General features: G+C 42.5%; 3 protein-coding genes across 4 annotated transcripts; 1 reads left to right on the forward strand and 2 right to left on the reverse strand.

Annotated features, from left to right (window-relative positions):
* Nucleotides 1-106478: 106478 nt before the first annotated feature.
* LOC139699833 (probable tubulin polyglutamylase TTLL9) lies at nucleotides 106479-123473 on the forward strand. Its single transcript, XM_071598267.1, has 10 exons — nucleotides 106479-106562; nucleotides 106693-106754; nucleotides 107311-107389; nucleotides 109792-109898; nucleotides 117810-117969; nucleotides 120171-120289; nucleotides 120501-120719; nucleotides 121944-122057; nucleotides 122150-122325; nucleotides 123385-123473. The coding sequence occupies exons 1-10, from the start codon at nucleotides 106479-106481 to the stop codon at nucleotides 123471-123473; spliced, it is 1209 nt and encodes a 402-aa protein (XP_071454368.1).
* Nucleotides 123474-123580: 107 nt separating this feature from the next.
* Nucleotides 123581-230625, reverse strand: LOC139699834 (ataxin-2 homolog). Its single transcript, XM_071598268.1, has 6 exons — nucleotides 230350-230625; nucleotides 176935-177105; nucleotides 132056-132340; nucleotides 126529-126737; nucleotides 124925-125520; nucleotides 123581-124108 (listed from the first exon to the last, which is right to left on the reverse strand). Exons 1-6 carry the CDS (start codon nucleotides 230470-230472, stop codon nucleotides 124008-124010), a joined length of 1485 nt encoding a protein of 494 aa, XP_071454369.1. The 5' UTR covers nucleotides 230473-230625; the 3' UTR covers nucleotides 123581-124007.
* A 17201-nt stretch (nucleotides 230626-247826) lies between these two features.
* Nucleotides 247827-271253, reverse strand: LOC139699822 (uncharacterized). 2 transcript variants are annotated; one of them, XM_071598252.1, is made up of 5 exons: nucleotides 271140-271253; nucleotides 269881-270654; nucleotides 264957-266723; nucleotides 251391-251477; nucleotides 247827-250779 (listed from the first exon to the last, which is right to left on the reverse strand). In XM_071598252.1, the coding sequence occupies exons 2-5, from the start codon at nucleotides 270565-270567 to the stop codon at nucleotides 249073-249075; spliced, it is 4248 nt and encodes a 1415-aa protein (XP_071454353.1). In that variant the 5' UTR covers nucleotides 270568-270654; nucleotides 271140-271253; the 3' UTR covers nucleotides 247827-249072. The 2 variants fall into 2 exon arrangements, with proteins under 2 accessions (XP_071454353.1, XP_071454354.1); XM_071598253.1 differs by lacking the exon at nucleotides 251391-251477.
* Nucleotides 271254-271339: the final 86 nt, after the last annotated feature.

The raw sequence follows: 271339 nt of genomic DNA on the forward strand, positions 1-271339 counted from the left end.
GTCATTTCAGTAGGATTGCCGACGTGCGAGCGGCACATAAACTCCCATCCGTCGCGGAATTTATTCGCTCGCAAGACGCGTCTTTCAAATCCCGCCTCGCACCGTCTGGAAATCCGCTGCTACAAACCATCTGGGACTATGATCCCGGAGAGAAACACACTTATACACTGCCTAAAGATATTACTCGCCTATGAGTCTTTTCTATGTCTCTTAATTCTAAATTTTCTTCATAGTATTAAGCCGCTTCACGGCCGGACGGATCTCTTCCTCCGTCCTCTAAGTTATTTCAGTATCATTTTATCCGCTTCACGGCCTTGCTGTCACCCGCTTCCTCAAGCCCAAGTGTAATTTCCCGCTGTGGGAAATGGGCGACCCTCGCCTCCGCTTCCCCGTTTTGTACCGCTCTATGCTCAGAGTGTGCCGGTGGGCAGTTAGTGCTGTTAGTGACGTACTATTTTTTTCTCTTTTGTAAAAAGCCGTTCCCTGTCGGCTTTCCTTTCTTGTTAGATTAACAATTCATATTTTATTCCCAGTTTTGAGTTTCACTTTCTCGCAAACCGCACTTCCACCTCAGCCATGTTTCTTTCTTCAATGCCATGCGTTTATTATTTACAAAGACCGGTAAAGGTGGGACTTCACTCACCGGGACGGTTTATACTTGCCCGCTTGGGCAATCAATGCACTTTTGTGTGGGCCGAGTTCATGGAAAACGCGGCGAGTCGCATACTTGAGACCTCAATGCAATGTACGAGATAATCACGCCGGACAGCACTGGAGTGCAGAGCAAGAGACCTTTACGCCCCCACGTTTGAGTTAGTGAGAGCGAGTAATGATCGCATTACTGTCTCCTAAGTTAACGTCGGGGCGGCCAACTTGTCCCCATGCCGGCCGGAATCCTTAATTTCTTGTTTGTAGAGGAAAGAGCAATCGGTCATCTTATCAGGCAGAAGATGTATTGATACCAACAAGATATGTCCCAAAATTAGCATGATATATTCCTTCCCGGATGGACGGGGCGGCGGTTTCTCTGGTTGGGTTCGAGGGAGGGGAGTCTCCGGAAAGGTTTGAGGCAGGCGGTAGTTGGCTCCCAGCCTTTGTGGAGTGCGATCGTTCGTTTACCTAACCTCTATAACTTAAACTCGTTACGCTCCGTCACGAATCGGTTTTTGGAACGGCGCTGCGGAATCAAATTTTGCGTGAACCTGGGCAAAGCCGGGAAAGGGACTCATGACATGCTCGAGGCAGCTTATGGTGATAACGCCATGAGGAGATCGGCAGGGTGTTTATGGGTGGTTATAAGATTTTGACGACGCCAAACGGACGCCCTTCGACCTCAAAAAGCGACGAAAATCTTGCGAAAGTGAAGGCTTTGTTGGACAGGAATCGCAGATCAAGTGTTTGCATGGTTTCTGACCATCCATTGGAATCCCTAAAAGTAATGTGCGACCAAAAACATGGGCATGAGGAAGGTGTGACCGAAGTTGGCACCGCGAGTGCTCTCGGACGAACAAAAGGAAACTCGCACGCGAATCTGCCAAGAACTTCTCGACCAGGCATCAGCCACCCTACATTGCTCCAACGGACTTCTTTCTCTTCCCCCGCCTCAAATCCGTGCTGACAGGACGTCACCACGGCTCGGCGGGGGCAATACAACAGGCCGTGACGAGGGAGCCTAGCAGCATTCCGGGCGCCACCTTCCGTAAGTCGTGCGAGGCGTGGAATTCCTGCTGGCAGTGGTGCGTGGGCGTTCAAGAGTGCTAGCTACTTCGAAGACTTTTCAATGAATGTATCAATTCTGTCAATAAACATTTTATAATCGGCAGAGTCCTACTATTTTTGGAAAAGGCATTGTGCATCCATAGAATAATACCTCGCGAGTCGCCGCAAGGGAGTGTGGCGGGGGGAGTTAGGATACCACCCTTGAAGCAGAATGCAACCACATGCGAAAAAACAACGAAAGCATGCCAGTTCATGCGTCATACCTATTGCGAAATATTGCTTCCTTCGATCGGTGTCTCCTTATTGCATTTCGCGAGTGAACTCCGCAATCGTCCCTTCTTCGCCGCTCGATTGAGAATCGTCTCCGTTGAGAAGCATTCTATGCTTCCTTGCTTTCTTCTTAAGGATCAGGCACTCCGTTAACCAGTTCCATTTTTAGACATCGTCTTGCCTTCGGGAAAAATCTTCGTAACGGATATCGAAAGTAAGAGAAAGGATGTGAAAAAGATTCCGAGAAGAAATGTCGTCGAAAGAACGCAAGAACGAAATTCAAACCTCGAAATCAACATCCAGGAACTCTTATTTCGCCTAAAGTATCAATAGAACTAGCGTGCAGGTGAGAGGGGATATTGCTCGCCGAAGTCGAATCGTGTTAAGTGTATCATCGAACTCAGTAATCGGTCAACTATTCAATCCCGGATGCGATCGTCAAATAATTAACTCTGGAATAGATTTAGGGAGTATTCCCTGACCCCTCCCCCCTCAGAGGGGGAAGCGGCCCTTTCCGGAACAAACGCCCTCGGTCGCAGTTCCCGGTTCAATTCCCAGGAATGCGCCGAGGTCAGCACTGCGGATGGCCTGGTCGTATTCTTCCTACAAATTCGCCACACCGAGGGCGGTTTTCATGGAGCGAGTCGTCGGCTCCTTCCGCAGCACCCGTTCTTTCGAACGTCTAGTATCCTGGCTGTAAACTAATTAATTGAACCTCGGTTGGAATACATGTGAGTGTAATTGCTCGCTCTTGTGGAAGAAAGGAAAACACAGCAAACAATTGAAATCCGGTAATCCTGAAGGTACATCTACCATCTGCCGTAACGGACGCTGTAGGCTCAATACGATTTGGATGTAATGCATAAATTGCACTCACACTACTAATAGTACTCTAATTACCAGGAAGTAAATTGAAGTATCATTTGAGCATTGTAGTTAGGCAAAGTGTAATAGTCTATGTAATTTAGTGTTAGTGAAATGTAAATAGAGCATTGTGACCACTTGTCGGGAAACGTAAACATTCTATTTCTTGCGTTTCCATGCTGAATTCATCTCGTGTTCTTTAGACTAAATTATGCGGATTTATGTATCGACGAATATACGTATAACCGATTCATTTGATACGAGTTCTTAAACAAAAGAAAATTATTTACACTACTGGTGCTCCGACCTAATATCACTCAAATGTAGATTACTGGAATTTATTGCTAAATGCCAATTTAAGAAAAGGGGAGAGAAAGGGGGGCAATTAGGGAATAAGTCAAGAGAAAGAATGAAGTTGGAGAGGCCTAAGTAATAGGGACAAAGAAGGGCTTCGAAGGGTGTTTGCTGAGCAGCGCTGGTTTATTTGGAGAGGAAGAAAGCCGAGCGAACAGATGGAGTGAGGCAGAAGGGTGAATGGAGCGGAGGGCCGAGAAAGTCACGGTTCACAAATAATAAGAACGAGGAATATTAAGAGCCATTACAACTGGCAGTAAAGGGGATTGCTTCTCTCTCTGTGGCAACACGTACCAAACTAATTCACTTCAATAAGTTGATATGCGTCCACAGTGAAATATATCTATGCAACCAATAGCTTTTCACTCATATTTATTTTCGCGACTACTCATTGGCACGCAAAGTGCTCAAGTCAAATCCCATCTCTTTCAAAAGGGGGCAGGGGCGCTGATGGTTGTCAAACTGAGGGTTGGGTACCGAATCCAAATTTCGCGTGCGTTGCAAGTCAATGCATTTCATTCAACATCATTCAATACTTGGGGCACAGCACGCTGCACATTTGTAGCTCTGAATACTCGTTTCCTATCTTGCCAAAGGTGTTGGCGTAAATCGCGTTGCGTTGAGTCATTACATTAAGTACACACTATGACAGGGTGTTTTTTCTTCGGTTGATTTATATTTTTGTTTGATTGTTGCATCAACTGAATGAAATTACGACACTTACGAAATATGTTGCAGAAGTGTTGAATCGATTTGAAAAAGACGCAAAGTGTTTTAGAAGGAGTTGTAGTTGTTTGTTTTTTGAGACCCCTCGACGGAGAATATCTTACCTGGTCTTAAATGACTGGTCCTAATACAATACAAAGAGAGACAGCAGCATGCTATCCAGATAACATGCAAACTCGAATCGGTCCGGAAAGTGTGCCTCCCACCCGACTAATTGGGTCGGATTTGCAGAAACAAGCCATGGTGGAACTTGTAAAGTAGAATAAACACTTTTTTTCACTCCGAATGGATGTTCCCTCATTCTTCAATGGCTGCAATTTCGAGTAAGTTTGCTTAATGTAGGCCATGAGTGCGCATCACCTGAATTGTTGCTTTTAATATTATCTTGTCTCCAAGAAGTTTGCTACTGCAACCAGATCTCTGGGAAGCCTCGACTCCCAAGAGCAGGTCCATTCGACAGTCGTTGATCGGCGGTGCGATCCAGGACTGATGATCGGCGACAGGTGTCACCGATAAGTGCCTTGATCAGTGCCCTGGCTGGAAAGGCGCAAAGGATGTTCGACGCAAATAGTACGCGAGGAGTTCACTTTAATATCGACACATTCGCCTGTCTCGTATGGCGTGCTTGATGAACGATCGATCACTGCGGCCACGAACAGATATTCAGTCAAAGTCACACACACGTGTGTTTCCTCTTTAGACTCAGTTTTAGAATAAAAAAAAAAGGAAAAAATCACTTAAAGCGATATCGAATGCATACTTTTATGGAAAACAATTGCAATTACTTGTATTCATAGCTGTACAATAATGAGTGGGTGTTGGCACCCAGGATTCATGGAAATGGCCGTGAACCTGCTTTCCACTCTTGCTGGAACCTTTCGACTCCCAGCAAAAGTGTGTACGCATAATATTTGGGAAAAATTCTATGAATATTATTTCTTAAAAAAGCCAAACTTTCACAGTAGCATAGAACCAAAACGAGTGAACGGAGATCTGCCCAACAAAACTCAACCCGACGCATAACAATAAGATACCCCGTGTTTCAATTCCACGCACTTCCTACCTCCCTTCCTCCCGTCCGACATCCCCATCCTGTGACTTCCCTTTCCTCGTTCGCCCAACATTCTCCCCTTCTCTATAACTGTCCCCGCCATCCCGCATCCAATTAATAGGCTCTCCGCATCCATCTTTCCCGCCTCCTGATGATTTCTCCCTCCCCTCACCTCCCAACCCATTTGTGCCACTTCACTTCCTCGTTTGTTTTCCTTTCCCTCCACTTCACCCTCCGTCGCACCCACGTGTCCCATCGTAGTACGTATAGCCTCCACCATCTCCGCTTTTTACCTTGATCCAACGAATGCGCCGTACTGCCTTCGCTCCACATCAAGGCTTGCACTCTTTTTTTTAACATCCGTACTCGACGTCCTTGTCATCAACTCCCTCCTCCCGGTGAAAGCTTCTTTGCCCAACGCAGACTTTTAATAACCATTTTACTTTCACCATATTGCTCCAAAGGCACTCCCAACAAACTGGTACGTTTTCTTTAGTTTCTGTACTCCTATATCGACATATAGCTTAACTTTCGTCTTTCCGAATAGCCTCATAATACGAGGGTCATCCGGAAAGTAGTACCCGTTCGTGCCGCATGAAGTGCTGACGACGCGAGTAGCCGCTGGACGAGGTCAGATAGCTTCAGTGGCTTGTCTGCCTTCTCTGAGCCAAGTTGCGTGACGCTAGCATTGCCTGTGTTGTTTCTGTGATTGTTTACAATGTTTAAAAAAATTGAGAACGCCGCCAGTTGTGAAGTGAGGGCAGTGATTAAATTCCTCAATGCAAGAAACGTTCGCCCATGTGATATTCATCGCCAATTAAAGGAGGTGTATGGAGACAATGTAATGGACGAGTCGTCTGTTCGGCGGTGGTGTCGCAACTTCAACATGGGGAGGGGGAACACACACGACGATGAGCGTTCGGAGAGACCGTCTGTCATTACAGACCAACTGGTGAGCTCAGTTGACGAATTCGTGAGGAACGATCGGCGCGTCACAATTGATGACATCTGTGAGCATTTTCCCAATGTTTCTCGAACAATTGTTCATGAAATTGTTAAACACCATCTGCATTATGCAAAAATTTGTGCAAGATGGGTCCCTCGCGTATCTCAATGAGCTGGCGGCGAAGGACTATGCAGCAGGAATACAGAAACTTGTCACACGTTATGACAAATGCCTTAATTTGCTTGGAGATTATGTTGAGAAGTAGTTTAAAGTATCCTCTTTCAAATAAAATTTTTTATGTTTGTTAATATTTACTTTTGTGTCGTTATTTCACGAACGGGTACTACTTTCCGGATGACCCTCGTATTTGTTGTTTAGATTCTCATCCCATGCCTATCAGAATGATTTTCTAATGCACTAAATAAAGCTTGGTTATTCAAATTTTTTATTTCGTGAATTTCCCAAAGGAATTTCATACTTATTACTTATTTCCTGTGCTATCCATGCATTATTTGTGTGTGTATACATACATATATATATATATATATATATATATATATATATATATACATATATATAAATGTGTGTGTGTGTTGCGGTAGTCCAGGGGGTAGAGCGTTGGACTACTGACCGGAGGGGCCTGGGTTCAATTCCCGGGCAAGGCACCCTGGGCACCTGCAGCTCCACCCAAGCTATGTGATTTTTGGGGTACCAGATCTTCCTGGGAAAACATAACCGGCACAGGGAAAGGAACTGGCCCCCCTACCCTGATGTATGAATTCCACACGCCGTCGGGCTTAGTACTGGGTGAACTCTACCATCACCTACCAAACCGACCTTCGGGTTGATTTTTCTGTGTTTATGTTTTACATATATATATATATATATATATATATATATATATATATATATATATATATCTATGAACAGGTATATATGTGTGTGTGTGAGTGTGTTTGTGTAACCATAAACACAGTAATCAACCCGAAGGTCGGTTTGGTAGAGTTCACCCTTTACTAAACCCGACGGCGTGTGAAATTCACACATCAGGGGGGCCAGTTTCTTTCCCTGCGCCGGTTATGGTAATCCCAGGAAGATCTAATAGCCGAATATATATATATATATATATATATATATATATATATATGTGTGTGTGTGTGTGTGTATTATATATATATATATGTATATATATATATATGTATATACATATATATATATATATATATATATATATATATATATATATGTATATATTCAGGAAAGGTGTATATAAAACTTAGAAAGGTAAAATAAAGATCCGCTCACGGTATCGGTTTACGTCTGTGGCCCGACCACCTTTCTCAACGAAAGGAAGAAAACATGCATTCCGGAGCCGGATGTATTATGACTCGGGGATTTAAGTTTGAGCAGTGCGTCTGAAGGGCAAGGAGGCATTGGAGGAAACGCTGAATAGATAATAATGGACGGAGGCATGTTTGGGCAGTGGCGGAGGGGGGCTGACGCGGAAGGAGGTTCGAAATGAGGCGCGATGATTACTGATATACGGGGTGTGGTGCACTGCCCAACGTAGGAGGGAGGGGGGACACGGAGTCTGCAGTTTATTTGATGGATGGGACAGAGGGAGTGTCGTGGGATGGGAGAGCATTGGTCAGTTGAGAGGGGAGGCAACAAGGGAGGAGTAGAGCGTGGGAGGGTGATTACGTAAATGGTATCCATTCATTTGCGAATAAAATGAGGTGGATGAAGTTCGGACATGGAATAATCCTCCGGTCGGATTGCGCGAATGGCGGCATTCGATACGGGATGCGCCCTCCAGCCTTGGGGGGGGGGGGTTCATCCAATCTTATCGCCTCTCCTCCCCTGCCTCGCTTCCCGGCCCGTATCTTTTTCCGCCCATCTCCCTCTCTCGACGCCCGCGCTCTCCTCGCGTGCGTCGCTCCACTTGAGGAGGGCAACCGACCGACTTTCCACTTCCCCTCACCGTCGCGGGTGCATCGCTGCTCAACCGGAATGGACACTGCTCCCCCTCAACCTCATTCGGCCGCAGCGGATGGAAATTATCCATCACCTAGGTTAGCTAAGTTGGCTGCGCCGATAAGAAATTGCTAGCTTTCCGTGTCACTTGTGCCCCCGTTATGTTTGCCTCTCTGTACGTCACTTTAACGTGAGCAGCATTTGATGTATTTACGCTGTGGACTAATAATCATCACTTGTAAAAATAAACTCATTAGATCTGGTTATGTTAAAACAAGACCGTGAAAGCAGGGGAGGTTCGTCTTCATTTGGACCAACGAATTATGATTTGTTATTGCTAGCCATATAGATGTACAATGAGTTAAATCTTTTTGCTCTAGAAAACTATATCGAAGTAGCATTGCTTTTATTTTTTTTCTTTTTTTTTCGAGTGAAGTAGGTAGATCCTTGCTGAATAACTCATGAAAGATCTTAGGTCCGTGTAATTTGGACCCAAGACTTGCAATGTAAACAGTTCCCAGCACTTTGGGCCGAAGCACTCGGTTAATTCCACGGAGCAACTCGTGGGTAACTCTCTTTTGAACTCATTCGCCGTAAATGGTGTACGCAGCACCGAATCATACATCGTTTGATAAAGGTGTCAGCTTCATCCTCCGTGCTCATCTCTCCCTCTCCTCTTGTTTCGCGGAGAGAGTAGAGGGGTGGGAGCACGGTCGGGAGAGGTGCTCGTGGTTGCGCCCTGGCGATTCTCTTCGCGTCCCCCTCTCACTCTGCAGCGAACGCCCGGGGGACGGACGCAAACGACGCGAGCCCTCAGTGCCGAACCCCAAGGCGACGGGGCAGGAAAACATTTTAGATGTAAGCAGATGCAGGTGAGTGGGGCCAAGCAGTTTTCGGTTTCGACCAATTTAGAAAGGCATTCTGAAAGCCAGAAACGGCCGTGAAACATCGGCTTTTTAAAATCTCTCTTCGATATTTTCCATTTCCAAATGATTCAGATTGTAATTGTAAAAATACGTCATACGGTGATGGCATTTGCTTGTGGAGTACGTGCTCGGAGTGAGCGCGCAAAGGTGGCGCGTGCAAAACAAAACGGCATTCACGCGAACATTCATGTGGGAGCGCACGTTCGGAGGTAAGTAAACCGCTTCTTGTGGCGTTGTGCTCTTAGTTTATTTGACTTGGGATCCGGAAAATGCGGACTAAACATTCGGACGGGACGAGCTTTCGCGATTCCTAGTTGTTCGAGCCCGTGTTAAGGAAACTCCCTCGGAACATTTGGTTTAAGGGTCGAATTCTCGGAAATGCGCTCAGGTCTGCAAAGCAGGGGGCGTGGGGGCCGCGACTTGTTTTAATGATCTCTTGATCGCGATTCATTCGGATTTTTCTGTCTTACCCTCCCCATCTCTCCATCTACTTCCCTATTTCATCCTTCTTGATGTGAAAAATAGCGACACGCGCCCAAGTATTGTGCCGAACATCGTGTCTAAGATTTGGTGATCGAACTTTTGACAGAAAGTGAGTCGTTTCTACGTCAAGCGCGGCAAATGATCCCATCGGGAAGCTTCAACTGCTGCCACTAATGGTCGGTTCAGTTTCACTTTAAAAGGTTTTCTTGCGTTCTCGTAAAAAGTCCTATTTCACATTTCGCTGAGCACACACGGGAGTATGTTTGTTCAAATTTCGTGATTAAGGCAAATGGCCCGGTGGCACCCTTAGAATGCATAAATAGAAAAACACACATGAAACAAGAAGCATTTAAAGGTCCCATGCTGCTTCCGGCAATTGCCGTCGCGTAAGTTGACTTGCTGGACAATAGTTCAACCCCCAGTCCAGGAAGCGTCAGGTCAGGTCAGAGCGATCTTCGTTGCATTTGGGATTTGAAAGGTTTTATTTCCGCTATGACAGTATACATCGAAAGAAGAAATAAACTTCGTTGCATTTTGGCCGGGATATGTATACGTTTGGGAAATGCTGGCTGGCCTGGAGCGCTCTGAATGGTTGTTCTTTACTGGTAAGGTGGAATTACCCTTTTGCAGGTCGAAGTCAGGGTGTAGTCGTCCTCACGGTTGAAATTATTTGGATATTTCATTATTTCTACCGCTTCTCTTAAGAGTCTCGGGCAATACCGTTTCTCTCTTACCAGCACTTTAGTTTGGTCGAACTGAATCGTGTGCCCTGGTTCCGACCGCGCATGTTCGGTGATTGCCGAGAGTCGGAACTGTTTCTCATCCGTCCCTCGCCCGTCGGTGCTCCTCAATTCTGCATTCAATGGACCTTCTTCCTCTTTGGCCGATATAGGATGACAATCCGAGCGCTCCGGGCCAGCCAGCGTCTCCTATATTTGTATGTACATGTATAGCGGCCAAAATGCAGCGAAGATCGCTTCGACCTGAAGATTTCTGCAGGACTGGGGGCAGAACAGCTGTCCAACAAGACAGCCTACGCGATGTTAATTCCCAAAAGCAGCATGGAAACTTCATCTGAAAGGCGTCTTGAAAGCCTTAAGATTATTGGCACTTGAAGATTCTCGAAATTCCCGACCGTAGCTGTATCAGCATATTATGGCCCAGGGTCAAACCATACAAAGCAACGCACCGTCCAAAATCAAGCACTGTTCTGCATCATACCCCTTCCAAAATCATGCACCGTGATGGTACCACATACTTTTACAATCCAGCTTCTCACGCCGTCCACATTACGAACAGAAATATGTTTAATTAATGAAATAATGTAATAATCACCGACAAACAAAGTTTATCACTTAGTCTTGGGTCCAGAGACTGCTTTACACCTGTTCTTATATGTATATGTAAGGCGAGCTAATCAGCATGACGGACATGGACACCACCGTCCGTGTCCACCGTGGTCTCACGTTCACGAAGACGGCTGCAAGCAGTGCTGCGGAGCCTCTGTGCTGCGGAAATCCTCTCCGCGTGCAAGTGCACTGACTGAAAGAAACATTAATTCAATGGCTAAAAAAATGGACGATTTGAAGTACAGTAATATGAATGAAATTTCCATGGTAGAGGTTTATAGGTGTCAAAACAAAATATCTTCTCCTTCGGCCAATATCCAAGAATTTGTCACTATTGGAAATATTCAATGCTCAGTACTTTTCGAATATTCGGTTTCCTGTTTGCTACCGTGGCAACGGGAGTGGGACGGAGGCTCTTGTCTATGGCGTATGGTAGCCATCGGCTCCTATTTCGCACGGTGCGAGGGGGAAGATGCTCTCGGCGCCCTTGGGCTCCAGCATCTCCCGGCGCCACCACGCGTTGCTACATCAATAATGAACGCCAACCGACCCAATCGGAAACCGCGCTGTGGAAAATAAAAGAAGATCCTCGATCGCACCCCACTCTCCCGATGTTTGTAAATCCACCACCACCCAAGTTTTCGGCGTGGACACCCGTTGAAGTGCCCAGAACCGATTGGAATGCTCCCCCCCCCCTCATCTCCCCCCTCGTTTCCTTTTCTCACGTATCGATAAACTACGCACATTTTGTCGATATGCCCGTAATACCCGCAGCGAACAGTACCACTTGGACGTTTTCCAATAATTGATGCTGGAATATTTGGAACGAAGCGAATGTCTCTCGATATGGTCTCATGCTTCTCATTACCGCGGAGCCGAAGCCCCCCTCCCCCCCAAACACATCCGCAAACCCGGAACCAACAACAAGGATGCAGGCGGCGGCCGTGGACCCCGGATGGGCGTCTGTTGTGGGTGGGTGTTCGTGCGCCAGGACATCCCTCTCCGGGACGAATGCAGGAGGCCTGGTGTGGACATTAATGAAACGAGACAAGTGATTTTGCTTGGGCAAGGTCGTCATGGAGACCGCAATTAATGGAGTGGGCAACACAATGGGGGCGGGTGGAGGGGAAGGGGCGGTGGGAAGGTCCGGGGGAGCGACTCCTCCGACACTGGGTCAAGCGCGCCCTCGCTTCCGGTGCTCGTTGCTCCGTTGCTGTTTAACCCGAATACGCTTTGCGAAAAAAGTGAGCGAGGGATTGCGTGTGTTCATGCATAGTTTTACTGTATTCATGCATAATTTAAACGAGTAATGAGAAAGGTATGGTTTCTGTGCCGAAAGGGGTCAAGCGAACGTGATCAACAACAAGTGTGTCGGCCGAATATGATCGATGTAGAGATAATGGCTCGGAATGGGGGGAATGTGTCGAGGTGGCCCGTGGAAGACGTTAGGGGCCCCGCTCACGCTCATTGTCGCTTGTTTGCACTCGCAGTTAATGGGTCCTGCACGGGGGGGGGGGGGGCATTTCGCACTTTTAATGACGGTTGGCGGCGCGAGGCAACATTAGTGATAGTAGCTGTGAGGCGTCTTTTTGGCTCGGGGCTCATATGTCCGTCGCTGGAAAAAGGATAACTTGTGGTAATTAATGTCGCGCAGTTGTGAAAATCCCTTCCCAAGGAGTTCCTATGTTTGACACGCGAGAAGTGCTTTTTCCCCCTCCTTTCAAATTTCCTGCTTGCGCACGAGATGGCGTTTCATTTATACCCGTGGGATTGGAATGTATGTTTCGGATTTTGTTATGCTGGCCTTATAAAGAACTCTAAGCAAACATGCGGGGCGTCATCACATTCAGTCCCTCCAATGGCAAACCAATCTCTGATGAAAATCGGAGGCTCTCGGGAGCATCTCCAAACCTTTCTTTTTTTTAATAATCGGAAATCGATTTTCATGGAAAATAATAATTATGACATAATATTTCACATAGAAAGAGGAGAGAAGAGAAAAAAGCGTGATATGGTAAAATATCATAATTAATTAAGAATTGGCAATTTTTAATTAAATAAGATGCATTACGACCGGTTTCAATGTAAATATATCCATTCAATATAACTATTTCAACGTAACTGTGGTTGAATTGAAACAGGTCGTAATGCATCTTATTTTCTGCATCTGGACAATTGTTAATTTTTAATTAATAATATTTCACCTCTTGTGATTCATTTGTTAATAATTGAAGATATATTTTGAGCAAAAATGGGTTCCTTACGTCCATGGCCGTGCGCAGAATAACTGGTAATGGACTGCAATTGGAAGAGGAAAAAGATGTCTCCATATTGGACATAGTTCCTCGCAAGTTCACAATCATACCTTGGTCTGCGCGATTATGTCGACTGCATCTGGCAAACATAAATTTTCATCAATTATTATAACCATTCGTTTCACAATTATTGCAGATTATTAAATGTCATCATTTACCACGCACAGCAAGGTAGTGCAGTCCCTTCGGAGACACCCTCATGAAGCCTCATTATTTCTACCGACATTGAAATCAACCCGTGTCAATCACCGCCTCCGTGTGAGACGGTAAGTCTGCCCGCGGTCGAGGCGAGCACTGCGGCATGCAGTCCCTCCTCCCCCAAGGGCCATGCCATCATCCAGAATGCCACGTCGCTCCGATTTCAAATCGCCCCTTGCGGAGTGGCGTAAGATTTGGACCCGGCGTCCTGCGTGCTCCCACGGCTCCCTCCCCTCCCTTCGTCTCTTCCCGTACTCAGCGAGCCCGGCCGACCGTCGAGGGGATTGACTGAGCAGGCGGACTCGAAGCCCGGATCACACGACCACTGGCAGAGCGCCTTGCCCATTCTAGGCTACCGCGCAGCCGCTAGCGACGCTCGAGCACTTCAATAAAATTCAATCACTTGCCGACGGTGACGTATGATCGTTAATAATTAAAATGTTAACATGCATCATTATTTTCATTTCTAATTTTAATACCGATTGAGGGTGGTTTTGGGATCGGAATAGTGTGCTGGCTGCTAGCGTACTGGCTTCTCACCCTTAAGATCCGGGTTCGAATTCCGGAGGCGGCAGATATCTTTCAGTGGTATCCCGATCCCTACTTGAAGTGCTTTGTGGAGACCACTTTGAGTGAATACGCCGTCCGTCGGATGGGACGTAAAACTGCGGGTCCCATGGCGCCTTCTGTTGTTAGAGTAGCCGAATGCAGGCGCCGGGTTTCGCTCCACCCTCTTCCTCCTTTCCCTGAACATCCTTGATGGCGCAAATGACCTCAGCTATCGGTCACTTCCCTCCCCTTAAACTACCACGACTACTTTAGATGCAGTTGGCAGTGTTTCCATACCCATAGGCTTTGGAAGGGCTTAGGTGTTCGAACGGCCGCCAGGGCGGCGCTAGAAGTGGCCGCGTTATTATGACTGGGCACACATTTATGGGACAGGGAATGACCGCGAGTAGAAGCCACTCGAGTACTTCGGGAGACGTGGTGTAAACACCGCATTACACGTAGGCACGCGTGCAAAGGACCGTGGAGTAGCAGACATGCAACAATTAAGCCATAGTGTAACGGAAGGACCACCAAGGGGAGTGGTGGTCCAGTGAGGGGATCGCTGGACTATTGACCGCAGGGCCCGGGTCGAACGCGTCGCGCGCCCTCGCCGCCGGCCATTCTCAGCTATGCATTAATGTTCAGGGAACTGAATCTTCCTGGAAACCACAGGTCGCAAAAGGAAAGTAAGGAACCAAACCCTATACCCTGGTGAGAAAATTCCATGTGCCGTTAGGCATAGTACGTACTATACACGTGAGAATGCCATTATTACGTGTATAGCACGTACTTTTACTTTCTATTAAAATTTACATGTGCCGATAGACAGTGTCAGGTGGCACACAATTCCCAAGTAATCACAAAAGATAATAGATAAAATCAGTCGGTAAAACACAAGTACACTAAAAGGAAACTTCCAAACACAAATCTCTTTCACAACACAAGAAAATCCCAGTCTCATTAACATCAATCAATCAGCAAGAAAAAAAGAGAAAAAATAAAAAATAAGCTGTCACATATAATTTCACACCACACATCAATCAAATTATTACATAAATTGCTTACATCTTTTCTTAAAAGTATACACTCTGTTAGGAAAGGGCTCGAATAGTTTTGCAGGTAGGGTGTTCCAATCAACAATTGCATTATTTAGAAAAGAAAATTTTTTTATTCGCTCTTTGTACCCGGTATTTTACCTTGAATTTGTGGTCATTTCTCCCGATAAAATTTGGGTTCCCCGCCTCTTTCCTAGGATCTGCCCAAGCTTTCTCTCCCTTCTGAATTCGGAGCATTCCACAAAGTCTGCTTATTTTCCTTCTAGTTTGTAGAGGTTCCCAGCCCCGCGTTTTTAACATGTCAGAGACACTCTCCATCCTCCTATGCTTCCCCAGTGCATATCGGGCAGCCTTTCTTTGCACCTTTTCCAGTTTTTTGATATGTCCAGGAAATAAATAAGGGTGTTCCTTGGAGTAAACATTTGATAGTGACGAGGGAGCGAAAATGATGTTGGGCTTAGGGAGTGATTAATGGCCGCGAAGAAAAACAGCTAGAGGTCTTCAGAAAACAGATTTAAGCAATATCGGGCACTTGGGTTTAAACAACGCAGTAAGCCACGTGCGCAGATCCACGCACGTGGCCAACTGCCAGGAGAAAGGGAGAGCTGTCAGTTAGACTATACAAGTTCCTTCCCAAAATTAGAAGGATTGCGTCGATATTAAAAAAATTATTTCCAGAATTGATACATTCAATCATAAGTCTTTTAAGCAGCACCCTTGTGCGTCCACGCACCGCTCTGCCACTGGGTTTCCCACGCCTCGTACGCCTTCTGAATAGCAGCGCCCGCAATGTTGCTAATCTCTTTGGCAGATCCGCGTGCGAGTTTCCTTTTGTTCGTCCGAGAAAACTCGCGGCGCCAACTTTGCATTCATCTTTCTCATGTCCATGCTTTCGGTCACACTTCACTTTTAGGGATGCCAAGTTCATCGGAAACCATGCGAAACCACTAGTCCCTCTCCCGGTTTAGCTCAGTTTCATGCAAAATTTGATGGCGTCGCACTTTTCCAATGACGGTTAATCACGTAGCGTAACGAGGTCACGTCATAGAGGTTTTGCAAACGAACGATCCGCACTCCGCAAAGACAGGTAGCCAAGTGCCACCGAAGTCCAGCCTTTTCCGAGACTCCCCTCCCTAGAGCCCAGCCGGAGAAACCGCCGCCGCCCGTCCGTTCATCCGGGAATACCTAAGTCCCACTACTTTTGGAACAGACCTTGTATTTTGGGAAACGTTACAGACATGAGGACAGCTTGGTTATTCCGCGCAGATTTCCGGGAGTGGATGAGGGCTCGGATGAAAATGTAGTCATAATGAAGTGTAACGTCAGATTCGAAAGGATAAAAGAGGAAAGATGGTTGAGGAAGTGAATGTAGACGCATTAACGTTGAACACAATGAAGGAGGGCCAACGGGCTGCGGAGAAAATTATGAGTGAGGGCAGGGAGACGAGTGCTACGGAAGAAAATTGGGAACATATCAAGAAATGGATTTCAACAGCCGGAACGACCATGTAAGAACAGTTGATAGGAAAAGGACGAGGTAATCCAAACCATGGATTACCGTCGACATTATGAGGAAGATATGTGAGAGAACGGAGGATGTGAACACAGAATTAAGGTACAAATAATCCCAAAGGGATGAAAATATGCCTTAGCAGAAAACTATAAGGGCGAAAGAGGCGTGGTGGAGGACCCAGGGCGATGACATGGAGAGCTTACTAAGGAAGAGTGGAATGGGCGCACAAGGATTTACTGAAAGCTAGAACTGTTATCAGTAGGGGGAAATCCGTGCACATTATTAGAGACATGATAGGAAAATTACTAATAGAATCAGGAAAAATCCAAGAGAGTTAGAAAGAATACACGGAACTAATCTGAAATACTTCAATATAACGGAGAACTTTGGCCCGCAAGTCTACTTAGGCAGAGAGAGAGAATATGACGTAGATGAGGATAGCTTTGGTCCAGGCGCACCTGATGGCGAGATATAATAAAAGAAATTTAGCGTGAATGGCTACCCCATTTCGTATGCAACAATAAATTATATAAAAAAGTCGGAGAAGTAAAAATGTATCAGTTCAGCTTTAGCGATCAGTTTTGTTCAAAATAAATGTAGCTACATTCACTAATAGGTACGAGTATTGTACTCATTTGTACCCGGAAGGACACAAATTCGGTGATTTTTTTGTCTTTAAATCAAAAAATCTTTCCTCAATATTTGTAGTGGCTAATTTGGCAACAATCTTGATTCCACTGTTTTCATTTACGATTTATTAGCTGGTCTTATTACATGATGGAATACACTACCCATTCTTCTTGTTTCGAATATCCTAACATTGCATCAGGAGCCTGTGTTTTTGACTCGTCTTCCGATGGCCTATATTAATTGAAAGTCGTAGGTTGCCTTGAGTTACCTCATCCGTGCGCATACTGCCAAGTGGACTTGTGGAACAACATTATATATTGCGGAATATTTCATGATTACTGGAGGATTTTTAAGGCATGTATCTTTTTAGCATTCGCCAAATAAAAGGGATAAAGAGCAGCCAATTTTCAGTGCAGATGCTGAAAGTAATGGGGTCAAACTCTTCCATCTAATAGTTTTCTTTGGAATGAACACTTTTTGGGCTAACCAGAGAGGGTTTTCCATTCGCGGAGGCGAACCCCGATTTCATCAGTTATGACGTTTGGTGCGCCTATTTTTTTGGCACGGAGTGTCGGTTCTCTCCCATTAATCCCTGCATTAATTTCCACCTCTCAAGTCGCAGATCTGATTATTCGGAAACTTGAATTCATTCAAAGGAAGTTTTAAGAATTCGCCAAGTATGCATGTTGATATGCAGCCTATGGTAATCCGTCACTCAGCTTTTAGCCCGCGTACATAATTGACTTGCACCATGCATGGTGCCTCGAATGCGCTCTGAATGCCTCGTCTAATGGTCAGTGGTGCACGCATCGCCGATGTGCGAATGAGGCCGTTTTCTCGTCGATGGTGAATGATAAGAATCATTCATCCCTTCAGTTGGGAATTGCTTAGCTGCACTTCTCGGGTCAACAAAGTAGCGCAAATAGGTGATGAATAGCATGCAGGTATTGTTTTCTCCTGAATCAGAAATGCCCTTTTAAACATTCCGATATTCTCGGAAGAATCCAAGCGGAAATCCAACAAGCCCGACGTTTCATAAACTCGTGACGCATACAGCCTCGCTCTACTCATTACCCAACTTACTTCCCATAATTACCCCGACCTTCTCCCCAGTCAAGGACTTCGCGTCTCCTCATATAATAAACATACACCGAGACCATATTATCAAATCCATGGCCTCGTTTTTTCAGGTGGTTCCTCTCTCTCTCTCTCTCTTTCCGGATTGTCCTCCATGGATTTGGTTTCGGAATAAACGCTGAGAATCGAAATCGATCGAAATGCTGACCTCGTCGATTTCTGACCATGATTTCCGTTCCATTTGTGGTTTCGACCTTGCGAGAGGGCGTTGGTCTTGGCCCAACGGTGGGAGAACTTTTTATAGAAACCGCTAGACATTTGAGAACCACACGGAGGCGATGTAATTGCAAACCTCGATAGCATGAGTTTTCGTGGAAATATCTCTCCTCGGAGGGAACAAATAAACGAACGCATAGCGATTTCAGCTCTCGACGATATTACGGCGATTCGGGAGTAAAGCAATCAACTCTCGCACTTTCCCAGGAGAGGCAGCGCATTCAGATCATAATTTAGATCTCATGTAGTGTGAAGTTAAAGTTAAAAAAATAACGAGGATTGGGAGGAGGGTAACAAAATGGGATGTGGAACAGCTAAGGGCGGCGAAAAGGGAGACAGTTGAAACAACTCCGGGAGGTCATAATGGGACGGGTAACAGTAGCAGAAATATGGCAATATCTCTAACAAAAAATAAGAGAAGCAGTGAAAGAAACAATGGGAAGGTACATGGGCCAATCGTTGGGAAATCATGGATTATAGAGAAAATGTTAAGGAAGATGGACGAGGGAAGAAATGGGTGAACGTGAACGCGGAATTGGGCGGAGGGAAGTACAAAGAAAGGAGCATTTAGCAGAGGCGGGAAAGTAGTGGGGCAAAGAAAGCAGGGTGGCCTGAGCAGAGCGGGGATGTGGAGAGACGGAGCACATGATGCAATGGGGGCGATTCCGTTCACACACACCACATCCCCACGGCTCCGGCGCTTTCTCACACTCTCTGTCGGCCATCCTCCAAGACCATTTTATGCACTTTTCCAATAATTCCTGGAGAAAAGGGCACAATTTGGCCGATCACACTCGTTTGTCCACTTGGCAACAGTTGAATATGAAGGACCAGAGTGTTGTAAAGGTCGCCATGAAATTCCTTTGCTTTCATACCTCTCTCTCCGAAGTATTTAATTACTGCTCGAATCTCAATCTTTTCCATCTTCACAAATCACGAGACGGGAACAGCAACAGCAGAGAGGCGTCCGCACCACTCTTCTCTTCCCAGAGCACTGACGCGTCACGTGTTTACTCATTTCAAGGATTGCCTATTAGTACGCGGGAAACTCGATGTCCTAGTGCTGATATCTGGTGGTGATAACGAGAACCTTTCAAACTATCGTCGTATTAGATAAACATAAGGTAAAATGTTAATCCAAGGACAAGGATTACAAGATTAAAAGAATCTATATAGGAACTAAAGTATTATAAACACGGCAGGACAGTAAGTTCGGCTAAAGAATAGGAATATGATGTCGATCAGGATAGTTTAGGGTAGGAATACTTCACTGGGATATTGGAGATACACATGAAACAAAATGAAATCAAAGAACAATGTGGAAGCCAAAACTCCCTCCCAAGCTACTCATAAATGTAAAAATAATCGGGATAGGAAGAGATTTCATGGGATCAATCGTAGCACTTATGACGGGAAAAATAGGCCAGAAGATATGTATTAAATCAGTACTAAAACCATTCTAAAAAATGGAAAAGCAGAAGTTTGTGTGAGAAGTATAAGTTTGATTTCACATGCATGGAAAAGGCATTGCTTAGGATCAGGAGATAAAATAATGGAGGAGAGAGCAAATGAGAGCTTGAGTGAGGATCAGTTTGGATTTGTAAAGACACGCTTGGTGATCAATATTGCGGTCGCCTGTGGAATGGACACACAAGGAGGGTCTCGGATGCTTTTAGAAGGCGTTCGACAAGAGTGAACTGAGTCATTTGAATGAACATTTCGCAGGAGAGGTAAGGAAGAGCAGACTGGAGGGATGGGCAACTGTGCGGAATCTGTGCATCAGAGTGCACGGGTGCCGATAGCGAATGGTGACTGCTGGGCAGGGCAGTAAACCAGGAATCCCTATTCTCACCTGTTATTCCTCAATGTGCAAGCGGAGTGAAGAAGAGGGATGCATGGCGAGGACTGGGGCCAGGAGTGAAAGAAAGCAGGCTCTTCAGCTCAGTTGGATTTAGCGATGATCCAGCCGCACTCGGCCGAAGGACTGCAGTAATTGCGCGGTGAAATGCGTCATGGGAAAGCGAGAATCAATCGTAAGACAACGAGTGTAATGAGATTCACAAAAACATAAGATACATGTTCAAGTTGGACGGCATAAGCCAAACCAGGTTGACTTATTTGGAAAGTATTTTAGAAGCGTGTGGCAAGGACATCAAACGAAGAATTGCTTTGGTCGAAGAAGCGTTGGAAAGAGGAGGGAGATGACGACAACTTCGTAGATATCATACTTTCATTGAGATCCTATTTTTCCGTGATTTTTTCGAAAATAATGAAATAACAGTGAAAATAAAGACAAGAATGGAATTCATTTCTTTAGCATTTTAGAGTCAATAACATAATAATAGACTGCTGGGGGTTACGAAATTTTTTCCGGCATTTAAAAGCGGAATCGAAAATTTAAAGCGTCACCATGAATCCGCGTGAAGGATAATAGACCAAAAAAATAATATTTTTCCATTACCCATTAGACTTCCGAGGCAGAATGCAGGCCTCAAGCCATAACAAGTAGGTGGCCAACAAATTAATACCCTGCATTTTCGATGGGATAAAACCATAAATCTCTCGATCCAGGTAACTGATCTAAACCCGTGAATTGCATTGATGTACTTTATACTGTGGACATGGTATCTGATGAGAGTAGATGGCCTTGGAGAATCGTCAGCACATCCTCATGGTAAGCAAAATTTTACAGCCGTGTGTCCGGGGGCGAAATGCTGAAACGAATACCATTCTCTGAATATCGAAAATTATAAAGTCATAATTTTTCCTTTTTCACTTGAAGCTTTTGACTTTTTGGATGCTCCACAGAAACTGTGGGAAATGCCACCGCAGTAACTTGTAACGGAGTCGTCAGCTATTTCAAATGCAAGAATTTCAGAGTGTAAAAATCATTCGCCTTGTCCAGGATTCGAACCCGGATCCCTCAATGTCCGATCGAGTGCTTCATCCAGTTAAGCTACCGAGGCGTCCTCTTAAACTCTGAAATTTAGTAATTTCAGAGTTTCAGAGTGTGGCGCGTCGCGCACGACTACGAATGCCTATGGCATTGTACCCACGGTATTTCGTCACAATATCTTGTTCCTTTAAATATCCCCAAAATTTTAGAGTTTAAGAGGACGCCTCGGTAGCTTAACTGGCTAAAGCACTCGACCGGGCCTTGAGGGATCCGGGTTCGAATCTCGGTCAAGGCGAATGATTTTTACACAGTGAAATTGTTGCATTTTTCCATGTTGATTATTCCGGAGAATTCAATGAAGAGCTCCGCCGTTTGCTCACAGGATAAAAGAGATAAAGTCAAGTTTCACCTGCAGAGAGATGACCTCTGTAAGAAAGTCCTCGCCTTCATGTAACGACAAGTGCGAATCTCCGTGCACCCGAGGTGTTCGCTCGCGAACCCACCCACCGCGCACCAACGCGTCTCGCGTGCAATGTTTCCGCCACCAACGCTCATTATTTGAAAGTGCTCTCTTTGCGCCAATCCAATCCATCCACTGCATGGCCTGTCTTCGCGTGGTGGGGGTCTATCGCGTAAATATGGTGGTGGTGTATTTTTATTCCCTCCTTACTCGTATACCAAAGAACGTTCCAGTGGGTGAAATTTACGCTTGGTTCGGATTAAGAATATGGATTTGCTCGTTTAACGAAAGTTTTTAAAGAACGCCTTTTCCTATGCATGTAAACACCTTTCATTTCCCTTATCTCTCACAAATCCCACCTGGTACTTGCACCCCCTGCCACACACCTTTCTGGTGGCTCCCGAGGTACGTAGAACTTTATTCGTCCATCTTCTCTCACAAAGCAGCTATGTCAATCTTTTTTTTTGCAGCGACAGTTATTGGAAGTCTGGATCCACTATTTTCAGAAATAGATCGCCTCCCTACTTCGAACATTTTCAACCATCCAGATGTACAATTGAGCGTTATGCTGCGTTTGACAATGGATAAAAACGATGTCTGCTTTTTAAAAGTGAAAGGATGCTTGGTGGTTTATGTTGTGGCCTTTGATGTTTCGAAATAACGAATAAAAATCCTTAGATTGGTTTGACGTAGCTCTCCACTCACACCTTGTAAGGAAGTGGTGTAAGGCAGGGTGTCCCCTAGCCACCGGTTCTGTTCAAGGTATATAGTATATGGAGGAAATGAATAAAGCGGTATGGGAATAACTAGAGGTAGGACAGAAAGTCGGAGGGGAATACGTAAAATCAGTTAGGTTTCCTGATAACCAAGCTTAAGTTTATCAGTCAGCCAAAGGGTTGGTAGCATTGCTGAGTGTTTTTAAAATTCAGTGCGACAGATATGGGATGATAATCAACATTAATAAAACAAAAATTACGAGATTTTCCTGAAAGGTAAAGGCTAAATTAAACAAAATTTGTTGTCTCAGGCGTAACTTTATGGAATTTGCATAACATATTGAAATGTAATGAAATAATTGACTTTGTAATTCCACACACTTTATTTTAAAAAAACACGACCCAGGTTTCGACGTTGAACGTCATCATCAGGTGGTCCTCCTCGTCTTCTTTTTGCCAACACGTTCCCTCTTGACGCTTGGCTTGCAGCTGCCCGATGATTTAATCATTCAGCTGCCGTGTTTGCGGCTTCTTAGCCCGTCGATGAAGGAAGGTCCAATCAACTCCTTTTCCTTTTCAATGGTGGTTGGTCGTCGTCCCGTCCCGTTGCTGCTCTTGGGCGTTTGTGCCTTTCCCAGGAGACAGGTTTTAAGTCGCCGATCGACCGCAAGTGCTCTTCTTTTTTGCCCTCATGAAGCTCCTCGTAAAAGGCCGTCGCGCGAGTCTTGATGACATCTCCGATGGGCGCAGTTTCAGTTAAGGCGTGGAGAATTTCTGCAGCGTAGTTCCAGCCAAGCCCAAGTACACTGTTGAGTGCCCCTCTTTCCGTCACCTCCAAGTGGTGGAAGGCCGTCTGAGTCATTCTGCCACTCCGTGCCGGTGAAGCGTACATCAAGATTGGGCGAATTGCCGCCACGTACAGATACGTCTTTGTCTTGATAGAGAGGGACGGTGAACGCAACAGCGGCGAGAGTTGCAGTCGTCTTCCTCTTGCCTTCCTGGTGGCAGCGAGGGCGTGACTTTTGAATGTCAGTCTTTTATCCAGTATGACGCCTAGATAGGTCACCTCTTCCTTCCATGGCGCCTCCTCGGTGCCCACGAGGATTTTTCCTGGTTCTCGCAGTCCTCCAGGTGAAAAAAGAATCGTCTGCTTCTTTGCGTTGTTGACGCTGATTCGCCACAGGGCGTACCACTCCAGCAGTTTGTCTACTGCTCGCTGCCGGTAGGTTGCCGCCATATGTGCTCTCCGCGAAGTGGTCACTATTGCTGCGTCATCCGCATACAGGGCAACCATGGTATGTCGTCCATGGTCTACTGGGAGGTCCGCCGTATATAGATTAAAAAGTATTGGTCCGAGCACCGATCCTTGCGGCACGCCTGCGTGGACCTGTTTCGGCTGTGACAGCGCGCGTCCCCAGGCGACACGGAAAGTCCTTCCTGTCAGGTATGATGTTAGCAAGCGGCGCTGCCAATTTGGAAACCGCTGTATTGAAGGTTTTCGCCTGAGACCAGCGTGCCATACCCGATCTAAGGCTTTCCTGATGTCAAAGAACGCCGCCGTTGAGCAGCATCGCCGATTGAATCCGGCCGTCACCTGTTCCACGAGACGGACGAGCTGGTGTGTGGTGGAGTGTTCCTCTCGAAAACCGTACTGTGATGCCGGCAAGATTGAGTAGGCCGCGATGTGCCTCAGGAGATGTGGCAGCAGTACCCTCTCAAGCAGCTTTCCCAGGGTCGCTAGCAGGGCGATCGGGCGGTAGCTCTCCACGTTCCGAGCGGACTTCGGCGGCTTCGGCAATAGAATGACTTTTGCCGATTTCCAGATGGCCGGAAAATGTCCCATGGAGAAGCAGGCCGTAAAGAGCGTAATAAGGTGAGTTGCGAGCGAGACAGGCATCTGTCGAAGGGCCTCGTTCGGGATGTTGTCCTCTACTGGTGCTTTCTTGCAGCGTAGTTGTCCAAGGGCTGCTCTCAGGTCGTTTTCGGTAACCTTCGTTACCGTCATGGTGCCCTCCTCCGTTGTTTCATCCTCTTCAGGAATGTCACTAGGATCATCTGGTACCAGTGGATCCGGAGTCGACGTGAAAGTGGCCTCCAGCATAGTTGCTGCTAATTCAGCCTTTTCCTCTTCCGTGATAAGAGGGCCACCAGGTGAGTCGATCGGTGGGTCGATCCGAATGTTGTGGCGAAGAGAAGCTGCCATTCTCCAGATGCTCCCATCTTCGGTTCGGAGGGAAGCAACCTTCCTTTCCCACGTCGTCTGCCTGTGGTCCTGGATGAGCTGCCTCACTTCGGCTCGTTTTCTTTTAAACCGTGCCCCATCCGAGGGACATTTGGTTCTTTGAAATCGTCGTCGAAGCCGATTTCTTTCGCGGATGCGGCGAAGGATGGAATGCGGCAGCGTCAGATGTCCAGAAGGGCGGATCACTTTTATTGGCACGGTGTTCTGTAATGCTTGGTCCACGCCAGCTGTTATGACAGAAGCACATTCGTCCAGCATAGCTTGTGACCTCAGTGATGGCGGCTATTCCGGTAAAATGCCGGACTGGATCTGCCTGTACCCTGTCCAGTCTGTTTTATCCAGGCATCGCACCGGCCATGGGGTAGTAACGTGGGGCAGCATCCCAGATAGGCGCAGACTGGGCAGTGGTCGCGGTCCAACGTCGGTGTCGCCACGAGAGAAAGCGAACTCGTGAGCCTACGGTGCAGCGCAATATCTAAGATGTCTTCGCTCCTGCCGTGGTGCTGATGCGTTGGCCCATGTGGACCCGCGACGCGTACTCCGTTGTTCTGAACCGATGTGAGCAGCGCTTCACCCCGAGGGTTCGGTGTAATTGAATGCCATGCAGCATTCTTTGCATTTAGATCCCCGAGAAAAAGCGACGGCCGTGACCCGGAGAAGATGACTTCGAAGTCCCGTGTGGCTAGATGTCGTTTTGGGGGGAGATAGAGTGACCCCACTGTGAGAGATCCCAGCGAAGTATTTACTTCAATTGCTGTCGCCTCTAGATACAGTCGAGCTGGTAGGTCAACTTTTTTTGCAACCAGGTCAAGCGAAACGAGGACCGCCGTGCCCCCTCCTCTTGTTTGCCGGTCATCTCGGTAAACTGCATAGCCTGGAACGCCGTATGAAGTTCCAGGACGGAGATGAGTCTCTTGCAGACAGACGATTGAGATTCTTGCCTTCCGTAGAAAGGCAAACAATTCGGTGGTCTTTTGCTTCAAAGCGCCGCCGACATTCCATGTGGCTAGGATGATAGATTTATTTGAATCTCGCCTATGGTCCATTTTGGTTTGGGAAAATAGCGGTAAGGGCGACGGTTAAAGCTTGCAGCTGTTGTTCCAATAGCGCAGCCAAGGACGTCAATGCTTCCAGGATGGAAGAGAGGGATGTCGCCAAAGTTGGAGTCGGCATCTGCGAGTCTGCAGCCCACCTCTTCTGGAGAAGAGGAATTTTTATTTCTTCCGCTGTCACCCTGGCGACCGGAGCCGGTGACACCTTGACTTTCCTCCACTGACGTCGACAGTGGAGGAAAGTCAAGGTGCTTGCACATGGTCGGACGCTGGGTTGCGTTGGTTGGGTGTCCCGGTTTCCACGCGTTGAAGGTACCAAGCGTCTTCTGTTGAGGAGAAGGCAGTTCTGTTTCAGCGGCGGTGTTCTTCGCCCCCTGGGTTGGTGCGCCTTTCCTCCGGTGGCTAGCCATCTTCATCTCCTTCTGTTTGGCGTAGACAGGGCAGATCCTGAAAAATGCAGGATGGTTATCTCCGCAGTTACAGCAACTAGTCTTCTTCCTTTCCTTATCCGGACATTGGATGCCTTCATGTGCACCAGCACACTTGTAGCATCGCGGGGCTGCCGTGCAGTTGGAAGATGCGTGTCCGAATCGGGTGCACCGGTAACACATTTGTGACTCCTTGTGCTGATATTTTGCCACCCTGACACGGGAATTGCCGATGTATCTTATGGCAAGCGTTTCTTTTGTTTGCCATTCAGGGTTTTCCTTGACAACGACAAGGAAGAAGGTTCCCTGCCGCACCAGATGCACCCGTTCCACCGGGATCCCCATGGCGTCCATATCCTCTTTCAGTAGCTCAACTGGGTAGGTGCACGGAAGTCCACGAACCGCGTAGAAATTGTCTCGTTGCGATTTCGGGTCCCAGGTCGAGAATTGTGCAGGGGCAGGGGCAGACGGCCCGTTGTGATGCATGGAAACTTCCATATTTAGAGCGCCGACAGTATGAACAAGGTTTGAAGAAGTATTTTCCGGCTGCTGGTCGAGAGGAGTCCTTATAGTGTCCGCTGGCAGCGGCACGATGTCCATATTGGGCGCCACCGGCGCCTTGCTTCGCTGCCCCTCGATTATTTAATGATGTCAGCAACCAGGGTTAGAAGTATCGAGTAGTATATCCCAAGGGAGGCGTACGTCGAAATTTAAGTAGGTATATCCAGGTCAGGTCGGTCTGATGGTGCACGGTCAAGTCATTCAGGTCGGTCTCCAGGTCAGGTCAGCAGGTCTTCTGTTTAGGTCATGTGGTCCTCATAGAAGCACGCTGGCTATATATACCTTCTGATCATAGGAGGGGGGGTTGGTCAGAGAGGGAGGTTGGAGGGGTAAAAAAGGTTACAATGTAGCTGGGAAGAAAAGAGAATTAAATTTTTGATTTAGCAGAGTGGTAGCTCAAAGAGTGGGGAGTGGTAAACATAGTAATCAACCCAAAGGTCGGTTTAGTAGGTGATGGTAGAGTTCACCCAGTACTAAGCCCTATACGGCGTGTGAAATTCACACATCAGGGTAGGGGGGACAGTTCCTTTCCCTGTGCCGGTTATGGTTTCCCAGGAAGATCTGGTACCCGGAAATCTACTTTAGCTTGGGTGGAGCTGCAGGTGCCCAGAGTGCCTTGCCCGGTAATGGAACCCGGGACTCTCCGGTCAGTAGTCCAACACTCTACCCACTGGACTACCACGACCCACTGGGGAGTGGAAGGGATACAAAATTTCGTAGATCAACAATTAAAGATCATCTTTCCAACGGACACATTTCAAAATTTCTAACTGCTCCAAAGCACCGAGCCGTTGACCTTTTTCTTTAAAATGAATAATTTTTGTCACAAAGTCACTGTTGTGGTCACTTTCGATGAGGTGATTTGCAAAGAGGGATGCTATGTTCTTATTTTTTTACCTATGTTTGGTGTTCTTTAATCCTTTCTTTAAATTTCCGTCCTGTTTGCTCAATATACTTTGTGCTACAATCCGAGCACTTTAACTCATACACTCCACTCCTCTCGTTTTTGGGGACTTTGTCTTTGGTGTGAGAGAGCAGGTTCTTGAGGCATGAACCACTGTAAAAGGCACATTTAATTTTTTCTTTAGGAAAACTTTTAATTACTTTTTGAGAAATAGTCCCAAGATATAGTATTCTCCGCCATTTGGCAGTGGGATCTTTTAAATGTTCGGGGTTGTAAATGTGGCTTAAGGCTATTTTTGTAAGTTTATTCCGGTAAAGTTTATTTAATAGATCTTCTGAATAACCATTGTTTACTGCTAAGGTTTTAATTACATTAAGTTCCTTATTTACATTGAATTTTGACATAGGGATAGCGGTTAAACGGTGGATCATTTCATGAAATGCCGAAAGCGTTTGTGTGAAGCAATTCCTTGAAGAGGAATTAATTAATTGGTCTGTATACATTTCTTTCCTAAAAATGGAATACTGTAACCCGTCTTTGTCTTTAGAAATGGATAGATCGAGTAAATTAAGGGTACCTTTTTCCTCTTTTTCACACATGAATTGTACATTAGAATTGATAGAATTTAGATGTGCTAGAAACTGATCTAGTTGCCTATCAGAACCTGTCCACACACAGAAGACATCGTCTACATATCTTAGCCAACAAAATACATTATTGATGAGAGGGTGAGCTGAGGAGAACAAAACATTTTCAAAATTGTCCATATAAATATCGGCCAGGGGTGGGGACAAGGGCGAACCCATAGCTAAACCATTGGGTGTTGGAAATATGTACCATTAAAAATGAAATAATTTTGGGAAACACACGTCTTAAGTAATGCACGAAGTTCACTTATAACTGGCACTGGGAAGGATTTCCGGATGAGGATGTCTTCGGCAAGGTTCACCGCTTCCATGGGTGGCACGTTGGTAAAAAGGTTGCGTACATAGAAGGAACCAAGCATGCACTTTTTCGGGATGACCTTTGCGTTAGTTTTTTGACAAGGTCCAAGGAATTCACTACACCATATTCCGTGGAAAATTTGGAAACCTCCCTAAAGAGTACATTAAGCCTTTTCGCTGGTATGTGGTTGGGAGCTGACATATTTGATACTACAGGCCTGATCGGAATCCCATTTTTGTTAACTTTAGGTAGCCCGAAAAACCGTGGTGCTGAGGGATTCATTTGCACTAGTTTCAACATTTCACAACTTTTGAATAACGTATCACAAGATTTAATCACTTTCTTAATTTCTTGTTGAAACTTGGGGATTGGGTCTGAACGAAGTACGTACAATTTATAGTGGATGCACTCACTGCAATGTGTAACGGGACGGTCGAGCATTTTAGGCCATCGCAGGAATTTCATATTGGCACTCCATACCTTTCCCCACGCCTTCCTGCTTTTGTGGACCGAAGTCATCTGCGCTTCCTCCCGGGAGACGCGTCCTCCCTTTGCCCGTCCTTTTATTGGTATGGCTCACCGCACTCCTCTCGATCCCTCGCACATCTCATCATCGAAATTTAACGTTTCAGGTTGTAAGTTTCGGCATCTCCGTCATGCTATTAGACGGTCACGAAGTTTGTGTAAAGGGCATTCCCAGTGACGAATTAATCCGATTTAACCGACAAAAAGTGGAAATTTTGTTCGAAAAGTTCAAGCGCAGAGTGCGCTATATTATCGCGCCACCCGTTAATACTGCCGTGAGTTATCGGATTACGAGAGAAGGTTAAGTGAGAGAAAGGATATGGAAGGGGAGATTGTGGCTCAAGGGCATATTTTAGTCAACGCTTGGATTGACCTGGTCAGAGTCCGATAGGCTTTAAAAAACAGTGTGAACATTCAACTGAGCAGCTATTTGGTGTCGCTAAATCTATTTCTTGGATTACTTTGACGTATTTGGGGATAATATCAATTTGTCATGATGCCAGATCCCCCCTCGTGGTCGGCGATCCCTCTATTCCCATTTTGAAATGGTCGTGGGATGAGCTGTCGTTGTTGTGAATCAGACGTGAGATATACTCAAAGTCCCCTTCGGTAGCAAGGGCAGTCCCTTTGAGAGAGGTATGGTGCACGAGGCATGCATACTTCCCCCATGTGTCACTAGAATAATTGAATCAATGCGATATTTCAAGTTTGACATTTCGATTCGTGAAGTGAACGGTGTCCGGGAATATCGAGTCAATAGTTTAAGGTTCTGGAAATTAATCGCCCCGGTGTAGAGACATTTGATGCGAAGGGAGACTTATTCCTCGAGGACCTCGATAGAGAGGAGAGTTTGAAATACAAGAAGATGGGTTGGATGTGGCGTCGTTCGCCGCCTTGGGGAATGCCGATAGAAGCGTCGGGGACGTGGATGCGGGATGGCAATAATAATACCTTCGAGGGTAATGGGGCTCAGCACCTAAGACTCCAAAGCAGAAGGCCTTCGCCAGCTCAGCGAAACATCTGCCTCAATACCGATTGATGTAGATCCTCAACCCTAATTTCACAGTCTCGTCAGGAAAAAATTGCTCCCGATACTTTTTATATAAACATTTATACGGACCTGAACAAGGCCTCTTCTCCTCTGCATTTTGCATTTCTATCTTGCCATACTCTTATTGCATATTCTGCGCAAATTTTACGGGGCCCACCATCCAGGGACATTTTGTCAAGCCCTCACCCTCCTCCTCCTTCGCAGATTTTTATTATTTTTAACCACCCCCGTTGTTAATTCCTAGGCCTCCTTCCACCGCGCAGGGCAGCTGCTACTTCATTCCGTCTCCATCCCCCCGATTCAAACCTGCCCTTACCGCCAACCACGTCCTACGGAGCCACCATCCCCTTCCCTCCTACTCTCTCCCTCGCGAAGACCTACGCCTCATCTTCCTTCTTCGCAGTTTCTTCTCGACCTTTCAATCCTTGTATCCGGAGAAAATGCTTTCCTCTTCAGTAAAAATGTCTATCTTAGGACCAAATGCACTCTCATGGGAACCCGTATGCCAGCCCCAGCTCATGCCAATCTCATTATGGATAACCTAGTGAAAGAATTTCCTTTCCGTCCAAACCGCCCTGCTACTCACAGTGCATATTCCCTCAAATCCTATAATTCCAAATCCAAACTCAACTTTCTACCTTAATTGGTTGCCTCTTTTTTTGTCTCTGCAATTACTTTCCTCCACATCGATATTCGCCTTGAAATCATACATTCTCTTCGTGTGTAGATGAAACCGGCATATCACCAGCAATATCTGCTCCACAATAGCTGCCCCCCATTTCATTCATAACTCTCCCCCCATGAATTGCGGTCGGAGTGCGTCGATTCTGCCGCAGCAGTATTAACGGGTGGCGCGATAATATAGCGCACTCTGCGCTTGAACTTTTCGAACAAAATTTCCACTTTTTGTCGGTTAAATCGGATTAATTCGTCACTGGGAATGCCCTTTACACAAACTTCGTGACCGTCTAATAGCATGACGGAGATGCCGAAACTTACAACCTGAAACGTTAAATTTCGATGATGAGATGTGCGAGGGATCGAGAGGAGTGCGGTGAGCCATACCAATAAAAGGACGGGCAAAGGGAGGACGCGTCTCCCGGGAGGAAGCGCAGATGACTTCGGTCCACAAAAGCAGGAAGGCGTGGGGAAAGGTATGGAGTGCCAATATGAAATTCCTGCGATGGCCTAAAATGCTCGACCGTCCCGTTACACATTGCAGTGAGTGCATCCACTATAAATTGTACTCGTATGTAATTAGGTATGGGGGGAGAGAGAAAGAGTCGACGAAGAAAGTCGAGCTATTCCGCCGAAAGAGAGAGCCTTGCTGAAATGTATAATGGCAAAGAGACCCGCATTTTGCATTTCCTGCCTTCTCCTCGACAGTGCTGACGCCCAAAGGAGGAAGTGACATTTACCGCAGCCGGAAGTACTCCCACGGAGGAGGGAGGGTGTCGGCGGGTGAAATGTCGAAGAGCCGTGTGCGAGACGCTTCTTCCCGCGACTGAGAAACTAACACACGCGAGACGCAGCCTTGGCTCCGCCCAAGTCCCTCTGCAGGGACGAATTCCCGAATCGCTACTTCCCGAATTGCAACCTCCAGGAGTGAACTTCCAGAAGGGAGCTCTCGATCTGTCTGCGGGGCCGAAGTGAATGCGCGTGGGGCGTACACCATAGTCATATCGTCATAGCACGAGAGGAGAGCGAGCAGAGGCAGTGGATGAACTTCATTCATCGAAGAGTATGGGCGTAATGTTTTCCCCAATTGGAAGAAATTGCGGAAGGTGTTTGTTTACTGTATTTGCAAGTAGGACGATTTAATTAGATCTGAGGTCATATCTGAGGCTTATGAAACGCGTGGTTTGTACAGTGTAGATTTGGCTTACTTCTCCTCTGCTCATGAAGGAGATATGGTGAAATGAACCCGCAAAAAGTTATATTAAAGCTAAACCAGTACTTATTGCAAAACTGCCCTCGATAGGTTTTTGATAGAACTAAATAAAACATCGAATTGCCGAATATGTATGTTGGAGTGCGAATAATTTGCGAGACCTCGACGATGAAACGTGTGAATTTATTTAGTATGTTCAACCTAGAATTGAATTGTCCTTCTTCTAGTAATTCCCACCCCAACTCCAAAAGCATTTCAGTGACGCTTTTCGTTTTATCGTAAGAGTTTTTAACGAAACGGGCTGCCCGGCGTTGAACCTTCTCAATTTCCCGAATGAGGCCTTTTTCACTCGGATCCCACACGCTACAAGCGTATTGTACATTAGGCCTACAAGAGCGTGGTAACAACGTTCCTTGACCTTCGAGTCACTTTTGCCGACAACGCGTCTAATGACTCCCAATTTTATATATGCTTGACCGCAGACTTGACGTATGTGAGTGCCCCAAGTTAAGTTTTTAGTGAATGTAATGACAAGGCATTTAAGCGTATCAGCTGCTTCTAGGTCAACTCCAGCTTATTTGTAAGGAAATCCCATTGATCTTTTAAAGAAGTATACCACCAAGCATTTATTATTGTTTAATAACAATCCTCATTTTGAACACTATTTTGAAATGCAATCTAGATCCTGTGCTAGAATAAAACGATCCTCATCCCCAGATATCTCCTGATAAATCATCATGTCATCCGCGAACATCCTAATCTTACTATTCACTTCACTGTTCATATCGTTAACAAACATCAAGAATAGCAACGGCCCGATTACACTTCCCTTGAAGTACCCCCCAGGTGACTCGTACGCTGCCGGAACTAGCGCCGTCATGGACTACCCCCTAAGGCCATTCTTGCTTAGACGTTTGAAATCAGATGTTGAGAAAAAGCTACCTCCAAAAAAGGAAGTTATAGTATATGTTGGCCTCAGTGAAATGCAAAGAGAATGGTGAGTTTTATTTTGCTATTGCCCCTTTTTATTTTATTGCTCCTGTTCCCGCTCTGAGAGGAAGTCTTCCACCCAATTTATGGCGCCCTTGTTTATACCCGCGACCTTTAATTTATGAATGAGTTTACCATGTGGGACCTTATCAAATGCCTTTTGAAAATCTAAGAAGATCGCATCCACTTGCCTAACTCTCTCACTCGATAATAGTAAGTCATGTGTTCTAATTGGGTTTCGCAGGAGTGGGTTTTCCTGAATCCGTGTTGATTGTCACTTAAAAAGCTAATGTTGTCAAGGTATCTCATTATTGAACTGACAATTATGTGCTCTAAGATTTTGCAACAGATAGAAGTGAGAGATATAGGTCTGTAATTACAGGGGTCCTCCCTGTCACCACCTTTAAAAATAGGCGTTATTTGCGCGGTTTTCCAAATCTTAGGGATTTTGCACTCTGTGAGGGTATTGTTAAATACATGATTGTATAACCGCGAGATATAGGGGCGATGTTAGGAGCTAAATGTTTTATCAACCTAGCTGGTATATTTTTGGGACCCGGGATTAGTTTGGTTTAATATAATTTTAGCAATTTGACAATTCCTTGTTCGTCCGCTGTTATTTTTTCCATGGGTTGAGTATGCCTTGTTTCTTGGAGATACGCGGTGGCAACATCGTTCGCGAAAACGATTATATAAACGAGTATATTTAGATTATGAAAACGAATATATTTAGAGTGTTAGCTTTTCTTTCACTGTCAGTGTGAATGATATTGCTACAATCTTTTAAGCAAGCCAAGTAAAAGGGGGTACCTTTTACTTCCCTAACATTTAACCAGAAAGCTTTAGGGCCAGTATCTAAATACTCGCATCGTACTTTACATTTAATGTGTTGTAAGACACTATGCAATTGTTTTCTGGTTTCAATTTTAGATGATCTCTACTTTTCCCATAAATGTTTATTCTCCGAGGATGATATGTTCACGCCAGTTTTCTTTAACCTCTCGAGGAGCGCTGGAAGAAATGGCACGGGATGACCTCAGGGTGGTGGGGAAGAAGGTAAAAGGGCGATCGCTTGAAGGGAAAGTCGTGAGGGAGCGTTTGCGGCCTCCGAAACACCCACCCCCACCCGATTCGTAGTACTCGTACACGCACGCACACACGCGCATTGTCGCTCGGCGGATAGGCCTCCCACGCAGGAGTCCTTCAATCGCTCTCATGCAATGTTTCCCAGATTTGCTCTTCTCAGTCGATCGATGAACGGATTTGGCATTCAGTGCTTCGTGAAATCTTTTCCATTTAGTGAAACTTGCATCGTAAAGAAGGCACGCGAAGATACGAATTGAGAGCTGAAGACTACGAAGGAGAATGGCGAATTAAAATTTGTGTCGCCCGTTATGCCACCTTCATTATTTCGAAACGAATGTGGAAGGAGAGCCGCAGAGTTCCAAACTTTTAAGTTTAAACAGAAAAGTATCAAGAGAATGAAAACTGTTTATTGGGATACTGCACGGTTCAAAATATGGTAGAATTAATAAAGAGGAGTGGGACAGGAAATAAATTATTCGACCCTCTCGCCTTCTTTCCCTCTTCCCGCGTCATTTCATGGTGGAATTGCAAATGAACGCCTTGATTTGATTTGAAAAATTTAGATTAACACTGCAGAATTTTCCTGAAAACTTAGTTGGAAGTATTCTTACTATTATTGTGTTTGTTATCATCACTGGTGGAGATGAGTGTATCCAATTCGCGCTTCTCTCAATTGATACAACCATTGTACATGATTAAGATTCTGTGCCAAACATATTTTGTACTCAAAAAAATGTTCTATTGTAAGTGAGAAATAAATTTGTCTCTTAAAAAATAAAAACCAATTGGTATTATTATTTAAGATCGAATAGATATAAAATTGAGTGTTGAGCACCATATCCTAAAAGAGAAGCCATACCGTGAAGGGCTTGCTCCACTCCCGTCTTCAAATATCCAACTGAATATTGATATATTTGGCGAAGAGTGCACATCGGGGTTGGGTGGAGGGGGAGAGTGCCGGGCAGTGTGCCGCGAAGGAACAGGTGAACGCTTCGAAGGCTCTCGCAACGCAAGAAAGGGAGAGAACGCTTGCTCACGCATCTCAAGAAATCAAACCAGTGGCAAGGAAGAGCAGCCGATTCGAATGAGGTGCTTCAATTTCGATGGGAATATAATTACGAAAGTGAAAATAAGAACGACAGAGACACCGCCGTCTTCTTTTAACAGTTAAATTGAAAAGGACCGTCTTTTGTCGATACTTCCCAATTGCATGGCTATTTTATTATGTATCCCAGCAAACCTAATGTTTAACGGCCGGATAGGGGTTTACGTATTATTTGAATATTGCATCACATAAACATATATATTAACCGTTCATGATATTTGGACGGGGTATGATGCAGAGAATTGTCTGATTTTGGACGGAGTTTGATGTTGAATGGTGCTTACCATAGCGTGGACCTGGGCCATGGGTGATGCTACAGGTATGTTTGGGAAATTCGAGAGCCTTTGAGTGCCAATATTTTTAAATGCATTTTGTTTCATTTACAACCTTCTTGGGCATGATAAGGGTGAATCACAAGACCGTTGCCACCGGGCCATCGCCCTAATTGTGACAAAATTATATATATATATATATATATATATATATATATATATATATATATATATATATATATATATATATATATATATATATATATATATATATATATATATATATATATATCTGTATATATGGCAGGAAAAGTGGATGAAGGGGGTATTGACTAACAGCGGGATGTTGAAGACCGTAATTGAGGGGAGAATGTTAGGCAAAAAAGGAAAAGGTAGGAACATGATAGGAGTGTTGGACGGGTTGAAGGGAGGGACAGAGTACTCAGAGCTGAAGAGGGACCTGATGTAGAGTAGGATGTTGTGTTTTGCGAGGGGTCACAAATTATTTAATTAGGAATTATGTCCATCCAAAAACCTACCTTAACCGGTAGATTACCTAACAATAATAATAACATATATATAGGACTGTCCAAGTTATATATATATATATAAATATATATATATATAATAACTTGGACTGTAACAAACAATATGAGAACACATTAATGTGTTCTTATATTGTTTGTTGCTGTCCAAGTTTTTTATTCAAGACTTCCGTGTTACTTTGACGAAGTCATATATATATATATATATATATATATATATATATATATATATATATATATATATATATATATATATATATGTATATATATATACACATAAGGGTCGCGGTAGTCCAGTGGGTAGAGCGTTGGACTGCTGACTGGAGGGTCCCGGGTTCGATTCCCGGGCACTCTGGGCACCAGCAGCTTCACCCAAACTAAAATGATTTTTCGGGTACCAGGTCTTTCTGGGAAACCATAACCGGCACAGGGAAAGGAACTGGCCCCCCTACCCTGATGTGTGAATTTTCACACGCCGTATATGGCTTAGTACTGGGTGATCTTTACCATCCCTACTAAACCGACCTTCGGGTTGATTACTGTGTTTATGGTTTATATATATATATATATATATATATATATATATATATATACATATATAGTATTATTATTAGGTAATCTACCGGTTTTTGGATAGACATTATTACTACTTAAATAATTTGTGACCCCTAGCAAAACACAACATCCTACTTTACATCAGGCCCCTCTTCATCTCTGAGTACTTTCTTCCTCTCTTAATCCCGTCCAACATCTCTATCCTGTTCCTTCCCTTTCCTCGTTTGCCTAACATTCTCCCCTCAATCACAGTCTTCAACATCCCACTGCTGGTCAATACCCCTTTCATCCCCTTTTCCTGCCTCCACAGGATTTCTACCAACAAACCCCTCTCTTCGCCCACCATATCAAGTACTTCCTCATTTGTTTTCTTCTCGGTTCATTTCACCTTCTCCATTCTTCTCCACACCCACATTTCAAAAGCCTCCAATCTACGTCTATCCTCCTGCTTCAATGACCACGTTTCCGCGCCGTACATAGCTACGCTCCACGTCAAAGTTTTTACTAGTCTTTTCTTAACATCCTTACTCAACGTCTCCGTCATCAACTCCCTCCTCCTTGTGAAAGCCTCTTTGCCTAGCGCAATTCTTCTCCTTACGTCCTTACTACTTTGACCGATTTGGTCCAAAACACTACCGAGGTACGTAAACTGTTCTACCTGCTCTAGTTTTAGACCTCCTATTATAATGTTATGCTTAGCCTTTTTCTTTCTAGAAATACGCATAACCTTTGTTTTATTAATATTTATTCTCATCCCATACCTGTCGCATTGAATTTCCAATTCACTAAGTAATGGTTGCAACCCCTTGGCTGACTGACAAACTAAAGCTTGGTCATCAGCAAACCTAACTTATTTTACGAATTCCCCGCCCACTTTTATTCCTACCTCCAGTTCTTCCCATGCCTCTTTAATCATTTCCTCTGCATACAGGTTGAACAGCACCGGTGATAATGGGCAACCCTGCCTTACACCTCTTCCTAACACTGCCCATCCGGACTCAACGTTCCCCACTCGCACCTGAGCAGTCTGAGACATATACATGTTGCGGATTAGCCTCCTTTCCCTCCAATCTGCTATATTCCTATTTTCTGTAATATACTCATTAGTTTTTCCCAATTCACTCTATGAAACGCTTTTTCGAAATCCACGAAACAGGCAAATACCTCCTGGTTGTGTTCTATATTCCTCTCGATTAATAATATCATTACTGCAATGGCATCAGATCCCTCCTAATAGATACTACGAATCAATCCATATCACCTCTTCCACCCCATATCGCCTCTAAGCCTTTTAAAAGTTCCGCGGGAATGTTATCCACCCCCACGGCCTTATTTAGTTTCAACTCCCTTAATGCCCTTTCTATCTTTTCATCCAGTATGCCTGGACCTAGGCTATCTTCCTCTACGTCATATTTTTTTCCAATCTCTGACTTTGTTAGTCTAAGTTCTCTACCAAACAGTTCCTTTATATACTCCTTCCATCTGTCTTGGATCTTTCCTCCGTCAACTATTACCTTACCCACCTTATCTGTAATTGTTAGCATAGATCTTCCTTTCTTTCTTCCCGATAACGATTCAACTTTGCTGTACAGCACACTGATTTCACCCTTCCTCGGCAGACTTTCCATATCCTCACCCTGCGTCTTCCACCATGCTTCTTTTGCTTTATTTGTTTCCCGCCTGCATTTATTGTTTATTCTTTGTACTTCATTTTGCCTAATTCTGTATTTACATTCTTCCATATTTGCCGCTCATCCATCTTTGTAATCATCTCATCCGTGATCCATGGTTTCCAAGTCCTTTTAGCGTTATCGTTTCCAATAGTGCGTTTGGCGGCTTTCCATAACCCTTTCTTGATACTTTCCCATTTATCTTCGATAGTACTTAGCTCTTTACCATCCTCCATCATTTCCTCTACCGCCTGTTTGTATTCCTTCCTTTTCAAACCATTTAATGCGCCTACATTCCATATTCTAACTCGGCGCCCCTGCCTTATTTTTTTAAACGGACGCTACATTTCATAACAACTAAATTGTGGTCAGAGTCACATCCGCTCCCGGGAAGCTGTGCGAATTTATCACACTGTTCCTAAACCTGTGTCTACCCAGAATATAATCTAGGTGATACCTTTCTGAGTCACCTGGCATTTTCCATGTATACCTGCGTCTTTTGTGATGTCTAAACCAAGTGCTGGTGATGACTAGCCCCTGTCTCCTGCAGAACTCAACTGCTGTCTACCCGCGGTCATTCCTCGTGCCTAAACCGTAGTCCCCGACCTCGTCACCATCTCTTTCTTCGCCTACCGTCACATTCCAATCCCCCATCACTATCAAATGTTTCCCTGCAGGAACCCACGCGATTATGTCCTCTAACTGATTGTATATCCTGTCCACCTCTTCGTCCTTGTGGCTGCTTGGTGGCATGTATACCTGAATAATAACCAAGTTCGTCGGTTGTGCTTTTATCTCTACTAGTAGTATTCTATCCGTTACCTGATCTATGTTGACTACGCTTCTTCCTACCTCTTCATTTAATACAATGGCAACCCCTCGTTGGCTCTCGTCCCCGCCGCTGTGTATTATTCTATACTTATCACTCCGGTAATCCCGGCTATCCTTCGATCTCACCTGTCATAGACCTAAAATATTGATATTTCCCCTTCCATCTCTCGCTTAATAATCTCTAGTTTCCCTGTCCTCATCATTGTCCTAGCATTCCACGTTCCTATTCTAACTAATGTGGTGATGATGTTGTATGAATTCTAACCCACGGTCCTTTCCTCTTGTGTGTGTTGTCTATTTCTCCTTTGGTGGGTGAAACAGCCCCCTGACGCCATCTCTTGGCTAAAGAATCGTGGCGCTTGGCGACATATTAGACCCACGGATCTCAAGGGGAAATTGCGTTTCCTCGATAGCTGCCTCGATAGCAGGACGTGCCTGTGTTCACCGAGTGTCTACAATTCGCCGGCGTCCGAGGCTTCGGCCGCCGGGGTTTGGAGAGCGGCAGTGCCGGACTCTCTCGAAAATCGAGGTTCCGATCGTGTTTTGTTTCGAGCGGCGGTTGACCGCCTAGTTCATCAAGAAGCGTGCGGTTTGACTCTCGACTTCTTCCGCCGGGAAGGCCGTACTTTTGTTTTGTTTACTGGATCAAGACTGACCTTGACTCCTGGTGTAGAGCTTAGGCTCCTTTTTATTTGCTACCGCCGGGTGCGTGTAGCGGGGACGGAGTGCACACGAGTGTTTTTTTTCCTTCTTTCCTTCTTGGAGTGCTTTCAGTGCGCTCTTCTTCTTTTCTTGGCGCTGGCGTGCTCCATTTGATTTCTTTCAAAATGGTCGTACGTCGCGTAAACACGCTCGCCTTGCAAGTTGATGGGAAGGCGAAACCCCCTACTCCGTTGGAGGTCCACCTCTTTACACTAGAGTCGCTGGGCCTCACACCCGAAGAGATTGTGGCGATCCAATTTGGATATAACCGCCATTTGGTATTCCTGAAGTTGGCAACTGAAGCTACTATGAAGAGGATTCTAGATAATATCCCACGAAAACTACGGTTTCCATCCAAAAATGATCCGAGGACGACGATTACTATTGACGAGACCTCCGGTAGCCCTTGTAATGTCAGGGTTCTATGTCTCCCCGTGGAGACCCCATTGGAAGATATAACAGGCGAGCTTCAACGTTTTGGAAAAATCCATCGCTCGTGGGAGAACAGGTGGGAGGGCGACAAATTGGCACGCGTGTTGACAGGTACGAGAGTGGTGCGGATGACGGTCGAAAGAAATATCCCCTCGTACCTCCACATCGGCGGCAACCGGGCCATCATCATCTACGAGGGTCAGCGCCGCACCTGCGCCCGTTGCAACCAAGAAGGCCACGAGCGCAAGACCTGCCCTCGGAACCAGGGAGGGAAGAGCTATGCGGAGGCAATGTTTTTGGCCTCCAATCCGAACACCGCCGAAGAGATAGATGAGCCCGAGATGGCTGTGGAGGAGAGGGTGCGGTCCCTGATACTTATCGAGGGTGCGCCCCCAGCTGTTCCCGCCGGGCCCCCGCATCCCCCTCCACTGAGTGGGAAATTTCAGAGGGAGCGAAAGTCGTCAACGGAAGAAAGGGATCCGAAGAAGAAGAGGACGGACGGCATTGCACTGCTGATTTCGAGCATTGATTGCGGTCCCTACCAGCTCGGATACACATTCACGACCACCAGCCCCTATCTCCGTGACCCCGTCAAAAGAGGACAGATCATCCTGCGTCCTTCCTTTCTCTGGCCACGCCAACGATGCGTTCTTCCCGCAATCCTTACTTCACGGGCTTCCAACTCCCCGAGAATCACGGGTGACAGCGGGGGAGGATGTATCCGATTACGACTGCCCCCCTTCCTCAACGGCGGGCCCCTCGATTACGGTGTCACGGAAAATCAAGAAAGTATCACCGGCCGCGGAAGTTGACGCATGTACGAGCAAAACCTTGTCGACGTCAACAATCCCAGACATTCCATCCTCATTCTCCTTTGAGGACAGCCAAGGTGTCGACAATCTTCCCCGGGCTCCTCTAGGGGCGGACCAATTCGACCGATCTCCTCTAATTTCTCCCGATGGGGCCCCTTCGGCAGAAGACCACCAGTCCGCCACCCCGCCCCCCCCTGAGGCCACCTCCTGGGCTGGGACGGCCCACAGCTCTGCTCGCTCGAACCGGGCCCCCCGTGGAATGCCGCCGAGTAACCCGCTCTTCGTAGAGACCACGGCTGGGTCTTCCTCTTCGGACGAGGTCGGAGGGGAGGTATGCGGTGACAACTCGAGACCTCGATCGTCGACCCGTCGGACGAAGCGTCCCGGGAAGCGGCGAAGCACTCGTCGCCCGGGTTCGAGCCGCGACCGAAGCGACGTAAGCCATGACCAGGACTCTGGTAAGTGATGTCCGGTGCCCATAGCTGTCGTCTCATTCCACCAATGAATATTATTTCGCTTAATATTGCTGGCGTTTATAGCGCTTTAAAAATTGCAGTCCTCCAACGTTTTCTCCGCGACCTTAGGGCTGATGTAATCCTCCTTCAAGAGGTAAAGGAGGACATAGTCTGGGATGCGAACAACTTTCAGGCTATCGGCATTTTCGCCGAAAGTCATTCTGGAACCACCACCCTAGTCCGAAATGGCATTCCGTTCTCTCATGTTCGCCGCCACCCCTCGGGCCCAATAACGTCCGTTATCGTGAATGGTATCCATAACACAAACCTTTACGCTCCCTCCGGTGAGCGCGCGAGGGCAGAGCGCGAAACATATTTCAATGAACTTCTCCTCCCATATCTGTATTCCTTCTCGGGGAAGGCCATATTGGGCGGAGATTTTAACACTATCTACCGCCGAGAGGATAGTGCCTCGAACAGGGATAACGTGACATACTATCCAAGCCGGGCGCTCTCACTGATGCTCGACTCCATTGGAGCGATTGACGCAGTGCGTTCTTATTGCGCCGGTCCCGCCCCCTTCACACGATCAGGGCCTAACTCTCGGACGCGGATTGACTACCTCTTCGTCTCGACATCCCTAAAGAATGATGTCCAGACAGTGGACACCCTCCCGGTGTCCTTCTCTGATCACTGCGCAGTGATCATGAGAGTTACGTGCCCGGACACAACCCCAGGCGCGCACGTCCACCGCTGCGGCTCCGTGTGGCGCATGGACCTCCGCGTGTTGGAGGACACGACTCGTCGTGATTCTATCCGCACCCGGGTGTGTGCACTGATCGCGGCACTCCGTCCCAGTGCAAACCTCGCTCTATGGTGGGACGAGGTTTTCAAACCCCGCATTGTCACCCACATCAAAAGGCAAACTTTCGAGTGGCGTAGGGAAAAGAACTACACCATCTCCTTCTACCGCCGAGCGCTGGAAGAGCTCCTGCGTAAGGATGTGGCGCCGGAGGGTTTCCACGCCCAAGTGTCGTCCCTAAAAAAAATTATCCTGGGCCACGAGCTCCAAAAAATACGCTCCCCTACAGTGGCAGAAAGAACTGGATACGGATAAAGGGGGCCCCCTAACGCTATCTGAGCTTCGGCGCTGGATGAAATCCAACTCTGGCTCCGATATAGACAGAATCCCTGTCAGAGAATCTGCCGCCGGTGACACCGACCTCCTTATGGAAGCGGGCCGGCACTTTCAAAACACCTTTAACAGGTATCCTCCATGGAAGGAGGGAGACGCACCCCCTCTCCCCCCTCTCCCTACGCTTCCCACAGATCAAAAAGACGATTTTTGTCGAGACATAAGTTCAGACGAACTGGACTGCGTCTCCTCCATGTTCCCGAAGGGCAAAGCACCCGGCTTGGACGGCCTACCCTTTGAATTTTATCTAGCGTACTGGGATGTTTTAAAACCTATTTTAACCCACCTTTTTAACTGCATTTTAGCTAGCGGCTCTCTGACTACAAGTCAGAGGACCGCCGTGATAACGCTTATACCAAAGAAGACGCGGCCAAAGTCGTTCAACGACTTCAGGCCAATCGCCCTTTTAAACGCAGACTATAAAATATTGGCGCACGTCCTACGATGTAGAATGACGGCTGCTGCCGACATCGTCCTCTCTCCATCCCAGTACGCCGTGTCGAAAACGCGAAACATTTTCGATGCAGCACTTTTAATTCGCGACGTCATTTTTTCCGCCCCCTTGTATGGCGATCGTTTTTTATCACTGGTTGCTATCGATCTTGAGAAAGCATTTGACCTGGTCCGGATCGAATGGATTCTCACCGTGCTCAAGAAGATGGCCTTCCCCGAGTACTTCATTCGTGCCGTATCAACGATGTATAACGGAACATACTCTATAATTAGGATAAACAATGCCACCTCGCCGCCCATCCCCGTCAGAAACTCCGTTCGGCAGGGCTGCCCACTGTCAATGCTGCTGTTCGCCCTTGCCTTAGACCCCATAATCAAGACGACTACAGAGCAGTGGAATCGGGGTACGTCGTCACGGCGCCGTCTGCCTGGGCGTCGCATACGCTGACGACATAACGCTCTTCGTAGACGACCCGTCCCACATGGCCCTAGCCCACGACATATTAACGTCATATGATCAGGGTGGTATCTTCCTCAATAACCGGAAATCAGGGTTTTTGCTGCTGAAGGGCGACCGGCCCTCGACCTCCATCGGTTGGTCAGAAGCGCCCTCGCTCAAAATCTTGGGGTTCTGGTGGGAGAGGGAGTTGGCTCCCACGATTGAGCGAAACTGGGGAATTATTGACCAACATGTAAAATGGAGTGTTGGAAAGCTTTCACTCCCTTCCCTCCCGATCGTGACCCGCGTCCGCCTCCTCAACCAGATTGTCTTCCCAAGGATATGGTATGTGGCCCATCTATGGCCCTTACCCACTAAATACAACGCATACTTTATTAGAGTGTCCAACCAAATGATCTGGAATGGCTACGTAAAGAAAGTGTCCCGAAACCAGCTCTATGGCCCGTTTGAGCAGGGTGGTCTCAATTTAACCGATACAGCTCTAAAGGCGAAGGTGGTCTACGCGAAGCTCAGCCTGCGCATCCTCGGCGGTGACGACGCATGGCGCAAGGCACTCCTCAAGGACGCGTGGCAGGAACTCGCGCGCGACGTATGCCACCGGAGGGCATTTGATGAAACGAAAAAAGTCGCTTCTCTCCTGCGAGATGGAGAAGCAATTCGGGTGAAGACCCTGTATGTCAGAGCGCTTACCGAGCAGCAACAAAATACATCAAAAAGAACGATTTCTTGGAAAAACTGGGCGACCAGCAGGGCGAACGATGAGGCACGTAGTGGAATGTTTAACCTAATCGCGAACACAGTTATGACGAGGGAAGTGAGGCACCACCTTCGGCTAGCCGATTCGCCCCTTTGTCCGTCATGCGGTCGAATAGACAACGCCGCGCATTTCATCCTTGGATGCAACGATAAAATCAGAGAATGGGAAGCTCTAAAAAAGATCTATAAAACCTGGGACGTGTTCGGTGGTGGTGCCATTACCGACATGAATCTGATCACCTTGAACTTTCGGCTCTTTCCGAGCTTTAAATCCTTCATAATGACCACCCTAATCGTGGAAGTCACACAGATGAGAACCGCGAATAAACATTCCGCTAAAGGCATGCAAGCATTGGTGGAACGGATGTGGCTGCCCCCGGTACCGGACACACTTCGTCCGTGGTTAAAAAGTTGTTTTTCTGAATAACTGTGCTTCAAAGCTGTCAATAATTCCAACCAAATCTAATGTTCCGTTGCTAATCCAAATATTTCCTTCCATATTTTGTGAACCCTGCCTTGATTATTTCCTTCCACGGTATTGTTCATGGTCACAATTGTTTCATGCAATGTATATGAATTTATGTCTATGCAAGTGTGTAACCATAGTAAGAAAAAAAATATTCTGTAACCATAATCTGTAAGCTGACAATGTGTACAATGTAAACACTAGCAGTGTAACATACTAGACCGAATAAAACTAAATTGAACCATAGCTCAAGTGGTTAAGAGCATCCGCCCGGCAAGTGGAAAGATCCGGTGTTCGAGTCCCGGTCAAGGAAATATTTTTACTCTTGTGATCCGTTCGATTCCGCCTTCCCCACCTCTATTGTGTTCGTCCTTTATGTGTGTTCCTATCCCTTTTCCTTATATCTGTTTATATATATATATATATATACTATATATATATATATATATATATATATAACCTTTATTAATCTCAGCATACTGTGCATGCACAAATTACAATACATAAATCTCCGGCCCCGGTGGTGGCGGGGTAACGAACGTCCTCATCTGCCAACCCAGAGGTCGAGGGATAGATTCCCGCATAGGGGGGTTTTCCTCCACCTAAGATTTGGGTGTTTTAGGTGCGTCTGTTTGTACATACTACCTTGAACAAAAAGTTCCCGGAATAACCACCGTGTGGCGCTCCCATCGTTCCGATTTGAGTTCTGTTTTTTTTGTTAAATTGGTACATCTGTTGTTGATATTCCCTTTAAATCTTAGTGTCATAACTTGACATTTGCAAAAGTTACGTAGCCAAGAGTACATCTATCTCTGTGTGTGTTGGCGATTTTTTACAATTTCAGAAATGGATTTAAATTTGCAACAACGAACTTGTATTAAATTTTGCGTAAAAAACGGATTTAGTGGCGCACGGACGTTGGAAATGTTGGAAAAGTGTTTCGGCAACGATTCTCTAAAAAAAACGGTCGTTTACCAGTGGCACGAGCGGTTCAGAAGTGGTCGTGAGTCAATCGAAGATGATGAACGCAGTGGCAGACCATCGACATCGAAAGTCGGTGAAAAAATTGATAAAGTAAAAGAAATGTTGGTCAATAACCGCAAATTAACCATCAGAGAAATAGCGGAGGACTTGAACATTGCCTATGGATCCGCCCAAGACATTGTGGTTAATGATTTGGGTTTCCGTCGTGTAGCAGCAAAGTTGGTGCCAAAAGACCTCAATTTCATGCAAAAAAGAGATCGTGTTGACGTCGCAAAAGACATGATTTGCGAGGCTGAATCCGATCCCACATTCATCAAAAGGATCATTACTGGAGACGAGACGTGGGTTTATGAGTACGACACGCAATCCAGACATCAGGCAAGTGAATGGCGTTCACCAAATGAGCCGAGACCAAAAAAACCACGTCGTTTTCAGTCAAAAAAGAAGGCAATGCTGACGGTTTTCATGGATTACAACGGTGTAGTGCATCATGAATTTTTGCCAGAAGGCCAGACAGTAAACAAAGAGTATTATTTGGGCGTTATGAGACGTTTGCGTGAAGCAATTCGCCGAAAGAGACCAGAAATGTGGGCAGAAAACTCGTGGATTTTGCACCATGATAACGCACCGTCGCACAGTGCTATCATTATTCGTAATTTTTTGACGAAAAATGCAACAAATACCATCCAACAGCCACCGAATTCACCTGATTTGGACCTGTGACTTCTTTCTGTTCAATCGAGTTAAAAAACCATTACGGGGAACGCGTTTTAGCAGCCGAGAGGAAGTAATGGAAAAATCGCAGGAAGCACTGATGGACATACCGAAAACCGAATATAAAAAATGTTTCGAGGATTGGATCAAGCGCTGGCATAAGTGTGTTGCAGTCGATGGGGATTACTTTGAAGGGGACAATATAGATTTAGACGAATAAACTTGTATTTTTAATTTTCTGAATAAATTCCGGGAAATTTTTGATCAAAGTAGTATATATATATATATATATATATATATATATATATATATATATATATATATATATATATATATATATATATATATATATACATATATATATGTGTGTGTGTGTTTATATATATAAATATATATATATATATATATATATTTATATATATATATTCATATTTATACATATATATACACACACACATATACGTGAATGTACATTGCGAGCATTCATCTTGCAATCATTCTGATAGTCACTGCCCCACTGATACCATCCCAGGTGTGCTGCCCGCCCGCTCTAGTCTGTGGACCGTCACTTCCGTTAACGCGAGGGCATTGTGGCGGAGATGGTCGGACGCGCACGTGTATTCTGATGGGCGATTGGCGCTTGGAATGGGTGACTGGCAATTGGCCCCCTGAGCACCTTAAGCCTTTCACCGTGCCATACATATTGAGAAAGCCATACCGCGATTCGAAAGGTTTTTACGATGTTACGGCAAAAGGGTTTTCGCCGTTTATGGGGCTAAAGAACTCTTCCCTCCCGTGCGATGCATCCAGGGAGGGGGGCGACATCTCCGGGAAGAGTCTTTCGGGACACGTGAAAGCACATCTCATCTCTGATAAATGGTTTCCTGCGAAATGAAATCACGTTGACCACGGCGAAAGGTTGAGTTTCTGCATGAAACGGTGACTGATCGCTGACCATAAGGCTTTAGAGCGACAATTAAAAATTCGGACGGAGCGTCGCTGCCAATCATGGGCAACCGGGAGTCACCGCTCGTGACCCTTTGAACTCAGTGATCGTTTTCTCAAACAGAGGGGGGGTGAAAATATTCCGATGAAAAAAGATTCCTTCTCTTCAAGAAACCCATTCAAGTACCCAGCAGTGAGCAACAATGGTGAAAAATAATTTAATGGAGCAATAAATCTGAAATCGATTTATTTCAAGACTATGTGACTCGGCGAAAAAAAGCAATAAAATTCCTTCTTGATTTCACCATTTCAGACTAAGTGATGGAGCACGCATTCATCTGCAAGCGGATTAATCGAAGCGGTCGCATTACTTACTCGCGAAAGTAACTTGAAACCATATGTTATATCTGGAATTATCATGTGTTACAATTATCTTCATTCAATTATAACCTTTCAGCAATATGCCGTAATTCTATGACGAATTGAATAATTAGCCTCTGGCTGACCGACTCTTGCACCCGTCAGCTCGTGGCTCGGTAGGCCATCATTAAAAAGTAGTCACTCGAATCTTCAAGCCGTCCAGCATTAATTTGCCTCCAGTGTTTTTCTCAATAAATGTAAGAATACAAAAAGATCAACGCGATGCCGCCTACTACTCCAGTTATTCCGGTAACAAGGAAAAATTATGTAACGGGAGACTGTCGTAAGAAGTTAAATTATTTTTCAGGAAATTCTGAAGGAGTTCCAACATTCGCGTGGGATGATATTTGGTTTTTTGTACCTCGGGTACTGGTATTTTTGGAAGTGGTTCGAACTCCGACTATTGAGAGTAAGACGAGCAATAATTGAAATGATCAATCCAATTACCACTCGTCGGTTAGGACGTCCTCGTACTAACTCATTCTTTATGAAGCATTTCGTTTTCTCGAGGACGTGACTTTTCCTTTCATTTTTACTCTTTTGTTGGAAACATTGTGCGCTGTCCGTTTATGGGATTCACTCCGCGGGGACTCCTTCCTTCCGCGGTCGGTCTGCGTTGAAGCAGCCAGAACCCACCGACGATGCTTCCACGCTAACGAGGAATCTCAACCCTCGGGGAGGCGAGCCCCCCCTCCCGAAGCTGAAACGCGCCCCCGGGCGGGTCACGCCTCTTCCGCGCCAAATCCCTCCGTGGGCTCCCTCGATTTCCCGCCCATTCCCAATTCCATATCACCGATCTGGAATCCTCTGCCCCCCTCGCCACTCGAGGTCACTCGCCCCTGTGACGTTTCATGTACCCAATGATGGATGACCTCGCTGTACGGGACGACAGCTAAGAGTTCTACATCCACATCTACTAAATACCCCGCAAGCCGCCGGAAGTGCGTGTGGCGGAGGGTGCTAGGACACCACCCGTAATTTAGAAAGGAAAAAAACCGCATGCAAGAACCACAAATTCATACATCCACAAAAAACATGGCATACATTCATGCAAGAACACTTCCACCCCACACACATGCAAACACTCAAACTACATCTTACATACACATGCACCTGAAAGTATACCTAACATCTTTACAATGTTTAATTTTGTTGTATTGTAAATTCAATGTTTTTAATATTTCTAAAGGGACTTCGGTTTCTTACTTTTATGATTTCTGATTGTTCGGGGAAAGAATGAGTATTTGTACCTATCTGTCCTGGAATCTATCTCCCTTATTTTATCTTTGTGGTCTGATCTACCTAAGTAGTGTGGGGCCATTATAATTCCTTCAGTATCATAGTTAAACTCGTTTGTTCTGAACCTTTCTAAAAGTCTAAGCCTCGCTTGTTCTCTCCGCACTTCAAATGGTTCCCAGCCTAATTCCCCTAAGAGACGTGTCACACTTGTGTTCTTATCATAACAATTTTTAACGAATATAGCGGATTTTCTCTGGACTTTATCTAATTCTTTTTGCCAAATTTTCTCCCAAGGATCTACATCTACATAATACCCCGCAAGCCGCCGCAAGGGCGTGTGGCGGGGGGTGTTAGGTCACCAACCGTAAAAAGGAAAAATACCACATGCAAAAAAACAACACGGAAAATTACACCCACAGCAGCGCACACACTCATGCAAAAATCCCTTCATCCAATACTCATGCAAACACATATACCGCAAAACAACTAAAAAAACTGCACCCCATGATGCAGCACGAAAGCCATCCTACAACACGGAAGCCAGGACACAACAAGCAAGAAATTGAAACATCACTACCACATGAAAATGCACCACGAAACACTCTACCCCCAAAGAGTCTGTAAAAGGCAGGGAATGCGACCGAACGTTGCAGGTAGCAGGAATTTCCCCCCGCGGAGAGGGACGAGGGATTGAAAGGGAAACTTAAAAACAGATGAACAGAACACGAATGAGGTCATTCGGAAAGAATGGGTTATTATAACAAAACACATAGTGGAAGAGCATGCGTTTAAGTAGAACTAATTATTTTTTAGACGCTGAGGGTGGCAAGTGGAATTTTTGCTACCTATAACCCTGCAGTTGCTTTCCCGTATTGTCCGTGGGAAGAAGGAGTCCTTGAGTCGGCTAGTTCTGGCATCTATTTCCCGAATTTTATATGCATGATCCAAGCGACCAATGTATGTGCGACTATGAATAATATGAGAGACCTCGGTGCTGAAACCAGCGGATCTGAATTCATTTAATAATTTCAATCTTGCATTGAATCGTCTCTCAGCCAATGATTCCCACCCTAAATCCATGAGCATTTCGGTGACGCTTTGCGTTTTATCGTAGGAATTTTTTACAAAACGGGCTGCCCGGCGTTGAACCTTCTCAATTTCCCGAATGAGACCTTTTTCACTCGGATCCCACACGCTACAAGCGTATTGTAAATTAGGCCTACAAGAGCGTGGTAACAACGTTCCTTGACCTTCGAGTCACTTTTGCCGACAACGCGTCTAATGAATCCCAATTTTTTATATGCTTGACCGCAGACTTTACGTATGTGAGTGCCCCAAGTTAAGTCTTTTGTGAATGTGACACCTAGGTATTTTACCGTATCAACTACTGCTAGGTCACCTCCAGCTAATTTGTAAGCAAATCCCGTGGATATTTTAAAGAAATTTACCACTGAACATTTATTATAATTTAGAGTCAATCCCCAGTTAGAACACCATTTAGTAATGCAATCTAAATCCTGCGCTAGAATAAAACGATCCTCATCCCCAGATATCTCCCGATAGATCACCAAGTCATCTGCAAACATCCTAATTTTACTTTTCACTTCGCGGTTCAAATCGTTAACAAAAATCAAGAAAAGCAACGGCCCGATCACACTTCCCTGAGGTACCCCCGACGTGACTCGAACGCTGTCCGAACTAGCGCCATCAAGGACTACCCTCTGTTCCCGCTCTGAAAGAAAATCTTTAACCCTACTTATGGCGCCCTTGTTTATACCCGCGACTTTCAATTTATGAATGAGTTTACCATGTGGGACCTTATCAAATGCCTTTTGAAAATCTAAGAAGATGGCATCCACTTGCCTACCTCTCTCACCAGATACAAGTAAATCATGTGTAAATAATCCTAATTGGGTTTCGCAGGAGCGGGTTTTCCTGAATCCGTGTTGATTGTCACTTAAAAAGTTAATATTGTCAAGGTGTCCCATTATTGAACTGACAATTATGTGCTCTAAGATTTTGCAACAGATAGAAGTGAGAGATATAGGTCTGTAATTACTGGGATCCTCCCTGTCACCACTTTTAAAAATAGGCGTTATTTGCGCGGTTTTCCAAATCTTAGGTACTTTGCACTGTGTGAGGGATTTGTTAAATATAAATTCAAGGTACGGGGCAATGTTTGGAGCTAAATGTTTTATCACCCTAGCTGGTATATTTTCGGGACCCGGGGATTTGTTGGGTTTAATCTCATTAAGCAATTTTAGAATTCCTTGTTGGTCCACTGTTATATTTTCCATGGGTGGAGTATATATTGTTTCTTGGAGATATGCGGTGGCCACATCATTCGAGAAAACGCTTTGGAAGAATGAATTTAGGATGTTAGCTTTACCCTCGCTGTCTGTATGAATTACATTGCTACAATCCCTTAAGCAAGCCACGGTTTGTTTACTCCCATTTACTTCCCTAACATATGACCAGAAAGTTTTGGGGTCAGTGTCCAAGTGCTCGCAAAGTACTTTGCGTTTAAAGTCCAGTAAGGCGCTACGTAATTGTGTTTTGGTTTCAATTTTAGAGGATCTATATGTGTCCCATAATTGTTTATTCTCAGGGGATGATGTGTTCACGCCTGCCCTCTTTACCCTAGAGTGTAGCATTCTCTGCTTTCGAAGGGCTTTTCTAACGTCTTTATTGTACCACCTGGGGTTGCTATTTGCTTTAACGTATTTTATAGGTATGAAATCTACAATTCCTTTTTGCATGATAATGAGAAATTCTATCCAAGTTTCTTCCACGTTGACATGACTTAAGCGGGTTTTGAACTCGGGTAGTGAAGAGTTTAATTGATTGGCAAAAGATTCAAAGTCTGCTTTATGGTAATTATAAATTTTTCTTTTTGGTTTAACAATCTTTTTTATTTCCATGGCCAAGTGGACATTAATTGCTTTATGGTCACTCAAGCCCTCATCAGTTGATACACTAATAATACGTTCAGGCGTGTTTGTAAGAAATAGATCCAATATGTTCTTTCCACGGGTGGGCATGCGTACTGCTTGATGGAGGGAGTTTTTTTGAACGAATTTTATCATGGAATTGCAAGATTCGCGATCGCGGGTCCCAGATTTAACGCTATTGTTGTCCCAATTTATACCAGGGAGGTTAAAGTCGCCACCAATTATGTTTATGCTGTAATTATATTTACGTGTAAAATTGTAAATTTGATCGTTGAGGGTGTGAAGTTTTTTCAAATCTGAGTCTGGAGGTCTGTAGAAGGAGCATAAATTTATGTTGGGTTGATTGGTCCGTATTAAGGTGCACCAAACACTTTCTATGTTATTATTTTCAAATGAAACTTGCCTGCTTTCAAAATGACTTTTAACTGCCACGAAAACCCCTCCCCCCAAACCCCTCATCCCAAGGATCCCAAATACTTGCGGCATATTTCAAATGAGATGTAACTAGAGCAAAATAACACCTCTCTTTAACTTTCTCATTATATTTCCCCACCACCCGTTATATGAAGCCAAGTTTCTTTAAAGCTAATCCGCATATTATCCTGATATGTGCTCCCCATGAAAGGCGTGGTGTTAGAACTACCCCCAAATATTTAACCTGATTGACCTTAGTTAGCACTGAACCCTCTATTTCGTAGTTTATGTCCTATTCGCCACTTCCATTGTACCAAAATTTCAAAAGTGCGCATTTGTCTATATTAAGCATTAATTCCCATTTATTGCACCATTCCGAGATTGTGTCTTAGTCTCTAGAGAGTAGGTCGCGATCTCGTTGGCACCTTATTTCCCTGTATACCACCGTGTCGTCAGCAAATAACCTCAGATTGCTACCAACGTGCGTGATTAAGTCATTTATGTATATTTAGAACAGAAGAAGCCCTATTACACTTCCCTGGGGGACGCCCGAAGTTACATCTCTATCGGTTGAGCACAACCCATCTATGACTACTATTTGTTTGCGATTTGACAAGAAGTCTCTGATCCAAATAATTATTTTCTCATTAATTCCATAGAATTCAAGTTTATGTAACAGTTCCTTGTGTGGGACTTTGTCAAAGGCTTTTTTTGAAATCCAGGCTTGTGTTGTTTTCTCCCGATCTAAATATATCGTGGATGAAGAGACCAAGTTGTGTTTCGCAAGACCTGCTTTTCCTAAATCCGTGCTGGTTGTGGATTAGTATTTTCCTACTATCAAGAAATCTCATAATGCTAGTGAAAATAATGTGTTCCAATATTTTACAAGAGATCGATGTTAAGGAAATGGGTCGGTAATTGGTTGGGTTTTCCCCATCGCCGCCTTTATAGATGGGAGTTATATGGGCTAGCTTCCAGTCGCGAGGCACTGAGCCTTCTTCTATTGGATTTAGAAAAACAGTATGTAAAACGGGGCAATGTCTTCAGCTAATTCCTTTAATATTCTAGCAGGTATTTCTTCCGGACCAGATGCCTTGTGTGCTTTGATACTACGGAGCAGATGTACTATTCCCTGCTTCGTCAGTGTAAGATCGCTCATGTGTTCCCCGGGTGGGTGTGGAGGATCGTTTGGTGCGTTTGTATTTTTATTGTATACGCTCTGGAAAAATGGTTTAAAATATTTGCATTTTTCACGCTATCTGTAATGATTTCTCCATTTTCCGTCTTCAAAGAATGATCATTTGGACGTTTACCCTGTATTTCCCTAACATTGGGCCAGAAAGACTTTGGATTTTCCTCAAGATTTTCGCTTAGCATTTAAGATTTAAAAGAAGAGTGTAGAGCTGTGCGCATAATACTTTTTGCCTTACTACGACATTCTTTTAGTTGCTGTTTGGATGTATACACATGAACTATATCGTCAATTTTTAAACTCTTTTTTAAATTTGACCGTTGTCTTCTTTGCCTTCTTAATGCCGATCTGACTTTACCGTTGTATCATCTAGGTTCCTTACTGTCGCATTCAAGTATGAATGGGATGTACGTCTTCATTCCTTCACGTAAAATATTTAAGAAATAATTCCAAGTGTTCTCTATATAGGTTAGCAGTGTTTTTTTCGTATTTTCTGGTAATTTTATTTTTTAAATATTCTCCTAGTCCGTTAAAATTTGCCTTGTTGTATAGATACATTTTACGCTTTTCTTTTTTTATTTTGACGAACTTAGTTTTTAACTCTACAAGAATAGCCTTATGGTCACTGATTCCGTCCATTATTTCAATGTCAGTATTGATTTCGGGCATAGAAGTCGCGAAGATATCTAGTATGCTTTGGCCCCGTGTTGGTGATTTAACAATTTGCTCTAAGGAGTGTTTTGTGAATATATGCAGAAGTTCAATCATTCAATGCATCACGAAGTATGCCTTTAACTTAGTGATCACGTCCAGTTTCCTCGAGGTCACGCCTGTCGCGGTGAAATTCACATCTGGAGACCTGAATTTAAAATCAGTTTTCGAAGGAATCACGGCTCAGCCCCGAGCCCAAAGCTCTGCTTCGTCTTCGACATTTGAGGGAGAAGAAGACGCTCTGCTTTTCCACAGAGTACTTTTATCACGACCTAGATTTACTTGCTGATGACTGGAGGAAGTAGCGTAGCCACAAAATAAAAAAGCATATACGGTACTGGTTATCCCTATCCTAGAATACTCCTCCATAGTATGGTATCCATATGAGAGGTGGGACATATTAAAAAGATAGAAAAAGTTCAAAGAAAGGCAGCAAGATATGTACTCGGAAGGTACAAAAGAACAGATAGTGTCACAGAAATGTTACATATAGTATACTGAAATGGGAGATTTTTAAAAATAGAAGAAAAAGGAGTAGGTTAGGCGCGATGTATAGAATGTTAAAAAGGACGAAGCGTGGGAAGATTTATGGCAAGGGATAGAAAAGCCTAACTTTAAGAGAAAAAACGACCATAGTTTCAAAATAAAAATAAAGACGCAAAAACAAATAAGAAAAATACTCTTTTTTAAATAGAACTATAATTGATGGAACCAGCTGCCTGGAGGTTTGTTTGAGCCCTTTCCATCCAATTTCAGAGGTTTTAAATATAAATGTAAAACAGCCACTGGGTGATAAACTTCATTGTAGTTATTTAGATATTGTTTTGTATGTGATGGGGACGGCATTTTGTATGTGATCTGGAAGTTTGTTTGCATGTGATGTATAGAAGTAATTGTAAGCAAGAATATTTTGTCTCTTATCTGTTTTTATAATGCGTGTATGTATGTAATTTTCGTTTTAAGAGTTATCTTTGACCAAATTTGACCGTTGCCAATCGCCTAATTGCAACGTTATTCTAAAATAAAATGAAAAATAAACTTACAGCGTAACCTCTTCAGGTGGAGACCTGAAGATATGCTGTGATGAACCCTAGGTAATAACAAGAAATTCTCTGTACAGGAAAGCAGAGATCCCGCATGAAGAATATCCACCATGCTACTACTCTGCCTCAAACTGTGTTATTTGTTTCAGGGAGAGGCCCCCTTCATCGCTTTCATATTCGCTCTTTTTTCCGAGCCATTCTAAATCTGCTTCGTATTTTTTTTATCAATTCGAAAAGCAAGTGACCCGGCAACTATTGCAGCGAGAAAGTCGGTCGGAGAGTCTGACCAGCTCATCGCGCTGCCCTCTCCCCGCCCCCTCTTGCCCGGGGAACCGAAAATGCTGTGCCCTCCGTCGGAGCGCCTTTTCACCCTCCTTATTCCCGGCACTTTCGCTTCTTCCCTTTCCCCCTCCCTCCCTCCTTCGGCCAGCCCTTTACCCCACAACTGGGCCGTTGTTGGGATGACTTCTCTTTCCACACCGCTCGCCGGAAGAGACGACCCTCTCGAGTGCGCTCGCGAGGGTCTGCACAGCGGGGCCCTCGGGGCGCCTCCCTCCCACTCCCGGGAGGAGACCCGGGCAAATTGCGAGCATCCCGTCCTCAGGCCGACAGATCTCCTCATTCAGAACTTGGCAAACTTCGTATAGAAGGCCTCCGCCAGCTGCCCTCGTCCGTGCTGAAGAACGAGCGGACCACCGACAGCCTGGCAGGCTCCATCTACTAAGGGACGCAGTTGACCCTTCTTTCAGGCGTCCTTGATGTTCTGCATGATATTCCAAGGTCTAGTCTCAACCTCCCTCCCCCGGCGCTGGCTGGGACTCGGTGTGATGCGCCACCTAGTCCCGCCTCTCTCCGCTTTTGGCGTCGAGGATTACACCCGCCGTCGGTGCCGCGGGTGAGCAGGTGCATGGCGGTCCGATCCCCCCCCCATGGCTCTGATATCGTCCCCCTGCTTTTCAGCGCCTCATCCGATCAGTTATGAAATGAAATATCAACCACTTCCAACTCCCTTTCTCTCAATCCCTCTCACCAAATGAGATTAAGTTCAATCGAATGTTTGTTTACGGACCACACTGAATGATCTCTGTTTTCCACAGTAAAAAATATTTCCCTTGCCCACATTTGCACTAATAAACTTTTCCCTCGGCCTTTCTTGAGTGGATTATTAGGTGTTGCTGAAGGACCCGGTGATTATTTGAAGTTGCTCGCCTATTAGTTGACGCCTGCGATGCTTCTTTTTTCGCTGTGGGCCATCTCGTGCTCCATGCCGAGGTTGACGGTCGAGAGGGAGAAGCCGGAATCCGAGGGATATGCCAATATTTTGTGGAGAACGAAGTACTCCTTCATTACGAAGCACTTCCGCTGCATGGCGTCTGAGACCTTCTTTAATTTTAAGAGCAAATGTATATTTAAAGAGTTCATCCACGAATGCAACAATTTTTTTCATTCTCTTATTTGAACGAGTATCGTAAGAAATGGGGAACGCCGCAGCGATATAATTTTGCTTCGGAGTTTCCTGTGGAGTTTAACGGGGCGGAAACAGTGCAAAGCACTCGTCCGAAGATATATGTGTCTCTTACGGTGGAATTTCAGAGGGACTCGAAATCGGACGTCGGCGAAAGTTTATTTAATCTTCAGTTCACAATGCGTGGTCGCAAACCACTAATTTCTCTCGCGGATTCAACGTCACAGCCAATGAATGGATGTGCACCAAATAGAGTGCGCCTCGCTCTGAGATGATCGGTCCATTTATGTCGAAGCGGCAACAACGCACATCGCTGTTCCTGGCGCTTCGAGGTGTTCCTCGCGTTCGTTTCTCGACTCGCACTCAGACATTTTGTTTTTATTTTTACCTTCCTTACGGATGGCTCCTTACCTGCCTAAGACCCGACCAACGCTCATTCCTCTGCTCTAGGACGCACAAAGTTGTCATGATATCAACATTTACCATCAGAATTGGAGATGAAATCTTTTCATTTCCAAATAAATCCCTCCTGATTGCTAATGGTAAAGTCTCGCAACTACTGCGAATTGCTTCCGGTTGAACCCCAAAGGTCACCTTGCCCACCATTCCTGTCGGCAGCGCACGCTCCTCAGGTAGCATCCACCACGTGACATGAGAACGGCCAACGCATTAGCTGCTCACTCGTCCGAAAAATGTTAGATTAACGACAGAGAGGAGTCGGAAACGTCACACACGTAACATTATTAGGATGATGAAACTCCCACGGCGTATCCTATCTCTGAAATTGTCTAAAAATTAATGCAATATCTTGAAAGTGAACAAAAACAGTCGTGGATCTTAATGGTGTCGTGGCTTATGTACCGGCTTCCCACCCATAGGACCCGGACTCGAATCCCGGCGGCCACTGATACTTTTCAGGGGTATCCCCTTGATCCCCACTTGATGTGCTTTTGGAGAACACTGCCTGTCGAGTGGGAAGTTAAGCTGCGGACCTCTTGGCGCCTTTCGTTATTAGAGCAGGCTAATGCCGACGCCGGGTTTCTCTCCACCCTTCATCCTTTCCTGTCCATCCCTAATTGCGCAAATGACCTCAGCTGTCGGTCGTCTCCCCTACTAATAACTACCATCACTACGAAAGCAGTCGTACCTCTGAGACACGTGGATAACTTTCCAAGGATTGTGGATTTCCGCGGATGCGTAGTCAGGCGTTTACGGAGTGAGATGAAGGTGGAAACCCCTCTGTAATCGTCATCAACATGCCCTACAACACCATAGGGCTGCTCGACCCTTTTTGCACACGAGCCACTTGTTTCTCTAAGGTGACCTCGCGATCTTCCCTTGTACGAGGTAATTAAAAATTAAAATCGAATTTTAAAGATTACTAAAAGTAAAAAGAAAAACGGCGAAAAATTAAAATGCATTAATATAAATCAAGCCGTAAATGTGAAAATGAATACTCAGTTGGAAAAAACGGAAGGGTATAAATATGAAAGAGAGTTTTAATATTGCGCCGACTTTTTTTCATAAAACGGGATTATAAGAGTAAAGGGTAAATCTAATATCTGATCAAGTTGTTCATCAGGTGGACAATTATCTGCTTTCAATTTTCCGGCAGCTTTACCGAATTTTAAAGTCAAATGCCATCTATTTTTGATTTGAAATTTCTGTAATTTGAATTTTATTTAGTTAAACATTTTCAATGAGAAACAATATTTTCCCTATAATTTAAAAAATATTTTCTGGATTCCGCGTTCGTAATTTTCAGCTTCCACAGTAATATTGTTTGGATTTTACGTATCTAGTATTTCCGGATTTCCATAACAAGTGACACTTGAGCGCCTGATATATTTTAAGTTTTATTTCGACGTTGAAACAACCTTATTGGACTTATCATGCCTTGTAAATTTCTATCTTTTCCTTAAGAACACTCAGTTTCCCTTGACACCTCGGATAGAATTAAACACTTTAAAATCGACGTCCATAAAATTTCAAAGAAACTGCTGGGGATGCCGCAACAGTAACTTTTAACGGAGTCATCCCATAATATGCGTTTCAATGCAACAATTTCAGAGTGTAAAAATCATTCGCGTTCCGAGTCCATAACATGTTTTGCATTTTGTCTCGCGGAACTAAAAACCTGAACAATACTGTTATATGCTAAAAAAATCCCAATATTTGTGTTAATTTCGACGGAAGGAAGCACAGACAACATTGACCCTTCCGGCCAAAGAATCCATGCCTCAGTCTTCAGGGAAACCATTAAAAAATCGTTTGCACCATGTCCCTCTCAAAATTAACAAAAGCTGCAAATGTGTTTTCTTCCCTCGTCCTTCCGCACACTTGTAAGTATTACTCGCAGTACCTGAAGAAGCACGTGTTCAGATTCATCGCCTTCGAATACCGTCCGATTGAATGCCATTCATTGTGCAGTGGTCCAAACACGTCGGTCCATTCATCAAATTTTAAGGCACGATACGTATTTGTTGTTATATCTTCATTGGAGCTGATGAGAAATAACTGCGCATAGACCTTTAAATCTTTTCGAGACTTTCATTCTCGAAAGCTGTAAGTTTTAAGTGAGTCAGTAATGTTTTTTAAATTGAAGAACGAGCTCCAATGGCTTTAAAAAATGCTTCCTTCCTCACATTTCCGTCACACACTGACTTGTCGGAAAGAAGTGCTATTCTTCAAATCTTAGATTTCCTTCCTGCATACTCCAGTATGTTTTCGACATTCTGTGTCACATTTTGCATGCTTTGATTGCAAATATCTCAGCACTGTTCCTTTCTTCGGGATCGCCAAGGAAGAGTAGTATATTTAACAGCAGTATTCACTTTTTGTCGTAATAAGAAGTAATCAGGTTGCCATTCATCTTCGCTGATACGTGTTATTTTTTCATTGCTCATCATTAGATCGGGTGCCTAACTAATTTCTAAAATTAAATGATTTCATACATAATTATATTACATTCAAAACTATCGATTTTTATAAATGAAACATGAAACATTTAAATTAGTCATATTTAACTAGATACTTATGGTTTAACTATTAAAATTATATTTTTTCCACCACCGCGGTTCTACAGCAATAAAAATCTATTGCAATTTTAATACTAATATTCCACACCCATTTTTGGAATATCTCGCAAGGTAGAAGAAAAATAGGGACTTTGGCACAGTTTCAAGGCCGTTGCCTATAGGGACTCTAACACAGTTTAAAAGTCGTTGCCAATGGGGACTCTGGGGCAATCTCAAAGGCGTTCGCAGGACCGCATACCCAGGCGAAGATTATGCAATTCTTGCATCAGCAAGTTATCAAGGCGACGGACAAGTCCAAACTTGATTTCGCCCCTACTACTCCCCTTCCATCGATATATAAGCTCTAAGTAAGAGCCAATCACTAGAAATATCTCGAATTGAATGATGAAGTCCACATGCCCGTAATACTGGTGGCCTTAGTCCGTTGATCGACTAAAAATAAAGATAACCGACCAATCGCAGGAAAACCTATCAGTCCGGCATTGCAACCGGCTTCTGGAAAATCCAAGATAACGTGTTTTAGGAACGGCTTGGAAATAAAGATAACCGGCCAATCGTAGGAAGACCTAGCAGTCCGGTATAGGAACCGGCTTCTAGAAAATCCAATATGACGTGTTTCAGGAACGGCTTGAAAATAAAGATAAACGGCCAATCGTAAGAAAACCTAGCAGTCCGGCATAGGAACCGGATTCTAGAAAATCCAAAATGGCGTGTTTCAGGAACGGCTTTCTAGCGATGCAATATCCGATATGCAGTTACCTAAACACGTGAGGTTACAACGTGACTCCTCTTACTTCTGTATATAAATGACCTCGCCCGAATGGAAGCACATTCTCCGTACACATGAGCGTGAAAATTGACTTTTTATGTGCTCACTTGGGTGAAGCATATCTGCGCGTGGAGCAAATAGAAGATGAGGAAGCGTAATTAATATACATCCCGAGAGAAAGAATCGCAAATACCGATTTCATCATATCAGTTTCTTTCCTAACTACGTACTACTGTGTGTTCCGACACCAGAACCGTGCGTTTGATGTCGTTGGCCAAAAAGTGGAATTTTCCGGCTTTCAAGATGGAAGTAGGAGGGACGTGAGATTCAACATCACCCAGGTATCTGACACCTCCGATCCTAAGAGGCGTCTTAAGGCTGAGGAGTAGCTTCCCGTAATTTGGCTGGAAGTGTGCGAAGCACACCACCCGCAATCGAAAGTAAATGAAGGATATGTTCCAGAGCGTCGAGGAAGAACTGAGTTTGACGGTGGATCGCACTTTGTTAGCAAAGAAGAGTGCGTGGAAGTTAACGGAGTGAAGCAAGTTTGCTGCATGGACCATAAAGAATAGAAAGTGCGATAATTTACCACGGACCATATCAGAGTCACCCGCCTGAGAGTGATCAAATTTGTACTTAAATTTGAAGATGAAATGTTTGTACATTAAAGTAAATAAAAGTGTATTATGAGCATTGTGTTTTTTATTTCTCATTATAGAGGATATAATGTTAGAAATAAAACACAGATACGGCTTTTACAATTTATTAAAGAATCAATACATTTTTACTGGTTTTGATTACAATAATAATAATTGTTTACATTTTTTTATTTACAAATCTAATTTTGGATACACCATTCAGCCAACTTGAAACAGTTTTTTCTTGCACATTGTGTGGTATTCCGGTGTGCAGTTAACAAGCATCCCTCATCCTTAGTTAATTTCTTGAGCGAGGGACAGCCGTACAGTTCGAGATTAGCAAAATATTCCCTCGGGAAGAAGATCGGTTAAGAAATATGCCTTTTGTACACCCTTAATAATCATATGCCATAATTATACGGCAACTTAATGTCATAATATGCCAGCACGCATTGTATTTTTTGCAAATTCCTGAAATCATTCAAATCGCACTCCCAACACTCATCAATGTAGGTTACGTGATAGTGATTTCTGGGGAACCTTTTCCTCACCGGTTTGTGTCGTGTTTATGCCTCTTGAGATTCTAATCACTAGCGAATCACCTTCGACCTATCCCCGCAGCTTTATGTAATTTTTCAACCGATAAAAACCCAGGAGGGTGCTCTGGGCTGTTATATATGTCCTCAATCACGTCGTGTCCCAATCTGAACCGTAAGTTTTCGGTTTTCTTACACGCTCGCTTTTTCTCAAAATTTTTCTTGGAGACGGTAACAGTGGTTTTCTTTCCTACGATAACTTTAGTTTTTTTCTCGTTGATGTGACCCTTTTCATCGTCCCTAGCCTTTCGTGTATGCGTCGTCATGTCGAGTCTGATTCTTTATTCAATCTTTTCACTTATGCCAGTTTTTCTAAATACGGGGATTTCCTCTCTCACGTCAGAAATTCGTCACCTCGTTGGTGTTCCTGCAAAGGGCCTAACTATTGGAACGTTTACGGGGGAGTTTATATCTGAGACGGCGTCGAGGTATTTATCGAGTATTTTTTTATACAAATGCCACTTACCAGTATCCTAATACTTTTCTTAGCCAACACACTTTTCATTTCCTTGTCCAATGTACTCAACCTAGCCTTTACACGACTTCAATCAAAAACTTCCGGACTCAAAACTAGCATCTTACGCAGGCTCATTATCCCAGCAGGCTACCGATGACACCACTTAAAATTGTGCCCAGCAATCATGGTAAAAAACCATATTTTTGTTCAAGCAGCGTACGTTTCTCAAAGCCAACTTTCTCAACGTGTTACGATGCTAAGATAGTTTTTGTTTTAACCTGTTATCTATCTCATGATTTCCGTTATGTGTATTCAGACAGATTTCGCAAATGGCTTAGGTAAACTCGTCGTCCGAAGTTTTCACAAAAGGAGTACGGAGTTTTGGTTTTGCCGATTTGAAGACGTGGAGAAAATGTTTATTGTTCTTCAATCTTTTCATCGTGTACGGACATGTAAACTTCAGTCTTTAGCGAATATTTTCGTTCTAAAACGAAACCTCTCGTCTGTGTCCTTGCCAATATCCAGAGCCAAATAATCGAAAGGCTGTTGCGTCACTTGTTTATACAACCTCTCCAATTCCCCCGATTTTTCCGGATACACCTGCCTAGCCAAAGACCAAATTGCGAACTATCTCTTGGATTCTTAAAGGCGACGATATACTCGGAATTAAACAGATTTTTCTCGCTTGCGGGTTTTGCAAAAAAATTTTCTGCGTAAACAGGAAAACCGAAATGTTAAGGTGATAGCTTTTTCAAGTGAATAATTTGCATAAATCTTTGCTATAGGCCCCCTCACTCATAAAATCGTCAATCGCGTACAGCGTTCGTACGCTGCCGAATTCTTCAAACGGGGGAATTTTGTTCGTAAACTGGATAGTTGTGCTCGTACGTATTTTAGGCTCACTTGCGCGACCACAACACCAAACTATCTCCTCAATTCTCCGATCTATCATGCATGGACGATTTTCCAAAAACTGCAACGAAGCTCGTCCTTCCACACTCCGATGGTCCTGCGCAGTTTCAGGCAAAATGATGTTTCCACACCAAAGTAATGATTGCTACTAATCAGTTTTGTGATATTATCGAAAGATTCATAGAATTGATTCGGACTGATGGTGTGTGGTTGATCGAGTGTCAATTGTTAGCGTGATTTAAAATATAGTAATTCATCTGCTCAAAGCTCTGTGTATAGCTTACCGATATTAACTATTAAATATATAGATATATATAATAACTATTATATTATATAGATATAAGTAACGTCATTGTTTTCAAAAGCCTCGTCGTGAGTTCTTTTTGGGGGATGCCATATTGACCCCACGCAAGGGTATTTATTGGGTCTTCACAAATGAAACGTTTATCATCGAATACGTCTAGTGTCTTCTTATTTATTTGCATGGTGTAAAGCTCATGATTTTCACTCCTAATAACATTCATCTTTCGAAATTCTATCGAGTATTCCTGGAGGAAGTGTACGTTGTCCTCAAATTTTAGACATTTTTCTATTACCGCTCTTGTTATACCCTTTGCTTTCTTTATCTCCTTTTCATATTTTACTTTAAACGAATAGAGCTAGTTTCGTAATTCGACAAAATATGTCATAAATTTTCCGTCACATTCGTCTTTGAATTTAACTATCACTTTTATGTTTCTTTCGGAGTAGCAGGGGTAATTATTTGGGTAATTTGAACTATCGAACATATCAAGTTTATCTACCATATCCTCGTATATATCGTTGCTTTTAAGGCTGTAAATCAGGCTATCGGTGTCCGTGTAGGCAAGTGATATTCTTTCTTCGTATTTGGGTAGCACTATTTATAGTGAAAATCGTATTTTAACGTCTAACTTAGATCAAGGACGCAGAATCCGTTATACATCGGTTTGTTCATCTTTATGATGGCCTTACGCATGTGAACTGCTAATAAAGACTAGTGAAAAACTGTTGTATCCAAAAATGTTGAATTGCTTATTAGTTTCTGTAGTCTTTTTTCGTTTTTAACTAATAAGATATTCTTACCTCTCCATAGTCTTACCAAATACCACGTAAATCATTAATTTATAGAATTCTTTCTTAAATCATTAACTTCCATTTTTCTTTTTTCAGTGTTAAAGTATACATATCTCTTTAACCAAAGTGATTGAATAAATTCGATTACTACAAACGTTCATAAATATGATGCATAGTTCTAACGTCTCCTTTATATTTACATAATGTATTACGTATTTCGTCTTATTTTCAAGTGTTGTTTGCAGTTTTTTATGTTTACCGTAGTGAGTGTCTTGTTTTCCGTGCAAAAAGGAAGATCTGAATGGGTATCGTGTAGCGTATTTAGGTACTCGAGATCCACTTCGAGTGTATAAAACCAATTTACTTTGATCGGAAATGTTCTTTACACCTAAGTTTTCAGTTTTTTCTGGTGACAACCATTTGAAATTCGAGTGAGGGAGTGGTCGTGACAAGGCCAACCCGTATAGATTTTTCGCGTTCAAATACGTTAGGTATAACGTTGTTAGTTTGGGTCATGAGCCTCCATGAACTTATTATTTGACTCACAGCATCTTTTGTAGCTTTGTGGAATGCCACCGCGGATTTCGTCCTTGATCATGAGTATCATGTCTGTTAACAGTTCTAATTCAACACCGGTATGCTTCAGCATCACGTCGAAAGTCAACCCTGGAGCGGTAAAGTACCATGCAAGATCGAGTTTGTACGCGCTGTAGCTTACTTCACGAAAATTTTCAAACACGTCAGCCAAGAGCGTTAGGTCAATTATAAAATAAACGTCACTGTAGTCACCCAATGTGTTACAATTAAATGTATCCCATACCGTATTCGTATGTTTGTAATCATCTTCGGAAATTTCCTCGTCTGTCAGACGATAGAAAAACATTTCCTTTGCCGGCAGTGCGTGCTCATTAAGTCGATCAATTGAATCGGTATACTCGTACGGATGGACCTCCTTTCGGGTCAATAAATGAGATATCTCCAAATGTATTTTTCGGGTATTTAAAGCTGCTTTAATTTGCAACCAGTGATGTCAGTGACGCTGACATGAAGCGGCATGTATCGACGGATTTAATGCTAAATGTATCATCGATAGATTTCCCGAAAGAAATACTTTTCCTCAGTGTTTGCGATTACGAAAATGTTTCTCCCATCGCATTCAACGGGAACTAGAAAATGACCATCATATGAGGAGAGATTGTGAATGAATGCAGGTAGGAAATGATGCATTTTGTACTGTAGGTTACAGAAAGAGTGCGCGAGGCCCCTAAACTTCCCTGACAGTAGATCGTGATCTCGAACTCTATCTTCACCTCAATTTTTATCGCTTATGTAACAATCGGTAGCATTTTGAAAACTCCACTCTTCATCTTGAGTCAAGATCATTGGGATTGTAGTATTATAAAGTTTGAACATTTTCTCGACCTCAAGTTTCATACGCTGCATAAAAACACGAGCTGCGTCAGAACCTCGATAAAGTATAGGCTCTTCGCAACCGTTCGGTGAAACCAAAACAGCAGAAACTGAATGGCTCATGTTTTTGCATCGTCTGTGTATGATGTGCTAGAAGAAAGATCGCATGTGCTAATATTCTGAAGTAGGCATTAAAAATTTCGCACCTCCCTCACTTTTAGTTCCCAAAACTGAAGAGGTCCATAAAGGGATGATGCTATGCTATAATTGATGCGATAAAGACTATCGAACGAGAGGCTGATCAAGATCAGAAATACACACGCTCAACTATGTTCCATCGACCAACAAATTTATGCATTCTTCACTACAGAGGTAGCAACTAGAAAATAAGGAGGCATCTTTGGAAGATTTTAGTGCTGCCCACCAAAAATTGTTATTCTTTTGGAAAAGATTTTATTAGGAGCAGGAAGAATCAATTGAAACAGTGATAAAAAAATTGGATCAAATGTCACTGTGATACCAGAAACTATTATGCAAACAGAAATTGAAATAATAGAAAATAATGTGCATCATTATTGTAATGTGAAAATACATAAGAGATTTCCAAGCAGGTGCCTGTAAAATAGAAATAGACTGAAACCTTGATGGTCAAGGTTAAGAGCCACCCATCAAAGAGTGACAAGACAGTAATGCAACATTAGACACAAATATCGCAGTGAATCAGAGCCAGGAGTAATTCGAGAAATTGAATGCACTTACCTTGATTCATTTGAAGAAACGTTGCATTTTGCGAAAATGTCAGTCTAATCTAGAAGACATTTAAAAAGGGGATAATTTTTGGGTAAGCAAGGAGGCAGGAATAGGACCGATTGGATGGAAGAGGAAGAGAGAGGCTTAATGCATTACGGAAGAATGGTCCGCTGCGCTGCATAGTGGAGTGTCACGACGTGCCCTTTGGAACAGCATTAAGAAATGTATTGATTGTTGGCCTTGAACCCAAACAAAATCTACCTTAAAACAATTCAATCAATAAGCAATAATAATGAGATTATTCCAATATCCTTCCTTTGTTTTGTCTCGCAGAGGAATTAAGGAAACATTCAACAGACCTTGGTCACTCCGTTACCACCAATCTTTAGCATGCAGTCCTTACTGCTGGCTATTAAGATGTCCTGGACAAAGTAATTGCACACACACACAGTTCCCTCTCCCGAGGGAATAAGTGATAACTTGTCCCTCTGCACCCAGACACAGCTTACCTTCTGGAAATATGCAAGTGACCTCCTCCTGCTGACCCCGCCAATTCATCCATCACGTCTATATGGCTTCCACCATATTCTTCAGGCACATATACAGATGATTTCGTCCAAGTAACACGGAAATATTGAATAACAAACTTTGACAGCAACAAGCAATAAAAAAACATAAAAATCATCGCATGTTATTTCTTGATCATTTCGACGGAATTCAATTCCATCTTCATCAGAAGAAATAGAAGTAATGACCCCTGGAATAGGAGAGATAAGGGATGCTAGAGAAAGAGAAGGGGTCCAGGGGGAGGGGAGAATGGGGGGTGGAGGAGGGGCGAGAGGAATGGTTGGGGGAGAGGAGAGGCTAGAGGGGAGCGAAGATAGGGAAGGAGGGAGAGGGAGGTGGTGGAATTGACACAAAATCAGAAAAGAAAACAATCTCCTTACTACAACTGTTGCAACATCCAAGACCCAAGTTTCAACCTACTAAGTCATGATCAAGACCCTGCAAGTCGAAACAAAGGTCATGCACACAAAAATCATGTGGAAGAACAAAGTATTCACCTTTCCGATATACTTCACTTCCACAAAGTGACAATTTGGACCAAATTGGGACAATTTGGTTGCAAATACGGCGACCGCAGATAGAGATGGATTAAAGGAGGGAGCGCTTGGTATGGAAGGGGTGGCAACTGTTGTAATGAAGATATTGCTGCTTATAAGTAGGTTTATTGTGGACAGAGGTCAGGAATTTGTTATTGCTGAGGAAAATATTGCCATCGAGGAAGGTGATCGGAGAGGATGAAATGGTCAAGGTGAAAGACAGAGATGAGGAATCATTGACTAAGGAGATGAAGGAATTGAGGGAATCTATGCTATGTTGCTGGAGTAGAAAGATGTCATCAATGGATCAGAGCCACAGGAGGGGTTGCAGAGGATAATTGGAAAGGAAATTCTCTTCCAGGACGCCTAGGTGGAGGTTTGCATATGAAGGGCTGAATCTACTTCTTATGGCACAGCCCTTTATTTGGAGGTAATATTTATTGTTGAAAAAAAAGGAGTTGCGGGTGAGAATCAAATTAGAAAGATCAATGAGAAATATGGTGCTGAGGATGTGAGGGGTAGGGCATTTGGAGAGGAAATGACATGGGGAAGAAAGGCCTTCTTGGTGAGGAATGGATGTCTATAAGGAGGCAACATTGATTACAGCCATAGTAATATGGGTGTCAGGAGGAGGAGAAATTGAGAGGAGCAATCTGAGGAAATTGTAGGTATCTATTATAAAGGAGGGTAGGGATTGAACTAAAGGTTGGAGGTAGTGGTCCACGAAGGCAGAAATTCTATCATGCAGAGGGCTACGACAGGAGACTTTAGGACAGCCTGGCTTGTTGGGTTTGTGGATTCTGGGTACAATGTAGATGAGGGGTGTAGGGTTGAGAAGGGGAAAGGAAGGAGATGTCCCTGGGGGATAGATTCTCCTTAGGGCTGTTGCCACGAAGGAAAGCAATTATTTCTTTTTGTAATGTAGGGTTACGGTCAGCAGAAATATGTTGATAGGAAGAAGTGTCAGAGAGTAATCCATCACATTCTTGTAGGTAGTCTGCAATGTTTAAGACAACCACTGTCAAACCTTTGTCAGCAAAGGTGATGACTAGGTCGGGGTTGCATATGAGGTTTTTTAACTCAGCTATTTCAGCCACAGAGAGATTAGGCATCGGGTTTAGATATTTAAGGAAAGGACTAGATGTTCTGGACAGGATAAGATTGATAAAGATTTCGACTTGGTGATTTGGAGGGAGGGCTTGAGGTTCAAGGTGTGAAGGTGGCCGGAAGTGAGGGCATTATGTATGTGTGCAGGGGATTGAAGAGCGGTGGGTTGCATCGCCCAGAAATGATGCCATCTAAGATTTCTGGCAAAATTTATGATGTCTACGAGGTTGGTCACGTGATTAACCTTGGGGTTGGGGGAGAATGAGAGGCCTTTTCCCAGAAGTGAGGTTTGGTGCTCATTCAGGGTGGTGCTAGAGAGGTTCAGCACGCAATTGGCAGTATCTATTGTTTGGTCGACTGGCAAGGAAGGGATGGATTGAGAAGGGTTTGGTTGGTGGAAATGGCTAGTTGGAATTCTGGTAGTAGGTGGGGGAGGTGGAAACTAGTCGCTAAATCCGTTTTGTGTAGGTAAAGGGGTGGGGGAGGAGGGGCTAGGTTTGACAAGTTGGGAGAGGTAAGGCAAGGTCTTGGCAGAAGTAAGAAGTGCACAGATTGGACAATTTATTTAAGACTTTTCTGTGTCCGAACTCAAGGGAGCGGAGAGTCAATTTCAGGATTCGGTTTACATTCAGGAGATGTGGGGAAGTGAGAGAAATAATGTTGATGAGGGAATGTTTGGAATTATGATACATTGCATGAGGCTATTGTATTGATCCCGGACGAACATGCAAAAAAGAAAGGACTAGTGAAACTTGAGCGCATAGACTGGGATGTAGGGCGGAAGGTAGGCCTGATACAGAGATCTTAATACATAAAAAGAAGGGTGAAAAAATAAATAGGAAGGGTGTTTGCATTGAGATTAAGAGGAAAAAGAAAAATAAGAGAAACAGTGGTGAAGGGAAGGATAGGACACTGAAAAAGGTAGTTCCAGCTTGTTGACAGGAGATGTCAGGGTGATTGCTCATAGCAATAGTATAGATGATTTTGTCGAAGTCACACAGAAGTGTTAAATAAAAAACTTGGACCACCCCAAATGATAACAGAACACTAACCAAACAATCACATGTTATTTCTTAATAAATTTGATAGAATTTAGCTCTGTCTCCTTCGGAAGAAACAGAAGTACTGACTGCTGAAATATGAAAGGAGAGGGATACAAGAGGAATGGTTGGGGAGGAGAAAGGGAGAGGAGAGGCTAGTAGACGGGAGCGGAGATAGGGAAAGAGTGAGAGGGAGGAGGTGGAATTGAGACACAATTGGAAAAGAAAATACTTTGCTCACCACACCTATTGCAACATCCAAGACCAAGGTGTCAACTTACCAAGTCGCAATTAAGATGCTCTAATTCAAAACAAAGGCCTTGGACATCATATCTCATGCAGAAGAACAAAGTATTTTAGTCACTGATATGAATTGCTTCCACTAAGTGACAATTCAAACCATTCTCACAAGTAAACCAAATTGAGGTCCGGATGATGATAGGACATTCAAAGCCAAATGAATGCAGTTTCAAGAGTTTTTAATTCTATAGGGTTATCGGATAGGGCAAAGGGACGCTAGGACAGAAACATTGCAGCACTGGTTGAAGGGGGTGTTATGATGGAATGCATGTTAAGAGATGGGGAGACCTGCGGACGGGGAAGAAGGATTGCACGAGGCCCGGTGGTTGTTAATCCAAATGTTCAGGGGCATGGAACAATGGCCTATGTAAAAGGCCGGGCAAAGTTTACAGGTCAGATGATAAACAACATTCTTGAATGTGCACAGGAGGAGTCAGGTAAGGGTGGCAGAGGGAATTATGGTGGGACGGAATGGGGAAGAGGAGTGAAAAAACCGAGAGTTTTTACAACTTCCTCAATGACATGGACTGGGTATCCTCTCCTATTCCAGCTTGTAGGATATTAAGTAGATGTAGAAGCCGGTGGCAGAGCGGGAGCTTTTCTTGTAGTGGCAATCGAGGCTCTCTATGATTCCTTGATCCATTGATTGGCTCTCCTGTTTTGTGGGAAGAAGACCAGTTGGATGTTGTTAAGCTGGAGCTTGCAATGTTGACCATAAAAGTTATCAAGACAGACCAGCACTTTGCGCCCCTGCTGGCTGAGTTGTCCCTTCTAAGCATACAATGTCTCCTCAAAAAGCTCTGCTGTTGTCCAGGCCTTTGAGTTTGCCTCGTCCATGTTGAAGATGTGGTCTGTGAAGCCCTGCCTGAGTAAAGGCCGGGGAACCTGTTGTTGCCACTCAAGAAGGGATTGCAAATCCACCATTCCAGCTTAGCCTTGCATTGTCTTGAACACGATGCCATGTTGCTTCTTGAAATTGTCCAACCAATCGTCGCTCGCCATGAAGTCTAGGATATGCATCAACTTGGCCATTTTCATTGCCTTCTACTTGGTCAGATTGCCGCTGGCAGGCAGATTCTGTACTCTTTCTTGCTTTAGCCACATGAGTATTCCCTCATTAAGCTTTGGGTTGTTAACCTGCATTAACTTCAGGCAATTGGATGGAGCTCCAGCTTTGATTACAGTCTCTATTGCATTCTTCTTACTGAGAATGCCCTTCACGGTGATTCTCTTAACTTCAACTCTCCAGTTCTTGCTAATCTCCCTGGCCATCTTAGACTGATTCAGCTCCTTCTTCACAGTGTCGATGATTTTCTTTTTCTCCTTCAGAGTAAAGTTGGTTTGGTGTTCCTGAGTTGACATTATGGGCTAAATTTAAAAAAAAGTGATGTCACCGTTGGGTATGTACCTGCGTGTTGGTATTGGCTTGTGCTTTTGTTTGAGCTGATTTTGTAGGCTTGTCACTGGGCATGTTGTCATTGGCTTGTTGTGGCTGGCATCGGAGAGAAGCATCAAGTGTTTGACCTTGACACAGTCTGACTTACGTGCGTAAATATTCAGTTATGTTCTGCACAGCTGGAGTGCAGTTCATTGCTTCACCTTTGAGTGCAATAATCAAGCACTGCAAAGAAATACAGACTTCTTCATGACTCGCGTGTCACAACAGTCTGACAATAGTGTAGGAGGTAGCAAAGTAAATTTGAAAGTCTCACCGATGTGAATAATAATGTATGAAATTTAGCACTAGTAGCAACAGACAAATACACAGAAAAACACAAAACAGAAAAGAAACTCACTAAGTTTCAAATATTTGGTGGTCGCAGCCATCTTCCTCATGGAAGAGCGGGATAGAATTGAGGGAAATACCGGAGCAAGAACGATGGATGGAATGGGAAGGTGGGGAGTGAATTGAGAAGGGAAGGGTATGGAGAGGTAGGGTTTGGAGGGGAATCATTAGAAGGTAGGGGACAATATGGAAGGTGATGGGGTTGGAGAGGAGATGAAAATATGTTTAGATCAGGGTAATTAATAGTAGGGGGTGGAATAGTAAATTTATTTTGCATTGAATTTTTTCGGGATCAAGCAAAAGTGGCATGATAGCAAGAGAGGCATAGTAGTGAGGTGGCACAGTAACAAGATTTGACTGTAACTGAGACTATATAGGGTGGTGAGGCCTTTTGCCCTCGCAGCTGTTACAATGAAACGAAAAGAATAAAAGATACACAAATGGTTCCAGGGGAATTAGATAGGGTGATCATATCAAGCAATAAAGACGTACAGAACCAGAAGACAAAGTATAAATGCAAAGAACAACTCGCTTATCCCATGACGGACTTAATACGAGGGTCATCCGGAAAGTAGTACCCGTTCGTGCCGCATGAAGTGCTGACGACGCGAGTAGCCGCTGGACGAGGTCAGATAGCTTCAGTGGCTTGTCTGCCTTCTCTGAGCCAAGTTGCGTGACGCTAGCATTGCCTGTGTTGTTTCTGTGATTGTTTACAATGTTTAAAAAAATTGAGAACGCCGCCAGTTGTGAAGTGAGGGCAGTGATTAAATTCCTCAATGCAAGAAACGTTCGCCCATGTGATATTCATCGCCAATTAAAGGAGGTGTATGGAGACAATGTAATGGACGAGTCGTCTGTTCGGCGGTGGTGTCGCAACTTCAACATGGGGAGGGGGAACACACACGACGATGAGCGTTCGGAGAGACCGTCTGTCATTACAGACCAACTGGTGAGCTCAGTTGACGAATTCGTGAGGAACGATCGGCGCGTCACAATTGATGACATCTGTGAGCATTTTCCCAATGTTTCTCGAACAATTGTTCATGAAATTGTTAAACACCATCTGCATTATGCAAAAATTTGTGCAAGATGGGTCCCTCGCGTATCTCAATGAGCTGGCGGCGAAGGACTATGCAGCAGGAATACAGAAACTTGTCACACGTTATGACAAATGCCTTAATTTGCTTGGAGATTATGTTGAGAAGTAGTTTAAAGTATCCTCTTTCAAATAAAATTTTTTATGTTTGTTAATATTTACTTTTGTGTCTTTATTTCACGAACGGGTACTACTTTCCGGATGACCCTCGTAGATTTATCTACCTAATAGAGTGCCTTTTCTTGCAGTCAAACTGAACAATTAGGAAAACTCATTATCTAAGAGGCCAAGGGGAACCATAATCATTCGAAAAATTCAAAGGTGCAGCCGAAAAAAATCAAAAGCAAGAGAGCAGAGCGGGATGTATGGCGTACGAATATCCCTAACTGAGGCCTGCAGACAAGTATCATGTACTGAGAACTGTGCCAAGGGGTTTAAAGCAAAGGTGGCTAATTACGTTCACAACATATATATGCGCACTGACCGTATTCGTTGAATCTTCATTGCCCAACCCATGACAGCCTACTCCCTGCATTAATGCCACTGTTGGCAAATGTATATCGTTTTCTGGAGCAACAGAGTATTTGTCAGCACCATCCAACTCTCGAGTTGTAAGGATCATGTCATTTCTGACATCCTCTGCATTACATCTACATTATACCCCGCAAGCCGCCATAAGAGTGTGTGGGGGGTGTTAGGTCACCAACCATAAAAAGGAACAATACCACATGCAAAACAACAATGTGGAAAATTACACCCACAGCAGCAAACACACTCATGGAAAAATCCCTTCATCCAACACTCATGCAAACACATATTCCGCAACCCAACAAAAAACTACACCCCAGGATGAAGCACGACAGCCATCCCAGAACACGCAAGCCAGGACTCAGCAAGTAAGAATGTGAAACACCACTACCACATGAACATGCACCACAAAACACTACCCCCCAAGGACGCTATAAAAGGCAGGGAATGGGAGTAGTAGTTTTGAGGGGAGGCGACCGACAGCTAAGGTCATTTGCGCCATAGGGGATGGATAGGAAAGGATGAAGGGTGGAGAGAAACCCGGCGTCGGCATTAGCCTACTCTTTACGAAAGGCGCCAAGGGGTCCACAGTTTAACGTCCCATCCGACGGACGGCGTACTCACTCAAAGTGCCCTCCACAAAGCACCTCAAGTAGGGATCGAGATACCTCTGAAAAATTTCAACAATACCTCTGAAAAAATTTCAACACCGCCAGGGAATGGGATCCAACATTGCAGGTAGCAGGAATTTCCCCCGCAGAGAGGGATGAGAGATTGAAAGTGAGACTTAAAAACAGATGAACAGAACACGAATGAGGTCATTTGGAAAGAATGGGTTATTATAGCAAAACACACAAGGTTAGTGGAAGAGCATGCATTTAAATAGAACTAATTATTTTTTAGACGCTGAGGGTGGCAAGTGGAATTTTCACTATCTATAACCCTACAGTTGCTATCCCGCATATATCCCGGATATCGTGGAATGATGTAGGCCATGTACATATGACCATATCTCGAGTATGTATCTCATGCATGCACGAGACTGTAACACCACATGTAAAAAAATTCCTATCCTTGATCAGGAAAATATGCTTACGTGCTAACCTAAGTAAGTGAATGCTTTCCAGGTACATTAAGATATTTTTCCCAATCTGTTTGTTTCACAGACCTCAAAAGGAAATTAAGCCCTGGAGTCCTTATCTGGCCAACAGATAAGAACTCCAGGGTAAATTTCCAAGGAAAATCTTTTTTTTTAAGAAATGAAATGATATTATTCTGATATAAATTCATTTCAAACCTTCTTTTCTGACAGAAGTGCATCAAATTTTCACAAAATTAAGAAGCAGGTTTATAAAAATTTGAAAGGAAAATTACCTCACACTTAACCACCTCTTTTTGTTAAACCGAACAGATAGGGCTTATCAAGCTGGATTAAGGCATTGAATGACAGTATTGCCACTACACTAAAATACTGTGTTGGTCCCTTCAAAGCAAAGCAGTTTTGCCATAAAATGACATCATAATCCAAGGATTTAGAGTGGAGAATTTTCTCAATCTGATCGACTGGCCAACTTACCTGCCATTTCATTAGATCCGAATGTAATAATCCAAAATATGGTTTTGCATAGCATTACGATGCATTTGGCGAACATTTCCTGGCGGATTTAAAAATTGTATGCATCCTTTCATCGAATGTGCTTCCATCTAAGATACTCAGGAGAGCCAAATAATTGAGCAATTACAACAACATTTGTATATAGTATTATAAACTATGCCTTGAGATTAGAAATAAAGTTGGAAAACATAGGTTCATCAATTTTTCAGGAAAAAAAATAAAATTGCCAATCCAAAGTTGCTTTCTAATTTCAATGGCTAGAGTAATTGGATGATAGTACGGAGTCTAACAAGATAATCAGTTTAAAGACCATGCCCTGTAGTTTAAATTTAAATGGAAATATCAATAAATACTTGGATGAAGTGAGTTGCAGTAGTCCAGAGATAGAGCATTGGACTAGTGACCGGAGGGCCCGAGTTTCCTTGCAGGCTTCCCTGAGCACCCTCAGCTCCACCCCAGCTATGTGATTATTTGGGTACCAGATCTTTCCAGGAAACGACAACCGGCACAGGGAAAAGAACTGACCACCCTACCCTGACGTGCAAATTTCACACATCAGGCTTTGCACTGGGCGAACTACACCATCACCTACCAAATTGACCTTCGGGTTGATTACTGTGTTTATTATTTTTAGTGGGACGAATTAAAGGTATTTAAATTAAAGGTAAAGGAATTTAGTTAACGTATTCAGCCCTTACCTTCCTTTGCTTCGGCATTGCGAGGTCCACCTCTTGTACCCATTACAGGTTTCCCTGCTCACTGAGCTTTAGTGTGACATTTTTAAACAGATTAGAAATAACCAAGGCTCCCTTCCTGTTTAAATGCACTCCATCGCGACCCAAGTATCTGTCACCGACCCAACAATTCAGGTCCACAAATGTCAGACTTTGTTGCATGCAAACCCACTCTATTCCTTTGTTTATGGCGTCAATTCTCTTCCAAAGTATGTCCCTTCTATGAAGAATTCCACTAATGACAATTTGAGCACTTTGGAACTTTTTTTGGCCGAGGTCGCTAAAACCCAAATAAAACCGATTAGATGGTCTTCTGACTTAGCACTTTTTACGTCATTTGTCCCTACCCGAATTATGACAATACTTTCATCACCTTCACTAGCCATATTAGCTATTTTATTGTCCAATTGTTCCACTCTTATTCCCGGAAAACACTGACTGGCTTCACTGATACTTTCGCCACAATCTCTGACGAAACTTATTATGGAATCACCAAATATTTTCACTTTGGGTGACCCTGGATCACCAAGAGACGTCCCCTCCCTTGACACTAAGACCTCCCTCTTCGGTCTCACATTTATCCTATCCTTCCTTCCATCTCCTCGCTTCTTTGGCTGCTCTCTCCGTAGGATACTTTCCCGTATTCCTCCAGCCCGATCGGTATCCGTGTCAAGAGCTTGTTTCACTTCTGGTCGGCCTTAAATCTTCCGGTTTCCTCTTATCACACCTTCGGACAAAGTGGAGATCATCTTCGACTTGCTGTTTCACCCGCCGCCTCATCTCTGTTAATGATGCTTTCAGTTCCTCATTTTCAGCGGAAAGACTGAAAATTGTCTTACGAGTGATGTTTAAATCCGCTTGCAGCTTTTCAATTACCTCCTCTTTTTCTTCTTTTGACTTTCACACTTACTGCACTGCCAATTATTACTCACGCAATCCTCCAGTTTTCTCTTAGAGCAGTTAAAGTGGTACCAAGAGCAACGCTCACTATACTGGACTCCATTTCTCAATTTTCTACGGCAAATAATACACTTTAAATCCACCGCCATGCCCTTTCCCATTTCGCCCACGGGAGTGCCTTCTAGCGGTCGCCAATGCGCTGCTTGAACACACGTCCGTCTCCTTTGAGGGTCCGTGAGTGATTGATGCAATGATCCGTGACAACATGCATGATGCAATGTTGATTCTGGGAGGAGTCCTGCTGCGCTGGTGGTGGAGCAAGTATCAAAGGATTGATTGTGGGAGGCGGTGTGTTAAGGAGTGGGGTGGATGAGGAATGCGGGGGATGATGAGAAGAAACGGTGATTGGCAGGCATGGATGGCGATGGTAGTGATAGATAGATAGAGGTCTTTATTTGGGCGAAATTGAGACCAAATGGTCCCTTCTACCATCTAACCCATCGTCGTATACATATTATATTAGGCATTAAACTTAACTTACATTCATACGTACGCATAAATACATATAGACAGACATCAATTCATTCAGCCTAGATTTGCACATCGAAAAGAAAAAGTGTATATATATATATATATATATATATATATATATATATATATATATATATATATATATATATATATATATATATATATATATATATATATATATATATATATATATACCCGGAACCCGGGACCTTCCGGTCAGCAGTCCAACGCTCTACCCACTGGACTACCGCGACCCATATATATATATATATATATATACATACATACATACGAGGGTCATCCGGAAAGTAGTACCCGTTCGTGCCGCATGAAGTGCTGACGACGCGAGTAGCCGCTGGACGAGGTCAGATAGCTTCAGTGGCTTGTCTGCCTTCTCTGAGCCAAGTTGCGTGACGCTAGCATTGCCTGTGTTGTTTCTGTGATTGTTTACAATGTTTAAAAAAATTGAGAACGCCGCCAGTTGTGAAGTGAGGGCAGTGATTAAATTCCTCAATGCAAGAAACGTTCGCCCATGTGATATTCATCGCCAATTAAAGGAGGTGTATGGAGACAATGTAATGGACGAGTCGTCTGTTCGGCGGTGGTGTCGCAACTTCAACATGGGGAGGGGGAACACACACGACGATGAGCGTTCGGGGAGACCGTCTGTCAATACAGACCAACTGGTGAGCTCAGTTGACGAATTCGTGAGGAACGATCGGCGCGTCACAATTGATGACATCTGTGAGCATTTTCCCAATGTTTCTCGAACAATTGTTCATGAAATTGTTAAACACCATCTGCATTATGCAAAAATTTGTGCAAGATGGGTCCCTCGCGTATCTCAATGAGCTGGCGGCGAAGGACTATGCAGCAGGAATACAGAAACTTGTCACACGTTATGACAAATGCCTTAATTTGCTTGGAGATTATGTTGAGAAGTAGTTTAAAGTATCCTCTTTCAAATAAAATTTTTTATGTTTGTTAATATTTACTTTTGTGTCTTTATTTCACGAACGGGTACTACTTTCCGGATGACCCTCGTATATTCCTCTCGATTAATAATCTCATTACTGCAATGGCATCACGGATAACTCTCCCCTTCCTAAACTAAAACTGATCATCCCCTAAGTAATCATTTGCCCTACCCTCTATCCTTTTGTTTATGATCCTTAGAACAACTTTAGCTGCGTGGGAAATCAACCTTATTGTCCTGTAGTCCTCACATGATGTAGCCTTTACCTTTTTCGGAATAGGAACTAAAATCGATCTCACAAAGTCTTCCAGCTAGATTCTTTCCTCGTAGATACTACGAATTAGTCCATATAGCATTTTCCTCCCACATTTCCCCTAAACATTTCAGTAGTTCCACAGGAATGCTATCCACCCCCACGGCCTTATTTAGTTTCATCTCCCTTGATGCCCTTTCTATCTCATTGTCTAGTATGCCTGGACCTAAGCTATCTTCCTCTACGTCATGTTCCTTTTCAATGTCTAACTTTGTTCGTCTAAGCTCTTTGGTATACAATGTCTTCCATCTCTCTTGGATATTTCCTGGGTCAACTTTTATCTTACCCGCCTTATCTCTAACTGTTAGCATAGATCTCCCTTTTTTACTTCCTTATAAAGATTTAACTTTGCTGTACAGCGCACCGATTCACCCTTCCTCTGTAGACTTTCCATATCCTCGCACTTCGTCTACCCACATGCTTCTTTTGCTTTATTTGTTGCCCGCCTCAATTTATTGTTCAATTCTTTGTACTTCATTTTGACTAATTCTGTATTAACATTCTTCCATTTTCTCCTCTCATTCATCTTTGTAATCATGTCATCCATTATCCAATGTTTCCCAGTCCTTTTTGCATTAACAGTTCCAATAGTGTCTTTTGCGGCTTTCGATTAACCTTTCTTGATGCTTTCCCATTTTTATTCGATATTACTCTGCTTTTTACCATCATCCATGATTTCCTCTACAGCCTGTTGGTACTCCTTCTCTTTCAATCCATTGAATGCTTCTACATTCCATTTTCCAACTCGCCGCCCCTGCCTTATCTTTTTGAAACGTACGCTACGTTTCATAACAACTAAATTGTGGTCAGAGTCCGCATCCGCTACCAGGAAGCTGTGGGAAATAATCACACTATTCCTAAACCTGTGTCTAACCAGAATATAATCTAGCTGATACCTTACTGAGTCACCTGGCATTTTCCATGTATACCTGGGTCTTTTTTGGCGTTTAAATCAAGTGTTGGTTATACCTAACCCCTACCTCCTACAGAACTCAACTGCTTTCTCCCCGCGGTCATTCCTCGTGCCTAAACCGTAGTCCCCGACCTTGTCACCATTTCTTCCTTCGCCTACCGTCGGATTCTAATCCCCCATCACTATCAAATGTTTCCCTGCGGGAACACACATGATTATGTCCTCTAACTGATCGTATATCTTATCGACCTCTTCCTCCGTATGGTTGCTTGGTGGCATGTATACCTTAATAATAACCAAGTTCATCGGTTCTGCTTTTATCTCTGCTAGTAGTATTCTATCCATTACCTGCTCTATGTTGAGTGTGCTTCTCCCTACCTCTTCATTTAATACTATGGCAACCCCTCGTTGGCTCTCGTCCCCGCCGCTGTATATTATTTTATACTTATCACTCCAGTAATCCCCGCTATCCTTCCATCTCACCTCGCATAGACCTAAAATATTGATATTTCCCCTTTCCATCTCTCGCTTAACATTCTCAAATTTCCCTGTCCTCATCATTGTCCTAACATTCCACATTCTTATTCTAACTAATGTGGTCTTCTTCTTCTGGGTCTTGTGTCCTGCTGCTGCCGGTTTTCCCTTGCAAGGGTTTCGTGGGACGGCGACCGTGGAAGCCTTGCCTCCCCCGCTGCTGGGCACGACATACGGCCGATTGGGCCGAGCTCCGTAGTTGCCAGGACTTAAAATCTCTGTATAGTCTATCATGTTAATCTTGGGAATGATAACTGAGGTGGTTTTCCGTTGCATTCCTCAAAAGTGTTTTCTAACGTGACACCAATACGTACTGGCTACCCCACTGGGGTCAGACACCATATTAGCCGCCTCACGGAGGATCAGAGGCTGCGTTGACTACCTTTTGTCTGGCCCCTACCCTTTGACCTATCTGGCATAGGTGACCTTACCAGGAGCAACTATTATTACTCCCGCCAGCACAGCTCTAGGGGTCATTGGAATGCACAAGCCCTTCCACCAGGTGAAGGTTGTGGACCGGGGAGGGGATACAAAGCACCTCAAGTAGGGATAGGGATACTACTGAAAAATATTGATTATCTCCGGAATTTGAGCCTGGGCCCTCTCGTTGGGAAACCTGTACGTTAGCCACTAAACCATCCTGATCCCCACGTTTATGCAGGTATGATATACATAAATACATATGTATATTAATGTGTGTGCATATGTTTATATGCATGCATGTTTATATAAGGCAAGTGAGTGTTTATATAATAAGGCACATTCGAAAAGTAAGGGCCTTTATCTTAATTTCAAATATTGGAGGATCAGAACTAACATGTATACATACACCACCATCTATAAAAAGTTTCCAAATCCACTGATGTCATTGTTTTGATTTTCTAGTAATTTGTCTGTTGTTGAGTGCAGCTAACAATGTCTATAAAAATTGCTGCTTCCGTCACTTGCAAAATGCATCCTGCGATGCCATCCTTCTTCCCAAAAGGATCATCAGCTTTCCTAGTCCATTGAGAGTTGTGCCTAGTTTATGGAGTCCCAGTAATGAGTGAAGGAAAGGCTAGGCATTTGTGTTGAGACTTCAAAAATGTCCGTATAAATTTGCATGATGGAGAATGTAGTGGTAGGCCCAGCATCCAGACTGATTAAATCATTCTAAAAGTGCACCAGGAGTTCTATCTAAAAGTCCTACCATCCTAAAAGTGCACCATCCAATCCATGATCAAAGTGCTCTGGCTGGTTAATTTCCTCTTGTTAGATGCACCACTTGATTTCTACAGAAAAGCTCAGATATCGCAAATTGTGTTCAAGGCAGATACTAAAAATTGTTATGGATGAGCCAGAGCCACATAACAGGCTATGTATTTTACCTGATGATGTCACACAGCAATAAAATACATGCCATGGAAGTAAACTGTGCATGTGAAATTATGAAGTTGTTTTCTTTCAGCATTTCAGACACCTATTTTTATCCTATAAATACTTAACTTTTGAAGGTAGTGCAAGAGTGCACAAGTCCGTAGTATTTATGAGGAGGGAATCTGGCCGGAAGACTTTGTGAGATCAGTTTTAGTTCCTATTCTGAAAAAGGAAATGCTACATCATGTGAGGACTACAGGACAATGAATTAGACATCCCACGCAGCTAAAGTTGTTCTTAGGATCATAAACAAAAGGATAGAGAGTAGGGCAAATGATTACTTAGGGGATGATCAGTTTGGGTTTAGGAAGGGGAGAGGGACGCGTGATGCCATTGCAGTAATGAGATTATTAATCGAGAGGAATATAGAACATAACCAGGAGGTATTTGCCTGTTTCGTAGATATCGAAAAAGCGTTTGATAGAGTGAATTGGGAAAAACTAATGAGTATATTGCAGAAAATAGGAATAGACTGGAGGGAAAGGAGCCTAATCCGCAACCTGTACATGTCTCAGACTGCTCAGGTGCGGGTGGGAAACGGGGAGTCAGAATGGGCCGTGTTAGGAAGGGGTGTAAGGCAGGGTTGCCCATTATCACCATTGCTGTTCAACCTGTATGCAGAGGAAATGATTGCAGAGGCATGGGAAGGACTCGAGGTAGGAATGAAAGTGGGCGGGGAATTCGTAAAATCAGTTAGGTTTGCTGATGACCAAGCTTTAGTTTGTCAGTCAGCCAAGGGGTTGCAAGCATTGCTGAGTGAATTGGAAATTCAGTGCGACAGGTATGGGATGAGAATCAATATTAATAAAACAAAGGTTATGCGATTTTCTAGAAAGAAAAAGGCCAAGCTTAACATTAAAATAGGAGGGCAAGAACTAGAGCAGGTAGAACAGTTTACGTATCTCGGAAGTGTTTTGGACCAACACGGTCAAAGTAGTAGGGGCGTAAGGAGAAGAATCGCACTAGGTAAAGAGGATTTCACAAGGAGGAGGGAGTTGATGACGGGGACATTGAATAAGGATATTAAGAAAAGACTTGTAATAACTCTGATATGGAGTGTAGCTATGTACGGCGCGGAAAAGTGGTCATTGAAGCAGGAGGATAGACGTAGACTGGAGGCTTTTTAAATGTGGGCATGGAGAAGAATGGATAAGGTGAAATGGACAGAGAAGAAAACAAATGAGGAAGTACTTGGTATGGTGGGCGAAGAGAGGGGTTTGTTGGGAGCAATCCTATGGAGGCAGGAAAAGTGGATGAAGGGGGTGTTGACCGGCAGTGGGATGTTGAAGACTGTGATAGAGGGTAGAATGTTGGGCAAAAGAGGGAAGGGAAGGAACAGGATAGGGATGTTGGACGGGATGAAGGGAGGAAGAAAGTACTCAGAGATGAAGAGGGACCTGATATAGAGTAGGATGATGGATTTTGTGTTTTGTTAGGAGTAATAAAATATTTGTTTGGTAGTTGTGTCCATCCAAAAACCTACCTTAACCAGTAGATTACCTTAAAAAAAAAATATATATATATATACTATATATATATATATATATATATATATATATATATATATATATATATATATATATATAAATATGTGTGTGTATGTGTGGGTCGCGGTAGCCCAGTGGGTTGAGCGTTGGACTGCTGACCGGAAGGTCCCGGGTTCGATTCCCGGGCAAGGCACTCTGGGTACCAGGTCTTCCTGGGAAACCATAACCGGCGCAGGGAAAGGAACTGGCCCCCCTACCCTGATGTGTGTGAATTTCACACGCCGTATAGGGCTTAGCACGGGGTAACTCTACCATCACCTACTAGACCGACCTTCGGGTTGATTACTGTGATATATATATATTACATATATTATATATATAATTATATATATAATTATATATATATATACATACACACACATAGATACACATACACCACATACATACATATATGCATACACATACCTAAACATATACATACATACATACACATAAACGTACATACATGCATGCATGCATAGTGAGGGTGCATTCGTGAAAAGAAAAGGGACAGAATTCACAAGAGAGGCGGCGGGTTATATTTTTCGATACGCATTCGACCATTGAGGTTTTTTTTGCGGAGTTGAATCATAATTCAGCACTAGTGAACTATTACTGGAGTATCTGGAAGATAAAACTGAGGAGACAAATGAGGAAATGTATAGGCATAAGCAAAGAACGGAGTACCCTGCGTCAGTGGAAAACCTCTTGAGTGAGAACAGGGAGAGGCGTTCAGGTGCATTAATTAGGTAAGGGATACGAAAACCAAGGACTACGGACGAAGCAATTAGAGAGAGAAGGGGAGGGATGAATTCAAAAATGGAATCAGGTATAAGGGCGTGTAAAAAGATAAAAAATAAACGGAGGTCGAAAACTAATAGGGCCAAAGATTTTTGCAGACTCAGTGATGGGAGTATACTATGGAGAGGTCAGACGCAAGGGGCAGAATGGGTGCAGTGTGGAGCGGTGTACAGTCATGAAGAAGACATGGACAATCCTTGGACAATATCTTGGATGCGACAGGAAAATTTCCAATTGTCTCAGGAAAGATGAATGAAAGAATGCGCAGGAAATCAACATGGTGAAGACCTGAAGTCAGAAAGACGTAGGAAGAGTATATGGCATAGATGGGGTTAGCTTAGATCCAGTAATGCTACATTGAGAGATTGAAAGGCTAGCGAAGGAAATATAATCGTGGATATGGGAAGAATTCTTACGAAACTATTCAAGGGCTAAGGTAATTTTTCATGGTTAGGTTGTAAAAGAGCCATGAGAAAGACTTCTCTGCATCTACGAAGGTAAGATGAAAAGTAATGCACACATGCTTGCAGAGGGCGAACAAAAACAAATGGCAATATCAGGCAAAAAGTAACTTAAAGTAAAATTCTTGAGTTTCAAAATCATATATTCATTTTTCAACATAGTCACCGTTAAGGCTAACACATTTCTCCCAACGTGTAACAGGTTTTTTCATTCCGCCACTGAAAAACTCTTCCGACTTATCTCGAATTCAGGACTTGACAGATGCCTCCACCTCATCCTCAGAGGTGCAGTGGTTACCCTTGAGGTGTCTTTTTGAGTTGAGGGAAACAAGAGCATTCGCAAGGCGCAAGATCGGGGGAATAAGGAGGGTGTGGGATCGGTTCAAATTTCAGGTTTCGCAGAGCCTCTCCAGTTGCGCGCGAGGTGTGTGGACTAGCGTTGTTGCGAGATTATTGGCGCCAGGCTGCCTTTTACACGACAAACTCGACGTCGGAGGTGTTTTAGAGTTTGGTTATACAAAAGAGGAATTTACCGTTGCCCCTCGTTCCAGAAAATCGGTCACATAAACTCGGTAAGCATCCCAAAACACAGTCAAAAGAGGTTTCATCCACAATTATGGCTTTTCCAGGCTCGCAACCACGAAAGTTTACCGCCGATCGATGTACAGTACACCTATCAACAGCATCGTCACCATAAACAGCATTTAAACAATGATGAATCCCAGTAAGAGTCAATTTTTTAGTAGTTAAAAATTCGATTACAGCATGCTGTTTGACTCGCGTTGACATAGCACTAGAACACGGCTCCATACTTCCGCTTCTCGAAATACACTGGATGAGCGCAACGACTTAAAACCTGCGCATGAGGGTTGAGGGGGAATGTTACTTCCACGTGCCACCTGGCGCGCTTCTGAAGCTCATTTCGTTCGCGCTCTACAAGCATGTGTGCATTACTTTTGCAACACCATTAACACCCCCGCCCCCCGCAAGCCGCCGAAAGGGCGTGTGGCGGGGGGTGTCAGGTCACTACCCGTAAAAGAGAATAACACCACATGGAAAATCAACATATTTATTCTAACTTACACCCATAGCGGCGCATTAATTCATACAAAAATTATGAAATGTGTTGTAAGTTGATGACAATCTACAATAAGCAGAATTTAGATTCGCTTTACCCCTTGTGGTGTAGGTATGGATGTGAGATCTTCATTGGTAAGTATCTAGATTAACTTTCACATGAATATGAGCCTTAAGAATATATATATAAACTAAATGCAGCAATGATTCCGTACCTAACATAAAAAGGCTTGCAGGAATCACGTGTTGGTAAATTAGAAAGAGAGCGAATAGCCCTCTGTTGTAGTAGCAAAATTTTGTTTGCCGCAACACCCTTATCACCATAATATATCACCTAGCTTTGATAGTAATAGTGAATGATTAAAACAGTCGAAAGCCTTACCTAGATCACATAGAGTCATATAGACTGAGTCGTTCTCTTCTAACGCATTAATGACATAATTAACTATGGACTTAACAGCCATCGTTGTAGATTTCCCAAATCGAAAGACTTACTGTGATTTGGGAAACAAATATTTGAACCAAAAAAATCACATATTTGATTTTTCATTATAGCTTCAAAAATTTTACCAAAAACGGGGACTAATGAAATGGGGCGGTAGTTAATTAAATCATCTTTATCACCTAATATTCAGGGAGAAAAAAACGATGATGCACATAGAAAAGAGTATTCCTTCTCTGTATTTGAAAGGTTCATTACGCATGCGTTTCGCACATGTATAAAGGTTCGGTTTATGAGGTAACAAGAACACTGAGCGGAAATCAACATTTCTGCTTACAAACTGTGTGGGATTCTTCTCCACAGAGCTCTTTAGTTATGTGGCCTTTTTGGATTGGACACTACCAAAACGTTGAACCTTTACGAGTTTCCCAAATTTTCTTTTCTAACCTAATTAAGCGAGTCAGTGTCAAATTTCTGTTATTAAAACACTTTTGGGGACTTCAATATTCCCTATTCAACCCCTTATTTCGACAAGTTAGCCCTTTCTTGAAAGTTAAATTTTCTCTTAATTCCTTTAGTAAGGATTTTTCAGCTCTTCGGGGCTATGAAATAGAAAATATATTAATTAGATGATTTGAGAGAATTCTTCATGTGAAGTGAGTCCTCAACGTCACATATTTTAAACAGGCATCATGAAAATCTCTCTATAAATGAACATGTACATTTCTCTTAAAATAAAAGTGGTAATTAATAAGACTAAGCCTTTTAACATGTATGTGTATTCATCTAATTATCTCGCAAAACATAAAGAGCTTAGATATTGAGTGATGCATCCACTAATGTTGTCTCTGTTTACCACTAACTCGTAACCATAGTGATAAAAGAACATTGATCACAATGCTAACACGCCGTCATACAATTAATCCTCTTTATTTGAAGAAATAAGAGTTTCACAGCGAGCGTGTCATAACTTTTTTCACATTTGCCCTAATTGTAAAGTTTATATCACGAATACATAGGAGAAGTATTTTCTAACCCCGAAATATAGTACGTAGAAGTCTTGAATGAATTCACTCAAGCCTGATTCTTTCCCGCATGCTCTAGTAGGTATAAATCGTTGAAAATGTCAAAAATAAAAATTGGGGCAAGAAGAATATCTTTGCCAGGAAAACGGAAGATTCGATTTCGGTGTAGCCTGCCAGAATCTTCGGCGGTGATGGAAGTCCTTAGACAACGTCCGGGATGGGTCCAGGTTAGATAATTTATTTGTACCCCTCTGAGGGTATGATTCTAGTTAGTTTTTTTAATGGAAAATTCCATATTTAAATGAAGCGTATCTGGTGATATCGAATCTACGATTTTTGTGTTGTCGGAGAAAATAATATTGTCCCTACAAAAATGAAAAACATTCAAGTTTTGAATACAAAAAATCTCTGATTTACAATAAATTTAGTATTTCCAAGAAGGAATTTTTAGGTTAATTGGTAAATGAAACTTAAACTTTGACTCTTTTACAATTAATATAAAGCTTTTTGATCCTGGGTCTCATTGTGTAAACCCCTGATGAGAACCCAAGGATACTGGTCCCACCCCCAGTCAGCCTGCTTTTGATTGTAAGTTCCAGTTAATTACGATGAACTATATAATTTTAGATGAGATAAAACAATCGTGGTTAATAAATAAACCTATAGGCTCCTACATTCTCTTTCCTGAGAATCCAAGGCACATGACTATGTTGCCTACACTTATTTTTGAGGTGTGTGGTGTTGTCTGTGCCTTTCTTCTAGCTCTATGTCTTCAAACATATGGTCACATAATTGTTATCTGTAATTAATGCAGTCAGTCTTAACAGGTGCAATGCGGGAGAGATTTTTCAGTGACTTTACATAATTCAATAAACATATTTACATGGGTACTTTGTGTTCATCAGCTGCCATTTTATCTATTGAATTGTGTCAAGGTTAATTTATCTTTTCCACCTCCTTCTGGCATTGGCTCCATCTGGTATCTTCAAAAATCGATTACCACCAGCAGCATCCCAATTACCCTGATACTTAAGAAATACCTAGCCACCCTCAGTGCCTGACATGCACACTTGTCTTCCCCGAATGGCATTTTATGGTTCATTGATCAATAGAATAAAATCATGCATCTTTTATTTTACCATTCTAAAATAACAATATGATATAGTGATTAAACAAACTGAAGAGCCCCAGGAGAGTTCATTTGGACCCTTTGTCTTCCCTTAAGTGCTTTCCTTAATTATGCATGAAGTATATTATACAGTATAGGCAGCCTTGTTGAAGTAACAAAATGTGCATCTTAATATCATGGTCTTTTTTAGCTTCCCGGAACTTAAAGGTCTAGTTAAAAGTTTTTAGCTACACAGAGGAAGAACTTATGGAATTGCCATTATTTTTATTCCTTCTTACTCCGCATTGTTTAGTATGCCTTTTTTGTAAAAAAGACATTTTTATACTGTATGGTACCTTATGCCATGGTGATATACTTACACCATATGGTATGATAATATTTCTAATACAAACTCAACTAACTTAGAATTTTATCCAACTTAAGCAAGAAACTGATTAGATCAATGAAATCTAGAGGCAAGATCTGTGAAATTATGTGGAGACATTTCAGATGTAATGAAAAATAGATGAGCCGGATAAGGAGGTAATCTCAGAACGTCCTTTCAAGAGTAATTCTGCAATGAGCTCCAGAAGAAATGTTCACTTAAAATACAGGTTGAATATCAAAGATGAGATTCTAGTAGCTCCTGTGACTAACGCAATAGACATTGAATTAATCTAACTTTCCACGATCAGCAGATTAAATACTTATATTCAGACAGGTTTTAACTAAGCAAATAGCATCACAATTCAGCTGAGGGCAGTAAGCATTAATAGGATAATTTAGTTTTAAATCCATGAGAATTTTGATAATAAAACCTAAGCATAGAAAAATCCTTTGCCAACATCTAGTAAACCCATACTGGTAAAAATAATAGAGTTGTTAAACACCTTTTAAATCTCTTCAATAATGGCATTAAATTACAGTCAGGATTATCAAGACTCCTTGCTGACAATTATGCAGTGGCTCTTCAGTTTGGCTGCTTTCGGTGAAAAATATTTCCTTTGCATTGCATTAGAGTGATGTCTTAGCTCCCATCCAAGAGACATATGCATCCACAAAATACTCAATCTACACAGTCAAGCTTGAAAGACAACTTAGAATAATTGAAAGTCACATTAGGATAATGAGTGACACCATATCAGAGGTTTTATCCTACAAAATAACATTCAGACTCATAATCCATACTTCTGGAATAGGTCTTCTACATGCTATGTATATATATACAGGTCATGTATATGGAGATCAACTTTTGTGTCATTATTTTACTCTGCTTCCCATACCACTGGAATAGTGCATGCTGGGTCACTTAGTCCACTCAAGTAAAATGGTATATATTAAGTGATTAACCATGAACATAAGTGAAGAAATGTAGACCTGCACAGAAAATGCATTGTCATTCTTTCTCATTAGTCATCATAATTCTTCCTTACACTCTGTTTATCTAGCCTTGCCAAAAGCAATTATTCTGCTCTTGAAATTACAAATATTGAAAATTACCCAAGTGCTGTACTTCAAAGAGCCATCCGTCTTCAGAGATCATTGGAATTGCCGTAGTTGATCGCAACTCAAAATGTCAGCACAATCAGTTTAACTCTTGATTTGGAGTGTCTTCTGGCAAGTTGTGTTGTGGCAATGAATTTTGACTGAATGCTTTAAATTTCTAATAAGCAATTTACTAAGTGTTAACTCATTTTGATTTCAGCCATTAACCCTCTTAGTGCGGTGGGGATTCCAGGGGTACTAGTGAGAAGTGCGAAGGGTAATTTAAGAAAATGTATCACCTTAGGAAAAAAAAATTATGAAGTTATTTGTTTAGATATCCATATGCAGTTTTATTTTAAAATAAAATATTGTAGTTAATAATGATGTTATACATTTACATCATCTGAAAGTTATACATTTACATCATCTGAAAAATAAATGTAATTATTACAGTATTATAAATTTGAAGAATATTTTTTTAGCAATAATATTTCGATTTTTAGACACAATACTAATATTTTTTTTAAAACATTTTTCAATAAAACTACGATATTTAAATATAATAAAGAATCAAAAAGACATATAGAAAATATTATAAATAAATAAAGAAAAGCCAGTGAATTGCAAATTTTTTTGTCAGCCTCTACAAAGTTTGATTTTGTTGGAAAGGCTGATCTCACTGAGTCAAATTGGGACTTTTCCCCTTTCCTTGAGACTGCGGCAATGTGCTTACAATCTAAAGGCAGAAAAAAACCATGTTCTAACTCACAGAGAACTGCTGACAATGTAATCCAATACGCAGGGCGCAATTGATTAGATCAGATGGACGGCGAGAGAAACCAAAATGATTACAAAGCAGTGCTCTCATTTCCATCATATCAACAAAGTCTGAATAAGCAACTATATATCAACACCACCACACCATAACACATTCAAAAGATTACCAATGAAAACAGATTAGTAGCCTTTCAGTGGCTTTTCATAGTGGAAAGACCACCCAGAAAAAAAACGAGCAAACAATTAGGTTGAGCTTCCCGACATGTACAAAACTGAATGAAAAATTATAGTAAGAATTATACTTTTTGAAAAGCATTTAAAATTGCTAATAAAAAATTAAAAAATTAGTTATGTAATTCTATGGAATTCAACCTATCGATAGCACAAAAACCATAAATAATTAAAGAAAAAAACCATAAGTTACAACGATTTAAACAATAGCCTATGCAAGAGCCGATATATTGGCCCGCCGCACGAAGAGGGTTAATGTTTTCCCTACTCTTTTACATTTACCTCTGTTTCATGATGAGAATGAATATGGATGGTTGAATGATAATGGAAATAATGGAGATGAATATTTATGTTATCACAAAATATCTTCTCCGCCAATTCCCTCTTCAGGTTGATGCTGAGGATGATTCATGGGACCTCTTTTGGTGTGACGTCAGCCATCTAAAACTTTGCCTCAGTTATCCACCCACAAATGCCCAAAATGAAGTGAGTGCATCTGCTTTTATCGCATTCCCCCTCCTCCTCGTTGCATTTTTCATTCATGTACTATTTATGTATTTATTATCAGTGTAACCAGTTGCTGATTTAGTGATAAAATCAATATGAATGCAAATATAAATATTTTCTACTTAAGCAATACCTTCTTTTAGGTAGATTTTAATGCGAAGGGCACTTATGCAGTGTTAATAAGTTTACAGCCATTCTAGCTATAAACTTTTTAGGGCATAATAGAGGGTTTTCATCAAAACCTGCCGCCATGGCCTATGAAATAATGAATGTAGTAAAACAGAATTGAAGAATCAGAAGCTGCACAAATATGAACAACCTCCCTTAATACCCTTTGATACCTTATGAAATCCAGACCCCTAAACTGCTGGTCATCAATCATCAAAAGTCCTTGAGAAAATGAGGGTTGTTGACAGTGCTCTAGAAGCAGTGGCCTGAGATTTCTCAGTGGAAGTAAGTTGTAATGAATTTTTTAAGTTGCTTTTTATTCCAAAGGTTGGAGACATTGTCAAACCAAGAATTTAGAGTTCACTTCTGAGGGGAGAGTAATCTTTAATACAGGTAACTGAAGTGTTTGACATAAATCTGTTGCTATTGATCAGAAATTGCAATCGCCATTATCTTCATAGGTAAGTTTTTAGATGACCAATTAATGGTTGGTTTAAGACCCTTTGAGCTAGTGCATGTTCCTTGGACTTCCTCCAGCCTAACCTCTTTTTACCTTAAATCATTTTCACTTTGTCAGACTTTATACCAGTCTTCAACCTCATCATCAGAGTCCTCCTCTTTACAAATGCTTCCTTCACCAACAAAACTCTAATGCCCAGGCTCCCACATGCGTTTCCCTCTCAAATACTACCCAGATATGATAACTGTTCACCTGCTCTAATTAATCCCTCCTACTTCAATGTTTAACATAGCCTCCCTACTTTTTAAGAATGTCATATTTTCATTTTCTTATGGCCAGTCTTCATACACACCTTCATTGATCCTGTAATTTTCCCCAAGGACTGCAATCCCTTTGCTGACTGGCTGAATAATTCTTTACCATCCATGAACCAAAATAGCCTAATTACTCCACCATCCAGTTTCATTCCTGACCAACTTGTCATCATTAACATTTCCTTAACATTTAAGGTTGGTGGTAATCAACATCCCTGTCCTATTTTCCTGCTTTCCACTTCCCATTCTTGTTCTATCCCCACAACTTAGAATCAGTGAAAGTAAAAGCAAATTTCTTGGATGAACCTAATATATCTTCCAGCCAAACACCTTCCTCATGCATCTTATTAATCTATGAGAAGGGACTGTATACATCACTTCAGTCTGAGACATGCACATATTATGGATGTCTCCTTTCCCTTCAATTTAGTCATATTTTCTACAATGCATTCATTAATTCTACCCTATCAACAAAACAGGCAAATACATCCTGATGATATTCAATATTCCCCAATGGTAGTGACCTTGTCACGCATACCTCTCCCCCTCCCGCCCCTTACTGATCATCCGTTATCTTTTTTGGATTGGGAACTAACACTGATGGGCATAACTGCATAAGGGCTCTTCCCTCTGTCTTTCCCTAGATCCTGCAGTACTACTTAAGGGATTTCATCTATTCTCACAGCCATATTGGTTTTAATTTCCTTTAATTCCATTTCGTTCTTGTGATCAGCTGTCTTCGTTGGCGATATATTGATCTTTCTATGTTTAAACGGGCTGGTGTCATTTATTTATCATATCATTCCTCTTTGCATTCATTTTATTTCCTCTGATTCTTTTCTGGTTTGATAATAATTTCCCATTGTATCCCCAAACCACACAGGTCACAGTAAAGCCAACTGGGTAAAAGAAAGTCTTTCATTTCACCATAGGTTAAAAATTAATGTGAGTTATTTCTCATAATAAGTGAGTAATAATAAGGAGTAATTTTGTTCCTCTTCTGCATGAAAAATTATTCTTCATGGGCTTAACCATGTTTCAGGATGTTGAGCACTGGAGGTTCTAAAAACTTTAGCATTTTTAACCTGTGAAAGATACTGAACACCCTGAGGCCCTGATATCAATAATTGGAATGGTTACCCTAGGCTCCAATAATTTAAGTCTATCTGTGGAGAGGAAATCCAGGGGTGTTAAAAAAGGATGGTACACAATTTTTAACAATTACAATACTCTCCCACTCAGATTTCCAGGGCATAGTGACCCTCATGAGTCAAATCACACAAACACAAATAGGGTTTCATATTTCTGGTTTAACCTCAAGATGGTGGCCTAGTTCAATCATTCCAATCATTAGCCATTGCAAATTATTTTTTTAATTGCTAACAAATCATTCAAACAGGACTGATTTTTACATTCCATTCCATTCAGTCTCCCAAGTATAAAAATCTGGAGCCTCGGCAGCGTATTCCACATTTCCGAAACCATTATGAACTTTCCAGGAAAAATCTTCTAGTAAGAAATCTCAAAAGATTTCGGTAAGTGTTTCTATTTCTTATGATAAACTTATCTTGTCATCTATTTCATTTCGGGATAAAAGTAAAGAATATGTTCTGAGCAATGTTCTATGGTTGTTAGATTATAAATGCAGCAAGTCATTTTCAGTTAGTGTCATTCAGAATATAATAATGATTAATATCTCATTGATACAAATTATCAATTGAAATTAACACCATAATGTGCTGGAAATTTTTCATTAGAATTGAATAGTACTGTTTGTTGGGAATACAATTTGTGCACTCTTGCACTACCTTCAAAAGTTAAGTATTTATAGGATAAAAATAGGTGTCTGAAATGCTGAAAGAAAACAACTTCATAATTTCACATGCACAGTTTACTTCCATGGCATGTATTTTATTGCTGTGTGACATCATCAGGTAAAATACATAGCCTGTTATGTGGCTCTGGCTCATCCATAACAATTTTTAGTATCTGCCTTGAACACAATTTGCGATATCTGAGCTTTTCTGTAGAAATCAAGTGGTGCATCTAACAAGAGGAAATTAACCAGCCAGAGCACTTTGATCATGGATTGGATGGTGCACTTTTAGGATGGTAGGACTTTTAGATAGAACTCCTGGTGCACTTTTAGAATGATTTAATCAGTCTGGATGCTGGGCCTACCACTACATTCTCCATCATGCAAATTTATACGGACATTTTTGAAGTCTCAACACAAATGCCTAGCCTTTCCTTCACTCATTACTGGGACTCCATAAACTAGGCACAACTCTCAATGGACTAGGAAAGCTGATGATCCTTTTGGGAAGAAGGATGGCATCGCAGGATGCATTTTGCAAGTGACGGAAGCAGCAATTTTTATAGACATTGTTAGCTGCACTCAACAACAGACAAATTACTAGAAAATCAAAACAATGACATCAGTGGATTTGGAAACTTTTTATAGATGGTGGTGTATGTATACATGTTAGTTCTGATCCTCCAATATTTGAAATTAAGATAAAGGCCCTTACTTTTCGAATGTGCCTTATTATATAAACACTCACTTGCCTTATATAAACATGCATGCATATAAACATATGCACACACATTAATATACATATGTATTTATGTATATCATACCTGCATAAACGTGGGGATCAGGATGGTTTAGTGGCTAACGTACAGGTTTCCCAACGAGAGGGCCCAGGCTCAAATTCCGGAGATAATCAATATTTTTCAGTAGTATCCCTATCCCTACTTGAGGTGCTTTGTATCCCCTCCCCGGTCCACAACCTTCACCTGGTGGAAGGGCTTGTGCATTCCAATGACCCCTAGAGCTGTGCTGGCGGGAGTAATAATAGTTGCTCCTGGTAAGGTCACCTATGCCAGATAGGTCAAAGGGTAGGGGCCAGACAAAAGGTAGTCAACGCAGCCTCTGATCCTCCGTGAGGCGGCTAATATGGTGTCTGACCCCAGTGGGGTAGCCAGTACGTATTGGTGTCACGTTAGAAAACACTTTTGAGGAATGCAACGGAAAACCACCTCAGTTATCATTCCCAAGATTAACATGATAGACTATACAGAGATTTTAAGTCCTGGCAACTACGGAGCTCGGCCCAATCGGCCGTATGTCGTGCCCAGCAGCGGGGGAGGCAAGGCTTCCACGGTCGCCGTCCCACGAAACCCTTGCAAGGGAAAACCGGCAGCAGCAGGACACAAGACCCAGAAGAAGAAGACCACATTAGTTAGAATAAGAATGTGGAATGTTAGGACAATGATGAGGACAGGGAAATTTGAGAATGTTAAGCGAGAGATGGAAAGGGGAAATATCAATATTTTAGGTCTATGCGAGGTGAGATGGAAGGATAGCGGGGATTACTGGAGTGATAAGTATAAAATAATATACAGCGGCGGGGACGAGAGCCAACGAGGGGTTGCCATAGTATTAAATGAAGAGGTAGGGAGAAGCACACTCAACATAGAGCAGGTAATGGATAGAATACTACTAGCAGAGATAAAAGCAGAACCGATGAACTTGGTTATTATTAAGGTATACATGCCACCAAGCAACCATACGGAGGAAGAGGTCGATAAGATATACGATCAGTTAGAGGACATAATCATGTGTGTTCCCGCAGGGAAACATTTGATAGTGATGGGGGATTAGAATCCGACGGTAGGCGAAGGAAGAAATGGTGACAAGGTCGGGGACTACGGTTTAGGCACGAGGAATGACCGCGGGGAGAAAGCAGTTGAGTTCTGTAGGAGGTAGGGGTTAGGTATAACCAACACTTGATTTAAACGCCAAAAAAGACCCAGGTATACATGGAAAATGCCAGGTGACTCAGTAAGGTATCAGCTAGATTATATTCTGGTTAGACACAGGTTTAGGAATAGTGTGATTATTTCCCACAGCTTCCTGGTAGCGGATGCGGACTCTGACCACAATTTAGTTGTTATGAAACGTAGCGTACGTTTCAAAAAGATAAGGCAGGGGCGGCGAGTTGGAAAATGGAATGTAGAAGCATTCAATGGATTGAAAGAGAAGGAGTACCAACAGGCTGTAGAGGAAATCATGGATGATGGTAAAAAGCAGAGTAATATCGAATAAAAATGGGAAAGCATCAAGAAAGGTTAATCGAAAGCCGCAAAAGACACTATTGGAACTGTTAATGCAAAAAGGACTGGGAAACATTGGATAATGGATGACATGATTACAAAGATGAATGAGAGGAGAAAATGGAAGAATGTTAATACAGAATTAGTCAAAATGAAGTACAAAGAATTGAACAATAAATTGAGGCGGGCAACAAATAAAGCAAAAGAAGCATGTGGGTAGACGAAGTGCGAGGATATGGAAAGTCTACAGAGGAAGGGTGAATCGGTGCGCTGTACAGCAAAGTTAAATCTTTATAAGGAAGTAAAAAAGGGAGATCTATGCTAACAGTTAGAGATAAGGCGGGTAAGATAAAAGTTGACCCAGGAAATATCCAAGAGAGATGGAAGACATTGTATACCAAAGAGCTTAGACGAACAAAGTTAGACATTGAAAAGGAACATGACGTAGAGGAAGATAGCTTAGGTCCAGGCATACTAGACAATGAGATAGAAAGGGCATCAAGGGAGATGAAACTAAATAAGGCCGTGGGGGTGGATAGCATTCCTGTGGAACTACTGAAATGTTTAGGGGAAATGTGGGAGGAAAATGCTATATTATTATTATATTATTATATTATTAATATTATATTATTAATATTATAATATTATTATTAATAATAATAATAATAATAATATAATATAATATAATATAATATAATAATAATATTAATAATATTATTATAATAATAATATATTATATATGGACTAATTCGTAGTATCTACGAGGAAAGAATCTAGCTGGAAGACTTTGTGAGATCGATTTTAGTTCCTATTCCGAAAAAGGTAAAGGCTACATCATGTGAGGACTACAGGACAATAAGGTTGATTTCCCACGCAGCTAAAGTTGTTCTAAGGATCATAAACAAAAGGATAGAGGGTAGGGCAAATGATTACTTAGGGGATGATCAGTTTTAGTTTAGGAAGGGGAGAGTTATCCATGATGCCATTGCAGTAATGAGATTATTAATCAAGAGGAACACAGCCAGGAGGTATTTCGCTGTTTCGTAGATTTTGAAAAAGGTTTTGATAGAGTGAACTGGGAAAAACTAATGAGTATATTGCAGAAAATAGGAATAGATTGGAGGGAAAGGAGGCTGATCCGCAACCTGTACATGCCTCAGACTGCTCAGGTGCGGGTGCGGAACAGGGAGTCCAGATGGGCAGTGTTTGGAAGAGGTGTAAGGCAGGGTTGCCCATTATCACCGTTGTGGTTTAGCCTATATGCAGAGGAAATGATTGCAGAGGCATGGGAAGAGCTGGAGGTAGGAATGAAAGTGGGCGGGGAATTCGTAAAATCAGTTAGGTTTGCTGATTACCAAGCTTTAGTTTGTCAGTCAGCGAAGGGTTTGCAAGCATTGCTGAGTGAATTGGAAATTCAGTGCAACTGGTATGGGGTGAGAATCAATATTAATAAAACAAAGGTTATGCGATTTTCTAGAAAGAAAAAGGCTAAGCTAAACATTAAAATAGGAGGGCAAAAACTAGAGCTGGTAGAACAGTTTACGTATCTCGGAAGTGTTTTGGACCAACACAGTCAAAGTAGTGGGGAGGTAAGGAGAAGAGTTGCACTAGGCAAAGAGGCTTACGGAAGGAGGAGGGAGCTCATGACAGGGACGTTGAGTAAGTATATTAGGAAAAGACTAGTAAAAACTTTGACCTGGAGCGTAGCTATGTATGGCGCGGAAACGTGGTCATTGAAGCAGGAGGATAGACTTGAGGCTCTTGAAATGTGGGTGGGGAGAAGAATGGAGAAGGTGAAATGGACAGAGAAGAAAACAAATGAGGAAGTACTTGGTGTGGTGGGCGAAGAGTGGGGTTTGTTGGGAGAAATCCTATGGAGGCAGGAAAAGTGAATGAAGAGGGTGTTGACCGGCAGTGGGATGTTGAAGACTGTGATTGAGGGGAGAATGTTGGGCAAAAGAGGAAAGGGAAGGAACAGGATAGGGATGTTGGACGGGATGAAGGGATGAAGAAAGTACTCAGAGATGAAGAGGGACCTGATGTAGGGGGGAATGTTGTGTTTTTCTGGGGATCACAATTTGTTGAATTAGTAATTTTGTCCATCCAAACCTTAGCCGGTAGATTACCTAATAATAATGATATATACATATATACATACATATAAATAGATATATATATGTATATGTATATATATATATTTATATATTTATATATATATATATATATATATATATATATATATATATATATATATATATATATATATATATATATATATATATATATATATATATATATATATATATATATATATATATATATATATATATATATATATATATATTGTGTGTTACTGTGTATTGTACTATATATATATATATATATATATATATATATATATATATATATATATATATATATATATATATACATACATATATATACGTATAAACATATACATATATATATATATATATATGTATATCATAATAATTTTAATTTTTATTTGCCTGAGGATCGGGGACATTCATTTTCCAAGATATATGGCACGTCAATGATCATAATATAAAATAATATGCATACAAAACATAGTTAGATGCTCAGAAAGTCATTAATGTAGTAGAATAAATGTAGCATGAAAAATTCCCTCGCTTTAAATTTAAAAGTGGACATTTTTTAATACCCTTGATAACCTGAGGAAGGTTATAATACAGTACAAGTCCTATGTTCTGGTAGGAAAAACTGGACTCTCAATTTCTTATGAAGTTCACATGTAGAGGACTACAGGTCCTAGTATAATGGATGTGAATGCTATTCTTAGGGTCGTTTAGTATAAACAATAGCACATAGAATATATACACAGGGAAGGGAGAGAATAAAAAGTTTTTTGATGAGGGGTCGACATGGAGCTCTAAGGGGTGCATTGCACGTTAGTCTTAGTATCCTCATTTGGATTTTAAATACAACATGAGCACAGGGCAATTGGCCCCAAAAAAGAATACTAAAAATAACATGGGCATAAAACTCGCCATAATAGATTGACATAAGTACTTCATTATTGACAGTTAGCCTGATGGAACGTACCAAATAGCACACTGAACAGAGTTTTCTGTGGAAGCTAGAAATACGGCTATCCCAGTTTAGTCTACTATCCAGGGTAACACCCAGGAAGGAGGCATTATCACTCCTCGGAATAATCACATTGTCAAAAAACCCTGAAATATCTGTTAGAGGCTTATTTTTGTTCACAACGTATATTAAATTTGTTTTATCCTTATTAATTTGAAGAAAATGACGATCACACCACTCTTGCAAAAGGTGGGCAATATTGTTAGCACTTGATACCAGGCCGTTGATTGAAGAGGCTGACAGTAAGACATTTGTGTCATCAGCATATAGTATGGGAAGCATATTAGGTACAGAATTAAACATCCTTGGGAGGCCATTTATATATATGAGAAAAAGCAATGGGCCTAGAACAGATCCCTGGAGAACCCCGCAGGATATTGTTTTTGCTGGCGATACATGAGATATTCCATCTTTCATAACACACTCTGTTGTCTGTTGTTCAGAAAAGATTTAATCCAATTTTATGGAGTACCTCTTATGCCAGATTCCTGAAGTTTCAGTAATAACATATGGTGATTGACACAATCAAAGGCCTTGGAGAAATCAAATAATTAAACAAGAGATTCAAGTTTATTGTCTAGTTCAGACAATATTTTGTTTATACAATGGTAGTAAGCAGTGGTAGTGGACATGGAATTTCTAAATCCATGCTGGGAGGTTGATAAGAGTTTGTGCGATTCAAGGTATGATATTAATTGAGAATAAAAAACCAATTCAAAAATGTTATCGATTATATTAAGTATAGGTATTGGTCGATAAGAGCTCATGTGCTGTTTACTTCCTTTACCTTTGTAAAGGGGGATGACTTTGGTGCTTTTAAGGGATGATAGAAACTGACCAAGTCTAAGACATTCATTGACTAAGAATAATAAAGGGGGTTTAATGACATCAAAGGATTTTATAATGATGATAAAAAGAATGTTATCCGGACCAGTGGTGTACTTATTTCCCAATTTGTTTTAGATATTAGTCAATTCAATGTCAGAGCATGGGCGGAGAAATAGGGAATTACATTGGCTTGATGTTTGTCTATCTAAGCTTTGTTGAGTCACGTTGGATGAAAGATGTGATGTGAAAAAGTCATTAAAAACCATGGCAATATCAGAACTATCCTCAAGTATGATACCTTGAGAGTCCAGTAATCTGAGATTGGGGGTTAATGATTTAGGAAATTTTGACTCCTTGATAATTTTCCATATTTCTTTTGATCTGTTTCCAGCATTATATATTCTACGATCATTATAAGTTCTTTTTGCATTTTGAAGAAGACATTTGTAATTCTTTCTCATTGCCTTGTATTCCAGAGGTTCAATAGGGACCGTTCTGTTTTTGTAATAGAGAGCCATATTTTTCATGACCCTGGATGCATATTGGATTTCATCAGTGACCCATGACTTTCTGCCCTTAGACAGACGAATTTTTAAATTTAACGGGTAATACAGGAAAACAAAAATCAAAATAGGATAAATAGGTTGAGTAAAAACAATTAAAACCATCTTCAAAGGATCTCATGGAGTCAACATTGGTCCAAGCATGAGACACAAGCAAATTGCAGAAAGCATTTACATCCTCATCAGAGAACTTTCTCCTGTATTTTGTTATAATCTTGTCGGAGGCATTGATGCAGAATGTAGAGAGTAATGGATAGTGGTCAGAGATATGGGATATTATAACCTTGGTTTTCACGAATCGATAATCAATATTTGTAAAAATATTATGAATGGCAGATGCAGAAGTAGAGCTGACCCTGGTGGGTTTGTCAGTAGTTACATTTAAGTTATACAGGGAAAGAACATCTAATAGTTCTGATTTTTCCTTGGTGCCATGAAGGAGGTCACAATTAAAGTCACCAGTGACAATCAACAGGGGTTTTATCAGCCGAGTTATAAACATTGGTCAGAATGCTGGAAAATTTATCAATAAGCACATTGAAATTACCACAGGGAGAGCGATATATAGTGAAGATAAAAAAACTGATATCACAGAAGTGGACAATAGTCACACTGGATTCGAACACCTGTTCAACATTGAGACAATTATATGGAAAGGTTACAGAGCTAAAGGTTAAGTTCACAGAAACAAGAATTAGGACTCCACCATTTTTGAGTGTGGAGCGACAGAAAGCATCGGCCACAACATAGCCAGATAACTGGAAAGAAGCGAGTTCATTAGCTGTGAACCAATGCTCATTAATGCAAATTACATCAGGCTGGTGATGAGGGATAAGCACTTCCATGTCAAGTTGCTTGTTCCGCAGACACTGAAGGTCTATTTGGGAAAATAAAGTTTCCCTAATTAACATATTTAGGCCAAAAACCAGGCGTGAGTAGTGTAGCACCCAGATCATCACTCATGGTAATGCGAAATGAGGCATACTCCACTCGTGTAACCACAAGTTGCTCAATATCGGGAGTAACATTTGTGGAATCAGGCATCGTGCCGCATTTGCCCGGGCATTTGCACCATTTGTAGTCCTCATATAATGTAGCCTCTTTCTTGATTCTTCCCATTTTTCTTCGATAGTACTTAGCTCTTTACCATCCTCCATGATTTCCTCTACTGCCTGTTTGTATTTCTTCCTTTTCAAGCCATTTAATGCTTCTACATTTCATTTTCTAACCCGCCACCCCTGCCTTATCTTTTTGAAATGGACGCTATATTTCATGACAACTAAATTGTGGTCAGAATCCACATCCGCTCCCGGGAAGCTGTGTGAATTTATCACACTGTTCCTAAACCTGTGTTTAACCAGGATATAATCAAGCTGATACCTTTCTGAGTCACCTGGCATTTTTCATGTATAACTGCATCTTTTATGGTGTCTAAACCAAGTGTTGGTGATGACTAACCCCTGTCTCCTGCAGAACTCAACTGCTTTCTCCCCGCGGTCATCCTCGTGCCTAAACCGTAGTCCCCGACCTAGTCACCATCTCTTCCTTCGCTTACCGTCGCATTCCAGTCCCCCATCACTATCAAATGTTTCCCTGCAGGAACACACGCGATTATGTCCTCTAACTGATTGTATATCCTGTCCACCTCTTCGTCCTTGTGGCTGCTTGGTGGCATGTATACCTGAATAATAACCAAGTTCGTCGGTTGTGCTTTTATCTCTACTAGTAGTATTCTATCCGTTACCTGATCTATGTTGACTACGCTTCTTCCTACCTCTTCATTTAATACTATGGCGACCCCTCGTTTGCTCTCGTCCCCACCGCTGTATATTATTCTATACTTATCACTCCAGTAATCCCCGCTATCTTTCCATCTCACCTCGCATAGACCTAAAATATCTATATTTCCCCTTTCCATCTCTCGCTTAACATTCTCCAATTTCCCCGTCCTCATCATTGTCCTAACATTCCACGTTCCTATTCTAACTAATTTGGTCTTCTTCTCCTGCGTCTTCTGTCCTGCTGCTGCTGGTTTTCCCTTGCAAGGGTTTCGTGGGATGACGACCGTGGAAGCCTTGCCTCCCCCGCTGCCGGGCACGACACACGGCCGATTGGGCCGAGCCCCGTGGTTGCCAGGACTCAAAATATCTCTATTGTCCATCATATAGTATTTTTCTAGGGAATGATAATTGAGGTGGTTTCCCGTTGCCTTCCTCAATAGTGTTTTTAACGTGACACCATCACTTACTGGCCGCCCCACTGGGGTCAGACGCCATTGCAGCCGCCTCACTGAGGAACAGACGCTGCGTGGACTACCTTTTGTCTGGCTCCTAACCTTTGACCTATCTGGCATGGGTTGCCCTACCAGGATCAATTATTATTACTCCCGCCAGCACAGCCCTAGGGGTCATCGGAATGCACAAGCCCTTCCACCATATCAAGGTTGTAGTCTGGGGAGGGAGTTGAGTATTATCAAAGAAAAATGGGAATTTGTTGTTTCAGGCTTAATTTAATGGGATTTGCATAACATATTGAAATAAAATGAAATAATGTATGCTGTACGTATTTCCGCACACTTTATTTTAAAAACAAGACCCAGGTTTCGAAGTTGAACGTCATCATCATGTCACCTGATGATGATGTCTTCTGTTTTAAATTAAGTGTATGGAATTACATTGAAATTTATTTCATTTCATTTTAAAAATTGTAGTGTATCAAAAGAGGGATGTTAAAAGCAGCAAAAGAAACTATAAGAATCATTAATATTGAAAGCACCAGGTAACCATTGATCACCAATTAAATGGTTAAACAATTGAATGAGACAAGAAAATGGAAGAATGTAACCACAAAGCTAGAAAGAAGGTAATACAAGGAGTTAAATAATTACTTGAGACCGGCAATGAATAAAGCAAAATGAGAGAATGAAGCATAATGGAAAAGAATGTGTGAGGATATGGAAAGTATTCAGAAGAAGGGTGAAATTGGGGTACTATACAGCAAGGTTAAATCACCATCCGGAAGTTAGAAGGGAAGATCTGTGCTCACAGATAGAGATAAGTTGGTCAAGATAATAGTTGGATCAAAAAAGATACAAGAGAGATGGAAGGAATATACTACCTTGATCAAAAAGTTCCCGGAATAACCACCGTGTGGCGCTCCCATCGTTCCGATTTGAGTTCTGTTTTTTTTGTTAAATTGGTACATCTGTTGTTGATATTCCCTTTAAATCTTAGTGTCATAACTTGACATTTGCAAAAGTTAAGGTCGGTTTTCGGTATGTCCATCAGTGCTTCCTGCGATTTTTCCATTACTTCCTCTCGGCTGCTAAAACGCGTTCCCCGTAATGGTTTTTTAACTCGATTGAACAGAAAGAAGTCACAGGTCCAAATCAGGTGAATTCGGTGGCTGTTGGATGGTATTTGTTGCATTTTTCGTCAAAAAATTACGAATAATGATAGCACTGTGCGACGGTGCGTTATCATGGTGCAAAATCCACGAGTTTTCTGCCCACATTTCTGGTCTCTTTCGGCGAATTGCTTCACGCAAACGTCTCATAACGCCCAAATAATACTCTTTGTTTACTGTCTGGCCTTCTGGCAAAAATTCATGATGCACTACACCGTTGTAATCCATGAAAACCGTCAGCATTGCCTTCTTTTTTGACTGAAAACGACGTGGTTTTTTTGGTCTCGGCTCATTTGGTGAACGCCATTCACTTGCCTGATGTCTGGATTGCGTGTCGTACTCATAAACCCACGTCTCGTCTCCAGTAATGATCCTTTTGATGAATGTGGGATCGGATTCAGCCTCGCAAATCATGTCTTTTGCGACGTCAACACGATCTCTTTTTTGCATGAAATTGAGGTCTTTTGGCACCAACTTTGCTGCTACACGACGGAAACCCAAATCATTAACCACAATGTCTTGGGCGGATCCATAGGCAATGTTCAAGTCCTCCGCTATTTCTCTGATGGTTAATTTGCGGTTATTGACCAACATTTCTTTTACTTTATCAATTTTTTCACCGACTTTCGATGTCGATGGTCTGCCACTGCGTTCATCATCTTCGATTGACTCACGACCACTTCTGAACCGCTCGTGCCACTGGTAAACGACCGTTTTTTTTAGAGAATCGTTGCCGAAACACTTTTCCAACATTTCCAACGTCCGTGCGCCACTAAATCCGTTTTTTACGCAAAATTTAATACAAGTTCGTTGTTGCAAATTTAAATCCATTTCTGAAATTGTAAAAAATCGCCAACACACACAGAGATAGATGTACTCTTGGCTACGTAACTTTTGCAAATGTCAAGTTATGACACTAAGATTTAAAGGGAATATCAACAACAGATGTACCAATTTAACAAAAAAAACAGAACTCAAATCGGAACGATGGGAGCGCCACACGGTGGTTATTCCGGGAACTTTTTGTTCAAGGTAGTATAGATGAGCATTATGGTAAAGAACTTAAAGCAAACCAGATTAGACATAGAACGAGAACATGACGTAAATGAAGATAGCTTAGGTCCAGGCATATTTGACGATGAGATAGAAAGGGCTTTAAGGGGAACGAAATCAAATATGGCCATGGGGGTAGACAACATTCCTGCGGTACTACTAAAAGGTTTGGGAAAATGTCGAAAAAAGTTTCTATAGGGACTGATTCGTAGTAACTATGAGGAAGTAATCTGGCTAGAAGATTTGGTGCGATCAGTGTTGGTTCCCATTCCGAAAAAGGAAAAGGCTATATCATGTGAGGACAACAGGACAATAAGTTTGATATTGCACGCAGGCAGTAATGAGATCACAAATGCATAGGAATATAGAATACAATCAGGATGTATGTTCCTGTTTCATAGATTTTGAAAAGGCATTTGATAGAGTTTGATACGAAAAACTAATAGGAGGCTTATCCGCAACCTATACATGTCTTAAACTGCTCAGGTGCGAGTTGGGAACAGAGAGTCTGGATGGGCAGAGTTAGGAAGAGGTGTAAGTCAGGGTTGTCCATTGTTACCAGTGCTGTTCAACGCATATGTGGAAGAAATGATTAAAGAGGCACGGGAAGAACTGGAAGTAGGAATGAAAGTGGACGAGGAATTTATAAAATCAGTTAGGTTTGCTGATGACCAAGCTTTAGTTTGTCAGTCAGCCCAGGGGTTGCAAGTATTTCTGAGTGAGTTGGAAATTCAGTGCGACAGGTATGGGATAAGAATCAATATTAATAAAACAAAGGCTATGCATTTTTCTAGGAAGAAGAAGACCAAGCTAAATATTAAAATAGGATAGCAAAAAATAGATAAGGTGGAACAGTGTGCTTACCTTGGAAGTGTTTTGGACGAATATGGTCAAAGTAGTAGGGACGTAACGAAAAGAATTGTGCTAAAAAAAGAAGCTTTCACATGGAGGAGGGAGTTGATGACAGGGATTTTGTGTAAGGATATTAAGAAAAGATTGGTAAAAACTTTTATATGGAGCGTAGTTACATATGGTGCGGAAACGTGGTCACCCAAGCAGGATGATAAAAGTAGATAGGAGGCTTTTGAAATGTGGGTGTTGAGAAGGATGGAGATGGTGAAATGGACCAAAAGGAAAAAAAATGAGGAAGTGAAAGGTGTGGTGGATGAGGAGAGGGGTTTGTTGGGAATCATCCTAAGGAGGCAGGAAAAATGGATTGCAAAGAATACTGATTGGCAATAGGATGTTGAGGAGTGTGATTGAGGGAAGAATGTTAGCCAAATGAGGAAAGGGCAGGAACAGGATAGGGATTTTGAATGGGATGAAGGGAGGAAGGAAGTACTCAGAGATGAAGAGGGACTTGATTTAGAGTTGGTTGCTAGAATGTGTTTTGTTAGGAGTCAACAAATATTTATTTTGTAATTGTGTCCATCCAAAATCTTCCTTGACCAGTAGATTACTTCATAATAATATGTACAATAATTTGAGAGTTCTCACCTCTCTATTGGTGGCTTAATTGGGTAGGAATTCTATGATGGTTAGGGAGAAACACTGGTCAAAGGAAAGGTTGTAGGAATTAACATGTGAAGTGATAGGAGGAGAAGAGAGTGAGGCAGACTGTATTAAGAGTAGCATGATTGTTCATGTGGATGGACATAGGGTAATGCATTCGCCCATGCTGACAGAGGTGATGACTGGAGGGGGTCCTGAGTTGAGAGTGGGATTTGTAGACGCCAAGAAAGGGTTGCATCAATGTCTGAGGGACAGATAGGGGAGGGAGAGAGGAACCGGAGGGTTGGTGCTGGGGATGGCTGTGTAGCAGAATAGTGGTTGGTGTTTGTTTGCAGCTGAGGGAGATGAAAGGGGTGGGAATTTGGCATGCACCACTGGGAGCTGTTGAGATGAGGAGGTTTGAGCATCATGTGGGAAGAGCAGGTGTGCAAAGAAGGGTGCTGCCTAGTGGGGAGTTGCATTTATACAAACTATTCATTCACTCACGAAATTGCGGTTTTTTTAAACACTATAATTTCCATTTGTCTCATTGCATCCATTCTGGCTCCCTTTTTTACCAAATGATTACCTCTGGGATTAAGTTACTATGGTGGTTGCATTAAAGTGATTAATTTTTAAATGGGGAGGTATTTTTTTGTTTTTAAAACTTATTTTAGGATTTAGACATTCTCAGATTGTTTCCCAGCTTGTCTGGTATAAATGGCATTTTAGTCAACACATTGTATTTTTTAAACTCCATTTCTGTTACCTGGTTTAATTATAAAGGGTTTATCTCAATTTTGATTTATCATTACTCTTCATTGTGGAAAGGTTCCACAAAGTTAAGCCTAAATCTATATGTTAAATTATTTCTGTTGCAGAAAACAGCTTTGGTTTTATTTTTGGGTAGCATATTGTTGATTTTTAAAAAGCCAACATGCATCTGTGATTTTAATTTTATTGCCTTGATTCAGGAAGCAACTGCTTCGAGGGAGTAGTCATCTCCAAGATGCAGAACTTTGTGGTTCCATGCCTCTGAGTTTTGAGTTGCCGGTATGTTTGGTTTTAGTTCCCTAATGCCTAATATTTATATTCCTTATGTTAGTAAGTTGGCTGAGACAGCACTGATTTGAAATTGCAGACAGAGAATAAATCAAAAAAGTAAAGTTTCCTATACAGTAGATTTTAAAGTGAAAAAAATATGTAATGGGTTTTGAACATGGTAAACATGTTAACTTTTGCACATTTTTAGACTGTGCAAGATTCAAAAAAATTCTTCTGCATGCTTGTATTATTAATGGCTCATGGATTTTTACACTAATGGGCACATTCTTTTCATTTTTCCTACTCATTTTTCGTGTTCCCCTTGCGATTTAAATCAACTGCTCTTACTCCATGGCACCTTTTAGCTTTGAAATTCCAAATTTTTAGTGTACAGTACTATGTTGAACATCACTCCCATTTGTAGGCTTGTTCAAGAGCTTTATGTTTTATCAAAGAGTTGGTGGCTAGGAGTGAGAGAATTATTAAAATTGTAAAAGTCACCTAACTAGAAATTACGGATGGAGGAAGTTTTGGGACTGAGTGGATGACAGTGGAAAAAGGTTTACAGTACGTGCAGTGTTTTGTGCAGATGTTGTGTACTGATGGTGTGTTGTTGTTCTAAGTAGGTTGCTTAATGAGTCCTTAGGCAAAAATATAAAAATAAATTATTTTAGATTAATGTATTTTATCTTTCAATGTAATCTCCTTTTAGGTGGATACACTTTGCCCAGCATTTCTTTAAATTTTCTAAACCATAGGATTAGTAGGATTTCAGTATATCCTCACAGTAAGATTCTGTGTAGGCGATGACCTCATTTAATGTGAATCACTTTCTGCCAAGACATTTTTTAAGAGTGGAAAGAAGAAAGATTCACTGGGGGCTAAATCTAGTGTAAAAAGTGGTTGTTCCAATGATTCAAACTTTAAATCCATAAGAATTTTTATCTTTGCCAAATGATTATTATTCTCTTGATTTCTTCACTCAAATGGTGGAATAACAATACACAATGCTCTTCATTTATCGTTTGCCCTTTTGCAAGTAATCAATGACGTTGTTCCAATGTGAATCCTAAAAATCTATGACAGTCACCTCATCAGCCGGTTCCACTGTCTTCACCTTTTTTGGAGCTAATTCACCTTCAGTAACCTACAGTTTTGACTGTTTCTTTGGCACTGGAGGGCAATAATCTATTCATGTTTCATCCTCAGTTATGTATCCATGAAGAAATTAATCAGGATTGCAATAGGAAAGTTACAAACAAGCAGTGTGTGTGTGTGTGTGTGTGTGTGCGTGTGTGTGCGTGTGTGCGTGTGTGTGTGCGTGTGTGTGCGTGTGTGTGCGTGTGTGTGCGTGTGTGTGCGTGTGTGTGCGTGCGTGTGTGTGCGTGTGTGTGCGTGTGCGCGCGTGCGTGCGTGCGTGCGTGCGTGTGTGTGCGCGTGCGCGTGTGTGTGCGCGTGTGCGCGTGTGCGCGTGTGCGCGTGTGTGTAAAAAGATATATATATTGTCATGTCCCCTCGAGGACAGCGCAACAAGGGACGTCTCAGAAAAGGATCTTGACTAACGCTGAGGAATCTCCGGACGACGAAGGTGGTTCAATTGGCGAGACAGCACGGCGAAATGAAAAGAACGGGGTCCTCCGCTAGAGATTGTATTTGTACTAAAGCAACTCTGGCAAGAGTGACTCGTCAATTGGCAGACCCCGGGTCTATCGAGGAGTTTCCCGCTTCCACGGTGGTCGGCTTCCCTCCGACGTGTACGCAGACTTCTAACGAAAAGACATTGAACCAGGAGATGCAGAGGTTTTATTAGATCACGGCATCTGGTCGCGCCCCAAAATATTCTAGAACATTCCACAGTGCTATGACCATGACCTGTGGTCGCGTGATTGCCCCTTCTCCCTTGAGACGGCGCAATTCCCCAGTTGCTACAGCCACATCCGTAGAAGCGGATTCACTGGTTGCATTAAGATAAATATTTAATGTACCTATGATCATTCTGATGAAATGCACATGAGATGACATTATTAAACTTACTGTTTCGGCATCTTCTGCAGTTATTTGAAGGAGCTAGGATTACAGCAGATTCAGTGACTGTAGATGGAGAGACCACACCACTGATTTACTCCCTCTCTCCACATAAAACTACATATAAATGAGATTACTTAGACCATACCAGCAGTCATCCAACTCAAACAAAATTCATTCCTTCATATGCATTCTCCTAAAATTTTCCTATCCCTGACTTAGGGTTACATTTCCTGCATGGGCAATTGCAAAATTTTGAACTCAAACATAAGATGCTATAGATTATAATGATTTAGCATGAATATAGAAGTATTATTAAACTGGTATTGCATTATTTAATTCATGGAACTTGAACTGGGAGTTATTGGTGTCCATTTTATTTTCAGAGTGAATATATGATGTTTGTCGAAGAATTCAGAAAAAATCCTGGGATTACTTGGATTGTGAAACCAGCTGTTGGTAGTCAAGGTCGTGGTATATTTTTATTTCAAAAGTAAGAATTGGGATCTTATTAATATCATTTTCTTGTGCTCTGAAAAATCACTTTGATGAATACATATCCTATCAAAAGTTACATTGCAATTGCACAATGTTTGTCATCAATATCATAATTTATTTTTCACTTCATCAGCCCCTTCTCAAACAAGCTGTACACCACTATAATGTTCAAAAGTCCCCTTCATTTCCCCTCCAGTTGATTCACCTCTTCCATTAGGTCTGATCCTCATGGTTAGTTTATCTATACTGCAATACAAATTATAATATCCAAGGTGGATGACATGACTAAAAATGTGTTTAGCATCTTGAACTTGCATATACCAGGTCCCTTTCCCCTTTTTATTCTTTAATTAATTCAATATTTTTATTTGTATATTTTGTAATGCATGTTCCAAGAACTCTGCTGCTTATAAATGAATTGATTAAGTTAAAAGATCAAACAGAGCATTACAGTTGTATGGAGTGTGGCAACATAACTTCCTTTTTTATCAAGCAAAACCCATATTATGCAGAAACCATATGATTTTATTGGGTACTTTACAGAATAATGAAGGTTTTGGATGGACTTAGATTGGACACCCCTACATTTCTTAGCCTTGTCCTTGTCTTAGCAAGACATAATGTGGCAATCAACACTACAATAAAAAATTCTTCAATTCTGCATACATTCTATCTCCCTTTATTCCATCCAACAATCTTAACCTTTCTTATCCCTACCTTACTTTCCCAACATACTCTCCTCTCTTGCAGTCTTTAGCATCTGATCACCAATCAAAACGCTCTGCACCCACATTTCCTGCCTCATTCAGATTCATCCGAACAATCCTCTCTTCACCATGTCTAGCTCTTCTTCATATGTTCCTTTTTCCATCCTACTCCATTCCCACATCTCTCAAAACCTCCAAATCTATGGAGTAAGATATGGTGCTTTCCTGGCGTATTTGCTTCATGAAGTTTTCTCGGGTCTTCCATCAGGTCAGGGGTTCCATGTTGGCCAGCGTTTTCACGCCCAACTCGTCCATCGTCCTCAGAGTAGATGATGATCATCTATCCTGAGGACGATGCATGAGTTGGGCATCGAAACATCGGCCAACATGGAACCCCTGACCTGGTAGAAGACCCGAGAAAACTTCATCAAGCAAATCTATGTCTATCGTCTTACTTCAATGATCATGTTTCCCCACCGTTCAAAACCATGCTCCATATCATAGTTTTCTAGAGTAATTTCTTAATCTCCTTATTAAACTCCCTGTCATCAATGCCCTCTTATTGTGGAAGATTCTTTGTTAATGCAATTCTTCTTCACACTATTATCATTATTAAAACTTACATGTGCAGATGGGCAACGTGAGGTGGCAGAAAAGTCCCAAATGTTACAATTAAACTTGCCTTGGAAAATTACATGACATCTCAAATCCAATCAATATCACAAAAGATAATAAATATCATCAGTCAGATAAAAAAACCATACACTTAAAGGAAACTTCCGAACACCAATCTATAGCACAAAAATAATCCCCATCTCATTTGCATCAGCTTCCCAATCAACAAGAAAAAAATCAAAACTCAGCTGTTACAATTTTACAAAACAAATTAATCAAATTATTATATTAATTGTTTATATCTTTTCTTAAAAGTATTTACCCCGTTAGAAAGGGCTTGAATTGTTTTGCAGGTAAACTCTGGGTCAGGATTTCTTTAAGAATATTTTTCAGGGCAAAGTTATTTAATCCCTCCTCCATTATCTCCTTAGATTTCTTCCAGATTTCTTCTACATTCTGCCTGTATGTCCCTATCAGCGTGACCCTCTTGGCCAAGAAGACACCCTCAAGACATAAACTGCTCCACCTGCTCTAGTTTTGCCCACCTTTTTTGACATGTAACTTATTTTTACTCTAGATCGAAATCCTGATGGCATGTGATTTATTTCCATTGGCTCTCTTCATACCTACCATACTGACTTTCTAATGCACTCAGCAATGACTGTTTAAACTAAAGCTTGGTCATCAGCAAACTTGACTGATAATATGAATGCCCCCCCAACTTTCATTCCTATCACCAGTTCTTCTCATGCCTGTTTAATTATTTTCTGCACATATCCTTTGAACATCACCGTTGATAATGGACAACACTGCCTTGCTTCTCTTCCTACTACTGTCCATCCGGACTCCTTGTTCCCCACTCGCATCTGAGAATTCTGAGACGTGTTCAGGTTGTGGAAAAGTTTCCTATCCATCCAATCTATTTCTATGTTCTGCAATTCATTCCTTTATTCTCCCTAATTCACTCCATCAAATGCCTTCTTGAAATCTATGAAACAGGCTAATATATTCTAATTGTATTCTGTGTTCCCCTCAGTTATTGACCTCTTTACTCCTGTGACATCATGTCTGCCTCTCCCCTTCGTGATCACCAATCACACGAAGATGTGGTCTGTGGGATGTTCTTCCTTTTATATGTTCAGGATAATTCCCAGATCATCCTCACTGACATTGTTTACTAAGGAAAATAACACTCTCTTTACTTCCTTGGCATTTATGATGTATAAAAATCAAGAATTGTTAGCATTAATTATAGGATTAGCTTTTTTTTGGGAGTAGCTTTAGAATTATAGGAGTAGCTTTAGCTTGCATTCAGATGATTTCAAAAAAAAATTTCCAGGGATAGTTGGAATACCCGGAAGATTTTTGTGGGAATGCATGGAATTGAACCCCTAACTTATTTAGTGAATGAATCCTTGAAATGTGGAATATTTCCTGACCAATTGAAAGTTAGCAAAATCGAACCAGTATTCAATAATAAAGGCGAAAAAATGAAAATAAACAACTATAGATCAATATCTTTCTTATTTCAATTTGCTAAACTATTTGCGCTTATTTTTCATTGTTGATTAGTAGGGTTTCTTGATAAATGCAAAGTTATCTCTGACCCACAGTGGGGTTATCAAAAAGGCAAATCTATGGAGTCAGCACTCATGTGTGCTTTAAATTCCATAACCCATTCCTTAGATAACCAGAATTTAGTCCTATCTTTGTTTCTAGATTTCACTAGTACCTTTGATCTCATTGACCATCCCCTCCTATTGAGTAAGGCTGATAGAGTGGATGTCAGAGGCAAAGTCTTGCAATGGCTAAAATCTTTTTATTTGAGAGATGATAAATAGTGCAAATAACATCAAAATCGGTACAATGTATGTCAGATTCCTATCCTATTAGCAAGGGAGTAATACCTAAAAATGATCAGCATTAATTCTATAATATTTTCTGATGATTCAAACTTTATAATTTCTGGCAAAAGTAGTCAAAGGCTTCAGGTTAAAACACAAAAGGTCATAGACAGTGTCTGAAACTGGTGTTGTGACAACAGACTTAAATTAAGTTCAAAAAGACCTTGCATTTAATCGAGCAATATTGCAAGGGGATATTAATTTAAATCTTGACAATGAAAGAACTATTTGTGCAACCAACTATAAGTTCTTAGGTATTGGTAGGCTATAGATAGGTCCATGCTCAACAAACTGGGGGGTGGAATATTCATGTTAATAATCTGTGTTCTAAACTGCACACTGTGATGTATAATATTCAGTTCCTGCATAACACAGTGTCTCTAGAGGTAGTTAAACTCTTGTATTATTCTAATTTTGCCTCTAGTGCATCATATGGAATAGTGTTCCAGGGATCATCTTTGTGCATATTGCACAAAGATTTATTAATTCAAGCAAAAGCTATTAAATGTACACTTGGTGCTGCTTATAGGACACCATGCAGGCCCTTATTAAAAAAAATCAAATGTTCTTAACATTTCCTCTATTTATGTATTTACCATGTGAGTCTTCATCACAAATAACATCCATTCCTTTCATGCAAATAGTAGTATTCACTCTTATTCAACTAGAAATCATCACAACATCCACACAAGTTACCATAAATCAGCAATCTCAATCAAAATCAATGACAATGGGTGTAAGAATTCATAACAAATTACCACGCTCTTGAAAATTAGTAATAAATTATGCAATTTCAAATTCAACTCAGGAGACTCCTTCTAATAAAGTGCTCCAATACACTGAATGTATTTTTAAATGACAAGCAGTTATAATACATTATTTTTAATTACACACTTAAATGTGTAAGCTCTTTTTTAAGCATGTCTATAGTGTCAGAATGCACCTTTATTTTGTCCTTTTCTTAGTATGTGATGACCCCTGTATCTACATGATACATATGGTCAGTGGGCAACAATATACGTATCATTATTTTCAGTAGTATGACACAGATGGAGCAGACAATTAATCTCTAACTCATCATTGCTTTCCAAACATTTCGTTTTACCCATAAATATTCAATTTTCCCTCTCATCTACTGGGCTTATTTGAGTATCTTTTCAACACCTTCTGAAGTGGTCTTCATTTATCCCTTGTACCATATTTTTTCTGCTTCTGATATATATATTATCCCCAAAAAATATTCTTTTAGTGGACTAAAATACTTCCATCCATAATCCTTCCTCATTCTGGTCATCATAAACTCTAAGACTTATTCGCCCATATGCTTGAATGTCCATGAAATTTTTCATGAGCTTAAATGTGCACTTTTTTAAATGCAAATAACTTCAAACTAAAGGGTGTGGCATATTTTCATGCATATAGTTATAAAAATTGAATTTAATTCAAGTTCCTTGTGGATTTTCTGTCCATATGTGTATATTTGTTTGTATATAAATGGTATTTGTTCATCTAAATTATCTTTGCTGCCTACTTTGGTGCATTTAATTGCATTTATTGTGGCTGAGCATTTGCTCAGTCCTAATTACCCACGACTTTCAAAGTTTGCTGATGTAAGAAATGGTAAAAAAGGGAGTGAAGTGGCTCATGGGCAAGGGATTAGTCAGGGGTATTCCACATTGCAGCTCACCAAAAGAGCAGGAAGGTTGGGAATGAAAGCCAGAGTGATTGGATAGAAAACAGTTATTTATTTTAAATGGAACTTTTTAGTATTTCATATTGCCACAAATAACCTAGATTTTGGCCTATGCACTTGAATAATGGACTACTTCTACGGAAAATGGCCATGTGGTATAATATTTCAAATAACTTAGACTCAATTGTTTACAAATATTAAGGGAAATGTGGACCATCACTCTCCTTGTGGCACATCTGGTAATGATTTTGGTTGGCCAATGGTGGGTGTCTATGCACTGACTTAAGTTCCTAGCATGCCATGCAATCTGGTTCAAGGTAAAGCAAGCAGAGCCACACACACTTGGCCCAAGTTGCCTGATAAGAGGGGAGGGGGCAAGCGGAGCTGGGAGTGGCTCCGTCAACCAGGGATCAAAAGAGGAAGATGAGTCAGCAGTGAGGATGCAGTCTTTGTGACATGAGATGCATCTCCACCTCTTGCAACAAAAACTAAAAGACCATGCCAAGCACATGCAGAAGGAAAAGACTCGACCAGCTGCTGGTCAATGTCCCTCAGAAAATGTCAGTCATGTCCTCCGATATTTGCCCCACCTTATGAAGCAAGCCATACAGGTGGGAATGGAGTAGAGCACCCTGACTTTGATGTCAGAGCATGGGTTATAGACACTTGAACCAACAACAAGATGGAGAAATATATACTGAAGGATATATCTCTGGGAGAAAAATGTCCCTCCCTAAAGATTGGTGCTGTAGATGAAGCACTGATACTTTTTACTGCAACTGCATGGTCCATCGACAATGCAGTCTAAATGCAGGTCTCCTCCCAAAAATATCATTGAAACTTAATTTAGGATGATGAGAGAGTGAATTGGCTTAGTATGCTTTAGATCAAATGAACACAGGCCGGGCAACAGACATAAAAATTCATTGTGTGGTGGAGTATGCAACATCTGAGCATCTGTTGATGCCCAGATTTATAGCACATGGCAAACATGTTCCAACAGCACACACTGAATAAGCATATGTTTTTGGCAATCAAGCAGTATGGCATGAGCTGAGTATGGACACTGATGGCAGCCAAGGAGAAGCCACCATCAATAGGGGCAAGGTTCATGAGGAGGAAAGAGTTGACCTTGTTCCTCCTCCAGCTATCCCATCCCTTCCCAGAAGTTGAGGTGATATTCAAGAGACAATCTTTGAGACTTCAAAACCATTTAATGGAAATGCTCCAGCTCAGGGTCTCTTTTAATAGGATTATAACCACTACCTACATGTATGCTATTGGATAGACTTCTTTCGGTCATAGAAAGTGTTGTTAAGGATGAGCGAGCTCTGAAAAGAAGAATCACTTGACTCTAGGAATAGGCACCATGAATAACATATGGAGGAAGTTGCTTCTAACTACAAATGCCTGCATGCCATTTATCATTATTAGGGAACCCATACCATCTAGGCTGGCTGATGGATGCATGTTTTTCCTTCTCCCATAAAGGCTACCTTTCAATCCCAAGAATTCCTAACCCATAATATGCCACAATACTGTGTGAAAATTCATGATGATATGCGGTAGTCCAGTGGGTGGAGTGTTGGACTACTGACCAGAGGGTCCCGGGTTCGATTCCTGGGCAAGGCACTCTGGGCACCTGCAGCTCCACCCAAGCTAAAGTGATTTTTAGGGTACCAGATCTTCCTGGGAAACCATAACCGGCACAGGGAAAGGAACTGTCCCCCCTACCCTGATGTGTGAATTTTCACACGCCGTATAGGGCTTAGTACTGGGTTATCTCTACCATCACCTACTAAACTGACCTTCGGGTTGATTACTGTGTTTATGGTTTTTTTTTATGGATATCAAATGATGGTCAACCATGTGCAAACCATATGCAAAAACAGTAAGGATATAGGGATGGCGTTCATTTTGGGCAAATGCTACACAGTCCATCTAAAAAGAGGAAAATTTATGGGAGGCATGGAGGATGTGCTGCTCATTGATGGGAGCATCATTTGGCACCTTGATGACGAAGAAACTACAGAATCTCAGCCTTCCCATGTATCAAATGCAGCGGTTAGAAACAGCGATGGAAAGACGCACCGCCCAATATAGACTCTCTGATGCATCTGGAGTCTGAACTGTCTGGCAAGAACAAGGTTCGGACATGATAGAGGGTCTCAAGCCTCTCTACACATTTGGCTGCATTTTGTGGAATGCCAACTATTTGAAAATGCTTGACATAGGTACAAGGGATATGATGACCATCTGCCATACATCCAAATTCTTCTGCCACCCACCTGTATCTTCTGCAAAATCCAGGAAGTAGAGGGTTGGTGAGTTTGGAATGTTTCCACAACCGGCAGTTTCCCTTGGTATGGCAGGCCAAGGGTTAAGCAGCACAGGTCTAACTCGTGAAAGAGTGCTGGCACGGTAGCATTTCTATTCCACAAACAAAGAGAGCGGCAGGCACAAATTTTTTCTCTGCTCCTCCCATACCTACATCTTAGTCCAAAACATTCCCCTTGGACACCGAAAGTAAACTTCCAGCAAGTGATTTTCTGGACTAAGTAATTTAGTGGAAAACCTAAGGTTGAACAGCAGCTGGCCCCTGTTTTCTGAATATATGAATCCCACCAACCATTAGACTTTGAAAAGGCTAACTCTATTATATGTAATCAAATAAATAAATTGTTGCATTAGCCCGAGATAGCACAAGCACAGGATTTTTATTCAGTTTGAGCCATAATATTTGGCACTTCATATTTCAAACCCTTGTCTCATCCCATGGGTATTTTACTTAAAACTGACAACATATGTAGAGAGAGAATTTTTGTTCTATGGTGCAACATGATTTGCATCTTCCTGAAGTTTAAGTGACACAATCAGTTATCATTGATATTTTAACCGGTGGATCTAGATTTTTTTGGCTTCATTTCATTCATTATTCTCCTAGATTTTCAAAACTAAGTATGCTAATTGATAAAACTTTTTATTAGGCTTAAAGATTTGAATAGCATAAAAAATATGAGAGATGACAGCCTGGGAGACTTGGCCTCCAGCACTGGAACGTCATATGTTGTTCAGCGATACATTGAAACTCCTTACCTCTTGGCTGGTCGCAAATTTGACCTGAGAATATATGCACTTGTTACATCGGTAATCGTCATATTTATTAACTCTATAATTCCTGCATAGACATGTTCTGATTTGCTTAATATGAGAGCCATTACTTATACTGTAAATACTAAATTTGTCTCATTTTATTCATATAATTTGTTTTTTCCATGTGTATGGGTGAATTTAAGCTTGCATCAATTGCCTATTTACTATTTCCTAATTGAGAAAAAATTTCTCTAGAGTTTAAATGATGCCAGAAGTTTATGTAAAACCATATACTATAGGTTTCAACTATTGCATTATGTTTTTCGTTTCATATCAATTACCCACAATTTTCTTTACCATATAGTCTAGGTTTTTTAAGCCTACTAAATCAATTGACTGTGAGGAGTGGCAGAGTATTTTAACCCTCCATGTAGGTGAACTTAAATACCCCATATTTAGATATTTTACAGCAAAATTTTTTATCATGTTCCTAGAATCATAATACTCCATTATTTATGTATGATTTCCTTAGCTTTAGATACCTGTATTAATAAATGAAACTAGTATAATTAGAAAATTTTTTTAAATTTTTATTCAGCCAGGTAGGTCACCATAGATACCCCTCACAGGTACTCATTATTTGGGCAGTAGCAGGCAGTCATAAACAGTATATCAAATTAGCAACATTCCTTCATCAAGGAATTAGAACAGACTCATAAATACTTTACAAAAACTCTATACATTTGCTTCTTTGATTAAAAACTTGTCTAATCACAAAGAAAGGGCACTCACAAATATATTTTATGTTTAGATGGGAGGGCCGTCATCTTCATCATCAAATACATGTATGTATACTTAGATGTATACAGAAGTGTGTGTGTATTGTGTGATGAATAATAATAATAATAATACATATATTTGTCCGGAGATTTGTTGCATATTCATACATACACAAATATAGGACACGTCAGATATAAATTTCACAATTTTAGAAGAGATACAATATATATATATATATATATATATATATATATATATATATATATATATATATATATATATATATATATATATATATATATATACACATATATATATATATATATATATATATACATATATATATATATATATATATATATATATATATATATATATATATATATATATACATACCAATACACTAGTATAATTACAGATTAATTGTTTAAGCCAGAATTGATGCATAGCGACAATTCAAGGGGCACTCATTTACAGAATAGAACATATTATTTTTTAAAAGGTTAAACAGCTTTTTCTTGAAAACAGGTACTTTTGTTTCATATTTGATTTCATGGGGAAGTTTATTGAATAACCTTAAGCCCATTGCTTTGGGCCCATGGGCAGTATTGTGTGTCCTGACAAATGGTTGGTGCAGGTCCTTGTGTAGTGACTATGGTAATTGTGGTTGGACTTGTACTGGGAAATATTACCCTTTGCATGCAAGATGACATTAAATATATATATGCAAGGTACTGGTAATAAACCAAGTCTTTTGAAGAGAGGTTTATATGGTGCATCGCAAGGAGCATTGCTCATAATACGTATAATCCTCTTTTGGATTTTGAAGATTATGCCCACATGGGGAGAGGAACCCCAAATGGTGCGGATGATGCCATGCCACATGAGGAATGGCTTTAAATGTATTACTATTGCCAAACCCTATGGGTCATTTAGATTCATTTAGGATTTGTCCACTTGGACCCCCCCTCATTATCACAAGCCAAAATTTCACTTCTTGGTTGAGCTTGAACTTCAGCAGAAATACCTAAAAATTCCTGGCTATTGAAAGTAAACCTATAATTTGCCTTTTATAAAATTCAGACGGGTTAGGGTGACCTCCTCAGCGCTGCACAGAACCTCCAGTCAGTAGGTAGCTGATTGGTCTCTCCAACAGGCTTACCATACCCCTCCTGTTTAAGTTTCCTTCTGCAATTAATGACATCAAGAGATGATAGTTTTGAAAATCCTTTATTGGATATCCTGCTTGTTAATATCAGGATTTTCCTTCCTTTTAGCAGTTTGTATGATAACTGTAGGGAAAATTTATTGACTAAAACACTCCACAAACTTCATTCTTCATTACACCAATTGCGCTTTCTGGTGGCAAAGAGGAATGAAAAGTGGCAACATTACTTTCATCTGCAAAAGCATATCTTTTATATGTGTGCTGAAATCTTAGGCATTTATTAATGAAGGTTCTAACCTCATTATAGTTTACCCCATTAAAGATATGGCTTGCTCGTGAAGGGTTTGCACGCCTCTCTGGTGTTGATTATGACCTGTCCGATCTGAAAGATACCAAAGCTCATTTAACAAATGTTTCCATCCAAAAGCCAAAAGTGAGCAGCTCTAATAAGTCTCTCATTCAACCATCTTCTACAAATCTATTGGAAGTGAAAAAGGATGATGCCAAAGTAAGGAAACAGAGAACTTCCATGCTTTTGAATTCCTGTTTAAAATTATTTTATTGATTGCCTAATTCCACTTGCATTTTAGAACTCCAGGAAGAAAATCAGCCAGCAAGATTCAAAATTCTCTCTCAGAGAAGTGCCTTCCAATTCAAATGGTATGAAGTGGAGTTTACATAAGCTGAGACAATTCCTGACAGCAAGGCATGGTGAATTAATAGTGGAAATATTAATGCAAAGAATTGCACGCCTTGTTGCTGTAAGCCTGCGAGCAGTGCAAACAGTTATCATTCAAGATCCCCATTGTTTTGAGCTCTATGGCTATGATGTGCTAATCGATGAAAACCTTTGCCCGTAGGTATAAATATGTTTTCAAAAATAGTTCATATTTTGTGCATTGCCTCCATTGGATTGAGGTAAAATCCTTATGTGCTGCCTTAGAGGTCATAGATTTGAATTCCACCCAAAGAATCAGCATTTCTTTATAAACAGAAAGGACCAACATACATTTATCGTTATGCATTTAGTTTTGCTTACACAATTACATTTTATAATTTACAACATATATAATACTACTTTAACCTCATTAAAGTGAAACTCCTGGAGGGTACTCATTCATTTATTTCCTTCTCCTTATGGCAACCAGTTTTTGTTTTAAGTTAGTGTGTAGTTATGCTAGTTAGTTGATATGTTGGCAGTATTATCTGGTCCACCTGGCATAATCTTTCTCCACTTCCATTTTGCATTCTTTTGCATCAACACTCTGTGGATTGATTTGTGGCAGCTATCCATTCTATCTCTTAATCCCTGCCAATATTTTTATTCTTTCTTAGCTCCTTGCCCTGATTTTTTCCATCACCTATTTCTCATAATTCATCCTGGTCCTCCTCTGTCACTCTTTCATTCTGTGATTCCTTTATCTGTGGTCTTGGTCAAATCGTCATGGGTCAGGAAGTAACTAAATATTTTTCCCTTCCCTCATATCTTTTCCGAGGGCTTTTCTCTGCACCCTCTCTTGGGTTAGGTGATAGGAGAGACTATTGTCTCAATCTCACCACAAAACAAAGATGACTCTATCTCTCAGAAGTACTTAGGTGGTTAATAAATTAATATACCTTAGTGTCATTTAACTTTCAATGTTTCGAGATTACACAGCATACAAACACATCACAATAACCTCTTCTCATGTGCAACTGGAATTTTGGAGTTAGTGGCCATCCAATGAGATACAATTAGTCAAAAATGCTAAATATTAGTAAATTTCCTTAATTCCCTCCTCTCAAATATATTTGAAATAGAATGCTCATTAATTTGGATGGATTCTTACAAATTAGTAATTGCCACATTGTCTTTAGAGAACAAGATAATTATTATTTTGGTGTAATGCTTTAACATATCTAGGGAGCTCTGAAAATGTGGTTTTGTCCACTTTTTATCAGATAGATGCTTTTATTTTGCAGTTAAAGATATCCATATATGTATGCATCAGGATTTGTATTGTTACAGTATAGATTGCTATAGGGTAGCAACAATTATTGGCATGTAATTATTCAAGACTTTGACACGCATAACTGACAGATGGCTGCTGGAAGTAAATGCATCACCTGCTTTAACCCCAACTGACCGAGATGACTTTTGTTTGAAGTATGATCTTATATCAGATGTTTTAAACATTCTGGATTATGAAGGAAAGTAAGTGGTACAAGGGTTAGTGTTTGCTGCATTTTTAAGTGTTAATATGAATGGATGTGCATTTATGGCTTATGCATATGTATAATTTCAAGACTAACTGGGCATGAGCAACGTGTGGGTGGTTTTGACCTTTTATGGCATGATGGTCCAGTTTACTCTCTACCACCTGGATCGGAATGTGGTTCATTCAGTTATACGATACCTATGATTCCCACAGAAATAAGTGGAGACAAGAAGCATCTGACTCTAAGGCTGAATGCATTTTTGGGTAACTATACTTTATGTAAATTTTTGGTAAAAATTCTTTGTGTTTGAACTAGCTTTTTTTTGGGGATGTGCTCAATTTTACCAACCATCAAACCTTTTAAAGAATTAGGGGGTTCTAATTTTGTTATCAACTCAGGAGTGTGGTAAATATTGTAATTAATAACAAAAGTTAAGTGAAATGCTTCCCTTACTGGTCATTTACCCAGTCATCTCCAAGCATAAACTTGGATGTAAAATCAAAATATTTATTTTCCCCAAAATTACATGTTTTCAACCACACTTTCAATGTTTGCCCATAAGTTTCAAAATAGTGTCACGAACATGACATGCAGTTATTAAAATCACTGTCAAGAACACTGCCAAGTTATAATTTTGTGAAATATTATTAAGTATCTTTTTTTACAATAATGGAATTCAACAAAATTTAGCCAGATGCCACAGTCAACATTTGAAGGGGAACAAGTCTCTATTTAGGGGGTTTCTAGGGAAAATAACATCTCTGCAAAATGTAGCGTTTCAAAATACTTTGCTTTTGAGCTTTTGATCAATACTTATGCAATCTTCCAAAGGTGCATGCAAAATCTCAAATTCCATTAATATTGACACAACATGTGCTAAACTTTGTAGAGGCATTGATTAGGGCTAATACAGTGGAACCTCACTTAACAAGCATGGTTTTCCATAATGAGTGACAATTAGAGTGGAAGCCCCGGCCGGCTTGTGTGCTAGCGGCATCAGCATGTGTTTAGTGCTTGTTCCACTAGCATCTTAGAGTTACCCTCCAATTTTAACTTTTACCTCAGCCTTCCACTTTCTTGATAACCTTATAACGTCTGTTTGTTTGGTTTACATATTAGCAAGTGATGATCAATTAACATGATACACAAAACTTGTCCATAGTGAATGAGGAAATGGAATGTAGTCTTTTGGCTTGGAGAATACCTTTTCCACATCATCCAGATTACTACTCAATTGACTTGTGTGCATAACATAGGGTCTATTTATTAATTATTAAAGAATGAACCTCTTTATGATGCATGCATTTTGATTTTATTCATAGGGTGCCTCAACGACCGTTCATCACAATTGCACCAATTACTGGATTGCATTAATTCGTGGATAAAACACAGTCAAATGGCAAAATCATAGTGATATTATCTAGTCAAGAAGTTTTCGTGAATATCGAGTGACCATTTAATAAAATTTGAAGGCATGATGGGAACAGAGTTTTGCAGAGAGAACATGAACATTTGCACTTGGTTTAAAGAAATTTTATTAAAAGCTAACAACTATGTACAAAAAGACCTTCCCAAATATTAAAAACACAGTTAATGATCATAAACTTGATGACTTGGTTGCCCCTAGACAATACTGAAGAACTTATCTTTGACAATGTACACTTTTCTTAATGTTCATATTCACTAAAATGATACATCTATCTTTTGCTTCAACAAATAAACCATTAAAAAATAGACAATTAGCATCTTTTTTGGGCTTCAAAGCTACTAAGTTAGCCATTTGTAATCTCCCAGATTACTAATGATTCTGACCACAGCTAAGCTTGCTGAGGGATCAAGGTTTTTACACTCAGAAAAATTTTAGAAAGCTTCATTTGTGCAAGACATTATTTGCTACAACATCTTGTGTATTAAGTGAAGTGAGAATATTTTTCCAAGTTTGCTCTCAGCAAGAACAATCACAGGCACAGCGTTTCTTCACTCTCTTCTCACGTCTGTGGAGATCTTCAGAAAATGGATCAGATGGAACTGATCGTGGCTGAACATCTGCAAGTAGAAGGTAAACTGTAAATAAATAATCTTCAAAATTTTGAATCTTTTGTTTTTTTCTTGTGTTGTTATCATTAACATTTGTCATTGCATAAATAGCGAGAGGAAATCACATCTCACAAAAAATATCCACAAATGGGTTGATTCGTGGAAAAGTTACATGTTGCTATGGATAGAGTGTAATGTAGAGATGACTGGAAAAATAATGAAGTTAGGCTGATCATTGTAGGCATGACAAGCCTTTCTTAAAAAAAATTAATTCCTGATGCATTTGTCTGGAGTTCCAATATGTACCCTAGGTAGGTATGTGGTGAGCCAGTAAGCATATAGTATTAGAAAATTAACGCAATTTCAATGTGAAGTGTGCACATTCTACTTATCAAAAGGTAAAATGTTGTTTCAAATATGCAGATAGTAATTTGGACTGACCTCAAATAACATTGATTTAAGGCAGACATATTACAAGGGAAGGCTACCATATTTGTTATGAAAAGCTACTATGAATGTATCATAAATGCATTGAGCAGTCAAGGATGGAGTGTCCATGGAGTTTTTATGGCTCTGAACTAACCAATAAAGAAGACATCTTGCATTGTATCTACAGACTCAAGGGAATAGTCTAAGCAAGTCAGGCACTGCATTGAGGGCCAGGCTGTAGTGAAAAAACTAAGAACAGAGAGTTGACCAGAAAACAGTCGAGGGTTGTATTTTCCTACTGCACGATTAATTACCATGACCCAGATAGCAAAAGGCACACTGAATACTTAGAGAACCAGTATCATATGGAGCGATTTCAATGAATTGATAACTCACAGTGTGGGCGGTGTTCTTCAGGAATGGGAATGCTTGGACCCCTGAAGTTCTCTTGCATTGGAAGGTGAACAGGGAGTCTCTGCGGGATGTGGTGGTCCCGGAAGGCCCTGCCAGCTGGAACAGCAGTTTCCCGGTTGTCATCCTCGTCGGAGCTTCCTTCTGTCAAGGCAAGCAAGTGGTGCACGGAGATGATGGGACCCTGGTGACCAGGGAGGGGCCCCATGTGTGGCATGTGGTGGATGGGGGGGGCCTGTTGGTGAGGGGGGAGCTGGTGTGCAGAGGGTACGGGTGGTGGTGGGGGCCTCATGCTCTCCATTGCTTGCTCCACCGTCTGGTGGTGGCCCTGGGGAATTGGCTGGAGGGGGGAGAGGATGTGGATGGCCTGTGGGGCAAAGGCTCCCTGCATGTGCTGCTCCTCCTGTGGCTGGTGGGGGAGGGGGTGGCGCTGCTCGAGCTGGTGCTGCTGGGGGCCCACAAAGTGGAATGGGAGGTGGATGGGACCCGGGAGGGGCATGACCATTGGTGCAGGCTGTGGCTGTTGAACTGGCTGCTGCTGAGGTGCCATCAGCGGCATGAATTCAAATGGAATTTCTTGCCTGCAGAGGTAAGCAAGGAATTGTCATGGAATCAATGGTGCCCTATCTTCAATGCCTTGAGCCACATTAAATGCCAACAAAAGCATCACTTTCATGAAGTCCACTCTTACTTCACACATAAGTTGTGCATAGGTGCCTTCTCCAAATAACCCTCCCTACTAACAAATAGCTGAGTCTTACCTCCCTCCGATAGTAACTTTTATCACAGCACTAGGTAGTCAGCCTTGAAATTAATAGCTGGAATCTGAGTATGTTCAAAGTAAAAATGGATTTAGTGGTAGGAGAACATATTCTACTGCCTTGGGCTTCACTTTATGGAAGTTTTTATTATCCATATTAAAAGACTTTGTACTTTTCAACAGACTTTTATTATAAGGCACAACGTGTTTCACTGACTTGCCACATCATCAGGTACAAATTTTAATAATTTCATGCACAAATAACCCTTCAATGCACCTGATCACCTCCACCCCTCCCACCCTCACTCTGTCCTGAGCGTATATATTATTGCACTGTTTTTCAAGAAAATTTGTACCTGATGATGCCGCAAGTCAATGAAACCCATTGTACCTTGTGATAAAAGTCTGCGGAAAAGTGCAAAGTCTTTTAATATGGATTATGGGAGAATATTTATGTAAAAATTACCCACTATTTTCATGTATTTTTACAAATAAATAAGTATATTGAGTGTGAGTGTTTTTAATGCTTAATGTTTTGCTTTAGCAGCAGTAAAGGATAAAAACTAATTATTCTGAGCTGATTCTAGTTGATGATAACAGAAGGATTACATGGACAGTCTATGCCATCCAATAGGTGTCCTGTCATCACAAAATTTTGCCGAGGGAGGATGGAGAAAACTTTTTAAAATAATATAAGCTTATATTATGATAGCAAGATACAAACAAGCAAAAGTAAGGGTGGATTAGAAATGAAATAATGTTTTGCTGCTCAGTTCCCGAAGCCAAATTAATATCTTTTTTGTTTTTCATTTTAAAGGTGCACACTCACCTCCTCTGTTGCTGTTGCATCTGGTCGTGCCCACTCTCACAGAATATTGCCATTCTCTCACCAGTAACTCTTTCATGTCGAGGGTCAGTGGTGAGGTTGAGGCCAAAAGGTAACTGAAGTGTGCGTGGGTGATGTTCAACAACCTCCTCTGCTTTCCGCTTTTCCACCATGCAGTTCATTCGAGACCTCATGTTTCGCTCCATTAACATCTGAAAACAATTATAAAATATGCATTTGGTTCATGGAACCCATCAACATCTGCTGTCAGGCAGAGTATATCAGTGTATTACTGAAGGTGAAGCACTTCAATAATTGGATGGTAGAGTTTAAGAAGTGAGAGAGCTTTAAAATACAAAGCTCTCTGCACAATTCTGGATATGCATTTCTCTTTTTACGATTAGGCAGTGCCAGGATGATGTCAGGCCATTTAAAGGACACCCCATGGCAGAAATTATTAGGTGAGTCATCCGAATCATTTGATGAGAATTTGGTAAAAACACTTTGAAAGAAGGAATGTTATAAGTTGCCTGATCTGTGTTGCCAGTCACTGTTCCTCCTTGTTCATTTTTAAGGGAATGGGTGAAATTATTTCTTGGCAATCATCCAAGATATCTTGTAATTGTGAATAATCTCATTCTGCTCATAGCTTGAGATAACATTCCATGTATGTGGGGCGTGCATTGAAGAATACATCTGTTCATTCATGTATTCAGATGCATGACGCATGTCAGGTTACACATGTGTAACACCTCCAATGCAAACCTGCATTTCTTCTGGGCAGAGTGAGAACACCTGACAGTGTCAAAAAAGGACAACAGTGATCATGATTTCATGTTTGTGAGCAACAAACATCAGTGGTAAAGAAAACTACTATCAGCTCAGTGGATGCATCTGATGATAAAATTACTGTTGAGCCAAAGAAAATTTGCCTAAATGTCAGTTTTCTCACAAAAAGGGCACTGCTGAGGAATTCAGGGAATATATCAAAAAGAATGCATCAATTGCAACAGAAGTGGAAGAATCAATCTCAGAAATTATCCTTTCATGTAAGTGCTGATTCCAACCACCATCGTGCACTAACTTCATATCAAGCAGTATAGCCCAAGATAGTGAATATATTTGTTTTACTAAATCCCAAACGATTTCCTGATAACCCCATTGTGTGTGTGTGTGTAGGCAAATGCAGTCATGAATGATAGTACTAGTGTTAGTGCTCAAAACTAGGTGCAAACAGCTTCAGAGTTAAGTTGAATGAAAGTTAATGGAGGTACCAAATTGGATAATATGTACATAGGGGGAGGAACTGCAATCCACACCATTTATGGGGTCAGCATCGAGTCCAAGAACTGAGTCGACTAAGTTAACTAATGCAAGACTAAATATAAAGCAAATAAAGTGAGATTATTACAATGACACCCAAGTATCTCTTACTTAATCTCAAGAAAGAAGATCCTAAGGCCAATAAAAATAATTAAGAAGAAACTCCTATACCGGTATTTCGGTCACACAGGTGACCATCAACGGGGAGAAAATCAAATAGGGCAATTTGATTTTCTCCCCGTTGATGGTCACCTGTGTGACCGAAATACCGGTATAGGAGTTTCTTCTTAATTATTTTTATTGGCCTTAGGATCTTCTTTCTTGAGATTATTACTTTAACAGCCAATAGCTCCACATCTTCCATTTTTTATCTCTTACTTGTTTAAATGCTAGATGCAACTCTCAATCCTTGGTTTATACATAGTTTAATATATTTTACATAAATATTGGGTCTTAGGAACTAAGGACTTTCACTTGAACCAGAATCATATGTTAATGCTAATGTTTTGGGTCTCTGTGAAAATTGATTATCAGAGGATAGAATTCATGTATTTCACCTGGATGGCCTAAATCTTTTCTCCTTTTACTGTAGGTAAAATATGAAGATTGGTGGCTTTGCCATCTTTACTTAACTTAGTCTAAATATCGAAGAATTACATAACAGCAATTGTATTCACAGGCTATTTGAGCGTGCTGCTGCAACATTGAATTTCCGGGTCCTTGCACTCATCTTTGTTCATCAACTCCCTTGCAATGACACAAACCATTTTGTTATGTTCTTCCTCAACCATATAGTATGTCTATCAAAAATATTGACGGTAATACATTTATAGGTGATATGAGTATTGCCCTCCCTGGACTAAAACCTTGACGTGGTGGAAGGGCTTGCTTGTGCCTAGATGACCCCTGGAGCTGTGCTGGCTGGAGTAATAATAATTGCTCCTGGTAGGGTCACCCATGCCAGATAGGTCAAAGGTTAGGACCCAGAAGAAAGGTAGTCCAGGGTTTGCCTTTATCACTGTTGCTGTTCAACCCGTATGCAGAGGAAATGATTAAAGAAGAAAGGGAAAAACTGGCGGTAGGAATGAAAGTGGGCCGGGAATTCGTAAAATCAGTTAGGTTTGCTGATGACCAAGCTTTAATTTGTCAGTCAGCCAAGGGGTTGCAAGCATTGCTCAGTGAATTGGAAATTCAGTGCGACATGTACGGGATGAGAATCAATATTAATAAAACAAAGGTTATGTGATTGTCTAGAAAGAAAAAGGCCAAGCTTAACATTAAAATAGGAGGGCAAAAACTAGAGCAGGTAGAACAGTTGACGTATCTCGGTAGTATTTTGTACCAACACGGTCAAAGTAGTTGGGGCGTAAGGAGAAGAATTGCACTAGGCAAAGAGGCTTTCACAAGGAGGAGGGAGTTGATGACAGGGACGTTGAGTAAGGATGTTAATAAAAGACTCGTAAAAACTTTGATATGGAGCGTGGTTATGTACGGCGCAGAAACGTGGTCATTGAAGCAGGAGGATAGACTTGAGGCTCTTGAAATGTGGGTTTGGAGAAGAATGGAGAAGGTGAAATGGACAGAGAAGAAAACAAATGAGGAAGTACTTGGTATGGTGGGCGAGGACAGGGGTTTGTTGAGAGAAATCCTATGGAGGCAGGAAAAATGGATGAAGGGGGTATTGACCGGCAGCGGGATGTTGAAGACTGTGATAGAGGGGAGAATGTTGGGTGAACGAGGAAAGGGAAGGAACAGGATAGGGATGCTGGATGGGATGAAGGGAGGAAGAAAGCACTCAGAGCTGAAGAGGGACCTGATGTAGGGTAGGATGTTGTGTTTTGCTATGGGTCACAAATTATTTAATTAGTAATTTTGTCCATCCAAAAACCTACCCTAACCAGTAGATTACCTAATAGTAATAATAATGTCCATTGATTGACCTGATGAAAGACTATTTTGCAAAGCGTGATTTTATTAGCATGCAGTCGGCTTTCAGATTGAGTGATTGTTATTAATGAAAATCTGACTAGACTTACAGAACTCCAGCACACATAATGATCATCTAATATCTGACATTGACTCTTCGTACTTTTTGTGAGACTTCATTTGTGCAGGTTTTTCATACCGCCTAGCACTTAAATTAAGCATCAAAATCCCACTTCCTCCAATGAAGATACGGCCAAGTTACAGATCAAAATGTTAATTTATGCTGAAAATGTTTAAAACTACCTGTCTCAAAAATCATGGGACACTGTGTTTCTGGTGATGGATGCCAGGCTGAAATGTGTTTATGAAAATTTGCATGGTGTGTTTCACTGCTTGTTTCCATGTAAAAGGAGGATGGTAAAATTATAAGGGTAAATTTACTAGTAAACTGTAATCCCAGTGACTAATGGTGATGTCAGCTTCATTTATCATTTATATTATCAAAGTGAATTTGTTGATCGAAGCTTATATAATGCATGCATTAAAGTATATGAGAAACTTGCTTACAAAATGAGAGAAGGGCCTCTATTGAAGCTAGCTCTATGAGCCTGACAAATATTACTAAAGAAGCATAGAATATCTTTGGGCACTACACTGTGTTCTTAACTGAGAGAACAAGTCCTTATATTCATTTCAATGGAGAAATTGTGTCAGATCTACGTAAAATAGCTAATTTCTTCAATCATCAATTCTGTTATCACATATTTACACCTACCTCAGGGGTATTTAGGGTCCAAGACTTCCAAGCAAGTCTTCTCCTTACTTACTTTTCTTTATCCAACTAGTTATGCTGAGGTCTACAGAATTGTTCATTCTTAAAATAATTCTTTTCCCACGGGACCTAATGGCACTCCTTCGAAAGATATCAATGTTTCTTCTCATGCTATGTTCTTCCGCTTAGTGATGTAATTGACCAATCTTTCTGCTTTCTGGGTGTTTTCCCTCAGGCTTAAAGCAGGCCTGGGTTATCCCAATCTCATCTCCTGACTCAGTGAATCATAGACTTATACCTGTGGTTTCACGTTTTATAAGATTTTGGAAAAGCTAGTACATATATTCCAATGAGTTATCTTCGGTCCTTTAATGTATTAAATGACTGCCATCATGGGAGGACAATGACTAATGCTATTTTCCAGTATATTGACAATATAATTCAAGTCTTAAACAACATGGGTATTTATTTTGATCTTATAAGGGCTTTTGTTAGTAAACATTCTGAATAGGACAATCATGCGACTACAGCATATAATGAGATGCTGAAGTGATGTGGTTCCAATAACATTATTTTAAGCAATGATAGAACTCCCTGTATCCATTTCCATACCAAGGGTGCTTATCCTTCAGCTGATTTAAGTATGAGTACACTGCAAATGGATCACAAGTTAACTTGTGCTTGGCATGCCATCTGTTATGGACACAGCAGAGATATTCAATTGTTCCCGGCTCAACTTTGTGGAAGTTCAGTGGGAAAATACATTGTAATCTTCATTTAATAGTAGAGATAACTTGTTTCCTCCATACTTTCTTTAGATGCCACCTGCTTTCATATATTGTATCTAATTTGTGTATTTAGGTGTTTACATCAGTGGACATTTTACTAAAATTCATGGTTTTTTTGCTTTTTTACCAGTTTTAATTGCAATTTGGTAATTCAAAACGCTGCTATCTTTGTCTTCTGATTCCTTATGCTTTTAGAAATAGTTTCTTCCGGGAAACAGAAGGAAATGGACGAAGAGAAATTTTAGGGAGAACAGTCTTTCACCAAGTTCCTGAATATATAACGCTAAATGAGCATTAAAATCTCCTTCTAACTGGTCTTCAATGGAGCTTTAGCATCCAGACTGGTACACGTCTACTAACAACATTTTATCAACCGAGGCCGCGGGTTCGATTCCCGCCTAGATGGATTTTCCCCACCAAGGGGAATTGGGAATTAGTAATTGTCTTTCATGCCATACGTAGGGGTTAGGTGGCAAAGGGATTATGATGTCTCAAACATGCCCAAATGAAGTCGAGAAAGATAATCGGACAATATCAAGAAAACTGAATTGCAGAGCACTTACTTGGAAATTATGTGAAAGCATCAAACGAGATACAATAAAACACTCATTGAGTGCAAAACAGCTTATTTTTCTGTTTGCCATCAAAAACCGGTCCGCAGGTTCTGCAAGAGTGCACTGATCAAATGAGGGCCCGATGTTACGATAGGTATCGTACGTACCCCCGCCAACTCGTCGAAGTCCAGCTGAAGGGGCAGTCTGATCTGGATTGTGTTCTCCTCGGAGCTGCCCCCTCCGTCCTCCTCGCCCTCCTCCTCCTCGTTCTCCTCCTCGCCCTCCGCCTTGCCGCCCCCGGCCTCCGCCTTACCGCCGCCGGCCTCCTCCTCAGGCCGACCGGCCGCATCCTTTGGCGCCGCGCTCTGCTCCACTTTGCTGGCCTCCAACTTCTGCTCGGCTGTCAGGAGGGGGTCCACGAGGCGGTCGAATGATGGGAGATGCTCGTGGCCCTGTGGAGAGGCAGTGCGAGGTAGAAAGGGAGCAGGGCCGACAGAGAACAGAACGATGGGTTACAGATGCCCGGGTGCGACCCCGAATCCACCACTATTCGCTCAAAAATCGCCAGGGGTGGAAATCAGAGACGGTCCCCCCACCCTCGTGTTAGGACCGATTGGTATCATTGAATTGGTCATATCCTTGTGTATTGATTTATTGTATTTGGTATATTTCGTGCAAGTGGTTTTTACTGAATGTACACTACCAATTTACCAGCGTCATCTAAATTGGGTTTACATCATGCCGACTCAGCTTGGCAGATGCTAAGATTTGAAGCCTTGGATGGATGTTTGTCTCATTGTTTATACGTGGCTTACAATTAGAAATGGCCATGGAAACGCCCGACCATTTTAGCCATCAAATAAGAGCCGAAATACTTTTAAAACTTTTCTGAGTCATTTATTAAAGATCTATACAATGAAATTATATTTAACGTACTTTGCGAGATGGGGGTGGGGGTGTTTTTTTAGAGAGTGATATCTGAAAATCGGATGACAGACAACCCGACCACCAAACGCGCGCACCAAACTCAATTCTCCGCAGCGAGATTCCCCTTAAAGAATCAATCACGTTCGAGACATTAGGCGAAGGAGGGGGGAGTTGGCCGGTACCTCTTGTGCGGGTGGCAGCCCTGCTCATTAATTCCCAGATGACGGACTGAATGCTGTACCGGGCATTCTTCGGGATCTCTTTGGCTCTCCATGAGCGCGAGGGTGGGTGCCGTCCTAGCCACGTGTGAACGGAGAAAGTTGAAGCTTTTCAGGTGCAAAGTGAGTCCCAAGTTCAGGAAAATGCGCGTCGTGTAGTAAGCTATGAAAAACGCGGTATATTTTAACTAAAATCGCCATGCGCACTACTAAATAAGTAAAATAATTCGAATAATGGTGGCAATGTTAACTGTAGGTGCATGCACTGCAATATACAAGTACAAAATATATGTTTATCTGTGTATACGAAACGAGATGCTCATAATGAGATAATCAAAATAAGGGAAGATAAAACAATTAAAACAATCTCAGAGTATTCATAATTGACAAAATAATATTTCCTGCAGGTAGTTTGCAGTTATTCTGATCCCTGTCTTTCGCAGGAAAATTACATCTTGTATCCGTCGGCTCTACAGTCGATCTCTTCAATTCCATTTTCAAGATATCTAATACCGTAACATGACTGGGCTAATAATTCACCATTGGCAATCGCGAAAGAGACTCCATTTCACCCTATGTTCGTATGCAGGAGAGTACCCGGAAAATTTCGCTTGACAAACTATTCTCGCTGCTCCACGTAATCTAAGCACGCGTCATTTTTTCTCACCAGTCTCGACATAATTACTCGAGTATTTTTGGCCGTATATTCCGATGTCTTAAAGGAGTGATATCTCTCATTTAGACAAGCATCGAATATGCGGTCAACACCCCCGTCACTGAAAACAGATTCTATAAATGGAATAAAATATATATACAGGGTTCGTCCGGGAAATAAGTGTACTGAGCTCAGGAAAAAAAATTTATTACACTTTTACATATCTTAAGCTAATATTCGTCAAAATAGGACCCTTGTGAGTCGATGCACTTGTTCCAGCGGCGTTCCCATTCCTGGAACGCTCCCGCGAAGGCATCATCGGGAACCTCTCGAAGACACGTCGTCACGGCCTCATTGACGGCGTCCAAAGTCCCGTATCGCGTTCCTTTCAAACTCCTCTTTATCTTCGGGAACAGAAAGAAGTTCAACAACGTTCTCTAAAAAATGTGGATCATTTTTGCAGTGATCCGCAAGTTGTTTCGCAATTTCCAAACGATTGAGTCTTTGATCATCACTGAGCACTTTCGGCACCAACTTTGCACAAATTTTTCGCATCTGTAATTGCTCCCTAATAATCTCGTGCACTATTGTTTTTGGCACATTACACTGCTCTGCTATCATCGGAATACTAAGACGACGATCAGAGTTCAGTACATCGCGAACTTTTCGCACATTTTCGTCGGTGAGTGTCGTTGATGGGCGTCCAGGCCGTGGTTCGTCGTCGACCTCTTCTCTGCCCTCCACGAACATCTTGGGCCACCGAAAGATCATGTTTCTGGACATGGCTGACTCCCCGTAAGCCTGGTTAATCATACCGACAGTTGCGGTAGACGATTTCCCAAGCTTTACCGCAAATTTGATGGAATAACGCTGCTCCAAAAACTTCGGCATCGCGTTCCGTGACGTGGGTCGAGCGTGGAGGTTCGCGTTAACAGAGCTCCTCACTACACCACAGCTCAGAGCCGACTGCCTTTTTCAGCGTCGCTTGCCAACATACCCCCCTCCAATCGCAGCCCGTCAGAGCGGTGCTGGGCGCGCCTGGAGCAGCGGGAAAAAATTAGTACACTTATTTTCCGGACGAACCCTGTATATATATATATATATATATATATATATATATATATATATATATATATATATATATATATATATATATAATGGGCTGACACAACATAACACAAATAGAAAAGAATAGACACATATAAAAGAACACTTACACGGTAAATTGTTCGAGCTTACGGCCCTCTTAGGGGCCTTCTTCAAGAAGAAGAAGGCCCCTAAGAGGGCCGAAAGCTCGAACAATTTACCGTGTAAGTGTTCTTTTATGTGTCTATTCTTTTCTATTTGTGTTATGTTGTGTCAGCCCATTATTGTGCCGCTCGTATGAGTTTTTCCGGACAATCGTTATATATATATATATATATATATATATATATATATATATATATATATATATATATATATATATATATATATATATATATATATATATATAATGGGCTGACACAATATAACACAAATAGAATAGAAGAGCAATATTTAAATATTTAAAAAGACACTAACACGGTAAATTGTTCGGGGATTTCGGCCCTCACAGAGGCCTTCTTGAAGTGAGACTAAAAATATGCTGTTGCTGCGGAGAGGGGAAAGAGGTATGGGCGGGGAGGGGAGGTGTGGAGGAAATGCTGGGAGGGAAATTAAAAATGGCGGTTAAGGGTGGGAATTTAGAAAGAACGGAAAGCTATTATGCAGGCGGATTCACGAGTTCTATCCCTTCACACGCCAATTCCCACAACCTTTCATTCGACCAGTGTTTTGCTCTCAGCATCCTAGAATCCCTACCCGATTCATCCACCAATATAGAGGTGAGAACTCGTGAATCCGCCTACATATTAGCTTTCCGTCCTTTCAAAATTCCCACCCTTAACCGCCATTTTTAATTTCCCTCCCAGCATTTCCTCCACACCTCCTCACCCTGCCCATACCTCTACCCCTCTCCGCAGAAACAGCATATTTTCAGTCTCTCTTGAAGAAGGCCTCTGAGAGGGCCGAAAGCTCGAACAATTTACCGTGTGAGTGTCCTTTTAAATGTTGCTCCGCCTGTTTGTATTCCTTCCTTTTCAAACCATTTAATGGTTCTACATTCCATTTTCTGACTCGCCGCCCCTGCCTTATCTTTTTGAAACGGACGCTACATTTTATAACCACTAAATTGTGGTCAGAGTCCGCATCCGCTTCCAGGAAGCTGTGTGAATTTATCACACTGTTCCTAAACCTGTGTCTAACCAGGATATAATCTAGCTGATACCTTTCCGAGTCACCTGGCATTTTCCATGTATACCTGCGTCTTTTGTGGTGTCTAAACCAAGTGTTGGTGATGACTAACTCCTGTCTCCTGCAGAACTCAGCTGCTTTCTCCCCGCGGTCATTCCTCGTGCCTAAACCATTGTCCCCGACCTCGTCACCATCTCTTCCTTCGCCTACCGTCGCATTCCAATCCCTCATCACTATCAAATGTTTTCCTGCCGGAACACACGCGATTATGTCCTCTAACTGATCGTATATCCTGTCGACCTTTTCTTCCATATGGTTGCTCGGTGGCATGTATACCTGAATAATAACCATGTTCGTCGGTTCTGTTTCACTGTCCTAACATTCCACGTTCCTATTCTAACTAATTTGGTCTTCTTCTCCTGCGTCTTCTGTCCTACTGCTGCTGGTTTTCCCTTGCAAGGGTTTCGTGGGATGACGACCGCGGAAGCCTAGCCTCCCCCGCTGCCGGGCACGACACGCGGCCGATTGGGCCGAGCCCAGCAGTTGCCAGGACTCATATTCTCTGTAGTGTCCATCATTTGAATCTTTGGAATGATAATTGAGGTGGTTTCTGATTGCCTTCCTCAATAGTGTTTTTAACGTGACACCATCACTTACTGGCCGCCCCTCTGGGGTCAGACGCCATTGCAGCCGCCTCACTGAGGAACAGACGCTGCGTGGACTACCTTTCGTCTGGTTCCTCACCTTCGACCTATCTGGCATGGGTGACCCTAACCCGAGCTATAATTATTACTCCCGCCAGCACAGCTCTAGGGGTCATCGGAACGCACAAGCCCTTCCACCACGTTAAGGTTGTAGTCCGGGGAGGGATATATATATATATATATATATGTGTGTGTGTGTGTGTATATATATATATGTATATATATATATATGTATATATATATATGTATATATATATATGTGTGTATATATATATATATATATATATATATATATATTATATATATATATATATCGCCGTTTTTAATTACCGTTTTTAAAATATAAGGGGTCAGTCATTAGAGTCACACAGCAATGACAAAATTCGATAGATAACATGCCCAATCGATGGAATCGAGAATTATTTTCCCTCACAATATTTACAACCGCAGCGCGAGGCGCTCCCAAATTAGCAAAAATCTTTCCTTTCTTCCGCGATAATTTGATGGCAGATCACCTTCTCCCATTCGCCCCATTGGTCGACCTGCAGGCCTTTGCTCGAATGAAAATCCCTGACGGCAAGCCCTGAAATACAATCACAGGTTCGCATCGTTTGGAATTATCTGCGTGCGCGAACAGGTGAGCATTCGTTCCCGAGGGCATGCGAGCGACGCAGCGCGCTCAGAGGCTTTCATTTTTTCCACGACGATTTATTTATTGCGATTTATTAATTTTTTCCACGTCGATTAAGTGGATCGCAGTGACGACGCACGGCTGGGCGGATTTCAAATTTGTGACGAGGAGTCACGTGGGTCACCCGCTAATTTGCTTGCCCTTCAGAACATTCGCGTGTCTCCTCTCCCACGGCGGGAGCCGCGATTGATCACGGGTGAGCGAATGCACGAAACACGTCACGAACATTGCGTTAGCACTTCCTTGGACACATAGCGACGCGCGATGCGCAACGTGGTGGACGATAGTGTGCGTGTGTTGTTGTTGCAGTCGCCTGTGCGTGGCGGGCGGCGGGAGGAAGGCACCGCGGATGCGCCGGATCATCAAATGCCATTGGGATTCTTGAAAGCCGGCGAGAGCGCATTGGCGCTCTTTTGACACGTCACGTTCATTTTATTTTCTCTTCTACAACTACGCAAAATCCCGTAAGCCGCAGGGGCGTGGGGGATCGGGATGGTGTGGAGTTTATCTACTGACTTCCCAACTCAATGGCCCAGGTTCGATCCCGGCGGTGGCCGTAGTTATCAGTGGTATCCCGATCTAACTTGAGATGCATTGCGGAGAGCATTTTAGGCGTGTACGCCGTCCGTCGGATGGGACGTCGGACGGGACGTCGGACCCCTTGAAACATTTCGTTATTAGAGTAGGCTGATGCCGACGCCGAGCTTCTCACCAATTGCTTGCATTTCCTAAACATCCTGCCCCTAGCAGATTATACGCCTATCTCTCCTGGCGCAAATGGCCTCTGCTGTCGGTTGCCCCTCTTATAACTAGTTCTACTTTAAATAGTTTTCAAGTATATCTGCCCGGGCACTATGGGTTCGATTTTATGATCGCGTATCGTGCGGAGGAATATCGAGTGCTTGAATCTCTTTTTTACGGTACCCATCTCTCTTAATTTATTCCGGTGGTCGATCCTACGGGCATAGTAACATGGTGCCATAACAAGTGTGCCCTTTGTGTCGCCAGAAGCCTCAGATGTCCTTTCCAAAATTACAAGTCTCGCCTGCTCTCTTCGTGAAACAAGGGCTCTCTTGACTCAATTCCTACTACACACCCCTCACCCTTACTCTCCCCCCGTAGTAATTCCAACATATTTAATTAAACTAATTTAAATCAGCCAATTTAAATTTTAAAACACACCGCGGATAGACTCGTAACATTTTAAAATTCCTTAGTCAGCGTTTTCCCCCAATGGCTACAAAAAACTTGCCGCACATTCCAAATGTGACATAGCTAAAGCGGAGAAACACCTCTCTCTGATCTTTTCTTTCCATTTCCTTACAACCCGTCATAGCTTCTTCAAGGCTGATCCGTATATTCTTCTGATGCGTGTGTACCCCGTGAAATGGTTGATGTCAGCGCATGACTCGAGTAATTGACCTAATCTGATATCCTCAATTCGTAAAGGTAGTCCACGCAGCGTCCGTTCCTCAGTGAGGCGGCTGCAATGGCGTCTGACCCCAGGGGGGCGGCCAGTAAGTGATGGTGTCACGTTAAAAACACTATTGAGGAATGCAACGGGAAACCACCTCAATTATCATACCCAAGATTAACATGATGGACCATGCAGAGATTTTGAGTCCTGGCAACTACGGGGCTCGGCCCAATCGGACGCGTGTCGTGCGGACGAGGCAAGGCTTCCGCGGTCGTCATCCCACGAAATCCTTGCAAGGGAAAACCGGCAGCAGCAGGACAAAATACGCAGGAGAAAAAGACCAAATTAGTTTGAATAGAAACGTAGAATCTTAGGATAATGATGAGGACAGGGAAGCTGGAGAATTTTAAGCGAGAGATGGAAAGGGGAAAAATAGATATTTTAGGTATAGGCGAGGTGAGATGGAAGGATAGCGGGGATTACTGGAGTGATAGTTATAGAATAATAAACCGCGGCGGGGACGAGAGCACGCGAGGGGTTTCCATAGTATTAAATGAAGAGGTAGGAAGAAGCGTAGTCAACATAGAACAGGTAACGGATAGATTATTACTAGTTGAGATAAAAGCAGAACCGACGAACTTGGTTATTATTCAGGTATACATGCCGCCGAGCAGCCATAAGGAAGAAGAGGTCGATAGGATATACGATCAGTTAGAGGACATAATCAGGTGTGTTCCAGCTGGGAAATATTTGATAGTGATGGGGGATTAGAATGCGACGGTAGGCGAAGGAAGATATGGTGATGAGGTCGGGGACTACGGTTTAGGCACGAGGAATGACCGCGGGGAGAAAGCAGCTGAGTTCTGCAGGAGACAGGGGGTAGTCATCACCAACACTTGGTTTAGACACCACAAAAGACGCAGGTATACATGGAAAACTCCAAGTGACTCAGAAAGCTCAGAAGGGCTCAGAAAGCGGATGCGGACTCTGACCACAATTTAGTTGTTATGAAATGTAGCATCCGTTTCAAAAAGATAAGGCAGGGGCGGCAGGTTAGAAAATGGAATGAAGAAGCATTAAATGGATTGAAAGAGAAGGAGTACCAACAGGCTGTAGAGGAAATCTTGGAGGACGGTAAAGAGCTAAGTACTAAAGAAGAAAAATGGGAATGTATCAAGAAAGGGTTGTCTAAAGCTGCAAAAGATACTATTGGAACCGTTAACGCTAAAAGGACTAAGAAACCATTGATCATGGATGGGATGATTACAAAGATGATTGAGCGGCGAAAATGGAAGAATGTAAATACGGAATTAGGCAAAATGAAGTACAAAGAATTAAACAATAAATTGAGGAGGGCAACAGATAAAGCAAAAGAAGCATGGTGGAAGACGTACTGCCAGGATATGGAAAGTCTGCAGAGGAAGGGTGAAATAGGTGCGCTGTACAGAAGCGGACTATCTTTATCGGGAAGTAAGAAAGGGAGATCAACGATAGCAGTTAGAGATAAGGCGGGTAAGGTAATCGTTGACGCAGGAAAGATCCAAGAGAGATGGAAGGAATATATAGAAGAACTGTATAGTAAAGAACTCAGACCGACAAAGTTAGACATAGAAAAGGAACATGGCGTAGAGGAAGATCGCTTAGGTCCAGGCATACTAGACAATGAGATAGAAAGGCCATTAAGGGAGATTTAACTAAATAAGGCCGTGGGGGTGGATAACATTCCCGCGGACCTATTGAAATGTTTAGAAAAATGTGGGAGGAAGAGGCTATATGGGCTGATTCGTAGTATTTATGAGGAAGGAATCTTGCCGGAAGACTTAGTGAGATCAGTTTTAGTTCCTATTCCGAAAAAGGTAAAGGCTACATCATGTGAGGACTGTAGAACAATAAGTTTGATATCCCACGCAGCTTAAGTTGTTCTTACGATCATAAACAAAAGGATAGAGAGTAGGGAAAATGATTAATTAGGGATGATCAGTTTGCGTTTAAGAAGGGGAGAGGTACGCTTGATGCCATTGCAGTAATGAGATTATTAATCGAGAGGAATATAGAACACAACCAGGAGGTATTTACCTCTTTCGTAGATTTCGAAAAAGCGTTTGACAGGGTGAATTGTGAAAAACTAATGAGTATATTGCAGAAAATAGGAATAGATTGGAGTGAAAGGAGGCTAATCCACAACCTGTACATGTCTCAGACTGCTCAGGTGCGAGTGGGGAACGGGGAGTCCGGTTGGGCAGTGTTAGGAAGAGTTGTAAGGCAGGGTGCCCATTATCACCGTTGCTGTTCAACCTGTATGCAGAGAAAATGATTAAAGAGGCACGGGAAGAACTGGAGTTATGAGTAAAAGTGGGCGGGGAATTCGTAAAATCAGTTAGGTTTGCTGATGACCAAGCTTTAGTTTGTCAGTCAGCCAAGGGGCTGCAAGCATTGCTGAGTGAATTGGAAATTCAGTGCGACAGGTATGGGATGAGAATCAATATTAATAAAACAAAGGTTATGCGATTTTCTAGAAAGAAAAAGACTGAGGTAAACATTAAAATAGAAGGGCAAAAACTAGAGCTGGTAGAACAGTTTACGTATCTTGGAAGTGTTTTGGACCAACACGGTCAAAGTAGTAGGGACGTAGGGAGAAGAATTGCGCCAGGCAAAGAGGCTTTCACAAGGAGGAGGGAGTTGGTGAGAGGGTCGTTGAGTAAGGATATTAAGAAAAGACTCATAAAAACTTTGATATGGAGCGTAGCTATGTACAGTGCGGAAACGTGGTCATTGAAGCAGGAGGATAGACGTAGACTGGAGGCTTTTGATATGTGGGTGTGGAGGAGAATGGAGAAGGTGAAATGAACCGAGAAGAAAACAAATGAGGAAGTACTTGATATGGTGGGCGAAGAGAGGGGTTTGTTGGTAGAAATCCTGTGGAGGCAGGAAAAGGGGATGAAAGGGGTATTGACCAGCAGTGGGATGTTTAAGATTGTAATTGAAGGGAGAATGTTAGGCAAACGAGGAAAGGGAAGGAACAGGATAAGGATGGAGGGATGAAGGGAGGAAGAAAGCACTCAGAGCTGAAGAGGGATCTGATGTACGGTAGGATGTTGTGTTTTGCTAGCGGTCACAAATTATTTAATTAGTAATTATGTCCATCCAAAAACCTACCTTAACCGGTAGATTACCTGATTGTATGTATATATATATATATATATATATATATATATTGCAATATTGAATTTGCAAAACCATAGCCACTCTCAACAAATACCTCGACAATCTACATCTTGCACTCCTCAAACCCAGTTACCCAGAAAAACTCTTACAAAATAAATCCACCGCTCCACGCGACCACATAAAAACAAGCCCACATCTGACGCAGGACTCGACCTTTCCAGCACCTATTTCCCCGGATCAGAAAGACTGAAAACCTCCCTTAAAGAACTGTTTCCTATTTTAGATGACAATGACGCGACCTCATCCTTACTACCCCAATGCCCATCTACCGCATACAAAAACCCGCCAATCTCAAAAACTTTCTGAGATCCACCAACCCTTTGGCGCTACCCCCCGTGACAAATTTCCCACCATTTCCCCCACTTGCAACCGCCCCCGATGTAAAACCTGTCCTCTTATTATGCCTACTCCCCTCTCCCTACATCCCCTCATTGCCCCCTCACCTCGTTTTCACGCTAATTGCCTCTCAAAAACATTATTTTTCTTTTGTCGTGTAAACATTGCACTTCATTTTACATAGGCGAATGTATTTATTACCCCCTTATCCATTCGAATGAACAATCACCGTTACTCCTGCAATTCTGCCTCACTCTCCTCTCTTCCTATCCCTTCACACGCAAATTTCCACAACCTTTCATTCGACCAGTGTTTTGCTCTCAGCATCCTAGAATCCCTACCCGATTTAGCCACCAATATAGAGGTGAGAACTCGAGAATCCGCGTATATTTTGGTACCTCTGATCTTTCAAAATTCCCACCCTTAACCGCCATCTTTCATTTCCCTCCCAGCATTCCCTGCACCTCACCTCCCCGCCCATGTCCCTAACCGCTCTCCAGCAAATTTTCAGTCTTAGTTGAAGAAGGCCTCGGAGAAGGCCGAAAGCTTAAACAATTTACAATGTGAGTGTTCTTTTAAGTGTTACTATTTTATTTGTGTTTTATTGTGCCATCCAAATATATATATATATATATATATATATATATATATATATATATATATATATATATATATATATATATATATAATATTGATATGATTTATTTGGGAATTTTCAAGGAAGTAATTTCAGCGAAATATTAAAATTCTGTTGCTTACTACTGACCCGAAAAGGTAATCTAGAGGAGCAAAGTCTGGTGTGTAAGCAACTTCCCAGCTAAATGCTTACAGCATGTCGCAAACCAGTTTTGCGGTATGTGGTGGGGCATTGTCTTGAAGAAAAATGACCTTTCGTTGCCTCTTTTGGTATGAAAGCAGCGAACTGTTTAAATCGAACTATCAATGTTGTTGGTAGCGTTCAGTATTAACCGTTTCACCAGGTTATAACAGCTCATTAGCAGCTCACCAGACCCATCTGATCCCACCAAACATAGAGCATCGTCTTTCCGCAAAAGCGATTCGGTCTTACGGTCCAAGTGGATAGTGCATCTGGGTCTATCCAAGATTTTTTGTTCTTGGTATTCATAAAATTCTCTCCCACTTTTCATCCTTTAAAACGATACGATGCAAAAACGACTTCCTTTTGAATCGTAAGAGCAAAATTTCACATGTGTTCTTGCACCTCTCCATCTGCCAGTCATTTCACTCATGTGGTACCCATCCGCCGGTCGTCTGAATCTTTCCCATCTCTCTCGCAGGCGATTGGGAACACATTGTTGACTGACACTCAATTACTCTGCGAGTTGTTTTTCTGTTTGTGAATCATCTTTGTCCAGCAATGTTTGCAATTCCACATCTTCATACCTTTTCATCAGTTTTCCATATTCCTTGTCGGCAACATCGAAGTCACCACTTTTGGGACTCCTAAAACATCTTTCATACTTTTCTTGTCATGGAGCATGTTCACCTTAAGCTTCTCGAAATAATATATATACATATATATATATATATATATATATATATATATATATATATATATATATATATATATATATATATCTTCTTTTATTCCGAAAGTGTAGTGCTGCACAATTCCAATATTTTATGCATAGATATGGCCCCGTTGGTGACAGTACGTGGGTGTGGAGTTTGGTGAGTGACAGCTGGCTGAATCTCTAGCGAAGTGAGCGATAAGTGCTGACCGAAAAATGTACACACCGAATGTCTAGTATCTAGTTTTCAGTGTATTTTAAAATAAACTTTGGCCGATAGTGCAATAGAATTATCTTTAAAACGTTTTAGGTGTTCGAGATAAGTGGTCGGGATCACCTACCGTAGTTCTTTCGATGTTTATGTTTGTTTTGTTGCCTGAGCGAAGCTCACAAAGGGAAGAAAGAGTCCCTGAACCTGATGCCCCTCATCTTATCCCAGTGCACCAATCCGCTAGCATGTTAAGGGACCTTAATGATTTCTTCGGTGTTAAATTTCGAGATTAGGGAGTTATCCTGTGCCTGGAAGGAACTTGTCTCGTCTTCTTCCTCCCTTAATGGGGGGACTTTCTTTCTACCTTTCTATTGACCGCGTTACGCTCGATTTCTTGTCGTCGTCACAAACCAATTCTTCGTGCCTTTTTTTTCTCTCCAGAAGAATTTGGTAAGAAGACAAGGGCATGGGAAGGGAGGTGAAGGGATCTGGTGAGGGAAGATATGTTTTCCATACTTTCATCTTTCAAATCCTAATCTCATTTAGATGCGCTTGTCATTAGACATTAACATTGCTAGCAAGTCAGGGAGTGCACATCAAATGCCAGAATGGTGTATTCGAAATTGTGATAATTCTGAAATTAGCCTCTCTCTGAAAGGCCTCTGATAATTCGAAAATTAGCCTTGGATCGATATGAATTGCCAAACCATCCATAGAGCACAACTCTTTTCTGCTTCCACACGGCAACCTGCAAGAAGCCGCCGGTACGAAGTGACCAGACATGCGCCATTAAATAATTGAGTTTTGATCGGTTGTTACTCATAAATATATATGCAAAATAATAAAGATATGCAGGTAATGATAACTACGGATACATGCATAACAGTATCTACGTGTGAAATACCTCTCTACGCATACGAAGCGAAATGTTACTGACAAGAGCAACATAATATAGGTCAGAGAAAATATTAATAGCATATTAGCCTAATGAGACTTTTTTAAACATATTTTTCTCTCTAGTTCGGTCGTTTGCAGTTATTCTGATTCTTTATCATTCGTAGAAAAAATGGCATCTTAAATCTATCCGTTCCACACTTAATCTCTCTGATTTTATTGGCATGATGTCTCCTACCGTAGTTCGATGGGGCTAATAAAACATTTTCAGCATCACTGCTCAAGAGACTTCCTTCTAATTTATGCAAGAGATTTAATCTGTAAATTAACCTTCACTCCGAGAGTGATTCCCAGCCTAGCACCTCTAATATTTTGGATACGCTACCAAGTTTATCATAGCAACGCTTTACAAATCTATCTCCTCTACGCTGCACGCGATCCGATTCGGCAATTAATCCAACTTGATGAGGATCCCATACGTATACTTGAAGCATATTCTAAATGAGGCCTAGCCAACGACAGATCAGATCATTTCAGAGCATTTCTCTTCGACCTTTTAATCGCATTCACCCTGTACTCTTCTAATAAATCCTAATTTTTTGTTAGCTTGTCCTCGTATTCCCCGTATAGGTTTAATCCAGGAGAAGTCGTGAGTGAGGGCAACGCCTAGTTATTTAATCGAGTCTACGCATTCCATTTCGGTATTTTCGATGCAGTAGACTCTCCGGAGGGAATCGCTCTTTTTCCAAAAGTTCTTCAATACAGACTTTGTTTAATTAGTTAAAAGTTAAATTGATTAAAAGTTTAATTAATTAAAAGTGTAATAATTAGTATCAATTCTAATTGCTAAACTTTGATTATGAACGCTTTCGTTCTAAACCTTGGAAAATAGGGAAGCATGATTAGGAACTTTGTCGAAGCATTGGATGAGCCCAAGGAATGATTGGTCTGAAAACATTGCTCTATCTAAGACAGTTCGGGTGCCATGTTTATGGCTCCTACTAAAAACGGGAATGAACTGAATATATTGAAAGCGGTGGGTGAGATGCCTGCATCTAACCGCCCAGAAAATCTAAAACAAAAACTTTCACTTGAAAACGAGAGGGTAAAATCACTTGAAAATATCCCATGATGCAACATCACGATAGTCTCTGTTTTTTTGGGAAAAAAGGCATTTCCCGAACGAGGAAAAGTTTGGACGGAAAGTGACGCAGATTACTGCTTCATTTGGAGACTTTTTCCCCACTCGCCCGTTGATCCACGGCCTCGATTCCATAAATTTCGACCCATTCGTTCCTATTTCACAAAATGGTGATGGATCACGTCAAAATTCTCTCCTCCTCTCACATTTCCCTTCCTCCCGCGACAGTGAGTCTCGCCCAAATTATGCCGAGGATGGACTTCACTCGATTCACTCCGGTCGACAGAGAAGCGAGTCGAAACGAGGCCCACCGCGGAAGTGCGCGGGAGCCGAGCGCCCGTTCCCTTCAAGACGCAATTGCTCTCTCCCGGATGGGAAAAAGACGCTCTTCAACGAGGAGTGGATTCGTTTCTCTCATTTATTTCCTCGAGGGTGGTGCGGCGGTCGATTGCCAAGGGAGGAATGAGAGGAGACGGGACAATCGGAAAGGTGGCCTCCATCCCAACCCCTCCCCCTCGGCTAGAGACCTTTCGCCTCCGCGGCAACGGGAGATCATCACGCGTGACCAAGGATGTCGAGAAGGGAGCTTTCTCTTTTCACTCCCCCCCCCCCGCCCCCATCTTCGACCTCATCGACCCGTTCGCTCCGCAGGTCCGGGAAGGCCAGGCAGGGGTGAGTCGGGGAGAGAGTGCTGCTGATCAAGAGGCGGCTGGCACTTAGCGATTTTTGCAGTTCAGCCTGCATCGGGATGGCCAGAGGGGATCATTGCCGCGAGAACAAAGTCACTCCGTCGGTCGAACGCGAAAGAAGTGATCTCCCTCGATCGAGTAGCAACAAATGAAGCCTCCGCCACGAGGCAAACTTTTATTCTTGAATTTTAGCAGTGCACGTGGCGGTGCAGGCGCTGTTTCCATAGCAGTGCCAGTGTCGTCGCTTTTCCTTTGTAATTGAGGTAACGGTACACATGACAACGTCGTCGTAAGCTTTCGCTTCCATTTACGACTTCGTCCAAGTAAGCATTAATGCAATGATGAGCTTATTTCAACTAATACATCCGTGTATAATAAATACATTCTTTGTTAAATGAAATCATGAGAGAGAATAAGACAGGCCCGATGGAAGAGAAAATGTGGCACAGAGAAAAGATAAAAGAATATCCGAGGCAAAGTAAAAGGAATGGTAATTGGCAAGAGGCCGATGGATGGCCTCTTCTCGAAGGGACGCAAGGTTGTTCACAGAACTTAACATCTTCATGCTCTGTCAGTTAAAAAAAACAGTTAAACTAACACGCATTTAATTTTATGTTTGGCGTATATACCCCAATTACGTATTAGATACGTAGTGTTTGCGGTATAATAAATTATTCTGTTTTATCGCTACCGTCAACCTAATTGTATTTCTCAGTCATCGATGAAACTGCTGGCGTTCTTGAATTCATTCTATCCGCCTTTACAAATTTTATCTAATTGGATTTTATGAGAATACTAATCAGGAAAACTCTTTTGCCGTGAAATTGGCGATACGACGACGCTGGATAATCTTCGCTTCCATGCCTCACACCCGCCGCTGTCGCCCGGACTGTTGGACAGTGCGCAACACGCCTCCCATCACCACCTTGTGAAGCCGTCCTCGATGGCATCATTTCTCGGGCCTCCGCCGATGGCTCTTCGCGCGAGGGACCTCCTTCCTCTTCGAGGGCAAGCTCCCTCCCACGTCGATTATCCGCCGATCTGAGATGAAGGAAGATGATGAAGTCATTCTCGTCCTTACCGCCATTTAGATCTCTTAATGATAATCAGCTTTTGCGTGCGTCCATTTTGCGAGGAACTCAACCGGTGACCTCGTGACTGAGTCACGCCAACGGTTCTCATCTGGGGAAGACATTGAAAGCTCTCATGTTGTGCTTCCGCCCTACGCTTTCCCTTACTCTCTCAATTATTTTCTGTTCGTCTGCTTCGCCATGCCCGTTGTTTTAAACACCCCGTTGTACGATTCTTCTCCTTGAGAAATATACGACTTCGGTGTGTGTTGGAGTTTCGGGAGGATTTTGACTGAAGTTCTCAACGGCTGCATTAATAACTGCGGACTCTCGCGTCTCTCTCGTTTACTTCGGAAATCCCTGCGCTCATACTCATATTTTATTTATAATTTATGTTCTCAAAATGCTATCATATGCAACAAGCAAACTAACATTTTAAATGATGTGGGGAGAATAAATGTGTTATACCACTATTAATATGAAAATTTGTTTACCGAAAATGTCATCTATCACCGACAATATCTCGTTTAGAAGGCCTAGAAAACAGAATACTTTTCAGGTTGAGATCAACCTGAGTTGATAAGAATTCAACATTTTCTTATTTGTTGGATACATTGTCTCCGGTTTTTCGCGCTGTAGCAGAGCTGATGCGAACTAGTACTAATGCTCAACTTTAGCCGCACGGCTTTCAAAATATATTCGGTTTTATACAATGCCCCCTACGACCCTAAACCCTAATTAGTATTCTGAATGCTTGCAAATTTTAAAAACAATTAGACACCTGAAATGAGCAAAGGTACCATTGTTCAGCCAGCCGCGTGATCTGCCTGATCTCCATTTGACGCCTCCTCAGGTCCCACTCCAGGGGGGAGGCGTGTTGTCACCCCGGGCGACCGTCCCCCCCCCCCCGCGCACCCATTCCCCATGGACTGCGCCGAGTGCCTTCCCGCCGCCGAAAAGACTCCTTTCCTGACGGCCCCCCGCCCTCTCTCCCACGCACGCTCTAGACATGTCCCGCGCTCTTGACCTGACTTGGCACCCATCCCTTAAATTAATTTCTTCCTCTTCTATCATTCCGATTCATTTCCCACTTGCAGATTAGTCGCGAAATAATCGGAGATGCATAATACCGCCGGCAGACACAAATAAGACCTGGCGTGATATTACAAGATTTTTATATAAAAAGTGTCGGCAACAATTTTTTCCTGCCGTGTGCGTGAAGTGCTGAACTCAAATCGTCGGTTGAGTGTGCGCATGATCGCAGATCGTATATTGACACTGACAAAAGATGACAGGAAACACACTTACATCAATTAAACTTGGGCGACGCGAAAGACCTGCGCTAAACTCGTCTCGAGGGTCTTGCGACGTAGGAACAATAGCAGATTCGAGTTTATGCTTGGGAAGACCTTCTGCAACGACATCGCGACTATTCCCCAACGCCATTGCAGTCCTGATATGGCACCAGCAGACTATTGCCCAAACCCAAAAGTGAAATTCTCCATCAAAAGACACCACCATGGCACCCAAAGTGCCGTCAAAGAAGCTTGCCCTTAAGGATATTCCAGGGAGCCTTCGAGTCACGGAAAAGCCGCAAGGGCTAAAGTGCGTCGTCGCTCAAGAACCTTACTTTGAAGAATTAATGAGGCATAAATAAATATATGTTTTCCGACACTTATTATACAAACGATGTGTTATATTTCACGGATGTCCAGTAGTATGCGCGCTTGGAAACACAAAGAATTCGCGAGGGGAACTGGTAATCTCGCCAGCCAACCCACCCCAGTGACCGAGATTTGACCCCCGAGGCGGTATGATAAGGTCAGAGAATGGCGAGGCGCTGTGGGCAAAGACGGGGCAGGGAATCCTCATCATGGAAGGGAATTTGAAAAGCTACGACGCCCGTTAGATGGCAATCAATGCTCTTTCGCCTCCATTTGGCGACAGATTGGTGTCCAAGCTTCGTTTCTCCAGCCTACTTCCTCAGAAACTGGACATTGTTCGCATAAGACGAAACCTCCATCTGATCTACACGCAACCAGCAAAAAGGGCGGATTCCTGTCAGGGTTTCTCACCAAAGGGGCTACTTTCGCTATATTCCCTCAAAAGTATCAAAACGCCATGTTGTTTCATCTTTTCATTTTTCCCGCGAACGACCTCGCTTTGGGGGGGATGTATTTTATGCCAAGAGCAGTCTAGTGTGTAATCACCCCCTGCCGCACATCCTAGCGGTGGCTTGCAAGCTATCTACGACTTCGGAGAGTATCATAAATGCCATGTGCTCACCCATGGCATTTATGATACTCTCCGAAGCCCGGCGACTTTTCCCAACAGGAAATGGTTAATAGCCCCATTGTGAAAGAAGAAAGATGCTTCGTGTACCGTAATTAATGGTATATTCATTCTGTATTGTCTAACCTCAGAACTTATTCATATTTTCACAGCTATTAAGCCATCACTTTTGAAGCCCAGCTTTGCTCACCCATATCGCTTGTTTTCTTGTGTCTCTTCGCCTTCTCATCATGGTCGAAGCTAGTTTCACGACTCAGCGTGAAGGAAGGCAAATCAAAACATTTTCGTTAATCAAGTTAAAAGTGTCCTCAAATAGGAATGCCTATTAAAAAACTCGTCAATTTAAGGAGATATAGAAGGGTGATATTCGAACTTGAAAAAGGCCCTGCTTCTAATCAACTTCGAATGATGATCAAAGAGGAAAGCGACCCAATAATCAATGACAAAGAAACTGAAAGGATTTGAGAAGATGTTGAATATTTCGCCTTGACCATTGAAATTTCCAAACAGGGTGTACACCAAGAGCTTGCCCGTTTCCTTCCTTACGCATGTTGCCATGGCAAATATGACTAAGTATTCCTTGAATAGTTCAATCCGCGCATTCCGTGTCAGTCGACACGTCGTAAAGGCACCCGGAACGGACGAGATGAAAAACCCTCTCGCAAATCATAACATCAACCCCTGTGTACACCCAGGGGCCGACTCGTAACTAAACAGTTTTTATCAAATGATCGGGTTAGTTAGTATTCAGGCATTCGAACCTGGGCCCTTGGGGCTTACCGCACCGAGGGCCCGGGTTCGAATTCCGGAGGTGGTAGGCTCTCTAGGTGGTATTCCGATCCCTACTCGGGGTTTCATTCCTATGTTCCCCACCTGGGGTACTGCGGTGCATGTTGAGAGCACCCCACACGTGCAGTACGCCGTCCGTTGGATGGGACGTTAAACTGTGGACCCCTCGGTGCCATTGGCCACGAGTAGGCTGATGCCGGCGCCGGGTTTCTCTCCTCACCCTTCCTCCATTCCTTCTAAATCTTATCCCCACCGGATTACCTCCACCTATCCCTAAAATGACCTCGGATGTGGGTCACCTTCTCCAAAAGCAACCAACCACAGCTGCTCACATTTCGAGGGCCCCACACCACATCCCAAACTATCATCAACATAATGGCGGCGGTGGCAGCTATTAAACATGCTCGGCGTAAGAGAATGAATCTTAGCTATTAAATATACCAATGGTCTCCGCGTGGTTGATGGGAATCCTTCCATTTGGGTTCAACGGACGTCTGCAACTGCCGCTTTAGTCATCAATTCGACACTTTATAATGTGAAGTAGTAAATACCATCAATCGACACGTGCGCACATCAGTTGCTCGCCTCTTTTCTAACACAAATGTGTACGGAACAGTGGACTTTGAGCCACGAGGTGCGCTCCTCGTGTTCGGGAGTGTCGCAAGACGTCGCGATTCACGTCCAAAGTAACGGACGCCGCATCCACTGAACAAGCCTCCCTAACTGGCGCCAATCTGGCGCCCCGATTAGTGATCCTCGAAAATTCACTTTGCACGTTGACAAAGCCCATATTTTTTTTAGCCTGAGAACTGCCCAGATTTTCTTTCGATTCCACTTCCCTTTAGCTCTTCCAAGCGCGCACCTCGACGACCAGTTATCCACCAATCGTGTGCCGCATTCTCACATTTAACATTTGGACATGGTCGCACGAGTATTCCATTCGAATACATACGCTCTATAGTTTATCAAATTCTTCTGGGATCGGAATCTGGGCTGGGATCGGTGGCCTCCAGAAAAAAACACGACCCAACGAAAGGAGTCGTAATTTCAGAACACTGCGATGCTCTGCGGGAAGGGAATCGCCGGCACATCCCGGTGCAATACAAATGACCTTCTGTCGACGAGAGGCGGCGGCGGGCTGTCTTTTGTGCTTTCGTATTGCGAAAGGTTTTAGAAACTCATCGCTCGGACGCACCGTTGTGAAATGAGTCGAGGATGTTCCCAGTGAAGGAAAGTGGAAGGAGAAGGAAGGAAGGCCCGGCTCCGTGTCCCACGGATCGGTGCCCACCCTCTCCTGCGCTCTTCGGTGGTGTCACATCGCAAAAGGCATTGTGAGACCACCGAATTGTCATTTCACGGAAGTGTCATTTTTCCCGACCAAGCGCTAACACTTTCGCAAATTAAAATTCATTCACTGATGGATAGTTGTGACCCCGATGTTGACTACTTCCTCCCTACATCAGTCGTCTTAATTCCGCGAGTGGGGCCAGAGATATCAATTCGTGTTCCACCCTTGAACGCGAGTGGGACCCGGTTTTTTATGTACCACAGTCTAATCCAAATTTATTACATTTGTCGTAGAAAATTGGGTTGGGGTAAACAATTAATGAAAAAACACGGTTTCTTTAATGACTATTACTAGGGAAAATAAGAATCCATATAGAGACTCTAATTGAAGAATATACGCATGAGAGGGGCGGAGAGCCAACATAGCCATACGAATGAATAGAAAACTGGAGAAAAGGGGTAGTGACTGTGGAACTGTCCAATGACAGAATATCAATAGCATAAAGAGAGCAGACCCACTCAATCTTTCGGCAATCCAAGTTTATAAGTGGACAAGCGGGGAGGAAGAAGCTGATGACGTACATTGAAAGCAAATCAGACAAAATGGGAATACAACACTTTGGAGTCAAGGGGAGACTGGGGTGCAAAGGCAGAGATGAGAGTGAGTTACGACGCAGGAGGAAGGAATGGACGATCTAGTGAAAAATAGTGAAGAGTTTTGCATGAGAAATGGGTAAGTTATAACTAAGAGCTGGTTCAAATGGAAAATTATCCCAAAATCCAAGGTAACCAACGCAACGTGGTCCATGTGATGCTGTAGACTACAGTAAAAGGGCGAATGTTAAGGGGAGACGATTTAGAAGGATTAAAAGAATAGGTATGTGGCACGGAATTAAGGAAGGTAGAAATTATGGCCAAAGCAATTAATGTTCTTTGTGATACGTTGTACGGGGCTAAGTGCTATTTTGTGTCATGCTAGTTAGGTCTTACAAGAACAATTGTAGATTGTTAAACCCTAAGCCGGTAAAATGTAGAAGAGTACCCTTAAATATTACACGCTTGAATTACACTCTTTCTCGTGAGAGTTAACTAATAATAAGGTATAAGGTAAATAACTGTAAGGTAAGGTAAATAATAAGGTAAAATAACTGTAAGAATTTTCTTGTGCGATGCATTGTTTTCGTATTTAACGTCTAATTCGTTTTCAAGACTATTACCCAGACTAATTTGCAGCTCATTAAGTTTCAACGCATTAGAACCTCATTCCATGTTGCTAGCATGAACCAAGTAGTCTAGTAGGAGTGATAACGACCGATGGCTTTCGGCAATACCTTAAAGTCAACAAATGATGAATTCTGATTTACCGAATTACAATGAATTAGTGAAGTGACGGAGTTTGCACTTTGAAATGGAATTAATCTATCGTAACACCTCCTAACGGCCCTTGCATTTTCTGCTCTCTAACACGTTTTTGGTCGTACGGTCGCCGCTAAAGTTTCGCCACAAGGTTGTTTTCACATGAAAGCCCAAGAAGCGCAAGTTCGCGGCAAATGTGCGCACCCGTAAGAAACGCGATGTAGGCAATGGAGCATAGGCTCCTCATCACCCGAGGATTGCCTATTGCGGAGCCTTTGATGGAGGAGATTGATTTGGGGATGTCTTCTGTATTTCAAATAGATATGTACACAACTATTGAGAAATAAATACGTTTCCCTGGAAGAAAATAAGTGGGCCCTTGAACGCGGAAGGGCGAAGTCGGGCGTGCATCCGAAAACAGTCTCGGCCTTCTCGGGCGCGGGTGCGTCGGTGCTACGAATCGACAGTGGGCTCGGGAAGATTTTCCCTCTGGTGTTTTGCTGGGGGAAGGGCCGGGCCTTGTTCCCCCGACACTTCCGACGTCGCAGCGGGAGAGGACGCCTCCGAACGGCGTTTCTCCGGGGATTCACGAGCTTTCGCTCGGTGCTCCAAGCACTTGCTCCATGATTCACGGTTTTCATCAGTCCTCGAATTTTTTCAAACGCCACACTGTACGTCACTAAACCATCACAATATTTCTACCAAACTATTCGGTCATTTTTAATTCATTTTATGTTTGAAATAATTCCTTCTCGCGGAAACCGCAACCGTATTCGCCCTATTTCCCCTTGAAGCCGATTAATCGGTAGGTTCGGGCATGTTCTCTCGCACGGAGATGAGTAAATGGAGATAAATCCGTCGCTTTAGCGAGCCCTGCAGTTTGCCTTCCCAAATGGGGAAGCTATAACCGCAGTATGTGACCCGGCGGGCGACGGTTCAGGGAAGGGCTCGGCGCTAGGTCAAGCGAAATCAAACATTTGGGACAGCGTTGGCGGGCCGGGTCCTTTCGCCGCAGTTCCCGGGGGCATCTACCGGCCGAGACGTCAAAGGGTAGAGCTCCAAGTGTCCGGAGTCACCCGGATTTGGACCCGAGCCCTCGGGGCAGCAGGCGAACCCTTGGCCACCACGACGGGTGCGGCAATGGAGAGTTTAAGAGGGGCAGATGGTCGACGGGCCTCATTTACATCTACATCATACCCCGCAAGCCATCGAAAGGACGTGTGGCAGGAGGTGGTGGGTCGCCAGCCATTCTACATATATTCCCTCTATTTCCTCGTGCACCTGGCACCCCGCGATGCAATAAAGACTGCGTGGAAAGGGGGCGACCTAACGCCAATCATGCAACATGCCTGCATACTATATTACGAGTACTACATGGTTAGCAGCTGTGCCTACACAAAGAGGACAATAAAATACATTAAAAGAGGGCAGGCATGTATGCAATTCGGACACTTATTACTGGTTTAAATGCAGGCAAGCTGTGATGATTCCTTCAGGCGACGCTCTATATATTTCAAGCAAGAGTCAACCAGCTTAGAGGTAGGTGTCGATGGACCCTGGCACCACTAAGGAATTCTATAGCTCTGTACCCTTTCTGCCGCCCGTCATTACACCTCCCCTCCCCTCCCTCCTCCCGCCCCCCAGACCCTCTCAAAGACGTTCTCTCCGCTCTCGCGGCCGCAGCTCCGTCGAGACATTGCGCACGCTTCACCAGTGACATCTAGCTTTACATACGCTCTGCATGCGCAAAAAACTAAAACTTAAAAAATGTTCAAGTTAAAAAAAAGCTATGCATGATTATTTTAAACAGCGACAAGACCGTTGTGCTCCGAGATCAAATGGAAAGTCTAAATCGGAAAGACATTGGAGAAAACCTCCAGCGTACTTAAAAAACTAAATTGCATGATGTTGAAGGAGGAGGGTCTTGCAGTTCTCGTCTCTCAAGTCATCATCTTCCGTGTGAAGCAAGATTGTTAACGCTCTCCGCATATCAATGAATTAATTTACTTATCAATAAATGTTGCCACAGTTTTCGTTTTATCATAATTGGCAACTTAAAATATATGTAGCCTCTGCAATATTTGAAATTTAGATATTCAGGCCTCATCTTAAGAAGTAATCTGCTTCACCTATATTATTTCATTTCCAACTTGAATTTTCTGAGCAGTTTACAGCAGAAAAACTCTATCATATCAACTCGGGGCTGTACGTACTTAAAAAACTAAATTGCATGATGTTGAAGGAGGAGGGTCTTGCAGTTCTCGTCTCTCAAGTCATCATCTTCCGTGTGAAGCAAGATTGTTAACGCTCTCCGCATATCAATGAATTAATTTACTTATCAATAAATGTTGCCACAGTTTTCGTTTTATCATAATTGGCAACTTAAAATATATGTAGCCTCTGCAATATTTGAAATTTAGATATTCAGGCCTCATCTTAAGAAGTAATCTGCTTCACCTATATTATTTCATTTCCAACTTGAATTTTCTGAGCAGTTTACAGCAGAAAAACTCTATCATATCAACTCGGGGCTGTGCATCGAGTTTGGATGAGGAAGTGGAACCCGAGATAATTTCGTAGACGGGTATTCTATGAAGTTCTCTCGCGTTTTTTGGTGCTCACGTTTTGCGAAGAGCAGCTCGGCCATCGCATTTTGGCGCGGCGACTACGAGTCTTCTTATGCCATGTTCATTCATGACCATGGAGAGACATTTTTTAAGTCCCGGGAACACCTGTATCAGCTGCGGGAAAATACCAAATCCATCACATTTAAACCCTCACAGTTAAAAGCCAACATTTATTACACCTCTTTGGGAAAAAATATTTAAGGTCCCCGTTTCTGAACACACCCGAGTGAATGAGCGAGAACTTGTGTCCATCCGTTTGATTTGTTTTTGTGTGATAGTAGACGGGCCCCTGGCATAGGAGGAATGAACCCTGAACGATTGAGTACTTGTGATTTGCACAGGTCCCCGTTTCCGAACTCACTTGAGTGAACATGTGCATAGATCCGTCTTATAATTTTGTATTCATCTGTGCGATTGATGGGTCGCTGGCATAGGAGGAATCCTTGTAAACCCTGAAGAAGTGAGAGCAATTCACAAAGGAGTGATTGCAAACGTGACTTTTTCTTTTGTGATTTCAATTTGTTTTACATTCCTGTGTGAGTAAAACGGGTCCCTGGCGTAGGAGATATCCTTGCAAACCCTGAGTGTGTGTGTGAATCTGAGGGTGACTGTTGTTCCTTAGCACATCTAGTGATGGAGTGGTTGTAAGTCGGTATCCTCACTCATTTGTTTTGCATTTTTTGTGTGCGGTTGGGGTACACGTGGGTCACTGTTTCCCAAACAAACCCGAGTGACCTACGTAGTGTGTGTTCCCTATCTTTCCCCTCACTTATAACTTTGTTTTATTCCTCCCCCACCCCTTTAAACAAACCTATTGCCAATCAAGTTTACGGTCTCGGCTGTTTCGTTTTTCATTGCTTCACGGCCTTAAGTTCGTACGTTCATTTTGAATTTACAAAAATATTATACATTACCCAACTTCATACGATTTGAATTTTATTTTTTTAATTTTTATTATATATATATATATATATATATATATATATATATATAATAAAAATTAAAAAAATAAAATTTTATACACATTAATATATATATATATATATATATATATATATATATATACTACTAATGGTGATCATAAAAGTATAAAGGCTTTCGCAGAAGTGAAATGTATTTCCCGTGAGGTGTAACGAATGAATGGGATGTGGAAAAGCGTCTCTTTGGCCTCTCTTTTTCTTGGAGAAGATGTTTGGAAAGCATGTTCATCGCGCAGACAACCCCCAGGTAAATAAATGCTTCCTCGTGTATTCGGAGTTCTATGTCAGCGGCGAAGTAAGGCACCGCCGGCGACGCCTTCAGCGCATGAGCAAGTGAAAGTACTGGTGACTGGGGAAACATACGGGTGGCAGCGAACTCTCTCTTGTGCACTCATTCAAAGTGAAACGAATCAAAAGCGTTTCCTGCGTTTTCCAAAATATATTCTCAGCGCCATACTGTGAAATTGGTCACGATTCATGGAGCTGTCGAGTCGCTCCAGCGGCCATTTGTCCACAGAATATTTTAAATCGTCTGCAATGGAAAATGCTGAGTATTCTTCGGATCTAGACTCAACCAATCAGGTATCTAAGCACATTATCGTAAACTGGGCAACAAGCCGCTCAAAATATATCAAAGTTGCGAATGATATCTTACTTGAAACGACTTTAAATACAAGGTGTAAACTATTTCAAAAAAGAACACTAAAATCGCCGCCTTAAATATAAGCAGTTGGCCACACATAAAGAGCTATTAGTAAATCATTAGCCACATGCATAACTAAAGCACTGGAAAAGCCATCAGTTTTTAAACTTGTAATATACTAACATTTGTTTGCCCTTGAAAAATAAATCACGTAAACCGAATGGAAAAACAACAGGCTTTAGTGATTAATGTGTAATTGACAATGATTTTGCTTCCATTATGACGGTATATATCTCATTTCACGTTAGAACGATTAGTAATGGCAGTTCGTAATTAGCCACCGAGAGCAAACCTCAATAAAATGAAATGGCCAGCTACATTCAAATGAATGCGGTTCTTTGGTAATGTACGCGGAAATGAAATACCGCGGCCACGCTTTCTAACTATTAGCGGCTGTGTGCGCGGCGATAAAAAATAGTTCTCCGTGTAAAAAAATATTTTCCGCAAGAAGGATCCAACGCGCGCAGTGTTCTTGAGCTCGATGGAGCGATCCATCGAGGAGGAGATCGACCCCTCCTCCCCCCCCCATGGGCAGCCGGAGGGGCGGGGGGAAGGGCTCGGGGGCGAGAGTAGAAGGAACTCATTATAGGGCCTAGATCCCCTCCCAATATCCATCCCCCTTGGTGGCGACCGCCTTCAAATGCGTCCTCGGGAACGAAGTGTGACCAGCAGCAGCCACTGGACTCGGTGTGCTCCCTAACGAGGGGCACCTCTCCAAACGCACGCCTCTCCTTCAGATATTAGAGTCGCCATCTCTTATTTCCGAAGTTGGGCACTCTCTTAAAATCGCCCGCCAGCTCCCCCGTCGAGAGGACGCGGAATTGCAAGGTGTAACGCTTTCTGGAAAGAAATGAACCACGACCTTGATGTGGTGGCAGGGCTCGCGCGTTCTGATAAACCACGAGATCGATGGGAGCAGTCATTGCTTTTGATGGGGTCACCCTGCCAGGTAGGCTGAAGGGCAGAAGCCAGACGAAAGGTAGTCCACGCAGCGTCTGTTCCTCAGTGAGGTGGGTGACAAGGCGTCTGACCCCAGTGAGGTGGCCATTGGATGATGGTGTCACGTTAATAACACTATTGGGGAAGGCAACGGGAAACCACCACCTCAATTGGCCCCATCTTGCAACATTACTTATTTCTGGCCTTTAACACCTTGGGATCTCCGATTTTCTTTCTTTCCCACTTTAGTTTACTTACGGGGTTTATTTTCCTCCATCGTTTCTCTTAAAAGTCCTCAGTTGGTACCCTTCCTGCTTGTCATTTTATTATATGCTTCATTTTTTCAGCATAATTACCTTCGTTCATTCATCATGAAACCAAGACGCTCGACTTGGACACCCTGCTCATCTTCCGTGGCATTCATTACACATTATTTAGTTGCTTCCTCCATTTAAACGATTTCAGTTTCCAGGTAGTTTGTGATTCCTAGAATATTTGTAGGGATTTATTCCTCTAGGTTCTTGTCCCTTGGAGTTTAGTAAAAATCATTTGGCATACATTGAACTTTCCGCCTAATTGATATTCTTGCACTGCGGACGACTATTTACCAAGGAATTTTCGGAGTCCTCTATAAGGCCTTACATTTAGCAAGATAAATCCGTGTATAGATCCTGCCCTGAATGGGACATCTCATTCAATTTCACTATCAGAATATGTCCATGCATGTAACCATCTGTGTTGTTATAGGTTCAAATAATTTACATATTAACTATTACAGGTTCATCAGAAGCTGCGAACGAGGTTTTACGAGAATATTTTCATGAAAGTTATTACGCTTTATACTGGTTATTTGCCTATGTGTTCATTACAGTTTCCCGAGCGTCATTATTGGGTATATTTCCCTATTTATTTTCCGTTGGCATCATAGATTGCGCCTTTTCCTTCTTCAGGGGGCTTCCTCGCTCTGCGGGTCACTTCAAACACTGTGAGCGACGAATCTTCCTTTCGGTCTCATCTCACAAATGTTTGGTCCTGCCGCTTTGAAATAGTATGTTATAATCTTTTTGAGTGTTCCGTACACGATGATACCAGTACTAAGGATATGTTTTTCACGACCGCTGTGCTCTAACGTGGATTCTAGTCTATGGTGCTTGATCCTGCCCGTCTGATTTCCTTTAATTGTAGTCGCGTCAGCCTTACATTGAAGGAGTTGTTGCATGGGTACTTTCAGTGCCATTATTATGTGTGCGGAGAGACAATGCATCATCCCAAGTAACACTCCTGTGTTTCCTGGGTCGATTCCACCGTCCCGATTACATCCCGAACGCTGAGGTGTCGTCGCGTTTTCCCTGTTTTACCAGGTAAAGCTGTGAGCTTTGGCCCTCAACCCGGACACCCACTCTTTCATCTCATTCCAACAACTTGACCTATCCTACATCATACCTAATCCCACCTCCCAGCGCCATAGGAACCTCTCTACTTTGATGTGGTGCTGCGGAGATGAGTGCCCACTGGTCATGAGTGGGCACCTGGTCTTGAAAATAAAGACATACATAAAAACCCAATTGAATAACTTTTTCAGTACCTTTGATGGGCATATACAAAGTGTGTGCAAAAAATATCAGGAATAATTTTTTACTGGCGTGACTCTGCGTCGCAGCACGTAGGCTCATTCAAGCTAAATGATGTTCATAGGGGACCCCTGTCGAGTGAAGCGCAGAATGCAGTGAAAGATTGAACAGCGCTGCGCCATCAAATTTTGTGTTGGACTATGAAAATCGGGAACGGAGACTTGGGGCGAGATTCGCCCAGTGTTCAAGGATGAAATCACCTCACAACGTGGAGTTTGAACAGAGGCGCAAGCTCTTCAAAAATGTCCGATAGAGTGTGGAGGACGAGCCCCGCGCTGGACGGCCGTCGACGTCAACAACCGACGACAACGTGCAACGTGTGCGTGACGTGCTGAGTTGCGGTCAAGGGTGTGAATGATTTGCAGATCGCATTGAAATTGATTATATGACAGTGCACCCCTTTATCATCACTGAAAATTCGATGATTCGAAAGATCTTCGTTAACTTCATGTCCCGAAGACCTTTTTTGACGGACGACCAAGAGCAGAGTCCAGCGTGAGCTTACGAAGACGTTCTGCAACTGCATCGCCACAATTCCCCGACCCCCTTACAGTCCCGACTTGGCACCATCCGACTGACTCCTAATTCTCCCTCGCTCAAAGGACGCCGCCATGGGACCCAAAGTGCCGTTAAAGAAGCTAGAACGCGTATCCTTAAGTACTTTCGGGAATCCGCCAACCAGGAAGCCTTCGAATCGTGGAAAAGCCAGGGGTGTGCGTCGACGCTCTGAAAGGATGTAATTTAAAGTATTAATGATGCTTATAGCAATGAACGAAGGAAATCTATTTTTCTGAAACTTGTCATACCAACCAGGTTTATTCGATGCATTCTTTTTCTCTCACTGGTCCTTCTATAGATGGGGGGAATACATAGGTTAGCGCTAATTATTTCGCGAAAGCATAATTACGGCAAAGTTTGGTACCCGTTATGAAGAGCGAGAATATATGGTTTGACACAGTGGCACGTTTGCCTATGTTTTTAGGACATACTCATCCCATCCGTTCGTCCTCGTGCCAGTAAGAAAGGAAAGTGGCCTTTTATAGCGTCTCGCGGCGTGGGAGTGAAGATTTCGTGCGGGAGATAGCGGAGCGCGGGGCGGAGAAAGCCGTTCGCTCCTCCGCGCGGCCATTCCCAAGACGACGCCGTCCGTCATGAAACAAAACCCGACCTATTTAGCGATCTTCAGGTTAACGGTGTTACTGCACAAAGCGTGGGCGTCCGTGCGCTGCCTCGCGAAATGTCGAGCCTTTCGAGCGGAATACGGGAATTTCCGTTAAACCATTCTAAAGCAGGAAATAATTTTTGATGTTGGATGTCCTCGCACCGACAGTAATTTAAAATATTTCCGATGATTGAACATACGGTTTAATCCTGAGTAGTGATTTGGCACCATTTCGGGTCAAGACGTCGGCGCGAGCGATGGCTCCTCGAATGTAAGTCCAGCTGTTTTGGACGAAGAGGCCAGCGCACAAGGCCGACGTAATAATAATAATATGTGAAAATATAGGCAAGGATGCCGAAGCCTTTGCTTACGGGAAAGATGGAAACTGTTAGTGAGGCAGGGGTGCGTAATAGGCAGCGGTTTAATGTTTGCTCCCCTTCTAGACCAGCACATCGAGGCGTTGTGTCAATGAAGGCCATTAGACCAATACGAACGACTGATTCTCGGATTGGAAATCAATACGTGTGACCTTCGGTTAGGGATGATATATCAGGGGCGGATACAGAGAGACAGGCATGGCCGCACGCCCGTCCGTGAAGAAAAGAAATATATGCATGCGTCGAAGAGAAAAATATCCCTTCCACATTTCCAAGGACAAATTTACGAGTAAATTAATTGAAGGATAAATAATTATGTAAATACATCAGTATTTAAATGGCGCCCTAATCATCTTTCTCTTCTCATCAATTCCCAGCGTTCTTTCAGAATATTATAGCATTTAATTCATATTTGATTGAAGAGTATTATCCACGGGAATCTAACGGAAATCACTCCGCCAATATGTGCGGACAGTGAGCGTTGCATTCTACGGGGTCGCGTCACTCGAGCAAATGATATCCCGAGGCACGACCCGCCTTCTTCGCAAGCAGATGGCGCGCAGATCCTCAAGACCCAAGCAAACCCATTTCAGCATCGAATACCCAGCGGTCGTTTAAACACGGGTGTGAGTCGGCAAAGCGACCCCACTTCCACGCATAGATTCGGCAGATCCCATTCTCCGGTGGACCAGGAGCTGCATATCCCCGAATCCGACATGTGAAGTGTCCTTGGGGCGCCGAACCGACCACGGGCGCACGGAGAGGGGTCGAACTGCTCGTTTCGTGACCCAATGAACCTCCTTTGATCCTTGCGAACCAGCTCACCCATGTCAGAACTCCCGCCTCGCGGGAGTTCTGACATGGGTGAGCTCGGGGTGGGTGGACGGGGAGGAAACGCTACTGCTGCGGTTGGTCACCGGTGGAGACGGCTCCGCAAAAGCAACCAATTAATTGGTACGAACTATATCTGTTACGGCTCGAGGTCACTGAACGCTAGGGGACCTTTCCCAGTGCCATATTGGCACTACATATCTCTATCTGTGCAGAATATCCGTTTAAAAGTGAGTTCCTCCCGCCAAAAATGAACGAAAGCAGATTTCATCGAGAGATGACGACACTAGACCTTCTTAGACACGATATACAATTCTATTTGAAGGAAATATTTCATTCTACTCAAAAAACAAACAATAATTATTACTGCCTTACGGGATTATTTGGAAGTGGCTTCGTGTTACTTCTTTGACAATGCATTTAAATAGGCTATCCTCACCTCCTGAGATCACTCTCGGTCCTGCAAATGACAGCGCCTGCAGCTGCAGCCTGCAGAAATAATACCGACCACAGAGCAAAATTATTGCACCCAACCAAGCGGAGTTTAGTCCCATCCCTTCAGGCGGCTCCAGGCGACGCCGACGGCTCCGGAGAGCGCTCTTCCCTGGTCCACGATGCACGCATGCCCTGACACTGCTTTTGGGCCATGTTTTAACAATCACTCAATGATTGGGACTTCGCTCCATTTGCGTTAACCTAATGCCCTGGATGCAGAGGCGATCTGAAAAGGGCATTGAGGGGACGTCGCAGCGTAGTCGCGGGTGGAGCGTTTGTCTGTCCCCGCCTAACGTCCAAGCATTGATCGCGTGGTTTACTCGTTGGGAAGGCGAATGGTGGCGATGAGTGGATTTAAAATGAAAATTAATGTCCTGAATGAATGCATTTCACTTGCCATCTAGGGGGCGGATGACGAGTCTATTTTCGCCGTCACTTATCAAGCCAACGTTAGGGTCCAAGAGTGCGGTGTGTAGTTGAAGAGCCATCGCGCTCGGTGGATGGGTTAGGTGGCAAGAACGTTTGAGATCATTAAGGATGGAGCAAGGGTTCTCATTAAGTCCATTTCTATACGCTGCTGGTATCCTAATAGTCGTAAATACTCTCTGCCACGGAGAGTAATGGTCTTTACTATTAATCGGTTTCGGAAGCTGGTAGATCCACTGCTATCCCGGGACGAAAGCTAAACTGTTTACGGTATTTGACAACAAACGTCTGGTGAATTCACTCATCTATTCTAAGAGCGATAAATTGCTTACCAACTACGCAACTACTTGTCCTTAACTGGCCAAGTGCCATCACAAGTTATCCAATAATGGTAAGAGTGACTGCAGCTAGCCACCGATCTGGATTCTGGGGAACTTCAGACGGAACGAATTAAAGGCTGCACATGAGCAGATGGTAATGCTCGAGTGCTAAGGATCACTTTCTCATTTCTTACCATGGCATGTAGAATGCACTTTCTCAGGTAATATTTTAGCAATACTCTGCAGCGAAACTGTAATTTTAAATTCACTCATCGAAGACTAACACCAAAGGACTTGAAATGTAAAAATTACAAAGGGCAACAACAGTCAATCGCCTTGATCGGAAGCCGGGCTCATATCCCAGTCATGACGAATGATTTTTACGCTTTGAAGTTGTTATCTTTGAATGCACATTAGCGGATGACTCCATTTAAGTTACTATCGCCGCATCTCCCTCCTTGGATTGCGCATCTATTATTTATTAGGTAATCAATCAGTTACGGCAGGTTTTGGATGGGCACAACTACCTAATAAATATTTTGTAACTCCTAACAAACCACAATCCAGAAACCTTCTATATATCAGGCCCTCTTCATCCATGAGTACTTCCTTCATCCCTTCATCCCGCCCAACATTCCTATCCTGTTCCTTCCCTTTCCTCGTTTGCCTAACATTCTACCCTCTATTATAGTCTTCAATATCCCAATGCCGATCAATACGAACTTCATCCATTTTGCCTGCCTCCATAGGATTTCACCCAACAAACCCCTCTCTTCGCCCACCGTACACAGTACTTCCTCATTTGTTTTCTTTTCGGTCCATTTCACCTTCTCCATTCTTCCCCACACCCACATTTCTAAAGCCAGCAACGGTGACAATAGACAACCCTGCCTTACACCTCATCCTAAAATTGCCCATCCGGAATCTTCGTTCCCCATTCCCACCTGAGCAGTCAGAGACAGGTACAAGTTTCCGATTAGCCTCCTCTCCCTCCAATCTATTCCTAAGTTCCGCAATATAGTACTCATTAGCTTTCCCCAATTCACTCTATCAAACACCTTTTCGAAAGCTATGAAACGGGCAAATACGTCCTGATTGTATTCTATATTCTTCTCGATAAGTGATCTCATTACTGCAATGGCATCACGCATACCTCTCCCCTTCCTGAACCCAAACTGATCATCCCCTAAGTAATCATTTGCCTTTTTCTCCATCCTTGTGTTGACGATCCAGAGAACTCCTGTTGCTTAGCTGCATGGGAAATCAAACAAATTGTTCTGCAGACCTCACATGATGTAGGTCCTAACATGATGCCTTTACCTTTTTCGGAATAGGAACTAACACGGATATCACAAGGTGTTCCTGCCAGATTCCTTCCCGATATATGCTACTTATATAGTCTCTTCTTTCCACGTGGTCCTAAACCTTTTAGTAGTTTCGCAGTGATGTTGTCCACCCCCTAGGCCTTATTTAATTTCATCTCTGTGTGTTTTTAAACGCTGGCTTGAACCTCGTGGACTCTGGCGCAGTGCGAATGACTAATAATACTTTTGAGATTGTATGCACAGTATTACGTCATAATATTTTGCTCCTTTTAAGCATACAAAATGGCGATGCGTTAGGGCCTGCCTGTCAAGCTGCCTGAACTCGACCGAGGGATTCGGGTTCCGACTCATGATATCATTCTCCTGATTGATGATAAACATATTAAACACCAATAAACGTGTGTGCCAGGTGACCTCTTCATCCTTTCGATGGGAAATTGCGAGAATCGAGGGACAGATACAAACTACAGTGTTGGCCGCTCCGAGTGATTTGTTCCTGGACGGCAGCAGGCACAACCTATCAGCGGTGCCATGCGCGCTGAAGCGGAAAATATTCTCCTCCCTCGATAGAAATGATTGCTCCTCCGAGTGACAACAGAAAGCTTTGACTTTATTCGGCCTGAAAAGAGTTCCTCGACCTTTTCAATGCTTTCAAATTAAGCACGCCCTGTTCAAGTGAGCAGGTCGTCCTTCATGTCCTCGCGCGAGCCAACCCGTGAGAGGATTCGCTGGAGAGGGGGCTCTTCCTCCCCCGTCCGCCCCCCGACATTCCGAGGGCAATCCGGAGAGAGAGAGAGAGGCGTCCAAGCCCTCCCGTCCCCATTCGACGCCTCCCGCCACACTAAAATCGGCCACGGCAATTTCCAACCGCATTTAATTTTCGTTTTCTCCGAGAAATCACGGAGAGCGGATTGCCCTCCGCACTAGGGCATGCCTGCGGGTGCCTGCGTGTAAGGCACCCAATGGAAAGGCAGATGGAGTTTGGACTCACTACGCAGTTGTGCGGAGCTAAGAAGAGGTAGCTTGTACACTGCGTGGTTTTTGAGTTTACTTATACTTCATTCGGTAGTTTGGTTGAATATTTCCATTTTTTTAGAATTGGCTTTGATTTATTAGTTCTGATAGTATTTCTTATCAATTATTTTACACTCTTTATCTTGTAGTATATAGAATTTCTCTCTTTTGTAGTTTTTCGAACATTAATCCTTTTCATTAATCGATTTAAGACAGGTTTGTAGTTGTGTTTAGTTTTTTTATATTTACGATAAATTCAATACCTCAGAGTTTCATATTATTTTAAGTTTATCTTTTTATCAATAGACTTTTTATCGCACAAATAGTATTTGTCGGCACGCTTTAATTTGTGCTGGCTCCATTACCGTTTGGTGTTTTTTATGTAGTGAGTAAGGGTGACACCTTTTGTCAAGGTTTGGCAAACGACCTACGATTTCCCCACTGCATGAATGCAGGCAAAGGAATCCGTTTAGCAAAAGGCATTCCCAAATCCCTACAATCACCAAACACAATATTGCACTGGCAGGATATCTCTCGTAGTGTTTAGATGCCAAAATGGACTCTTAACGAGCCCACCGACGAGGCATGGGCTTTAAAAACATGATGTTCTTTGTCATGAAATTCAGTAACAAACCAAGAAATGTGAACTCATCTCCACAAACCTCCGAAATCTGTTTTGAATAATTTGATAGAAGAAAAGTCACTGCACAAGAATTAAAACTACACTCGGGCGGAAGACATCAAATTTCTCTCGCTATGATTAAAGCTCTGCCTTTCCTCACCTCGCGTTAAACCTTACGTGTTCATCGATCCGTTGCTTCACCTGAGAAATTAATAAGCCTACTCTGCCGTAGTAAAAAAAAACCAAGGTTACTGTCGCTTAAAATACATAATACTTTCTCGCCATGGCGATTATACATCTGACGGTCGGCGCGCATCCAGCACTCGGGATCACATGGTTTCCCTATCGGCCCCTAGATTTAGGATTCACACCTGATATCCCAAATGAAATGGGGGGGGCGATGCAAAGGCTGCTGCTTGCTGCTAAGATGAGGGTGGGCATCCTTCCGAGACGCCCTCCTCCTTGCATATGAGCGTCGGGTGGGTTTGGGCGCCGGGGTGCGTCTGTTCTCCTTCGCCGAGGGCGGGAGGTACGTAGACGGTGTCGAAACCGATTACCGGCCGCGGGGTGTGGCGACACGCCCCCGGGGATCCAATTCTTCCATCCTCCCCCGCTATTATTCATTCACCCGTATCTGTTCGTCTTCTCCTGTGCATCCGACACCATTTCGATGCACTTGCATTGATTGAGGAAGCATTGTACTAATGTGGCAGAGGATATGACTGCGGGGATCGCGGAACTAGAGCAAATATTTACATTTTTACACTTTCGTTTCGTTTGTGAAATTTCACAGAAAATGGCCTTGAGGATAGAGGGACGGAAAAGTAAAGAAATCGGATACTGGATGCATTGTAGGGGGGAAGAAAAATTGTGGAATTGAAGAGGGGCTAATTGTAGCGTTGGAAGTCAGGCTGTGCTTCATAAGGAGAGGCTAGGGAATATATCTTCGTACCGTTGTGTGGACTGTGTCTATTCAAAACCTCTTCACCAGCAGAAAAAATATCAAAATACACCATATATATTATATATATGCATATATATATATATATATATATATTTATATATATATATATATATATATATATATATATATATATATATATATACAGGTATATATATACATATATACGAGGGTCATCCGGAAAGTAGTACCCGTTCGTGCCGCATGAAGTGCTGACGACGCGAGTAGCCGCTGGACGAGGTCAGATAGCTTCAGTGGCTTGTCTGCCTTCTCTGAGCCAAGTTGCGTGACGCTAGCATTGCCTGTGTTGTTTCTGTGATTGTTTACAATGTTTAAAAAAATTGAGAACGCCGCCAGTTGTGAAGTGAGGGCAGTGATTAAATTCCTCAATGCAAGAAACGTTCGCCCATGTGATATTCATCGCCAATTAAAGGAGGTGTATGGAGACAATGTAATGGACGAGTCGTCTGTTCGGCGGTGGTGTCGCAACTTCAACATGGGGAGGGGGAACACACACGACGATGAGCGTTCGGGGAGACCGTCTGTCATTACAGACCAACTGGTGAGCTCAGTTGACGAATTCGTGAGGAACGATCGGCGCGTCACAATTGATGACATCTGTGAGCATTTTCCCAATGTTTCTCGAACAATTGTTCATGAAATTGTTAAACACCATCTGCATTATGCAAAAATTTGTGCAAGATGGGTCCCTCGCGTATCTCAATGAGCTGGCGGCGAAGGACTATGCAGTAGGAATACAGAAACTTGTCACACGTTATGACAAATGCCTTAATTTGCTTGGAGATTATGTTGAGAAGTAGTTTAAAGTATCCTCTTTCAAATAAAATTTCTTATGTTTCTTAATATTTACTTTTGTGTCTTTATTTCACGAACGGGTACTACTTTCCGGATGACCCTCGTATATACAGATATATTAAACACTTTTTGAAAGTCTCACGGACGTGAATAATAATGTATAACACTTAGCAATAGTGGGCCCAGACAAAAACACAGAAACACACTAAAAAGAGACTCACTAAGTTTCGAATTTTCGGTGGCCGCAGCCACCTTAATCAAGAAAGAGTTCTATCCCTCTCTTCCTTGATGAAGGTGGCTACGACCACCGAAAATTCGAAAAATAGTAAGTTTCTTTTATGTGTTTCTGTGTTTTTGTCTTTGTCCACTAGTCCTAAGTGTTATACACTACAAATATATATATATATATATATATATATATATATATATATATATATATATATACATATATATATACATACATATATATACATATATATAGATATATATATTTTCTATATATATATATATATATATACATGGGAAAACCAGCAGCAGCAGGACAGAAGACGCAGGAGAAGAAGACCAAATTAGTTAGAATAGGATCGTGGAATGTAGGGACAATAAAGAGGACAGGGAAATTGGAGAATGTTAAGCAGGAGATAGGAAGGGGAAATATAGATACTTTAGGTCTATGCGAGGTGAGATGGAAAGATACCGGGGATTACTGGAGTGATAAGTATAGAATAATACTAAATGAAGCCATAGCACTAAATGAAGAGGTAGGAAGAAGGGTAGTCAACATAGATCAGGTAACGGATAGAATAATACTAGTGGAGATAAAAGCACAACCGACGAACTTGGTTATTATTCAGGTATACTATACATGCCACCGAGCAACCACAAGGAAGAAGAGGTGGGCAGGATACACGATCAGTTAGAGGAAATAATCGCGTGTGTTCCTGCAGGGAAACATTTGATAGTGATGGGGGATTGGAATGCGACGGTAGGCGAAGGAAGAGATGGTGACGAGGTCGGGGACTACGGTTTAGGCACGAGGAATGACCGCGGGGAGAAAGCAGTTGAGTTCTGCAGGAGACAGTGGTTAGTCATCACCAGCACTTGGTTTAGACACCACAACAGACGCAGGTAAGCATGGAAAATGCCAGGTGACTCAGAAAGGTATCAGCTAGATTATATCCTGGTTAGACACAGGTTTAGGAACAGTGTGATAAATTCGCACAGCTTCCCGGGAGCGGATGCGGACTCTGACCACAATTTATTGGTTATGATATGTAGCGTCCGTTTCAAAAAGATAAGGCAAGGGCGGCGAGTTAGAAAATGGAATGTAGAAGCATTGAATGGTTTGAAAAGGAAGGAATAAAAACAGGCAGTTGAGGAAATCATGGAGGATGGTAAAGAGCTAAGTACTATCGAAGAAAAATGGGAAAGTATCAAGAAAGGGTTGTCTAAAACCGCAAAAGACACTATTGGAACTGTTGATGCGAAAATGACTATGCAAAATTGGATCACGGATGAGATAATTACAAAGATGGATGAGTGGAGAAAATGAAAGAATGTAATTACGGAATTAGGCAAAATGAAGTACAAAGAATTAAACAATAAATTGAGGCGGGCATCAAATAAAGCAAAAGAAGCATGGTGGAAGACGGAGTGCGAGCATATGGACAGTCTGCAGAGGAAGGGTGAAATAGGTGCGCTGTACAGAAGCGGACTATCTTTATCGGGAAGTAAGAAAGGGAGATCAACGATAGCAGTTAGAGATAAGGCGGGTAAGGTAATCGTTGACGCAGGAAAGATCCAAGAGAGATGGAAGGAATATATAGAAGAACTGTATGGTAAAGAGCTTAGACCAAGAAAGTTAGGCATATAAATGGAACATGACGTAGAGGAAGATAGCTTAGGTCCAGGCATACTAGACAATGAGGTAGAAAAGGCATTAAGGGAGATGAAACTAAATAAGGCCGTGGGGGTAGATAACATTCCCATTTAACCGGTAGATTACCTAAATATATATATATACACGAGGGTCATCCGGAAAGTAGTACCCGTTCGTGAAATAAAGACACAAAAGTAAATATTAACAAACATAAAAAAATTTATTTGAAAGAGGATACTTTAAACTACTTCTCAACATAATCTCCAAGCAAATTAAGGCATTTGTCATAACGTGTGACAAGTTTCTGTATTCCTGCTGCATAGTCCTTCGCCGCCAGCTCATTGAGATACGCGAGGGACCCATCTTGCACAAATTTTTGCATAATGCAGATGGTGTTTAACAATTTCATGAACAATTGTTCGAGAAACATTGGGAAAATGCTCACAGATGTCATCAATTGTGACGCGCCGATCGTTCCTCACGAATTCGTCAACTGAGCTCACCAGTTGGTCTGTAATGACAGACGGTCTCCCCGAACGCTCATCGTCGTGTGTGTTCCCCCTCCCCATGTTGAAGTTGCGACACCACCGCCGAACAGACGACTCGTCCATTACATTGTCTCCATACACCTCCTTTAATTGGCGATGAATATCACATGGGCGAACGTTTCTTGCATTGAGGAATTTAATCACTGCCCTCACTTCACAACTGGCGGCGTTCTCAATTTTTTTAAACATTGTAAACAATCACAGAAACAACACAGGCAATGCTAGCGTCACGCAACTTGGCTCAGAGAAGGCAGACAAGCCACTGAAGCTATCTGACCTCGTCCAGCGGCTACTCGCGTCGTCAGCACTTCATGCGGCACGAACGGGTACTACTTTCCGGATGACCCTCGTATGTATATATATTGCAATATTGAATTTGCAACACCACAGCCACTCTCAACAAATACCTCGACAATCTACATCTTGCACTCCTCAAACCCAGTTACCCAGAAAAACTCTTACAAAAATAAATCCACCGCTCCACGCGACCACATAAAAACAAGCCCACATCTGACGCAGGACTCGACCTTTCCAGCACCTATTTCCCCGGATCAGAAAGACTGAAAACCTCCCTTAAAGAACTGTTTCCTATTTTAGATGACAATGACGCGACCTCATCCTTACTACCCCAATGCCCAACTACCGTATACAGACGACCCGCCAATCTCAAAAACATTCTGAGATCCACCAACCTTTTGGCGCCCCCCCGTGACAAATTTCCCAATATTTCCCCAACTTGCAACAGCCCCCGATGTTAAACCTGTCCTCTTATTATGCCTACTCCCCTCTCCCTACATCCCCTCATTGCCCCCTCACCTCGTTCTCACGCTAATTGTCTCTCAAAAATTATAATTTATCTTTTATCATGCAAACATTGCACTTCCTTTTACATAGGCGAATGCATTACCCCCTTATCCATCCGAATGAAAAATCACCGGTACTCTTGCAATTCTGCCTCACTCTCTTCTCTTCCTATCCCTTCACACGCCAATTCCCACAACCTTTCATTCGACCAGTGTTTTGCTCTCAGCATCCTAGAATCCCTACCCGATTCATCCACCAATATAGAGGTGAGAACTCGTGAATCCGCCTACATATTACCTTTCCGTTCTTTCAAAATTCCCACCCTTAACCGCCATTTTTAATTTCCCTCCCAGCATTTCCTCCACACCTCCCCTCCCCACCCATACCTCTTTCCCCTCTCAGCAGCAACAGCATATTTTCAGTCTCTCTTGAAGAAGGCCTCTGAGAGGGCCGAAAGCTCGAACAATTTACCGTGTGAGTGTCCTTTTAAATGTTGCTATTCTATCCTATTTGTGTTATATTGTGTCAGCCCATTATTGTGCCGCTCGTGTGAGTTTTTCCGTACAATCGTGGTATATATAATAATATATATATAATTATATATATAATATATATATAATTATATATATAATATATATTTATATATATGTGGGTCGCGGTAGTCCAGTGAGTGGAGCGTTGGACTGCTGACCGGAGGGTCCCGGGTTCGATTCCCGGGCAAGGCAGTCAGGGCACTTGCAGCTCCACCAAAGCTAAAGTGATTTCTCGGGTATCAGGTCTTCCTGGGAAACCATAACCGGCACAGGGAAAGGAACAGTCTCCCCTACCCTGATGTGTGAATTTTCACACGCCGTATAGGGCTTAGAACTGGGTGATCTCTACCATAACCTACTAAACCGACCTTCGGGTTGATTACTGTGTTTATGGTTATATATATATATATATATATATATATATATATATATATATATATATATATATATAGATATATATATATATATATATATATAAACACAGATGTAGATTTTTAGAATATAGAGACACAAAGAAAGGAAACTCACAATTTGTTATTTTACGTTTCGACAGCACGGCTGTCGTCTTCAGAATCAGATTCTGAAGACGACAGCCGTGCTGTCGAAACGTAAAATAACAAATTGTGAGTGTCCTTTCTTTGTGTCTCTATATTCTAAAAATCTACATCTGTGTTTTTATATATTTGTGTGTCGCCGATGAGCGTTCCATTTCGAAGATATTTTATATATATATATATATATATATATATATATATATATATACAAATATATATATATATATATGTATATAGATATAATTGATATATATTATATATATATATATATATATATATATATCAATTGAAATACCTATTTTAAGAAATAATGTTGTACGAAGCAGTTGTTTATCGCATTCAACTGCAACGACGAGAGGACTAGATGCAATATAAGCATAAAATTCGAAGAAGGAAACGCATTTATTTGGAGGATGACGCCATAACTCGGTGCGCGAGGACAGCAGCCGCATCGGCATCTGGCTGGCCCACTTTCCCCGGCGCGCCTGGCAACCAATCCGACGGCAACCCCCCCCCCTCGCCCGCGATGTGTCGCCCCCCCCCTTACTCCCCCGTGCTCTCGACGATGCCATTCGTGCCTCCACGGCAATGATTCGATCGATTCTGCTGCCTCTGCTTGGAGCTTTGGGGAAAAACAACCTTCCCGGGCGAAAATGAACGGCATTAGATGGATCCCATCCCTTAAATCTGCGCCTCACTTTCCACCGGAAACCTGCGCAGCAATGTCACCGTCTATTCCCTTCCTAACTGCCATGGGTATCTGTGGATTCACAATGAAAGCCTCGGGTAAATTGGCAAGGAAGTTATTACCGTATGTAAATAAACATTCCAAGGGTTTCTTCCATAAATATTAGCCTCGGTACGCTTCTGTCGATCTATCGAGGCAGCTTGGCCGGAGCACACGCACACCCGCCTCTCATGTGTGAAATGCACCCGCTGGCTATCTTCAGCACTGGATGGCCTCGACACCATTCTCCATGTGCCTCGAGCTCCTTCAAGATGTGCAGGGTATGCATTTGCAGATGACCCGACTAATGGCGCGCCACTCGGGAGATAGTGCATCCGACGCGCACCGGGATCACGGCGCCACTGCGGGAAGGTCGGCCCGAGGTTTAAGACTTCACACCACGGCAGTCCTGTTTACATTCAACGCTGTCCCAACCTTTTCATTTGGCTTCGTCCATTTCAGTTGGCTTGAAATAGATTTGTTGTGTCGCTCCCTTCTCAAATAATTGAAAAAGAAGAATGTTTTTAAAGGCAGCTCAATCGATGGACAATATCTTTGGAAAATATACCATCTTATGCGTAGGATATCGATTCGCAACGCAAAGCCTTTCGTTCTATGAAAGATTTTCATTCAAAACAAAGTGCGTTGTTTTGTTGAGATTGACTTTCAAAATACTGCATTCGTATTGTGCTAATTTTGTCGGAAAATATAGCGCGGTAATTTAGGTAATATGATTCACACCACCAATACCTTACACCTTATCCAACTAGCATTTCGTAAACCCGTATTTATTACTGCCAGATTAGGTACTCTTTCACCCCACTGACCTCAACGAACTTCTCTTCTCTAGAAATAGTTGGGCGTATATTTTATTGCTTCCAATCGCTTTGCGATATATTAATGTTTTCAACGAAGAGTTGGACAGCACAGAGCCGGTATGCGGAGTATCAAAGGGGTGTCCATTATCGACCGTGTTTTTCCACGTGTGTGTGTGGAGGGCAGGGGTCTGGAAAGTAATGGAGACAGGGATGAAAGTCGAAGGGGGCACCTCACGAAATTCTTGCAAGTAACTTTATGAGATTTCTCATCAGCAGTGAGATACAATCCATACCCAACACGAATTTCAGAAGAGCGATCTTGGGAAACCCAATTGGGTATTTTTATTCACGATATCCCTTAATCGGGTAAATACATGTGGACGCAGTGTATTTGGAATTTAAGATTTAGTCACACACAAAAAATTATTACACAAGCCTAATCGAAATGGTAGCAATGAGAAAATGATGAATTGTGCAAAAGACTTTTCGTCATATAACAAGCAAATCGTATTCATCATCGATGGTTAGTGCTGAACGGAGGTAGATGTAATTTCGGGCGTCCCTCAGGGAAGTGTAATAGAGCCACTTCTATTCGTAATGTACATTAATGACTCAAGCCTGTATTTTAGTGTTTTATATTTTCATTAGTGGCAACATCGAATAAATGCCTGTCCTAGCTGGGAGTGCTTGTTTCCGTGCGTAGGGTGAGTCCACCAAATGTGCTGAGTATAAGTTTATTGCGCTTGTAGTCTGGAGTTCCTCGAGCATGTTTGCGGTTGCCATGGGAATGCTGCATGATCCGCGTGTCTCTGGGTGGAAGGCGTGCTTGCGTCTCTACAAAATGTGGTGTCTTCACTTGAAGCGTATCGCTTGGCCGGTGCAGCACTCTTTCCTGAATTTGGGGAAATCAAACTTCCTCCGACTGATCTCAGTTCACAAATCCAAATAATTTGGAGCTCCCCCACACTCTCTTTCACAAATGAAACTGATATTTACATCTAGTTATTTTAATAACTTAAAAAAACTATGCAATTGTCTCTCCGTCCTGGCCCCCACACAGAACCCATAAATCCCAGATATATCGGTGCCAGTGCACCACGCTGGTCGTGAATGGATGCCTGCACGAGGGCACAATTGTACTGAGCCTGAAACGGAGTCATGAGAAAAGACGAGTAAAAGCTCCGATATGGAGGGGTGTTGAAGAGAGCGGAAACGTGGTCATTGAAGCAGGATGATGGGAGGCGTGGATTGAAGGTGTATTAGATATGGGTGCGCAGAAGGGCGGTAAATAAATGAAGAAAGAGTGTGGTGGAGGAGAAGAAGGTGCTCGCCGCTGAGAGGACTCCGGAGGAGGCCGGGAAGAGGAGGAGAAAGGGCGGGCGAATGGGCGAATCGAGGGGAGAATAAGAGAGGCAAAGGAGGAAAGAGCGGGCGGAATGAATGGAGATTCGATGTGCGCAGACAGCTGAAGGTGTTGATTGAGGAGTGGGGTGTCGGGTTGCGCCTTCTCAAGAAAGACTAAGAAATGTAGGTGTACTGAAGTCTGTCCATCCAAAAGTTATTTCAACGGGAGACAACCAAATAATAGCAATATTACCGTTAACATTAACACTTTTAATATCTGCTTTTTTAATTTATATGAACCTTAAATTTCATGAACGATCCATGCTTCATAATTCTCTCATATTCAAACATTTATAATTGAGAGATGAATATGACGAGTGAACTATGACAAAAGGATAATTTTTAAAACAAGGGTTCTCGTTGAAGGATACGGAGAGGGACTCTGGTCATATCAACAGGTTCAGTAACACGATTGGCGTTGCCGATAACTTTCGTGCATATTCCGTAGCCTGTATCGTTCTCACAGAAGATCAATAGCGAGTTGTTTAATGACCTGCTGGCCGAACGACATCATTCGTAACTTTATTTGTCGTAATAAGATTACGATCGGTGATTCCTTGTGGCCACGACTAAAATGACGCCAAGGAAAGATAACATTCTCATTTAGTGTGTACATTGCTGCTAAAAGCCGAAAACCTCCTTTATCAACTCATATTTCAAAGTACTAAATTCTATTCGCCGATACGAATTGCGCTTAATGGGTTTGAGCCTGAAAGCTTCATCTCGCCGCAAAACTTGGCAGGATTATATTTTGATTCGTTCCCATTCCGTTGACCTTGGCTCACGATTACACCTCTCGGCGTCTCCGCCGGAGAGCAAAGGACACGAGGCGTGACCCCTACCTGTGAGTGGCCGGGCTGCATCGGGACGATGACGTGGTGCGAGCAGGAGTTCCTGGCGGTGATCCAGGCAGCAGCGAGGAGGAAGGTGCCCAGGATGGCGCTGGCGGCCACCAGGGTCACGCCGGCGATGCGCGCCACCTGCACGGCCGTGGAGCGCGGCTTCTGGTACGCCTGTGCCGAGGGAAAGCCATAAACAATTTAGATCTAGTATGATCAGAAAAAATGAGAGTACTACAATACTATGACCTAAGTTAATACATATATACGAATTCATTCAGATCGAAATAGGATCTCTTCTCTGAATGAATATTTGTTCGCCATTATATATATATATATATATATATATATATATATATATATATATATATATATATATATATATATATATATATTTTTTTTTTTTTTTTTTTTTTTTTAAGGTAATCTACCGGTTAAGGTAGGTTTTTCGATGGACACAACTACCAAACAAATATTTTGTGACTACTAACAAAACACAACCCTAAATTCTACTCTACACCAGGTCCCTCTTCATCTCTGAGTACTTTCTTCCTCCCTTCATCCCGTCCAACATCCCTATCCTGTTCCTTCCCTTTCCTCTTTTGCCCAACATTCTACCCTCTATCACAGTCTTCAACATCCCACTGCCGGTCAACACCCCCTTCATCCACTTTTCCTGCCTCTATAAGATTTCTCCCAACAAACCACTCTCTTTGCCCACCATACCAAGTACTTCTTCGTTTGTTTTCTTCTCTGTCCATTTCACCTTCTCCATTCTTCTCCACACCCACATTTCAAAAGCCTCCAGTCTACGTCTATCCTCCTGCTTCAATGACCACGTTTCCGCGCCGTACATAGCTACGCTCCAAATCAAAGTTTTTACGAGTCTTTTCTTAACATCCTTACTCAAAGTCCCCGTCATCAACTCCCTCCTCCTCGTGAAAGCCTCTTTGCCTAGCGCAATTCTTCTCCTTACGTCCCTACTACTTTGACCGTGTTGGTCCAAAACACTACCGAGATACGTAAACTGTTCTACCTGCTCTAGTTTTTGCCCTCCTATTTTAATGTTAAGCTTGGCCTTTTTCTTTCTAGAAAATCGCATGACCTTTGTTTTATTAATGTTGATTCTCATCCCATACCTGTCGCACTGAATTTCCAATTCACTCAGCAATGCTTGCAGCCCCTTGGCTGACTGACAAACTAAAGGTTGGTCATCAGCAAACCTAACTGATTTTACGAATTCCCCGCCCACTTTCATTCCTACCTCTAGTTCTTCCCATGCCTCTTTGATCATTTCCTCTGCATACAGGTTGAACAGCAACGGTGATAATGGGCAACCCTGCCTTACACCCCTTCCTAACACTGCCCATCCTGACTCCCCGTTTCCCACCCGCACCTGAGCAGTCTGAGACATGTACAGGTTGCGGATTAGCCTCCTTTCCCTCCAATCTATTCCTATTTTCTGCAATATACTCATTAGTTTTTCCCAATTCACTCTATCAAACGCTTTTTCGAAATCTACGAAACAGGCAAATACCTCCTGGTTGTGTTCTATATTCCTCTCGATTAATAATCTCATTACTGCAATGGCATCACGCGTACCTCTCCCCTTCCTAAACCCAAACTGATCATCCCCTAAGTAATCATTTGCCCTACTCTCTATCCGTTTGTTTATGATCCTGAGAACAACTTTAGCTGCGTGGGATATCAAACTAATTGTCCTATAGTCCTCACATGACGTGGCCTTTACCTTTTTCGGAATCGGAACTAAAACTGCTCTCACAAAGTCTTCCGGCCAGATTCCCTCCTCATAAATGCTACGGATAAGCCCATATAGCCTCTTCCTCCCACATTTTCCTAAACATTTTAAAAGTTCCACGGGAATGTTATCTACCCCCACGGCCTTATTTAGTTTCATCTCCCATATATATATATATATATATATATATATATATATATATATACACACGAGGGTCATCCGGAAAGTAGTACCCGTTCGTGCCGCATGAAGTGCTGACGACGCGAGTAGCCGCTGGACGAGGGCAGATAGCTTCAGTGGCTTGTCTGCCTTCTCTGAGCCAAGTTGCGTGACGCTAGCATTGCCTGTGTTGTTTCTGTGATTGTTTACAATGTTTAAAAAAATTGAGAACGCCGCCAGTTGTGAAGTGAGGGCAGTGATTAAATTCCTCAATGCAAGAAACGTTCGCCCATGTGATATTCATCGCCAATTAAAGGAGGTGTATGGAGACAATGTAATGGACGAGTCGTCTGTTCGGCGGTGGTGTCGCAACTTCAACATGGGGAGGGGGAACACACACGACGATGAGCGTTCGGGGAGACCGTCTGTCATTACAGACCAACTGGTGAGCTCAGTTGACGAATTCGTGAGGAACGATCGGCGCGTCACAATTGATGACATCTGTGAGCATTTTCCCAATGTTTCTCGAACAATTGTTCATGAAATTGTTAAACACCATCTGCATTATGCAAAAATTTGTGCAAGATGGGTCCCTCGCGTATCTCAATGAGCTGGCGGCGAAGGACTATGCAGCAGGAATACAGAAACTTGTCACACGTTATGACAAATGCCTTAATTTGCTTGGAGATTATGTTGAGAAGTAGTTTAAAGTATCCTCTTTCAAATAAATTTTTTTATGTTTGTTAATATTTACTTTTGTGTCTTTATTTCACGAACGGGTACTACTTTCCGGATGACCCTCGTGTGTATATATATATATATACATCTACATATATTACATACATATATATACATATATGTATATATATATATATAACCATAACCCCTTCCCGGACTGTTAATGTTATAACTCCCCGGACTAGAACCTTGACGTGGTGGAAGGGCTTGTGCGTTCCGATGGCCCCTGGAGCTGTGCTGGCGGGAGTAATAATTATTGCTCCTGATAGGGTCACTCATGCCAGATAGGTCGAAGGTTAGGAGCCAGACGAAAGGTAGTCCACGCAGCGTTTGTTGCTCAGTGAGGCGGCTGCAATGGCGTCTGACCCCAGTGGGGCGGCCAGCAAGTGATGGTGTCACGTTAAAAACACTACGGAGGAAGGCAACGGGAAACCACCTCAATTATCATTCCCAAGAAAAAATATGATGGAAAATACAGACATTTTAAGTCCTGGCTTCCGCGGTCGTTATCCTACGAAACCCTTGCAAGGGAAAACCAGCAGAGGCAGGACAGAAGACGCAGAAGAAGAAGACCAAATTAGTTAGAATAGGAACGTGGAATGATAGGACAATGATGAGGACAGGGAAATTGTAGAATGTTAAGCGAGAGATGGAAGGGAGAAAAATAGATACTTTAGGTTTATGGGGGGTGAGATGGAAGGATAGCGGGGATTACCGGAGTGATAAGTATAGAATAATATACAGCGGCGGGGACGAGAGCCAACGAGGGGTTGCCATAGTATTAAATGTAGAGGTTGGAAGAAGCGTAGTCAACATAGAGCAGGTAACGAATAGATTATTACTATTAGAGATAAAAGCAGAACCGACGAACTTGGTTATTATTTAGGTATACATGCCACCGAGCAACCACAAGGACGAAGAGGTCGATAGGATATACGATCAGTTGGAAGACATAATCGCGTGTGTTCCCGCAGGGAAACATTTGATAGTGATGGGGGATTGGAATGCGACGGTAGTCGAAGGAAGAGATGGTGACAAGGTCGGGGACTACGGTTTAGGCACGAGGATGACCGCGGGGAGAAAGCAGTTGAGTTCTGCAGGAGACAGGGGTTAGTCATCACCAACACTTGGTTTAGACACCACAAAAGACGCAGGTATACATGGAAAATGCCAGGTGACTCGGAAAGGTATCAGCTAGATTATATCCTGGTTAGACACAGGTTTAGGAACAGTGTGATAAATTCACACAGCTTCCCGGGAGCGGATGCGGACTCTGACCAAGAAATTTCTGACCTGAAATGTAGCGTCCTTTTAAAAAAGATAAGGCAGGGGCGGCGAGTTAGAAAATGGAATGTAAAAGCATTGAATGGTTTGAAAACGGAGGAATAAAAACAGGCGGTAGAGGAAATCATGGATGATGGTAAAGAGCTAGGTACTATCGAAAAAAAATTGACAAGTTTCAAGAAAGGGTTATCTAAAGCCGCAAAACACACTATTGGAACCGTTAATGCGGAAAGGACCGGGAAACATTGGATATCAGATGAGATGATTACAAAGATGGATGAGCGGCGAAAATTGAAGAATGTAAATACAGAAATAGGCAAAAAGAAGTACAAAGAATTGAACAATAAATTTAGGCGGGCAACAAATAGAGCAAAAGAAGCATGGCGGAAGACGCAGTGCGATGATATGTAAAGTCTGCAGAGGAAGGGTGAAATCGGTGCGCTGTTCAGCAAAGTTAAATCTTTATCGGGAAGTAAGAAAGGGAGATCTATGCTAACAGTTAGAGATAAGGCGGGTAAGGTAATAGTTGACACAGGAAAGATCCAAGAGAGATGGAAGGAATACATAGAAGAACTATATAGTAAAGAACTTACACGAACAAAGTTAGACATAGAATAGGAACATGACGTAGAGGAAGATAGCTTGGGTCCAGGCGTACTAGACGATGAGATAGAAAGGGCATTAAGGGAGATGAAACCAAATAAGGCCGTGGGGCTGGATAACATTCCCGCGGGACTACTGAAATGTTTAGGAAAATGTGGGAGGAAGAGGCTTCATGGGCTCATTCGTAGTATTTATGAGGAAGGAATCTGGCCGGAAGACTTTGTTAGATCAATTCTAGTTCCTATTCCGAAAAAGGTAAAGGCTACATCATGTGAAGACTACAGACAATAAGTTTGATATCCCACGCAGCTAAAGTTGTTCTTACGATCATAAACAAAAGGATAGATAGTAGGGTAAATGATTACTTAGGGGATGATCAGTTTGCGTTTAAGAAGGGGAGAGTTACGCGAGATGCCATTGCAGTAATGAGATTATTAATCGAGAGGAATATAGAAAACAACCAGGAGGTATTTGCCTGTTTCGTGGATTTCGAAAAAGCGTTTGACAGGGTGAATTGGGAAAAACTAATGAGTATATTGCAGAAAATAGGAATAGATTGGAGTGAAAGGAGGCTAATCCGTAACCTGTAAATGTCGCAGACTGCTCAGGTGCGGGTGGGAAACGGGGAGTCCGGATGGGCAGTGTTAGGAAGGGGTGTAAGGCAGGGTGTCCCATTATCATCGTTGCTGTTCAACCTGTATGCAGAGGAAATGATCAAAGAGGCATGGGAAGAGCTGGAGTTAGGAATAAAAGTGGGAGGGGAATTCGTAAAATCAGTTAGGTTCACTGATGACCAACCTTTAGTTTGTCTGTCAGCCAAGGGGTTGCAAGCATTGCTGAGTGAATTGGAAATTCAGTGCGACAGGTATGGGATGAGAATCAATATTAATAAAACAAAGGTTATGCGATTTTCTAGAGCGAAAAAGGCTAAGCTAAACATTAAAATAGGAGGGCAAAAACTAGAGCAGGTAGAACAGTTTACGTATCTCGGTAGTGTTTTGGACCAACACGGTCAAAGTAGTAGGGACGTAAGGAGAAGAATTGCGCTAGGCAAAGAGGCTTTCACAAGGAGGAGGGAGTTGATGACAATGACGTTGAGTGAGGATGTTAAGAAAAGACTCGTAAAAACTTTGATATGGAGCGTAGCTATGTACGGCGAGGAAACTTGGTCATTGAAGCAGGAGGATAGACTTGAGGGTCTTGAAATGTGGGTGTGGAGAAGAATCGAGAAGGTGAAATGGACAGAGAAGAAAACAAATGAGGAAGTACTTGGTATGGTCGGTGAAGAGAGGGGTTTGCTGGGTGAAATCCTATGGAGGCAGGAAAAGTGGATGAAGGGGGTGTTGACCGGTAGTGGGATGTTGAAGACTGTGATAGAGGGGAGAATGTTGGGCAAACGAGGAAAGGGAAGGAACAGGATAGGGATGTTTGACGGGATGAAGGGAGGAAGGAAGTAATCAGAGATGAAGAGGGACCTGATGTAGAGTAGGATGATAGATTGGGTGTTTTGTTAGGAGTAATAAAATGTTTGTTTGGTAGTTGTGTCCATCCAAAAACCTACCTTAACCGGTAGATTATCTTAAAAAAATATACCATAAACACAGCAACCCGAAGGTCGGTTTGGTAGGTGTTGGTAGAGTTCACCTAGTAATAAGCTCGACGTCGTGTGAAATTCACACATGCAATCAACGGCGACTGATGCCATTAAAGGTGCGCGGGGAGGGATTCAGGATCGAAGAGAGAATGACTGTTCTCGTCCCTATGTATGTATATATTTAGGGACGAGATATATGTATGTATATAAATAGGTCCCTATATATATATATATATATATATATAGGGACGAGAACAGGCATTCTCTCTTCGATCCTGAATCCCTCCCCGCGCACCTTTAATGGCATCAGTCGCCGTTGATTGCTATGGTCGGAGGCGCGACGCGTTGCAATCGCCGCCGTAGGCGAAGTGTTTTGCGCATAGCGAACGGATGCAGAGTTAGGACCCCCTCCCTCCCCCCGCACAGCTATCAAGCATTCCCTGGAGATGCCGTGTGGCCGACGGTGTCACCAGCCGGCCTCCGCTCTTTGATCCAGCCGCGCTCACTCGAGTTCGCATATGGCGCGGATAATCAGCAGTCTTCTGAAGTTTCCCTCCCGAAGCGGCGGCGGCGTCGTGAGGAGAGCCGCGGATACCAAGGCGTAGGAGGTCATAATGTGGATTGAAGTCTAATGCTCGTGATTTCCGTGCGCAAGCATCTCCTCGCTATTAGTTTTCATGTTAGAGTGAGGACACGAAGTGAAGAGAAATGATATCTTGATTTAGCTGGGGAAAGGGCATTGTGCCCCGAATTGAACCCGGGACCGCGAGCATGGAATTATCATATCACAGGGGAGAGATCGTTTTCCATTCGATGCCGCCGTATCGTAAGTAACACCACAAGCTATTTTAATAAGCGAAAGTCATTCCCCTTCAGCCGTAAATTTATCTTTTTTTAAATCGACTACTTTATGATGCGCAGCCTCCGAGCAATGAACTGTGTCACTGTGCAGCGAAAAACAACCGAATTACGCACGGAAGATGGCTGACCAAGAAAAGCTCCGTGGATATGGGTGGATCTCCTTGGAGGGAGCAATCAAGGAATCTCGTGCCTATTTCTGCGAACGGAAGCTCACGGGTGCTCGCTACAAAACACAGGCCATTGGGCAGATTAGAAGAGAACGTGTTTCCTGCCCGGAATACAATTGGAATTTTCTCGGCGGATTCACACGTAATCCGTCAAAGAACGTTATGACCTCGGTGGCTGTTTTGGAGACATCACGAAACTTCCAATCGAAGAGTCGTCTACTTTTGAGAGGAGCCGTTATAAATTAGCAATGTCACCCCCACCCTCCTCCGAGCAACGTCCATCTTCAACCTCGCCCCCCCCCCCCGGAAAGCAACAGGTGCGAGCCTCGGGTTGCGAAAAATGAAAGTCAGTCATGGCGACCGATTTATTTTCACTCGGCGCCGGAAACTCCAACAAAGGCCCCGTGGACAACAAAGAGAGCCCATCCTGTGTATTTCGCCCTCTGCTGGGATGCTGATGACCAATCGAACGAAGGGGCCGACTGTGGAGCGTCGACCGCCCATCGCAGGACCCTCCCCCCCTTCAACACGGCGCGGCGGTCGAGTGGCCGGCTCCCTCCCGCCACTCGACCACCGCGCTATCCGTTAGCGCTTCGTTATTTCCCTTGGCTTCGCAACATCGGGACCAAGTGCGTGGACACCTCGGCGATGGACTTTCTCCCGCCTAAGACACGCCGCGTGAGGGACGTGAAAGTCCTTCGCGCAATTCGAATGAATATCTAGAACGCCCGTCCCCGTGGAGGAGGAGGGACCCAAAGGCGATTGGTTACCATCATCGGCCTCCCTATTCAGGCGCACGCTGCTGCCGCTAACGTTTGGGGCAATTCGGGAAGAACAGCAGTAGCAGTGAAAACTAGTCCCTGAACTAATTGGAATTAAATCCCAAAAAACAAACATGGAAAATAAAAGTTTATTTCTTTTTAAACGACCAAGTGTTCAGTCTGTGCAGGGGAATTTCCTCAAACCACAAGAAAATTTCTGTTTAATTTCTCATCACTTTTTGATAGTAAATTTTGATTAAAGTGGTTATTCTTTTTTAGTTCATTGGAACCTCTCCTAAATACTCATTCATTCGCCGCAAATATTTCTAGTCGCGAGTTCTGAAAACACTATTAAGATATCAATCCCAATACTGATGCAAGCGTCTCCTTGCAGCATCATGCTTAAGGAATCGCATGCTTCCACTAAATTACAACCATATTCTTTTGATTTCCTATAAAATCTTCCACAATTCCTATTAAAATTCTCAGAAAAAATTATTCATTCATTGAATGCTATCTTTTGAGGAGTGGTCATTGGTCCAAGTTATGAATTCGAAATAACCTCTCTAGTGATCTGCTGCTAAATCAGGCAGACAGTAGACCTCCAATGAAGCGACCTCGTAGTTTGTGACCAGTCCGTACATTTCGAGGTGGAGGCGATGCGTTACATCCGGGGAGATTCCTTGCGTCGATGCATCAACGACAGCACTGGGACAAGACCAAGGTCTCCGTGAAGCAATAGGAGCCACCTATTCGAGCAGTCGAGCTCACGAGTGTCAAATCACGGGCCCACGCTTTTGCCATCCCGCGGTCAGGACAACTGACTCGCTCATCCATTCTCATTCGAGTCGGCCTACTTCCAATCGATACCAGCAATAATCGCGGTGGCGACGAGACATAAAAAGGAAGGTATGAGAGGGTAGGTCCTTATGAACGCTAAGAAATCACAAGCTGACTAGAGATAAACAACGCAAACTTTCACGCCGTGATCGTAAATGGTGTGCGCTCCATTATGTTGGGTGGGCGCGATCTCTCTGTCCTCGCCCCTCTCCGCACTCGCGGAGAGAGGGCGAGGGAGTCTCCCACGCGACCGTGGGAGACTCCCGACGGCATCCTCGCCCCGTTCTGCCGAGGCTCTCCGCGGCCCGTCAAAGGATAAAACAACTTCGGTAATTCCGAACAATCAACTACGAACGACAATTGAGGAGCCACGGATTTTTTGCCCTCGTGAGAAGGTAGGAGAAGAAGCCGACGTCTCTCTTCCACAGAGAAAGTTCATCGCGGCCTTAAACGTGCCAACGAGGTACAAATAAATATGCTCTAAGATTATCCTTAAATTCGAAGTTACCCGACGATTTCGAAGGAAATCGTCCCGAAAGGAGTTGAATTAGCGCATAAAGTGAAAGTTGCGGCAGAGCCCATAATTTTGAATTTATATGATCACATTCTTCAGACGACGGCTTAGCTGGCAGATTCTATGGACGCAGTTATATGAAAGAGATTGCAAAGGTCTAATTGACGAAACTCTCTCAAGGAAGCGTTTCAACGAAACGGGATACCCGCACTTAAACTGCGCATGTTGTCATCATTTATATTCCAAAGTAGTCCCCGCAAATATAGTATCTCTAGTCCGCGACCATCTCTACGACGAGCGTTTGCTCAGAGATATTTGTAGATCACATGTAGAGGTTTGCACTTTAACCATTTATATATGTATATACATAAATATATATATATATATATATATACATATACCTTGATCATTATGGCTATGAAAACTATTAAGAAACTAGGTTTAAACAAAATATATAACTTTTATTACAGAGCGGTATATTTTATATATTTTTATTTGGTAATCATCCCGTTAAGGTAGGTTTTTGATGGACACAGCTCCTAAATAAATATTTTGACTCCTAGCACAACACCACATCCTGCTCTACATCAGGTCCCTCTTCATCTCTGAGTACCTTCTTCCTCCCTTCATCCCGTCCAACATCCCTATCCTGCTCCTTCCCTTTCCTTTTTGCCTAACATCTCCCCTCAATTACAGTCTTCAACATCCCGTTGCCGGTCAATACCCCCTTCACTAACTTTTCCTGCCTCCGTAGGATTTCTCCCAACAAACCCCTATCTTCGCCCGCCATATCAAGTACTTCCTCATCTGTTTTCTCTTTGTCCATTTCACTTCCTCCATTCTCCTCAAAACCCACATTTCAAAAGCCTCCAGTCCACGTCTATCCTCCTGCTTCAATGACCACGTTTCCGCACCGTACATAGCTACGCTCCATATCAAAGCTTTTACGAGTCTTTTCTTAATATCCTTACTCAACGTCCCTCTCATCAACTCCCTCCTCCTTGTGAAAGCCTCTTTGCCTAGCGTAATTCTTCTACTTACGTCCCTACTACTTTGACCGTGTTGGTCCAAAACACTTCCGAGATACGTAAACTGTTCTACCTGCTCTAGCTTTTGCCCTCCTATTTTAATGTTAAGCTTGGCCTTTTTCTTTCTAGAAAATCGCATGACCTTTGTTTTATTAATATTGATTCTCATCCCATACATGTCACACTGAATTTCCAATTCACTGAGCAATGCTTGCAAACCCTTGGCTGACAGACAAACTAAAGGTTGGTCATCAGTGAACCTAACTGATTTTATGAATTCCCCGCCCACTTTCATTCCTACCTCAAGTTCTTCCCATGCCTCTTTAATCATTTCCTCTGCATACAGGTTGAACAGCAACGGTGATAATGGACAACACTGCCTTGCACCTCTTCCTAAAACTGCCCATCCGGACTCCCCGTTCCCCACATACACCTGAGCAGTCTGAGACATATACAGGTTGCGGATTAGCCTCCTACCCCTCCAATCTATTCCTATTTTATTCAATATACTCATAAGTTTTCCCCAATTCAATCTATCGAACGCTTTTTCGAAACCTACGAAACAGGTATATTCGTACTTATTGTTTTCGATATTCCTATTGATGGTGATCTCATTACTGCAATGGCATCATGCGTGGTTCTCCCCTTCCTAAACCCAAACTAATCATCCCCCAAGTAATCAATTTCCCTACTCTCTATACTTTTGTTTATGATTCTGAGATCAACTTTAGCTGCGTGGGATATCAAACTTATTGTCCTGTAGTCCTCACATGATGCAGCCTTTACCTTTTTCGGAATAGGAACTAAAATCGATCTCATAAAGTGTCCCGGGCAGATTCCTTCCTCAAAGGTACTACGAATCAGCTCAAATAGCCTCTTCCTCCCACATTTTCTTAAACCTTTCAATAGTTCCGCGGGAAATTGTAATCCACCCCCATGGCCGTATATAGTTTCATCTCCCTTAATGCCGTTTTTTTCTCATCGTCGAGTATGCCTGGACCTAAGCTTTATTCCTGTACCTCATGTTCCTTTTCTATGTCTAACGTTGTTGGTCTCAGTTCTTTTCTATACAGTTCTTCTATATATTCCTTCCATCTCTCTTGGATCTTTCCTGCGTCAACTATTATCTTACCCACCTCATGTCTAACTGTTAGCATTGATCTCCCTTTCTTACTTCCCGATAAAGATTTAACTTTGCTTTACAGCGCACCAATTTCACCCTTCCTCTGCAAACTATCCAAAGCCTCGCACTGCGTCTTCCACCATGCTTCTTTTGCTTTATTTGTTGCCCGCCTCAATTTATTGTTCAATTCTTTGTACTTTATTTGCCTAATTCTGTATTTATATTCTTCCATTTTCGCCGCTAATCCATCTTTGTAATCATCTCATCCGTGATCCATGGTTTCCTAGTCCTTTTAGCGTTAACGGTTCCAATAGTGTCTTTTGCGGCTTTAGACAACCTTTTCTTGAAAATTTCCCATTTTTCTTCGATAGTACTTAGCTCTTTACCATCCTCCATGATTTCCTCTACCGCCTGTTTGTATTCCTTCCTATTCAAACCATTCAATACTTCTACATTCCATTTTCTAACTCGCCGCCCCTGCCTTATCTTTTTGAAACGGACGCTACATATCATAACCAATAAATTGTGGTCAGAGTCCGCATCCGCTCCCGGGAAGCTGTGCGAATTTATCACACTGTTCCTAAACCTGTGTCTAACCAGGATATAATCTAGCTGATACCTTTCTGAGTCACCTGGCATTTTCCATGCTTACCTGCGTCTGTTGTGGTGTCTAAACCAAGTGCTGGTGATGACTAACCACTGTCTCCTGCAGAACTCAACTGCTTTCTCCCCGCGGTCATCCTCGTGCCTAAACCGTAGTCCCCGACCTAGTCACCATCTCTTCCTTCGCCTTCTGTCGCATTGCAATCCCCCATCACTATCAAATGTTTCCCTGCAGGAACACACGCGATTATGTCCTCTAACTGATTGTATATCCTGTCCACCTCTTCGTCCTTGTGGCTGCTTGGTGCATGTATACCTGAATAATAACCAAGTTCGTCGGTTGTGCTTTTATCTCTACTAGTAGTATTCTATCCGTTACCTGATCTATGTTAACTACGCTTCTTCCTACCTCTTCATTTAATACAATGGCAACCCCTCGTTGGCTCTCGTCCCCGCCGCTGTATTTTATTCTATACTTAACACTCCGGTAATCACGGCTATTTTTCGATCTCACCTGGCATAGACCTAAAATATCTATATTTCCCCTTCCATCTCTCGCTTAATATTCTCTAGTTTTCCTGTCATCATTGTCCCAGCATTCCACGTTCCTATTCTAACTAATGCGATCTTCTTTTTCTGCGTCTTTGTCCTGCTGCTGCTGGTTTTCCCTTGCAAGGGTTTCGTAGGATGACGATCGCGGAAGATTTGCCACCACGGCCGATTGGGCCGAGCCCCGTAGTTTGCCAGGACTCAAAATCTCTGCATGGTCCATCAAGTTAATCTTGAAAATGATAATTGAGGTGGTTTCCTTTTGCCTTCCTCAATAGTGTTCCTTCCTTAACGTGACACCATCACTTACTGGCCGCCCCACAGGGGTCACACGCCATTGCAGCCGCCTCACTGAGGAACAGACGCTGCGTGGACTACCTTTCGTCTGCCTCCTAACCTTTGACCTATCTCGCATGGGTGACCCTACCAGGAGGAATTATTATTACTCCCGCCAGCACAGCTCTAGTGGTCATCGGAACGCTCAAGCCCTTCCACCACGTCAAGGTTGTAGTTCGGGGAGGGATATATATATATATTATATATATATATTATATATATATTATATATATATATTATATATATATATATATATATATATATATATATATATAAATGTACACATATTATTGGTGGGTTGCTCCATAGCAAAGGCTTTACGAGTCTTTTCTTAACATCCTTAATGAGAAGTCCCTGTCATTAATAATTTCTTCCTTCTTCTCAAAGCCTCTATCCCCAGTCCATTCTTCTCCCTACACCTTTACTACATTGCCATTTTGGTACAAAACCATTTTGGTACATTGCCATTTTGGTACAAAACACTTCCGAGATGCGTCAAATTATTAACACTGTAATTCCATCTGCTCTAGTTTTTGCACTCCTCTTTTCATAATTTAGCATTTTTCTTTCTGGAAAATCGCATAGACTGTGTTTTATTAATATTGATTGTCATCCCATATCTGTGGCACTGAATTTCGAATTCACTCAGCAATGCTTGCAATCCCTCGGCAGACGGACAAAACAGAGCTTGGCCATCGGAAATCCTACCTCATTTCACGAATTCCCTACCCACTTTCATTCCTACCTCCAGTTCTTCCCGTGCCTCTCGAATCCTATCCGACTAAAAATGTCAATTCAAATAAATAATGACATAATCATGTTGGATAATCTGGCGTGATATTTCCGTTTATGTATACTAACTGTTTTGGTTTGCAATTGAATTTCACAACGAAATGTGATTAAAAAGATCCGCATAGCTGCGCATGCCCGCCCGTCCTTTCGCGAATGTGCACACGGGATAAGCCGCCGATACAAAAGCCCTTTTTTCGCGCGATGAGATCCCGCGATTATGCAGTCACCCACACGCCAATGCGTTGGCGCCCGACCAATGAGAGGCCGCAACACTGCCCCGAGTCCACCTCAAACCCATGGTAACCAGTCCATAGATGAACCCTACGAGAAGTGCCTTTGGTCTGCTCTTGATCTCTGATCTCGAGGCATGGTGCCCTTTTAGCGAGGGCTCCCGATGGGATTGCTAAAATAGGCGAAATAGACGCCAATACTTATGCAAATAATATGTTAACCTCATGGGTGTCGATGAGGCCTGTCCATTGGCGAAAGGGATATCAAGGAGGAGGCGTGGCAAATGCGTGTAATCCTACATCTTGCATTTGTAGAACAACGAGGAAACTCTATGTGAGGCAGCAACTCGAGGTGAACAGTTTTTCGTGCTCCCGCTAGAGGTCTCTCAAGACGAAATTATTACATTTCCTTCCTGGTTTTATATTCGATGTATCGCACTCGTCGCAGCGTGAAGTATGCACGAAGGGACTCGGCCGAGTCTTTGGCTAGTGCGGCTGACGGCCCGAGGCTGCTGAGGCGCGCCGAGGGTCCCTCCCCAATCGAGCGCACATCGCAGTGGCAACTCGCCGTTGGCCTGGTTTCACCCGCCGCAACGCCTAAATTCCTCCTCCCCTTGTCTTTTTTCCCTGTTCCATGCCCCGCGGTCGGAAAGATGCGAGATGCAATATTGTACAAACCTTTTACAATTGATTATTAAAGGTAAGCATAAAAAGAATCGATTACAATTTTTCCTGATGTGTGCGTGAAGTGCTGAATCCAGGTGACCGACGGTCAAGTGTACACATGATCGCAGATCGTATTGGCATTGACATAAGGTGAAAGTGCGCACCAATATTATTGAAAGATTGCTGCGAAAGATCTGCACTAAACTCGTCCTCCCGAAGATCTTTGGACGGACGACCAAAGGAGTAGAGCAGAGTCGAGTGTCTGCTGGTTAAGACTTCCTGCAAAGGCATCGCGACGATTCCCCAACGCCCTCACAGTCCCGATTTTGCAGCAGCGGACTTATTTCCTATTCTCAGGAGTGAAATCCTTCCTCAAAGGACACCTTCATGGGACTTCGAGGCCATCAAAGAAGCTCGCACGCGTATCCTTTGACCGTTGCCACCAGGACAATTGCCTAATTGCAACGGGATTTATATCATAACATTTTATAATGCCCGGCTTAGATTGAGGGAATGTTAGGCGGAAACTCATTAAGGAGATTCTTCTTTTAGAAAACTGATAGCCACTTTGCCCCGATACCTTTTCAGGAAGTTTTCTTCCGCTCATGAGTACTTTCTTCCATCCATAATAGATGGTGTATTTCTTCCTTCCATCCTTAAGGACCTTCCGGCATCCGAATACCCCCTGGGAGCCTTCCAGTCGTGAAAAAGCCGCAAGGGCGGCAGTGCGTCGACGCTCGAGGGAAGAAGTACTTAGAATAGTTTTGAGGCATCTCTGAAATCAACCTACGATTCCGAAAAATTTCCCGATGCATACCGTGTAAAGTGGTGAAAGACCTGAGAGGCGAAAGAAACCTCCCCTGCCCTCGGCCGCCGCAAACAGCCTCGCGCCATGCCCCGACTCCAACTGACCTCCCTCCACCGGTCTCACCCTCCTCTGGCTATTCCTTGTTCCCTCGCGCCACTAGCGTTGCCAAGGAGAACGAAATCTTCCTCCAGTAAACAATGGAATTATTCCTCCCCGTGGGAAAGTCAAGTTTCTCTTTCTCTGAGAAGCCAGGGAGCTGGTCACTGATTGCCGGCCATTATTCCGTCGGCGGTGCATCGGGGGCTGTCCTTCGCCCTTGCCCCAGCCCTTGGACCCCCCCGGTCGTCCTCCGGCGGCGGGACATCCACTGCGGAGGTAGGTTGGCGGTGCGCGGTGAAAATGAACCAAGCGTGCATGCACCAACGTCGGCCCAAGGTAAAATGCCAAGGGAACGGAGCTAAGGCGCTGGGGGGGAGGGGCGGTCACCGTCAACACCGGCAGCGCAACATAACACGAGACGATCTAAAAATAGCCTGACGTCGGTCGGCCCTCGGATTGAATTGGAAGAGATAACCTCTAGAAAAAGATGTATCGAAAGGAAGCAACAGTTGCAAGAAATTAGGTCTGCGAGTGAGTGAAATGTAGCGAGCCTTCCAGCGAGCTTTTGTCACAAGCCCTCATGGCGATCTCCCCCCGTCGTCCAGCGAAAGAATCACGCCCTTTCGAATTGGAAATGGGAGCGAGTGGGATCCTCTTCGAGGCGCGAGGGCCGACTTGCATCGGTGGCCGCCCGTCTCCGCACCCCCCACCCCGGCGCCACCGGGACATCGCGTCCGGCTGAGAGAGCGCCTCGCGATCCGTATGTCTTCGATTGAGCAGGAGGAATGGTGGCGTGACGTTGACTCGTGATTTTCGACGGACGCGGTTGATGCGCCGCGAAGGAAGAGGGCCTCGGGAAGAAGACATTCCCGTGACGAACGGATGGAGGTCGCTTCCGGTCGAATGCTTCCCTCGCGGTATTCGACCGACGATGTGACGACTCAGCCCCATTCACGAATCGGTGTTCGCTTTGGGGGTGAAGGCACTCTGCATGAGGATGGAACGGGCAAATTTTAATGCCATTTAACGTGCCGACATGCTCCGATATGTTTCCATTGATATGCTCCTGCCCGGCCATCTGATTGGGAGTGGCATTTCGACGAACGTTAAGGGTGTTTGTTAGATGTGACGTCAAACTGTCAAGCTGACAACTGCAGTTACCGAACTTGGATCACCGTTGACATTAGATGAGCACGATTGACCATTGATGGGTCGCATCGGATTCCTGTAGCTGTAGGATAGTGCCATGGACCTGAGAGTCCCGGGTTCGCTTGACGACTACGGCTTGTCCAGTTGACTCCAGTCATTGAATTATGAAATTTCAATGCGTTGATCATATATATATATATATATATATATATATATATATATATATATATATATATAATGTGTTCCTATCCCTTTTCCTTATATCTGTTTCTGTATATATGAGTATTTATTCGCCGTTTGGCGGTATTTCGTGTTTGAATGTATATATATATATATATATATATATATATATATATATATATATATATATATATATATATATATATATATATATTTATTTATTTATTTATATTTCCATGTCAATATTTCCCTCAGCAATATTTTCATGACAGCAGTTGCCACCCCTCCCATACTCCCTCTCTATCCGCGGTCACCGTATTTGCAACCATCCCGAATCCCTTAGAAAAACCTCCACAACTTAACCACTCCCTCCTCTAACGAGGATACCCAGATTCTCTCCTCGATAAAAAATTCTCAAACATTCCTACACCCCAAGCCTGCCTCAACCACAGACTGTCACCCTCTCTCAATCTGTACTACCTACTTCCCAGGCATTCAGTCCCTCAAACTCGTCCTCGAATACCTGTTCCCCATCCTCAAAAATCACAACACTTCCTCCAACCTTCTCCCCAATTGCCCCTCTGTCACCTTCAAACGGCCCGCCAACATAGCAGATATCCTCAAATCCACCATGCCGCTCCCAAACTCCCCTCACACCCCCAGAGCCATACCCACTCCATGTCATCGAGGAAGATGACATGGAGTGGGCTGGAGTGGTGAAAATAGGGCAGGTAAAACCTGCCCTATTTTCACCACTCCAGCCCACTACATCCCACCATTTAACTCTCTCCCGCCCTTCCCCTATTCCTCTTGTACTTCCAAGAATGTTGTTTATCTTCTGACCCGTAAACTCTGCCTGGCCTTTTATATAGGCCAATTTTCCACAACCATGAACCTTAGGATTAAGAACCACCGCGCCTCGCGCAATCCCTCGTCCCCGTCAGCGGGTCTCCCCATCCCTAAACATGCTTCCCATCATAATACCCCTTTCAACCAGTGTTACAATGTTTCCGTCCTAGCGTCCCTTCCCACATCCGATAACCCTATAGAAATAAAAACTCTTGAAATGGCATTCATTTACATCTGTATGGCCTATCAGCATCCGGGCCTCAATATGGGAATGGCCTAAGTTGTCACTTTGTGGAAGCGATGCATATCGGAGAGTAGAATACTTTGTTCCTCCGCATGAGTTTTTGTGTGCGTGGCCTTTATTTCGACTAGCAAGGTCTTTATCACGACTTTGTAAGTTGAAACCTGGGTCTCGGATGCTGCAATAGTTGCGGTGAGCAGATTGTTTTCTTTTCCGATTTAGTGTCAATTCCACCTCCTTCTTCTCCCTCCTTCCCTATCTCCGCTCCCCTCTAGCCTCTCCTCTCCCCAACCATTCCCCTCCCCCTCCTCCACCTCCCATTCACCCCTTCCCCTGGACCCCTTCCCTTCCTCTATATCCCCTCACCCCCTACTATTCCAGCAGTGATTACTTATCTATATTCCGATGAAGACAGCTGAATTCCGTCGAAATTATCAAGAAATAACGTGTAAGTGATCTTTTTATGTGTTTCTATATTGTTTGTTACCGTCCAATTTATTATATAAGTGTATATATATATATATATATATATATATATATATATATATATATATATATATATATATAATGTATAACACTTAGTGTTATACATTATTATTCACGTCCGTGAGACTTTCAAAAAGTGTTATATATATATATATATATATATATATATATATATATATATATATATACAACCTTGACGTGGTGGAAGGGCTTGTGCGTTCCGTTGACCCCCAGAGCTGTGCTCTGGCAGCAGTAATAAGGAGTAAATGCTCCTGGTAGGGTCACCCATGCGAGATAGGTCAAAGGTTAGGAGCCAGGCGAAAGGTACTCCGCGCAGCGACTGTACCACAGTGAGGCGGCTGCAATGGCGTCTGACCCCGGTAGGGGGGCCAGTAAGTGATGGTGTAAGTTAAAAACACTATTGAGGAAGGCAACGGGAAACCACCGCAATTATCATTCCCAAGATTTAAATGATGGACTATATAGAGATTTTGAGTCCTGGCAACCACGGGGCTCGGCCCAATCGGCCGTGTGTCGCACCCAGCAGCAGGGGAGGTAAATCTTCCGCGATCGTCATCCCACGAAACCCTTGCAAGGGAAAACAGCAGCAGCAGGACAGAAGACCCAGAAGAAGAAGACCACATTAGTTAGAATAGGAACGCGGAATGCTGGGACAATGATGAGGACAGGAAAACTAGAGAATATTAAGCGAGAGATGGAAGGGGAAATATAGATATTTTAGGTCTATGCCAGGTGAGATCGAAAAATAGCCGTGATTACCGGAGTGATAAGTATAGAATAATATACAGCGGCGGGGACGAGAGCCAACGAGGGGTTGCCATTGTATTAAATGAAGAGGTAGGAAAAAGCGTAGTCAACATATAGCAGGTAACGGATAGAATATTACTAGTAGAGATTAAAGCAAAGCCGACGAACTTGCTTACTATTCAGGTATACATGCCACCGAGCAACCATAAGGAAGAAGAGGTCGATAGGATATGCGATCAGTTAGAAGACATAATCGCGTGTGTTCCCGCAGGGAAACATTTGATAGTGATGGGGGATTGGAATGCGACGGTAGGCGAAGGAAGAGATGGTGATGAGGTGGGCGACTACGGTTTGGGCACGAGGAATGACCGCGGGGAGAAAGCAGTTGAGTTCTGCAGGAGACAGGGCTTAGTCATCACCAGCACTTGGTTTAGACACCACAACAGACGCAGGTAAGCATGGAAAATGCCAGGTGACTCAGAAAGGTATCAGCTAGATTATATCCTGGTTAGACACAGGTTTTGGAACAGTGTGATAAATTCGCACAGCTTCCCGGGAGCGGATGCGGACTCTGACCACAATTTAGTGGTTATGATATGTAGCGTCCGTTTCAAAGAGATAAGGCAGGGGCGGCGAGTTAGAAAATGGAATTTAGAAGCATTAAATGGCTTGAAAAGGAAGGAATACAAACAGGCGGTAGAGGAAATCATGGAGGATGCTACAGAGCTAAGTACTGTAGAAGAAAACTGGGAAAGTATCAGGAAAGGGTTATCTAAAGCCGCAAAAGACACTATTTGAACCGTTTGCGCGAAGAGGACTAGGAAACGATAGATCACGGATGAGAAGAATCCAAAGATGGACGAGAGGAGAAAATGGGAGAATGTAAATACAGAGTTAGGCAAAATGAAGTACTAAGGGCTGAACAATAAATTGAGAAGGGAAACAAATAAAGCAAAAGAAGCATGGTGGAAGATCCACTGTCAGGATATGGAAAGTTTGCAGAGGAATGGTGAAATCGGTGCGCTGTTCAGCAAAGTTAAATCTTTATCGGGAAGTAAGAAAGGGAGATCTATGCTAACAGTTAGAGATAAGGCGGGTAAGATAATAGTCGCCACAGAAAAGATCCAAGATAGATGGAAGGAATATATGGTACAACTGTTTGGTAAAGATCTTAGACCAACAAAGTTAGACATTGAAAAAGAATATGACGTAGAGGAAGAAACCTTAGGTCCTGGAATTCTAGACAATGAGATAGTAAGGGCATTAAGGGAGATGAAACTAAATAAGGCCGTGTGGGTGGATAACATTCCCGCGGAACTTTTAAAATACTTTGGAAAATGTAGGAGGAATAGGGGCTATAGGGGCTGATCCATTGTATCCATGAGGAAGGAATCTGGCCGGAAGACTTTGTGAGATCAGTTTTAGTTCCTATTCCGAAAAAGGTCAAGGCTACGTCATGCGAGGACTACAGGACAATAAGTTTGATATCCCACGCAGCTTAAGTTGTTCTCAGGGTCATAAAAAAAGGATAGAGAGTAGGGTAAATGATTTACTTAGGTGATGATGAGTTTGGGTTTTGGAAAGGGAGAGGTACGCGTGATGCCATTGCAGTATCCATGAGGTTATTAATCGAGAGGAATATTCAGGAACACAACCAGGATGTATTTGCCTGTTTCGTAGATTTCGAAAAAGCGTTTGATAGAGTGAATTTGGAAACACTAATGAGTATATTGAATAAAATAGGAATAGATTGGAGGGGTAGGAGGCTAATCCGCAACCTGTATATGTCTCAGACTGCTCAGGTGTATATGGGGAACGGGGAGTCCTGATGGGCATTGTCAGGAAGAGGTGCAAGGCAATGTTGCCCATTATCACCGTTGCTGTTCAACCTGTATGTAGAGGAAATGATTTAAGAGGCATGGGAAGAACTGGAGTTAGGAATGAAAGTGGGCGGGGAATTCGTAAAATTAGTTAGGTTCACTGAAGACCAAGCTTTAGCTTGTCAGTCAGCCAAGGGGTTGCAAGCATTGCTCAGTGAATTGGAAATTCAGTGCGACAGGTATGGGATGAGAATCAACATTAATAAAACAATGGTTATGTGATTTTCTAGAAAGAAAAAGGCTTACCTTAACATTAAAATAGGAGGGCAAAAACTAGAGCAGGTAGAGCAGTTTACGTATCTCGGAAGAGTTTTGGACCAACACGGTCAAAGTAGTAGGGACGTAAGGAGAGAACTGCGCTAGGCAAAGAGGTTTTCATAAGGAAGAGGGAGTTGATGAGAGGGACGTTGAGTAAGGATATTAAGAAAGGACTCGTAAAAACTTCGATATTGAGCGTAGCTATGTACGGCGCGGAAACGTGGTCATTGAAGCATGAGGATAGACGTAGACTGGAGGCTTTTGAAATGTGGGTGTGGAGGAGAATGGAGAATGTGAAATGGACAGAGAAGAAAATAAATGAGGAAGTACTTGGTATGGTGGGCGATGAGAGGGGTTTTATGGGAGAAATCCTATGGAGGCAGGAAAAGTGGATGAAGAGGGTATTGATTGGCAGCGGGATGTTGAAGACTGTAATTGAGGGGAGAATGTTAGCAAACGAGGAAAGGGAAGGAACAGGATCGGGATGTTTGACGGGATGAAGGGAGGAAGTAACTACTGGGAGATGAAGAGGGACCTGATGTAGAGCAGGATGTTGTTTTGCTAGGAGTCACAAAATTTTATTAAGGACCTTTGTCCATCAAAAACCTGCCTTAACCGGTAGATTACCTAATAATATAAATGTATGTGTGTATATATATATATATATATACATATATATATATATATACATATATATATATATATACGTGCGTATATATATGTATATATATAGATGTAAACATGTAACTCAGATCGGTGGTATTGATGAACAAACCAACGACCCGCAGATCCACTTATGTCCAAATACATTTTTCTCTCTCTTTGTGAGGAACTTCATCTCGTCCTGCTTTCGCCCACGGTGAAGTACAGTTATTTGTGTGTGTCACGAGGATTTCCGTTGAATTTTCAATTATCCATTTAATTAACGGTATTTTCTTGTGGTTAATGCATGGGATAAATTTAATTGATGCCATATCTACAATTTCATAACCTGCGAGCCACCACGGGATCTATTGTGCCGCCTCTAACTTGCGAATATGGATTGTTGGGTACGTCAGTTTGCCACAGGGAATGAAGAGAATTCGCCATGTATGTTTATAAAAATTGAAGTTCAAATTAAAATCTTTCTATCGTTTTAACTGGACGTCGTTGTCAATGTGTTATAGTGTGGGGCCCCCTTGGCGCCACCTTAACCATTGGGTTCCCTATGGAATCCATATGTTCTTTTGAAAAATCGCGTTGTTTGCCTGATTTGTTTCGGCGGGACACTCAACATTGATTTTCAGCAGGTTGCCTCGTCATATTTACCTTCCTATTCTTACAATTTTTGGATAAACCTAAAAATTCAAATAAATGAACGAAATAAAATATCTGAGAGAATGAAAAGCGCGTTGCTCGATGAGGTGGGCTCATCTGCTCACTCACAGCTTGACCATCTCTCAATGAAAGCCCTCCTGGACTAATATATACGAATATGAATGAAGTGATGACCTCTTCTGCAAGAACACGAGCATACGTGATTTATATTTGGCACATTTTCGTCCACCCCACTCAAGCAGGCATTGAAGCAAAGAGATGAATATGTTGTGCAAAGAATGCGAGCGTCAGTGAGTCGCGGAAGAATTGAATCGGTGGCATGGCCTTGGAGCCCGGACGGATGGAAATCGGACATTTTCAAACAAAGGAAGGCCAAGAGAAAACGAAAACATTCCGATGGCACAGGAGGATCAACCTTGGGTTCTATTAGAGAAATAGCGACTCTCTCATGTGCACACGCGACGGCGGGGAGAAACAGAAAATATGGGGTACAAGTGCCCGTGTGCATCACGGGTGACAAGGCCGCAGAAGCGTAGGATTTCTCCCAGAATTATTCACACTCTCTCGTCGCTTTATAACGAGAAAATGTCACTTAAATTTTGATGCATCTTATTACATATACCCCTTCACGACAATCGTATAATAACAGATGAGCAGCATTGACTGGAAATCGAAGAGTCAATTCAAATGAGAGGGAATTTCAATTAACTATTTGGGAAAAACGCCCATGATTAGGACATCGACTGACAGGGTCTGACCTGAAGAAAGTCTCTGAGAAAGTAGAACTTTCTAAAATAAGAGTGCCTTTTCACGGCCTATCTAATTCATTTATGTGCTCTGTTCTGCCATCCGAATGTTATATTGCCACCTACGAGAGCAATACAGCATTCGGATGGCAGAACGGAGCACAAAAATGAATTAGATAGGCCGTGAAAAGACACCATATATATACCAGAAAAAAAAAATATATATATATATACACCAGAAAAAAAAAATATATATATATATATACTCCACCATAACCACAGTAATCAACCCGAATGTCGGTTTGGAAGGTGATGGTAGAGTTCACCCAGTACTAAGCCCAATACGGCGTGTGAAATTCACACATCAGGATAGGGGGGCCAGTTCCTTTTCCTGTGCCGGTAATGGTTTCCCAGGAAGACCTGATACCCGAAAAATCAGATAGTTTGAGTGGAGCTGTTGGTTCCCAGAGTGTCTTGCCCGCGAAGCGAACCCGGGCCCCCAGGTCAGCAGTCCAACGCTCTACCCCCTCGACTACCAGCCAGTACTCGGAATGTTTGGCCGTTAACCCGTGCTTTAATTACGCTGCTTCGGTGCGACAATTGTCCACCCTTTCAATGATTGTGCAAACGGCACTTAAAGGGAAACAATGGCGAACGAACGCGTACCTTTCCAGTGTTAGTGAAGGAGAAAAGGAAAGAAAGACTTCTATTAAGTTGGCAATTGGCCATTACAGTGAGAGAGAGTACAAATAAAAGTAAACTTGGGCAAACAAGGTGCTCGAATCATCGTCAACAGGAAGGAGACTTAATTAAACTAAAATTTACATAACTAATTAATAAGAGCACTGGTCTACAGTTTTTTTGTGGAATTTTTTTAAATATATATATTTTTGTTTGTTATTTTTTTAATACATATATTTTTTCCTTGTACTTTTGTGTTTTTTATATATATGAAAAAAACAAACATAAAAGTACAAGATACAATACAAGAACAATAAGGTGCAAGAAACAATATACAATATATATATATATATATATATATATATATATATAATGTTTTTTTTGTGGGGGCACCTGGTTTCCCGACAAGCCCGCAGAGCATCGGATTTTGTCGGGGCCAGGGGATCCTAAGTGATTATAGGGGTCGGCAACAATGGAGCCTTCCCATACATTAGCTTTTTAGCTTTACACTTTTTTACAATATTTACACTAAGCCTAAGGACCTGAAGTAATAATAACAACCATAGAAAGCTAAATATAATAAATAAAATGAAAATAGTGAAAAGAAAGTCAGAAGAAAGAATTCGGTTTTGCTACCGAAATATCGTAATATTTCTTTTAGAAGTCTGTAGCTCGGGCGGCGTTTTCTTTGTATGGAGTAATTCCATATGTTTTCTGTGAGTGTGTTTTGCGGAAGGGACTTTTCGAGTCGCTCTGCTTGTGCTCGAATGAAGTCGTGTACTTTGGGTATTTTGTGGGCGTGTCTGATTTCTGTTATCGGGACGAGTTTTCGTTGGTTTGTGAGGTAGCGAAGAGTTTTATTCTGGAATGTTTCTAAGCGTTGTCTGTCTTGTTTTGTTGCATTCCCGAATATTTCGCATCCGTACAGCATCCTGGGACGTACAAAGGAAAGGTATAACCTTAGCTTGTTATTTCGCGTGAGGCGCGATCGGGAACACAAGAGTGGAGACAGAAGTGCTCTTGTTCCACGGGCTATATTTAAGGTATGCTGTATGTGCTGGGCCCATGTCAGTATGTAGTCGAAGTGTATCCCTTAGAATTTGTGTGAGAAATTTGTTGGAATACGCACGGATTGGAAGGTTAAAGGTTTTTTTGGGAGATAGCTTCCTTTTCTCCGAAAGTCGACGACTACGCTTTTTTCCGCATTGATCGCGACTTTCGAGTTAACGGTCCACTTTTCAAGTAAAGAGAGGTGATTTCGGATCTTCCGGAAGGCACAAGTGCCGCTCCAGGATCTCACAGCGATGGCAGTGTCGTCTGCGAACATGAAAGTGAGAGTTTGTGGAGAAGAAGGAAGATCGTTGACATAGCAGTTGAAGAGGATAGGAGATAATATGGCGCCCTGGGGAACGCCACAGTTTATCTGTTTCCCGACTGACATAGCTCCATTTTCGACGACATGTATTGCTCGTGAGGCGAGAAAGCTTTTGGAGATTTTAATGAAGTGTATCGGCACCCCTTTAGACGAATTAACTTTAGCAATAACTCATCATGCCAGACTTGGTCGAATGCCTTGGCCACATCCAGGAAGAACACTGCGGTATGCTGGTTGTTCTGCATGCCGTCGCTTATATACTCTGCAAGTCTAAGGATTTGCGGAGATGTGGAATGTCCCTCCCTGAATCCCATTTGCTCAAGACGTATAACATTATTATTGCGCAAGAAAAGGTCTAGACGGGCTTTCAAAATTAATTCGAAGGCTTTAGATATAGATGAAAGATAGGATATAGGTCTTCGGTTGAGGGGGATGGTCGGGTCTTTGCCAGGCTTGCTTAATAGGCAAAGTTCTGCTGCTTTCCACGATTCTGGGAAATAGAACGCGGAAAGACAATTATTAAATAGGCCCAGTAAATGTCTGACGGCCACAAGCGGCGCGTTTTTCAGGTACCTGTTGGTGATATTAACCATACACGGGGCTTTTTTCGGTTTAAATATTTGATCGTCATTCTGAGCTCCGTCTCCGTGACTGGCTGGAACGGTGGATTCGGGAGAAAACGAAGACTACTGGCAGCATCCTCCGCTTCATCGCCCTCCTCCGTTTTAGGCCAGTCATTTCTTAGTGTCATGGTCCCCTTGAAAGCGTTAGCCAGGATTTCTGCCTTGTCCCTAGCATCGTGGTATGAAATATTGTTTTGCCTGATGGGCTGGTCTGTGCGGCCTTTCTTGGTCAGCTGCCTGGCAACCTTCCAGAGAGAAACGTCCTCGAAAGAAAGGTTGCTGATTTTGTCCTTCCACTGGTCGTTAAACCGACTTTTGATTTCTCGCTTGACGCAGGACGCGAAGAAGTTATAGCGCCGTTTATAGGCACTATCCCTTGTTCTCGCCCATTGTCTGCGAGCCTTGTTGCGCTGCTTAATGAGCTGCAGGATGTCATCGGGAAGGGCGTTGGAGGGTGGGGGAGGTTTACTATGTGTAAGCGATGCGAGTGCATGCGCATTTTGCATTGTTTCCGCAATTGTTTGGACATGTGCGTCAATGTCCTGGGGATAAGTGGAGTGTGGGATTGGGATAGCGGAGAAGGCATCGTGGGAAAGGTTGACGTACTGTTTCCAGTTGGTCTTAGAAGGAGAGGAAAAGGGTAGCTCATAGGGTATGGTTGCAATGTTAGTCGTGATCGGATAATGATCGCTGGAGAGGTCCCTGAGAACCGAAGGAGTGGTGATGATCGGCGAATTTTTAGTAAGGCAGAAATCAAGGATATCCTGCCCTCCACAGGCGTCAATGTGCGTCGCCGATAACGGCGCTTCGATGTCTACCATGATGGAGTTCGCGATTTTAAGAGGGAGAAATATGCCCGGAAGACTTAGTTACAAGAATTCCAAAACTGGGTAAAGTAGGAGGACGTGAGGATTACAAGTTTGAATTTACAAAATTCAAACTTATGGCAATTCAAAGTGGCAAAATTAGTAATAATGATCATGGGTGAAGGAAGGAAGCACACGAGTACTAAGAGGGGCGATCAGGGAGCATTCGTGTGGAAAGAGTGATGCCCATGAGACGAGGCCAATCGGAGAGAGGAACGGAGAAGCTAATGATCAAATGCTTCGTCGCTTTTGAGAATGCGTTCGAAAGAAAAGGCTGGCCGCAATTAATGAACATTAAAGGACGTTTGTTTGTTCAGCGCGAAAGCGGGGGTGGGGGTGTGTGGCCCCCGTGATCCGCCCCCGAGTTTCCACCACCCTTTGGTCGCCCACCTTTGCAAACTCAATCTCGGCCCCCGCCCCCTCCTATTGAACCCATCGCGAGCACGCGATCAATAACACAAAAGAATGTTTCCTCCATAACTCAGATTCGGTCGAGGGGAGGGGACCGCACCCGCTCGCTGCCCGTGTCGAGGGACTTGCTGCGGGAGGGAAACCTGGCGTTTAAGACACGGTGCGCTCAGATGGACGGTCGCAAAACCTGTGTGCGCAGACGTCATGAGCGGAGGCGGCCGGTTAAACCCGCCCGACTCCGGCACACCGCCGCGTGTTCCTCATCGACTGCGGATCCAGGCCGAGCGGCCCTCACCGAGTTTCAAGCCTGACGATGCAGCAGCAGAACACATTCATGTTTAAACTGCAGCGAAAATACATTTGGGTTGGAATGGCAAAGATAATAAGGTAACACATAGAGATGGTAGTTTTTGGCACCTTCCATTTGTTTGAACAAACTATAGCTCTGATTGCATCAAGTCTCCGATCCAATAAAACGCACGGTCGAAAGTCATTGCAAAACTCATAGCGGAACAAGTTGTAATGGCATTACATTCGACTTGATTTGAAATTTGATCAGTGTTTGATGAATCTGTCAGCGCCGAAATTCAAATCAACGGCAAATCATTTGGCGTGCAGGAAGTAATCCTTGCCCGATACATATGAATATTTATCGGGAAATTATCTGAATAAATTCCGAGTAAAGTTTTTTGTTGAAATTTTATCGTAAAACATCGCTCCAGAAAACGCCGCGGACTGCAGCTGAAGACTTGGTTGCACCGAGAGCGGCGCCGGGTCCGGAGCTGCGCCCATACGATCCCGGGACTCGCGGGGAGATGGCGATCCAGTGCAAATGATGAGTCAGCGTCCAAAGCGCGCGTGCGCACTCATGTTAAACCCGCAGCCCGCTCTTTTGTCCGGAACAACGCTATAAAATGCCAGACCGCTAGCTTTGATGAAAGTATGAACTGCAATTGATCAAACCAAAGGAATATGAATCAAAAGTAAGAGCATAGTTTCTCCAATATATCAAATTCGCGGATTGCTGAAGTTATTCCCTTTCAAAATTTTCATTTTTCCGGGTTTCTAGTGTTAACTCTGTTGTTTCACCTTCAGATGAATATAGTTCCCAATGAATGGGACACCCCTTCAAGCGAGTGGTTCATGGGGTGGGGAGGAGGAAGGGGTTGCCGGCCCTAAGAGTTAGCCCTAGAGGTGAGAGAGTTAGGCGGGGGGGGGGTAGGGGCGGCGAGCGAAAGTCCCTGAGAAGTTGACACATTGCTGCTGCTGGGGTCATGAGTTCGGTTAGACGCATGGAAGGAGCGCAATATCGCACGGGCGGTGCGGGAGGGTGTGGGGAGGGGCAGAGGGGGAGGGAGAGAGGACGCGATTAATCGAGGCCAGCGTGGAAACCAGTGCAGGAGCGCGGGGGCGAGGGGTGGGGTGGGGTAGTAACCGTTAGGTGGGCGCTGGATGCAGTGAGGGGGGATAAGATCGAGGGCGGATTATTCTTAGGATTAGGGGATGTGGGGGGGGAAGATCCTCCGCCGGGATGTGGGGCACTCGCCTACGGAGCCTCCGACGTCGTGAGCCGTTCGTCGCTTGCATCTCCGAGCGACGGTTGACACACGCGGATGCGGGACGAGTCCCCGAGGAGTCGCGTCGACGCGGAACGGAGCCGACACGTGTGACGACGGGGAAGGCAGGCAGCTGGAGACGACGGTGCGAGCGAGAGAAGAGCCTTTGAAAGACGAGCACAAAATACCAGGGAACATTTCAGGCACCTACTCAATGCAAGTGTCTGACTTTAACCGGCCACATTTCAAAACATTCAATCAAATTGTTCGTTTTGACGGAGGAAAAAATTAAATTGGCCTCCGCGAGCGATCCACAACGTCGATTAATGGACAAGAGTTATTGATGATATTATATGGCGTCGCCTTGCGAAATATATTAATCCGTTCCGCATCTACTCGGCACCAACTCGCCACGATAATTCACTGCGAGCACCCGAAAGGAAAGTTACCCTCGCCGTGTCGGTGTGAATTCAGACCAGCCAATCCGTGCACAGAATGTGGGCCACTTTGGGCAAAGCATGCATTTCTGACCCGTTGCCTCGATTCCCTTGAACAGGTTATTTTATCACGAAGAAAGGAACAGTCGAGGAATGCACAGTTGGGACATCTGGGTGTAGATGTAAACCATCTCGGGATCCATGAGACACAGAAGCGGACGCACGCACACGTCCCCCTTCCGACCGGACAACGGCCGGCCGGGACCAACACAGTTGCCCCTCGCTGGGCCCCCCAGTGATGGGCCCAGCGAGGAGCGAGAGAGAGCACCCCTTGTGGTGCATCCAACGAGAGGAGGCACTCGTCTCCGACAGACACCTCTGCCCGACGCTCTCTCATTACATGCTGACGCGCCTGTCGGAGAACATCCCGGAGTTCGGGTCCACCGACTGAAGGCGCGCGGTTCATTCACAAAAATTAACTTCATTCACGTCTACTTTAGATATTTTAGTACCCTGCAAGCTACCGATAGGGTGTGTGGCAGGGGACGAATACACAACAGGCAGAATTTTGACCCGAATATGACCTTACCGCGGTGGGAATATGTTATTCTGACCTCTTATCGTTTTATACCTCAGGAAACGAGCAAACCGAAAGCACAACTGGTCATGTTAAATAGCTGGCGTTGAATCATCCCGGGCCATGATAAGATCTGGTGCTCTCCTGGCGTTTGGAGTGCAGAAATTCCTCTCTTGGGTGGCTACTACCGAGTGAGAGTCTTCATTCTGGCCGACGACGTTTCGATGGACGGCTCAGCAGTCGTCTTCGGGGTTGTCTTGGCCTGAAGAAGATGCCCGAGTCGAGCATCGAAACGTCTGCGGCGGCCAGAGTGAAGACATCCACCCGACGGAAGACCCAACAGGGATTTCTATAACCCCTGCCACACACCCTAGCGGGGTCTCGCGGGATAGTAACATCAGGTATATCATTTTATAACGTTCAGCATGTTTCATTCATCTTCCAGACATTTCTGCCGTACTTTTAATCTCCGGTATGTGAACCCGGAGCTAGTTTTTCCATCCATAAATTGAGATTTTGGCCTCTCCTCGAAAAACATGGAGTGTCACACAGTTTCTTCAACTTTTTATAGAAACGTTTCCAAGGACGGCGTGGGGCTTATGCACGACCATTCTTGGGCAAATAAGACATTAGGCGGTGGGATCCTTGCTATTGAGTGCTCCAGATTCGATTCATAATCAATGCGATAATTTAGCCGTTCCATGCCTGCCCAATGGTTGGATGAAAACTATCAATTTCGCGTATAAAGCCACAACGGTCGCCGAAAACACTTCGGTATGAACATGCATTTTTGGTAAAATACACGCAGTTTTGTTTTACGTGCAGAGCGCAAAACACGACATGGACTCGTTGCTCAAAATCCAAAAGTGGCGAGGCAGAAAAACCGCCGAATCGGTGCATTAAATATGAATTCCGCCCGTGTCGACGAGACTGGCGTCGATGATGAGCTGAAATGAGCGACGGGTGCGCATTTCGATTCGATCGATCCGCGTCGACGAAGAGAGAGAATCTCGACCGCACATGCTCGGACCGACCTGCCCTCTGCATCACCGCTCTAGTCGGAACGCGTCGCGTAGGAACCACTCGCGAAAGGGGCACCAGGGGGGGTGGGGGTCACCCTTAAATCAATGGGGGCGCGGGCATCCCTCCGCGCGTCTTTCGACTTCTTTCACGTAGACGAGCTTCGGTCGACCCGTGGGATCCCTCCGTCATGGTCGAAGGACGGCGCTAGTGATTGGACCATGAGGCTTCGACAGATCCCCATAGCGACTCACGTTCCGAATCCAACATCTCTGAACATTTTCCGACCCATGAATTGTCAAAGGAATGGAGAAAATTCACTGGATTCGTTAAAAATTGCATCGAAAACAAATTATGCGTGCCGAATATGTTGGTTAAGAGCCACTTGATTCACGAAGTAAATAGCAGACATGACTTTTACACCTAATACAATTGCAGGACACCCGAGTTTTCTTTAACGCCGAGAGAGTTATTACGGCACCAAATTTTATTGGTGGGTTCAACCACCGGGATTAGAGAAGAGAGGAATTGGCAAATATATATTCTGCATATTATTATCCCTGCGGGAGATAGCGGTTGTTATTTCCGACGCACACCGAACAAAATTTCAATATGGTATTTTTTATTTTTTTTTCGATACATACACTAGTAACATGAATTTTTCAACTAGATTCACTCATTCGAAGCAAACTGGATTCATTGATTCGAAGAAATTATAGGAAGAGGACAAAGAACACCTACATTGTATATACAGAGAGGATAATAGACGAGAGAAGAAAATACAAGAAGGTGGATTCAGAGCTAGGTAGACGGAAGTATAAAGAGTTAAATAATAATATGGCTGTAGAAATGTTTTCGTAAGGTTCTCTGGTATATTTGGGGAGCATTTGTTGAAAACAGTGGAAGAATTGAGTTTAATATGTTGGCTTTATCTAAACTACTTGTTACTTTATCCCCTTTTTCGTTGTTCATTGAGTTAACGATGGACTTTTTTCCCTGCACATCCCTGACGTAGGACCAAAACATCTTTGGGTTATCGTTTAAATGTTCACCTTATTTTTTGCTTTTGAATTCCGCTAGCGCCTTCTTGGCAGTGAACCTAGATGCTTTGTAATTCTGTAAGGTTTCGTTGATTTTATCAGGGGAGGGATCTTTAACCGCGTTTTTCATTCTGGCATGGCACGCCCTTTGCCGTCTTAGTAATTTCCATAATTCAGAGTTGTACCAACGGGGTTCCTTATTCTCTTATAGATTTACTAGGCAGGAATCTCTGTATTGCTGAACGTGTTATAGCAAGAAAATTATTCCAGGTATCTTCGACACTTCTGGTTTTGCTAAATTCGTCAAACTAAGAAAGGGACGTTTTAACTCACATTTTAAGCCATCATAGTCCGCTTTATTGAACAAATAAACCTTTCTCTTAGGTTTTTTAACTTTTTCTAAATCTTCATAAACTGTGAATTCTTTAAATTCGTATAAACTGTGTACACTCGTTAGTGCACGTTTATGTTAGTTGATAGTATTTGTATTTGCATTTATGTAAGTACAAATGGTTTTTTTCATGGACGTATCTTTGGCTGTAAATTGGCATGCTTTTGTAGTATTAATCTGTTTTACGGGCGGTGTCTTAACACCCCTTGTTGCTACAGCTTGCGGGGTATTGTGCGGTGCGGGGTGTGGATTTGGCGAGAGTGTGGGATCCACCTCAAACCAGGCTGACTACACCACTGAACGTGGTACAGAGAAGGGCCGACGGATTTTTGAAAACTCCTTACGAAAGAACCCAAAGCGTCGCACGTTCACCACAAGATCTGGGATTCAGATATGCGAAGACTCGAGAGATAGATGTAACTCAATGCGAAGATGTTACCAATCGAGTGGTTTTACTTCCAACTCGGGAGGAATAATGCAGTCCCACACTGGCAGGAGAACACAAATTGCCACAAAATAGGAGAAATAGACAGCCGCACGAATGGATTCGAGAATTTGTTTTTCACGTGCGCTTAAGAAATACACTCAACGGTGGAAATGGATGAGCCATGGACTGATTGAGGAAATTGATGGAGTGCAAGTTACGTTCCCCATCTTCATTCGTGGTGTCCTCACGACCGCCGCTCCACGCGCCACCGTCCGACGCGGATCCGTGCACGTGCCACCGTCTGTGTTTTGCCAGATCTTGCTGCGAGAAATTTAAGAGGGGAGGTAAAATATTCTTTATGCCGGAACACAAATACCTAAAATACAGCAATGAATGTTCATAGTCGCGCCTCTGTTCCACTGTATTTATTATTTAAGAATTTATATTGTTGCAATCAGGCAGTTGTGACGGTGGAATTGGTCAATATGAGATGCATCATTCAAAAAAAAGAATACATGATCCACGGTACAGTCAACAAATTGCATATTCGATCAGCACACCTGACGCATTTGCGACTAATACCACATTGGGCATGACTGAATTGGTGGGCACGAAGGCATGAGCGATAGCAAGATCTTGTCAGCACAACTAAAAACTACATTCGCGAAAGTGATGGCGGAAATGCGGAATGTACGCCTGTTCCATATTGGAGGGCATTCCAATGAAATTTTCGGGAGAAATAAAACACGTGGTAATTCTTCAAGTTACCGTCGAACCGTTACCGTCAAGACAAGTTCGCGTCTAGCACCCTTTAAAGTATGTCTTTAAATAGTGTGAATGAATGGAGAATTGAATTCCAAGCAAACTAAAACGCGATGATAAGTAACCAAACAAGCCCAAGGACACCTTCACTAATGCCTCGAGAATCCATGAATACCCGGCCGGCTCTGCATGCTCCCCACGGCGGGGCATTGTGCCACGGCACGGTAGTTCAGGAGACGTGGCATTTACGCCCGGGTAATGACGCACTCTCTAAAATGAGACGAGGCAGTCTTTTCGAAGTGAATATCGAAATGCGAAAACAAAACGTGAGGCAGGGTCGGCCAAGGGGCCTACGCATCTGCCGAGGGGCCCTCCTTTCGGCGCGCCGGTGAGACCTCTCACGCGGGCGGAAGGGGAGCCTCTTTCGCTCGGGGGGCCTTAGGCTTAGGGCCCTCCCTCTCCCCAAACCCCCACCACCCTCTTCTCGGGGCAGGGCAGGAGAGAAAGCTGGGAATCCCACGCCCCCTCCCGCGAGGGATTAAAGGAAGAAGAGGCCCTTCCCGCTCGGAATGGTCCCTTGCGGTTGCTTCCGGGAACTTCTTCCCTTCGGAGGGGACGGAGGTAGTCCCCCCCCCCGTGCACTCTCCGCCCTCTCGTCCAGAACGGCGGCCCTTTTTGATCGCGGGGCCCGCGTGTCGAGCAACAACGAGAGCGCTGGCGGCAGATTCGACATTTTTTTCGCCTCGGGCTTACATTCATGTATGTCATTATAAAAGTGCCCACGTACTTAGGCAAGAAGAGTAAGACCCGTTTCTAGGGGCGCAATACATAGAAGGTACGAAAAAAACAAGAGGGAGAATTTGATAATTATTATGCAAACAGGAACTACATTTTACCTCATAATTGGACCGAAATATTCCCGCCAATGCTAATCCGACGTTTCGTTCTACAGTTGAGAATAGCCCTTTTATACTGCATAATAAAATTAAAGCTTCACATTTTTCATCCAATAAGCAGAATTTAATTCTTCACTCGAACGCATCCATTGCAGGGTGCGTATATGTGCCCACTCAACCTTTGCAAATTTGCCAAAGGTGATCATTATTCGCAAAATAGGTGGTGCTTTTGACACGGCGTGCGGTGCATTGTGTAGATGCCCATGCGATGCAATGGATTCGCAGCGAGGGAGGACGATGATGCATGCCTCTGGCGGCAGTGGAGCAGGAGGAGTAGCTGTGGTTTGGCTGGTGACCCAACACCACCTCCCTTGCTGACCCCCATATGGGGCCCGAAATAAGAAGCCCAACAGATGATTTAACTTGTTTATAAAATGGGTTGAAGTGTGTGTCACAGAGTCAATTTGTCAATTCTAAGGAAGACGGTTAACACCGAAATATTGAAGATACGTGGAATCACTTCCTTGAGATGACGCCCTCTCGCGCAACAGGTTGTGCTCAAATAAACTTATAAAGGATAGCAAGTAATCCAGATTGTACAACGAGGAGGTTATAATAACACGCCTAATGCTATGTCACGCCAAGATGAAAAACACCCGGATTAAATCTCAAGCGGCGAACGGAATGAGATAATTTACGGTTATAAGATATCTTGGGCGAATGCCAGGAAAGCCATCAGTTTAGGAAAAGCTAAATTATTCCATTCCTTTCTTCAGAACGTTCTCATCAATGCCTCACCGAAAGTCCCCTAGAGCTTAAGTGATATTTTCCGCCATGTAACGCCGTACATTTGAAATACACACAGCTGAATAGAATGTTTGCTGAAAAACGTTACGCCCAAAGAATACTGCGGACTCCGGGTATTCACCCGCTCGCATATTCAAGGAACTAGCGTCGGAAATATCGCAGTATTAAGAAATCAAATTTACGACTCGCAAGTGCCCAGTTCCCAAGTACACAAGGTTCCCAGTGAATGGCAACGGGCTTATGCAACGCCTATTTATAAAAAGGGAGACAAGGAGGAACCTAGCAATGAGAGAGACATGTTTCCCTCACAGCCATATCATTCACGGTCATGGAACATACAGGTATAGTTGGTTGCTAGGTGGATAGCGGGATATCTCGATGGTTCGGAGTTGTTGATGAAGTTAGGCCACATTTGGAATCTTTGGAAGTATTTGGTATCCTTGGAAGAGAGCGTTGATAAAAGAATTAGGTAGTTCTCAGAGAAAATCCACCGGATTCGTCAAAAATTGTTCCGATGAGAAGGCGGCCCGGGGGTGGCGTCTGCCAACCCAGAGGTCGTGGGTTCGATGTTCGCCTAGGTGGGCCTTCCTTCACCTAGGGATTAGGTATTTGTAATTGTTTGCATTGCGATATACATATCGTTATTAAAAGTCCGATTTAAAGGTTAAATTGCTGCTTTCGGACAAATGCGAAATAAATAACAATAAAAAAAAGATAAGGGTCAGAGGTCTTTTAGGGGAATTAGGCAGGGAGCCCCTGAGATGCGAAGAGAACAAGTGAGACGGAGACTTTTAGAAAGGTTCAGAACAAACGAGTTTATCAATGACACTAAAGAAATTATTATGACCCCACATTATTTAAATAGGTTAGACCACGAAGATAATTCTTGCCGACGACGCAATGATATTGGCAGCCAATCCGATAGAGATGGGTTGGCTAATGACCTAAAGGCTATTCAGGAATTGTGAAAGGTATGCCAATTATAATTAAACCTTTAAAAATCTATTGTTATGAACTACTGGAAATTTCATCCCCCTACCCAAACTGCTTACAGCATTAATAATAGCATGAAAGTAAAATCTATAAAATACCTAGGTATCACTAATACCCGTGATCACTCGTGAGGTAAAAGTGATATAGACAGATGTGCGCAGAAGATAAACCGAGAATTGGGATTCGCCAAGACGGTGTGGGGGAAATAAGTACCAGTGACTTCAAGGGCGGAGACTGAGTTTGCATGTGCAGTGCAGTGACAGTAGAATTTCCCCCCCTTACTTTCCAATTCATCATGACGTATCCGGTCATGGCGGAGACATGTAAATGGTTGCAATTCATTTTTATTCCCTTTTTTCGTATAACAAATTACTAATTTATCTACATCTACATCTACATCTACTCAATACCCCGCAAGCCGCCGCAAGGGCGTGTGGCGGGGGGTGCTAGGACACCACCCATAATTTAGAAAAGAAAAATAATTAAAAAAAAAAATCGCATGCAATAACGACAAAATCATATATAAAAAAAAACATGGCATACATTCATGCATGAACACTTACACCCCACACACATGCAAACACTCAAAATACCAACTAACATACACATGCACCTGAAAGTATACCTAACATCTCTATAGTGTTTAATTTTGTTCCGACTTGTAAATTCAAAGTTTTTAATATTTCTAAAGTGACTTCGGTTTCTTGCTATTATGATTACTGATTGTTCGGGGAAAGAATGAGTATTTGTACCTATCTGTCTTGGAATCTATCTCCCTTAGTTTATCTTTGTGGTCTGATCTACCTAAGTAGTGTGGGGCCATTATAATTCCTTCAGTGTCATATTTAAACTCGTTTGTTCTGAACCTTTCTAAAAGTCTAAGCCTCGCTTGTTCTCTCCGCACTTCAAGTGGTTCCCAGCCTAAATCCCCTAAGAGACCTGTCACACTTGTGTTTTTATCATAACAATTTTTAACAAATCTAGCGGATTTTCTCTGGACTTTATCTAATTCTTTTTGCCAAATTTTCTCCCACGGATCCCAAATACTTGCGGCATATTCCAAATGAGGTCTAACTAGAGCAAAATAACACCTCTCTTTAACTTTTTCATTACATTTCCCCACCACCCGTTTTATGAAGCCAAGTTTCTTTAAAGCTGATCCGCATATTGTCCTGATATGTGCTCCCCATGAAAGGCGTGGTGTTAGAACAACCCCCAAATATTTAACTTGATTTGCCGTAGTCAATACTGAACCCTCTATTTTGTAGTTTATATCCTGTTCCTCGCTTCCTTTATTCCAAAATTTCAAAACTGCACATTTATCTATATTAAGTGTTAATCCCCATTTATTGCACCATCCCGAGATATTGTCTAAGTCTCTAGAGAGTAGCTCGCGATCTAGTTGGCTCCTTATTTCCCTGTATATCACCGTGTCGTCAGCAAATAACCTTAGATTGCTACTAACGTGTGTGCTTAAGTCATTTATGTATATTAAGAACAGAAGAGGCCCTATTACACTTCCCTGGGGGACGCCCGAAGTAACATCTCTCTCCGTTGAGCACAACCCATCTATGACTACTATTTGTTTGCGGTTTGACAAGAAGTCCCTAATCCAATTAATTATTTTCTCATTGATCCCATAGTATTTAAGTTTGTGTAACAATTTATTGTGTGGGACTTTGTCGAAGGCTTTTTTGAAATCCAGGAATACTGCATCGACTTGGGTGTTGTTTTCTCCCGATCTAAGTATATCGTGAATGAAGAGACCAAGTTGTGTTTCGCAAGATCTGCTTTTCCTAAATCCGTGCTGGTTGTGGATTAGTATTTTCCTACTATCAAGAAATTTCATAATGTTAGTGACAATAACGTGTTCCAATATTTTACAAGAGATCGATGTTAAAGAAATGGGTCGGTAATTGGTTGGTTTATCCCTATCGCCGCCTTTATAGATGGGAGTTATATGGGCTAGCTTCCAGTCGCGAGGCACTGAGCCTTCTTCTATCGATTTTAGAAAAACAATATGTAAAAATGGGGCAATGTCGTCAGCTAATTCCTTTAATATTCTAGCAGGTATTTCTTCCGGACCAGGTGCCTTGTGTGCTTTGATACTACGGAGCAGATGTACTATTCCCTGCTTGGTCAGTGTAAGATCGCTCATGTGTTCCCCGGGTGGGTGTGGAGGATCGTTTGGTGCGTTTGTGTTTTTGTTGTAGACGCTCTGGAAAAAATGGTTTAAAATATTTGCCTTTTTCACGCTATCTGTAATGATTTCTCCATTTTCCGTCTTCAAAGAGTGAACAGTGGGACGTTTACCCTGTATTTCCCTAACATAGGACCAGAATGACTTTGGATTTTCCTCAAGATATTCGCTTAGCATTTTAGATTTAAAAGAGTGTAGTGCTGTGCGCATAATACTTTTCGTCTTACTACGACATTCTTTTAGTAGCTGTTTGGTTGTATTCACAAAACTTATATCGTCACTTTTTAAACTCTTTTTGAAATTTGACTGTAGCTTTCTTTGCCTTCTTAATGCCGATCTGACTTCCCCGTTGTACCATCTAGGTTCCTTACTGTCGCATTTGAGTTTGGACGGGATGTACGTCTTTATTCCTTCGCGTAAAATATTTAAGAAATAATTCCAAGTGTTCTCTGTATTTGTTGTCAGTGTTTTTGTCTTGTATTCCGGTAATTTTATCTTTAAATATTCTCTTAGTCCGTTAAAATTTGCCTTGTTGTATAGGTATATTTTACGCTTTTCTTTGTTTATTTTGACGAACTTAGTTTTTAACTCCACAAGAATAGCCTTATGGTCACTGATTCCGTCTATTATTTCAATGTTAGTAATGATTTCGGGCATAGAAGTCGCAAAGATGTCTAGTATGCTTTGGCCCCGTGTTGGTGATTTAACTATTTGTTCTAAGGAGTGTTTTGTGAATATATGAAGGAGTTCTTGGCATGAATCTCTGTTTTTGGCAGATTTTCCCACGCAGTAGTTTTCCCAGTCAATTGACGGTAGATTTGTGTCACCAGCGATTATAGTAATACTGTTGCTTTGTCTGCTGCTGATAGTGGATATTTGTTCGTCGAGCTTGTGTAGGACATCTGTGTTAGAATCTGGGGGTCTATAAAATGAACACACGTATAGGCTTCTGTCGTTGTAGTCCTTAATGTTGCACCAAACGCTTTCTATGTCATCTACGTCGCATTCATATCGTTGGCTACTAAGATGTGACTTTACTGCAATGAATACTCCCCCACCCAACCTATTTGGTCTGTCCCTTCTGTAGAATTTATCATGTGAATTAACCCTTCTTTTGAATTAAGTCTTCCTCCGGCCTTCACACAAGTTTTCACGTTATTCGATAGGTTGAAACAACTATTTTCCCTTTCACTCCCATATCTTCCCTTCATCACTTACCCTTCCCACCTGGTGCTTGCAGGATATTAGTGTGTAACAACAGTGTATTGGTATTCATGTATATCTTTAGTATTTCTCCTCGTGCTTTTGCCGCGAATAGTGCACGGGAAAAACGAATGCTTGAATCTAGTATGTAGTCGACAGTCTCCCTCACTTATTTTGCGACAATTGCCTGTACTGCCGATCTGCAAGTACACGTAATTGAGGGTTGAATTGTATCTTCTATATTGGACGCTAAACCACACTATTATTATTTTTGCAGTAGTTTCATATTCTAAGCACGAGTCTTTGCATATCTGAAGGTTCTCGTCCCCTATCTTGTATTCAATGTGGTACGCATTTTGTGGTTCTTTCGTTTTCACGACCCTTCGCAGGCCCTTTTCTGCACTATCGCCGCAGACTCTACGCGGAGTCATAACAAACGACAACCATGTCCTTTCAACTTTTTTTACGCCACAGTTCCCGACTAAGCTTTTGATGGAGGTCAGCCTCTTCACGGCCCCTCCGTGAATAGTGTGCACGCCTTTTCCCCGCACGAGATCGGATGCGATGGCACCGCAATTATTTCACGTGGTCCACGATTTCATCGGAACACTTCCGAGTTAGTGGGTTGGGAAAGTCATTGCTCAAAGACTCGTGTTTTTTTCATTTTTTAAGAACAGATAGCGGCCGGCTAGCAAAAAAAGGCGGAGGTCTTACTCTATGAGCCGAAACGAACGTTGTGTGGTTTACTTTTCATGTTGTGAAAAGAAATTAAGCGCTACAATGTTTTTTAATATGAATTACTACTTCTCTATATCAAGCCGGAAAATAATTGTCTCTTCAGACTTCTCTGACTTCTCATTACACTACAGTACAACCTGTCTAATGAAACCGAACTTCTTTGAGGTTGGTCCGCATATTCTTCTCATTTGCGTGCCCCACGAAAAGTGTTATATAAAAGTTAGCCATTACTTACTTGGGTGGAAATGTATAAAGAGGAAAGTGCCATAATTGAATTATTTATCCTGTATGAGTTTCAGCGAACAGTATTTATAACTTAAATAAATTTATATATTTTTAAATTAAACCAATTAAACAGTTTTTTCATTTCCTCAGTATAACAATCCTAGGATTGGTTTACTGCAAACCCCCATTCTACTATATTTGAACACAAGGGGGAAATATTCTAGGGAGAATAATCTAGGTTTCCCGCTGCCTTCCACATCGCAGTACTGCGACCAATACCATGAACTATCGCCCGCATCTGTGGCAGCTACCACCAGTGCCTAATGGTGAAACTGCTGCCTTTCGCCATGGGTTCCGGGTACCTTTTTTAGTATGAGTATTTATCTCGCTGCCTCGTTCCGAAAAAGCATTAACATTAATTTTGAAAAATTTTGCCGGTCACGGGAACCAAACGAGTGACCTATTGTTCCACAGGGAGATACGCTACCTCTGGTCTACCCTCACCCCCCAAATACTATCATAAACCCGTTATTTATACCAGTTTATGGGACAATAGAATGTCACTTTCCTAAGTCGGCATCTTGGTCCACATGAAAGGCTTCAAGTAGGCAGCAGGGTATGAGATGTCACCGGATTATATCTCAAGCGAGGGCGAGGGATGGTTAATTTGCAAGGCCACGAATGCCCCGCGATCCACGGAAGGGGTGCGAGGGTGGGAAGTGGTCGTCGGAGGGGAAGTCGCTCGCGAAAGAGGCCCATCAGCGATTTAATGAGGGGAGGCGGAGAACACGTGTACCAAGTGTTTGGGTTCTGGGCTGGGTATTTCCCGGTTCCACGCTTTCGCAGCAGTTGTGCGGGGGGGCTGCTATTCCGGGTGTGCGACCCGTGGGTTTTCCCACCCCTGCGCCCCCCAATTGCCCCGCTCGCCATTCCCTTGCCCCCCCTCACCCGGGTGACACTTCTCGGGGCACGTGGGTTGAAATCGCCATTCACATGAGGGCGAATCCGAGGCGCGACTCTTGCGGGCCATCGCTATTTTTCCGATCCGCGCCGCCTGTGGTTGTTTCGCCGATTCCGCCGACTCAATATTGCACACGTCGATATTTCTCTGACGTAAAGCAAAAATAATTTTAGGCCATATTTTAAATATTCGAATAACAATTTATTTCCATAAGGCTTCGCGCATAATATTTTTATGTTTTTGGTCGACACTACTCGTTTATCATCTGATTTCTTATAAAGAACGAAAAGTAACGATTTTCCACCAGAAAAGTTAAATTTTACGACCGGGTTTCGATGTGTTACATTATCTTCAGGTCTTGCAATGCATCGAAACCCGGTCGTACAATAAATCTTATCTAGCGGGAAGAGGCCACTATCCTTTCTATATTATGTTCCACCACATCACGCCTCAAGCTACTCATTTTTTTCTTTTTTAGAATTAGAAAGATTTTGTCTTCGCTTTTAAACTTTTTTCATATTTGAGTGAATACATTGTCATAATTTTCAGGTGGCTCTGATCTCTCTGTTGTGCCATCTTGTTTCGTCGCGTTGGCATTTCTATGGAATAAACATCTCAATCCTGTCACGCATACCGTTTTAAAACGATTGCGCTCCGTGTCAGCTGATGCGAGTTTCCACACACTCAATGATGGAAGCTAGTAGTGTTTTAATTTCTTCCGAAGCCCATTGAAGTTCTCTTCATTCCATAGATGTCCTTAATGCTTCCATTTCATTACTTTCGCGAACTGACCTTTCAGCTTGCGAACTGCCCGCATGAACCCGGGGCCTCCGGTCAGTAGCCCAGAAGTCTAAAAATCTGTGGATATCACACACCGTTGGGAATTTCATTGGGCAAATTCTACCCCAATTCACTGGCCGAATATCGTCTTTCCAACGAGAACTTGATAAATATATGCAGGAAGTTTTGGTATGAATCGCAATTTCCTGTGGGCTTCCCTACGCAATATTTGTTCCAATTAATAATGAGCATTTTAAAGTGCACCGGGATTGATTGACATCGTGGCGTCACTCATCGCGAGAACACGGTCACGAGGCGCGCTCACTATTCCGTGATCACAGCTGCGACCCCGGCATTTGAAATCGAGAGCCTTTACGCAATCTGTCTCTTCTGCTCAGCACGCAAGACTGTCAAAAACAAATATTGTTATTCTCACGCACCTGCGATGTATAATCTTTAACATATCGCCCATCCAGGGTTTTGCTGAGTGCATCACTTCACGCCAACTATTGAGAATCAACTTGTTGCACAACTGTCTCCTCCATCGTCGATAGGCATCGACCATTTTAATTAATTTCCACTCGGGTTGAAGGCAGGATCATTGTGACCAATCAGAAACTTCGAAACGCATACAAATGAATAGCACCCTCAACGAAATCTGTTCCCTATCTTCGGTCACCTCAAATGTCACGTGTCCTGCCGGAATGAGATGTATTTTTTTACGTTTTCCTTCAACTTCGAATGTCTCCAGAGAATTACTCAGTCAAATTGATTCATAATTATATAAAATAATATTTCTACAGCGGAGATCGTATTGTCGTGATGGCTAGCGCATTGGCTTTCCACCCCTAAAGGCCCGAGTTCGGATCCCGGTTGCGACAGGAATTAATCCGCGGTGCCCCGATCCCTGATTGTGGGTGCCGTGCGCTACAATTCACAGGTTGAAGGGGTCCTGGCGCGGCAGAACCCCTGATCGCGCATAGAGACGGGATAGCCGTTTCTCGTCGGGCTGGCGCCAACCAGGTGGACGGCCTTCCCTGGTGGTCGGCTCCTCAACCACGCGAGGCTGGACCACGCCCGGCGCATTTCTCACTCCGCGTCTCCACAACACTCTCATTCAAGGTACGCCCATCGACCACAGCCCCCCCCCCCCAGCACCTAATCGAGCTCCTAATCATCTGTCGGCCGGCCAACGCATTGGCAGGGCTGGGCGTGTCACCGAGTCTCTCGAAAGTGGGCATGGGAAAACCTTGGAAAAATCAAAATGGGAAATCACCTGGAATTTCGCAGTGAAGCCTGGAGAAATTATGCTATTTACCAGGAGATATCAAGTTGAAGGAAAAAGGAAGAGTGAAATATTTTCTCCAGTTGAATTCAACGTGAATAACTAATGCTGCCATTATTTTCTTTCAACCTAGCAATTTTCAATGTCTTATTTATTCTGCAATGATGGAAAGAATTGTGCGCGACACCTACGTGCATTGAAGGAGCATTAGTGCAGCCAATCACTAAACAAATGCCTGCCTACAGCCGCTGCGCGCACTACAGCTGAATAGAAGTCGTGATGCTCGTCCTTACTTCTTCGTGTGAGAACAATGCCACGGTGACGGATAAATACTTCATTTTAGGGATGATTTGTCCATCCAAACCGACCAATGAGACAAACTCCTCCAACATCAAGGAGCGCTACAATATTCCCAATCGATAAAAAAGAATTTCAAAATCTTTCCATTGTATTTTTTGACTGTGAATACTCAAGGAAATGCCAATTCAACACGAGGCCATGATTGCGTCATTCAGTTCGCCACGATGAGCTTGCATCGACGAATTGCATTTCCTGGAAGTTAGTAATTAAAAAATAAACGGAAAATATCATTGAACGGTTTACATCAATCTAATGCTTTAAAAATTCAAAATCTCCGCAATAGGATTCCATGCGACGTATTCATTATATCGCTAGTTGGATTATGAGTATATATAGGTGAGCCATCATATTTTGGAAACTATTTTTATTAATTCGCAACTACGCATGAATTTCTATGGTGTTAGAGCTGAGCTTCTGAAACATTAGCGGGAGTAAAGTGAGCATTGGCCACAGGGGAGACTAGGTAGCCCCGAACCTTGAGAAATGATTTGTTCCATGGAATCCTGGAACCAGAGAACCATTGGATCGCTGGCCGCTCTGTAGCAGGTTATCTTAAGCAGGTTGATTTTTTACGAAGTGCACCCGCGAATGGCCGTCACACCACTCCTTCCCTCGTCTCGGCGGGGAGTCCTATTTACAAAAAGTTTCCTCCATATAATTCCACCATTCCGTAGTCAATGGAAATAAGAAGAAAGGGGATTTGGTAATCTAATATGGAAAAGGTGCTTTATTAATCAAGATATCCCAAACCATTCTTTCCAAATTTGTAAAATAAATTTGAGTTATGCAAACTCAGGAACGTACCCTAGTTACGACTCCATTTCAAATACTTCCTCAAATTGATAATTTAAATAGTTGGCAACACAACACCAAAAAATATGACTTAAGAAAATTCGAACTCCCTGAGAACGAAATGATATCGACCGCCAGCAATCACCAATTGCCCTAATGTCTCAAAAAATAGCCAGTATGGGAGACCACCTGCCGAGCGACCCCAAGGTGGTTTGCAGGGCAAGGTGCAGAGGCGAAACTTGAGTAAATAGTTTGCACGGTAAACACGCCACGCAGATCGGAAATCGTTCAATCTAACGATTTTCAGTCAAATGACTATCCAGTGGTGTTTATTTGCTCAAGAGAAATTCTATCATATTACCTCAGGCAACGATCTCCTAACAAAAAACATGTCCACCTTCAACAGTTTCCGTTTAAGGTATAACGGCGGATTGAACGTAACTTCGCGAAGACCCACATCTTTCAAAGACTCGTGCCTTTTTGTGATCATATTTACGAGAAGTCTCTGCTCGAAATACATAGGATTCAATGCAATGGCGCCAATTGGTTATGATAATTTAAAAAAACCTCACACATGAAATAGCGAACAAACAAGGCAGTAATTGTGACCGCCGAAATAATAATCCGTCCCTTTAATGAGGCCCCCCGAATTCATCAACATTACCCGCCAAGGTAAGCGGCGAACGAAAGCGGGTTAGGCGGGTGCGACGAGGGAGGGAAATCCTAAGCAATTCGACGGCGCTGAACGACAACACATCTTAAGGTGTAAAGATCAATTAGCGAGAAGCCCTAAAACTTCGCCTGGGGGATCGAAGACTTCCAGAGTTTAACGCACCACGAATGCTGCCCTGTATCTTTAATCTTGGCATTGACAGAGGAACGTCTCATTCCGCAGGCCGAGGGCAAGGCTGTCACGTAACCCGACCGATTGGGCATCGTTAGCGCATCGGAACTCATTTCATTCCATTCAGGGCTCTAAGGGTGCATCGGGACGGGGGCGGCGTAGGCAAGAGTGGTTCCGCGGCCAGGAACCCAGCTTGATTGGAAAGTCGGGGCAGGAGGAGAGAGAGGACTCCGGGGCGTGGGAGTGGCGGTCGTGTCGTGCTCCCCCGCCCACTTTCCCGGAGCACCCGGAGATGGCAGCCGGAGGAGGAGGAGGGAGAGGGGGTGGAGCATTCCGGTGTGCACGAGAGAGGAGAGTGGAAGTCGGTGAGAGGGAGATTCGAAAGCCGACGACGGAAGTAAAAGTGCGTGATGCGCGTCTCGTGACGCTGCCCCGTTTCACTTCCGCGTCATTCGGCCGCGCGTGAACGAAGAGCGCTCTTCTGGCAATGGGGATGGGAAGGCATTACCGGAGTCACGTGCAATGACCGCAACTGCAACGCCCAATTATTTAGCGAATCAATCATGGATGGAAATGTTTCCGGGGATCGATAGTAAAACACATTATATTTCCGAAATTAAATTTAATCCACAAAAAATTTACCAAATAATGTCATTTATTGAGTCTTATATATATAGTATATATATATATAACTTTTATTACAGGCCGGTATATTTATAATATTTTTATTAGGTAATCTTCCCGTTAAGGTAGGTTTTTGATGGACACAGCTCCCAAATAAATATTTTGACTCCTAGCAAAACAAAACATCCTACTCTACATCAGGTCCCTCTTCAGCTCTGAGTACTTTCTTCCTCCCTTCATTCCGTCCAACATCCCTATCCTCTTCCTTCCCTTTCCTCGTTTGCCTAACATTCTCCCCTCAATTACAGTCTTCAACATCCCACTGCCGGTCAACACCCCCTTCATCCACTTTTCCTGCCTCCATAGGATTGCTCCCAACAAACCCCTCTCTTCGCTCACCATACCAAGTACTTCCTCATTTGTTTTCTTCTCTGTCCATTACTTCTCCATTCTTCTCCAGACCCACATTTCAAAAGCCTCCAGTCTACGTCTATCCTCCTGCTTAAATGACCACGTTTCCGCACCGTACATAGCTGCGCTCCATATCAAACTTTTTACGAGTCTTTTCTTAATATACGAGTACTTACTCAAAGTGCCTGTCATCAACTCCCTCCTTGTGAAAGCCTCTTTGCCTAGGGCAATTCTTCTCCTTACGTCCCTGCTACTATGACCATGTTGGTCCAAAACACTTCCGAGATACGTAAACTGTTCTACCTGTTCTAGTTTTTGCCCTCCTATTTTAATGTTTAACTTAGCCTTTTTCTTTCTAGAAAATTGCATAACCTTTGTTTTATTAATATTAACTCTCATCTCATACATGTCGCACTGAATTTCCAATTCACTAAGTAATGCTTGCAACTCCTTGGCTGACTGACAAACTAAAGCTTGATCATCAGTGAACCTAACTGATTTTACGAATTCCCCGCCCACTTTCATTCCTACCTCGCGTTCTTCCCATGCCTCTTTAATCATTTCCTCTGCATACAGGTTGAACAGCAACGGTGATAATGGGCAACACTGCCTTGCACCTCTTCCTGACACTGCCCATCAAGACTCCCCGTTCCCCATATACACCTGAGCAGTCTGAGACATATACAGGTTGCGGATTAGCCTCCTTTCCCTCCAATCTATTCCTATTTTATTCAATATACTTTTTAGTTTTCCCCAATTCACTCTATCAAACGCTTTTTCGAAATCTACGAAACAGGCAAATACCTCCTGGTTGTGTTCTATATTCCTCTCGATTAATAATCTAATTACTGCAATAGCATCACGCGTACCTCTTCCCTTCCTAAACCCAAACTGATCATCTCCTAAGAATGTCATCCACCCTCACGGCCGTATTTAGTGCCATCTTCCTTAAAGCCCTTTATATCTCATCGTCCAGTATGCCTGGACCTAAGCTCAGTAGCAGTAGCTCAGTGGGTAGAGCGTTGGACTATTGACCGGAGGGTCCCGGGTTCGATTCCCGGGAAATGCACTCTGAGCACCAGCAGCTCCACCCAAGCTATGTGATTTTTCGCGTATAAAATATGGCTGTGGTTATATATATATATATATATATATATATATATATATATATATATATATATAACCACAGCCATCAAGGTAGTATATATATATATACTACCTTGATCAAAAAGTTCCCGGAATAACCACCGTGTGGCGCTCCCATCGTTCCGATTTGAGTTCTGTTTTTTTGTTAAATTGGTACATCTGTTGTTGATATTCCCTTTAAATCTTAGTGTCATAACTTGACATTTGCAAAAGTTACGTAGCCAAGAGTACATCTATCTCTGTGTGTGTTGGCGATTTTTTACAATTGCAGAAATGGATTTAAATTTGCAACAACGAACTTGTATTAAATTTTGCGTAAAAAACGGATTTAGTGGCGCACGGACGTTGGAAATGTTGGAAAAGTGTTTCCGCAACGATTCTCTAAAAAAAACGGTCGTTTACCAGTGGCACGAGCGGTTCAGAAGTGGTCGTGAGTCAATCGAAGATGATGAACGCAGTGGCAGACCATCGACATCGAAAGTCGGTGAAAAAATTGATAAAGTAAAAGAAATGTTGGTCAATAACCGCAAATTAACCATCAGAGAAATAGCGGAGGACTTGAACATTGCCTATGGATCCGCCCAAGACATTGTGGTTAATGATTTGGGTTTCCGTCGTGTAGCAGCAAAATTGGTGCCAAAAGACCTCAATTTCATGCCAAAAAGAGACCGTGTTGACGTCGCAAAAGACATGATTTGCGAGGCTGAATCCGATCCCACATTCATCAAAAGGATCATTACTGGAGACGAGACGTGGGTTTATGAGTACGACACGCAATCCAGACATCAGGCAAGTGAATGGCGTTCACCAAATGAGCCGAGACCAAAAAAACCACGTCGTTTTCAGTCAAAAAAGAAGGCAATGCTGACGGTTTTCATGGATTACAACGGTGTAGTGCATCATGAATTTTTGCCAGAAGGCCAGACAGTAAACAAAGAGTATTATTTGGGCGTTATGAGACGTTTGCGTGAAGCAATTCGCCGAAAGAGACCAGAAATGTGGGCAGAAAACTCGTGGATTTTGCACCATGATAACGCACCGTCGCACAGTGCTATCATTATTCGTAATTTTTTGACGAAAAATGCAACAAATACCATCCAACAGCCACCGAATTCACCTGATTTGGCTCCCTGTGACTTCTTTCTGTTCAATCGAGTTAAAAAACCATTACGGGGAACGCGTTTTAGCAGCCGAGAGGAAGTAATGGAAAAATCGCAGGAAGCACTGATGGACATACCGAAAACCGAATATAAAAAATGTTTCGAGGATTGGATCAAGCGCTGGCATAAGTGTGTTGCAGTCGATGGGGATTACTTTGAAGGGGACAATATAGATTTAGATGAATAAACTTGTATTTTTAATTTTCTGAATAAATTCCGGGAAATTTTTGATCAAGGTAGTATATATATGTATATATATATGTATGTATATATATATATATATATATATATATATATATATATATATATATATATATGTGTGTGTGTGTGTGTATATAACAAACGGCAATATATATATATATATATATATATATATATATATATATATATATATATATATATGTGTGTGTGTGTATATATAACAAACGGCAAACGAGGGGTTTAGGGTATCTGTTGGGCCTAGGGACTACACACTCCCGTTCCCAAGGTCTTAACTTTTCGTGATAAATGTTTTCAAATAATGTCGACTAAAATTAAGATGGACCAATTAATGAACCTACTACTATTACCTACGCCCGGCAGCATTCGTTTGCATATTTGAATGCGTACGTCACAAAAGCTATCACTTTCAGAATTGCAACAATCGAAATATTTAAATTACATAGTTAGCATGACACGACTGAAAAATTAATAACTTGGGCACTGAATCGATAATAAGTATATAATAAATGTGAAACTCCAATAGCCGTAAACAGTTTACCTTTCTAAACAAAGTAAAAATGAAATTAGTTGGCTAGCGGCACAAGTCAAGAAGGGGTAAAAGGTAAAAAAAAAAGGAGAGGATAAGAAACGTATTCACCTTTCTTGGCCGTAAGAGCTCATTTCTATCAATACGATAATAAGTACATTATGCGGAAGGTTGACGGTGGACATGACGAATTACGCAACACCAAGGTGCGATGCGTAGCGAAGGAGAAGGTCCCTATACTAAATTGCCCTTATCTAAGCACTAAGCATGTTGTGGCCAAACACAGCACTATTACCCTGTTTCTTCAACACATATTTTTAGCTTTGATTATCAAAACGCGAAAATAATGTGAGGAAGCAGAAAAAATGGCAGGACCACAGCAAGCTTGAATCAATGACGAGGGCATTACTGCTTCGGTCGGCAAACTCACTTGATGTACGATAATTAGCTATTCACAATGAGTGCCTCAGGAACACTACTTTTTACTGTTCACTTTCAAAGGCCTAGTTTTTATATTAGCATACTTTCTGAAATTCGTCGCGCAAAAAAATGCTGACGCCTTAGAAGTGAAAAGAATCATGCATGTTTCTATGGAAATTTTTCTCCTAATAATAATTTAAATAATTATCGCAAAACATATTGCTCAGTGACAATACTCAAGAGCAAATAACGAGCCAATTTTAGAAATAAATCGCTAAAAAACCTTGGCTAATAATTCTTTACTAGAATACCTGAAATCAACGCAATGTTGCAATGATTTGTCCTCACTCAGTCGTCACTGGTTTTGACAACGATGGGGTTTGCCAATTTATAGCTATTGCAGGCTCAAGATGCATCTTTACGACGTTTAACGCTCTAACAGGCATCGAAATCTCCGAAACCATTGAAAGCATCACGTTCCGAGCTATTTTCTCGGAAATTAATTCCGTCACTTATATTTAATCGCGATTGAAAATCGTCTCAATGTTTGCAAAGAACATGAATCAATGCTCGTACAGTAATGGTTATTAGAAACGTATAATCACTGCGTCTTTTGTGACTAAATAATCTCATGCAAAGAAACATTATCCACACGGCTTTCTACGCAGGTTAGTATATATATGTGTGTGTGAATATATATATATATATATATACACATACATATATATATACCATAAACACAGTAATCAACCCAAAGGTCGGTTTGGTAGGTCATGGTAGAGTTCACCCAGAACTAAGCCCTACATGAAGACGTACATCCCGTCCAAACTACGACAAAATGCGACAGTAAGGAACCTAGTTGGTACAACGGGGAAGTCAGATCGGCATTAAGAAGGCAAAGAAAGCTACAGTCAAATTTCAAAAAGAGTTTAAAAAGTGACGATTTAGTTTATGTGAATGCATCCAAACAGAAACTAAAAGAATGTCGTAGTAAGACGAAAAGTATTATGCGCACAGCACTACACTCTTTTAAATCTAAAATGCCAAGCGAATATCTTGAGGAAAATTCAAAGTCATTCTGGGCCTATGTTAGGGAAATACAGGGTAAACGTCCAACTGTTCATTCTGTGAAGACGAAAAATGGAGAAATCATTACAGATAGCGTGAAAAAAGCAAATATTTTAAACCATTTTTTTCCAGAGCGTCTACAATAAAAACACAAACGCACCAAACGATCCTCCACACCCACCCGGGGAACACATGAGCGATCTTACACTGACCAAGCAGGGAATAGTGCATCTGCTCCGTAGTATCAAAGCACACAAGGCACCTGGTCCGGAAGAAATACCTGCTAGAATATTAAAGGAATTAGCTGAAGACATTGCCCCATTTTTACATATTGTTTTTCAAAAATCGATAGAAGAAGGCTCAGTACCTCGCGACTGGAAGCTAGCCCATATAACTCCCATCTATAAAGGTGGCGATAGGGATAAATCAACCAATTACCGACCCATTCCTTTAACATCGATATCTTGTAAAATATTGGAACACATTATTATCACTAACATTATGAGATTTCTTGATAGTAGGAAAATACTAATCCACAACCAGCACGGATTTAGGAAAAGCAGATCTTGCGAAACATAACTTGGTCTCTTCATTCACGATGTGCTTAGATAGGGAGAAAACAACACACAAGTCGATGCAGTATTCCTGGATTTCAAAAAAGCCTTCGACAAAGTCCCACACAATAAACTGTTACATATACTTAAATACTATGGAATCAATGATAAAAAAATTAAATGGATTAGAGACTTCTTGTCAAATCGCAAACAAATAGTAGTCATAGATGGGTTGTCCTCAACGGATAGAGATGTAACTTCGGGCGTCCCCCAGGGAAGTGTAATAGGGCCTCTTCTGTTCTTAATGCTCATTAATGACTTAAGCACACACGTTGGTAGCAATCTGAGATTATTTGCTGACGACACGGTGGTATACAGGGAAATAAGGTGCCAACGAGATCGCGACTATATTTCATAAACTACGAAATAGAGGGTTCAGTGCTAACTAAGGTAAATCAGGTTAAATATTTGGGGGTAGTTCTAACACATATAAGGACAATATGCGGATCCGCTTTAAAGAAACTCGGCTTCATTAAACGGGTGGTGGGGGAAATGTAATGAGAAAGTTAAAGAGAGGCGTTATTTTGCTCTAGTTAGACCTCATTTGGAATATGCCGCAACTATTTGGGATCCTTGGGAGAAAATTTGGCAAAAAGAATTATATAAAATCCACAGAAAATCCGCTAGATTCGTTAAAAATTGTTATGATAGGAACACAAGTGTGACAGGTCTCTTAGGGGAATTAGGCTGGGAACCATTTGAAGTACGGAGAGAACAAGGGAGGCTTAGACTTTTAGAAAGGTTCAGAATAAACGAGTTTAACTATGACAGCGAAGGAATTATAATGGCCCCACACTACTTAGGTAGATCAGGTACAGATAGATACAAATACTCATTCTTTCCCCGAACAATCAGAAATCATAATAGTAAGAAACCAAAGTCGCATTATAAATATTAAAAACATTGATTTACAAGTCGGAGCAAAGTTAAACACGGCAAAGCTGTTAAGTAAGCTTTCAGGTGCTTGTGTATGTAAGATGTAGTTTGAGTGTTTGCATGTGTGTGGGGTGTAAGTGTTCTCGCATGAATGTATGCCATGTTTTTTGTGGATGTATGGATTTGTGGTTCTGGCATGCGGTTTTTTTTCTTTTCTAAATTACGGGTGGTGTCTTAACGCCCCGTGATGTAGATGTAGAAGAGGGTACTCCTAAGGGTTCGGGGAAACCCTAGCGGAAGGCAACCTTGCGGCGGCTTGCGGGGTATTAAGTAGATGTAGATACGGCGTGTAAGTATTCACACATCAGGGTAGGGGAGCCAGTTTCTTTCCCTGTGCCGGTTATGATTTCTAAGGAAAACCTGATACCCGAAAAATCACATAGCCTGGGTGGAGCTGCAGGTGCCCAGAATGCCTTGCCCGGGAATCGAACCCGGGACCCTCCGGTCAGCAGTCCAACGCTCTACCCCCTGGACTACCGCGACCCACTATATATATATACTTGTGATAATAAATATATCCATACAAGTCATGATCCGTTCCATTGAATTGTCGGCGACGCAAACGCCATTTTCGGTTGAAAGAAGGCATGGACTGAGGGAGAGAGCTACTTAGGGCTGGTTTAAAAGAAGAGAAAACGTAATACGGTACTCACCGGAGGTGGTTCGGAGCTGAACGACGGAGCATATTCCTTCACCGAGGCTGTCGATAGCGAGTCCGGAGATGGAAGTTGTATCACGGACACTCCTCCCTCCGCCATTTGTTGCTTCGTGTCCATAGTAACTCGATCGAAACCTTTCAGCTCTGCGGTTCAAAGCGCTCTCTCCTCTTGGTCAGGGCGGATGCCTCGCAGGCAGTGAAGGACTGGAGGATTGCTGCCTGGCCCAAGTCCTTGAGAACCTCTCGCCGCTGTGCCTGTGACGCCACTGAGTCTCTTTCGCCCGTGCCTCCGCAGCTCTCTCTTCCCGGCGACGGTGATGCACGCGGAGGATCGCTCGCTTCCCATTGGTCGGTGGGGGAGAGCAACCCCCTCCCCTCGCGGGCAACCCTTTTTCCCTCGCTGCCCCCCCTCCCCGCCTCCTGCCCTCCTCCCCCCCCCCTTTTTAACTCTCTCCCGAAAACGCCTCTCACCTCCTCGGGGGGCAGTCAAACCTTCCACGAAGCGGGTCACGTGGCCACGAACCCCCATTCGTGAAAAACAAAACTTGTTACTGTCGGTACCGCACTGTACTCGTTGTGACTGCCCTTTAAGTGCACGCGGAAGGGCGGGAAGGTTTCAAGTGACGTCGAAAATTAACATGCAGAAAGAACTCCCATTGACGAAAAGAATGCTCCTCGTGGTACGTTTACCATTAGTACTCTACTTAAGAATTCCTCGGACAAGGGAGGTTATTCTTAGGACAGAAGATTCCTCGATGGGATTTGAGTGAAATTCAGCCAATGCATAAGCAACCCGACACTTGCTTTTGGGGAAAACCTCACTCAGGAGGAAAACTAAGCGCGCGTCCCTGAGAAGCCGTAGGGCGGGTGGAATTAGTGCCTTCGCAGTGTGCAGTCGTCCCTTTCGCAGCCAGCGAGGGAACCCACCTGACCAGGGAATCGCTTTGCTTCGACGGCGCTGTTATAAAAGACATCATCCGAGATTTGAAACCGGGACCCTATTGTTCAGGCGCCGAAGCCAGCTTCACGGAAGCCATTAATGCGGCTTCCGAAGGTCCACGTCTACACTTCTCCCTGCAATCTGGCACGATGTATCGCGTTAGTGCTCCCGACCTCTGGCTTATTCCGATTATTCTTTTTACACCGAGGTGTATGATCCGCAGTAATTTTTTATGTCTCAGGAGTAGTTTAATTCTATAAGGTGTAACGGTCTTAATGAAGACGTTATTATTTTCGGGTTTTCCACCCTATCACGATGACACTTCATTTTGTTTATATTTCCAAAAATATTTTCGACGTTTATTCAATTATTTTTTAACAACCTATATTACCACGTTTATGATTTTATTTGAGTCATCCTCAATTAAAAATTTTAGGAAGAATAACTATATAATAAAATCTCTCTAACATACCTCATATTTAATATAAAATACGTATTTTAAAATAATTATTGGATCAAATCAAGCGAAAACTAATAAACATGCGGGCTCATGACACAGTGTGTTCGACCATCAGCAGGTAATTTGTAAAAAAATACGAGGCGTGTTAAAAAAGTGACGGGAATGTCGCTATTTCATATGGTGCACGGCTTAGCACACCATGGGTTCTTGCCTTAAAGTCTAACGATCGAAAAAGAGTTCTACTTACAAGTTGAACGCCGTTTGCGTGAAGTAATACGAAAAAAACGCCCGTATTTGTGTGGAAAAAATTCATGACTTTTGCATAAATTCGTGAATTATTGCTTTTGTGTGAATATTTGGCCAAAAACAGCACTATATTAATAATGATGTCGACGCCTCCATACTCGCCAGCCTCCATGGCTCTAAAGAGGGACTTTAATCTTGTTTCCAAAAATAAAGAGCTATCGTTAAAGGACCATCGTGGTTTTACAAGCACAGATGAGAATAAAAACAAACGCATCGCTGAGAGAGAGAGCTGGAAGCTATGCCAAATATGGAGTTCCAGAAGTGTTTCGAGAATTGGAAAGAGCGCTGGCAAACAAGTGTATCACACCTAATGAATGAGGACGACTTCGAAGGAAATTACTAAAACATGGAAAGTGATGACTCAATGGAGCCCGAAACAGCTGTTAGCGGACGTTGCCATTCCGTGATGTTGTTTGAAATTAGGCGGACGGGAGCGTCCCGTGCTGAGAAAGAGAGTTTATTTCTGGATCGATAAAACGATAAACAGTAATAGAAATAAAATAATTATCTAACATGATAATGTAACCGTAATTCGGAATAACTTAGACGATAGTCCAAATACCAGTTAGAGTAAGGGATTCACAAGAACGTTCAGTGTTTTTAGCATTGATGGCGGGAGGCCAAAGATCGGGGAATTTAGAATGATAAGAAACTAACTCTCGTAGAAGCGCATTCCGGCTAGACACCTGGCCCATACCAGGCGTCAACGAGCTCAATACTGAGGAAAGAACGAAATGCTTTTGCTGGTAAATTCACACGTGCAAAATTAGACTCGTCTTAATATTGCATAGCGCGTCAGACAATGGAAATTAAATAAAAACCGCATCCATAATGCTTGTAATACGATTCCCACTCCCTACAAATGTTGATTTTTAGAAATAATAAATATTATCGCATAAAATTGCCGCATCATTAAAAAAATTAAAAATAAAAGATCGACTATAGATACTATACATCTTTGGAGGTTAAAAGGAGTGGACGTTGACCAACAGAATGGTCAACTTTCGTTCCCATGCTACAAAACTATTTTGCAAAATTTGCCAAGACAGGGTTTTCTGAAAGGTTTCATCGTCTACAGGGGAAACAGATATAATGAAGCAGGTGCTGCAGTTCACGCTCAACCCAGCAGTTCTCATTGTGAGTGCAACGGAATGATGTTTGGTGTTACATAAAATATTATGATCACGGAAGCTTATTAATATGCTCACGCTGCAGACCGCCACCTGTCTCCAACATAGATGCTCCCTCGAAACTCGATTACCAAATGTTCGAATTCTTCACCAAGCATAGCAACAGTACACTTTGCAGTCGCGGGCGACCTCAATCTACATGAAATTGCACACGCGCGAAAACCGGAAAAGAATCTCGATTCATGTCAAAAACTTCCGAAATATAAATTAGCCGCATTCATGTCAGAGAGAGTTGTTATTACACCAACACGACGAAACAGTGTGCGATACACAACATATTTGCATATACTCGTAAGGCTCCAGAGGTTATTATAAAAGTTGACTTCCTTCTACATCTGTATTGTGTCCAAGTCGCCGCCACGGCGTGTGGCGGAAGGTGTTGGGTTTGGAATCGAGCAATTTAATTTACACGATCAAGCGACTTACATACCAGAATATCCCGTAACAGGATAGATTCAAACCACGCGGGAACAATGATAGAAAAATGGGTCTATTTAAAATTAATGCAAGTTTCCAACCTAACAAAAATACAAGGCATTTTTTCTGAAATTTCTGGGGTCGGAAAGTTTTCAGACCACCCATGTGTGTGTGTATATATATATAGTGGGTCGCGGTAGTCCAGGGGGTAGAGCGATGGACTGCTGACCAGAGGGTCCCGGGCAAGGCACTCTGGGCTCTTGCAGCTCCACCAAAGCTATATCATTTTTCGGGTACCAGATCTTATTGGGAAACCATAACCGGCACAGGGAAAGGAACTGGCCACCCTACCCTAATGTGTGAATATTCACACGCCGTATAGGGCTTACTACTGGGTGAACTCTACCATCACCTACTAAACCGACCTTCCGGTTGATTACTGTGTTCGCAGACGACATTGTGTTAATAGCAGGGGCGCTAGAGGACCTGCAAGCAAACCTGAATACTATGGACCAAGGACTGGGGGAATATAATATGAGCATCGACAAGAAGAAAATGAAAATCCTTGTGTGTGGAAGAGAGAAGCTGAATGCAGATATCGCAATTCGATGGGTGAAACTGGAACAATAGGAATCCTACATCTACCTGGGCAGCAGTATAACATGGGATGGAAGAAGCTCGGCCGACATCAATTAAAGAATAGCCCAAACAAATAAGGCGTTCATTGAGAAGAGGCAACTACTATGTTCAAAGAACATAACATTGCAAACGAGGCAGCAGTTCGTCAAAACGTTTGTGTGGAGCATGGCACTCAAGAATATATAGACGCATTTGAAACATTGTACTGGAGTAGAATGCTGAAGATTAAATGGACAGACAAAGTGAGGAACGATGGATTATATAGAAGAGCAGAAGAGGAAAGGACCATATGGAGAGCTCTAGGGCAAAGAAGATCTAGATGAAGTGGACATACCTTGAGGAACAATGGGTTAGTTATAAACATAATAGAAGGAAAGATCCCGCAAGGAAGGCCAAGATACAAGTACATATGGCAAATTAAGAAGGACGTAAAACAGGGAACCTATCAGAGGGTAAGGGAATTAACACTAAATAAGGAAGAATGGAGGGCTGCAGTAAACCAATCTTAGAGTTGAAATACTAATGATGATACAGCTCAGTCATCAGACCAATCACGGCATACGCTGCGCCGGTCTGGATTGGACTGATAGACATAACAGCAAGGGGCAGTTTAAACTTAAAGGAAAGAAAAATGCTAATATCAATGTTACAAGTCCCACCATAGACAAAAAATACTGACGTATACCTGAAATCAGGTATAAAAACACTGGACTCAGTCATATAGACGCGGACCAAAAAATGTTTTGACGACATCAATGAAGATAAAAACGAAGCATGGAAATACAGGAAAATAAACAAAAAAGGTTCTATGACAAATACAAAAGGCCAAATAGTAAGCTTAGTTCAGGAAAAATATACATAGAAACTGGTACCGGAAACCAGAAACACGGAATTAAATATAATAAGGCATAGAGCAAAAGTCTAATACTATGAGGCGTCCTGTGAAATAAAAGCTTCCTAAAGGCAGCGAAACACGCGGTCGAAGATGGCGCAACGGAGAAATCAGAACCACCTGAAAATGATAAGAATGTATTCACCCAAATAATAAAAAGCTTAAAGGGTGAAGACGGCATTACAATGAAGAAATCAGATGTTAAACGAGTAGAATTTCGACCAAAAACATAAAAAGGTTATGCGCGAAGCCTTTTGTCCCTTTGGGAATAAATTGCTATGCGAATCTTTAGGGAATAACACAAAATACTATATACGAGTACTTCTTTACGCATGAAGAGGGGGACTGTTGGAATCAAGAAGAAAAATAACTAAGTTTTAGGAATAATGAGAACATTGACCATTCAGGTCGTGTCTAATTAAAAGACTGTGGAATTTCATGGTTAAATAATTATACAAAAATTGTACTATACAAACTATTATTATAACTAATTATAATACATTATACAAACCGTCATGTATAATCTGCTTAAACGCAGCATATACGTAGACACTCGTGGAAATCGCTGTGGGAATCAGAAAAATAACTGTAGAGAGGTCTGCATTTTAATGCAAATTATCGGATGACTCCGTTAAAAGTTACTCTCGCTGTATCTCTCGCAGTTCTTCGTTTAACTATGCAGTTCTTCGTTTAACTATGTTATGATAAGGTACAGTTTTAGGAATATTGTAAATAATTCTCAAAGTAAAGAGTAGTGGTTACCGATTCATATCATAAGTTAATGGTAAGGGAGTGCAAGGTCCTATTCGAGGGGACGAAACGGGGATGAAAGGGAGGAATAAGAGGATGATAGGACAGGGAAAGAAGTAGAAATACGCAGAACCATTGACCGGGACGGAAAGGAGGGAGGTTGTGACAAAATTTTGATGGAGGAAAAGAAGAGTAGGATGAAGACGTGGACATATGAAAACAGGGATGTCCAATCAGGATATCTATCTTGAGTGAATTAATAACTTTCCTGACTTTTCTTTGACAGTAAGTACAGATTTTCCCTTCTCACTTTCCAATGGCGCTTTCACCTTAACCCGCGCGCACCCTTTTTTGTAGTCTCACCACAGCCCCGCACTGCGTCTTTCACCACGTTTTTTCCTTCGTTTCTCACCTCAGTTTATTATTCAATTATTTGCACTTTCTTCTCCCTAATTCTGCGTTTACATTCTTCAATTTCCTTTTTCGTCTTTTCTCCTTAATCATTTCATCCGTAATCCATGATTTCCCTGTAGTTTGCCGATTGACTGTTCCTATAATTTCGTTTGCGGCTTCCTGAGATGCTTTCTGTCCTTTCTTCTTGTACTTTGCCCGTCACTCGTTAATATTGCCCCTTCCTCCTCACACTCCTTCCATTCGGTCCCGGGTAATGTTTCCACATCCAATTTCCTCCACTGTCATTCTCATTTTATCCTCTTGAATATGGCCTTCTCTTCATTAGCACAAACTTATGATCCGAGTCCGCATCCACTCCTGGAAAACTGTGCTAATTAATCACGCTCATCCTAAACCTGTCCGTCGCCATAATATAATGTAATTGATATCTGTCTGAGCCCCCGGGAAATTCCCACGTTCACACACGTCTATTTTTATGTTTAAACAAACCATTCGTTATGATTAATCATCTATTTCTTAGGCACAGTTCCATGGTTTTCTCCCCTCGGCTTCCCCTTTATCCTAAAGCGTACCCATGTCTCTCTCCCTTTGCCCACTGCATTCCAGTCCCTTATCTCCAACTAAAGTTCCCTTCTAGGTATATGCAGACCTGAAAAGTGGCCAATTTTGTTGGTTAAGGGTGTACCTCTACTAATTCTATCACTCATCTGCTCTTTGTTCACTAGACTTTGAACTTTACTTCCTTTTCATAACTTTTAATTTTTACTTCTTTCAACTTTTCTGTTAAATATTATTGCCCGCTCTGTAAATATCGCTCCAGTAATTCACTTTATACTTCCATCTCACCTCTCACAGCACTAAAATATCCGTATTTTCTCCCTCCATCTACAGTTTTTTATTATTTCTGTCCTGTTCTTATCGTCGTCATAAAATTTCAATTTTGCGCTTTTAACTGTTCGGTTCCCTGTGTCTCCTTATTTTTTCTGCTTTTTCCGATTCCTCTTTTCATGGAATCCGTAGGATGGCGACCGCGGAATCCTTGACACTCCCGCTGACGGGCTCGATAGGCAAACTCAGTGGACAGAGTCCCGTAGTTGCCGGGTATTAGTGGCGTCATTACATAAGTTACGTAATTAGATACCTGTAGTTGCGTCATTGTGCCCATCAAAAAATTTGTAGAAGAAATATTTTCCGGTGGTCCTCCTTGAAATATTTTCTGACGTGACTCCATTACTCAAATGACCGCCAGTATAAACTATCGTACTAAAAAATACTATTCGAAGTTCATCCATCTTATAAGAATCTTAAAATTATTTTGCAGTGGACACTGCTTTTGGAGATATTGGCCTTTTTTGAATACCATGTGTTTTGCGAATCGCGAGATAGTTAAAAAGCTTAAAACCTTTAGAGGTGTAACTTGATGTTTCCTCGTTTTTCTTTCAATTACATGAGACTGCTAAATAAAAACTAATAAGGAGTTATCTCGCCTGATTTTGTTAATGCTTGGTTGCCGTGCGAAGGAAGAACGAGTTCATCCCGTGGATCTGTGAGTGGTCCAATATAATGTGCTGCCATCATGACTCTTCTGCGTCGGCAAAGCACTCGGATGTCCAGTGCCTCTCTCCCTTGCCCACTACTGCCGGACACCAGGGGATCCGTCCCCCAATTCCTCCCACAAACCCATCACCGCCCACTCTACTCCCTTTAGCGAATGCAGCGGATTTTCTCTGCTCCTTTTCTAATTCCTCATTTAAAGTTTCCCCCCTCGGACCACAGGTGCTTGCTGCGCATTCCAAATTTGGAATTGGTCTGTCGTGTGGGTGTGTGTGCTTTGATGTCAGTGTCACATCTAAGTGTTTAAGCTGCTCCGTGCTGCTTAATTCGATCCCATCCATTTTATAATTTACGTCTCGCTTATATTTCATTCCGAAACCTCTTTGCCGAGACTTGTTTCGGATATTTAATGCTACCCTCATTTCCTAACACCAGTCCGATATCTAGTCTAAATCGCAGTATGCTCTCTGCTCGTGTCCTTATTTATCTGTAAACCAATGTAATGTCTGTAATTCGGAATGATTATCGCCCCCACATTACTTAGGTAGATCAGACTACATAGATAAGATAAAGAAGGTACACTCCAGTACAGATATTCGTACATAAATACTCATTCTTTCCCCGGACAATCAGGAATCATAATAACAGTAAGAAACCAAAGACAAAATAGAAAAATTAAAGACATTTAATCTGCAAATCAAGACAAGATTAATTGTTGCGTAGACATAAGGTATATTGAAGGATTTCAGGTTTTCCCGGCGTACGGTATTTTAGAAGTTCTCTCGGGTTTCCCACCGGGTCAGGTTGCAGTACACTGACGTTTCGATGGCTGACTCTGCCATCGTCTTCAGGGTGAAGTTCAGAGCATACTTTACTTTTAAAGGTTCTATTTCCGTATAGAATCAGCGTTACCTGAGTAAATATAAAATATATAGCGAAAACATAACATCAACAATACGGAAACCCCGTTTTAGGATCAGCTCCTCTTCGGGTTCAGAGCATAGTTCAGTCTCAGTTTTATAGGTTTTTATTTCCGTAAGAACAGCGTACAAGAAATATATAAAATACATGGTGGAAACATAACAAAACAATACGGAAACCCCGTTTTAGGATAAACTCCTCTTCGGGGTGGAAAAAGAATAAATAAGGAAAGGCTACAAAGATGGTAGCGTTTGCGGAAAAAACCTTTTCATTTCTTTTAAGCGGGAGCGGTATTGGGCCGGCATTCACCCAAGGGCGGAGGGAAATCCGTAAAACCTCCGCCAGACCACCGGAGAAGAGAGATTGAAAATTTAGAGGGGTGAAGGATAACAGGGACACCAACAGTATTATAGAATATATAGACAATAAAATTAACAATGTAGTAACAGTAGTAATAGTTCTTACTAAAAGTTCACTGGAAAAATCACGAATACGTTTTCACTTTCGCACTTCACTTTCGTTGCGTTGCTTCTTTGTTCTTCGGCGAGGGGGACGGAAGAGCGGTAGGTCGGGGTCCGGGAGCAGACACGTGGGCGTGGGCAGCTCTGTTCGGACGTGGTATGCGGGTAAGGTGACAATTTTGGTCCATAATATTTCTGAGATAGGTACACTGTTCCAACTGATCTAGTTTATGAACTTCTATTGTAAAGTTTAATATAGCCACTTCAAACTTCTTCTCCAAAAATGTATAACCTTTGTTTTATGTATAGTCATTCTCACCCAATACCATTCGCACTAACTTTCCAATGCATTCAGGAATGCTTGTCAGTCCAACTAGCCTTGCCTACCAGTCAAACTAAAGCTTAATCATTAACAAACCTGATTTTGTGAAATCCCCACCAGCTTTCATTCACACCTCCAGTTCTTCCCATGCCTCTTTAATCATTTCTTCCACATAAATGTTGAACATCACTGGTGATAATGAATACAGCCACCCTACACCTCTTCCTAACGCTGCCCATTCGGACTCTTCATCCCCCACTAGCACCTAAGCAGCCAAGATATGCATGTACAGACTGCAGATTAGCTTCCTATACCTCCAATCAATTTCTATTTTCCGGAATATTTTAATTATAAATGAAGTTATTACTTATTCCAAATTCACTCTAACAAACACCTTTTTGAAATCTAAGAGACAAGAAAATGTATCCTGATTGTATTCTATATTCCTCTCGATTAATAATCTCATCACTGCAATGGCATCACCCGTGCCTCTCCCCTTCCTGAAACCTAATTGATCCTCCCCAATGTAATCATTTGCCCTACTCTCCATCCTTTTGTTTATGATCCTGAGAACAACCTTAGCTGTGTGGGAAATCAAACTTATCATTCTGTAGTCCTACCATGAGGTAGCCTTAATCTTTTTTGGAATAGGAAATAACACTGATCTCACAAAGTCTTCCTGCCAGATTGCCTCCTAATAGATGCTGCAAGTTAGTTCATGAAACCTCTTCCTCCCACATTTACCTTTAAGTAATTCCACAGGAAGGTTGTCTACCCCCACGGTCTTATTTGATATCAATTCCCTAAATTCCTTTCTTATCTCATCATTGAGTATGCCTGGACCTAAGCTATCTTCTTCTACATCTTATTTAATTCCTATGCCTAAGCGTATTGGTCTATTTTCTTTACCATACAGTTCCTCAATGTACACATATTCCTTATACAGTGTGCAGCACCATAACTTTGTCTTTTTTCCATTCAATTTGCATAGGAAAAAAGGAAGATATGTTGATGCACCCTGTACCTCTTATAGATATTTTCTGGTTCAATCAAGACTTTCTCTGACTTATCTTTGATTATTTGGATGGATTTTCCCTCTTTACTTCCTGACAGTGCTTTCACTTTCCTGTACAATAATAATAATAATAATTGGGCCCATTCGAGCAGGATTGGGCAATTTATTGTTTCAATTTCAGTTTTTTTTGGGGTGCCTTATGTTTAAACCCCCAATACAATTTCGTTAATTTTACAAAATACAAAATATGAGTTACATGCCATTCCTTTCCGTTACTCTCCCTGTTCTTACTTTATCTTTTGTTGATAAATCTTTCCAATATTTTCCTAATCGGTTCCTCATGTAGGTATTGCCCAATTTGTTGGACGTTATGCAAATATCCAAGGATAGCTTCCAGTTTGCGTCTTTCCTCGGCATAAATTGGGCAATAAAGGACTCTGTGTATTGCCGTGTCCTCCTCCATCATGCATTTACACGTCCCGTCCTTTTTTTTCCCTATTTTCTTGCGGTATGATCTAAACTCCCCGTGGCCCGTTAAAATTTGCGTAATACCTTAGTAAGTTTTAAAGTTCATCTTCATTCTTTCCTTCACGCTAGGTAAAAATTGTCTGGTTGAATTCCCCTTTTCTAAGGTCTCCCATTCCCGTTCCCACATATCCAGGAAATACGCTCTTATAAAATTCCTGTTCCTGCTCCATTTCTCAGTTAGCGACAAAGCTACATCTCCTAGAGTAGCCTCTTCCATCTGCTTCATCCGTACCTTGATTCTTCTTTCCTCTATTGAGAACGTTATCGGCTGTATCCCAGTTATTATTTGTAGAGCTTCATTACAGACCATATTGTAGCTCCCAGATATTGCAATTAGGCAAGATCTTTGGGCCTCTTCCAGTTTTCTCCAGATTCTGCTGTAATTGAGTCTCTCTCCCCATACCTCACAGCCGTATGCCAATATTGGGATGGTGGCTCTGTACAATGTGCCCACTTCACCATTCCTTTGTAAACTTTTCTGGTGAATTGAATCGCCTGAATCCAAGAGAGTACATGTGTGCATTTTACTGGTCGCTGGGTGGCAAAGATAATTCAGTGCTAGAGGAGTTAGATATGTACAAGTTGTGATTGTATAATGTTTTTGTGAAATAGAATGAGTTGTGTATCAAAATAATTAAAGGAGCTAGGTGGGGAATCACACATGGAGTGATTGTTTAATAACAGATTAAATCGCTTGCATAATTTGGAAGAATGTTGAAAATATATTAATACCCCCATTGTACCACAGTAGGAGATATTATGTCAATAAAATTAGATTAAGTGTAGAACAGATAAATTTAAGATGTTATTTTTTAAGGACAATAAGGGATCAGAAAAACATTGTCTGCCCTTGGTAAGGGGGGGAAGTATTTTTACGTCAAAGGTAGCGTTATGTGTAATTATCCCCTGCCACATACCTAGCAGTGGCTTGCAGGGCTCTATGTAGTAAATAAATGAGTACTTCCTTCAGACTATTTCTGTTTTTACATTCTCCCATTTCTTTCTCTCGTCTATCTTTCTCATAATCTCGCCTGCAACCCATGGATTTCTTGTCCTCTTCCTCTTTACTATTTCTAAAGTTTCATTTGTGCCTTTCAGCATCCCTTTTTTTATTTGTCACAATTTTTCATCTTTAGTATTCATCTCTCTTCCCTCACCCATTATATTCTCTTCTGCCGGCTTATAATCCTTTCTTTTTCATTCCTCTTAGTGCTTCTACAAGCCATTTCTTCTATCGTCTTCCTTGTTTTATCCTTTGGAATCGACATTACATTTCATTAGCACTAAAGTATGATCTGAATCTGCATCTGCTCCCTTTAAACTGAGAATTAAGCACTCTGCGGCTACATATTGCTTTCTCCCTTGGGTCATTCCTTATTCAAAACTGTAGTCCCCTACCTCACTATCATCAGTCTCTTCCTTCGTATACTGTTGAGTTCCAATTCCCCATCAGCATCAAATGATTCCCTCCAAGAACACTGGAGGGTATGTCCTCAAACTGATTTTACTTGTGGGCCCTAGAGAATCATTGTAATAAAAGGTTAAAAAATGCTTATGGAGCATCCAACCTTGTTTCTAGTTCAATGGAGGTTCAGGTTTGGTATTTAGTGTTTCAGTCCCCTCCTTGGGAAACAATAAAACACCATGTAGCAATTGAGCCAGGAATAGAAAACCAGCGATAGAAAAGGATTGAATTTTCTGTTTTCTTAACCCTTTCACTGCAATTCTCTATGGTATCCTACTTCTCACATGCAGTAAAAATGGAGGGTATTGTCTCCATAAGATTTATTAATTCCAAAATAAAATTCTCTAAATAATAAAAACGTGAAAATAATAATTATCTAGAATCACAAGTTTATTTAATGGAAAATGTTGGTTAATTGATTTGGCTAAGCATAATTTTTATAAAATTTCAGGGTGTGATGGCACACCACAGAGAGGGTGCAAAGGTACTTTCACATGATGGAAAGGGTTAAGATAATTGTAAACTGTATTACTATTATAGATAATCATCTGGTAATGCAGGTTTTGTATGAACACAACTATCAAATATCTTCCCTCAACAAAACGCAACCCAACATCATACTCTACAAGCTCCTCTTCATATCACAGTACTTCCTTCCTCCCTTCATTTTGTCAAACAATTCCTCCCCCTTCCTCGTTTGCCTAACATTCTCCCCTCTATCTCAATCTTCAACATCCCCAGTACCAACCAATATGCTTAATATCGATTTTTCCCATCTCCTTATGATTTCTCCCAACAATCCCTTCTCCCCCTCCATAACTAGCACTTCATTTGTTTTCCTTTCCATCCATTTCACCTTCTCCATCCTTCCATGGACCCAAATTTCAAAAGCCTCCAATCTATGATTATCATCCTGCTTCAATGACTATGTTTTTGCGGACTACATAACTATGCCCAATATCAAAGTTTTGGCCAGCCTTTTCTAAAAGCCCTTACTCAACGCCCCTGTCATCCCTCCTTCTTGTGAAAGCTTCTTTGCCTAACTCAATCCTTCTGTTTACGTCCCAACTACTTTGAACATTTTGGTCCAAAACACTTCAGAGATAGGGACACTGTTCCACATGCGCTGGTTTTTGCCCTCTGATTTTTTAACCTCAAAGTTAACCTTTCTTTTCTCTTTCTGGAAAACTGCATAACCTTTGTTTTGTTCAAATTTATTCTTATCTCATACCTATCCCACTAAATTTCCAATGTACTCAGCGATGCTTGCAAATCCTTGGCTGACTGACAAACTAGAGTTTATCCTAAGTGATTTTACAAATTTTCCCTCTAACTTTTATTCCTACCTCCTGTTCTTCCCATGCCTCCTTAATCATTTACTCCACATATACGTTGAACAGCACCGGGGATAATGGGCCCACCTTCATTCCTACCTCCTGCAATTACCATCTCTTCTTTGGCCTACCGTCGCATTCCAATCCCCCATCACTATCAAATGTTTCCCTGCAGGAGCACACCGAGTATGTCCTCTAACTGATCATATATCCTATCGACTTTTTCCTCCTTATGATTGATCAGTGGCATGTATACCTGAACAATGACCAAGTTCGTCGGTTCTGCTTTATCTCTACTAGTAATATTCTATCCATTTCTTGCTCTATGTTGAATATGCTTCTTTCTACCTTTTAAATCAATATTTTGGTAACCCCGCGTTGGCTCTCGTCCCCTCCGCAGCATATTCCTCTATAACAATCACTCCAGTAATACCGGCTATCCTTCCATCTCAACGCGCATAAACATAAAATATCTATATTTTCTCTCCCCATCTCCTGCTTTATATGAGGTCTGTGCAAAAATTAAGTCAACTGAGACCATAAAAACTTAATGCAAAATTTAGTCTCTATTGACATTTTCCCCTTCAAATAACTTCCCATTCGTTGCTCTGCACTTATTCCATCTTCTTTTCCACTGTTTAAAGCACCCTTGGAAGACATCGGCTGTTGGGCTTTTTAGTTTTCTCGTCGTTTCTTGCTCTATTGTGTCCACATCTTTCCAGTGATGTCCCCTCATCACATTTTGGGAATAGGAAAATGTCACAGGGGGCGAGATTTGGCATTTAAGGAGGATGATCAAGGATGGTGATTGAATTTTTTACCAGAAACTGGCGAACAATCAATGCTGAATGTGCATTGGGTGCATTGCCATTGTGAAGGATCCATCCCTCTCTTCGAGTCAAATTTGGTCGCAATCGACGCACGCAATCTCTCAAACCCTTCAGAATTGTAAGGTAGAACTCAGCATTTACTGTTTGTCCTTCAGGAAGAAATTCATGATGAACAACAACTTTGACATCAAAGGCCACCAGGCGTATGACTTTGATTTTTGATCGACTTTTTCTTGTTTTTTTTAGTTTGATTTAATCCATTTGAAAATGTATAAATGTATATTGTCACCGTACACATGTCAACACTTCAGTATTTCGATGTTGATTCGTTGCTCTGCGATTGTGTCAATTTCCATTTTCAACAAACAGTAAAAACAAGGACAACAGAAACTGACATGTGTGTTGTGAATATAGATAAACATTGGGAGAAGGGGATCCTGTGTGCAGGGTGCCTAGCTTGATTTGTGGTGGTGGCTGACTGCATGGGAAATTATCTCAGAAGAATCTCACGCAAGAGTAGTCCGCATCATGTGTGCAAGAAGATTGGAATGGAGAAGTGGTTTGTTATGAATGCCATTTTTTTTATTTTGAGCCAATTTAGTTGGAAGAGCACATGGCTGCATTTAAAACAGCACTGTTCTGTTTCAGATTAAGAACAATCAAATAAGTCCTCCTTGTAATTTCTCTTACCATAATACTTGTTTGCTCCATAGCATAGTCCCTTCTTAAAAGCTTCTTCTTTTACCTCTAACACAGATTCCCGATTCGCTTCTGTTCATTCTAAGACTAATGATATTATTCCTTGATATTCTTTTGATTCTTTTCAACCACACCCATCGGTCACTTTCTTGGTAGGCTCTCCAGAAATTTTGGATGGAGGTGGAATAGGTGCCAACTTGGACATGAAAAAACCCACATTGGAAGTTCACAGGTTTATGGTCAAATGTTATCACAAATATTATCTTATAATTTAAGATGAAGAGTGCATTTTATTATCTCATTTATATTGACACACTTGTGTATTCATGCAATTTTACATGGGACTAAATGAAACCAGAATTAACATATGTGTATTGGTATTACATTTATAAATATTGTTATTAAGTATTCTACAATTCATTGTCGGTTTGGAATGGTCACAGGCTAAACGAGGATGACACATTTGTCTCTCCTTAAACATCACAGTCTGACAATACAATAAACTATTCTTCTATTTTGCATACTCTCTCCTTCCAGATTTTAGCTTCAAGAAATTCTATCTTGCCTTCACAAATTTTTAGCCCTCTTTCACCCTAAAGATAATTTAAAAAAATGTGTTGAATTTAATTCCAATACATTACCTTGTATTTCTGTCTGATATTTAGCTTCCTCATTCTGTACAAAAACAATGCCTTGAGTTTCAGAATCTCCCTTAGCTTAATGTTTTGATAGTATTGTATATTACCTTAGAATTACTTTTATCAATGCGAAGGTATATCATCAATATGATCGAATATTATTTGTAGAGGTAAATGCTGAAAAACAAATTTGGTCATTATTCAGGTCTCCTTGTCAACAGGTATGATCATTTAGAGGAAATAAATGAGTGTCCGTGGAAGAAAACTTGATTTTGATGGAGTTTGGAATGTGGCAGCGGAGTGAAGAAGGATACTACTAGATTTTAGGAATAGGGAATGACTGTGAGGAGAGAGCAAATAAGTTCTGCAGAAGATGTCATTTAATCATAAGGAACACTTGGTTGAACACTAGAATAGATGTATGCACACATGAAAAGTGCACAGGAATTCAGGAGAGATATTGGTTACAGTTTATTGTTGTCAGGCAGAGATTCAGGAGCAGCGCATTAAGTTTATACTGTTTTTGGGTGCAGATATGGATTAAGATCAATAGTTAGTATTAATGAAGGGTAGTGTCAGATTCCAGGGGATAAAACAGGGAAGGAGATGGAATATAAAAAGATTCATGGATTTGAAAAGAAATGAGTTGAAGGAGATGGTAGAAAAAAGTATGATGGATAGGCAGATGGGTGCAATAGAAGAGAAATGTAAATTGGTCAAAAAAGGATATTGCAAGAACAAATTGAAACTATAGAAAAAGTGACTACGAAATGAACTAGGGTATCATAGATTGCAGATAGGATGATTAGGAAATAATGAGAAAAGGAAGTGGAAGAATATGACAGAATTAGATAGCGTACTGAACTAAAAGGGCAAAATAAGCATGATAGAAGAAGTAGTGCAAGGATATAGAGAGTTTACAGAGGAAGGATGAAATGGGTGTGCTGTACAGAAAGGTGAAGATATTATCAGGAATTAAGAAGGAAAAATCCCAGCTCTCTAGGAAAGAAATAGCAAAACAGTTACAATGCCAAGAAGGATTCATGAGAAATACTATAATATAAAGAGGGTCTATTTGATGTTTTCGGGCTTGACTTTGTGGAAATGCATTATCACTGAAGTAAAAAAACCAGCATATCTTTCCACTAAATTTTTTATTCGATAAAACTAGTTTCGATGCATCAGCATGATTCCCAGATCATACCCTAGGATGAGACCAATGCATCAAAACTGGATGTACCTAATAGAAAATTTAGAGGAAAGATAAATTGGTTTTTATCCTTCAGTGATAAAGAGGGTCTATATTGTTATGATATTAGGCAAGTTAAAAAACATCTACAACATACACCGCAAGCCAGCACAGGGGCGCGTGGTGGGGTTAGGTCACCACTCGTAAAAGGGAATAAAACTACATGCAAAACCAACATATTCATGCAAATCTACACCCACAGAGATGTATATATTCATGTAAAAATCTTCTCAGCCCACGTGCATGCAAATGCACATCAACCAACGTACAAGTGCAAGCACAAATCTTGTAACAATATATCCAATGACATAGAAATTAGAGCTGAAAAGCAAGAAGAGGAAACTCTACTATCATTTGCACAAAGAACCTTCAGCCTCTGCCGCCAAAGGTAACCACGTCCAATCTTGCAACATCAACAAATCAAACAACAAAAACTTAATTTGCATGTTTCATTTATTTTTTGTAAAATTTAGCAATGCCTTAAACTGGATTATTACCTGGCAACTCTGGCTATATTTTAAAGACACAGAAAGAATTATGAAAATGTACAGGGAAAAAATTTTCATAACATCTAAAAATCATAGGGAAAGGGAAAATATAAAATCATTGCAATGAGAAGTCCCTTGCCAATTCTTTTACAATACATTTGCAGACAAATATTTGTAAACAGTTCAATACATACACTTTCTTTCTGAACTCCCATGGTTTGTAACCATGCCATACATTTAAAAGATTTCAGCATATACGCACTCACACACACACGCCCAATAACTTTTTTGGCTGAACAAGAGGTGGCATGGATAGGGAAGGGGAACATGTGAATACCAAACGGAAATAAAACACTGATCACAATAGACACATAAAAACCAAGTGAGAATAAAATTGGATCACATAAATAGTTAAAACCAAACAGGAATTAAAAGAACTTGATCACATATACTTGAAAGAATGAACTTGAACATTGTCTCCAGTTGGGTCTTCCTGTGATCTCCAGTTCTTGTACATAGCAGCTTGAGGATGCTCTAGAACTAAATCCCACCAATCAAGGGACATGAACATTCAGCGGCATCTACTCAGCCATTCAAACCACTGGGAACAGTTTTTTTATTTACTTGTGTACAATGAGCACATCTCTTGGAGGTTGCTTATTTCGCACACAATCTGAAGAGTTCATTTTTGGACAGAATAAATTGCACCGTAAATAAATATAAAACCACAGATTATCCAAACATAGGGACCTTGACATAAATTTATAAACAAAACAATATAGCAATAGCTATGGGGTCAACACTTAAAAATTTGGAAATACACTATTACACAAAATATTGAATTCCAGGAATTTAAAATGTGAAATTTTGTCTAAAATATATCATCCAATTTAGTCAAACAATTTTTAACATTTCCAGACAAAACAAGTTTTCTTCTTTCTTTCCTCATAAAAAAATCTCTTCTAAGGGAAAAAAATTTTCTACGTATGTACAAAAAGATTTTTGCTAAATATGATGCATATAAATGAAATTCCATAAGCATTCAAGACATTAATAATCGGTCCCAATGTAACATATTTCCAAGGTCTCCACTAAAAAACCCTGTTTAAACTGGCTTCCCTGCAACTTCCATAATTGGATTACACGAAGTCTTCTTGTCTTTCGCGATTAATTCACTTTGACCATGCATCAAGCAGAGTGGCACAATTAACCTTCAGTGTTGACTGGTTCCCTCGCATGGTGAATGCGAACATGCTTGTTCATGTTTGATTTAGTGCCAGACGCCTTCCCACAAACGTGGCACACATACGGTCTGAGGCCAGTGTGGATCCTAAGATGCTCTTTCAAGTAATATCGCCGGTGGAAACGCTTCTGGCAGATGGTGCACTCAAACGCCTTCCCCGCCTCGTGCTCACGCGAGTGTCGCACGCAGTTGTACTTGCGCATGAATCTGCGGCCACATGTGTTGCACACATATGGCCGCACCTTCCTGTGCGAGCGGACATGAGCAATGAAGTCGACCCTCCGGTGGTAGGCTGCCTTGCAGGTGGCGCACTTGAAGGGCTTGGAGTGGGGGCTGGCGTGCACCCAGCGGTGCAGCTGGAGGTTCCACTTGGTGGCAAAGCCCTTCCCGCAGATCCCACAGGAGAACGGGCGCTCTCCCGAGTGCACCCTCATGTGAATGTGGAGGGAGGACTTGAGGTAGACGGCCGAGCAAACGGGGCACTCCACGTTGACGTCCTCCCGCGCCCCCGACGGCACGTAGCGCCGGTCATGGGCCTGCCTGATGTGCCGCGTGAGGCCCGCACGGTGCACGAATCGGTCGCTGCAGTGAGGGCACGCCTTGGGCTTGTCCTCGTGCGTCTCCTTGTGCCACTCGAGCTTCTTGACGGAATGGAACACGGCCCCGCAGTGGCAGAAGAAGTCTCTCACCTTACGCTTGACTTTCAAGTGGTGGTGCTTGCGGTGCTGTATGAGGTTGCTGTGGCGGCGGAAGGCCCTGGGGCAGAGGGGGCACTGGAAGGGAGTGCGCCCCGTGTGTGAATTGAGATGCTCCTCCATCTTCTGGTTGGTCACAAAGGCCTTGTCGCACTGGGTGCACTTGTAGGGACGCACGCTCAGGTGCCTCTTGAGGTGGAGGCGGAGGTTCTGCTGCCTGCAGAACTGCTTGCCACACATTGAGCACTCCAGGGGGTGCACCGTTCTGACGTGGTTGCTGAAATCTGCAGACGTGAGGAACTTCTCCGAGCACGTGGGACACTTGAACCTGGAGTCTCTGTGAGCAGCTCTGCGGTGAGCGGTGAGAGATCGTACGGAGGGAAATGAGCGCTCACAGTCGGCGCAGGGGTGAGTCAATTTGGCAGCACTGACATTTCCCAGTTCCTTGGTATCCTCCTCGATTTCGGTGGGTACCTTGGCTTCCTTGATGTCGATTTCCAACGGATCCCTGGGCTCCACTTTGGTCTCCTTCACTTCCGACTTGACCACTGGACCACCGACTTGACCGGCCACTACGGCTGTCGATGCCAAGCTTTGCTGCTGCTCTTCGACCTGAGAGGGAGGGATGAGTGAGCCGTCGGTAGGGGTTGCCGTGCCCAGGCCCTTCTCCCCCCCATGCTTCTCCCGCTGGTGGACCCTCCTCTCCTTCGGACAGTTGAACACTTCCAAACAAGTCCAGCAGTGGTACAGCCGCTTGGTCTTTGTCTTGGTTGCAGAGTCCGTGGCAGTCTTTGAAGCACCCCCTACAGTGGTGCTTTTCTTGGCACGTGGCTTCTTCCTCGGCACTGTTTCTGGAGTCACGGAAGGCAGAGTGGGTTCTTGTCTGCCCTTGAACCCCTCCACTGGTGACCACGATTCACCCCCAGGCAGCAGGTCACACTGCGCCCCACCTTGGCGGGCAGAAGCCGGGAAAAGCTGTGCAGAGAGGAAATAAATCGGTGAGAATTGAGATGAACTGATCAAATCATCATTAGTTGCAACCTGCTTCCGCAGCCAAGGCTAAATGAAGCAAGTGCTGGTAGCACTCATCTATGATGGCTACTCGGATTAAAATATGATAACAATGATTAAACTAGTATTAGGCAATTTTTTTAGAATATAACTAGTAAAAGTTAAACCTATGAGGTAGCAAAATTACACAAGTACAGTATGACATATGTTAGATAAGATATATGCTACAGTATAAAATAAAGAATAAATACCTGTGTAGAGTTTTTATCCCACCATCTATCAATGTGTATAATAATGCAAGCTTTGTTGTTTTGCCACTAGGCCTTCAGGGATTATACTTGCCATGAGATAAAAAATGATAATGACTTCCATTGTGAATTTTTTATCAAAAATAGCAATATGAACTGCTCCTCAAATTGACATCATATCACATCCACTGAAGGTGTGATATTACCCACTCTTATGCAAATGCATTGATTTCCAGATGTCTACATGAAATGACCATTGACAGCTGTTTATGTTATGAACGGTGGCTGTTAATAATGAGTGAGGGCTGCTTCTATGCAAGTCCTTACCTGACTATAAGATTGCTGTCTGCGGGGAGATAAGCCATGATGGGAAGAACCATAAGAACCACAAAACAGGTCTTTTGTGCCGCAGTTCTGACAAGTGAAGAATATCTCCATTTAGTCATTCAAGAATAACTTACAAAGGTAAGCTCCAATACAACTAATGGGCCACCGGGGATGACAATTAAATCGTTTACAAAATCTTTCAATGATTTCTTTTCCACTCAATAATTGAAGTTAATGGAATAATGAACAGTTTAATGGGATGCATAAGTTCAAACATGCAGATAACCGAGTAATGATTGATAACAATGCAATTAGTGCATTGCAGAAACACTATGGCAAAAAAGTGACTTTGGAAGGGTTTTTAAAGGATCATTGTGAAAGATAAGAAGAGTAAGTAATGAGTAGGTATTCGTGGGATGCGTACACAATGTTGGGTAGTGACCACAAGATGAGTGTGACATACTACCTTGATCAAAAAGTTCCCGGAATAACCACCGTGTGGCGCTCCCATCGTTCCGATTTGAGTTCTGTTTTTTTGTTAAATTGGTACATCTGTTGTTGATATTCCCTTTAAATCTTAGTGTCATAACTTGACATTTGCAAAAGTTACGTAGCCAAGAGTACATCTATCTCTGTGTGTGTTGGCGATTTTTTACAATTGCAGAAATGGATTTAAATTTGCAACAACGAACTTGTATTAAATTTTGCGTAAAAAACGGATTTAGTGGCGCACGGCCGTTGGAAATGTTGGAAAAGTGTTTCCGCAACGATTCTCTAAAAAAACGGTCGTTTACCAGTGGCACGAGCGGTTCAGAAGTGGTCGTGAGTCAATCGAAGATGATGAACGCAGTGGCAGACCATCGACATCGAAAGTCGGTGAAAAAATTGATAAAGTAAAAGAAATGTTGGTCAATAACCGCAAATTAACCATCAGAGAAATAGCGGAGGACTTGAACATTGCCTATGGATCCGCCCAAGACATTGTGGTTAATGATTTGGGTTTCCGTCGTGTAGCAGCAAAAGACCTCAATTTCATGCAAAAAAGAGACCGTGTTGACGTCGCAAAAGACATGATTTGCGAGGCTGAATCCGATCCCACATTCATCAAAAGGATCATTACTGGAGACGAGACGTGGGTTTATGAGTACGACACGCAATCCAGACATCAGGCAAGTGAATGGCGTTCACCAAATGAGCCGAGACCAAAAAAACCACGTCGTTTTCAGTCAAAAAAGAAGGCAATGCTGACGGTTTTCATGGATTACAACGGTGTAGTGCATCATGAATTTTTGCCAGAAGGCCAGACAGTAAACAAAGAGTATTATTTGGGCGTTATGAGACGTTTGCGTGAAGCAATTCGCCGAAAGAGACCAGACATGTGGGCAGAAAACTCGTGGATTTTGCACCATGATAACGCACCGTCGCACAGTGCTATCATTATTCGTAATTTTTTGACGAAAAATGCAACAAATACCATCCAACAGCCACCAAATTCACCTGATTTGGCTCCCTGTGACTTCTTTCTGTTCAATCGAGTTAAAAAACCATTGCGGGGAACGCGTTTTAGCAGCCGAGAGGAAGTAATGGAAAAATCGCAGGAAGCACTGATGGACATACCGAAAACCGAATATAAAAAATGTTTCGAGGATTGGATCAAGCGCTGGCATAAGTGTGTTGCAGTCGATGGGGATTACTTTGAAGGGGACAATATAGATTTAGATGAATAAACTTGTATTTTTAATTTTCTGAATAAATTCCGGGAAATTTTTGATCAAGGTAGTATAAACCGAAATTCATTCCAGGTTTTGCAGGGAGTGAAGAGGTATCAAAAGTAATTTATTTAGGGTGGGTGCACAGCAACACAGTTACATCATTTAGAATGAAACATTTTATTGATCATATAACCAACCTAATGTTTTCAGCACCCACTAATTATCGGCAGGCATAGAAGTATGTAAACATACTTAAATGTATGCATGTTACTTAAATGTCAGAAGGTTGCTTAATTATTTACATCACAGTTGCCAAAAAGTTGTTGAACTACTTGTCACAAAATTTCTTCTGAATAGGAGGTATGTGAAGAGGAGTCGGTGATATTTTCAAAATGTTTGTTATACACGCAAGAATGCGTGCGTAGCTAGACACATGATTGACTTGGAAAGGGAAGGATTCCAGGGAAATTATGACACAAATAATCATAAATATAAGAGGAGAGAGACTCCCAAGCAATGAATTCGAAAGGGAAAGTGACTCAAGTGTGGGCCATCTATGTATCTTCTTCAGTCATAACAAAACCATGGAATCCTGTCTGCATGCACAGAGGGAAGGGAGCCTCAACTATCTGCCCATGAAAAATGCGAAAAAAGGGGAAGAAATACGGGAGAGTGTGTGTGCAAGGGGAAAAGAGTCCGCCTATTGTCAAGAATCCAGGCAACCTCTAGCCCGGGGAAAGAATAAAGAACATGCTAGGGATAGTGAGGAAGAAGAATTCTGATCACAAGCCTCATGAGATGTAGTCTCACAGTGAAAATGGAAGAAACCGTACCAGTCTCAGGAAAAATGGCATTTCAAAATGGAGAAATGGCATCCCCTTGGTTGCTTAATCTGGAGCTCAAATTATCAGGTGCATATAAGCAAGGGGTGGGTCGTGGTAGTCCAGTGGGTAGAGCGTTGGACTACCGACCGGAGGGTCCCGGCTTCAATTCCTGGGCAAGGCACTCTGGGCACCTGCAGCTCCACCCAAGCTTAATGATTTTTCGGGTTTCAGATCTTCCTAGGAAACCATAACTGGCACAGGGAAAGGAACTGGCCCCCCTACCCTGATGTGTGAATTTCACACGCCGTATAGGGCTTAGTACTGGGTGATCTCTACCATCACCTACTAAACCGACCTTTGGGTTGATTACTGTGTTTATGGTTTCTTATAAGCAAGGGCTATGGTAACTTTAACTGTGATTTACAAAGAAAAGATGAACAGAGAGGTGGAACGATGAAATGAACAAAGATGCAACATGCAGAAATTCATTCCTCCTAAAGCTGTGAAATCAGATATTAAAGTGCACATGTAAGTTTGGCGATCCTGTAGTTGGCTTCTCTTCCTGTACTTTTCTCCCATCTATATGCATAGGCACCCAGGAAATGGGCAAACTTCGCACTGCAGGGTGTGCAAGCAACGATACAAAGGAATTACTCGTGAAAAAGGTTCCTATCCTCTATGGTATCCTTTATGACCCTGTCTCAATTAGAAAATATGAAGTATTTCACAAATAACTAATAGCATTTCAGCTGTATATTCATTTGTAATTTATTAATAACATCAAATAAACATGTTTATTAACCTGAAAAACAGGTCTAGTAAACTGTAAACGCAATTTTATCATAGCATTGTCAATTAATTAGGAATTTTAAATTAATTTTCTGAACATTTGGTGCTATTTAGTCAAGGTTTGTAGTTTTTTTGATACTCCTGTTTCCTCAAATGCTGCACTTTGAAAGAGAAAATTAAATCCAAACTAAATGGATACCAGGTAAATTGTCGGCCAGCAATGCAGGTCATGAATATATTGTGAAAGCATGACTGCTAAACCCCTTGGCAGAATGACCCCTTCACCCCTATTCTGTAAAAATTCAAAAATAACCACGCAAGCTAACTATGTCAGGTTTAATTAGCAAAGTTTTTAAATGATCAATGAATTTCAAAGAAATTAACCTTGCGGACTGTCGCACGTCATGCATGACTACGAATGCCTGTGACATTGTATGTACGGCATTTTGTCAGAACATCTTGTTCCTTAAAAAGCCCCAAAATTTCAGGGTTTAAGAGGACGCCTCGATAGCTTAACTGGCTAAAGCACTCAGACCAGACATCGAGGGATCCGGGTTCGAATCCCGGACAAGGCGAATGATTTTTACACTCTAAAATTGTTGCATTGGAATGATCAATGAACTTATTATGGTAGATTAGTTTTTATTATAAAACATAAAATTCCAATAAATATCATTGTAAGCCTAGTATTCCATAAACTTTCTATGGAATGCTGCAGTTCCCAGGTTAACTCAAAATTTTCAACTGCCTTTCGCCTTAATACATGATGGCATAACCAACCATTGCACTTCTCAAAACAATATATTTTGGTGAAACTCCAAATTGTGCCCCCATTGAAAACAAAGCATTTGGGAAGAAATAGGATGTTATGTCAATTTTTATCGATAAAAGCCGAGATTAGGTCTTCAGAGCTGTACTAGACATCTTGTCTAATAATGTTTACATTTTATTTCACTGCTCATCACGTGTGGTGATCTTCATAATCCACTTGTAGCAGAAAATGAGCATGGCGGAGAGGAATGCAAACGCTTATGTTTTTAAGAGGGTGGGTGAAGAGAGGAGGAAGTTGCTGGGGAAAATTAGAACAAGGGAGTGAAAGCCAGTGGAAAACTGAAATGTGGTGGTATGTTAAAGGTTCTAATAGCAGGGATAATGTAGCACAAGCAGGTTGGAGGAGAGGGAGGGGGCTTTCCAGACAGCAAGAAGGCAGGCAGAAGTTTCAAAGTGATAAAGAAAGAAATATTGTGGTGAAAACAAAAGCAAGTCCTTGCGATGCCTTGATGCAGGAAATGATTGATTGTGGGGGACCATTCAAAACCCCACCTTAAATTTTTTTCTGCACAAAAACTCGTGTTTTTCTATTTTTTCATTCCATTCCCATCCCAACATTCTTGATCTATTAGCTACTAATATACCCGAAAGGGTCTTAAATGTAGGAGTTATTGATGGAATCAGTGATCAGAGGGCTGTAAACGCTAAATTTTCCCTAAGCGAAGAAAAAGTTAACAAACCTAAGAGAAAAATTTATTTATTCAATAAAGCTGACCATGATGGCCTAAAACGTGAGTTAAACTGTTCCTTTCTTAGATTTGACGAATTAAGCAAAACTAGGAGTGTCGAGGATACCTGGAATAATTTTCTTGCGATAACACGTTCAGCAATACAGAGATTCATGCCTAGTAAATCTATAAGAGGGAATAAGGAACCCCGTTGGTGCAACTCTGAAGTTCGGAAATCACAAAGACGGCAAAGGGCGTGCCATGCCAGAATGAAAAACGCGGTTAAAGATCCCTCCCCTGATAAAATCAACGAAACCATACAGAATTACAAAGCATCTAGGTCCACTCCCAAGAAGGTGCTAGCGGAATTCAAAAGCAAAAAATTAGGTGAACATTTAAACGATAACCCAAAGATGTTTTGGTCCTACGTCAGGGATGTGCAGGGAAAAAAGTCCATCGTTAACTCAATGAACAACTAAAAAGGGGATAAAGTAACAAGTAGTTTAGATAAAGCCAACATATTAAACTCAATTCTTCCACTGTTTTCAACAAATGCTCCCCAAATATACCAGAGAACCTTACGAAAACATTTCTACAGCCAATGCATGCAATCGACTTTTCCACCCGCGGAATAGAGTTACTCCTTAAAAATATCGACCCCAAAAAATCTCTGGGACCTGATGAGATACCGGCTCGCATGTATAAAGAACTATCGTCTGAAATTGCTCCTTATCTTAATATAATATTGAAGAAACATTAGCAGAAGAAAGCGTGCCAAGCGGCTGGAAGATAGCTTCTGTGACACCCATATTTAAAAATGGAGACCGGGAGGACCCCAGTAATTATAGGCCAATATCGCTCACATCCATCGCCTGTAAGATTCTTGAGCACATAATTGTTAGTTCAATAATGAGGTACCTCGATAGCCAAGATTTATTGATTAATAACCAACACGGGTTCCGTAAAGGTAGATCCTGCGAAACTCAACTCGCACTCTTTGTTCATGGTATAATGCATTCCTGTGAAAATAATATTTCAGTTGATGCGATATTCCTAGATTTTAAAAAGGCTTTTGATAAAGTCCCTCATTGCAAGTTACTCGCGAAGTTGGAAACTTATGGAATACGCGGGTGTATTATATGCTGGATTACACAATTTAAAAAAAAACCATGTTCAAACAGTCGTCCTGGTCGGTGTATCATTCATTACTGTCAAGGTCACGTCGGGTGTACCACAGGGAAGTGTCATAGGCCCCCTCTTGTTTCTTATTTACATACGTGACCCCAGTACCGTGGTTATTAGCAGGCTCCGTCTTTTTGCTGATGATGCGGTGATTTATGGGGACATTCGAAGTCGCGATGACAGAGTCACGTTAGCTAACGACCTAGATGCAATCCAGACTTGGTGCGATACATGGCGATTGGAATTAAATGTCAAAAAATGCGTAGTAATACTTTTTTAGGAAAAGAGTAACTCCCTCCCATTTAGTTACAAATTGAAACAATCAGAAATCGCGAGGGTAGATTCCTTTAAATACTTGGGTGTAACAATTACTCAAGATCTGTCCTGGGGAAAGCACATACGGGAAATATGCGGTCGTGCTAATAAAAAATTGGGATTTGTAAAAAGAGTGCTAGGTAAACGTGACGAAAAAGTGAAGGAACGATGTTTTCTTGCTCTAGTCAGGCCCCACCTAGAGTATGCTGCAGGTATACGGGATCCTCAAGAGATAAATTTGATTTCCGAATTGGATCGAGTGCAGCGGAGGGGGGCTAGATTTGTCAAAAATTGCTATGACCAACGCAGTAGCGTAACTACTTTGCTAGAAAATTTAGGCTGGGATTCCCTTACACAGCGGCGTTTACAATATACTATAGATTAAACTTATTAAAAACATTTAAAGATGGGTCCTTTTCCGATGACATCAAGAACAATACGAACCCCAACGTATTACAGGCGGAGGGATCACGAATATAAGATTAGAGAGATTGACTGCAAGACTGACAGGTTTAAATGGTCATTCTTTCCAAGAACAATAAGAGACCAGAATGCTTGTAATCAAAATCCCCCAGGAACCGGCTCGACATAATAAGTATTAACCTACAAGGTAGCGACTGCGCAGGGTTATACGATTATATTTTATACATATATGTATTTTTTTAATTATTTTGCAGGTTCCCCTTACCTTTCCCCATCCATTTGGAAAACCCAAACCCCCTCATCCCTTACCCTTTCCTCCTGGTGCTCCACCCCCTGCCACACACCTTTTTGGTGGCTTGCAGGGTATTGATGTAGATGTAGATCTGGTGCTGATCTGCCTTATCTACTCCACCCATTATATTATTGCACTCAACAGTGACTTTAGGCTTCCTTAGCACCATTTCCTTTTCTTAATTCAACAAATTAATTATTATGTACTTTAAAGAGTAAGGTAAACCCCTTCTTGCCTTGGCATTTCATCACCATCACTTTACCTCTGGGCGGCAGTACATTTCCCCTTTTTCAACTTATTTTTCTTTATGTCACCTGGTACTACCTTCCTTGTATTTTTCAATGTCCCATAGGTATCCGTTCCTTTAACAATCAATAAATCTGCCAGCTCTGGGGAGGTGTAATAGTTGCCTGTTGCCAGGCATTAACCATCACCTATTAGAGGTTTAATTAGTGTTAGCACAATCTGGGATGCTATTGGAAGATGAGTATATTCCTCATTCAATACTGACCCTTTTCCTGTGTAAATATTAAGGACCATCAGTATTAGGAAGAGATGTAAGGCAGGGTTGCCCATTATCACCATTGCTGTTGTAGAGGAAGTGATCAAAGAGGCATGGGAAGAACTGGCGGTAGGAATGAAAGTCTGAGGGGAATTTGTAAAATCAGTTAGGTTTGTTGATGACCAAGCTTTAATTTGTTGGTCAGCCAAGGGGTTGCAAGCATTGCTTAGTGAATTGGAAATTCAGTGCGACAGGTATACACAGTATTCTAGGAAGTGAAAAGCTAATAGCTGGGCAATTGCTAGAGCAGATGGGATACAGTTTGTAGTTTACGTACCTTGGCAGTGTTTTGGATAAACACGGTCAAAGTTGTCAGGACGTAAGGAGAAGAATTGTGTTAGGCAAGGAATCTTTCACAAATGGGAGAGAATTGATGACAGGGACTTTAGTAAGGATATTAAGAAAAGACTTGTAAAAACTTTGATATGGAGCATAGCTACGTACGGCACGGAAATATGGTCACTGAAGCAGGAGGATAGACGTAGACTGGAGGCTTTTGAAATGTGGGTGTGGAGAGGAATGGGAAGGTGAAATGGAAAGAGAAGAAAACAAATGAGAGATACTTGGTATGGTGGGCGAAGAGAGGGGTTGGTTGGCAGAAATCCTATGGAGGCAGGAAAAGTGGACGAAGGGGGTACTGACCGGCAGTGGGATGTTGAAGACTGTAATAGAGGGGAGAATGTTAGGTAAACGAGGATAGGGTAGGAACAGGATAGGGATGTTGGATGGAATGAAGGGAGGAAGTACACAGAGATGAAGATAGATCTGATGTAACGTAGGTTGCTGGAATGTGTTTTGTTGGAGTCACAAAATATTTATTTGGTAGCTGTGTCCATCAAAAACCTATCTTAAACGGTAGATTACCTAATAATAATATATATCCAGACGGGCTCACAAAGCATAAACGTTTTCACCCCAAATCTGGCTCTTCTCAGGGGAGGATACTAAATCCATGATATCACCATTAGACTTTCATCAATAGAAATATCTTTCTCAGGTGTCAGCAGATTTGAGAACTTTTTGCTCAGATGAATTAGTACAGGCCAAATTCTATTTAGGTTGACACACAGATGTGTATCCCTAACAAAGATACCATTGTCCGCAAAATGCGGTTAGCGTTTTACGAGTACAAATCTACGGTATGCCATAACATTTGGAAAGAATTGAGTAAGAACAGTCTGCCTCTTTGACCAATACCATTCTTCAACTGGTTTGCTTATCAACGCAACAATTTCAGAGTGTAAAAATCATTCGCCTTGACTGGGATTCGAACCCAGATCCCTCAATATCCGGTCGAGTGCTTTAGCCACTTAAGCTACCGAGGCGTCCTCTTAAACTCTGAAATTTTGGGGCTTTTAAAGGAACAAGATGTTGTGACGAAATACCGTACATACAATGTCACAGGCATTCGTAGTCGTGCGCAAGGCGCCACAGTCCACGAGGTTAAAGCCAACTTTAAACACTTATGGTGTTTTCACTTTGACAAATTCCAAAGAAACTGCGAGAAATGCCACAACAGTAACTTTTAACGGAGTCATCCGCTAATGTGCATTTCAATACAACAATACTGTTGCGGCATCTCCCGCAGTTTCTTTGGAATTTGTCAAAGTGAAAACACCATAAGTGTTTAAAGTTGGCTTTAACCTCGTGGACAGTGGCGACTCGTGCACGACTACGAATGCCTGTGACATTGTATGTACGGTATTTCGTCACAACATCTAGTTCCTTTAAAAGCCCCAAAATTTCAGAGTTTAAGAGGACGCCTCGGTAGCTTAAGTGGCTAAAGCACTCGACCGTATATTGAGGGATCTGGGTTCGAATCCCAGTCAAGGCGAATGATTTTTACACTCTGAAATTGTTGCATTGAAATGCACATTAACGGATGACTCCGTTAAAAGTTACTGTTGCGGCATCTCCCGCAGTTTCTTTGGAATTTGGTTTGCTTATAATTCCATGAAGAATGATCAAAGCAAAAAACACTAATTTCATTAGTATTTACTGGCTGTAAATCTTTACACTAAGAAAATTTTTTCAAAACAGAGGATTCTATGCACTGGTGAACATATATGTTGGTTTCTACAGTTATCAATTCAATTAGGCAATAATTAATAAATGCCCCGAAGCAATGAAGAATTCCAGCAGTTTCATTAATTTCTAAATGAACAGCAGGAGAAGCAGTAAAAGGAAATCTTGGAGATGGTGATTTGGGATCTTGATTGGAATCCATCGGACATCACACTCTTGCATCAAGCAGTTTGGCGTTTAATTATAATCAAAAAATTTGTCGATACCTAAATCTTCCCCATCGTAAATGGAAATACTCTCAGAATTACTTGATTCCATATCAGACATGATAACAGGAAACTATATATAATAATAATGACACTTCAACACAGAGATTTCTCTTTAGGATGAGATTTTACAAAAATATTTGATATCAATTTATGAACTGTCAAATAGCATAGCTTATCTTGTGCTAAGAAATAAAGAGTTCAAATAACTAACAGCACCAAGCCTGCCAAATATCCAGTTTATGAAAGAGCACCATTTACCATCACAAACATTGGCGTCCTAACCACAATGATGTAAATAAAAGAATCAAGTCCCAAGAGTTTCCACCCACTGTCTCAATTGTGTAGAATGCTAGAGGCACCTAATGAGTAAAAGGGGAGCTTCCTGGAGAAAGCAATCTTAAAAACATGAGTAAATGAGGACGGGAGCAAAAAAATTGCGATGCCCATGCCACAGACAGGCAAGTTAATTTTGGGAGGAAGCAGTGGGCCGTGTCTGACACGGGCATGCCAGGCAAGTGGTTAATCAGGGCAAACACCTTGAATGAATGAATACACATGAGAGAGGACTGCCAATGATCCTCACAAGTGTCTCCACTTTCCAATGAGTCCTTCCTAGGTTCCTGCAGAAGGGATTGATGAAGTGTTTCGTCTGGCATGTGGTCATTCACACAGCAGAATAATAAGACACTGAGGGCAGTGGATGAGGAAGGGTCAAGGCGAACAAAATGAGGACCTGGAGAGGAATGGAGGGAACAAAATGGATGGAGTGAGAACCAAAGACATTTTGCAGCAGGTAGGAGATTGGACTGCAGGAGATGATGAAAAGTAGATGGGGGCAGCATGCTGGGCGAGTCGGACGGTGTGGTGGAGGGAAGGGTGGCCGGTTGAGAGGGGAAGAGGAGGGGAGCAAAAGTGAGATGGCTTCGGAAGACTATGAAGGACACCAAGAGCATGCCAGATGGCACACCCCTGGGAGACATGATGACCTTGCACGTGTGTTTGCTGACATGTTTTGCATATTACTTGCATGCGTAGTATTCAGTACGTCAGGTTCTTTGAAGCTTGCTCCACATTTAATACAGGGTGGGACTCAAGGGTTGGGAAGTTGGAAGGAATGGTGAAAATGCATTGGTAAAAAAGGGAAACTAAGCATGAAAAGACAGTTTCTTAGAAATGGTTCTTATTGCGACCTCACTGACACTCAGAGGAAGCGGCACTGTCTATGACAGAAATACAGAGCAGATAAACTCATCGACCCAAAAGGTTGCTTTGATAGAGGAAGGTGGAGCTCCCTTAATGCCATGTTCCAAGAAGCAGGTGAAATTCACACATTAACAGAGTAGGGAAGCCAGTGCCTTCCCGTTGCTTACTGATGCACAAGAATGAAATAGGCAAGCATTACATATTTTTTTGGTAGAGGCAGTTCAGTGGTTAATGCTGGGCTACAGACGAGAAGGACCATGCTTGTTTCTACATGTCTCTAGACACCTTCATCTTCACCCAAGCAGTGTGATTTTTCAGATGCCCATCCCTCCTTGGAAACCCTAGACAGCAATATAGTTTGCAAATTTTTTGGAAAAATTATGCACAAATTTTCATAAAAATACCACCTTCCAAAAAACAGTAACCTTTATAGTCCCAGAATGTCCAATATTTTTCTGTACAATACATATCCTGTCCAAACTTCGCATGTCTAGGCCATATTTCTAGGAAACTAGTTTCACAGTAAATAGAACAATGATTTTAAATATAGTAGACATGCAATTGTGAAGTTAAGGGCTTGATTTTGTGGAGGCTATATTGAAGCCATTTCAATAACCTCCTCCACTCATCGTTGAGCAGCAAGCTATAGCAACTACTTTCCCTCTGGTTCCTTACAATTAAAGAAGTGGTGAGAAGACTCAATAGCAGAGCAACATTATCAGTAGTTGAAAGTTCTTGGTCTCATGTGTCCATTTCGCCAATGCTCCTAGTGCCTAAAATTTTCACAATACACATTTAATCCATCCCTCTGCTCTTCATTTCAAGGGAAACTTCCCACTGCATTACTTCAAAGGAAGGCAAGCCAAATGCGAAAATATTTTATATTTTTTGCTGTGAGACCATCGCATTTCTCTGAGACAAAGGATTTTAATCTAATAATTTTAATCGGATCCACCATACCATAGATATAAAAGAGTTTCATGAGCAATGAAATTAGTTTCATTTTTTTTAACACAAGAGTTAGTAAAAAATTTTGACAAATTCATGTGGCATTGAGCATGAATCTCCCAAACCAGAATAAGCAATGTAACAGGGGCACAAATATATCCTCAATGCAATCAATAACTGATCATGTTTTGGTGCAATTTTCATCCTCGGCCTGAACTTCTGACAAGAATGAATGAGTACAACAAATCAACACTTATGGTTAGTCACTGCTCATATGAGTACCAGGCATACAATACTTTTAAATTACAATTTAAACCCTCTAAATCGGGACCCCACGAGGTGCTTCGCTGGCCTAAATAGTCTATGTGAAATCACGGAGGATGCAGGGTTCTATCGGGGGCAGTCCAATCACGTGAGGCTTTTGGGGGGGCAGGAGGTGAAGCCATTCCATAATTTTCCTTGTGAGGGGATGGAGGGGAGAGGCTCAGAAGGAATCTCACTTGAGGTTTATTAATGAAGCATTTCAGTGATGGTTTATGAGGAGAGAATTTTAATTATCCTTGATCACCAAAGAACACTTTGTGCATAAGCTCACTGGTGAAACTAAAATTATTTTTAAGCCTTTCTCATCTGATGAAGTTTTCACTCTTCTCATTTCTCTTTATGTATTTTAATACCACCAAAACTAAAGGACAGTTTACTTTTGAGGAAGTGCACTTTTTAGTACAAACAAATAACTGCACGGATAGCTGGTGATGTCGACAGGCATGTTAAACATAACATGAGATATGCATCACACCTAAATGAGGTGACCGTTTGATACAAATGATGCCCAAATGGAGGACTTATTCCCTTTAGAATGTGCAAACATGGGCACCTGGCATGGCATGCCCTTCACAGCTTCAAATTCTACAGGCCTTGTCAAGAGTGCAATTATGGAATTATGGATTACAAATCTGAAGCACTCGAAAGCCAAGGAAAATTGCTTACCATGGTCCCTGTGGTTTTATTAATGGTAGTTCTCAAGGTTGATCAAAACTGTCAAAAATTAAAACACGATTGCACACGATGGTGCATTCTTGGCTTCGGAGAAATTCATATCTAAGAATACTTTCGATGGTTTCAAATATACATTTACAAGTATAAGTAGTGCAGCATTAATAAAAGACTTAAGTCCAATTTGAAGGGACCAAGGCATAATAATGAGCCACGTTGAACTGGCAAAATAACTTGGGCATTACACAAATGAAAACATTTTGAAACTATAAAGAACTTCACCCATAAAATCAAGGAAACACTTGCTATCTGTTTTCCCCAAAAACATATGGAAATTCAGATGCACAAATTGTACTTTCACCATGATTTCTCGACATGGATTGAATGAAAACTCATAGCCACTACATAGCAATGCATCAAAATCCCTGCACAATAACATTACATTTACTGAATCAGATTCATTAAAATTGTCATACACATGCAGAAACATTTTAATCACATATATTTAAAAAAATTTGAATACATACAGAAAATCCTCCTGATGTCCAAACAGTGGTTCCCTCAGTTTTGGGCAATTGGGCAATGGGGCCGGCATCACTGCAGTTGCTCCCACTACCCATGCCCTCCTGGCCAGAGAGTTCACCCCTGGGGGGCATGGCCTCATCGGCTATGATGTCCGACACCACCAGGCCCTCCTCCTCCAGTATCCCCTCCGGGATGGAGATGTCTCCGTAGCTGCCTGCCATCGGACCCAGGCCCTCAAAGATGCCCAACCTCTCCCTCATCTTGTCCGTCTGCTCAATCAGTCGCGAGGAGAGAATGATGTTCATGCCATCAATCTGAAAGATATTCACGGGGCTCGGCGGAGCGGGCAGAGCATCCTCCGTGTCCCCTGGGGCAGGGTGGATGCCGACACCGGCCGGGTGCACACTTGAACCCCCCCCCATGCACCCATCCCCCGGCACCAAAGGCCTGCCTTCGGGTGAGTGCCTCCCCTCGTGGCTCGGCTTCACCGAGGCCCCACCCTCCCCGTGGCCCACCACCAGAACGTTCTCATCGGCCACCGATGACTGCCGCTCAAACCTCTGCTCCTTGACTTGGACCTCTTTGGCCTCTGGCATCATTGGATCCCAGCACTCCGTGTTGTGTGCCTCATTGCTCCCATACTCCTTCTGCCCTGCCGAAAAACCCCCCGATTCACTTTCCCTGGCATCCCCCTTGTTCTCATCAGAACCACTGCCTTCCAGAATAGCATCTTGCACGTTTTCTTCGGCGGGGGCATCCTCACCGTTGCTCCTCTCCCCAACAGTGTCCCACTGGTTGAGGACAATTATTTCCATCTCTTCATCATTTTTACTGTCAACACTCTTCAAAGGGTCATACTGAGGGTTCTCGACACCATCGCTCTCAAAACACGCATCGGACTGGAAGTGATTATCGTCTGGGTCGTCGTGGTCTCCTTCCTGGGCTGCAGGCGCGGTGGCTCTGTGGTTATCCGTGGCTGGGCTCCCGCTTTGAGGGAGCAAAGAGAAATCAGCCCAGCCATCCTTCACTTCTTCCGCAGCTTCATGCATGGGACAGTGCACAACCTTCTGGGAGTCTCCATTGTGTTCGAGTTCCACACCATTTTCAACTGCCTCTAGATTTTCATGGAGTTTTGGTGAGTACTGTATTTTTGGTTTCTCTAACATCGATTTATCAGGATGGTTTGAACTACCACTGAAAATTCCATCAATAACCCCACTGCTCTCTTCAAAAACTGTATTAACATGCCCCAACATATTGAACTGCTTTGGGCGGTGCAATTTATTTGAGAGCCTTTTTGGCCCGAGGTTACCATTTCCTTGAGATATGTGTGCCGTTTCTGGCGGAGAGGAAATAATATTTCTATTTGTACTGCTGTGACTGTGCTGGCGTGTAGCATGGGGACCCATGGTGATGGATTTTGTTCTGGGTCTCCCACGCCGGTTGACTCGTTGGTGTGGCGATCCAACTTCCAGAGGAACAGAGCCATTTTTAATTGCCACCTGACCACTGGAAGAGGGAGATGTACTTTGAAGAGCTCCTAAATCATGAGCGGGATGAGGCAGGTCCAAGCTTCCCGTCCTGTCTCTGGGGGTATACTCTATTTGCTCCTGTATTTCATCTGTAATTATTTCTTCTGGCGGTCCATGAATTTGACTGCCACTGTCGCTTATCCCCCTCTCGGCTTTCTCTCCAGTTGGGACTGGGGGAATTGTTGCGGCTACAATAGGTGAAGCTGTCACTACCTGCTGAAGAACATTTGTTTGGACCTATTCCAGAGGGAAAAAAGAAGCACATTAGCAGAAAAACGTCTTATTTACTCTTAATTAATATGTAATATTATTAATATGTAATATTTATAAGACTGAAATCATGAACATAAATGGTAAGTTTGGAAACATCACAACAGAATAAATACGATGACAATGTGAAGCTGACTTAAGTTTTTGAGAAACTACTTTCATTTTTTCAAGGTTTGATCTTCACCATTATCAATAAGTCTTGCTTATAATTTCTTGCTTTTAGTTTTAAAGATATAAGAAATCAAATTACGATCTCCATCAAACCACAAGAGCATTGCCAGAAACAAAACTGGCACTGCATAATATTAATGGCAGATATCATGTCAAGTACAAACCCAACAATTAAAAGTTAGGAAAAAAATATTAAAAGTTACCAGCAAAACATGGAGTTGAGTGGGCAGAGTATTGCGGACATGGAAAAAAGGATTGCATTGGGTAAGGAATCATTTACAAAGAGGCAGGAGTTGACGGTAGGCCCCCAGACTTGTAAGAAAAGATGTGAGAGAACTCAAATATAGAGCTCAGTTCTGAATGGCTGGGAAACTTTGGTATTGATGCAAGAGGCTAAGCATAGGTTGGAGGCCCTTGAGGTGTGGATAAACATGGAGAAAATAAAATGGAAGGAAAGGAAAACAAATGAACAAGAACTAGACGTGGTAAGGGAGGAGAGATGGTTGTTGAGAGAAATCCAAAGGAGAGTTAGATGAGGAGCATTTTGGTTGGTGGTGGATGGTTGAACAGTTGTAGGTGTGAGAGATGGTGGTTGGGAGAAATCTGAATGAGGCAGGGCAAGTGGATGTGGGAGATGGAGAGAGGAGGAGGCAACGGGATGCTGAGGATGGCAACAGAGGGGAGAATGCTGGGAGAGCGAGGTGAAGGGAGGACAATAGAGGAAGTCATTTAAAGAATGAGATGTTGTAATATGCAGCATGGGCTTTGATGATACTTTGTCATACCAAATGAACTCATTGCCTCTCAATGAATTATTAACTCTCATTAAGAACTCAACTCTACTTTCGGCTTCATAAACATAAATTATTATGAGTAGTCTCAACCACGTTATATGCACAGAGATGCCAATGAAAAACAGATACTACTTGCCTCGCAGATCGTTGCAGATGTTTCTGATATGGTTGTAATATCAATACAATTCTATTGGTCCGTGCTTTATACCACATGTTGGCTCATTTATTGCTATTCGTTGCCCTTCAAATGAAATTGCTCACCTTTACTCAAGTTGCCGTCATTTTACTCATTAGAATGACTCAGCAGGTAGTTGGCCATTACGACATTGCCAGAAAGTTGCTTAATTTGCAGTTGGAATCTCTGACATTTATGTAAACCTTGTTATTAATGTTACTGTAAATCCTCGATAATGATTCATAATGTAACTGTATTAATATCTACTTGGACGTGCATACATAAGTTCTCCCTTGTTGCCGCTTTCAAGTGAGTAACATGTCAATTACTGTGGGGATTGACTGATGTGAAGACTTCACGAAGACGTAACTAGCAATGACCATTCTCTTCTTCTCTTCCTGGAGCCAATCAGGCTCCAGTGTCCATGGTTGGAGGCATTGGATGAGAGTAGCAACGGCCTGAGGCATACTCTTTAAGCCATGGTAGCATACAATAGCAGACATTGTCTGCTATGGTATGCTACCATGGCTTTTCCTTTTAGTTTAGCACCGGATGTAAACCTTGCTGGAACTTAAAGTGCTAAACTAAACGGAAAAGGCATGATTATAGTCGCCGCTGTTTGTGATATGGACCGTGGCTACCTTATAGTTCCCTGACTTATAATGGCTGCTTTCTCTGATTCTTTCTTAGTTTTTGAACAGAACAGAATATTAAGATTTTATTGGTCCTTCTCATTTTTACAAATTTTCCCAGGAACATCATCTTCAATTATGATGCAAGGATTCCTGTAAGCATCAGTGGCAAGCCGATTCCTAAGGTACCCTAACGAGACCAAATGACAGCTCTAGCCGATGATGACCATTCCTCTCGCTACCTACCTATTGTATTGATTTTAGCTGTTTTAGTTATATTTTCAACTCCCGGAAGCAGAGGACAAGCTCCACCCTTGTACTCGCCCCATGATGTCAATGTGGACTCAGTTTTGAGGATTTTTGAATTAAGACACAGCATATAAACTCATGTGATGGTTGTGTTTACAAGAACTGTGAACATGGTAATGGGCTTTCTTGGCACATAATGAATTTAATCTTCCATGATATTCCACTTTGAATTCAATTGAATTTTCATTGCATCCCCAATGAGGTGATGAACTTCCTGATTTTTCTCGGCCATTTAGTCTTGTAAACATACACACTAACCTTGCAAGTGAGTGATATAGAAGTTTTTTTGGTAACGTTAGGCCCTCAATGAGCCCCATTCTAATAAACACATAATTCCATAATTTTGCCTGAATGAGGAGGACAAGGGGCAACGAGATTAACAAGCAGGTTTTCAGTGGCCATTGATTGTGAAGTAAGTGGGGAGAGGTTGTGGGAAAAGCAGGGGTCCAAAGCAGCACTTCTCCAAAATCAGTTATGATGCCCCTTAGCAATCATATCTTGCATGATGACAACATTTCAACTTCCTCTCCCCTTTCCCTTGGGACACCCTTTATCCATCGTACCCCAAACCCCTTCCTCACACTGTATCCCTGCCCCAGTGACCACCTCTTATCTCACGACACTCACGAATGAAAGAACTTTCAGCATCAAGTTCCTTAAGGTGCCCTTTGTTACTGAAATCTCCAGCGAGCAACTGAGCCCCAATGAGTCATCACTCCCCTTCTTATCCCCCTACTGTTCCCCTGTGACACATTGCCTCGCCCCACTTTACCATTAAATACCATTCACAACCCGCCTATTTGATCTTCTATCATGGTAATATAAAACTGACACTAATATAAATGCTTAATAAAATTCGGAAAGGTCATCAAAATTTTCAGAAGCACGTGAGTTGTGATATTTTACATGGTACAATTAAACATAACATAAATATAACTGATTTTCTTTCATGAATACTGACAGGCCAAGCAAACGTTGTGCATATATTAAAACAAGATTTTATTGGAATAGAAATGTGTGGAAATATGGTTTGTTCACATTACCTGCTGACAGGTTTGCAAAGTAGGTCCAATACCAATGCCCGCTATAAGACCGGAGGTGGGGTAAGGTTGACTTCCAATTACTTGGTCCACAGAATATGGATTAAAGACCATTTGTAGAACTGAATTGCTGCTGCTACTACTGCTGCTACTGTAGGCTGCATATTGCTGTTGTGGGCTCATTGTCAGCAACAGAGGGCCTCCTCCAAAAGTGCCATCTCCGCCACCACAGAACTGTTGGTACGCAAAAGTACTGGCATATTGATTGCCAGAACTACCCAAACCTATGGTAAATGGCTGTAGTGGTGCCATGGGATTGGAGTTATGGCTTGGATTACTGATGGCATTTGGCGAAGGAATGGTATTAGGTAAGGTAATTGAGCTTGCGATTCCATAAGGACTAGAGACAGCCACAGATCCTGAAGGCGGTACAGATGTTAGAGTCTGTACAGGGTTTGAAAAGTGATGAACAGGTGTTGTAGAAGTCTCGATACTGGGCTGAGCGGCGGCAGTTATGGGATCTTGAACACTTTCATTTGCTTCATTCCTGACTGAACCGGGCACGCCAAGAGATGCACACCTCACCAAAGCTTCAATAACCTGGTCCTTCGGGTGAGTATTAAGATGATTGTGTAGCGTGATACCCTCCCGAAGATAGAGCGTGCAGACTGGACACACATTTGGATCCATAGTTTGGTGCGGTGGTGCAGGTGTTACTTAAGTTATTACCAATTAAGCTGCCCAGTCCAATCAGCCAGACCCATCAGGTAATCATTACTGCACGGAAAGATAAATGAACATACTGGTCACACCAAAGGTCAAAACACTTTCATCAGAAAGATGACACTCAAGTATTATGCTCTTCCAAAGACTTGGTTGGATAAGGAAACAAAAGTCACGAAAAATGGAAATGCTATGGGGCATAAGAATTTGGTTAATCTCTTGCAATATAATGATTGATTTTTTGCATCATGGCTAGCACTAGCAACAATGCTCACAATGACAGCGTTTTAGTACTTTTCTCAATTCATTACATATTGGAGGTGAAATACTTGATAAATACTACAAAGAAATACATATTAATATCGCTACCACAAATCTGAACACACAAAATCCCTTTCAGCCAGAACATGAAAACACGAAATGACCAAAACAGGCTAGCAGGTCAATAAAGGGGTGACGAGAGGAACCATCTTATATACGTTATACACAGACCAGTGCGTTTTGACGATACAAGAATGTGTGATTAACCAATTACAAACCTTAGAGGACCATCTTTGCGTCAAAAGATCGTAGAAGTAATGATTTTATAGATATTTAATGGATTTCTACAGAGAGTCATTTCCCTAGTTGGTGTTTCCTACTCGCCACCCGCCATGTTGCTCACTTACGAGAAATTTAATCCTTGAGCAAGGATTCACTATGTGAATCTGCTTTTCTAAAGTTATTAAAATATAGCAAA

Source organism: Hetaerina americana, unplaced genomic scaffold (genome assembly GCF_022747635.1).
Source record: "Hetaerina americana unplaced genomic scaffold, ioHetAmer1.1.p SCAF_92, whole genome shotgun sequence".
NCBI classification, from domain to species: domain Eukaryota; kingdom Metazoa; phylum Arthropoda; class Insecta; order Odonata; family Calopterygidae; genus Hetaerina; species Hetaerina americana.

What these genes read in the sequence shown, in the direction of transcription:
- LOC139699834 (XM_071598268.1), bottom strand. Translation starts at nt 230,472, where the DNA reads ATGGACACGAAGCAACAAATGGCGGAGGGAGGAGTGTCCGTGATACAA. An exon ending in ACTTCGACGAGTTGGCGGGG is followed by an intron (nt 126,738 to 132,055) that starts GTACGTACGATA and finishes AATTGTTTTCAG; the next exon opens with ATGTTAATGGAGCGAAACAT. An exon ending in ATGCAACAGCAACAGAGGAG is followed by an intron (nt 125,521 to 126,528) that starts GTGAGTGTGCAC and finishes TTACCTCTGCAG; the next exon opens with GCAAGAAATTCCATTTGAAT.
- LOC139699833 (XM_071598267.1), top strand. Translation starts at nt 106,479, where the DNA reads ATGATTGTTCATGTGGATGGACATAGGGTAATGCATTCGCCCATGCTG. An exon ending in ACAAATGTTTCCATCCAAAA is followed by an intron (nt 120,290 to 120,500) that starts GCCAAAAGTGAG and finishes ATTCTCTCTCAG; the next exon opens with AGAAGTGCCTTCCAATTCAA. An exon ending in AAGGCTGAATGCATTTTTGG is followed by an intron (nt 122,326 to 123,384) that starts GTAACTATACTT and finishes TTTTATTCATAG; the next exon opens with GGTGCCTCAACGACCGTTCA.
- LOC139699822 (XM_071598252.1), bottom strand. Translation starts at nt 270,567, where the DNA reads ATGGATCCAAATGTGTGTCCAGTCTGCACGCTCTATCTTCGGGAGGGT. An exon ending in CTTTGCAAACCTGTCAGCAG is followed by an intron (nt 266,724 to 269,880) that starts GTAATGTGAACA and finishes CCTCTGGAATAG; the next exon opens with GTCCAAACAAATGTTCTTCA. An exon ending in GACAGCAATCTTATAGTCAG is followed by an intron (nt 250,780 to 251,390) that starts GTAAGGACTTGC and finishes CTCTCTGCACAG; the next exon opens with CTTTTCCCGGCTTCTGCCCG.